At 45.2% G+C, this 256,270-nt stretch overlaps 6 protein-coding genes across 12 annotated transcripts; 4 read left to right on the forward strand and 2 right to left on the reverse strand.

The window, feature by feature from the left end:
• Positions 1–2,567: 2,567 nt before the first annotated feature.
• LOC124012561 (Y+L amino acid transporter 2-like) lies at positions 2,568–32,396 on the forward strand. Its single transcript, XM_046326333.1, has 10 exons — positions 2,568–2,750; positions 9,273–9,914; positions 10,063–10,205; positions 20,812–20,937; positions 21,207–21,351; positions 21,629–21,752; positions 27,658–27,858; positions 28,049–28,198; positions 28,368–28,551; positions 30,469–32,396. The coding sequence occupies exons 2-10, from the start codon at positions 9,607–9,609 to the stop codon at positions 30,561–30,563; spliced, it is 1,476 nt and encodes a 491-aa protein (XP_046182289.1). The 5' UTR covers positions 2,568–2,750; positions 9,273–9,606; the 3' UTR covers positions 30,564–32,396.
• A 50,989-nt stretch (positions 32,397–83,385) lies between these two features.
• On the forward strand, positions 83,386–181,987 carry LOC124012345 (rho family-interacting cell polarization regulator 2-like). 4 transcript variants are annotated; one of them, XM_046325848.1, is made up of 23 exons: positions 83,386–83,816; positions 134,888–135,008; positions 136,512–136,667; positions 136,935–137,025; positions 137,701–137,724; positions 138,014–138,067; positions 156,296–156,445; positions 156,590–156,653; positions 156,929–156,972; positions 158,472–158,597; positions 159,250–159,398; positions 159,790–159,919; positions 160,978–161,432; positions 161,532–161,796; positions 162,271–162,440; positions 175,237–175,405; positions 175,767–175,899; positions 176,040–176,204; positions 177,481–177,645; positions 177,989–178,191; positions 178,340–178,423; positions 179,090–179,180; positions 179,289–181,987. In XM_046325848.1, exons 1-23 carry the CDS (start codon positions 83,732–83,734, stop codon positions 179,387–179,389), a joined length of 3,195 nt encoding a protein of 1,064 aa, XP_046181804.1. In that variant the 5' UTR covers positions 83,386–83,731; the 3' UTR covers positions 179,390–181,987. The 4 variants fall into 4 exon arrangements, with proteins under 4 accessions (XP_046181804.1, XP_046181806.1, XP_046181807.1 ...); XM_046325850.1 differs by having other exon boundaries at positions 83,387–83,816; positions 136,935–137,013; XM_046325851.1 differs by lacking the exon at positions 83,386–83,816 and adding an exon at positions 103,692–103,957.
• A 5,779-nt stretch (positions 181,988–187,766) lies between these two features.
• LOC124012254 (armadillo-like helical domain-containing protein 2) lies at positions 187,767–192,229 on the forward strand. The gene is made up of 3 exons (XM_046325727.1): positions 187,767–187,965; positions 191,439–191,620; positions 191,948–192,229. The coding sequence occupies exons 1-3, from the start codon at positions 187,767–187,769 to the stop codon at positions 192,227–192,229; spliced, it is 663 nt and encodes a 220-aa protein (XP_046181683.1).
• Positions 192,230–192,326: 97 nt separating this feature from the next.
• On the reverse strand, positions 192,327–202,736 carry LOC124012697 (geminin-like). 3 transcript variants are annotated; one of them, XM_046326577.1, is made up of 7 exons: positions 202,628–202,736; positions 202,041–202,080; positions 198,521–198,622; positions 193,813–193,969; positions 193,524–193,606; positions 193,139–193,249; positions 192,327–192,843 (listed from the first exon to the last, which is right to left on the reverse strand). In XM_046326577.1, exons 2-7 carry the CDS (start codon positions 202,074–202,076, stop codon positions 192,658–192,660), a joined length of 675 nt encoding a protein of 224 aa, XP_046182533.1. In that variant the 5' UTR covers positions 202,077–202,080; positions 202,628–202,736; the 3' UTR covers positions 192,327–192,657. The 3 variants fall into 3 exon arrangements, with proteins under 3 accessions (XP_046182533.1, XP_046182530.1, XP_046182531.1); XM_046326574.1 differs by having other exon boundaries at positions 202,041–202,102; XM_046326575.1 differs by having other exon boundaries at positions 202,041–202,117; positions 202,628–202,707.
• Positions 202,737–206,255: 3,519 nt separating this feature from the next.
• On the reverse strand, positions 206,256–214,917 carry LOC124012523 (gastrula zinc finger protein XlCGF28.1-like). 2 transcript variants are annotated; one of them, XM_046326251.1, is made up of 2 exons: positions 214,591–214,917; positions 206,256–208,342 (listed from the first exon to the last, which is right to left on the reverse strand). In XM_046326251.1, the coding sequence occupies exons 1-2, from the start codon at positions 214,763–214,765 to the stop codon at positions 207,021–207,023; spliced, it is 1,497 nt and encodes a 498-aa protein (XP_046182207.1). In that variant the 5' UTR covers positions 214,766–214,917; the 3' UTR covers positions 206,256–207,020. The 2 variants fall into 2 exon arrangements, with proteins under 2 accessions (XP_046182207.1, XP_046182208.1); XM_046326252.1 differs by having other exon boundaries at positions 206,256–208,682; positions 214,591–214,916.
• On the forward strand, positions 214,877–220,989 carry LOC124012524 (trafficking protein particle complex subunit 3). Its single transcript, XM_046326253.1, has 5 exons — positions 214,877–215,070; positions 215,751–215,848; positions 217,066–217,165; positions 218,883–219,065; positions 220,114–220,989. Exons 1-5 carry the CDS (start codon positions 215,029–215,031, stop codon positions 220,231–220,233), a joined length of 543 nt encoding a protein of 180 aa, XP_046182209.1. The 5' UTR covers positions 214,877–215,028; the 3' UTR covers positions 220,234–220,989.
• The last annotated feature ends 35,281 nt before the right edge of the window (positions 220,990–256,270 follow it).

Here is a 256,270-nt window from a genome sequence, read left to right on the forward strand (position 1 = left end):
CCGATCTGTGAAATGTTGACATTGATGTTTTAATGCCACTCCCTAACGTATTTATTGGAATAAAATGATATCTAGGCTATAAGTGTAGTGGCTAAATGGCCTTCTGCTTCATGCTTCATGCTACACGTCTTCTTCCTATGCCTTTGTGATTGCATGATAAAGTATCCTATCCAGAATTGAGACCTGTAATGATTCATAGGGGTTGGGTTAAATACTGAAGACACATTTCAGTTGAATGCATTCAGTTGTACAACTGAATAGGTATCCCCCTGTCCTTTACCCTTTCCGTAATATTATAGTAGGCCTATCTGACAAAATCGTATCGTGAATGACCTCTCCACAATGTTCCCTCTTCAATCGCTTGATGTCGGCAGACTATTACTTTACTAGTTCACAACAAGACCTTCACTTCAGCCATCAACCAGAGTGGGCTATGAATTAGGAAAACAAAAGCAAACTTTATGATAACAATTGATATGCTCTTTTTGTAGCATACTCTTAGGAAAAGTCACATGTGATTAAGTTCATTTCACATGTGAAATTCATGTGACTTTTTCTGCTATTTAAGTGTTTTAAATTTAATTTTAAACCTTTATTTAAGCAGGGAGTCATGCTGCCCATCCTGACCAGTTGCATCACTGCCTGGTACGGCAATTGCTCGGCCTCCGACCTCAAGGCACTTCAGAGGGTAGTGCATACCGCCCAGTACATCACTGGGGCAAAGCTGCCTGCCATTCAGGACCTCTACACCAGGCGGTGTCAGAGGAAGGAACTAAAAATTGCTGAAGACCCCAGCCATAGACTGTTCTCTCTACTACCGCATGGCAAGCGGTACCGGAGTGCCAAGTCTAGGACAAAAAGGCTTCTCAACAGTTTTTACCCACAAGCCATAAGACTCCTGACAACAGGTAACCAAATGTTTACCTGGACTATTTGCATTGTGTGTGTGTCCCCCAACCCCTCTTTTACGCTGCTGCTACTCTCTGTTTATCATATATGCATAGTCACTTTAACTCTACATTCATGTACATACTACCTCAATTGGGCCGACCAACCAGTGCTCCCGCACATTGGCTAACCGGGCTATCTGCATTGTGTCCCGCCACCCGTCAACCTCTCTTTTTACGCTACTGCTACTCTCTGTTCATCATATATGCATAGTCACTTTAAAAGATACCTACATGTACATACTACCTCAATAAGGCCGACTAACCGGCGTCTGTATATAGCCTTGCTCCTGTTATTTTCAAATGTCTTTTTACTGTTGTTTTATTTCTTTACTTACACACACACACACACACACACACACACACACACACACACACACACACACACACACACACACACACACACACACACACACACACACACACACACACACACACACACACACACACACACACACACACACACACACACACACACACACACACACACACACACACACACACACACGATTTGATTTGATATATTTCTTGATTGAGGAAGAACATCAATTTCTCAATTGACTGAAAAGCCTCCAATCAGCTACAGAGCCAGTTTTTCTAGCCTTGGCCCAGACCTGATTTCTTATGTGTTAAAAGATCTGAAGTTCTATACAGAACCAAGGACTTGTGTTTTTTTTCTGTTTTTTTACTCTAATGCATTTAAAGGGAGTGTGTTTGTCTGCCAGAGAGATTAAAATAGATGAGAACAATTCTAGCTCTAATTCAGGGTCAGGCATGCTTCTGATAGAGACGTCAGAGTAATGTTGTACATATCATGAACAAAGGTTTGTGGGGAAAATAGATTTAAATGTCTCTTTATAATTATATGAGGATCAGTGTTAATCTGCTTGGTATCGCTACTACATATATGAAATATAGGATACTGATCACTGAGATCAATAGCACAGACACCACTGGACAAGTACTTGTGGGGACTATTTATGGAAAAGGTATGGTGTTTCCATAGATAACAGGGGCTAAGGCACTACTATTTGGGGTAAATAATCAACAAAATAATCATGAGGACCCAACCACCTGACACCCCAGAGTAACTGATTGACTATAATGTATCTCTTTAGGAATGGGTGAATGAGTATGAGATGGTCATTTAGGGAAACTGAAATAGATGCACTTCACACACACTTGGCTCACACACTTTATTCCAGTGAGATTGTGAACTAATCGTTTGCAATTGCAATTATCAGGAGTGTTCAGATCACTGTCAGGCACACAAGAGCATCTGCTAAATGACTTAAATGTAAATGTAAAGGTTTCCCAGCTCACAGAACAGGAGATCAAGGTGCTCAGCTCAATAAGCACCCCTCAGTCTCCTGGTTAGTTTTTAGTCATAAAGGTTTAAATACAATCGTATTTAATCCTAACTCACCTCAACAACCATCTTCAACCTGACTTTAAATAGATGCTTCAAACTCATCCTAACCACAACTTCATCACAGGGCATTAGCATCATTATTAGTACCTCACCCAAGAGAAGGAGGGCGGGAACATGTGACAAGCTTCACTAGCAAGTGATGATGCAGCCTTTATGTACTATTTAGAACAAGGAAACTCCTTTTCGATTTGCTGATTCGTTGAACGCGGCACGTGTATAAATACAACCAGTTCGAAAGTCCGAAACTTCTAAATGAATTTCCTAGTTCAATCTAGTAGTTGAGCGCGATAGAAGATACAGTCAACGATAGTCAAACAGCCATTGTTGAGTAATTTTGCACATGGGGCTCTAGTCTCATTGAATATTTGAAGGTAAGGTATTTTTTTTTTGTTGAGAGAATTTGATTTCACTTAACTAAATTGATCTAGTTAAGATGTTAAACTAGCCAGCTGGTTCAAACTTGTTAGCTACGGTAGAGAGCGAGCTAAACGTCACTGGATTGAACTGCGTTTGTTGGAAAGGGTTCAAGATTGGTAAACACACATGCTTTTTTTGTATTTACTCAAACTACCTGGTAAATATTTGTTATAGTCTAAGTTGATCAGCTCTTTAGGTGCCAGTAGTTATATTTGCTAGCTAGTTTAGCAAGCTATTCATATATAACAGGCAGGGAGCCAGGTCTCGAAGCCTTGACCTTCGAGCCCGAGGTCCGGCACGCTAGCGACTGTACCGCAAAAGCATGCTCGATTAACCTTAAATGTAATTTTATCAGGCATTTATTTCATGATGTTTATACCAATAAATCAAATCAAATGTATTTATATAGCCCTTCGTACATCAGCTGATATCTCAAAGTGCTGTACAGAAACCCAGCCTAAAACCCCAAACAGCAAACAAGCAATGCAGGTGTAGAAGCACGGTGGCTAGGAAAAACTCCCTAGAAAGGCCAAAACCTAGGAAGAAACCTAGAGGAACCAGGTTATGTGGGGTGGCCAGTCCTCTTCTGGCTGTGCCGGGTGGAGATTATAACGGAACATGGCCAAGATGTTCAAATGTTCATAAATGACCAGCATGGTCGAATAATAATAAGGCAGAACAGTTGAAACTGGAGCAGCAGTACGGCCAGGTGAACTGGGGACAGCAAGGAGTCATCATGTCAGGTAGTCCTGAGGCATGGTCCTAGGGCTCAGGTCCCCCGAAAGAGAGAATTAGAGAGAGCACACTTAAATTCACATAGGACAGGAGAGGTACTCCAGATATAACAAACTGACCCTAGCCCCCCGACACATAAACTACTGCAGCATAAATACTGGAGGCTGAGACAGGAGGAGGAGAGAGGGGGGGGGGGGTCAGGAGACACTGTGGCCCCATCCGAGGACACCCCCGGACGGGTCCAAACAGGAAGGATATAACCCCACCCACTTTTCCAAAGCACAGCCCCCACACCACTAGAGGGATATCTTCAACCACCAACTTACCATCCTGAGACGAGGCTGAGTATAGCCCACAAAGATCTCCGCCACGGCCAACCCAGACAGGATGACCACATCAGTGAATCAACCCACTCGGGTGACGCACCCCCTCCAGGGATGGTATGAGAGAGCCCCAGTAAGCCAGTGACTCAGCTGCTGTAATAGGGTTAGAGGCAGAGAATCCCAGTGGAGAGAGGGGAACCGGCCAGGCAGAGACAGCAAGGGCGGTTCGTTGCTCCAGAGCCTTTCCGTTCACCTTCCCACTCCTGGGCCAGACTACACTCAATCATATGATCCACTGAAGAGATGAGTCTTCAGTAAGGACTTAAAGGTTGAGACAGAGTTTGCGTCTCTGACATGGGTAGGCAGACCGTTCCATAAAAATTGAGCTCTATAGGAGAAAGCCCTGCCTCCAGCTGTTTGCTTAGAAATTCTAGGGACAATTAGGAGGCCTGTGTCTTGTGACCGTAGCGTACGTGTAGGTATGTACGGCAGGACCAAATCAGAGAGATAGGTAGGAGCAAGCCCATGTAATGCTTTGTAGATTAGCAGTAAAACCTTGAAATCAGCCCTTGCTTTGACAGGAAGTCAGTGTAGGGAGGCTAGCACTGGAGTAATATGATCACATTTTTTGGTTATAGTCCGGTTTCTAGCAGCCGTATTTAGCACTAACTGAAGTTTATTTAGTGCTTTATCCGGGTAGCCGGAAAGTAGAGCATTGCAGTAGTCTTACCTATAAGTGACAAAAGCATGGACACATTTTTCTGCATATTCTTTGGACAGAAAGTTTCTGATTTTTGCAATGTTACGTAGATGGAAAAAAGCGGTCCTTGAAATGGTCTTGATATGTTCTTCAAAAGAGAGATCAGGGTCCAGAGTAACGCAGAGGTCCTTCACAGTTTTATTTGAGACGACTGTACAACCATTAAGATTAATTGTCAGATTCAACAGAAGATCTCTTTGTTTCTTGGGACCTAGAACAAGCATCTCTGTTTTGTCACGAGTTTAAAAGTAGAAAGTTTGCAGCCATCCACTTCCTTATGTCTGAAACACATGCTTCTAGCGAGGGCAATTTTGGGGATTCACCATGTTTCATTGAAATGTACAGCTGTGTGTCATCCACATAGCAGTGAAAGTTAACATTATGTTTTCGAATGACATCCCCAAGAGGTAAAATATATAGTGAAAACAATATTGGTCCTAAAACGGAACCTTGAGGAACACCGACATTTACAGTTGATTTGTCAGAGGACAAACCATTCAGAGACAAACTGATATCTTTCCGACAGATAAGATCTAAACCAGGCCAGAACTTGTCCGTGTAGACCAATTTGGGTTTCCAATCTCTCCAAAAGAATGTGGTGATCGACGGTATCAAAAGCAGCACTAAGGTCTAGGAGCACGAGGACAGATGCAGAGCCTCTGTCTGATGCCATTAAAAGGTAATTTACCACCTTCACAAGTGCAGTCTCAGTGCTATGATGGGGTCTAAAACCAGATTGAAGCATTTCGTATACATTGTTTGTCTTCAGGAAGGCAGTGAGTTGCTGCACAACAGCCTTTTCTAAAAATTGAGAGGAATGGAAGATTCGATATAGGCCGATAGTTTTTTATATTTTCTGGGTCAAGGTTTGGCTTTTTCAAGAGAGGCTTTATTACTGCCACTTTTAGTGAGTTTGGTACACATCCGGTGCATAGAGAGCCGTTTATTATGTTCAACATAGGAGGGCCAAGCACAGGGAGCAGCTCTTTCAGTAGTTTAGTAGGAATAGGGTCCAGGATGCAGCTTGAAGGTTTAAGGGCCATGATTATTTTCATCATTGTGTCAAGAGATATAGTACTAAAACACTTGAGCGTCTCTCTTGATCCTAGGTCCTGGCAGAGTTGTGCAGAGTCAGGACAACTGAGCTTTGAAGGAATACGTCGATTTAAAGAGGAGTCCATAATTTGCTTTCTAATAATCATGATCTTTTCCTCAAAGAAGTTCATGAATTTATCACTGCTAAAGTGAAAGCCATCCTCTCTTGGGAAATGCTGCTTTTTAGTTAGGTTTGCGACAGTATCAAAAAGGATACTCTGACATCCTTGGGTAGACTGAGGGAATCTGGAAGGACATCAAGGAATCTTTGTGTTGTCTGTGAATTTATAGCACGACTTTTGATATTCCTTGGTTGGGGTCTGAGCAGTTTATTTGTTGCAATTGCAAACGGAATAAAATGGTGGTCCGATAGACCAAGGATTATGAGGAAAAACATTAAGATCCACAACATTTATTCCATGGGACAAAACTAGGTCCAGAGTGTGACAGTGAGTTGGTCCAGAGACATGTTGGACAAAACCCACTGAGTCGATGATGGCTCCAAAAGCCTTTTGGAGTGGGTCTGTGGACTTTTCCACGTGAATATTAAAGTCACCAAAGATTAGAATATTATCTGCTATGACTACAAGGTCCGATAGGAATTCAGGGAACTCAGTGAGGAACGCTGTATATGGTAGATAAGATGAGAGCACCCCTCCAGCTAGGATGGAGTCCGTCACTCCTCAGCAGGTCAGGCTTGGTCCTGTTTGTGGGTGAGTCCCAGAAAGAGGGCCAATTATCTTTTGGGAGGGGCAGAAAACAGTTTTCAACCAGCGATTGAGTTGTGAGACTCTGCTGTAGAGCTCATCACTCCCAGAGACAGTTACTCGATGCCGACACATCTTTCTAGCTGATTTACACGCAATACAGTTTGTATTACAGCCTGATTAATCAGACTAGCAAAATGTTGGACACTAATGTAGATTCAATTAATCCGAACACGATATGGGTTGTGACATTTGACTTTCATGCAGGTAGAATAACTTCATGTGCTCTAGATGTTGCATCACTTGCTACAAGCTGATGTTGACACACAGGCATGAGTGGAAAACTAATTCTCACATGGCACCCTGATATCTTTTAGTTAAAGCTGTGATTCTGTTATGAGCCTCTAGGCTGTTATTACCAGGAATCCCGAAAACTTTTAGTTGAAGACCGTGTATTTCCCAGAACACACACAGACCACCGGACCAGGTACCACTGGAATCTAATAGACTTGTCTGCATGGCTGTGGTCCCTCTTGACTCTATTATATTCCTGTTCATGGATATGAGAGGAACGAGCTAGTAAAGTAGAGGACGCTTCTGCCAGAGATGGGCATTAGAAACCGAGAGACTGCATTAAACACACAAGTATCTTTACAAATAGAAGCATTACAAACGCAGAGAGGGGCATTACAAACAGACGCAGCATTAAGGCGACCGTACACTAGGTTTGGTTTGCTCTTAGCAGAACTCTGCTAAGCGACGCGAACGTCTGTGCCTCACCTACTCGCGTAAAGAGACATTACCTTAAAAAGATATGACCGTTTGTCCACTGTAGTAACAGCATACAGTAAAACTTACACAAAATGGCAAGAATCAAACTAAGGTAAAATCAAGAAATCTCTCGTTAATTTTGAAGTTTTTGCAGAGGAGGTCGTAGTCGCGCAATTTCACATCTATCAAATATGTTTGGTGCCGTATTTCTCAAGTGAAGAAATGTGCTTAAACTTAATCGTATGTCTTTGAATGACAAATACTTAATTGAAGAGTCTCCTACTGTTGACCAATACTTACTATAGCCCGTAGACGTCGGCTTGCCTCGAGAAATTGTACCTGCTCTAAAACACCACTATTTTTCATCTTGTAGCTTATGTTTTCAGCACTTTTTATTTCCATGACTGATCAAAACACATTTTTTATACTCTTGTCTCGCTGCAGCAGACATATCGTGAGCAATATGTTCAGAACGTAAAACTGCAATACAATCGCAGTATTTAATCGCAGTGCCTGAAATTTTGTTCCACCAGCCACTGTGGCAGGTGGTGGGGGGTTGGTTAATTGCATTAAAAAAAACATGCTCATGCTTTTGAATGTTTCAACAACAAAAAATGTATTAAGTAATGTGGTATATTTCTAAATCTAATAAAATGTACTTGTCTTTTTACCAAAATATAAAGGCTGGAGGTTACCGTGGTAACGAGCCGTGAGGTGAGTGATCTGACTCCGGCGTTGCTTCACTATCATTTAAAGCAGCAGACTCCAAACTAACGTTGAAAAACATCTGAGCTTGTGAACAATACTATATGAAAAGTCAAACACGAGGACATAGTCTCACTTTGTAGACTTTATAGTAAATTAGACCCAAGTTTATGCCTGTGCGCAGCGCCTCCAAAAAGGAATATATCGGCACTTTACTGTGTTGCTGCGTGAGGTGGGATATAGGATTTGTATTTCTTTGTGCGCACAAAGAAATACGAATCCTGTATCTCACCTCACACAGCAACACTGCCCGGGAGGAGAGCTATTTACTCCGAGTAAAGTGTTGATTCTCATGCTGCCTCCCTTTCAGCATTGCACATTTACTGCCAATGTAGCTCAGTTCCACCTCAAAGTTTGCATTTCATCTTCTCATTTAACTTCTCTATGCATTGCCAACTGTTACGTGCGACGCACTTTATATATCGGGGCAATTCATTTGAAAGATGCATCTCTCCTACTGACAGCATTGTTGCCTTAGATATTCAGCTAGGCTATATCAAGCTCTAGTACACCATTAGTGAATTTTAATGAACATCTATCTAGCCTTATTACTGTTATGAAATGCAAAGTGTGTGGGCTGTTCTACGTTCACTTTTACGATTTCCTAGTTGGTGAACAAACAGCCATAGGAAATTCTCCCATGGTAACAGGAGGCATTTGAACTGATTCACTCCTTGTCCTTGTTTTTTTTTTCTTTGTTACAGAGGTTGCGGCTTGAGTAAACAGTGACTTGAATCCCAGGCAAGTTTGTTTCAACTCTAGATGGGAGGAAAATATGTGATCGGAAACAGTTATGTGAATACTGTGTTACATGGGTAGTGTGTGTCACTGTGTGCATTATGTTCGTGCGCACTACAGATGTGTGTGTGTTCCTATAACAAAGACCTTGTTCTGACTTCTAAGGCCCCCACTACTTTGTTCCCAGACCCAGTAGCAAGGCACCGTGCCTGTTAGTGGAAAAACGGTTGGTCACAAGACCTTGCTGTAGCATTCATCAGCACTTTTCCACGCTATCCGCTACCCAGAAACATATCCTTCAACTCCTCCTCCACTACGGCTTGTTGCTTAGAGACGCTGTAGAGAAACTCTAGACTTGCTACCACATTGTACCTGTAAGTAGGTTTGTAATCAGCTGCGTCTTTGAGAATTCCAGCTTGTAGGACTAGCTAGTTTTTCCAGTTTATTTTGTATTCTATCCCTCAAATGCTGAAGTTCACAGTTACCTAATACAAGGAGTTATTGCCTGAAGCCTAATGGTCTCACACAGCAAGTTATGTTCTCTTTCATCCTGTGCTAACAGTTGTCCTTCTTTCCCTACAGACTTCTTGTCAAGAGTACAGCTGATCAAGAACATTGATGACCATCTGCTGAGAGCCTCTGACAGTGGCCTTGTTTAGTGACGTGCTGCTTCCACCCGTCTCCATCCTTCTACCCCGGTCTCCATCCTTCTACCCCGGTCTCCATCCTTCTACCCCGGTCTCCATCCTTCTACCTCGGTCTCCAGTCCTCCACCGGTCTCCAGTCCTGCACCGGTCTCCAGTCCTGCACCGGTCTCCAGTCCTTGTCTCCACTCCCATCTTTCTGTCCTCAATCCCTCCACCCTGGTCTCTGTCTCAACCCTCCACCTTATTCCTACCCTCCCCGAACCATCACCATGGGGGCTGAGAAAGACACAGACACCATTTTGACTGGCTCCATGCGTATGAAGCAGGAAATCTCCCTGCTCCATGGGGTCTGCCTCATTGTGGGAAGCATGATCGGCTCAGGCATCTTCATCTCCCCCAAAGGGGTGCTCTTCTACACAGGCTCCTTCGGCCTGTCCCTGGTGGTGTGGGCCATCGGTGGGGTCTTCTCTGTTTTCGGGGCCCTGTGCTACGCCGAGCTGGGAACCACCATCCGCAAGTCTGGGGCCAGCTATGCCTACATCCTGGAGTCCTTTGGTGGCTTCGCGGCTTTCATTAGGTGAGATTCCACTTAAAAACATTGTATTTTTACAGGTTGGTCTTATTGAGAAACTATATTGCAAAAGAGACCTTTATGTAAAGTGCTTCGAGTATTTAGAAAAGCTCTTGATTTATATCCTCATTAATTTCTTATTTTTAATTATCAGGCTGTGGTCGTCCCTGATGATCGTGGAGCCAGCAGGCCAGGCTGTCATAGCCCTCACCTTCTCCAACTACCTGGTGCAGCCCTTCTACCCCACGTGCTCAGCCCCCTACGATGCTGTGAAACTTATAGCAGCAGCCATAATCAGTAAGATAAGCTGAGCTCACTTTTCCTCCCTCTGCCTGTTTTGAAATGAGGAGATACTACCTGGACTCTTATAAAGTGTCATTCTATGGTGTGCCCTGCTGAACGCAGGTGGTCGTGGCGGGGGTGTCGAAGTGGGCTTGGCCAATATCGCAGTTGCTGAAGGAACATTTTAGAGGTCCTCTTTGCCGCACACAACATTTAGGGGTTTAAGAGATTTTCTGCAGTTATACACATTTTGCGATGCCTTATGCCATGACTCCAACATAACAAAATAAATGGTGGCCCCATGCCATTTTACTTTTGATTCTCCCTAACTGGTATGTATGTATATACACTACCGTTCAAAAGTTTGGGGTCACTTAGAAATGTCCTTGTTTAAATTTTTTTTTTTTTAAAGCATGATTTTTTGTCCATTAAAATAACATGAAATTAATCAGAAATACAGGGTAGACATTGGTAATGTTGTCGATGACTATTGTAGCTGGAAAAGGCTTTATTTTATTTTTTAAATCTAATTTTATGGAATATCTACATAGGTGTACAGAGGCCCATTATTAGCAACCATCAATCCTGTGTTCCAATGGCACGTTGTGTTAGCTAATCCAAGTTTATAATTTAAATGGCTAATTGATCATTAGAAAACCCTTTTGCAATTATGTTAGCACAGCTGTAAACTGTTGTGCTGATTTTAAAGGAGCAATAAAACTGGCCAGCTTTAGACTAGTTGAGTATCTAGAGCATCAGCATTTGTGGGTTCGATTAAGAGTTTATTTTCAAACTCGTCAGTCTATTCTTATTCTGAGAAATGAAGACTATTCCATGTGAGAAATTGCCAAGAGACTGAAGCTCTTGTACAACGCTGTGTTTCTACTCCCTTTGAAAAACGCAAACTGGCTCTAACCAGAATAGAAAGAGGAGTGGGAGGCCCTGGTACACAACTGAGCAAGAGGATAAGTACATTAGTTTGAGAAACAGACGCCTCACAAGTCCCCAACTGGCAGCTTCATTAAATAGTACCTGCAGAACACCAGTCTCAACATTGACAGTGAAGAGGTGACTCCAGGATGGTGGCCTTCTAGGCAAAGTTGCAAAGAAAAAGCCTTATCTTAGACTGGCCAATAAAATATTAAGATGGGCAAAAGAACAGACATTGAACAGAGAATCTCTGCCTAGAAGGCCAGCATCCCGGACGAATTCATGTCGTAACCAGGGCCTAAAATGGTATTTTTGGTCCAACAGCCACTGGCAGTTAGATGGAAAATTTACCAGCCAAAATATTAGTTTCCTGGTAAAATTACACCAACAAAACAGAAATTGATGCGCATGCTCATGTATCTAAAACAATAAATGTATTGCTAATAAGAAGTAATGTAGTGTTTAATTTTTTTTTTTGTCTTTTAATTAAAATACAAGTGTCTCACATGCTTCAAAAGCCTATAATCTTGCTAATCCAACTGCGTTGTCATATTTAAAAAAAAACAAAAAACAATTATTGAGAAAGAATACGCTGCAATTATCTGAGCACAGACCCCCATATCAAACTACTTATTCAACCAATACTTGCGTAACAAAATCACAGATTGCATTGAAATAAATAGTTTACCTTTGAAGATCTTGCTCTGGTTGCAATCCCAAGGCTCATTGTTACACAATGAATGGTCTTTTGTTCGGTTAAATCCATTTTTTTATAGCCTAACACGAAACATTTTGTGAACGCTTATCTCGTTGAATTTCGTGTCATTCAATTTGACGTAACATCCAACGTAAAATAGACAGACTTTCCCTGACTTTATCCAGTCATGTTTGGTTTCCTTGCAATCAACTGTTTGTTGGTTGTGTTACAAAACTTGATGGGTCATTTTGCGGGACGTATTGACCTGGAAAAACCGATTGGAAGACAAGTGACGAGCCCATTGTGCACCAATTATATGACCACTGTCTCGTTGATTGACTGTATTTTAACCCAATGACCACTGATCGTCTTGAAATCTAGCTGGGTAGATAGCCAATGAGCAGAGGTAAACTGCAATATCCCATGGTTCTTTGTAAGAAAAACCTTTCCATTGAACGCTGGCGTAAGGACTGTTCTTTCGCCATTGCCAATTCAACCGTGAAGGAGCGACTCTTATTACGCACAGCAGTATTTCGGTGACTTGCATCTTCAGCTGTTTATTTATCCAACATCATGGCGAATAAGTCAAGGAAAGCTAATTCTAAGACTAGATATACGAATGGAGAAACACTTTTAGAGGAAATTGATAGTGAATGTGAGACAGATCTTTTTGAAGACTCCATTAGCTCTCATTGCTTTGATTCTGAAACTGAAGCATATTTTTTTGAACGGAGAGGACATTGTTTGACTGGTAAGTTGCTCTCATGATAATGCCGTTGTTTGAAATTAATATAAAATAGTATTTGTTATTGTTTTTACATTTTATTTGTAATATATACAGATGTAATGAAATGGGTAAAGTACAAGTTATTGTGAGTGAGGGTCTGTTTGTATGAGAACGACCATAGCATATGTCTGTATGTAGATAGAGATATATAGATATATATATATATATATATCACTGCTCAAAAAAATAAAAGGAACACTAAAATAACACATCCTAGCTCTGAATGAATGAAATATTCTTAAATACTTAGTTGAATGTGCTGACAACAAAATCTCGTAAATTATCAATGGAAATCAAATTTATCAACCCATGGAGGTCTGGATTTGGAGTCACAATCAAAATTAAAGTGGAAAACTACACTACAGGCTGATCCAACTTTGATGTAATGTCCTTACAACAAGTCAAAATAAGGTCCAGTAGTGTGTGTGTGTGGCCTCCACGTGCCTGTATGACCTCCCTACAAAGCCTGGGCATGCTACTTATGAGGTGGCGGATGGTCTCCTGAGGGATCTCCTCCCAGACCTGGACTAAAGCATCCGCCAACTCCTGGACAGTCTGTGGTGCAATGTGGAGTTGGTGGATGGAGCGAGACATGATGTCCCAGATGTGCTCAATTGGATTCCGGTCTGGGGAACGGGCGGGCCAGTCCATAGCATTAATGCCTTCCTCTTGCAGGAACTGCTGACACACTCCAGCCACATGAGGTCTAGCATTGTCTTGCATTAGGAGGGAGGAACCCAGGGCCAACCGCACCAGCATATGGTCTCACAAGAGGTCTGGGGATCTCCTCTCGGTACCTAATGGCAGTCAGGCTACCTCTGGCGAGCACATGGAGGGCTGTGCGGCCCCCCAAAGAAATGCCACCCCACACCATGACTGACCCACCGCCAAACCGGTCATGCAGGAGGATGTTGCAGGCAGCAGAACGTTCTCCACGGCGTCTCCAGACTCTTGTCACATGTGCTCAGTGTGAACCTGCTTTCATCTGTGAAGAGCACAGGGTGCCAGTGGCGAATTTGCCAATCTTGGTGTTCTCTGGCAAATGCCAAATGTGGATGTCGGGCCCTCATACCACCCTCATGGAGTCTGTGTCTGACTGTTTGAGCAGACACATGCACATTTGTGGCCTGCTGGAGGTCATTTTGCAGGGCTCTGGCAGTGCTCCTCCTTGCACAAAGGCAGAGGTAGCGGTCCTGCTGTTGGGTTGTTGCCCTCCTACGGCCTCCTCCACATCTCCTGATGTACTGGCCTGTCTCCTAGTAGCGCCTCCATGCTCTGGACACTACGCTGACAGACACAGCAAACCTTCTTGCCACAGCTCGCATTGCTGTGCCATCCTGGATGAGCTACACTACCTGAGCCACTTGTGTGGGTTGTGGACTCCGTCTCATGCTACCACTAGAGTGAAAGCACTGCCAGCATTCAAAAGTGACCAAAACATCAGCAAGGAAGCATAGGAACTGAAGTGGTCTGTGGTCACCACCTGCAGAACCACTCCTTTATTGGAGGTGTCTTGCTAATTGCCTATAATTTCTACCTGTCTATTCCATTTGCACGACAGCATGTGAAATTTATTGTCAATCAGTGTTGCTTCCTAAGTGGACAGTTTGAGTTCACAGAAGTGTGACTTGGAGTTATGTTGTGGTGTTTAAGTGTTCCCTTTATTTTTTTTATAGCTGTATGTATGTATGGTGTAGAATGCAAACCCATACATCTCAACACAGCCAGCATGCTTCCTCCAATCAGTCTACATTAGAGGGAGCATCAAGGACCTTGCTGTCTACAGCACCACTGCACCAAGCCCTGTCCCTTCTGCTCCTGCCACAAGTGTTCATCTGACCAAATATATTTGTGCAGGCATGGATGTGCCTAAGGGCCAAAAGGGCACAGCATGGAGGTGTTGCTGTGTTTGCAAGATGAAGTCTCCCATCACATGCTCAGTGACCCTCTGCTTTACATCAGAAAGAGACTGCTATGGCATCAGCAGCAGAATATTGTCTAGAGTTTTGGCAAAGGTGGGGTTATATGGAAAAGTGGGTGGGGGCTAGGGTCAGTATGTTATATCTGGAGTACTTTTCCTGTCTTATCCGGTATCTTGTGTGAATTTAAGTCTGCTCTCTCTTTCTTTCTCTCGGAGGACCTGAGCCCTTGGACCATGCTTCAGGACTACCTGTCATGACTCCTTGCTGTCCCCAGTCCACCCGGTCTTGCTGCTGTTCCAGTTTCAACTGTTCTGCCTGCGGCTATGGAACCCTAAACTGTTCATTTTTACTCTTGAGGTGCTGTCCTGTTGCACCCTCTACAATCACTGTGATCCCCACCCAGCACAGCCTGAAGAGGACTGGCCACCCCTCATAGCCTGGTCCCTCTCTAGGTTTTTGCCTTTCTAGGGAGTTTTTCCTAGCCACCGTGCTTCTACACCTGCATTGCTTGCTGTTTGAGGTTTTAGGCTGGGGCTATATAAATAGATATAAATACCATTTAGGTATTTTGTATATAGTTATACTTGTGTGGGACACCTGGGTGACTTCAAGATAAATGTCATGTAGCACACATTTTGTAAGTTATCATTCTGAAACTTTGCACAAGAACTGTTGCCCTCATATTTTTTGCTGAAATTGTCCTCATCATCCTATCTGTATGTTTGTTTTATCTTGTTCATTTTAAAGATGATATAAAAATAAAAAACATGGTTTTTATTCATTGTTTTGTCTAAACCAGGTCTATTGTGTTATTCTCCTACATTCAATTCACATTTACACAAACTTCAGAGTTTTCTTTCAAATGGTACCAATAATATGCCTATACCATGGCTGTCAGCCAATCAAATCAAAGTTTATTTGTCACCTGCTCCGAATACAACAGGTGTAGGTAGACCTTACAGTGAAATGCTTACTTACAGGCTCGAACCAATAGTTCAAAAAAAGGTATTAGGTGAACAATAGGTAAAGAAATAAAACAACAGTAAAAAGACAGGCTATATACAGTAGCGAGGCTACATAGACACCGGTTAGTCAGGCTGATCGAGGTAGTATGTAGATATGGTTAAAGTGACTATGCATATATGATGAACAGAGTAGCAGTAGCGTGAAAGAGTGAGTGGTGGTTGGGACACCATGCAGATAACCCGGTTAGCCAATGTGCGGGAGCACTGGTTGGTCGGCCCAATTGAGGTATGTACATGAATGTATAGTTAAAGTGACTATGCATATATGATAAACAGTGGCAGGAGCTTAAGAGGAGGGGAGGCACACAATGCAAATAGTCCGAGTAGCCATTTGATTACCTGTTCAGGAATCCTATGGCTTGGGGGTAAAAACTGTTGAGAAGCCTTTTTGTCCTAGACTTGGCACTCCGGTACCGCTTGCCATGCAGTAGAGAGAACAGTCTATGGCTGAGGTCTCTGACAACTTTTAGGGCCTTCCTCTGACACTGCCTGGTGTAGAGTTCCTGGATGGCAGGCAGCTTAACCCCAGTGATGTACTGGGCGGTACGCACTACCTTCTGTAGTGCCTTGCGGTCAGAGGCCGAGCAGTTGCCGTGCTCTCGATGTTGCAGCTGTAGAACCTTTTGAGGATCTCAGGACCCATGCCAAATCTTTCTAGTTTCCTGAGGGGGAAGTGGCCTTGTCGTGCCCTCTTCACGACTGTCTTGGTGTGTTTGGACCATTCTAGTTTGTTGTTGATGTGGACACCAAGGAACTTGAAGCTCTCAACCTGCTCCACTACAACCCCGTCGATGAGAATGGGGGTGTGCTCGGTCCTCCTTTTCCTCTAGTCCACAATAATCTCCTTAGCCTTGGTTACGATGAGGGATAGATTGTTATTCTGGCACCACCCGGCCAAGTCTCTGACTTCCTCCCTATAGGCTGTGTCGTCGTTGTCAGTGATCAGGCCTACCACTGTCATCTGCATACTTAATGATGGTGTTGGAGTCATGCCTGGCCATGCAGTCGTGAGTGGGAGTACAGGAGGGGACTGAGCACGCACCCGTGGGGAGCTCCAGTGTTGAGGATCAGCGTGGCAGATGTGTTGCTACCTACCCTGACCATCTGGGGGCGGCCCGTCAGGAAGTCCAGGATCCAGTTGCAGAGGGAGGTGTTTAGTCCCAGGTTCCTTAGATTAGTGATGAGTTTTGAGGGTACTATGGTGTTGAATGCTGAGTTGTAGTCGATGAATAGCATTCTCACATAAGTGCTACTTTTGTCCAGGTGGGAAAGGGCAGTGTGGAGTGTAATAGAGATTGCATCATCCGTGGATCTGTTTGGGCGGTATGCAAATTGGAGTGCGTCTAGGGTTTCTGGGATAATGGTGTTGTGGGAAATTACCAACCTTTGAAAGCATTTCATGGCTACAGAAAATGTCAGTGAAGACACCTGCCAATTGGTCAGCACATGCCCGGAGCACATGTCCTGGTAATATATCTGGCCCTGCGGCCTTGTGTATGTTGGCCTGTTTAAAGGTCTTACTCACGTCTGCTATGGAGAGTGTGATCACACAGTCATCCGGAACAGCTGATGCTCTCATGCATGCCTCAGTGTTGCTTGCCTCGAAGTGAGCATAGAAGTGATTTAGCTAATCAGGTAGGCTCGTGTCACTGGGCAGCTCGCAACTGTGCATCCCTTTGTAGTTTGTAATAGTTTGCAAGCCCTGCCACGTAAGACAAGCATCGGAGCCTGTGTATTAGTATGATTCAATCTTAGTCCTGTATTGACGCTTTGCCTGGTTGATGGTTCGTCGCAGGGCATAGCAGGATTTCCTGTAAGCTTCCAGGTTAGAGTCCTGCACCTTGAATACGGCAGCTCTACCCTCTACCCTTGTAATCCATGGCTTCTGGTTGGGGTATGTACTTACAGTCACTGTGGGGACGACGTCCTCGATGCACTTATTGATAAAGCCAGTGACTGATGTGGTGTACTCCTCAATGCCGTCGAAGAATCCCAGAACATGCTCCAGTCTGTGATAGCAAAACAGTCCTGTAGTTTAGCATCTGCTTCATCTGACCACTTTTTTATAGACCGAGTCACTGGTGCTTCCTGCATGAATTTTCGCTTGTAAGCAGGAATCAGGAGGATAGAGTTGTGGTCGGATTTACCAACTGGAGGGAGAGCTTTGTACGCGTCTTTATGTGGAGTACAGGTGATCTAGAATGTATTTTCCCTCTGGTTGCACATTTAACATGTTGATGGTAATTTGGAAGAACTGATTTAAGTTTTCCTGCATTAAACTCTCCGGCCACTAGGAGCGCCGCCTCTGGTTCCTGTTTGCTTATTTCCTTATACAGCTGACTTAGTGCGGTCTTAGTGCCATCATGTGTCTGTGGTGGTAAATAAACAGCCACGAAAAGTATAGCTGAGAACTCTCTAGGCAAGTAGTGTTGCCTGCAATTTATGACAATATACTCTACTTCAGGCAAGCAAAATCTAGAGATTTCCTTAGATTTCGTGCACCAGCTGTTTACAAATATGCACAGGCCCCCCCCCCCCCCCCTCCTCGTGTGCTGTTCTATCCTGCCGGTGCAGCGTGTATCCCGCTAGCTGGATATCCAGATCGTCATTCAGCCACGATTCCGTGAAACATATGATATTACAGTTTTTGATGTCCCGTTGGTAGGATATTCGTGATCGTACCTCGTCTAGTTTATTGTCCAATGATTGCACGTTGGCAAGTAGTATTGACGGTAACGGCAGATTTCCCACACTCGCCTTTTCCGGGCCCTGACCAGGCATCCGGCTCTTTGTCCTCTGTACCTGTGTCGCTTCCTCTTGCAAATAACGTGGATGTCGGCCCTGCCGGGTGTTTGGAGAATGTCTTGTTTGTTGAAGAAAAAATCTTTGTCTCATCCGAGGTGAGTGAACGCTGTCCTGATATCCAGAAGCTCATTTTTTGCTGTAAAATACGGTTGCAGAAACATTATGTACAAAATAAGTTACAAATAACGCAAAAAAAAACATAACAGCACAATTGGTTGGATGCCCGTAATTCTTCCGGCGCCATTTTACAATCAGCATTCAGGGCTCAAACCAACCACCCAGTTTATGAAGATAAAATAAGGATCACTATTCAAACTACAGTGCCGTGAAAATGTATTTGCCCCCTTTCTGATTTTCTGAATGTTTTCCTTCTTAATTATCAGTTCCTAAACCAAAACCTAATATTAGATAAAGGGAACTTGAGTTTACAAATAGCAAAACATTTATACTTTTAAAATTTATTCAACAAAGTTATGCAGCACCCAATTCCCCTGTGTGAAAATGTAATTGCCCCCTTACACTCAATAACTGGTTGTGCCACCTTTAACTGCAGTGACTGGATGACTGCAACCAAATGTGTCCTGTAGTTGTTGATCAGTCTCTCACATCACTGTGTTGTAATTTTGGCCCACTCTTGTATGCAGAACTGCTATAACTCAGTGACATTTGTGGGTTTTCAAGCATGAACTGCTCTTTTCAAGTTGTCGGTGATCAGGCCTACCACTGTCATCTGCATACTTAATGATGGTGTTGGAGTCATGCCTGGCCATGCAGTCGTGAGTGGGAGTACAGGAGGGGACTGAGCACGCACCCGTGGGGAGCTCCAGTGTTGAGGATCAGCGTGGCAGATGTGTTGCTATCTACCCTGACCATCTGGGGGCGGCCCGTCAGGAAGTCCAGGATCCAGTTGCAGAGGGAGGTGTTTAGTCCCAGGTTCCTTAGATTAGTGATGAGCTTTGAGGGTACTATGGTGTTGAATGCTGAGTTGTAGTCAATGAATAGCATTCTCACATAAGTGCTCCTTTTGTCCAGGTGGGAAAGGGCAGTGTGGAGTGTAATAGAGATTGCATCATCCGTGGATCTGTTTGGGCGGTATGCAAATTGGAGTGCGTCTAGGGTTTTTGGGATAATGGTGTTGTGGGAAATGACCAACCTTTGAAAGCACTTCATGGCTACAGAAAATGTCAGTGAAGACACCTGCCAATTGGTCAGCACATGCCCGGAGCACATGTCCTGGTAATCCATCTGGCCCTGCGGCCTTGTGTATGTTGGCCTGTTTAAAGGTCTTACTCATGTCGACGACGGAGAGCGTGATCACACAGTCATCCGGAACAGCTGATGCTCTCATGCATGCATCAGTGTTGCTTGCCTCGAAGTGAGCAAAGAAGTGATTTAGCTAATCAGGTAGGCTCGTGTCACTGGGCAGCTCGCGACTGTGCATCCCTTTGTAGTTTGTAATAGTTTGCAAGCCCTGCCACGTAAGACAAGCATCGGAGCCTGTGTAGTATGATTCAATCTTAGCCCTGTATTGACGCTTTGCCTGGTTGATGGTTCGTCGCAGGGCACCTTTAACTGCAGTGACTGGATGACTGCAACCAAATGTGTCCTGTAGTTGTTGATCAGTCTCTCACATCACTGTGTTGTAATTTTGGCCCACTCTTGTATGCAGAACTGCTATAACTCAGTGACATTTGTGGGTTTTCAAGCATGAACTGCTCTTTTCAAGTCCTGCCACAACATCTCAATTGGGATTAGGTCGAGGCCATTCCAAAGCTAAAAATGCATTGCTTTTTATACATTTTCATGTAGACTTGTGTGTTTTGGACCATTGTCTTGCTGCATGATCGAAATGCACCCCAGCTTCAGCTCAGACGGAGGACCTGACATTCTCCTGTAGAATTCTCTGACACAGAGCAGAATTCATGGTTCCTTCTATTAAGACAAGTTGTCCAGGTCCTGAGGCAGCAAAGAATCCCCAAACCATCCGACTACCACCACCATGCTTGACTTTTGGTATGAGGTTCTTTCTAGTGTTTGGTTTTCTCCAGACATAATGGGACCCATCTCGTCCAAAAAGTTGACTCAAGCTGGATCATCATCAATACTCTTAGAAGGATGTTTTATGGATTGATGAGTCAAAGGTATAACTTTTTGGATGGTATGGGTCCCATTTATGCCCACTGGGGAGCCAGGCCTAGCCCATCAGAATATGTTCTTCCCCACAAAAAGGGCTTTATTACAGAAATAAATACTCCTGAGTTTCATCAGCTGTCTGGGTGTCTGGTCTCAGACGATCCTGCAGGTGAAGAAGTCTGATATGAATCGTTCCTAAACCATTGGTTTACATCAGTTTGAAATGGAATTTACCTGAACCAACCCTGGTTTGAAACACTTGCTTTGGAGTTGCTTACAGAGAGTGGTCTGCTACATTCCTCTTCCTCCTCTCCCACTCTAGGTCTCCTGACGTGTGTGAACTGTATGAAGGTGAAGTGGGGGGCCATTCTCCAGGTGGTCTCTACAGTAGCCAAGGTACTGGCCCTCATTGTCATCATCATTGCTGGGATGATCAAGCTGGGACAAGGTACAGTACGGCATCTGGCTAGGGACACATAACCCACCTGTCCCTAATGTCAGTGTGCTGGCCTATTCATGATAGAGCTTCACTTGCTGACCAGGTGTGAGTGTGAGTTTTTTGCAGTTGGTAGTGGATGAGATGAGCCCCCCTTACAATGTAAAGAGCATTGAAAACTAGCAAAAGAGCTATGATATTTAACTCAATTATTTAATCCATTACAATTATTTAATCTATTATATCTAATTCATTATGTGATCCCTGGCCTCTGTCTGTAGGCCAGACGCAGAACTTTGAGGATTTGTTTAAGGGTTCTAAAGTGAACCCTGGGGACATGGCCCTGGCTCTGTACGCTGCGCTCTACTCCTACTCGGGCTGGGACGCACTCAACTTCATCACCGAGGAGATCAAGAACCCGAAGAGGTGAGGCAATCTGTCATGATGTTTATATTTATTTTAATTTTGGAAAGAAATAGTGCTACTGTATACCCCGGTATGGCATAGGGTTGGGTGGTACTGTTCCTATGTTCCACCAGCTCTGCACTGCCAGTCCTCTCTTGACCCGTCTTAGTCTGACTCTTGTTATATATAGACAAGGAACGTATGCCCGGCACTGGCCATCTGGTTCCTGTCAAGGTTTCTCTCTCCCCGCAAAGTTTGTCCTTGTATTTTTATCAATTTCTTTATCCATTCCTACCAGGAACCTCCCATTGGCAATAGGGATCTCCATGCCCATCGTCACAGTGATCTACATTCTGACTAATATAGCTTACTACACCGTTATGGATGCTGGCACCGTGCTGGCCAGTGATGCTGTGGCTATGGTGAGTTCTACTCTGCTCTGGATTTGAGGTTGTGTGGGATTTAATGTTGAGCGATTGGTGCATTTTGAGGTCGGATTAGATCATTTAAAACATTAAATGAGTTATGTAATAATGACATGAGAATGATTTTATAGCTTTTTAATGGAGATTCCAAAGCCCAAAATAGTGAACGTTCAATTGCCGAAAGAATTACATTGTCTTCTCAGTTCCACATTGGGTAGATGTCAATAGAAAAAGGAAATTACTCTGAAATAATAAAATATCAGTTGTGTATATTACTTCATTGTTAATTCCTTTGTCATTTTATCTCTGTTCAGGAAGTAGCAGCCAACCATCTAATGTTATCCCTGTGCTCCCTATAGTGCACGGTCTTTGTCATCCTATTTAGCTAGATAGTAGGGATGTGCACGGTTATTCGAATATACGAACTGACGTTAGTATTCAAGTACTGTTGAGTATAAATGCTTTTTCTAAATAAAATGTAAACATCCATGTTGCGTACAAGGATTTACCATTATATTTCAAATGATTAATTTAATAAAACAACTTTTCAATGTAGTTTTTATGATATGCCACATAAGAAGACCGGTAGCCTTCATGTGTAGGTTGTTTGTTGGCCAATCAAAGTGTAGCAAGTGGAGCGCAAATTCACTAATGCAAGAAGGAATTAGAATTATGTAATTAAAAGTTTGCGAAATGATGAGTAGGCTACAAAGAGCAACCAACAGGTAAGCTGTTTTATCTGAATGGGTTTGGGGAGAAAGCTTAGCTAGCTATAGGTTGCTAGCTTAGTCAAGACAGGCACTGTTATAATGATAAATGGATGATAAATAACATTGGATGCTACAAGTTAGGTACAGTCATGGTCATAAGTTTTGACAGTAACACAAATATTAATTTTCACAAAGTTTGCTGCATCAGTGTCTTTAGATATTTTTGTCAGATGTTACTATGGAATACTGAAGTATAATTACAAGCATTTCATAAGTGTCAAAGGCTTTTATTGACAATTACATGAAGTTGATGCAGAGTCAATATTTGCAGTGTTGACCCTTTTTCAAGACCTCTGCAATCCACCCTGGCATGCTGTCAATTAACTTCTGGGCCACATCCTGACTGATGGCAGCCCATTCTTGCATAATCAATGCTTTGAGTTTGTCAGAATTTGTGGGGTTTTGTTTGTCTACCTGGTACTTGAGGATTGACCACAAGTTATCAATGGGATTAAGGTCTGGGGAGTTTCCTGGCCATGGACCCAAAATATTGATGTTTTGTTCCCCGAGCCACTTAGTTATCACTTTTTCCTTGTGGCATGGTGATCCATCATGCTGGAAAAGGCATTGTTCGTCACCAAACTGTTCCTGGATGGTTGGGAGAAGTTGCTCTCGGAGGATGTGTTGGTACCATTCTTTATTCATGGTTGTGTTCTTAGGCAAAATTGTGAGTGAACCCACTCCCTTGGCTGAGAAGCAACCCCACACATGAATGGTCTCAGGATGCTTTACTGTTGGCATGACACAGGACTGATGGTAGCGCTCACCTTGTCTTCTCCGGACAAGCTTTCCAGATGCCCCAAACAATCGGAAAGGGAATTTATCAGAGAAAATGACTTTACCCCAGTCCTCAGCAGTCCAATCCCTGTACCTTTTGCAGAACATCAGTCTGTCCCTGATGTTTTTCCTGGAGAGAAGTGGCTTCTTTGCTGCCCTTCTTGACACCAGGCCATCCTCAAAGTCTTTGCTTCACTGCATGCAGTTGCACTCACACCTGCCTGCTGCCATTCCTGAGCAAGCACTGTTCTGGTGGTGCCCCGATCCCGCAGCTGAATCTACTTTAGGAGATGGTCCTGGTGCTTGCTGGACTTTCTTGGGCGGCCTGAAGCCTTCTTCACAACAATTGAACCGCTCTCCTTGAAGTTCTTGATGATACGATAAATGGTTGATTTAGGTGCAATCTTACTCGCAGCAATATCCTTGCCTGTGAAGCCCTTTTTGTACAAAGCAATGATGACGGAACGTGTTTCCTTGCAGGTAACCATGTTTGACAGAGGAAGAACAATGATTCCAAGCACCACCTTCCTCTTGAAGCTTTGGGTGGTTATTCAAACTCAAGCAGCATGACAGAGTGATCTCCAGCCTTGTCCTCGTCAACACTCACACCCGTGTTAATGAGAGAATCACTGACATGATGTCAAGCTGGTCCTTTTGTGGCAGGGCTGAAATGCAGTGGAAATGTTTTTGGGGGATTCAGTTCATTTGCATGGCAAAGAGGATCACTCTTCATAACATTCTGGAGTACATGCAAATTGCCATCATACAAACTGAGGCAGCAGACTTTGAAAATTAATATTTGTGTCATTTTCAAAACTGTTGGCCACGACTGTAGTCTTGGCTGTAACGTTAGCTGAGTTGCCTTGGCTGAGTCTCCCTCCGTCTGCTTGCAATCTCTTCGGCCCCTCAATAGCTACAATAGAGCACCAGGTCAAACACATATTTCACAATTATTCATGATACCATTCGAATAGTGAAATTATTTCAAACCCTCATCGCTAGTAGCTGCAGAGCTGTCTGACAATCATTTGACTAGTTATTCAAAATACTTCAAAGTATGGCGGGCGTTATTCCGTATTTTATGATATACCGGTATTGATGCAGGGACCGGTTTGGGATTTTACTTTACCATATATACCGGTATTTGAATGTTTGATTTTTTTTTAACGTGATACGCCATGTGTAGTGTCAATTTTTATAGTTTTACATCGCTACTTGAGTCATCGCTCTCTGCTCTTTCTCTCCGTGTCACTTTCCACAGACCTAGCCCCGCCCCCTGTCACTCAAGGAACGCGTCCTCAACCATGAGACACGCGTTCAGTCTGCATGGTGAATGCAGCACACGCAACAAAGTTGATGACGACGACAATGCCGTGCTTCTTAATGAATATAAATACACTAGCGTTCCATAATGACATTATTCGTTTGTTTCTTACAGCAGCAAAGCAACGTCTTAGCAAGTTGCCCTAAATCCTGTGAGACGCTTACTGTTAGCCGCTAATAGGTAGCTAATAAATGTACTGCGTAAGAGCAAATGTAGCTAGCCTGATAATACCAGTGATGGGGTAGACTTAAACTTAAACCATCATGTTTGCAACAGTATCTTCTAAATCAAAGAGGAATATGCAAAGCAAGAATATGTTACCTACATGTAGCTAAGAGAGAACAAGCAATGTTTGCCCGTGCATATTGGGTCCCTTAGGAAACACGTATTAACACTTTAGTTCCTACCCTGTCACGATAACTCATCCCTGGCATTTTCATTTGTTGTCATCTCAAACACTGTATTCAGTGCCCACTATTATATTTTAACAATAGAATTAGAACTGTCATTCTATTTACATGATTCCAACAGTTTTACTCTAATTCGCAAGTCAAATTGCATTTGTAACATTTGGTTAAAAATAAGTCCTTGATTATTTGCACATATCATGCAGCCCTATGTGGAAATTATTTGTGTAAAAATACTTTCAAGTGCTACTTAAGTTGCTTTTTTTGGTATCTGTACTTTACTTGACAACTTTTACTTCACTACATTCCTAAAGAAAATACTGTGCTTTTTACTCCATATATTTTCCCTGACACCTAAAAGTACTTGTTACATTTTGAATGCTTAGCAGGACAGGAAAATGGTCCAATTCACGCACTTGTCAAGAGAACATCCCTGGTCATCTACTGCCTCTCTGGAAGACTCGCTAAACACATTCTTTGTTGGTAAATGATGTCTGAGTGTTGGAGTGTGCCCCTGGCTATCCGTAAAAAAAATGGTGCCATCTGGTTTGCTTAATATAAGGATTTTGAAATGATTTATACTTTTACTTTTAATTCTTAATAAGTACATTTGATCAATTATATTTAAAATAAAATAAGTTAACTTTTACTCATGTAGTATTTTACTGGGTCACTTTTTACTTTAGTAATTTTCTATTAACGTATCTTTACTTTTACTCAAGTATGACATTTGGGTACTTTTCCCACCACTGTAATTGAGTGCAGGAAATGATTATTAGTGCTGAAATATGTTTTGGTTGAATTGAACAGTATAACACAAGTGGAGAAAAAGACTAATTGAATGTATGTGTTGCCACGCTAGGATCACTCACTACTCATAAAGCAAATGTAGAACTTTTAATATCCAAAAACGAAAAATACTGTGATATAATATTTTGGCTATATCACCCAGCCCTACTTTAAAGACTGCTTATTACCAATTACTGTTAATTACACTTTGTAGTGACAGGGTGTATTGATACACCATCCAAAGAAGGCGTCCTTCCTAACTCGGGTTCCGGAGAGGAAGGAAACTGCTCAGGGATTTCACCCTGAGGCCAATGGTGATTTATTTTAAACAGTGAGTTTAATAGCTGTAATGGGATATAACTGAGGATAAAACATTGTAGTTATTCCACAATACTAACCTAATTGACAGAGTGAAAAGGAAGCCTTGTAATCGTTAAGGACTGGAGTTTTTCAGGATAAGAAAAGGAACAGAATGGAGCTAAGCACAGGCAAAATCCTAGATGCAAACCTGTTTGTGTGCTTTCCACCTGACACTGGGAGACAATTCAATCAGCAGGACAATAATCTAAAACAGCAGGCCAAATCTACATAAGTTCCTTACCAGGAAGACAGTGAATATCCTGGAGTGGTCGAGTTACAGTTTTGGCAAGACCTGAAAATGGTTGTCTATCAATGATCAACAGCAAATTTGACAGAGCTTGAAGAATTTGGTAAATAAAAAATGGTCAAATGTTGCACAATCCATGTGTGGAAAGCTTAGAGGCTTACCCAGAACAGTCACAGCTGTAATCGCTGCCAAAGGTGCTTCTACAAAATATTGACTCAGGGCTGCGAATACTTATGTAAATACGATTTCTGTTTTTCATTTTCACAAAATGTGCACATATTTCTAAACCGGGTTTCACTTTATCATGGGGCATTGTATGTGGTAAAAAAACAACAATTGAATCCATTTTGAATTCAGGCTGTAACACAACAATGTGGAATGTCAAGGGATACAAATAGTTTCTGAAGGCTCTGCAGTTAGTTTAGCACAGAAACATACTAATTATGTTCAATATTTGCCTAATAAAAACTATAACTCCCTTCAGCCCAGCGTCCCACATTTGTTCTTGACTTAATTTCTCTAATTATTTCATTTATTTCTAGAGAAACTGTGCGTTGAGCTCACAAAAAAACAGAAGTAAATGGAATTCGAGTAATTGAACAGGTGTCTGTCAATTAGTTATTTAATAAAACACGTTTGATTAATCGCTCACCACTAGTAGGGTTATGGATGAGTTGGGACCTGCCATGTTAAGTCAATCATGATGAATGCAAAAGGCTTCTCTTTTCAAACACACACACCATGGTTAAACCATTAGCAGGTCATGGGCAGGTCTTAATTGGCAGCATCTGTTCAGTGTAGCTAGTTGACCAGCTGTATGTTATTTGGTTCCTGTGACATCATCAGTAGGAGACTGGCTGCTCTGCTTGCCTGGGTCACCAGCTATACTGTTCTCCCGTGACTCTCACTGACATGATAACCAAGAGGAGGGAAAGTCCTCTAGCTGCTGAGGTTAGCTTGTACACAGGACTATGGTAATTAATAATGATCATGTAGTTACAGAATGCCCTGAGTAAGTGTCATTTTTAAGTGTGTTGACGGTTGCTAGCAGAGATGGGGTAAATTCTATTGCAATTCAGGAAGTAAACAGAAAATTCTGTTTACTTATTGTCTTTCCACATGGAAAGACAATAAATTGCTGAATTGGTTGAAATAAATGGAACACAGCCTAACCAAGGTTTCTGTAGCCAAATACCAGATGTGAACCTATGTTGTCTTGTCTTTGAAGACTTTTTCTGATTTGGTCCTGGGCTGGGCTCGGTGGCTGATCCCCTTGTCAGTGGCCATCTCCTGTTACGGAGGACTCAACTCCTCCATCATTGCTGTCTCCAGGCTGTTCTTCGTGGGCTCCAGGGAGGGCCATTTACCCAACGTCCTCTGCATGATCCACGTCGAGCGCTACACCCCCATCCCAGCACTGCTCTTCAACGTAAGTAAATGTCATGTCACACAGTGATTGATGGGGAGTGTGATGTTGTATATAGTAGCTTTACAATCCTTTTTCTCTGTAGAAATATAGGGTTTATCCTGCTGGTGTGTGTGGGCACTGTCTTTGTCTGGTTTAGGGTGGCATGTCTGATATAGGATCAGATTTCTGAAGTGTTCTGTGTCTCCTGCAGGGAGGCATGTCTCTGATCTACCTGTGTGTGAAGGACGTGTTCCAGCTCATCAACTACTTCAGCTTCAACTACTGGCTGTTCATCGGCCTCTCCATCGCCAGCCAGATATACCTCCGGTTGAAGGCTCCCAACATGCCCCGGCCCGTCAAGGTAAAAACCTTATTCACGGTTACTAAATGTCTTAATTCCTGTCAGTCATCTACTTTTCCATCAGTTATTTTGTCAACTGCTGTGAGGAATGTGAGAACATGATGGAATGCATAATTCATGTTGAGTATCCCCCCACTTGCGCTCGCCCTCTTTCTCTCCCTCTCTCCAGCTCTCTCTGTTCTTCCCTATAGTGTACTGCCTATGCAGTGTGTTCCTGGTGGTAGTACCTCTCTACAGTGATACCATCAACTCTCTGGTTGGTATCGGGGTGGCTTTGTCTGGAGCTCCAGTGTACTACATCTGTATCCACCTGCCCCCCTCCTCCAGGCCTGCCTTCCTGGGCAGGATGCTCGGTGAGAATGGACAACCTTAAGATGTAATGAATAGAGCTGACATGATTCAACAGGAAAGATTGATTCATGGGGAATAATAGGTAGACTTTGTTTGAAGACATAGTGGGGCAAAAAAGTATTTAGTCAGCCACCAATTGTGCAAGTTCTCCCAGAAAATCACATTGTAGGATTTTTTTATGAATTTATTTGCAAATTATGGTGGAAAATAAGTATTTTGAGACAGGTGCTTGATAATGGCCCATTCTAAATCAAAACAAATTTCACGTATATGTAAAGACTAGATTAAATCAAGAATAGTCTGATGGGTGACAATATTAGCCTATTGTGAATTATCACTTGTGAATGATGCCCTGCACAAGAAACAATGCCTTTTATTTTTGCGACCTTTTTAGAATCTTAGTGACAAAAGTGACCAAATAACTTCTTAAAATGAAGCACATTAATCTGCTTGACGAGGGGTGTAGAGTTTAACTGGCAAACATAAGCATCGCGTGAGTTTCAAGTTTGGGGAACATAATTTTCACCATAAAAATGCACCTTTATAATAAAAACATTACATGCATAATTGCATTTGCTTGCACTTTTGATACGGGTGTTTTGCCGTTAAGGAACATTCGCGCTTACAAACTACTACCATGTGTGCATTGCTGCGCTTATAATGTGAAGAAATAACATAATAGTTTATGAAAATTTTAAGCTAAACGTTTTGATATTTTGCATCAGCCGTGTTGCGGGAACATTTTTTTGATGCTAGTGGTTTTATTGATTTGGGATCTATCGCATCGCACAACTGGCACAGACTGTTTGGAATATTTATTTCTCACACAGAATAGGTTGACTTTTGTACTATGGGGATAGTAGATTGACATAGGCTAATGCTTATGCTGTTGGTAAGGTAAATGTGGACAGTTGTTCCAGTATCTTCGATATGCACCTCGGGAATTGGATAAAGACGCACGCATTTGGGTCCCGGATGTGTCTGTCTTTACTTGTAGTCTGTGAAAGACGCGATCACGTGATGTGCAGTGCGAGTGACCGGTGCTCGCGGCGCTCGGGCCAAAGGCACAGCGGCCACCGGCCGCAGAAGGGGATGCCGCCGTCAAATTCAAGGCATTATCAAGTGCTTGTCAAACTGTGAATGAAAGAGTGATGTAGTGTGTACAGCCTGCACTAAAAACAAAACAGAGCTCATGCCTTTCAACTTTATTCAAATCAAAATCTAAACATATAGCCCAACGATTGTAGAATAACTAAAGTTGCATTAATTACTCCAAATGAAGCAATATAGGAATACAAGTCAATGGTGTGCTTTAGGACCCAGCGGACTCCTCCCATTTCTAAAACCAAAGTTGCGCTCCTGGGAATACCCATTTCTTTGTTAATTGCTCAACACAGAATAGCGGCATGTGTGCACTCCCTCGAATCATTTGGATAAAATATCCTTTATATTTTATTCAGCTTTCTTCAATTGTATTCTTCATACTATAAAATAATGGCACATAATTCTAAGCCAATCGTTTCTGCTAAATGAACTAGTTTGGCATAGCCAGATCAGGACCTACCATAAGGACAACTCAGAGTATGCTATTCTGTTCTTCTGAAATAGACTTTTTCTTTATATCATGTTTCTTTAGACCTGTCTAAAATAAATAAATGATTTATTGTGTAAGTGTAGGCTATATTACATGGATTTATAAGACCTTGGAACAACTACATGTTAAAAAGGTCTGCATCAGTGGCTTGTAGGGAAGCCAGTACATACTAAATATGTTTGTTAATTAACAGTCAATAACCATGAGAACGACCGTTATTTTCTTGACAATCACTGGCTGGTTGGGGGCACTAAAAGTTGTAACACTTTGCTCTGGGGAGCTGTGCTTGGATTTGACACTTCCTGGTTCTATTTCCTTTCCCCAGATGCGATCTCCCTGAACACCCAGAAGCTGTGTCTGTGCTGTGTGGCCTCACGTGACCTAGACCTGGACAACATCCCTGAGGAGAAGCTGGAGTGAGGGATGAAAGGAGGTGTGGAGGGATGGAGGTAGATATTGAGCCAAAGGTGGAAACAGGCAGACCACAATCACAATTACTCCTTCTGCGCCAATGATGAACATTTGTTTTTAATTATTTTTTTTGCCAGGACTTTATTATTAATAATAATATGTGACTTGCTTGTCCTATGGGATTGTACAGTGTGTGTGTGTTCAATGCTGAGGAAAGCTACTTTCTAGTGCCGGTGGACTCTGACAACCACATGCATGCAGCACAATGTAGTTCACTCCTACTGGTTACACCTATGGAGACGATCAACCATGGGAGTTTAACCATTTAACAACGCAAGAATTTCAAATGGAGATTTGAACAGGCCCTACTGACCATTTAGGAGGAGTAGGTTTTCATCAGCAGGACCTACTGAATAGTGGAGAATTGATTTTTTAAATTTTTTAATTAAATGAGTTATTTGTTTTGAAAGATGGAAGTGTCAGTCAAAGATGCCCATTCTGGCCATACTTTACCTGCACTAGGCCAGGTGGTGTGTGTGCACAAACTGCCTGTCTGATTGTTTACTGGTCATTGAACATTTCTCCAACTTAGTGGCTGTCAAGTGACTGACTCATGTACTATATGGAAAGTGCCATGGGTTGAGCCGTTATGGCATCAAAGTAATGTTTATTGGTGAAGCTGACAGACGGTGAATTCTTATTTTATGTTACCTTTATTTAACTAGGCAAGTCGATTAAGAACAAATTCTTATTTTCAATGATGGCCTGAACAACTCCCTTGTTCAGACCGGGATATGTTTCCAATAATATACAGAGGACTGGTCTCAATGTTTTTAGTTTTTTTTTTGTATAAAAAAAATATACCCATTAGATGGCGATCCTATTCATGACATCTCTGCCATAGACTTACCATGGTGTCATGCATGTCTTGCTCTCTTTTTTATACACCTAGAAATCCTACGACATGGATTTGGTAGGGTCCAATGTCGTAAATATGCACATTCATGCAATTTGGATAAACATATGATGCAGCTTGCAGGATTAGAGGAATGCAACATCTCCTTTATAATGCAATTCATTGAGAAGCCAGATCAAATATTAAAGCTATTGGCTGAGACATATTTGATTTCTATGCACCATCTAGTGGTAGTTTTATGAACTTCAGGTTGTTGAGAGCAAGTCAATGTTGTGGATCACTGCACTCGGGGCACTTGCATTCAAAAGTTGTTGTTCTGAATGCGTTGTCTCTTATTGGTGTTTGCATGTATGTTGTCATTGGAAATTTGCTTTAAAGGGGCAATCAGCAGTTTAAACTATAACAATGTGACACAGTGGTGTAAGGCACTGCATCTCAGTGCTAGAAGTGTCACTACAGACACTCTGGTTCGAATCCAGACTGTATCTCAACCGGCCGTGATTGGGAGTCCCATAGGGTGGTGCACAATTAGCCCAGTGCATTCCGGGTTTGGCCCTGTAGGCTGTCATTGTAAATAAGAATTTGTTCTTAACTGACTTGCCGAGTTAAAAAAAAAATGGGTACTCCCTGCCCGTTTTGGTAAAATTCATAGACTGTGCTATGGATGCAAGAACTGACCATCCATGATATCAAAATGATAGACTTAACCATTTTGAGGCCGTTTGTTTACATTTACTTTGTTTACAAACAAATGTAAGGTTTTTCTCAGTTCTGATGGTGAACGTCAGTTGAACTAAGCTCATCAGGCATTTATAATTTATATTCTTCAAGAATCAATGGGTACATATCATTCATTTATAGGTCCAAAAATCGATGTAGCAACTGCATATTGACCCTTTTTAATAAATGATCTCATTCCATCTAAAGCTGTTTACCAAGTCCTTTCACCTGTCAATCAAATCAATTGGTTTGCATTACATGAACTGAATGTGAAACGGAAACATTTCCATGGATGTGTGACTGCCATTTGAATGTTTTTTTGGTCACTTTTTATAGTTCAGTGGTCAGGTGTACATTTCTAAATTGTAATAATTTAGCAGATGCTGTTTCAGAGTGACTGAAATTAGCAATTAGGGTTAAGTGCCTTGCACATCGACAGATTTTTCACCTATAAAGCACATAAATCCATTTTTACATTTGGGAATTATTATGGCCAGGTTATGGCAGAGCCAATATGGACTGTGGTCGACCCGTCTCACTCGCTTTATCAATGTCACCCTTGGTGATATCGCTTTATCAATGTCACCCGTGGTGATATCGCTTTATCAATGTCACCCGTGGTGATATCGCTTTATCAATGTCACCCTTGGTGATATAGCTTTATCAATGTCACCCTTGGTGATATCGCTTTATCAATGTCACCCGTGGTGATATCGCTTTATCAATGTCACCCGTGGTGATATCGCTTTATCAATGTCACCCGTGGTGATATCGCTTTATCAATGTCAGCCGTGGTGATATCGCTTTATCAATGTCAGCCGTGGTGATATCGCTTTATCAATGTCAGCCGTGGTGATATCGCTTTATCAATGTCAGCCGTGGTGATATCAATGTCACCCGTGGTGATATCGCTTTATCAATATCAGCCGTGGTGATATCGCTTTATCAATGTCAGCCGTGGTGATATCGCTTTGTCTTCGACTGCTGTTGGTTCACTTTCTGCAATCATTTTTACTCTACATTACTGCATAACTATGGATTCTAAAGTACTGGTGACATTTTAACAAATGAACTCATTAACTTCAATCTGTCCATCCACGTGATGGAAATAGGTGTTTCCTACCGTCATTCCTATTTCACAGGATCTGTACAGGTATGTGTATAGCATGTTACTTTACAAATCAAAGGTTTAACTTCACAATGAGTGACTAGGTCCATCACTATACATTACAGAACAACAGGCATTTCTGTTTCAATCTTTAGTAGGAATATTATATTTGGGTGTCTGAACTTGCTGAATAAAATATCTCCCACAGGGGAAATCAGTGGTGTGTACGTTTCTCTTGTTCTTCTTGTAAGAGTATTAATATGCAGCCAGAGTGGTTTTCACTTGTTCTTCTTGTAAGAGTATTAATATGCAGCCAGAGTGGTTTTCACTTGTTCTTCTTGTAAGAGTATTAATATGCAGCCAGAGTGGTTTTCACTTGTTCTTCTTGTAAGAGTATTAATATGCAGCCAGAGTGGTTTTCTCTTGTTCTTCTTGTAAGAGTATTAATATGCAGCCAGAGTGGTTTTCACTTGTTCTTCTTGTAAGAGTATTAATATGCAGCCAGAGTGGTTTTCTCTTGTTCTTCTTGTAAGAGTATTAATATGCAGCCAGAGTGGTTTTCTCTTGTTCTTCTTGTAAGAGTATTAATATGCAGCCAGAGTGGTTTTCACTTGTTCTTCTTGTAAGAGTATTAATATGCAGCCAGAGTGGTTTTCACTTGTTCTTCTTGTAAGAGTATTAATATGCAGCCAGAGTGGTTTTCACTTGTTCTTCTTGTAAGAGTATTAATATGCAGCCAGAGTGGTTTCTCTTGTTCTTCTTGTAAGAGTATTAATATGCAGCCAGAGTGGTTTTCACTTGTTCTTCTTGTAAGAGTATTAATATGCAGCCAGAGTGGTTTTCACTTGTTCTTCTTGTAAGAGTATTAATATGCAGCCAGAGTGGTTTTCACTTGTTCTTCTTGTAAGAGTATTAATATGCAGCCAGAGTGGTTTTCACTTGTTCTTCTTGTAAGAGTATTAATATGCAGCCAGAGTGGTTTTCTCTTGTTCTTCTTGTAAGAGTATTAATATGCAGCCAGAGTGGTTTTCACTTGTTCTTCTTGTAAGAGTATTAATATGCAGCCAGAGTATGGTTTTCACTTGTTCTTCTTGTAAGAGTATTAATATGCAGCCAGAGTGGTTTTCTCTTGTTCTTCTTGTAAGAGTATTAATATGCAGCCAGAGTGGTTTTCACTTGTTCTTCTTGTAAGAGTATTAATATGCAGCCAGAGTGGTTTTCTCTTGTTCTTCTTGTAAGAGTATTAATATGCAGCCAGAGTGGTTTTCACTTGTTCTTCTTGTAAGAGTATTAATATGCAGCCAGAGTGGTTTTCACTTGTTCTTCTTGTAAGAGTATTAATATGCAGCCAGAGTGGTTTTCACTTGTTCTTCTTGTAAGAGTATTAATATGCAGCCAGAGTATGGTTTTCACTTGTTCTTCTTGTAAGAGTATTAATATGCAGCCAGAGTGGTTTTCACTTGTTCTTCTTGTAAGAGTATTAATATGCAGCCAGAGTGGTTTTCACTTGTTCTTCTTGTAAGAGTATTAATATGCAGCCAGAGTATGGTTTTCACTTGTTCTTCTTGTAAGAGTATTAATATGCAGCCAGAGTGGTTTTCACTTGTTCTTCTTGTAAGAGTATTAATATGCAGCCAGAGTATGGTTTTCACTTGTTCTTCTTGTAAGAGTATTAATATGCAGCCAGAGTGGTTTTCTCTTGTTCTTCTTGTAAGAGTATTAATATGCAGCCAGAGTGGTTTTCTCTTGTTCTTCTTGTAAGAGTATTAATATGCAGCCAGAGTGGTTTTCACTTGTTCTTCTTGTAAGAGTATTAATATGCAGCCAGAGTGGTTTTCACTTGTTCTTCTTGTAAGAGTATTAATATGCAGCCAGAGTGGTTTTCACTTGTTCTTCTTGTAAGAGTATTAATATGCAGCCAGAGTATGGTTTTCACTTGTGCTTTTTGTAAATGTGTTGTCTGCCAGACCAAATGTAGGCCATTGTTTATATTGTTGTGCGGCCGTCTATGGCTGCGTTTCAACAGACAGCCCATTTCGGATATTTTTTTCACCAATTGGACTTTTGACCAATCCGATCAGCTTCTTTAAAAAAAAAACGTTTTGCAGTATTGTGCTGCCTGTGTAAACACAGCCTAGGAGGATATATGATGTGGGCGTGTTAGCCTGGTCCCACATCACTTTGTGCAGTCCTGCCAGCGGCTATAGAACCAGGCTATAGTGGTGTCCTTGACATTGTTTCTCTCATACCAAGAAGAGGATCTTTGTAATGACTGTTATTTTGTTTATCTGCAACATCTTTACTGTCCAAATGTTAATGAAATGCTGTGCACAGAGGACACATGGGCCTCTACCTCTATTTCCACCACCCATCACTTCATCCTTCAGAACATTTCAGTAACATGTTCTTATTCCACAATCCCCCATGTTGTCATGTTACAGTCTTGACATTCATTCCTATGTGGCGGGTTGTGTCCATTGACGGTTAAGTTCTAGTCTCTCCTAGTAGTTGTTCCATAATGGTGTTGATGTATACATGTTAAAGGTTGTCATTATTCCAGTCTGAAAGTCTGCTTTCTTCCATTTTGTATTTGTTTACAGCGCTGCATATTACAATATACACCCTTTATAGTGCAAAGAGTTATGGTTTAGAAAGATTGAGATATGTGAAGTGGAATTAAAATGGAATGAAGACAAGTCTGAGTCATGTTTTAGACTTGAGGCTAAACAGAAACACTGTAAGGTGTTTTAATATGGAGACCACGTGTACATTTTTGTCATTTAGCAGACGCTTTCATCCAGAGAAACGAGTTAAGTGCCTTGCTCAAGGGTACACCGGCAGATATTTCACCTAGTCAGCTCAGGGATTCGAACCACCAACCTTTGAGCATGGTGATATTATGCTGAACAAAAATATAAATCCGACATGTAAAGTGTTGGTTTCATGAGCTAAAATATAATATTCCAGACATTTTCCATACGCACAAAAAAACGTATTTCTTTCATTTTGAGCTCAAATTTAGTTACTTCCCTGTTTGTGAGCGTTTCTCTTTTGCCAAGATAATCCATCAATGATCATTACACAGGTGCACCTTGTGCTGGGGATAAAAGGCCACTAAAATGTGCAGTTTTGTCACACAACACAATGCCACCGATGTCTCAAGTTTAAGGTAGTGTGGAATTGGCTTGCTGACTACAGGAATGTCATCCAGAGCTGGGGCCAGAGGATTGAATGTTAATTTCTCTACCATAAGCCTCCAACATAGTTTTAGAGAATTTGGCAGTATGTCCAACCGGCCTCACAACAGCGGACCACGTGTAACCACGCCAGCCCAGGATCTCCACATCCGAATTCTTCACCTGTGGGGTCGTCTGAGACCCGCCAGCCGGACAGCTGATGACTGTGGGTTTGCATCATCGAAGAATTTCTGCACAAACTGTCAGAAACCGTCTCTGTGACGCTCAGCTGTGTGCTTGTCGTCCTCACCGGAGTCTTGCCCTTGTTGCAGTTCGGCATCATAACCAACTTAAGTGGGGAAATGCTAACCTTCGATGGCCGCTGGCACGCTAGAGAAGTGTGCTCTTCACTAATGAATCCCAGTTTCAACTGTACCGGGCAGACGGCATGTATGGTGTCGTGTGGGCAAGCAGTTTGCTGATGTCAACGTTGTGAACAGAGTGCCCCATGGTGGGGTTATGGTATGGGCAGACATAAGCTATGGACAACGTACACAATTGCATTTTATCGATGACAATTTGAATGCACATTGTGACGAGATCCTGAGGCTCATTGTCGTGCCGTTCATCCACTTCCATCACCTCGTTTCAATATGGTAATGCACGGCCCCATGTACCTAGGATCTGTACACAATTCCTGGAAAATGAAAACCTGTTTCAGTGTTCTTTCCACCCGACACTGGGAGATGAATTCACCTTTCAGCAGGACAATAACCTAAAACCAAGGCCAAATATATGCTGGAGTTACTTACCAGGAAGACAGTGAATGTTCCTGAGTGGCTGAGTTACAGTTTTGACTTAAATCTACTTCAAGACCTGAAAATAGTTGTCTAGCAATGATCAACAACCAATTTGACAGAGCTTGAAGCATTTGGAATTTAAAAATGGCCAAATGTTGCACAATCCATGTGTGGAAAGCTCTTAGAGGCTTATCCAGAAAGCTATAATCGCTGCCAAAGGTCCTTCTACAGAGTACTGAATCGGGTGTGACTACTTTTACGTAGATTAGATACTGTATTTCTTTTTCAATAAATTTGAATTTTTTTTGTATTTTTCTTTTTTTCCCCACTTTGTCATTATGGGTTATTGTGTGTTGATGGGTGAGAATTATATATTTTTTAATCCATTTGAAATCAGGCTGTAACACAACAAAATGTGAAAAAAGTCAAGGTGTGTCAATAGTTTGAGTGCACTGTACTGTTGTATACATAACAACAACTGAGAGGATTGTCCACTAGAGACCTCTAAGCAAGCACATGATGGATTAGATGGCAAAATTAATGTCAAGTCATCTGTTGGGATTCAGCCAACTGAAGATGATCTTTGTTTATAAAGTGAGGACAATGCAGTAGGCCCTATATATTATGGCCTTGTGTTGAGTCAGGTAGTCTGTGTATGTGACCGTTTCTTATCCTCACCACCTCCCTTCTGGTCTGGACCGGAGCGGATTACGTTTCAGCAGGGTTTGTACTCCTGTCCTCGTCTCAGATGCAGCCCGTTGATAGGTGCCTGGGCCTGGGGAGTGTGTGTTTTGTGTGTGAGTGTCTGTGTGTCCCTGAGCCTTCCGCCCAGCCCAGGGAGTTTGGTTCCATAGACTCATGCATTAAAGATAAAGCTGAGAGAAAGAAGGGGGAGAGATGATCCACACCATCACAGTGTTCTCACTAGACTCTGGTAGAGCCAGGACTGGCTGTAAACAAATAGACCGACCCAGCTAGTCTGACTTGAGATCCATAGGAACTTCATATCCTGTCCAGGGACAGGCCCAGAGCTGGGCCACTACAGCCCAGGGATGAGCTCCTGTCTCGGGGACAAGGCGGATGGTGGATGACTCGTGCCACAGCACACTGCTGGCACCAGGCCATGGAACTGTCTCGGCGGCTGCACTGGATCCGTAACCGGCCCTGGAGGGCCCGGGCCCGCCACAGGGAGTTCAACAGTGAGTAGTTTGTGTTTGCCTTTGTCTATTTGGCCTAAGTCTATGGTCTTTGAGAGTTGAGAAAGGCTTTTTGCTGCCTGTTTAATATGCACTGTGTAATGGAGAAGCATGCAGAGGAAGTCATTAGCCAGTCAGTCGGCACATTGAGTGCTGTAGTTGGAGATATAGTGCTGTGAAATAGCCTAGTTCTGAAAACCGTTGCAGTCAGGAATTACATTCAATGTTAATGGGTGTGCCCAGAAGCCTCTTATGGATCAGAGTTCATAGCTTATATATTCCGTCAAGGAGCCTTGTACGAGATATAAACCTATCCATTAGATGTCCTCTGAGGGCTGGAGATGGAGCAATGTTGTGGTGTAGTCTGCTGTCTTACATAATGGAAGCACAGTGAGAGGTCCTCTATATAGGCAACATGGCCGGTGTCCCCCCCCCCCTCCTCAAACTGGACTGTTGTTGGACATGTTTATATGTACTGTTGGCCATCCATGTTAAGTGTGTCTTTATTCTACATTTTCTCCTTCACATAAAGACAAAGAGATACTTTCATGCTGTGTTTATTGTTTACATACCTGTGTGTACGGCTATATGCATTCATTTGTGTGTTTATATGCTGCTCTAGAAGAGTGTGGAGATGGCAGTGGAACATCTTACATTGAGCCTCTGTTGGAGGGAGGAGGCATAACTGACTTTGAGCCTCTGCTGGAGGGAGGAGGTAGAACTGACCTTGAGCCTCTCTGCTGGAGGGAGGAGGTAGAACTGACCTTGAGCCTCTTTGCAGGAGGGAGGAGGTAGAACTGACCTTGAGCCTCTCTGCAGGAGGGAGGAGGTAGAACTGACCTTGAGCCTCTCTGCTGGAGGGAGGAGGTAGAACTGTCCTTGAGCCTCTCTGGGGGGAGGAGGTAGAACTGACCTTGAGCCTCTCTGTTGGGGGGGAGGATGTAGAACTGACCTTGAGCCTCTCTGCTGGAGGGAGGAGGTAGAACTGACCTTGAGCCTCTCTGCTGGAGGGAGGAGGTAGAACTGACCTTGAGCCTCTCTGCTGGAGGGAGAAGGTGGAACTGACCTTGAGCCTCTCTGCTGGAGGGAGGAGGTAGAAGGTAGAACTGACCTTGAGCCTCTGCTGGAGGGAGGAGGTAGAACTGACCTTGAGCCTCTCTGTTGGAGGGAGGAGGTAGAACTGAAGGGGAGTCTGGGATCAGCTCACACGGCCAGCTGATTGGCTTTGGCTGCTGATTGGTGTGTGCTGTGACTGGGTGTGGAACAGATCCACACAGAGCAGTGATATCTAGGGGGGCACCATGGGGGGCAGTGCCATGTCAACAACAACAGTGTAGTGTCACTTCAGCAACCTCCATCATGATGGGCAATGTCACTTCAACAACCTCCACCATGGGGGGCAATGTCACTTCAACAACCTCCACCAAGGGGGGCAATGTCACTTCAACAACCTCCACCATGGGGAGCAATGTCACTTCAACAACCTCCACCATGGGGGGCAATGTCTCTTCAACAACCTCCACCATGGGGCTAGATGTCACTTCAACAACTTCCACCATGGGGGGCAATGTCACTTCAACAACCTCCACCATGGGGGGCAATGTCACTTCAACAACCTCCAACATGGGGGGCAATGTCACTTCAACAACCTCCACCATGGGGCTAGATGTCACTTCAACAAACTTCACCATGGGGGGCACTGTCACCTCATCAACCTCACTTCAACAACCTCCACCATGGGGGGCGATGTCACTTCAACAACCTTCACCATGATGGGCAATGTCACTTCAACAGCCTCCACCATGGGGGGGGGGGGTCACTTCAACAACCTCCACCATGGGGGGCAATGTCACTTCAACAACCTCCACCATGGGGGGCAATGTCACTTCAACAACCTCCACCATGGGGGGCAATGTCACTTCAACAACCTCCACCATGGGGGGCAATGTCACTTCAACAACCTCCACCATGGGGGCAATGTCACTTCAACAACCTCCACCATGGGGGGGCGATGTCACTTCAACAACCTCCACCATGGGGGGCAATGTTACTTCAATAACCTCCACCATGGGGGGATGTCACTTCAACAACCTCCACCATGGGGGGCAATGTCACCTCAACAACCTCCACCATGGGGGGGAAATGTCACTTCAACAACCTCCACCATGGGGGGCAATGTCACTTCAACAACCTTCACCATGGGGGGCACTGTCACTTCAACAACCTCACTTCAACAACCTCCACCATGGGGGGCAATGTCACTTCAACAACCTTCACCATGGGGGGCACTGTCACTTCAACTGCTGTGACTGGGTGTGGAACAGATCCACACAGAGCAGTGATATCTAGGGGGCCACCATGGGGGGCAGTGCCATGTCAACAACAACAGTGTAGTGTCACTTCAGCAACCTCCATCATGATGGGCAATGTCACTTCAACAACCTCCACCATGGGGGGCAATGTCACTTCAACAACCGCCACCAAGGGGGGCAATGTCACTTCAACAACCTCCACCATGGGGAGCAATGTCACTTCAACAACCTCCACCATGGGGGGCAATGTCTCTTCAACAACCTCCACCATGGGGCTAGATGTCACTTCAACAACTTCCACCATGGGGGGCAATGTCACTTCAACAACCTCCACCATGGGGGGCAATGTTACTTCAATAACCTCCACCATGGGGGGATGTCATTTCAACAACCTCCACCACGGGAGGCATGTCACTTCAATAACCTCCACCATGGGGGGCACTGTCACTTCAACAACCTCACTTCAACAACCTCCACCATGGGGGGCGATGTCACTTCAACAACCTCCACCATGATGGGCAATGTCACTTCAACAACCTCCACCATGGGGGGCAATGTCACTTCAACAACCTCCACCATGGGGGGCAATGTCACTTCAACAACCTCCACCATGGGGGGCAATGTCACTTCAACAACCTCCACCATGGGGGGCAATGTCACTTCAACAACCTCCACCATGGGGGGCAATGTCACTTCAACAACCTCCACCATGGGGGGCAATGTCACTTCAACAACCTCCACCATGGGGGGCAATGTCACTTCAACAACCTCCACCATGGGGGCAATGTCACTTCAACAACCTCCACCATGGGGGGCAATGTCACTTCAACAACCTCCACCATGGGGGGGATGTCACTTCAACAACCTCCACCATGGGGGGCGATGTCACTTCAACAACCTCCACCATGGGGGGCCATGTCACTTCAACAACCTCCACCATGGGGGGCGATGTCACTTCAACAACCTCCACCATGGGGGGGGCAATGTCACTTCAACAACCTCCACCATGGGGGGCAATGTCACTTTAATAACATCCACCATGGGGGGGATGTCACTTCAACAACCTCCACCATGGGGGGCAATGTCACCTCAACAACCTCCACCATGGGGGGGGGCAGTCACAACCATCTCCACCATGGGGGCAATGTCACTTCAACAACCTTCACCATGGGGGGCACTGTCACTTCAACAACCTCACTTCACCAGCTCCACCATGGGGGGCGATGTCACTTCAACAACCTCGACCATGGGGGGCAATGTCACTTCAACACCCTTCACCATGGGGGGCACTGTCACTTCAACAACCTCACTTCAACAACCTCTATGGGGGGCGATGTCACTTCAACAACCTTCACCATGATGGGCAATGTCACTTCAACAACCTCCACCATGGGGGGCAATGTCACTTCAACAACCTCCACCATGGGGGGCAATGTCACTTCAACAACCTCCACCATGGGGGGCAGTGTCACTTCAACAACCTCCACCATGGGGGGGGTGATGTCACTTCAACAACCTCCACCATGGGGGGCAATGTCACTTCAATAACCTCCACCATGGGGGGCAATGTCACTTCAACAACCTCCACCATGGGAGGCATGTCACTTCAACAACCTCCACCATGGGGGGCAATGTCACTTCAACAACCTCCACCATGGGGGGCAATGTCACTTCAACAACCTCCACCATGGGGGGCAATGTCACCTCAACAATCTCCACCATGGGGGGGCGATGTCACTTCAACAACCTCCACCATGGGGGGCAATGTCACTTCAACAACCTTCACCATGGGGGGTACTGTCACTTCAACAACCTCACTTCAACAACCTCCACCATGGGGGGCAATGTCACTTCAACAACCTCCACCATGGGGGGCAATATCACTTCAACAACCTCCACGATGGGGCTAGATGTCACTTCAACAACCTTCACCATGGGGGCAATGTCACTTCAACAACCTCCACCATGGAGGGCACTGTCACTTCAACAACCTCCACCATGGGGGGCAATGTCACTTCAACAACCTCCACCATGGGGGGGGCAATGTCACTTCAACAACCTCCACCATGGGGGGCAATGTCACTTTAATAACCTCCACCATGGGGGGGATGTCACTTCAACAACCTCCACCATGGGGGGCAATGTCACCTCAACAACCTCCACCATGGGGGGGGGGCGATGTCACTTCAACCATCTCCACCATGGGGGGCAATGTCACTTCAACAACCTTCACCATGGGGGGCACTGTCACTTCAACAACCTCACTTCACCAGCTCCACCATGGGGGGCGATGTCACTTCAACAACCTCGACCATGGGGGGCAATGTCACTTCAACACCCTTCACCATGGGGGGCACTGTCACTTCAACAACCTCACTTCAACAACCTCCACCATGGGGGGCGATGTCACTTCAACAACCTTCACCATGATGGGCAATGTCACTTCAACAACCTCCACCATGGGGGCAATGTCACTTCAACAACCTCCACCATGGGGGCAATGTCACTTCAACAACCTCCACCATGGGGGGCAGTGTCACTTCAACAACCTCCACCATGGGGGGCAATGTCACTTCAACACCCTTCACCATGGGGGGCACTGTCACTTCAACAACCTCACTTCAACAACCTCCACCATGGGGGGCGATGTCACTTCAACAACCTTCACCATGATGGGCAATGTCACTTCAACAACCTCCACCATGGGGGGCAATGTCACTTCAACAACCTCCACCATGGGGCTAGATGTCACTTCAACAACCTCCACCATGGGGGGCAATGTCACTTCAACAACCTCCACCATGGGGGGCAATGTCACTTCAACAACCTCCACCATGGGGGGCAATGTCACTTCAACAACCTCCACCATGGGGGGCAATGTCACTTCAACAACCTCCACCATGGGGGGCAATGTCACTTCAACAACCTCCACCATGGGGCTAGATGTCACTTCAACAACCTTCACCATGGGGGGCACTGTCACCTCAACAACCTCACTTCAACAACCTCCACCATGGGGGGCGATGTCACTTCAACAACCTTCACCATGATGGGCAATGTCACTTCAACAACCTCCACCATGGGGGGGGTGTCACTTCAACAACCTCCACCATGGGGGGCAATGTCACTTCAACAACCTCCACCATGGGGGGCAATGTAACTTCAACAACCTCCACCATGGGGGGGATGTCACTTCAACAACCTCCACCATGGGGGGCGATGTCACTTCAACAACCTCCACCATGGGGGGGCGATGTCACTTCAACAACCTCCACCATGGGGGGGCAATGTCACTTCAACAACCTCCACCATGGGGGGCAATGTCACTTTAATAACATCCACCATGGGGGGGATGTCACTTCAACAACCTCCACCATGGGGGGCAATGTCACCTCAACAACCTCCACCATGGGGGGGGGGGCGATGTCACTTCAACCATCTCCACCATGGGGGGCAATGTCACTTCAACAACCTTCACCATGGGGGGCACTGTCACTTCAACAACCTCACTTCACCAGCTCCACCATGGGGGCGATGTCACTTCAACAACCTCGACCATGGGGGCAATGTCACAACACCCTTCACCATGGGGGCACTGTCACTTCAACAACCTCACTTCAACAACCTCCACCATGGGGGCGATGTCACTTCAACAACCTTCACCATGATGGGCAATGTCACTTCAACAACCTCCACCATGGGGGCAATGTCACTTCAACAACCTCCACCATGGGGGCAATGTCACTTCAACAACCTCCACCATGGGGGCAGTGTCACTTCAACAACCTCCACCATGGGGGTGATGTCACTTCAACAACCTCCACCATGGGGGCAATGTCACTTCAATAACCTCCACCATGGGGGGCAATGTCACTTCAATAACCTCCACCATGGGAGGCATGTCACTTCAACAACCTCCACCATGGGGGCAATGTCACTTCAACAACCTCCACCATGGGGGCAATGTCACCTCAACAATCTCCACCATGGGGGCGATGTCACTTCAACAACCTCCACCATGGGGGCAATGTCACTTCAACAACCTTCACCATGGGGGTACTGTCACTTCAACAACCTCACTTCAACAACCTCCACCATGGGGGCAATGTCACTTCAACAACCTTCACCATGATGGGCAATGTCACTTCAACAACCTCCACCATGGGGGGCACTGTCACTTCAACAACCTCCACCATGGGGGGCAATGTCACTTCAACAACCTCCACCATGGGGGGGAAATGTCACTTCAACAACCTCCACCATGGGGGCAATGTCACTTTAATAACATCCACCATGGGGGGATGTCACTTCAACAACCTCCACCATGGGGGCAATGTCACCTCAACAACCTCCACCATGGGGGGGCGATGTCACTTCAACCATCTCCACCATGGGGGGCAATGTCACTTCAACAACCTTCACCATGGGGGGCACTGTCACTTCAACAACCTCACTTCACCAGCTCCACCATGGGGGGCGATGTCACTTCAACAACCTCGACCATGGGGGGCAATGTCACTTCAACACCCTTCACCATGGGGGGCACTGTCACTTCAACAACCTCACTTCAACAACCTCCACCATGGGGGGCGATGTCACTTCAACAACCTTCACCATGATGGGCAATGTCACTTCAACAACCTCCACCATGGGGGGCAATGTCACTTCAACAACCTCCACCATGGGGGGCAATGTCACTTCAACAACCTCCACCATGGGGGGCAGTGTCACTTCAACAACCTCCACCATGGGGGGGGTGATGTCACTTCAACAACCTCCACCATGGGGGGCAATGTCACTTCAATAACCTCCACCATGGGGGGCAATGTCACTTCAACAACCTCCACCATGGGAGGCATGTCACTTCAACAACCTCCACCATGGGGGGCAATGTCACTTCAACAACCTCCACCATGGGGGGCAATGTCACCTCAACAATCTCCACCATGGGGGGGCGATGTCACTTCAACAACCTCCACCATGGGGGGCAATGTCACTTCAACAACCTTCACCATGGGGGGTACTGTCACTTCAACAACCTCACTTCAACAACCTCCACCATGGGGGGCAATGTCACTTCAACAACCTTCACCATGATGGGCAATGTCACTTCAACAACCTCCACCATGGGGGGCAATATCACTTCAACAACCTCCACCATGGGGCTAGATGTCACTTCAACAACCTTCACCATGGGGGCAATGTCACTTCAACAACCTCCACCATGGAGGGCACTGTCACTTCAACAACCTCCACCATGGGGGGCAATGTCACTTCAACAACCTCCACCATGGGGGGGGCAATGTCACTTCAACAACCTCCACCATGGGGGGCAATGTCACTTTAATAACATCCACCATGGGGGGGATGTCACTTCAACAACCTCCACCATGGGGGGCAATGTCACCTCAACAACCTCCACCATGGGGGGGGGGCCATGTCACTTCAACCATCTCCACCATGGGGGGCAATGTCACTTCAACAACCTTCACCATGGGGGGCACTGTCACTTCAACAACCTCACTTCACCAGCTCCACCATGGGGGGCGATGTCACTTCAACAACCTCGACCATGGGGGGCAATGTCACTTCAACACCCTTCACCATGGGGGGCACTGTCACTTCAACAACCTCACTTCAACAACCTCCACCATGGGGGGCGATGTCACTTCAACAACCTTCACCATGATGGGCAATGTCACTTCAACAACCTCCACCATGGGGGGCAATGTCACTTCAACAACCTCCACCATGGGGGGCAATGTCACTTCAACAACCTCCACCATGGGGGGCAATGTCACTTCAACAACCTCCACCATGGGGGGCAATGTCACTTCAACAACCTCCACCATGGGGGGGCACAATGTCACTTCAATAACCTCCACCATGGGGGCAATGTCACTTCAACAACCTCCACCATGGGAGGCATGTCACTTCAACAACCTCCACCATGGGGGGCAATGTCACTTCAACAACCTCCACCATGGGGGGCAATGTCACCTCAACAATCTCCACCATGGGGGGGCGATGTCACTTCAACAACCTCCACCATGGGGGGCAATGTCACTTCAACAACCTTCACCATGGGGGGTACGGTCACTTCAACAACCTCACTTCAACAACCTCCACCATGGGGGGCAATGTCACTTCAACAACCTTCACCATGATGGGCAATGTCACTTCAACAACCTCCACCATGGGGGGCAATGTCACTTCAACAACCTCCACCATGGGGCTAGATGTCACTTCAACAACCTTCACCATGGGGGCAATGTCACTTCAACAACCTCCACCATGGAGGGCACTGTCACTTCAACAACCTCCACCATAGGGGGCAATGTCACTTCAACAACCTCCACCATGGGGGGGAGCAGTGCTATTTGATCAGACTTTTATCGCGTGGGGGAGACCTGTGAAAGTTGAATTGAAAGGTCAAGTAGTGAAGAGTATGGGTTCCACCACCACTCCACTGAATGTGGTTTTGCAAATGTAAAGGACGTCTGCCTGCTTGCTTAGCGATTACTACTTCCTTCTGCTTCACGTCAAACCGAGGCTCAGAACCCAAGACCTTTACCTTGCTAGCACATGTGACTGCCCTCCTACAGCGTCTTTCCAGTGGGCGCCACGCAAAAAGCTAGCTACTTGCTGGTGCAAGTGGGGACACTTCAGCCTGAAGAGTAAGTTTCACACATCCCCATGTTTCAGACCAAGTAGGACTGCTGTACCCTGATTACCTGGGCTGGGGCAGATCCTGGAGTTGGAGCATTAAGAGCATTTGAGCTTTATACAAGACTGATACAGGTTATCGACCACAGATTCACTCTAGAACAATAAACCATTTCCAAGTTGCTGAGCCGTCCTGAAAAGGGTGCTCTCTGATTAGGTTCTGTACTGTCGTGTTTCTATAATCCATTTCCTTTTCATGAGTGTCTCCTGCTTATTGAGCAGTATTGTTTGAAGAACTTGCTCCCCTCAGCAGTATTTGTGTGTGTCTGTGCGACACCCTTTCTGTGAGATGGTCTCTCTGTGCGACGGTCTCTCTGTGCGACGGTCTCTCTGTGCGACAGTCTCTCTGTGCGACAGTCTCTGTGTGCAATGGTCTCTCTGTGCGACACCCTTTCTGTGCGATGGTCTCTCTGTGCGACACCCTTTCTGTGCGATGGTCTCTCTGTGCGACACCCTTTATGTGCGGTGGTCTCTGTGCAACACCCTTTCTGTGCGATGGTCTCTGTGCGACACCCTTTCTGTGCGATGGTCTCTCTGTGTGATGGTCTCTCTGTGCGACACCCTTTCTGTGCGATGGTCTCTCTGTGCGACACCCTTTCTGTGCGATGGTCTCTCTGTGCGATGGACTCTCTGTGCAATGGTCTCTCTGTGCGATGGTCTCTCTGTGCGATGGTCTCTCTGTGCAATGACCTACAGTAATTGACCACTCAGTGTGGTCTGTGGCACGAGGCTGATAAGAGGGCAGCAGAAAGAGTTAGTTTATTCTTATTATAGCTAGTTTATTCTCTGTTCCTCTGGTCTACTAGCAGGCCTAGCTGTATCGTAATAGAAAGACTGTGAGACTGGTCAACAGCCTCTCTCTGATATTATGTGATAGTATTTTGGGAAAACCTTGCACAATACAGAATACCATTTTGAACACTACCCATGTTTTTGACATGAAGGATATAATATGTTACTATTGCAATGATAACAATACCATTGAAATTATTGTGGATTTTTTTATTCTTGTTGCCAAATACTTTATACACAAACAAAAATTTGTGAATTTTATTACAAAATTACAAATGTGTTTGATTGAATTGAATCCTATTGTTAAGACGACATCCCTGGTGAATAACAACACGAATAACATTTTCCTGAATCATTTAGAATGAAGACAATTGCACTGGAATTGTTTTTAAAAAATGTATTATTATTTATATTTAGTATTTTCTTGTTTTGTGTTTTGTTAGACATGTTTGATGTAGTAAGTTGTTGATAAATTTGTTTTATAAAAAACAACAACAAAAAACACCAGCCTGTCTCTGCCTAGTGACAGTACAGACAACGCTGCGCTCCAAAAGCCCTCTTACATAGCTAATTAATGACTGTAGAGCGGCACAGAGCCTCTACTGCTGTCTACAGCTGTCTCTACTACTGGCTTTACTGTTGTCTCTACTGTCTAATGCTGTCTCTACTGTTGTCTCTACTGTCTAATGCTGTCTCTACTACTGGCTTTACTGTTGTCTCTACTGTCTAATGCTGTCTCTACTGTTGTCTCTACTGTCTAATGCTGTCTCTACTGTTGTCTCTACTGTCTAATGCTGGCTCTACTGTTGTCTCTACTGTCTACTGTTGTCTCTACTGTCTAATGCTGTCTCTACTGTTGTCTCTACTGTCTAATGCTGTCTCTACTGTCTAATGCTGGCTCTACTGTTGTCTCTACTGTCTACTGTTGTCTCTACTGTCTAATGCTGTCTCTACTACTGGCTTTACTGTTGTCTCTACTGTCTAATGCTGTCTCTACTGTTGTCTCTACTGTCTAATGCTGTCTCTACTACTGGCTTTACTGTTGTCTCTACTGTCTAATGCTGTCTCTACTGTTGTCTCTACTGTCTAATGCTGTCTCTACTGTTGTCTCTACTGTCTAATGCTGGCTCTACTGTTGTCTCTACTGTCTAATGCTGTCTCTACTGTTGTCTCTACTGTCTAATGCTGGCTCTACTGTTGTCTCTACTGTCCAATGCTGGCACTACTGTTGTTTCTACTGTGTAATGCTGGCTCTACTGTTGTCTCTACTGTGTAATGCTGTCTCTACCACTGTCTCTACTGTTGTCTCTACTGTCTACTGTTGTCTCCTCCGCTGTCTGCTGTCTCTATTGTTGTCTCTACTGTCTAATGCTGTCTCTAATGTGTAATGCTGTCTCTACCACTGTCTCTACCGCTGTCTCTACCACTGTCTCTACCGCTGGCTCTACTGTTGTCTCTAATGCTGTAATGCTGGCTCTACTGTTGTCTCTACTGTCTAATGCTGTCTCTACTGTTGTCGCTACTGTGTAATGTTGTCCCTACCACTGTCTCTACTGTTGTCTCTACTGTGTAATGCTGTCTCTACCGCTGTCTCTATTATCTAATGCTGTCTCTACCACTGTCTCTACTGTCTAATGCTGTCTCTACCGCTGTCTCTACTGTTGTCTCTACTGTCTAATGCTGTCTCTACTGTTGTCTCCTCCGCTGTCTGCTGTCTCTACTGTTGACTCTACTGTGTAATGCTGTCTCTACCACTGTCTCTACTGTTGTCTCTACTGTCTAATGCTGTCTCTACTGTTGTCTCCTCCGCTGTCTGCTGTCTCTATTGTTGTCTCTACTGTCTAATGCTGTCTCTAATGTGTAATGCTGTCTCTACCGCTGTCTCTACTGTCTAATGCTGTCTCTACCACTGTCTCTACCGCTGTCTCTACTGTGTAATGCTGTCTCTACCGCTGGCTCTACTGTTGTCTCTACTGTGTAATACTGTCTCTACTGTTGTCTCTACTGTCTAATGCTGTCTCTACTGTTGTCTCTACTGTGTAATGCTGTCTCTACTGTTGTCTCTACTGTCTACTGTTGTCTCTACTGTCTAATGCTGTCTCTACTACTGGCTTTACTGTTGTCTCTACTGTCTAATGCTGTCTCTACTGTTGTCTCTACTGTCTAATGCTGTCTCTACTGTTGTCTCTACTGTCTAATGCTGGCTCTACTGTTGTCTCTACTGTCTAATGCTGTCTCTACTACTGGCTTTACTGTTGTCTCTACTGTCTAATGCTGTCTCTACTGTTGTCTCTACTGTCTAATGCTGTCTCTACTACTGGCTTTACTGTTGTCTCTACTGTCTAATGCTGTCTCTACTGTTGTCTCTACTGTCTAATGCTGTCTCTACTGTTGTCTCTACTGTCTAATGCTGGCTCTACTGTTGTCTCTACTGTCTACTGTTGTCTCTACTGTCTAATGCTGTCTCTACTACTGGCTTTACTGTTGTCTCTACTGTCTAATGCTGTCTCTACTGTTGTCTCTACTGTCTAATGCTGTCTCTACTGTTGTCTCTACTGTCTAATGCTGGCTCTACTGTTGTCTCCTCCGCTGTCTGCTGTCTCTATTGTTGTCTCTACTGTCTAATGCTGTCTCTACCGCTGTCTCTACCGCTGTCTCTACTGTGTAATGCTGTCTCTACCGCTGTCTCTACTGTCTAATGCTGTCTCTACCACTGTCTCTACCGCTGTCTCTACTGTGTAATTCTGTCTCTACCGCTGGCTCTGCTGTTGTCTCTAATGTGTAATGCTGTCTCTACTGTTGTCTCTACTGTCTAATGCTGTCTCTACTGTTGTCTCTACTGTTGTCTCTACTGTGTAATGCTGTCCCCACCACTGTCTCTACTGTTGTCTGTACTGTGTAATACTGTCTCTACCACTGCCTCTACTGTCTAATGCTGTCTCTACCGCTGTCTCTACTGTTGTCTCTACTGTGTAATGCTGTCTCTACCTCTGGCTCTACTGTTGTCTCTACTGTGTAATACTGTCTCTACTGTTGTCTCTACTGTCTAATGCTGTCTCTACTGTTGTCTCTTCTGTGTAATGCTGTCTCTACTGTTGTCTCTACTGTTGTCTCTACTGTGTAATACTGTCTCTACTGTTGTCTCTATTGTGTAATGCTGTCTCTACCACTGTCTCTACTGTTGTGTCTACTGTCTAATACTGTCTCTACTGTTGTCTCTACTGTGTAATACTGTCTACTTTTGTCTCTACTGTGTAATGCTGTCTCTACTGTTATCTCTACTGTGTAATACGGTCTCTACTGTAGTCTCTACTGTGTAAATCTGTCTCTACCTCTGTCTCTACTGTTATCTCTACTGTGTAATGCTGTCTCTACCGCTGTCTCTACTGTGTAAAGCTGTCTCTACAGCTGTCTCTACTGTGTAAAGCTGTCTCTACCGTGTAATGCTGTCTCTACTGTTGTCTCTACTGTGTAATACTGTCTACTGTTGTCTCTACTGTGTAATGCTGTCTCTACTGTTATCTCTACTGTGTAATACGGTCTCTACTGTAGTCTCTACTGTGTAAATCTGTCTCTACCTCTGTCTCTACTGTTATCTCTACTGTGTAATGCTGTCTCTACCGCTGTCTCTACTGTGTAAAGCTGTCTCTACAGCTGTCTCTACTGTGTAAAGCTGTCTCTACCGTGTAATGCTGTCTCTACTGTTGTCTCTACTGTGTAATACTGTCTCTACGGTAGTCTCTACTGCGTGAAGCTGTCTCTACCGCTGTCTCTACTGTGTAAAGCCGTCTCTACCGCTGTCTCTACTGTGTAAAGCTGTCTCTACCGCTGTCTCTACTGTGTAAAGCTGTTTCTACTGTGTAATGCTGTCTCTGTTGTCTCTACTGTGTAATAGTTTCTCTACTGTAGTCTCTACTGTGTGAAGCTGTCTCTACCGCTGTCTCTACTGTTATCTCTACTGTGTAATGCTGTCTCTACCGCAGTCTCTACTGTGTAAAGCTGTCTCTACCGCTGTCTTTACTGTGTAAAGCTGTCTCTACTGTGTAATGCTGTCTCTACCTCTGGCTCTACTGTTGTCTCTACTGTGTAATACTGTCTCTACTGTTGTCTCTACTGTCTAATGCTGTCTCTACTGTTGTCTCTACTGTGTAATGCTGTCTCTACTGTTGTCTCTACTGTGTAATGCTGTCTACTGTTGTCTCTACTGTGTAATACTGTCTACTGTTGTCTCTACTGTGTAATACTGTCTCTACTGTTGTCTCTACTGTGTAATGCTGTCTCTACTGTTGTCTCTACTGTGTAAAGCTGTCTCTACTGTGTAATACTGTCTCTACTGTAGTCTCTACTGTGTGAAGCTGTCTCTACCGCTGTCTCTACTGTGTAAAGCTGTCTCTACCGCTGTCTGTACTGTTGTCTCTACTGTGTAAAGCTGTCTCTACCGCTGTCTCTACTGTGTAATGCTGTCTCTACCACTGTCTCTACTGTTGTCTCTACTGTGTAAAGCTGTCTCTACCGCTGTCTCTACTGTGTAAAGCTGTCTCTACCGCTGTCTCTACTGTGTGAAGCTGTCTCTACCGCTGTCTCTACTGTTGTCTCTACTGTGTGAAACTGTCTCTACCGCTGTCTCTACTGTGTGAAACTGTCTCTACCGCTGTCTCTACTGTGTAAAGCTGTCTCTACCGCTGTCTGTACTGTTGTCTCTACTGTGTAAAGCTCTCTCTACCGCTGTCTCTACTGTGTAAAGCTGTCTCTACCGCTGTCTCTACTGTGTAAAGCTCTCTCTACCGCTGTCTCTACTGTGTAAAGCTGTCTCTACCGCTGTCTCTACTGTTGTCTCTACTGTGTAAAGCTGTCTCTACCGCTGTCTCTACTGTTGTCTCTACTGTGTAAAGCTGTCTCTACCTCTGTCTCTACTGTGTAAAGCTGTCTCTACCGCTGTCTCTACTGTTGTCTCTACTGTGTAAAGCTGTCTCTACCGCTGTCTCTACTGTGTGAAACTGTCTCTACCGCTGTCTCTACTGTGTAAAGCTGTCTCTACCGCTGTCTGTACTGTTGTCTCTACTGTGTAAAGCTCTCTCTACCGCTGTCTCTACTGTGTAATGCTGTCTCTACCACTGTCTCTACTGTTGTCTCTACTGTGTAATGCTGTCTCTACCGCTGTCTCTACCGCTGATTCTACTGTGTAAAGCTGTCTCTACCGCTGTCTCTACTGTGTAAAGCTGTCTCTACCGCTGTCTCTACTGTTGTCTCTACTGTGTAAAGCTCTCTCTACCGCTGTCTCTACTGTGTAATGCTGTCTCTACCACTGTCTCTACTGTTGTCTCTACTGTGTAAAGCTGTCTCTACCGCTGTCTCTACTGTGTAAAGCTCTCTCTACCGCTGTCTCTACTGTGTAAAGCTGTCTCTACCGCTGTCTCTACTGTTGTCTCTACTGTGTAAAGCTGTCTCTACCGCTGTCTCTACTGTTGTCTCTACTGTGTAAAGCTGTCTCTACCTCTGTCTCTACTGTGTAAAGCTGTCTCTACCGCTGTCTCTACTGTTGTCTCTACTGTGTAAAGCTGTCTCTACCGCTGTCTCTACTGTGAGTCTTTATCTTTAAAACGGTGTATTAAATTAAAGCATAAAAAGAAACGGGGTGATTCAGATTACAATTACTGTATGTCATTAATGTAGTGAGTTTAGATGTTACAGCTTGTTTGAACTAAACAGAGTAAGACTTGAGGGTAAAATGTTTTCCAAAACACTAGGACATCAAGTGTGAACACAACACAGGGTTGTTCAAGTTCAAATACCTCTTCTATTTCCTCCAGCAGGCAGCAGTATAACTGTAAGTGCAAAGTCAACGAGGCATGCCTGCCAAACACATATTCAGAGTACAGAATATGAACGTATTACATCAGATGGTATCGGAGTGTATAGCAACCTTAGAGAGCCTTTGTGTCTGCAGCTGGGACGAGAGCTCTTTGTAGTAGGGTTAAAAGGATCATCTCTAAGAATTGAATCCCCACCCCTACTCATATTAAAAAATAAATTGTTTGAAACACCCTGTGGTGCGGGAGGGTGTGAGGCCCGGTCTTTACCCTCCCCACCATACACACACACAAAAGGCCACAGGCTGTGGGGCATATTTAATTTCAAAGCTCTCTGTCATCTTGGTGGTGTACTGCAGTGCTGTTCATGTTGCTGACTAATTCACAGACATTTTTACCAACAAGACAAAGGCATCGGGACAAGAGGAGAGTAAGAGTGTGGTAGGGGGGGTGTTATAAAATCCATGTACACAATCAACAAGTGTGCGGTTAAAATTAGCAAAGAATATACTAATTTCTTTCCACAGGGCCATGGGGTGAGAAAGGGATGCAGCTTAAGCCCCACCCTCTTCAACATATACATCAACGAATTGGCGAGGGCACTAGAACAGTCTGCAGCATCCGGTCTCACCCTACTAGAATCTGAACTCAAATGTCTACTGCATGCTGATGATCTGGTGCTTCTGTCACCAACTCAGCCCTCGACTGGCACGGCAGTCTAAGGCACTGCATCTCAGTGCTAGAGGCGTCACTACAGACACCCTGGTTCAAATCCAGGCTGTATCACAATCGGCTGTGATTGGGAGTCCCATAGGGTGATGCACAATTGCCCCAGCGTCGTCCCAGTTTGGCCGGTGTAGACCGTCATTGTAAATAAGAATTTATTCTTAACTGCCTAGTTGCTTAGTTAAATAAAGGTTCAATATAAAATTAAAAACCGATGGGGGCCGACAGCAGCACCTTGATCTTCTGCACAGATTCTGCCAGACCTGGGGCCTGACAGTAAATCTCAGTAAGACCAAAATAATGGTGGTCCAAAAAAGGTCCAGTCGCCAGGACTACAAATATAAATTCCATCTATACACTGTAGCCCTAGAGCACACAAAAAACTATACATACCTTGGCCTAAACATCAGCACTTACAGGTAACTTCCACAAAGCTGTGAACAATCTGAGATACAAGGCAAGAAGGGCATTCTATGCCATCAAAAGGAACATAACATTTGACATACCAATTAGGATCTGGCTAAAAATACTTTAATCAGTTATAGAACCCATTTCCCTTTATGGTTGTGAGGTCTAGGGTCCGATCACCAACCAAGAATTCACAAATTGGGACAAACACCAAATTAAGAGACTGAATGCAGAATTCTACAAAAACGTCCTCCGTGTACAACATTAAACTCCAAATAATGCATGCAGAGTAGAATTATGCCGATACCCTCTAATTATCAAAATCCATAAAAGATCTGTAAAATTCGACAACTACCTAAAAGGAAGCGATTCCCAAACCTTCCATAACAAAGCCATCACGTACAGAGAAATGAACTTGGAGAAGAGTCCCCTAAGCAAGCTGGTCCTGGGGCTCTGTTCATAAACAGACCCCACAGAGCCTCAGGATAGCAACACAATTGGACCCAACCAAATCATGAGAAAACAAAAAGATAATTACTTGACACATTGGAAATAATTGACCAAAAAAACAAAGCAGACTAGAATGCAATTCGACTCTAAGAGAGTACACAGTGGCAGAATACCTGACCACTGTGACTGAACCAAAATTAAGGAAAGCCTTGACTATGTAAGACTCAGTGAGCATAGCCTTGCATTTGAGAGGTAGGCAGGTAGGCAGACCTGGCACTCAAGAGAAGACAGTGTCACGCCCTGGCCTTAGTTATCTTTGTTTTCTTTATTATTTTGACATGGGGGATTTATGTGTTTTGTCTGGTCTACGGGTTTTGTATGTTTATTGGGTGTTTCCAATTCTAGGTTTTTATGTAAGTCTATGGTTGCCTAGATTGGCTCTCAATTAGAGGCAGGTGTTTATCGTTGTCTCTGATTGGGAACCATATTTAGGCAGCCATGTTCTTTGGGTATTTTGGGGGTGATTGTTTCCTGTGTCAGTGTTTGTGTTTGTGTTTTGTTGCCAGTTCACTTTGTTGTTTTGTATTTGTGTTCATGTTGAGTTTTCATATTGGTCCTTCTGTAGCTCAGTTGGTAGAGCATGGCGCTTGTAACGCCAGGGTAGTGGGTTCGATTCCCGGGACCACCCATACGTAGAATGTATGCACACATGACTGTAAGTCGCTTTGGATAAAAGCGTCCGCTAAATGGCATATATTTATTTATTTATTTATATTAAATACCATTGACACTTACCACGCCGCATATTGGTCCGATCCTTGTTTCACCTCTTCAGAGGAAGAGGAGGAAATCTGCCGTGACAGACAGGCTGTGTGCACACTGCCCACAAAATGAGGTGGAAACTGAGCTGCACTTCCTAACCTCCTGCCAAATGTATGACCATAGAGACTCATGAACTCTCTTATCTATTGGGTGAAATGCCACAATGTGCAATCACAGCAGCAAGATTTGTGACCTGTTGCCAGGAGGGCAACCAGTGAAGAACAAACACCATTGTAAATAAACACAGCAAAAAAAGAAACGTCTTCTCCCTGTCAACTGCATTTATTTTCAGCAAAATTAAAATGTGTAAATATTTGTATGAACATAACAAGATTCAATAACTGAGACATAAACTGAACAAGTTCCACAGACATGTGACTAACAGAAATGGAATAATGTGTCCCTGAACAAAAAGGGAGATCAAAATCAAAAGTAACAGTCAGTATCTGGTGTGGCCACCAGCTGCATTAAGTACTGCAGTGCATCTCCTCCTCATGAACTGCATCAGATTTGCCAGTTCTTGCTGTGAGATGTTACCCCACCCTTCCACAAAGGCATCTGCAAGTTCCCGGACATTTCTGGGGGTAATGGCCCTGTCCCTCACCCTCCGATCCAACAGGTCCCAGACGTGCTCAATGGGATTGACATTCCTGTCTTGCAGGAAATCATGCACAGAATGAGCAGTATGGCTGGAGGCATTGTCATGCTGGAGGGTCATGTCAGGATGAGCCTGCAGGAAGGGTACCACATTGTCTTCCCTGTAAATCACAGTGTTGAGATTGCCTGCACTGACAACAACCTCAGTGACACACCGCCCCAGACCATGATGGACCCTCCAAATTGATCCCGCTCCAGAGGACAGGCCTCGGTGTAACACTCATTCCTTCGACGATAAATGTGAATCCGACCATCACTCGTCATTGAAGAGCACTTTTTGCCAGTCCTGTCCGGTCCAGTGACGGTGGGTTTGTGCCCATAGGTGACGTTGGGTGAGGACTGGTGAGGACCTGCCTTACAACTGGCTTACAAGCCCTCAGTCCAGCCTCTCTCAGCCTATTGTGGACAGTCTGAGCACTGATGGAGGGATTGTGCGTTCCTGGTGTAACTCGGGCAGTTGTTGTTGCCATCCTGTACCTGTCCCGCAGGTGTGATGTTCGCATGTACCGATCCTGTGCAGGTGTTGTTACACGTGGTCTGCCACTGCGAAGGCGATCAGCTGTCCGTCCTGTCTCTCTGTAGCACTGTCTTAGGCGTCTCACAGTACAGACATTGCAATTTATTCCCCCGGCCACATCTGCAGTCCTCATGCCTCCTTGCAGCATGCCTAAGGCAAGTTCACGCAGATGAGCAGGGACCCTGGACATTTTCTTTTGGTGTTTTTCAGAGTCAGTAGAAAGGACTCTTTAGTGTCCTAAGTTTTCATAACTGTGACATTAATTGCTGAGTTTATAACCTATATTTATGTTTATTTATTTTCCCTTTTGTGCTTTAATTATTTGCCATTGTCATGACGTTGGGGGGAAATGAACTATATTCTGGTAATCCGACCAATTGAACATATGCGGTGGTACTTAATGAATATGAGGTCAGTTCGGTTGTCATCTGAGACATTCTCATCAATGATAAGATGACATAAACTCTACAGTGGAAAGTCTACACATCAGAGTTATCGGATTCACATGGAATTGTTGTTCAATTTAAATGTTTGAATATGAAATTATTTGTGATGGGATGAAATGTGATTTTAGCTTCTATAATGTGAGATTTGGGTTTTCATAAGGTTAGGGCTCTGCTCAATCAGTGGCCCGCCCCTGTGAAGGGACATGGGCTATAAAACTTTTCAAACACGCCCTCCTCTCCCTTCCTATATAAGCCCTTGACGACAATATAACCTCCTGTTCCGAGGACGTGAGGACGACGGTCCGATGTCAGAATGGTTCAGATAATAACTAACGCCAACATCAGCGTGAGCTTTGGTTGCGAATGGTATGAACTTTGAACTTATTCACTACAGAAGTGATACCTCCTAGTCGTTGAGTTAGCAACAGCCGCTGCAAACGAGGGTTAGGAAGGAACAGACAGAGTATCCCGTCTACCACACAACGACGTTACTACAACATATTCAATTTACCAGCAGAGACATTCTTCAAAGGACTCGGTTGGGCAACACCGCCTTCCATCTAACACCAACCTACCGAAGCACAGCTCAGAGTAAATATTTATTGCATATTCCTTTTCCAAATGGGTGGTAATTTAGAATGCATAAGATACTGTATTCACTTTTGTTTATCTATTGTTTGTTTATCTATTTCACTTGCTTTGGCAATGTAAACATATGTTTCCCATGCCAATGAAGCCCATTGAATTGGAGAGAGAGAGAGATGTCTTGTCTGATTCCAGATAAAAGTGATAGGAGGGATACCCTGACCTCTAGATAAGCACTCTGATACTCCTGCAGCCATTGGTTCCTTATCCAATACCTTTAAAGCTTCAACAATGAAATATCAATTTCCTTTTAAGCCCCCAATTCAAAGTGAACATATGAAGATAAAGGCAGATTATCGATTGTTCTCAGAGAGGGCTTTGTGTGATTTGAAGGCCCTCCAGCAAAGATCCTTGGACATCCCCCTAAATGCCTGACTGAAAACTGTGGTGATTTTTGTAGTGTGTATTTATTAGCACATGAACACGGTGTGTGTGCGTCTCCTTGAGTACAGACCCATTCATCGATTGATTAGACTTGAATTAGGACTGTTTGACAACTAGCTTACCTGTATTGTTATTATTTTTAGTTTGTCATTTTACCCCCTTTTTCTCCCCAATTTCGTGATGTCCAAATACGATCTTGTCTCATCGCTGCAACTCCCCAATGGGCTAGGGAGAGGCAAATTCATTGTGGCTAATATTATTTAGGCTACCTAGGTGGCTAACGTTAGCTAGGTTAGGGTTAGGTAACATTCTAGCTAAGTAGTTAAAGGGTTAAGGTTAGGAGTTAGGTTAAAGGATTATGGAAAGGGTTAGTTAACATGCTAAGTAGTCGCAAAGTAGCTAAAAAGTAGTAAGTAGTTGCTAATTAGCTCAAATGCTAAAGTTGTCCGTGATGAGATTCGAACACACAACCTGAGGGTTCCTTGCTAAAGTTGTCTGTGGTGAGATTCAAAAATCTCCCTCCTATCATTTCTGGCCCAATTAACCGACTGTCTTTATCTGTGATGAAATTCACTGTATATAAAATTGTGAAAAAAATTAACTTGTCTATTTCACAATAATCTGTGCTACTGGGTTGGGAATGCCTAGGCTTCAATAAGGGCATGATTAGGAGCTGCTTTCCTTTCCTTTAACAACACACTTCCCCGAGTGACTCTATCCTATTCTTAGTCCTCTGGAGAGAGGAGAGACATGTCGGCAGGTGTAATCAGTAAACCCCCCTTCCTTACCCAGTCAGTCCAGGCAGGAGTTCCCGCTTAATTATTATTAGAGCTCTGAGGAGTCCCCAGAGGATACATACAACATCATGAAAGCACACACCAGACAACAAAGGATCAAAACCGACAGGGCCTTGGTTTAGGATGCATCACGTTGTGTAGCTGTGGTTACCATGGTTCAGTTGGTTGGATCATTGAAAGGCAACCCCTATGTTGTGGGTTTAATGCCCTCAATAGCTACTGTCAATATACAGCTATATAAAATAGTAATACTTATACATTTATTTTATATACCACTTTTCATTACAAACAGAATCTCAAAATCTCTTTAAAAAACAAACACAAAAACCTTTTTCAGATTCTTGTTCTTGTAAGTTGCTGTGGATAACATGAGCTGGTAATTGATCATATGATGTTATTGTCTGGTTGAACTATGGGTGTGGGTGAGAACAGCATTCATATTGGTGTTAGAGTAGTGTTACTCAAGATGCCCTGTTCACTTGTGGTGTTTTCAAGTACTTTTGAATGTACTTGTCTTTTTGGTTTTCATTTGAAATTAAAGGTGTAGACTGCCCTCTCTTCATCTCGTTTCTCTATCTAATTCATCTCTGAGAATTAATATCTGTCACTTCCAGAAAGGGAAGTTTCTCAAGAGGAAGCTTACACAATTTTTAATTTAACAGTGGTCTATGTGGAAATTATGAAAGTACTGTTGCTTGGTTTCTGTTCCTCTACTCAGATGAAATCCATTCTTAGTTCTGACTGACACACCTAGAGGTTTTTCCAACACAGCACCCGGCCCGGCTTTGATCCATTTGCAGTCTGCAGAACCATAAACACCACCAGTAGTAATCATATTAAGTACAATTTAAAACCCAGTAAGCAATTTAGGATATGAGCTGGGGTGTACGGTGTGTGTGTGTGTGTGTGTGTGTGTGTGTGTGGGTGGGTGTGTGGGTGTGGGTGGGTGTGGTGGGTGTGGGTGTGGGTGTGTGTGTGTGGGGTGTGGGTGGGGGGAGGGGCTCAGATGAGTTGTGTGTTGCCTCTCCTTCCTCTCCATCCGTCCCTCACTCTACTCCCCGTGTTAGTGCCTTAACCTGATTGGTAATGGCTTTTACAGGCAGAATCTCTTCCCACACCATGGCAACACGCCTTCCAAGCGTTCAGCAGGAGTCAGTTGATCAACACCATAGAGAAGATTATATTACTGATTGTTGTGAATCATCCATCCATCCAGCTCTCTCTCTTTCTCTCTCTCTCTTACACACACACAACTATGTGTCTTCTCTCTCTTGTCCAGATCCCTTGTTTAGATCCATGTTTAATTGTTCTCATTCTCATGTTTTCTCTTCATCTGTTTTTCTCTCTTTCTCCATTATTCTCTCCCTCTTGTGCTTTTTCTCTCTTTCTCCATTATTCTCTCCCTCTTGTGCTCTTTCTCTCCATCACAATGTATTTCTCTTTCTGAAAGAAAGAAATCAAAGCATTGTGCCTTTGTAGGGCATACAGTATGTAATAGCTGACATACAGAAGTACATCCTGGCCGCCCTTTCTGCTGTTATTTCTCTGAATAATGTCACAAGCCAGAGCCATTATGAAGTGCGTGTGTGTGTGTGTGTGTGTGTGGGGGGGGCTCACACACAAAGCCTCTATTTCACCGGAAAACGAACAGTACTTTCGGTTCTACAGACATTCACTTTCTTTGTATTGTCACTTTCTATTGTCACAGAGGGGGGGGGGGGGGGATAAGAATGGTTACTTTCTTCTCCGTGACCGGCGATCAGAATTTACCCAACAATTTCATATTTTTACCGTGCATCACTGTTCCTCATGATGTAATAATATCAGACTCTTTTGTTTTGTTGCTGCTGTTATGGAGTCGTGCTGAATGCTGTCGGATGATAGGTACTCGTTGTTTCTCTTTGTGTGTTCAAACATGAGTCACTCATGGATATATAAAGCCTCAACATAACCCTGCTCTGTTCCTGGATAAATCAAATCCAAACAACTCAGATCAGATCAGTTCTATCCTCAGAGCTTTACTGCATGGACTTGTAATTGTTGTCTTGTTGCCTAGGTAAACAAGCACAACGATTAGTCAGACAGTGTCGCCGTCTAGCAGTTTGACCTCATTTGTATTGTAATACAGTAATGGTAATAGATGATAAATAGATGGATCTGGGTCAATTTGATTTGATTTGACATTCATTGCGTGACAGAGTGTATCATTATATCATTATGTGCTACTGTAATATGTATTACAATCCATTCAGCTTTAGGCCAGAACATGTCGTAATGGAGCAACATAACATCCACTTTCATTCCCCTTTAAAGCGCCTTTGATACCTGATTGGCTCATGTCAGTGTGAGTGTAGGATGCCAGCTCTTGTTATCGATAGCTTGTTCTCTCTGTGATGGCTGCTTTGGAGCACTTCTCTTTGAGCCACATGGTTTTCATGGTAAGACAGGATGTGGCTCTGTTGAGAGGATGCCCTCAGACTGGTGCCAAGCTGGCAAGACACACACACACACACACACACACACACACACACACACACACACACACACACACACACACACACACACACACACACACACACACACACACACACACACACACACACACACACACACATTGACTGGTGACAGGCTGGCAGTGGTGAATGGATGTAGGGGTGAGATGTGGCTCTGTTGAGAGGATGCCCTCAGACTGGTGCCAAGCTGGCAAGGCTGATGTTTACATGCTCACACGCACACACACACACACACACACACACACACACACACACACACACACACTGATTGGTGAAAGGCTGGCAGTAGTGAATGGATGTAGGGGTGAGAACCACATTCTCATGCTGATGAACCCGGGAAAAGAGCCTCTTGTCTCAGTCTGGAACACCATGTGAGAAACTCTCTCCTCTCAGGGACACCATGTGAGAACCTCTCTCCTCTCAGGGACACCATGTGAGAAACTCTCTCCTCTCAGGGACACCATGTGAGAAACTCTCTCCTCTCAGGGACACCATGAGAGGACCTGTCTCCTCTCAGGGACACCATGTGAGAACGTACAGTTATGAATATAACTACTGTTCCCTGAAGGAGGGAATATGGGATAACATACTATGGGGAGTCAACAACCAATCATATTCACCTGAAGCAAACTAAAATCACACTCAGCAGGCCAATGGATGCAGAGCCCGCCCTCAGAAGCCCCACCTTCCTGGCTATAATACCGGAGCTCGCATCCATTTCCTCAATTCAGTACCGCTCCTCAGCGAGCCCAAACGCCCTGAAGGTGTGGGGCAAAAATATGTTTTACCTCATTCCTCCCTTTGGGAACAGTGGTTAAATTCATAACTGTACGTTCCCTTTCAGTCGGTCACTCGGGGACATACGATCACGCCCCAAACCGGCTCAGAGGGTACCAGACTAGGAAGCCCACAACAAAAACAATAATGCCAGTGTCAGAACAGCAAGTCCTAAACAACAGAACACCTGCCGTGACTTGGTAAAGCGACGTGCGCTGCATAGCATCAACCAGAGTTTATGGACCAAGTCCGTGCGAGGTTCAAACCCACAGGGAAACAGTGGTAACCCAGACAAAATGCTGCCTAACATCAACCATAGCTTACCAAGTCCATAGACTTTACTGGTTCCAAAAAGGCTCACATGAGACCTGAGGAGTCTGGAATGCCAGAACTCACACAAAGAACCGCAAGTCCAAAACAACAGGGCACCTGCTGTGACTTGATAATGCGCTTCGCACACCGCCTCATCGACAAACCATGCCTCAAACACACAGGGAAACTGTTGTTGTGACGTTGTATTAGTTAATGTGACGACTGTTGCTCATCGAATGATTACAATTTTCTATTTAACTGAATCAAGCAATTATTAACTCATTAACCTGGAGCACCACGGGAAAACTAGTTTTTTATTGAGTTTCTATTTCCCAAATTAACTCAAAGAATATCAGAATATTGATTTTACAACAGCCGTGAAAACAGTTGCCTCTAACAATCTCGTTCTGATCGTCGTATAGCCCGTGAATCTGCATGGACCCGGGTCTCACTAATGAATTCGTACCACACCAATCTTAGTTGAATATTTATTTAATAAAAAGCTAAAATTATGGTAAAAGATACACATTATAGGCTATTGATTAGAACTTAGTATAACGGGCCAACACACTATGGCGCGTGTTACCCACAATGGGAATTTCAAAAGAGAGAGAGAGAAAAAGAAGTACACAAGAGAAATATACATTTGGGTGAATTTGTCAGCTATGCTATTCTAACCCTAGCCTTGCCCAAACTGCCGCTCTTATTGGTCAGAATATAATGATGTAATTACGTGGGGACGATCTCTGGGGATTCTCTGCGTGAACCGTTCCGTTGTTCGATGATGCACTTCTCCTGCGCACCTCCCTGTTCGTCCTCCCGGTGTCAGTGTCCTTTTTGGCTTTGTCTGTTCCCTCACCCCTTTCTCTGGAAGGGGTCTTCTGAGGACAGACAGCTCTGTAGTTCAGAGCTCACAGCATAGGAATGAAACCCTTTAGATACCACGATTCGATGGGAGATGGAGGCTTGGCGGTTCGACTTGAATTCACCCGCTTAGACACTGCTACTCATCCATAGCTTGGGTAGAAAAGGATTTCTTTGTCCTCAAACGTGCGTTGCGTTCTGGTTTGGTTGAGTTTTTCAGACCCTGCTGCAGCTGGGGTCATGTAGTCCTGTCGTAAATTCTATACTCACAGGTTTTATACCCTTGGGTCAGAAGTGGGCGTAACCGCCTTTAGGGCAATTCTCTGGGCGTACCAAGTTAATGAGGCAAGGACTAGGTTCTTCTCAAATCCCATTTTAGACAACTAACTTAACATTTCATCTTCCCTGAAACATTCTCTTTGATTTGGATATTTTCCATACAACGTACAATGTATAAACATCAAACATATACTAGGAAAACCCTTCACATTACAATGTTTTCGTAATAACATCATCTATTAACCTTTTAATAACAAAACAAAAATGACATACATTTTTATATTGCATCTATCGTCATGACCACCATTGTGGCTGACAAAAACCATTGTTCCAAAGTCCCTTTAGTGCATGTTTAATGTTCTGAGACTGGTTCTCCATATTGACAGGACAAAGGAATTTGTCTGTGGCCTGAGATTTACCAGGGGCGTGAGGGCCATAAACCCCCCACATCTTCAGACCCCTAGATCTCTCCTCCTCTGTTGGAGTTGAGAGATAATCTGTAGGGTTGTGGTCTCCTGTAACCTGACCTGAATAAGACAGTCATGACACTGTGGTAACCCAGATTCCCGGACCCAGCCACAAGAACAATATGAGCCGTACTGTGAGCAGTTACATCCAAGCGATAAAACCTCACAGAGATATGTGGTGAACCCCAACCCGCTGGAGCACAGATATCACCAATCGACATGCCCTTGTACACTGCCCAAAAAGCCACCACACCCCTAGTGTAGTGAGCATGTACACCGCTAGGCAACCCTTGTCCTTTGCTGTCATATGCCAGGGAGATAGGATTGTGGAGGCTAGGCTATCAGAAAGAAGCTGCTGAATTAGCGAAAACAGACTAAAAGCTGGTCACAAATGCGGATATCCTTGGTCCTATCCATATACGTGCATAAAGTGCGCACCGGACACAGGCCAGGCAACCTCTGTTTTTCACTGGAAGCAAACACGGGAGGTGAGAAAGTGAACAGCTTGGAAGCTGTAAGACATAGGCATAACCTTGGGAGCAAAAGCTGCATTAGGACGTAACATCACTTTGTAGTCGCCAACGCGAACTCAAAACAGGAAGGGTTTACTGACAGTGTGTGAAGATCCCCAACACGCTTTGCCGACACCAAGACCATAAGCAGGCAGTCTTGTAGGAATGGACCTTCAGGTCCACATACTCCAATGGTTCAAACGGAGGCTCACACAGAGCGTCCAGGACCAAAGCCAGGTACCATGTCAGTTTCATAGGCTTAGACACTGGTCTGAGGCGACACACACCTTTCAGGATCGCACCACCAGAGGATGAGTCCCCGGGTTAGAGTCGTCAATCCCTAGATGACACGCCAAGATGGCTGCCATATAAACGTTCAATATGGATAAATAAAGGTCCTGCTGAAAAGCTCCTGCAAGAACATCAAAATGTCCACCAAAGAGCTTTGAAAAGGAGAAATTCCTTTAACCTGACACCAACCCTGAAACCTGCTCCACTTATTAAGTATACAGCCCTGGCATAGAGGGCACACACACCGACTATATAGTCGTAATTACATTAGAGGGTAATCCCCAACCACGTTTGTCTGGGCCAACGGGGCGCCACCAGAATCAACAACAGACCCTCCTGACAGACTTTCTCCACAGGTGCCTGAATCCCAACTGGGCAAACAGATCCCTTAATTAATTTTTTATATTTAACCTTTATATAACTTATTGAGAAGAACAGAAAACGATGAATAGGATCTAATTGCGTCCTACCAAACCGTTCCCATATCTGGCCCACCACAGAGGAGGGCAGTCTCCACTCTATAGTAACAAATCTCGTAAAAATGCAGCCTTCTGATTATGTAAGGCAAAATTATACAGTATATAAAACCAAATGCTCAGTATGCATTCAAACAACATTGTCTACAGATCTCCAACAAATGTGACAATAGATGACTAGATCCTCATCCAAAGATGTCTTTGGTCTCAGATGACAGAAGAGATGACTCGGGAAAAGAGGAAATAGAGTTGTTAAACACCATCTTCCACGAATGCATGGAAGCGGATCTGAAGAGCACTGGATTTGACACAATAGCTTTTGTGGAGGGTCCTTTTAAGAAAATTTGCTAAAAACCTGTATGCTACCCAGCCAGCATAGATGTTATCTGCATATGAGAGTTTTACCCGCCTGGGGTAAAACCCTCCTGGAAAGTAGATCCACAGAGATCTACTTGTTGTGGAAATTTATACTGAGAGATTAATTTCTTCAAACAATCATCTTTATTTACTATTGATTCATTATTGCAATAATGCGACTAGTCAACCCAACACTCTTGACTGTTGGGCCCAGTAGCCTAACCTATACAGACAGTGCAGAGTTCTTTATATAGCTGACACTAAGAATGCTTAGTCATTCCACCCCTCCCATAAACCACCTTGGTTCATCTCCTGGTTATCTACATGGGATGTTGTTTTACCCCAAATCCAGCTTAGTTTCCCAGATGCCAGGATGATTGAAACAATAAGGGATTGTTCTAAACTCTTCAAGGCTATCTCTATCTCGGTTACACCCACCCCATCTTGTCTGTGTAATGCAGTCTTTAACTCATTTGTCAACTCAAGCCATCTCTAGTGACCATACGCCCAGATTAGCTGCAGGGAACTAGAGTGGAGACCATAAAAACACAGCAATAGTAGGACAAAATGTCTTACTATTAGATAAATATTAATTGGTCAGCATTAATATCAAATAAATCAGGTAAATACATACCTTTTCTATAACAAAAGATACATTGTCCTGAGATACAGAAAATGCACACTGCCCGATATGAGCAGATAATGGGCCAGGTTTAGGAGAAAGAGAGATCAGCATCCCTGCCTGTTGAGGTACGCCACCACCGTCCTGTTGTCGAACCATTCCAACACATGATGGCCCTCCAACATTAGAAGGAAATGCCTCAGCGCTAGCAAACAATCAGTATCTCTAGGTAATTGATATGCAGCGCTCTTTGGGTTTTTGACCAAATTCCTCTTTCCGAGTAGCCAACACACACTGCTGCCCGTCCCAGTAAGGATGCTTCTGTTGACTCCAAGGAGTCAACCCCCTTAGGCCCAACGGGATATGGGGATACCTTGATGTCAGTGGTGAGATGTGTCCAGACGTGTAGCAATCACCCAGTGATGAAAGAGACGCATTAACAGAAGTCTCAGAGGCACTACAGCTTTCACAGAGACCATCAGACCCTATTACCGCAGGCACAAGCGAAAAAGGCATGTGACCCTCTGTTGGCACAAAAACGCATGATTCAGAACCGAGTCCAGAACAAGAAGCAGAAACTGAATGCGCTGAGCTGGAGTCAAACACTTTTCTTGTGATTCACTATGAACCCCAGAGACCGAATATGGGAAACCAGCGTGGCAGTGTGGAGCTCTACCTGCTCCCTTGACTCCGCTATGACCAGCCAATTGTCCAGATAGGCCAATACTCTGATCCCATGGCACCACACTAGTGCCAAAGCTGCCTCTAGGGAGGATGTATAGCACATGAAAATATGCATCCTTCAGATCTATGGACGTGACCCAATCGCTGGGACGCACCGACTGCAATAGCCGGCAAAGTGTGAGCATTTTGAACTTGCAACCTTGAAGTGCTTGTTTAAAGTACAGGGTGGGATGCAACATTCCATCGCTCATGGAAACGAAGAAGTACTGGCTGTACCAACCGCGCTGTATTTCTGACATGGGGACCACTGAATAGGCTGCTTTTGAAGGAGAGATGAAAACTCCTCTCAAGACAGGCGCTAGGACCTCGGGGAGGTTGACCTAATGACGCTACGAAAAGGAGGAGGACACACAGCGAACTGCCGACCGCACCATCTCATCACCGTCCTCATCACCCATGGTGAAACTGGACAGAGCAAACTGCCTGTCTCCCTACATTATGTCCTGAAGGAGCAGGGCACCACCCTGAGGACATGGATAAAACATTATGTCCTGAAGGAGCAGGGCACCACCCTGAGGACATGGATAAAACATTATGTCCTGAAGGAGCAGGGCACCACCCTGAGGACATGGATAAAACATTATGTCCTGAAGGAGCAGGGCACCACCCTGAGGACATGGATAAAACATTATGTCCTGAAGGAGCAGGGCACCACCCTGAGGACATGGATAAAACATTATGTCCTGAAGGAGCAGGGCACCACCCTGAGGACATGGATAAAACATTATGTCCTGAAGGAGCAGGGCACCACCCTGAGGACATGGATAAAACATTATGTCCTGAAGGAGCAGGGCACCACCCTGAGGACATGGATAAAACATTATGTCCTAAAGGAGCAGGGCACCACCCTGAGGACATGGATAAAACATTATGTCCTGAAGGAGCAGGGCACCACCCTGAGGACATGGATAAAACATTATGTCCTGAAGGAGCAGGGCACCACCCTGAGGACATGGATAAAACATTATGTCCTGAAGGAGCAGGGCACCACCCTGAGGACATGGATAAAACATTATGTCCTGAAGGAGCAGGGCACCACCCTGAGGACATGGATAAAACATTATGTCCTGAAGGAGCAGGGCACCACCCTGAGGACATGGATAAAACATTATGTCCTGAAGGAGCAGAGCACCACGCCGAGGACATGGATAAAACATTTTTCTTTGTCATGCTTATTTTCAGATCCACCAGTCTTTACAACTGTGTGTCTGAACGTGGGGAAGGAACTATGCATACTGATACCCGGCTCACACTGGGTTCGGGGACCTCGGCAACCAGTAATTTACCACTATTGACAGAGCCGCTTGGGAGCACTGTTGGCAGAGTAAATTCTTGGGGAGGAGGGCCCACGAGCCAAACACCCTTGTTGGCGAAATTGGCTCATCCAAATACATCCACCTGTCCCTCTCAGAAATCGCGTAAAACGGCGCTGTTTATTTGGAAGCACCATCCTAGGATTAACCCCCTCATTAGCCTCTGGAGCTAAGAAACTCGCCACTCGTTGGCCAAATCTTTAAACCGGGGTAAGCGACGCTTCACCGCTGAAGGGACAGGAGGTAAATACCTTCCTCCAAACCTGGAGGAACTCTGCTGCAGGGGAGAAAACGCCATCAAAGGCACATTCCCCACCAATGGTTCATTCTCCCCCTGACAAATACAAAGCTGGGGCTTCATGGATAGTTTATCATCCCTAGAATCCACACTCTGAACACTGCCAGAGGAACCGGAATGAGCCTCAGTAAGCTGGGATGACACCCCTATCAACTCAGAGCACCAATCGTCCTCACAAAGCCAGTCCAACTACAATGGAAGTTGAACCCAGCCGGAGACCATGGTCACACGAACTGGTTCGAGCCAAGGCCTCCTGAGCTTCTTTCCACCCCGGGCAACAGGACAGCACCACTCATGACTATCTTTCATTTTCATTGTGAAACCACATGCCCTTGGGCGCGGTTAGAGGTTCGAATTTGGCTGGTTAGCATTTTTTACTTACTCTTAGCACTGGCCATCTTACTCAAGAAAGGAAGCATTAGCATTATACAAGCAAAGCAGAAAGAAGTTAGCTTTTATCAAACGCAAAAACCAATAGCAAGACCCAAAAATAGCCAAATCTACGGGGACGAGTCCCCACCAACAGACACCTAAGTCGAAGCCCAATCTCGTAGCCTTCATGTGCTTGAAAAGTTGATCAATTGTGTAACACGTTCATCCTTCAGGTGAGCTGAAGTGCAAAGAGATGAGGAAATGGATGCAAACACTGGTATTATAGCCAAGAAGACGGGGCTTCGGAGAGTGCTTCAGATGAATAGGATTGGTCGTTGACTCCCCATACTATGTTATACCGAGTGATTGACTGAAACAGAACCTCTCACTGAGAGAGAACCTCTAAAAGGGACCAGCGGATGTCTTCCATTCACTTTGCTCGCTCTGCAATTGTAAAAATTCCAGCTCAGCTGACTATGTCTGTCTATCTAAAGCACATTTATGGTAGGTTCTGTAGAAAACAATATGGGTCTTTTTTCAGACAGTGAAAAGAGACACTGCAAAGTTGTCATTGGTAGAGACATTTCTGTGAGCACAATTGTATCACATCCCCATTCCTGTGACAGATGAGTAGTCATTGCGGATGTGATTGCTCCTGAGTGGCTCAATTCCTTGGGCAGACACAAGGGAACCCTGTAACACACACACACACACTAAAGTACACACACACCCACAAACACAAACACTGCACCTCATGTGGAATGATGAGCTGCCACTAACAGACTCTGGCCCCAGTAACTCTCCAGTCATTTCATAGACCGCTGAGGCAAAGGAGGGGTGTAACAGGGGGTAGCTCTGCAACCCTCCATTGCCCAATGTGGTCTCTACCAAGCCCTTAGTTGTGTAGACATTATTGCGATTGTAGATGTGTATTTTCTTTCATAAACCAGGAATATATATATCATTGCACTATTGCAACCTCCTCTGTGTGTTCAGGCCTATTACCAAACCTATAGTTCTGCCCCACTGCCCTGATTCCGGGAAGTGGGCTGTTTCTACTTGACCTCTCAACACATGTGCAGCTTGTGGTGTGTGTGTGTGTGTGTGTGTGTGTGTGTGTGTGTGTGTGTGTGTGTGTGTGTGTGTGTGTGTGTGTGTGTGTGTTGTGGGGGGGGGTTGTGGTGTGTGATTCTCTGAACTAAAATGAATATGTAGAGAGATATTATTGGGAGGTCCTCCACCCTCCTCCTTAATCTACCTCTCTCCACCACCTCTCCTCCTCCACCCTCTACCTCTCTCCACCACCTCCCCTCTCTACTCCTCCACCCTCCTCCTCAATCTACCTCTCTCCACTACCTCCCCTATCTCCTCCTCCACCCTCCTCATGCCCCCCCCCCCTTGCAGGGTTCACATCCCCTTTCTCTGGCCACCTGCGGCCCTGTAGCCCTATAGAGCATGGGAGAGGAAACTGTGGGGAGCATGGCTTTAACCACAGCCTCACTCCACCCTGCTAGACCGGGTCTACTGAGGATCATCTACATTGGGCATCTTAGAAACAGGAAGAGACCTCCCTCAGCGTGTGGTGTTGGGCGGAGTACTGAGTGAGAAGGTGAAATCTGGGTGGGAAATTGCTACCATCTCGACATGATGTTCCTTTTGGTTGAAGTAGTTGTTTCTAGATAAGATCTGTGAGTTCTCATTTTGGTTTCATAAACTCATATGGTCGTTTCTAAATTAAATAAAATGCATTCAATGCTTCTACTACGTTTCCAACCCCTTACAACAGTAGAATAACACATTATAGCTATAATTAAGCAATAAGGCCAGAGGGGGTGTGGTATATGACTACGGGCTGTTCTTAAGCACGACACAATGCGGAGTGTCTGGAGACAGTCCTTAGCCGTTGTATAATGGCCATATACCACAAACCTCCGAAGTGCCTTATTGCTATTATAAACTGGTTAGCAATGTAATTAGAGCAGTAAAAATACATGTTTTGTCATACCCGTGGTATACGGTCTGATATACCACTGCTGTCAGCCAATCAGCATTCAGGGCTCGATCAACCCAGTTTATAAAACATCTTATATTGTCATCTCTGTTTAACTTCTCGACACCTTTTTGTTTGTGGGTGTTCCACTTTAATTAGGGGTCATGAAAACAGTTGTAAACAGTAGCAGAAGTCAAACTGAGAGCTGCTGGGTGTGGCTCACTGTGGTTAACTGGTTCCCTGATTCTCTCTGTTTGTTTGTTATCTCTCCCCTGCAGGAGGAGGTATCAACAGACACACATTGGTGACACGGGCACCTGCCCTGCGCTGCCCTGCCCTTACAGATGGCATCTATAGCAGCTGCACTCCTGCCATTGTCAGATCCTTTGCTCTCTGTGTTAGACATTAGAGCACAGTGAGAGATGCTGTAGCCTAGTGTAGGAAAATACTGTATACAGTAAAACACAGCAGACAGGACCATATTAGTGTAGGAGAATGCTGTATAGAGTAAAACACATCAGACAGGACCAGATTAGTGTAGGAGAATGCTGTATACAGTAAAACACATCAGACAGGACCAGATTAGTGTAGGAGAATGCTGTATAGAGTAAAACACATCAGACAGGACCAGATTAAAGACAGTGAGATGCTGTAGCCTAGTGTAGGAGAATACTGTATGCAGTACAACACACCAGACCGGACCAGATTAAAGACAGTGAGAGATGCTGTAGCCTAGTGTAGGAGAATACTGTATGCAGTACAACACACCAGACCGGACCAGATTAAAGACAGTGAGAGATGCTGTAGCCTAGTGTAGGAGAATACTGTATGCAGTAAAACACACCAGACCGAACCAGATTAAAGACAGTGAGATGCTGTAGCCTAGTATAGGAGAATACTGTATAGAGTAAAACACACCAGACCGGACCAGATTAAAGACAGTGAGAGATGCTGTAGTGTAGGATAATACTGTATGCAGTAAAACACACCAGACCGGACCAGATTAAAGACAGAGAGATGCTGTAGTGTAGGAGAATACTGTATGCAGTAAAACACACCAGACCGGACCAGATTAAAGACAGTGAGAGATGCTGTAGTGTAGGAGAATACTGTATGCAGTACAACACACCAGACCGTACCAGATTAAAGACAGTGAGAGATGCTGTAGTGTAGGAGAATACTGTATGCAGTACAACACACCAGACCGGACCAGATTAAAGACAGTGAGAGATGCTGTAGTGTAGGAGAATACTGTATGCAGTAAAACACACCAGACCGGACCAGATTAAGGACAGTGAGAGATGCTGTAGTGTAGGAGAATACTGTATGCAGTACAACACACCAGACCGGACCAGATTAAAGACAGAGAGATGATGTAGTGTAGGAGAATACTGTATGCAGTACAACACACCAGACCGGACCAGATTAAAGACAGAGAGATGCTGTAGTGTAGGAGAATACTGTATGCAGTACAACACACCAGACCGGACCAGATTAAAGACAGAGAGATGATGTAGTGTAGGAGAATACTGTATGCAGTACAACACACCAGACAGGACCAGATTAAAGACAGAGAGATGCTGTAGTGTAGGAGAATACTGTATGCAGTACAACACACCAGACCGGACCAGATTAAAGACAGAGAGATGATGTAGTGTAGGAGAATACTGTATGCAGTACAACACACCAGACCGGACCAGATTAAAGACAGAGAGATGCTGTAGTGTAGGAGAATACTGTATGCAGTACAACACACCAGACCGGACCAGATTAAAGACAGAGAGATGATGTAGTGTAGGAGAATACTGTATGCAGTACAACACACCAGACCGGACCAGATTAAAGACAGAGAGATGCTGTAGTGTAGGAGAATACTGTATGCAGTACAACACACCAGACCGGACCAGATTAAAGACAGAGAGATGCTGTAGTGTAGGAGAATACTGTATGCAGTAAAATGCATCAGACAGGACCCTCCTCTTGGATAATCGTTTGTGTATCAGAGGGGACTGACATTGATGAAAGAGACAACGTTAAGGTGTAGGATTAGAATTATACAAAGGTTGTAGAATGTGTGAACACACTGTCGTATCACTCTGTGAGGTCAAAGTTCATTTGTATTGCATGCTCAAACACACCTTCCGTATGTCCAACCCTATGCCTATGCCTATTACCCAAAATCCTTTATTAAAAGGGGGGTACTTCCAAGAACTGGTTGACTGGCTTGGTATTGTCTCATGTCCTTGCTCCTTCTCTCCATAGACAAATAGATCCCACCCTTAGCCATGATTAATTTGTGGAGGTTTGGTGCTGATGTGGTTGGATTATGGGGGGGGTCCTCTCAGATTGCACCTGCAGAGAGAGGAGGGGGTGGGGTGGGGATAGACCTATAGCGGCATGGCAAATACTTTACCAGAACCCATAAAGCCTAGATGAATCAGAATCAACCCCCTCCCCAACTTGCCACTACCCACCAATCCTACGCCGGATCTGCTTTACCACTTTACCACGCAATGCCCTTATTATCGTTGCCGTGGCAACCTGGCACCCACTTCTCAATTATCTGTCATTGTCCTGCTGATAGAAAAAGAGAGAGAACACATAGAGAGAGAGAGGCTTGGTGTGTTGATAGAGCGGGCAGGATTGAGGGATGAGAGGAGACGGTAGGTGGGATAGGTTCAACTGCAGATGTAGGATCTTGATTTGATTATACTGTTGCAGAACTTTCCTGCAATGCAGGAAATGTCAAACCTGTATTGTATTTGAGGTTTAAAAAGGCTTCTGAAGTTTGCAATTTCCACTTTGACATTTCAGACTTGATTTTCCCTCATGAAATGTTTTATCAAGCCTTACTAAATGTTTCATTAATTATAATCAACATAATATTTCACATTTGCTGTTGCTGCAGAATTATTAAATGAAGATCCTACATCTGCAGGTTTAACCCAGAAGGCAATGTTGCCAGTCTCTGACTGCCAGTGCCCTCTCTCTTCAAGTTCACCTTTCATGGTTAGCCTGTTTCTCCAGGGTGGAAAGGAAAGCAGTTGAGATGGATGAAGGATCTGTGCAATAAAGTTGTTATATTTGCACTCTGCTCAAGCTTTCTCATTTCACGTTCCCTCTACTTGATATCTCAATGTGGCATGTGCCTGCGGTGAATACAGTGTTGCACATTCTTGCGCAATGTTGTTTTAGGGCCTAGATCTTATAAAGATCACCATCAGTGATCTGAATGAGCTTTCCTGGTGCTAGCCCCCGCCCTTGCTAATCAGCTGCATTTCAACACACAGTGACAGGCGACACACTGAACCTTATTGTCACATTGTTAAGGACATATTGCAGAATGCAGGATGCTGAGAAGTCCCATTCAGCAGTCTGAATTACTAATCATTTGTGTCTTTTTAATATGGCACTGAGAGCCATTGTTTAACCCATTAAAAAAAAATCCATTGTACAGCAGAGCGGGTCCCGGTCCGGGGATGATTGTTCACTGCAATTGTGCCTCCGCGTTTGTCGGTTTATACTACTGTGTGTGTGTGTGTGTGTGTGTGTGTGTGTGTGTGTGTGTGTGTGTGTGTGTGTGTGTGTGTGTGTGTGTGTGTGTGTGTGTGTGTGTGAGAGTGTGAGTGCATACGAGCATGTGCGTTTGTGTTTCTGGAGGCGGGGGTTTTCTCTGTGCTGTTGAAGACAATGTATCCAGTCATTGACATTCACAGGCAGAGCAGATACAGGACAAACCAACATTACTCTAGTTTGTATTTACTGAAGCCTACAGCTAACTACAGCCTCTATCTGAAACAAGCTAATTGTTTATTTTCAAAGGCCTCGATCTACACTATGGTACGGAACACAGTAAGGTTATCTCTGTCTGCTCATGATGATACACTTCTACCCTTGAGTCTGTAATGTATGTCATCATTTGCACAGAAAGCATAAATCATTATACAGGAACAAAATACAGTGTGTGTGATATTACAGTGAACAGATGGGGGTGGGATGGTTAGGGAAGAGCAGGCTTATTTATGAGAGAGAGTGTGTGTGTGTGCGTGCTTGTGTGTGTTGTCTGTGTGACTAATGGGTCTCATAATCATCACGTCTGAGGCTCAGGGATAAGGGGAGAGCTGTAACGTTGTCTCCATGTTGTCTCCATGGTGTCTGAATCACCACCACCAATGGCTTCCATTTCATCACCCTCCCTCTCAGTCACTCCTAGGCACTCTTGGCAGAGTTGCTAAACATTTACAAATATAGTCGTGCAAATTCTTCTTCTTCAAAATCACACCAAGACCACTTATTTTTGTTAGTTGTTTTGGATAAATCTGAGATATGAACCTGAGGCAACTGTCTCTGCGGCTTAGCCATCAGAGTGCAGACTGGTATGTGTAGGCCTATTTCCTTCTCTCTCGATCTCTCTCGTTCTCTCTCACTCTCTGGTCGGTCCCCTTGGAGCTGTTCTGTGCTGCCTTGCCCTGCAGTAAACAGTTTGGTAAACAGTTGTAATCTAATAGACTGGTTCTTCAGGCTGCTGCATCACAGCTTCTGTTTCCTCCTGCTTCTTTATAAGTCATGGCCGCAGGGCAGTCAGAGATCACCTGCTGCATCACAGCTTCTGTTTCCTCCTGCTTCTTTATAAGTCATGGCCGCAGGGCAGTCAGAGATCACCTGCTGCATCACAGCTTCTGTTTCCTCCTGCTTCTTTATAAGTCATGGCCGCAGGGCAGTCAGAGATCACCTGCTGCATCACAGCTTCTGTTTCCTCCTGCTTCTTTATAAGTCATTGCCGCAGGGCAGTCAGAGATCACCTGCTGCATCACAGCTTCTGTTTCCTCCTGCTTCTTTATAAGTCATGGCCGCAGGGCAGTCAGAGATCACCTGCTGCATCACAGCTTCTGTTTCCTCCTGCTTCTTTATAAGTCATGGCCGCAGGGCAGTCAGAGATCACCTGCTGCATCACAGCTTCTGTTTCCTCCTGCTTCTTTATAAGTCATTGCCGCAGGGCAGTCAGAGATCACCTGCTGCATCACAGCTCCTGTTTCCTCCTGCTTCTTTATAAGTCATGGCCGCAGGGCAGTCAGAGATCACCTGCTGCATCACAGCTCCTGTTTCCTCCTGCTTCTTTATAAGTCATGGCCGCAGGGCAGTCAGAGATCACCTGTAGCACCTATGTCCTGTTCATGTCCTGTGGCTCAGGCCGGGCCAAGGGGCCAGTCCCCTACTGATACGAAACTGCACACAGATTTCAACATACGTACACACGCACACACCCACACACTCTCTCTCTCTTTTTATCTCTCTCCCTCTCCCCCTCTATCTCCTTTTCTCATTTCCCCCTCTATCTCCTTTTCTCATTTCCCCTCTATCCCGCTCTCATTCCACCTCTCTCTCTCCACCCTCTCATCATTCATGGTTTGACAAGTCAATCCTATGACTCTTGCCAAATTAGTGCAATTATTTGGTGCATCTATTTCTGGTCTCTTATTTGGAACATGTTTTACTTCCTAATATGGTAGCTGTTATAATAGCTTTTCTATGTGCTTCGCTTGTCTGGACTGGCCTCTCTGATAATGAGTTTGTCATCAGGTCTGTTCCCTCTGATAATGAGTTTGTCATCAGGTCTGTTCCCTCTGATAATGAGTTTGTTGTCAGGTATGTTCCCTCTCTGATAATGAGTTTGTCGTCAGGTCTGTTCCCTCTCTGATAATGAGTTTGTCGTCAGGTCTGCTCCCTCTGATAATGAATTTGTCGTCAGGTCTGTTCCCTCTGATAATGAGTTTGTTGTCAGGTCTGTTCCCTCTCTGATAATGAGTTTGTCGTCAGGTCTGTTCCCTCTGATAATGAGTTTGTCGTCAGGTCTGCTCCCTCTGATAATGAGTTTATCATCAGGTCTGTTCCCTCTCTGATAATGAGTTTGTTGTCAGGTCTGTTCTCTCTCTGATAATGAGTTTGTCGTCAGGTCTGTTCCCTCTGATAATGAGTCTGTCGTCAGGTCTGCTCCCTCTGATAATGAGTTTGTTGTCAGGTCTGCTCCCTCTGATAATGAGTTTGTTGTCAGGTCTGTTCTCTCTCTGATAATGAGTTTGTTGTCAGGTCTGTTCTCTCTCTGATAATGAGTTTGTTGTCAGGTCTGTTCTCTCTCTGATAATGAGTTTGTTGTCAGGTCTGTTCTCTCTCTGATAATGAGTTTGTTGTCAGGTCTGTTCTCTCTCTGATAATGAGTTTGTTGTCAGGTCTGTTCTCTCTCTGATAATGAGTTTGTTGTCAGGTCTGTTCTCTCTCTGATAATGAATTTGTCGTCAGGTCTGTTCTCTCTCTGATAATGAATTTGTTGTCAGGTCTGTTCTCTCTCTGATAATGAATTTGTTGTCAGGTCTGTTCTCTCTCTGATAATGAGTTTGTTGTCAGGTCTGTTCTCTCTCTGATAATGAATTTGTTGTCAGGTCTGTTCCCTCTGATAATGAATTTGTTGTCAGGTCTGCTCCCTCTGATAATGAGTTTGTCATCAGGTCTGTTCCCTCTCTGATAATGAGTTTGTTGTCAGGTCTGTTCCCTCTGATAATGAGTTTGTCGTCAGGTCTGCTCCCTCTGATAATGAGTTTGTCGTCAGGTCTGTTCCCTCTGATAATGAGTTTGTTGTCAGGTCTGTTCCCTCTGATAATGAGTTTGTCGTCAGGTCTGCTCCCTCTGATAATGAGTTTGTCATCAGGTCTGTTCCCTCTCTGATAATGAGTTTGTTGTCAGGTCTGTTCCCTCTGATAATGAGTTTGTCGTCAGGTCTGCTCCCTCTGATAATGAGTTTGTCGTCAGGTCTGCTCCCTCTGATAATGAGTTTGTCATCAGGTCTGTTCCCTCTCTGATAATGAGTTTGTTGTCAGGTCTGTTCTCTCTGATAATGAGTTTGTTGTCAGGTCTGTTCCCTTTCTGATAATGAGTTTGTCGTCAGGTCTGTTCCCTCTCTGATAATGAGTTTGTTGTCAGGTCTGCTCCCTCTGATAATGAGTTTGTTGTCAGGTCTGTTCTCTCTCTGATAATGAATTTGTTGTCAGGTCTGTTCCCTCTCTGATAATGAATTTGTTGTCAGGTCTGTTCCCTCTCTGATAATGAGTTTGTCATCAGGTCTGTTCCCTCTCTGATAATGAATTTGTTGTCAGGTCTGTTCCCTCTCTGATAATGAATTTGTTGTCAGGTCTGTTCCCTCTCTGATAATGAATTTGTCGTCAGGTCTGTTCCCTCTCTGATAATGAATTTGTTGTCAGGTCTGTTCTCTCTCTGATAATGAATTTGTTGTCAGGTCTGTTCTCTCTCTGATAATGAGTTTGTTGTCAGGTCTGCTCCCTCTGATAATGAATTTGTTGTCAGGTCTGTTCCCTCTGATAATGAGTTTGTCATCAGGTCTGCTCCCTCTGATAATGAGTTTGTTGTCAGGTCTGCTCCCTCTGATAATGAGTTTGTCATCAGGTCTGCTCCCTCTGATAATGAGTTTGTTGTCAGGTCTGCTCCCTCTGATAATGAGTTTGTCATCAGGTCTGCTCCCTCTGATAATGAGTTTGTTGTCAGGTCTGTTCTCTCTCTGATAATGAGTTTGTCTGTTCTCCCTCAGGTCTGTTCAGGTCCTCCCTCTGATAATGAGTTTGTTGTCAGGTCTGCTCCCTCTGATAATGAGTTTGTCATCAGGTCTGCTCCCTCTGATAATGAGTTTGTTGTCAGGTCTGCTCCCTCTGATAATGAGTTTGTCATCAGGTCTGCTCCCTCTGATAATGAGTTTGTTGTCAGGTCTGCTCCCTCTGATAATGAGTTTGTCATCAGGTCTGCTCCCTCTGATAATGAGTTTGTCGTCAGGTCTGTTCCCTCTCTGATAATGAGTTTGTCGTCAGGTCTGTTCCCTCTCTGATAATGAGTTTGTCGTCAGGTCTGCTCCCTCTGATAATGAGTTTGTTGTCAGGTCTGTTCCTCTCTGATAATGAGTTTGTCGTCAGGTCTGTTCCCTCTCTGATAATGAGTTTGTCGTCAGGTCTGTTCTCTCTCTGATAATGAATTTGTTGTCAGGTATGTTCTCTCTCTGATAATGAATTTGTCATCAGGTCTGTTCTCTCTCTGATAATGAGTTTGTCGTCAGGTCTGTTCTCTCTCTGATAATGAGTTTGTTGTCAAGTACATACCAGGGGGATTCAAAGGGAGGTGCACACAACTCCGCTTAGATTAGAGTTTGTGAGCTTAAAGGTACAGCACAACTCCTCTGAGATTAAAGTTGGAGAGCCTAAAGTTTTTTTAAAATTAATAATATTTTTTGGGGTACTTTTACCACTTTTCCTCCCCAATTGGTAGTTACAGTCTTGTCCCATCGCTGCATCTCCCCCAAAGACTCTGGAGATGCGAAGGTCGAGAGCCATGCATCCTCCGAAACATGACCCTGCCAAGCCGCACTGCTTCTTAACACACTGCTCGCTTAACCCGGAAGCCAGTCACACCAATGTGTCGGAGAAAACACCATCCAGCTGGCGACCGAAGTCAGCTTGCAGGCGCCCAGCCCGCCACAAGGAGTCGCTAGAGCGCAATGGGACAAGGAAATCCAGGCCGGACAAACCCTCCCCTAACCCATATGACACTGGGCCTATTGTACGCCACCTCATGGGTCTCCCGGTCATGGCCGGCTGTGACACAGCCTGGGATCGAATCCACGTCTCTAGTGATGCCTCAAATACTGTGATGCAGTGCCTTTGACTAATGCACCATTTGGGAGACCCTGGAAAGTGTAAAGTTGCAGCAAAACTCCTCCTAGATTAGAGTTGGAGTTGGAGAGCATACACCCCTTTTTTTACACTGCTGCTAGTCCCTGTTTATTTTCTATGTAAAGTCCCTTTACCCCTACCAACATGTACATACAGTGCATTCGGAATGTATTCAGACCTCTTGACATTTTCCACATTTTGTAGAAAATGTAGCAAATGTATTCAAACTAAAAAATGGAAATAACTTATTTACATAAGTATTCAGACCCTTTGCTATGAGACTCAAAAATGGAGCTCAGGTGCATCCTGTTTCCATTGATCATCCTTGAGATGTTTCTACAAATTGATTGGAGTCCACCTGTGGTATATTCAATTGACTGGACATGATTTGGACAGGCACACACCTGTCTATATAAGGTCCCACAGTTGACTGTGCATGTCAGAGAAAAAACCAAGCCATGAGGTCGAAGGAATTGTAGAGCTCTGAGACAGGATTGTGTCGAGGCACAGATCTGGGGAAGGGTACCAAGAATTGTCTGCAGCATTGAAGGTTCCCAAGAACACAGTGGCTTCCATCATTCTTGAATGGAAGAAGTTTGGAACCACCAACTCTTCCTAGAGCTGGCCGCTCAGCCAAACATAGCAATGGGGGGAGAAGGACCTTGGTCAGGGAGGTGACCAAGAACCTGATGGTCACTCTGACAGAGCTCCAGAGTTCCTCTGTGGAGATGGGAGAACTTTCCAGAAGGACAACCATCTCTGCAGCACTACACAAATCATGCCTTTATGGTAGTGGCCAGACGGAAGCCTCTCACCTCAGTAAAATGCACATGACAGCCTGCTTGTAATTTGCCAAAAGGCACCTAAAGGACAATATTCTCTGGTCTGATGAAACCAAGATTGAACTCTCGGGCCTGAATGTCAAGAGTCACGTCTGGAGGAAACCTGGCACCATCCTTACGGTGAAGCATGGTGGTGGCAGCATCATGCTGTGGGGATGTTTTTCAGTGGCAGTTTCACCTTCCAACAGGACAACGACCATAAGCACACAGCCAAGACAATGCAGGAGTGGCTTCGGGATAAGTCTCTGAATGTCCTTGAGTGGCCCAGCCAGAGCCCGGACATGAACCCGATCTAACATCACTGGAGAGACCTGAAAATAGCTGTGCAGCGAAGCTCCCCATCCAACCTAACAGAGCTTGAGAGGATCTGCAGAGATGAATGGAAGAAACTCCCCAAATACAGGTGTGCTAAACTTGTAGTGTCAACCCAAGAAAACTTGGGGCTGTAATCGCTGCCAAAGGTGCTTCAACAAAGTACTGAGTAATGGGTCTGAGTACTTATGTACATGTGATATAATTTTTTTCAAAAAAAAAAAATCTAAAATAAAGTTTTTGCTTTGTTATTATGGGGTATTGTGTGTAGATTGAAGAGGGGGGGGAATGATTTAATACATTTTTGAATAAGGCTATGACGTTCCAAAATGTGGAAAAAGTCAAGGGGTCTGAAGAAGAACAGGAAGAGGAGTATGAGGAAGAAACTGTGTGCTCGCGTTTACCCCATTCCCTTATGGAGAGGAGGGACACAAGTATATGCCTCCCAAGCAGGAAGCAGCCATTCCAAGGAAATCAAACTGGAATAGTGGACAGGAGGCAATCATTCCAACAGGACAGGAATGTTGATGAGGGGCTACTACAGTAAAAACCCAGCACACACAATAATGTACCAACAATACTAGTTTATGAACACTGTGTGGGTCTACTAATTTTACTTCTTGACCCTGAGTTTGAGAATGTTAAAGTAGACTTTTTACGTAGGTCTCTGTTTAGGCCTAGATCTGTGTCGCTTCTGCAGTGCATACTGTACGACCTTAGGTAATCACAGCACAGTATCTGTTGATTTGAATATGCATGTTGGAAGTATAATAACATTGCCAGCAGCCACCGCCGCCCGCCCACATCTCTGTGGCCCCTTTAGATGAGGGCTGAAGTGAAGAAGTAGAGTTAGCAATCCCATGATCACCTCCGGCAAGCCGTGAGGCAACGACAAGCCGAGACAGACACACACGCACACACACCTCTGAGTCTGTAATGTACACAGACACACACGTACGCACACACGCAAACGCACACACTAGAGGCAGAGGGACCGAGCACCTCATGTCCCCGCTGTCCCAAAATAAAGCAGCTAATTATGCCAGCTAATCAGCAGCCACTTGGGCTGACTCACTGAACAGTGCTCCTGCATGTTCAGTGCTCCACACACACACACGCGCACGCACACACACACACACACACACACACACACACACACACACACACACACACACACACACACACACACACACACACACACACACACACACACACACACACACACACACACACACACACACACACACACACACACACACACACACACGTGTGTACTTGAACTCCAACACTCTCTCTCGGTTTCACAAAGGAAATTATGAAATCATTTGTGTTGATGAAACTTGGTTGTGGTAGTCGTGAGGGCTTCCCACACACACTCTCTCACACACTCCCCTCCGTCCGTCAGTCTCCACACACACTCCCGTCCATCCATCCCCACACACACACTCGCCCTGGTGCAGTGTGTGAGTGATCAGTCAGAAGAAGAGCAGCTCACAGTCATTGTCTGCCTGCCTGGCTTCTCTGCTCAGGCTGGATCTGATTCCTGACAGGGAGCGGCCAGCCATCGCCCGGAGCAGGAAGAAGAGGCCACACAACGCTGATTCAATTTTACACTGGAGTCACCCAGAAACAAACCAACCGATCCTTAACCACCCAGAGAAGAAAAATAGAAGGGAAAAAAAAGACGAGGGGAAAAGAAGTGATGGCTTTTGCCGACATTGGAGAGGACCAGGATGACCTAAATGAAGTGATGCGTGAGGAGATGGAGGACGTCTTCATCTATGATGGTAGGAGGGATGGGTGGGTGGATGGTTAGAGGGTTGGGTGGGTGGATGGATGGATGGTTAGAGGGATGGGTGTGTGGTTGGGTGAATGGGTGGGTGGGTTGTGCTACATGGGGTCAAGAGGGTGAGGGAGGCTGCTTGTTGTTTTAGTAGGCAGCAGAGAAAGCCTCAGTCTGCTTGTTTTTTTAGTAGGCAGCAGAGAAAGCCTCAGTCTGCTTTTTTTTAGTAGGCAGCAGAGAGAGCCTCAGTCTGCTTGTTTTTTTAGTAGGCAGCAGAGAAAGCCTCAGAGTCTGCTTGTTTTTTTAGTAGGCAGCAGAGAAAGCCTCAGTCTGCTTGTTTTTTTAGTAGGCAGCAGCCTCAGTCTGCTTTTTTTTAGTAGGCAGCAGAGAAAGCCTCAGTCTGCTTGTTTTTTTAGTGGGTAGCAGAGAGAGCCTCAGTTTGCTTGTTTTTTTAGTAGGCAGCAGAGAAAGCCTCAGTCTGCTTGTTTTTTTTAGTGGGTAGCAGAGAGAGCCTCAGTCTGCTTGTTTTTTTAGTGGGTAGCAGAGAGAGCCTCAGTTTGCTTGTTTTTTTAGTAGGCAGCAGAGAAAGCCTCAGTCTGCTTGTTTTTTTAGTGGGTAGCAGAGAGAGCCTCAGTCTGCTTGTTTTTTTTTAGTAGGCATCAGAGAGAGCCTCAGTTTGCCTGTTTTTTTAGTAGGCAGCAGAGAGAGCCTCAGTCTGCTTGTTTTTGTTTTTTTAGTAGGTAGCAGAGAGAGCCTCAGTTTGCTTGTTTTTTTAGTAGGCAGCAGAGAAAGCCTCAGTCTGCTTGTTTTTTTTAGTGGGCAGCAGAGAAAGCCTCAGTCTTGCTTGTTTTTTTAGTGGGTAGCAGAGAGAGCCTCAGTTTGCTTGTTTTTTTAGTAGGCAGCAGAGAAAGCCTCAGAGTCTGCTTGTTTTTTTAGTGGGTAGCAGAGAGAGCCTCAGTCTGCAGAGAGAGCCTCAGTTTGCTTGTTTTTTTAGTAGGCAGCAGAGAAAGCCTCAGAGTCTGCTTGTTTTTTTAGTAGGCAGCAGAGAAAGCCTCAGTCTGCTTGTTTTTTTAGTAGGTAGCAGAGAAAGCCTCAGTCTGCTTGTTTTTTTTTAGTGGGTAGCAGAGAGAGCCTCAGTTTGCTTGTTTTTTTAGTAGGCAGCAGAGAGAGCCTCAGTTTGCTTGTTTTTTTAGTAGGCAGCAGAGAGAGCCTCAGTCTGCTTGTTTTTGTTTTTTTAGTAGGCAGCAGAGAAAGCCTCAGTCTGCTTGTTTTTTTAGTGGGTAGCAGAGAGAGCCTCAGTTTGCTTGTTTTTTTAGTAGGCAGCAGAGAAAGCCTCAGTCTGCTTGTTTTTTTAGTAGGTAGCAGAGAGAGCCTCAGTCTGCTTGTTTTTTTAGTGGGTAGCAGAGAGAGCCTCAGTCTGCTTGTTTTTTTAGTAGGTAGCAGAGAGAGCCTCAGTCTGCTTGTTTTTTTAGTGGGTAGCTGAGAGACTCTCAGTCTGCTTGTTTTTTTAGTGGGTAGCTGAGAGACTCTCAGTCTGCTTGTTTTTTAGTGGGTAGCTGAGAGACTCTCAGTCTGCTTGTTTTTTTAGTAGGCAGCAGAGAAAGCCTCAGAGTCTGCTTGTTTTTTTAGTAGGCAGCAGAGAGAGCCTCAGTCTGCTTGTTTTTTTAGTAGGCAGCAGAGAGAGCCTCAGAGTCTTGTGTGGGTGTTCTTGTATAACTCGCATATGTTTAAACCAAACATTATGTACCACAAGAGGGTATTTTAACTGGTAATTTATTTTACCGTCTTGTTTTTATAAAAACCCAACATAATCACAACATGCATAGAATTTGACTTTCCACTATGATGGTAGGAGAATTGAATTATAAAGTGAATGGGTTTTTTGGACAGTCGTCCAGGGAGAGTAAAACAACTGTACTGACAGCTGGTGAAATGATTTTCTCTTGCTTAAGTCTTCCATCCATCCGATAGGATCCATTCCACTTCAGCTTTCAAAAACTCATATGCAAACTAGTTTACCATTACAAATTTTATTATGGTAATATATAAAAAGGACATTATAATAGTCAGTTCAGTTGCAATAGTATTTTTAGAAGCAAACATACAATCCATTATAAACAGCATGCAGGGTACTCGTAGATTCATATATGGTCATTATGTCAGTTCTTTCATGTATGATAATGTCTAGGTTGGTTGAACCACTTTACACGAAATGAAACGAGTCAATGGTAATTTACCTTCTTTCCTTGTGATCAGAAACACACACACACATGCACGCGCACACGCGCGCAAACACGCATACACACACACACGCATTCAGGAGGTAGACTCAGAGTAGACTCTTCCACATTTCACTCTGCAACAGAGCGTCCAATCGGACAGATGCATTTATTCTTGGTTCTCCTCGATTGAAGGTTTCAGTATAGATCGCTTACCGTTTCAATTGAATTGGCTCTTTGGATTTAGGCTCAGAGCTATACAGTATATATGGTAGTATTTTCAATGCGAATAATATTCAAAGATTTTATTAACTTTGCTCTAAATGCAAATTGTATGTGAGAGACTATATTCACTACATAAATGACCATCTTGTCTCCAGGTAACCTAGTGGGGCGGCAGGTAGCCGCGGTTAGAGCGTTGGGCCAGTAACCGAAAGCTTGCTATATCAAATCCCTAGCTGACAAGGTAAAAATCTGTCATTCTGCTCCTGAGCAAGGCAGTTAACCCACTGTTCCCCGGGTGCCGAAGAAGTGGATGTCGATTAAGGCAGCCCCCCACACCTCTCTGATTCAGAGGGGTTGGGTTAAATGTGGAAGACTCATTTCAGTTGAATGCATTCAGTTCGGTATACCCTTTCCCATTCTGTAATGATACAGTTACTTCCAGGGGTAATGACCATCTTGTTCCCACCATAATGCAACAGTATGCTTACTACAAGAGGTATCACCCTGTTCTGCCTTATGGGAGAGGGAGAAGGATGGTGAGAGGGAGAGAACAGGGGAGCCTTACAATACAGGAGTGCTCTTACCCCTCTGTGTAAACAAATAATGGATTTATTTGACTCGTCATGCCTAGGCTGCCATAGAGTAAATGATGACTAAGACGGTACTTTTCCCTGCAGTGGTGAGTATGGCAGCAGAACTGTCAGAGTTCAGACTACTATAGAGGGATAAATAATGAACAGTGGCTCAGAGCTCCATCTCTCTTTCACTTCTCACTTTCTCTTTTTCTTTCTTTCTTTCTTTCTTTCTTTCTTTCTTTCTCTCACTCACAGTTTCTCTTGAATTAAAACCCCCCGAACAAACCTGAAAGATGTGCTCCTAAATCAATATTTTATTTCATCAGAGATACAATACAGCTTAACTTTAGAATACAGCTAAACTTTACAATACAGCTTACAACACAGCTCAACTTTACAATACAGCTTACCATACAGCTCAACTTAACATTGTAAGGTGGGTAGGCTTCTTTATAAGGCTCATAATTGTTGTTGTTATTATTAATATTATTATCTTTTCATCTGAACCTAATTTAATCAAAAGAAATGTGTGGATAGGGTCCAGTTTGTATGTGTGTGTGTGTTAGTGTTCCTATGGTGTGTGTGCATGTGGGCGGCAGGGTAGCCTAGTGGTTAGAGCGTTGGACTAGTAACCAGAAGGTTGAAAGTTCAAACCCCCGAGCTGACAAGGTACAAATCTGTTGTTCTGCACCTGAACAGGCAGTTAACCCACTGTTCCTAGGCCATCATTGAAAATAAGAGTTTGTTCTTAACTGACTTGCCTAGATAAATAAATAAAAATAAAAATGCTGTGATTTAAAACTGTATGGTAAGGGGCCAATTAATCAGTGGTGTCACCATAAAGTGCCTTCAGAAAGTATTCATACCCCTTGACTTATTCCACATTTTGTTGTGTTACAGTCTGAATTCAAAACAATTTTCTCACTCATCTACAAACAATACCCCATAATGACAATGTTAAAAACATGTTTTAGAAATGTTTGCAAATGTATTGAAAATAATATACAGAAATATCTCATTGACAGTTAAAGTTGGAAGTTTACATACACTTAAGTTTGGAGTCAATAAAACTCATTTTCAACCACTCCACAAATTTCTTGTTAACAAACTATAGTTGTGGCAAGTCGGTTAGGACATCTACTTTGTGCATGACACAAGTCATTTTTCCAACAATTGTTTACAGGCAGATTATTTCACTTATAATTCACTATATCACAAGTCCAGTAGGTCAGACGTTTACATACACTAAGTTGACTGTGCCTTTAAACAGCTTGGACAATTCCAGAAAATGATGTCATGGCTTTAGAAGCTTCTGATGGGCTAATTGATATCATTTGAGTCAATTGGAGGTGTACCTGTGGATGTATTTCAAGGCCTACCTTCAAACTCAGTACCTCTTTGCTTGACACCATGGGAAAATCAAAACAAATTAGCCAAGACCTCAGAAAAAAATTGTAAACCTCCACAAGTCTGGTTCATCCTTGTGAGCAATTTCCAAACGCCTGAAGGTGCCACGTTCATCTGTAGTACGCAAGTATAAACACCATGGGACCATGCAGCCGTCATACCACTCAGGAAGGAGACGTGTTCTGTCTCCTAGAGATGAACGTACTTTGGTGCGAAAGGTGCAAATCAATCCCAGAACAACAGCAAAGGACCTTGTGAAGATGCTGGAGGAAACAGGTACAAAAGTATCTATGTCCACAGTAAAATGAGTCCTATATCGACATAACCTGAAAGGCCGCTCAGCAAGGAAGAAGCCACTGCTCCAAAACCGCCATAAAAAAGCCAGACTACGGTTTGCAACTGTACATGGGGACAAAGATCATACTTTTTGGAGAAATGTCCTCTCGTCTGATGAAACAAAAATAGAACTGTTTGGCCATAATGACCATCGTTATGTTTGGAGGAAAAAGGGGGAGGCTTGCAAGCCGAAGAACACCATCCCAACCGTGAAGCACGGGGGTGGCAGCATCATGTTGTGGGGGTGCTTTGCTGCAGGAGGGACTGGTGCACTTCACAAAATAGATGACATCATGAGGCAGGAAAATGATGTGGGTATATTGAAGCAACATCTCAAGATATCAAGTTAAAGCTTGGTAACAAATGGGTCTTCCAAATGGACAATGACCCAAAGCATACTTCCAAAGTTGTGTCAAAATGGCTTAAGGACAACAAAGTCAAGGTATTGTCTAAGCCCTGACCTCAATCCTATAGAAAATGTGTGGGCAGAACTGAAAAAGTGTGTGCAAGCAAGGAGGCCTACAAACCTGACTCAGTTACACCAGCTCTGTCAGGAGGAATGGGCCAAAATTCACCCAACTTATTGTGGGAAGCTTGTGGAAGACTACCCAAAACATTTGACCCATATTAAGCAATTTAAAGGTAATGCTACCAAATACCAATTGAGTGTCTGTAAACTTCTGACCCACTGGGAATGTGATGAAAGAAATAAAAGCTGAAATAAATCGTTCTCTCTAGATTTATTCTGACATTTCACATTCTTAAAATAAAGTGGTGATCCTAACTGACCAAAGACAAGGAATGTTTACTAGGATTAAATGTCAGGAGTTATGAAAACTGAATTGAAATGTATTTGGCTAAGGTGTATTTAAACTTCCGACTTGATTCACACCCCTTTTCTATGACACTCCAAATTGAGCTCAGGTGCATCCAATTTCCATTGATCATCCTTGAGATGTCACTGCAACTTGATTGGAGTCCACCTGTGGCTATTTTGTTAGACTTCAGTGCGGCTTTTGACATTATCCATTAGAGTCAGGTGCTGGAAAAACATACACTATCGTTCAAAAGTTTGGGGACACTTAGAATTGTCCTTGTTTTTGGAAGAAAAGCACATTTTTGGTCCATTAAAATAACTTAAAATTTATCAGAAATACAGTGCAGACATTGTTAATGTTGTAAATGACTAATGTAGCTGAAAACGGATGGTTTTTAATGGAATATCTACATAGGTGTACAGAGGCCCATTATCAGCAACCATCACTCCTGTGTTCCAATGGCATGTTGTGTTAGCTAATCCAAGTTTATAATTTTAAATGGCTAATTGATCATTGGAAAACCCTTTTTCAATGATGTTAGCACAGCTAAAAACTGTTGTCCTGATTAAAGAATGCCCATTTCTTTGCTTTTTTAGACTAGTTGAGTATCTGGAGCATCAGCATTTGTGGGTTCGATTACAGGCTCAAAATGGACAGAAACAAATCATTTTCTGCCGAAACTCATCAGTCTATTCTTGTTCTGAGAAATGAAGACTATTCCATGCGTGAAATTGCCAAGAAACTGAAGATCTCGTACAATACTGTGCACTACTCCCTTCACAGAACAGCGCAAACGGTCTCTAACCAGAATAGAAAGAGGGGTGTGAGGCCCGGTGCTCAACTGAGCAAGAGGACGAGTACATTAGAGTGTCTAGTTTGATAGACAGATGCCTCACAAGACCTCAAATGGCAGCTTCATTAAATAATACCCACAAAACACCAGTCTCAACGTCAACAGAGAATAGACGACTCTGGGATGCTGGCCTTCTAGGCAGAGTTCCTCTGTCCGGTGTCTGTTCTTTTGCCCATCTTAATCTTTTATTTTTATTGGCCAGTCTGAGATATGGCATTTTCTTTGCAACTCTGCCTGAACCACCAGAGGTCTCTTCACAGTCCCCAAGTTCAGAACAGACTATGGGAGGCACACAGTACTACATAGAGCCATGACTACATGGAACTCTATTCCACATCAAGTAACTCATGCAAGCAGTAGAATCAGATTTAAAAAACAGATACAAATACACCTTATGGAACAGCGGGGCCTGTGAAGCAACACAAACATAGGCACAGGCACATGCATACACACACACGATAACAGGCACTCTACACACTTACACATGGATGTTGTGTTGTGAATTTGTGGTAGTAGAGTAGGGGTCTGAAGGTCTTGGCAGCAGCTAATGGGGATCCATAATAAATACAAATACAAATTCAATTGTAAAGTCCCACAGTTGACAGTGCATGTCAGAACAGAAACGATACCATGAAGTCCAAGGAACTGTTTGTAGATCTCTGAGAGATAATTGTGAGGAGGCATATATCTGGGGAATAGTATAAAACTATTTCTAGTGTTAAAAGTTTCCAAGAGCACAGTGGTCTCCATTATTGGCAAATTGAAAAAAAAATGGAACGACTCTAACTCTGCCTAGAGCTGGCTATCCGACCAAACTGAGCAACCGGGCCAGAAGGTCCTTGGTCAGGGAGGTGACCAAGAACCCAATGACTACACTGACAGAACTGAGACGGGAAAACCATCTCTACAGCACTTCACCAATCTGGGCTTTATGGGAGAGTGGTCCAGATGGAAGCCACTCCTGAGAAAAAGGCCCATGACAGCACGCCAGGAGTTTGCAAAAAGGCATGTGAAAGACTCTGAGAGCATAAGGCAAACGATTCTGTGGTCTGATGAGACAAAAACTTAACTCTTTGGCCTGAATGTAAAGCGATATGTCTTGAGAAAACCAGGCACAGCTCATCACCTGTCTAACATCATCTCTACCTTGAAACATGGTGGTGGCAGCATAATGCTATTTGGATTATTTTCTGTGGTAGGGACTGGGAGATTAGTAAGGATAGAGGGAACAAAGAATGGTGCCAAATACATGTAAATCATTGATGAGAACCTGCTTCAGATGAGAACCTGCTTTAAGATTTACGTTCCAATAGGACAATGACCTCAAGCATACAGCCAAAGCAACACTGGAATGACTTCAGAACAAGAATGTGAAAGTCCTTGAGTGGCCCTGACAAAGTCCAGACTTGAATCCCATTGAACATCTGTGGAAGGACTTGAAGATTGCTGATGGTGGCCCCTCCAAATCTAATTTAACATCTTTTGAGAAAATCTGTGAGGAGGAATGGGAGAAAATCCCCAAATCTAGATGTGCAAAGCTGATACAGACATAACCAAGGCATATCAAAGCTGATACAGACATAACCAAGGCATATCAAAGCTGATACAGACATAACCAAGGCATATCAAATCAAATCAAATCAAATCAAATCAAATCAAATTTATTTATATAGCCCTTCGTACATCAGCTGATATCTCAAAGTGCTGTACAGAAACCCAGCCTAAAACCCCAAACAGCAAACAATGCAGGTGTAAAAGCACGGTACAGACATAACCAAGGCATATCAAAGCTGATAGAGACATAACCAAGGCATATCAAAGCTGATACAGACATAACCAAGGCATATCAAAGCTGATACAGACATAACCAAGGCATATCAAAGCTGATACAGACATAACCAAGGCATATCGAAGCTGATACAGACATAACCAAGGCATATCAAAGCTGATACGGACATAACCAAGGCATATCAAAGCTGATACAGACATAACCAAGGCATATCAAAGCTGATACAGACATAACCAAGGCATATCAAAGCTGATACAGACATAACCAAGGCATATCAAAGCTGATACGGACATAACCAAGGCATATCAAAGCTGTGATTGCTGCTAAATATGCTTCTACAAAGTATTGACTCAGGGGTGTGATTACTTACAGTATGTAAATTAGATATTTATATATTTAATTTTCAATAAATGTGCAAACATTTCTAAAAGCTTGTTTTCACTTTGTCATTATGGGCTATTGTGTGTAGATGGGTTAGAAGAAGATTCAGGCTGAATTCAATGTAGAAAATGTGGACTGATCAAGGAGTATGAATACTTTCTGAAGGCTCTGTAAAATAAAAAATAAAAAGGCATCAGCACAACAGCGCAATTGTGACTAAAATAACACACAATGGATGCCTTTCTCTTTTTTTCTCTGAGTGAGCTTCATAGGTTATTCAAAGGACTAGCTGCCTGTGAGAAGGCTGAGGAAAGTGTTGAGCCTGTATGTCCCAAAAAGCCATGGTTGTGAGTTCCGACCGGAAATGATGTAACCGAGAAGGGGTACGAGGTGGACCGAGATGAAGAGCTAGTGTTAGCAGGGGTGGAGAGTTTAAATAAATCAGTGTTTGGGAAACTGGGTCAAGAGGGGCAGAAAACCCAAAGAAAGGTACCACTTCAGTGAAAGGAGGGAAGTTTATAAAAGCCCCTTGTTGACCTATACAGTAGTAGTGTATCTGGGTCCTGTAGTACTGTTTCACTACCTGGTCTAGTCGTCTCTCCTCGAATCAGATGCCTCGTTGTGCTTCCACGGTCCTCACTTCCGTGGTCCTTGCTTCCACGGTCCTCACTTCCGTGGTCCTCGCTTCCACGGTCCTCACTTCCGTGGTCCTCGCTTCCACGGTCCTCACTTCCGTGGTCCTCGCTTCCACGGTCCTCACTTCCGTGGTCCTCGCTTCCACGGTCCTCACTTCCGTGGACCTCGCTTTCACGGTCCTTGTTTTCGCGGTCCTTGCTTCCACAGTCCTCGTTTCCACGGTCATCACTTCCTTGATCAGGCAGAGTGGTGCATGCAGGGTGTAGATCCTCTGTTGCAGGCTATTGCTGCCACAATGATACTTGAGCTGCACAGCTCCACATAGTTCAAATACATTTTTATGTATATCAAACCTTCCATACAAAACAGGTGTAGTCCAGTGTGCCCTTTACAGTCAAGGCAAGCTTTGATTTGCCTTGTTCACCTGTGCCCCAAGACCAGCCTCTACATTTGCCAAAGGGCATTGCTAGAATGAAGTTCAATGAACTCAACCACTGCTGCGGTGCATCTGTGAAACACTACTCAACGTGACACAGCTGCCCAGGGGAACCACCATGTTGTCACCTATAGAAAATGGCCCACTACAGTACACACAGCAGCTTTCCTGCAACAGCCTGCAGGGTTAAAGGAGGACAAATATATCACTGTGAACCACAAGGTATCTCAGTGTGTGTACTACTGTAGCCAACAAGAGTGTGTGCATGTGTGCGTGCTAGAACTTGTGATATGCAGCGACTCAGGCAGGGTCAGCGACGCAAGAAGCAGGTTTGAGTTTCACAAATCCATTTATTCTCTGTGCCTCTCCTTGTCAAGACATGTCTTGTTGCCTTGTGTTACTGCTACCCAGGAAACTGTATCCTCACAGGGGCCTTGCTGAGCCCACTGAGGTAGTACTGTATTACACAGGAAACACACACACACCCTGCATACACACACGCACATGTATGCACATACACACCCTCCCTCCCTTCCTACCTCTCTCTCTCTGTAATGATTGACGAGGGGAAGAAGGAGGGAGCAAAGGATACATGATTCCTCTCACAGACTCATGGTCTCATGGTCTAATGGTCTAAATCTGAAGCAGGGTCTCAACATTATAAAGTCTAAATCTGAAGCAGGGTCTCAACATTATGAAGTCTCTGGATCTGAAGCAGAGTCTCAACATTATGAAGTCTAGATCTGAAGCAGGGTCTCAACATTATGAAGTCTGGATCTGAAGCAGAGTCTCAACATCATGAAGTCTCTGGATCTGAAGCAGGGTCTCAACATTATGAAGTCTGGATCTGAAGCAGGGTCTCAACATTATGAAGTCTGGATCTGAAGCAGTGTCTCAACATTATGTAGTCTCTGGATCTGAAGCAGGGTCTCAACATTATGAAGTCTCTGGATCTGAAGCAGGGTCTCAACATTATGAAGTCTCTGGATCTGAAGCAGGGTCTCAACATTATGAAGTCTCTGGATCTGAAGCAGGGTCTCAACATTATGAAGTCTGGATCTGAAGCAGGGTCTCAACATTATGAAGTCCCTGGATCTGAAGCAGGGTCTCAACATTATGAAGTCTGGATCTGAAGCGGGGTCTCAACATTATGAAGTCTGGATCTGAAGCAGGGTCTCAACATTATGAAGTCTGGATCTGAAGCAGGGTCTCAACATTATGAAGTCTCTGGATCTGAAGCAGGGTCTCAACATTATGATGTCTGGATCTGAAGCAGGGTCTCAACATTATGAAGTCTCTGGATCTGAAGCAGGGTCTCAACATTATGAAGTCTGGATCTGAAGCAGGGTCTCAACATTATGAAGTCTCTGGATCTGAAGCAGGGTCTCAACATTATGAAGTCTGGATCTGAAGCAGGGTCTCAACATTATGAAGTCTCTGGATCTGAAGCAGGGTCTCAACATTATGAAGTCTAGATCTGAAGCAGGGTCTCAACATTATGAAGTCTGGATCTGAAGCAGGGTCTCAACATCATGAAGTCTCTGGATCTGAAGCTGAGTCTCAACATTATGAAGTCTAAATCTGAAGCAGGGTCTCAACATTATGAAGTCTGGATCTGAAGCAGGGTCTCAACATTATGAAGTCTCTGGATCTGAAGCAGGGTCTCAACATTATGTAGTCTCTGGATCTGAAGCAGGGTCTCAACATTATGAAGTCTGCCAGTGTCTCAACACAATGCATTCAATCATAACATTGTGCCTCCGAGTGGCATGGTTTGGTTTGCCCTGGAAATTAATCAGAGAGCGCTGATGTTTTGGGCATCTGACAACTGAGAGGAACAGTTAGGGTTCTGTGTGTGGAACTGTCTGGCACAACTAGTACCAGTATCCCAAAACTGAGGAACAATGGCACAAGACACTAATGTTTACTGAGTGGCTTACACTTTGTGGTAAAAAGAAGAAGAAGATTCCATACCACGCTGCCTCTTGTACTCTCAATCCCATGGACATGATTTAGAACATTGTGAGGAATGTGTGCTTTGTTGCATGGTATGTTTGTCCTTACATTTTTGGAGAGTGAGTGTGTGTTTGAAGGTGTGTGTTTACAAACGGACAGAGGTCAGGCCTTGTAAGCCCTGTGGTGGTTGGAGAAGGGGAAGAGGAGAGGAGGAAGAGAAGACACGTGGAGGAAGAGAAGGGGATGAGGGGGAGGGGGAAGAGAAGGAGGGGAATGGGAGGAGGAGTGGAAGGGGAGGAGGAGGAGAAGAGGAGAAGGGGGGAAGGAGGAGAGGGAGGAGGGATTGAGAAGAGGAGAGGGGAAGAGCAGGAGGAGAAGGAGGATGAGAGGGGAGGAGGACAGGAGGACGGTAGGGAAGAGAGGGAAGAGGATGGGAGGAGTTGAAGAGGGTATATTGAGTCAGTCCTAGGTCATGTCAGCTCATGACACACCACTCCAGGCCCAGAGAACACACACACTCTGTCTCTTTCTCTCTCTCTCTCTCTGCCAAAGGGCTGGGGTCGAAGCCAAGATGAACTTCTACCCTCTCACCTACAGACTCTAACCTACCAAAAAAATGTTGACTGTCTGTTCTGTGTATGGGGACAGGGGAATGGGAAACAATGGGGGCAGGGGAATGGGAAACAATGGGGGCAGGGGATTGGGAAACAATGGGGGCAGGGGAATGGGAAATAATGGGGGCAGGGGATTGGGAAACAATGGGGGACAGGGGATGGGGAAACAATGGGGGAAGGGGATTGGGAAACAATGGGGGACAGGGTATTGGGAAACAATGGGGGCAGGGGATTGGGAAACAATGGGGGCAGGGGATTGGGAAACAATGGGGGCAGGGGAATGAGAAACAATGGGGGAAGGGGAATGGGAAACAATGGGGGCAGGGGATTGGGAAACAATGGGGGAAGGGGAATGGGAAACAATGGGGGACAGGGGAATGGGAAACAATGGGGGCAGGGGATTGGGAAACAATGGGGGCAGGGGTTTGGGAAACAATGGGGGCAGGGGATTGGGAAACAATGGGGGAAGGGGAATGGGAAACAATGGGGGACAGGGGAATGGGAAACAATGGGGGCAGGGGATTGGGAAACAATGGGGGAAGGGGAATGGGAAACAATGGGGGACAGGGGAATGGGAAACAATGGGGGCAGGGGATGGGGAAACAATGGGGGGCAGGGGATGGGAAACAATGGGGGCAGGGGAATGAGAAACAATGGGGGAAGGGGATTGGGAAACAATGGGGGCAGGGGTTTGGGAAACAATGGGGGGCAGGGGAATGAGAAACAATGGGGAGAAGGGGAATGAGAAACATTGACTGGTGTTCACGTTAGTGGCAGCCTAGCCCTAGCTAGCATATTACTATGCGTTTTCCTCTCTCTGTTGATGAAAGTTGCATCCATTGACCTGTTTAGCCTGAACAAGCTTCCACAAGGCTTTCTTCCACAAACACAAGTCTTTGTTTGTCTTTCTACAGTAGCAGAACAAGTAGAGAGAAAATAACAAAAATGGAATGGGGAAAAAACGGGGAGTAGAATGTTTCATTTTCTATGGAGCTGTAAGTCATACGCTTGTTTCACTGACACAACAAGTCACGTTGTTATGACACAGTCAGTGCAGTTCAAATAAAACAATGAATGGATTTTCTATGGAACTGCAGTATGTCACAAGCTTGGAGCCAGTGAGATGCTGCCCCCCCCATCTTTTTTTTCTCTCTCTGCACAGTCTGGGGGGAGGGAGAGAGATGACCATAGAAATATCATTTGTGATGGGTAGAACATTCTGTGATGGGTGGATCCCATTTATATGGTTCTGGCCTTGTAGGTAGCTTAGGGCTGGTGGGTTGTGTGTCATAGAGGAACACCTGGCGCCAACAGGTTCCTTTCCTACCAGCCCACAGTAAAGCTGGTGCTTGGGGGCTGGACGTAGGCCTAGCTGCAGCAGTCAAAGCCCTGTCATTATCACCAAAGGAACTGTGCTACAGGGCATGACAGCCCTATAATCTGCCCACGTCTGAACAGCAGTGTCTGTCTCACTGCTACCCACCCAAAAAGAAAACATACACAGAACAGCCAAATGGTTGCGTGAATTCTCAAAGTCATTTTAAAGGCCGCAAGGGCTAGACCCCCCACCATCCACATTGGCCTACACACACTTCACTCTGCACAGTAGAAGTGGTTCAGTGCTAAAGGACTCAAGGAGGTATTCCCTCATACTTACAATGAACCAGGCAATTTCCAGTGTGGTAGAATAGCCCTGAGACATTGCTGTATATGGCCTCCATTACTATGGTGTCTAGTAGGGTGTAAATGTAACCATAGACTCAACAGCAATCTGCATATTTCACAGAGCCCTCCCCCTAACACTCTCTGTCTCACTGATCCCTCCCTCTCTAATCCTCCCTGTTTCACTGATCCCTACCTCACTAACCCTCCCTGTCCCACTGATCCCTCCCTCTCTAATCCTCCCTGTCCCACTGATCCCTCCCCCCATCCCACTGATCCCTCCTTCCCTAACACTCCCTGTCTCGCTGATCCCTCCCTCCCTGTCTCACTGATCTCTCCCTCCCTAACCGTCCCACTGATCCCTCCCTCTCTAACACTCCCTGTCTCACTGATCCCTCCCTCCCTGTCCCACTGATCCCTCCCTCCCTAACACTCCCTGTCTCACTGATCCCTCCCTCCCTAACACTCCCTGTCCCACTGATCCCTCCCTCCCTAACACTCCCTGTCTCACTGATCCCTCCCTCCCTAACACTCCCTGTCTCGCTGATCCCTCCCTCCCTAACACTCCATGTCTCACTGATCCCTCCCTCCCTGTCCCACTGATCCCTCCCTCTCTAATCCTCCCTGTCCCACTGATCCCTCCCCCATCCCACTGATCCCTCCCTCCCTAACACTCCCTGTCTCGCTGATCCCTCCCTCCCTAACCCTCCCTGTCTCACTGATCTCTCCCTCCCTAACCGTCCCACTGATCCCTCCCTCCCTAACACTCCCTGTCTCACTGATCCCTCCCTCCTTAACCCTCCCTCCCTAACACTCCCTGTCCCACTGATCCCTCCCTCTCTAACACTCCCTGTCTCACTGATCTCTCCCTCCCTAACACTCCCTGTCTCACTGATCCCTCCCTCCTTAACCCTCCCTGTCCCACTGATCCCTCCCTCCCTAACCGTCCCCGTCCCACTGATCCCTCCCTCTCTAACACTCCCTGTCTCACTGATCCCTCCCTCCTTAACCCTCCCTCTCTAACACTCCCTGTCCCACTGATCCCTCCCTCCTTAACCCTCCCTCTCTAACACTCCCTGTCCCACTGATCCCTCCCTCTCTAACACTCCCTGTCTCACTGATCCCTACCTCCTTAACCCTCCCTGTCTCACTGATCCCTCCCTCCTTAACCCTCCCTCTCTAACACTCCCTGTCCCACTGATCCCTCCCTCCTTAACCCTCCCTCTCTAACACTCCCTGTCCCACTGATCCCTCCCTCCTTAACCCTCCCTCTCTAACACTCCCTGTCTCACTGATCCCTCCCTCCTTAACCCTCCCTCTCTAACACTCCCTGTCCCACTGATCCCTCCCTCCTTAACCCTCCCTCTCTAACACTCCCTGTCCCACTGATCCCTCCCTCTCTAACACTCCCTGTCTCACTGATCCCTACCTCCTTAACCCTCCCTGTCTCACTGATCCCTACCTCCTTAACCCTCCCTGTCCCACTGATCCCTCCCTCTCTAACACTCCCTGTCTCACTGATCCCTCCCTCCTTAACCCTCCCTCTCTAACACTCCCTGTCCCACTGATCCCTCCCTCCTTAACCCTCCCTCTCTAACACTCCCTGTCCCACTGATCCCTCCCTCTCTAACACTCCCTGTCCCACTGATCCCTCCCTCCCTAACACTCCCTGTCCCACTGATCCCTCCCTCCCTAACACTCCCTGTCTCACTGATCCCTCCCTCCCTGTCTCGCTGATCCCTCCCTCCCTAACACTCCATGTCTCACTGATCCCTCCCTCCCTGTCCCACTGATCCCTCCCTCTCTAATCCTCCCTGTCCCACTGATCCCTCCCCCCATCCCACTGATCCCTCCCTCCCTAACCCTCCCTGTCTCGCTGATCCCTCCCTCCCTAACCCTCCCTGTCTCACTGATCTCTCCCTCCCTAACCGTCCCACTGATCCCTCCCTCCCTAACACTCCCTGTCTCACTGATCCCTCCCTCCTTAACCCTCCCTCTCTAACACTCCCTGTCTCACTGATCCCTCCCTCCCTAACACTCCCTGTCTCACTGATCCCTCCCTCCTTAACCCTCCCTCTCTAACACTCCCTGTCTCACTGATCCCTCCCTCCTTAACCCTCCCTCCCTAACACTCCCTGTCTCACTGATCCCTCCCTCTCTAACACTCCCTGTCTCACTGATCCCTCCCTCCTTAACCCTCCCTGTCCCACTGATCCCTCCCTCCTTAACCCTCCCTGTCTCACTGATCCCTCCCTCCTTAACCCTCCCTGTCTCACTGATCCCTCCCTCCTTAACCCTCCCTCTCTAACACTGCCTGTCTCACTGATCCCTCCCTCCTTAACCCTCCCTCCCTAACACTCCCTGTCTCGCTGATCCCTCCCTCCCTAACACTCCATGTCTCACTGATCCCTCCCTCCCTGTCCCACTGATCCCTCCCTCTCTAATCCTCCCTGTCCCACTGATCCCTCCCCCCATCCCACTGATCCCTCCCTCCCTAACACTCCCTGTCTCGCTGATCCCTCCCTCCCTAACCCTCCCTGTCTCACTGATCTCTCCCTCCCTAACCGTCCCACTGATCCCTCCCTCCCTAACACTCCCTGTCTCACTGATCCCTCCCTCCTTAACCCTCCCTCCCTAACACTCCCTGTCTCACTGATCCCTCCCTCTCTAACACTCCCTGTCTCACTGATCCCTCCCTCCTTAACCCTCCCTGTCCCACTGATTCCTCCCTCCCTAACCGTCCCCGTCCCACTGATCCCTCCCTCTCTAACACTCCCTGTCTCACTGATCCCTCCCTCCTTAACCCTCCCTCTCTAACACTCCCTGTCTCACTGATCCCTCCCTCCTTAACCCTCCCTCTCTAACACTCCCTGTCTCACTGATCCCTCCCTCTCTAACACTCCCTGTCTCACTGATCCCTCCCTCCTTAACCCTCCACATCCCACTGAGCCCTCCCTCCCTAACCCTCCCTGTCTCACTGATCCCTCCTTCCCTGTCCCACTTCCACTCTCACCCTCATGTGTCACCCTTCTCTAACCCTGCCTCCCCGTCACGTGGTATGTCCGAGTGGGTCTCCCCATGTAAGTGTTCACAAGTGCTGCGGTTGCAAGGGAGTGAGAGAGGGGTGTGTGTGTGTGAGGGGTGTCGGCTGAGATGTCTTAGAGAGGTCCCGCGTAACATTACCTTCTGCTGTGTGAATTAGCCTAACTAGCGAGGAAGAGGAGGCTGTTAGTTAAATGCCACGTTACGTCAAGAAAAGGAGGATTCTCTGCCTCGTCATGACCAGAGGGAGAGCTCGGCCTGGAGGGGAGGGGAAACCGGGAGGAGGTTAGTAAAAACTATTGGGAGGTGGGCTGCCAGAGCCCATTCCCCTACTGCCAGACAGCAGTCTCTTTTGACCGACTTGCATAGCCCAATCACCTGACACTAGCCTAATAGCATACCAGAGAAATGATGCTACCTCTCAACACCCCTGTTGGTCTACTACAGACTGATCTGGGACCAGTCCTGACTCTAATCCTTCTACCCATGGCTCTGGTTTCTAATCTGAGCGGCTCCTTTAAGTGATTCTACCAGGCTGCTGGGTCTGTTTGTTGGCTCTCCAGTAAATATAGCTGCTGGTCGGGGGCTGTTGATGACAGCTAGCCGCAATTACAGGATGAACTGTAAGCCAGCTGAGAGGAGAGGAGGAGAGAGAGAGGAGAGAATGCTACTATGGAGGGGGTCTGTGCTCTGTAGCTTCAGGTGGAAACACACTGCCTGCCTGAGTGAGAAACCACAGAGGTTTACAGAATACAGTGTTCATATAGACAGAACAGTGGGATGACAGATTTACATCACCGCAACCTCTGAACAGTATTCATCGCCTAGCAGTGACAATACTAATAGATGGGTTGGTTGTTCAGCAACAAAACCGACACGTGAGCAGTGCTCAACTACAGGGCAAAACAGACTGTGTTGGCTTAGATTGACAACACGTTAATTATATTTAGTCTCCAATTTTGATTGAAAACATAAATCAAGTTGCACAATGAGCACTTGTCTCTCCAATACATGGTCACAGTTGTTGGTTAGCTAGCTAGCTAAAATTGTTTTCCATATCAGCATAGACGTGGCACCAGTCAAAACACCTCAAAACAAGACAGGTATCAAGAACAAGATGAAACGAGCTGAAAGGAGCCTCTTATGATTTCCCATGGCAGTTTCTTGTCATTGTTGCTAGCAATCTAGCCATCCAGAACCATACCAATACATGGCCTTCTGTCCCTCTGAAGCGAGTGCAGTTTTCGTGACGTTCTCAGCTAACCCGTCTATAGATATGTTTTTCATATCCTCTGAACAGTATTCACCTCCCAGCAGTGATAATACTTATACAGTAGGTATGTTTTTCATATCCTCTGAACAGTATTCACCTCCCAGCAGTGATAACACTTATACAGTAGGTATGTTTTTCATATCCTCTGAACAGTATTCACCTCCCAGCAGTGATAATACTTATACAGTAGGTATGTTTTTCATATCCTCTGAACAGTATTCACCTCCCAGCAGTGATAATACTTATACAGTAGGTATGTTTTTCATATCCTCTGAACAGTATTCACCTCCCAGCAGTGATAATACTTATACAGTAGGTATGTTTTTCATATCCTCTGAACAGTATTCACCTCCCAGCAGTGATAATACTTATACAGTAGGTATGTTTTTCAGGATTTTCATTTAGTTTCAGGAACCGAAACAGCACTCTGGGACAATTTTGCACCGCCCTATGGGACTGCCGATCACGACCGGTTGTGATACAGCCCGGGATCAAACCAGGGTCTGTAGTGACACCTCTAGCACTGAGATGCAGTGCCTTATACCGCTGCGTCACTCGGGAAAATAAAACCATTTAGAATACTGCTGTGCTGTGCCAGGACAATAGCAGTTGGCACAATTCATTTATGCTCATATAAAGGTTGCTTACCCTCGAAATCAAGTTGTAACTTTAATTGGTATCATGGTACATAAAGGACATAAAATACACAATGCAGTGACATGGATACAAGTGAAGGATTTCCACCGATGACTCCTTCTTTACAAAGTTCCTTCCTCTGTATTAAAATGAGACGGATTGATTCGATCAGACAGTCCGTTTTCTGCCCATCCCTCGCCCTTGGTACTGGAACCAATCAAGGGTGGATACCAATCAAGTTGGCAGCGCTGGATTACGACAACCATATCTGGCCTGTCATCATAGTAAGGGCCAGTTAGTTGAAGTGGAAATCTATTTTCTTGGCCATGACACGCCTGTGCCATGATGTAGTGTGTCTGCAGTCCATTAGGCCTAACACAGTTAAGGTATAGGGATTAACTTGTTTGTCCTGTCCCTGGTTCCATTTAATGTGTTTGTTGTTTGCTGTCTGCCTAATGCAATTTCTGAAACCAGTCTTGAGGCAAATTCATCTGTGTGGCTAGAACTTCAGTTCTGTTCTGAAAATAATATTCAGTTGTCCTTGAGGAGGATTGATGTTCAAAGTAAACTTAATATCTGTGACAATGTAATGGCTTCATCGATTATATTCACATGATTTTTCATCCATAGAGAATAAATAACCCTTTGTCATTAAAATCCACCACTCTCCATACCTAAATGGGGCCCGTGTAGCCTGGCCTTCAAATAGGCTGCTACCCTTTTGCTAATCTCGATCGGTTTTCATAGCCTATCGTTAGGGGCAGTGAAAATGGAAGAGCCAGTTCATACCGTGACAGCTGCGCAAATACAGTGGGTAGACACGGGATTTACCCCAGTCTGTCGCCCCGGTTGGCATGCACGAACAGCAGTGCCCAACTACTAGTGCCGAAAGCCGATGGCATTGCAGAGATGCCAACTCCTCGCCTGTCGTGTTGTGAGAGCACGAAACGGCCCCGCCTACTGTTACAACTCTGCCTTTTCATTGGTCCAACGTTAGCCAGGGCGAGCGCTACAAACCTAAACTGCAATGCACATGATTTTCGGTACGAGCGTGGGGCTGTGTAGCCTGTGTTTGTTACATTAGGAATAATGCCTAAGTGAAAATATATGTAGTTCATAAGGTAGTCAGGAAAGACATTTTCCGTAAAGCACTGTCGAATTCATTGTTTTAGTGATCCAGTGGACCAAAAGTTCACGTTGGAAAGCGGAGCTTCTCCTTTATGCACGGATGGAGCGGCGCAGTTAACAGACAATACATAGGATTCAGTTCAAGTAAGTTTTTCAGAGGTGAGTAGATTTACTCTCTCGTGTATTTAGACTAGTTAAGACATCTGTCTGAGAGTTCCTTATATTTTTAGCTAGAGCAAGTGTGCGAGCTCGATGAGTAGGCTAGATCACTTTGCGCCTTTATTCAATAATAACGGAGTAGAGATTGAGTGAGAACGGCTTCTAGTAGGGCAGTGGCTTAGTAAACGACAGTGATACACACTTAAAGAAATAGTAAACTGAACACTACATTATGTAGGTGATTTGTTTTGCCTTAGTAAAACAAATTATTTGATGCATCTATAAAACCATTTTGTTCATACCAACATCAAATGCCTTGGAATTTGATTTAATTGATAGACTCCACTATTTTGATACTGTCCGCGATATCGTGAGGCTAAACGGATCATAATTGAGTCTCTTGACGTCCCAGTAAACATGTTTCTTCCTGGGTTTGTCGACCACTTTCTCTCGATTTGCTTTTGACCACAGGGGTCGCGTCATCGCGATCCGTGGTGAGGTGAATGTCCTCATCACAGAGCCGCGGTGTGGAGCGCAGTGGTTGGGCTTTAGGACAATGGGTTTAGATGTCCTCTTAGCGATTCGAGAATAGGAGGAGTGGAGAGTTGCTCCAGAGGTGTGTGTGGGATTGTGATTCACTACGTGTTGTAGACAGGCGAGTAGGACCCACACACAACTCAACTCTTATGGACTGAGTGAAGTGGGTCAGCAAGCAGGGATTTCAGAACTCCTGCAGGTTTTGGAGAGGTCAGGGGGCATTAGGCCATTGTCAAATTCAGTAACTGGGCTTTGTTTACTAGATCAAATCAAATTGTATTGGTCACATACACATGTTTAGCAGATGTTATTGTGGGTGTAGTGAAATGCTTATGCTTCTAGATCCTACAGAGCAGCAGTATCTAATAGTTAATATCTAACAACTCCACAACAAAACCTAATATCTAACAAATTCCACAACAAAACCTCATACACACAATCTAGTAAAGGAATGGGATGAAAATATATAGGTATGAAATATATGGATGAGCAGTGACAGAGTGGCTAAGATGCAATAGATAGTAAGGAATAGATAGTGAAGGATACAGTATACAGTATAAATCAGTTGTAAGGCTAGAGATCACTGCCCATTCATCATTTTATGGGGTTGGTGGAATGATTCAGTATCTTATCCATTTACTCTTTGTATTCTCTCACAACATAACCATGTGCTAATAGAATGGACCATCAAAGGTAGTACCATGTGATAACACAGGTTTCTTCAGGTCTGTCCTTCCTCATTGCTTGTCCTGGTATGATGCAGCCAGGAGTATATGTAAATGTCATGTTATCTAGAATGCATTATAAAAACCATCCTATAGCCCACTGCTATGCCCTCCACTCCAGCTGCATGTACTGTTTTTAGAAAGTCGCTTTAGAGTTAGTGTTTTCTCTGTGGAGAACGGCTTGCTCTGATGTAGTTAAACTGAAGTGCTTTGCTCCATTGCCAGGGCATATTCATTTTATTAAGCTGTTTGATGGTACGACTCAGGATGATGGGAGGGTAGAAGCAGGATGCCAAGGCCTAAACCAGCCAGCATGTCTGCTGCCAGACAGTCCCAGTCCCCTTCTCACAGCCTTTCCAGCGCTTTCTCTCTTTCACTCTCTCTTTCCTGCTTCTCTCTTTTTCTTTTTTCTTTCATTCTCTTTCGTTCTCCCTAAGCCGTCCTCATTAAATAAATTATTATAGCATTGTGGTCTGGAGTGAATTCAGACAAACCATTGCATGTTTTTCACTGTGTTCTTCTGCTCAATGCAACACAACAGGACTCCTGAACACAATGGAGTGTGACGCCATAGATTGCTGCAAGGAACGTCAGTCCTCAGCTCTTTTGTATGGTCTCTAATGGTGTAATAAGTAGCCTACACCAAGCACTGTGTGTGACTGTTGGTGTGTGTGATCAGTAGCCTACACCAAGCACTGTGTGTGACTGTTGGTGTGTGTGATCAGTAGCCTACACCAAGCACTGTGTGTGACTGTTGGTGTGTGTGATCAGTAGCCCACCAAGCACTGTGTGTGACTGTTGGTGTGTGTGATCAGTAGCCCACCAAGCACTGTGTGTGACTGTTGGTGTGTGTGATCAGTAGCCTACACCAAGCACTGTGTGTGACTGTTGGTGTGTGTGATCAGTAGCCTACACCAAGCACTGTGTGTGACTGTTGGTGTGTGTGATCAGTAGCCTACACCAAGCACTGTGTGTGACTGTTGGTGTGTGTGATCAGTAGCCTACACCAAGCACTGTGTGTGACTGTGTTGGTGTGTGTGATCAGTAGCCCACCAAGCACTGTGTGTGACTGTTGGTGTGTGTGATCAGTAGCCCACCAAGCACTGTGTGTGACTGTTGGTGTGTGTGATCAGTAGCCTACACCAAGCACTGTGTGTGACTGTTGGTGTGTGTGATCAGTAGCCTACACCAAGCACTGTGTGTGACTGTTGGTGTGTGTGATCAGTAGCCCACCAAGCACTGTGTGTGACTGTTGGTGTGTGTGATCAGTAGCCTACACCAAGCACTGTGTGTGACTGTGTTAGTGTGTGTGATCAGTAGCCCACCAAGCACTGTGTGTGACTGTTGGTGTGTGTGATCAGTAGCCCACCAAGCACTGTGTGTGACTGTTGGTGTGTGTGATCAGTAGCCTACACCAAGCACTGTGTGTGACTGTTGGTGTGTGTGATCAGTAGCCTACACCAAGCACTGTGTGTGACTGTTGGTGTGTGTGATCAGTAGCCCACCAAGCACTGTGTGTGACTGTTGGTGTGTGTGATCAGTAGCCCACTAAGCACTGTGTGTGACTGTGTTGGTGTGTGTGATCAGTAGCCCACCAAGCACTGTGTGTGACTGTTGGTGTGTGTGATCAGTAGCCTACACCAAGCACTGTGTGTGACTGTTGGTGTGTGTGATCAGTAGCCTACACCAAGCACTGTGTGTGACTGTTGGTGTGTGTGATCAGTAGCCTACACCAAGCACTGTGTGTGACTGTGTTGGTGTGTGTGATCAGTAGCCCACCAAGCACTGTGTGTGACTGTTGGTGTGTGTGATCAGTAGCCCACCAAGCACTGTGTGTGACTGTTGGTGTGTGTGATCAGTAGCCCACCAAGCACTGTGTGTGACTGTTGGTGTGTGTGATCAGTAGCCTACACCAAGCACTGTGTGTGACTGTGTTGGTGTGTGTGATCAGTAGCCCACCAAGCACTGTGTGTGACTGTTGGTGTGTGTGATCAGTAGCCCACCAAGCACTGTGTGTGACTGTTGGTGTGTGTGATCAGTAGCCCACCAAGCACTGTGTGTGACTGTTGGTGTGTGTGATCAGTAGCCTACACCAAGCACTGTGTGTGACTGTTGGTGTGTGTGATCAGTAGCCCACCAAGCACTGTGTGTGACTGTTGGTGTGTGTGATCAGTAGCCCACCAAGCACTGTGTGTGACTGTTGGTGTGTGTGATCAGTAGCCCACCAAGCACTGTGTGTGACTGTTGGTGTGTGTGATCAGTAGCCCACCAAGCACTGTGTGTGACTGTTGGTGTGTGTGATCAGTAGCCCACCAAGCACTGTGTGTGACTGTTGGTGTGTGTGATCAGTAGCCCACCAAGCACTGTGTGTGACTGTTGGTGTGTGTGATCAGTAGCCCACCAAGCACTGTGTGTGACTGTTGGTGTGTGTGATCAGTAGCCCACCAAGCACTGTGTGTGACTGTTGGTGTGTGTGATCAGTAGCCCACCAAGCACTGTGTGTGACTGTTGGTGTGTGTGATCAGTAGCCCACCAAGCACTGTGTGTGACTGTTGGTGTGTGTGATCAGTAGCCCACCAAGCACTGTGTGTGACTGTTGGTGTGTGTGATCAGTAGCCCACCAAGCACTGTGTGTGACTGTTGGTGTGTGTGATCAGTAGCCCACCAAGCACTGTGTGTGACTGTTGGTGTGTGTGATCAGTAGCCCACCAAGCACTGTGTGTGACTGTTGGTGTGTGTGATCAGTAGCCCACTAAGCACTGTGTGTGACTGTTGGTGTGTGTGATCAGTAGCCCACCAAGCACTGTGTGTGACTGTTGGTGTGTGTGATCAGTAGCCCACCAAGCACTGTGTGTGACTGTTGGTGTGTGTGATCAGTAGCCCACCAAGCACTGTGTGTGACTGTTGGTGTGTGTGATCAGTAGCCCACCAAGCACTGTGTGTGACTGTTGGTGTGTGTGATCAGTAGCCCACCAAGCACTGTGTGTGACTGTTGGTGTGTGTGATCAGTAGCCCACCAAGCACTGTGTGTGACTGTTGGTGTGTGTGATCAGTAGCCCACTAAGCACTGTGTGTGACTGTTGGTGTGTGTGATCAGTAGCCCACCAAGCACTGTGTGTGACTGTATTGGTGTGTGTGATCAGTAGCCCACTAAGCACTGTGTGTGACTGTTGGTGTGTGTGATCAGTAGCCCACCAAGCACTGTGTGTGACTGTATTGGTGTGTGTGATCAGTAGCCCACTAAGCACTGTGTGTGACTGTTGGTGTGTGTGATCAGTAGCCCACCAAGCACTGTGTGTGACTGTATTGGTGTGTGTGATCAGTAGCCCACTAAGCACTGTGTGTGACTGTTGGTGTGTGTGATCAGTAGCCCACCAAGCACTGTGTGTGACTGTATTGGTGTGTGTGATCAGTAGCCCACTAAGCACTGTGTGTGACTGTTGGTGTGTGTGATCAGTAGCCCACCAAGCACTGTGTGTGACTGTATTGGTGTGTGTGATCAGTAGCCCACTAAGCACTGTGTGTGACTGTTGGTGTGTGTGATCAGTAGCCCACCAAGCACTGTGTGTGACTGTATTGGTGTGTGTGATCAGTAGCCCACTAAGCACTGTGTGTGACTGTATTGGTGTGTGTGATCAGTAGCCCACTAAGCACTGTGTGTGACTGTGTTGGTGTGTGTGATCAGTAGCCCACCAAGCACTGTGTGTGACTGTGTTGGTGTGTGTGATCAGTAGCCCACTAAGCACTGTGTGTGACTGTATTGGTGTGTGTGATCAGTAGCCCACTAAGCACTGTGTGTGACTGTGTTGGTGTGTGTGATCAGTAGCCCACCAAGCACTGTGTGTGACTGTGTTGGTGTGTGTGATCAGTAGCCCACTAAGCACTGTGTGTGACTGTATTGGTGTGTGTGATCAGTAGCCCACTAAGCACTGTGTGTGACTGTGTTGGTGTGTGTGATCAGTAGCCCACTAAGCACTGTGTGTGACTGTATTGGTGTGTGTGATCAGTAGCCCACTAAGTACTGTGTGTGACTGTGTTGGTGTGTGTGATCAGTAGCCCACTAAGCACTGTGTGTGACTGTATTGGTGTGTGTGATCAGTAGCCCACTAAGCACTGTGTGTGACTGTGTTGGTGTGTGTGATCAGTAGCCCACTAAGTACTGTGTGTGACTGTGTTGGTGTGTGTGATCAGCAGCCCAATAAGCACAGAGAATCAATACAAAGATGAAGGTCAAGGTGAAAGATTAACAGGAAACTGAAAACGCTCATTGTTTTAAATCTCAGAGAAATTATACAAGAGGTGGCCGAAAAAACTCAGTACAATGACATTTTACTTTTGTACTGAGCTCTTCAAGAACACCCTACATTCAGTTCTTTGCATGGAGCAGTTTGTGTGTGTGCATGTGCTCTGGTGTGTGTGTGCATGTGCTCTGGTGTGTGTGTGCATGTGCTCTGGTGTGTGTGCATGTGCTCTGGTGTGTGTGCATGTGCTCTGGTGTGTGTGTGCATGTGCTCTGGTGTGTGTGCATGTGCTCTGGTGTGTGTGCATGTGCTCTGGTGTGTGTGTGCATGTGCTCTGGTGTGTGTGTGTGTGTGTGTGTGCATCTGCTCTGGTGTGTGTGCATCTGCTCTGGTGTGTGTGCATCTGCTCTGTGTGTGTGCATGCGCTCTGGTGTGTGTGTGTGCATGCGCTCTGGTGTGTGTGTGTGCATGCGCTCTGGTGTGTGTGTGTGCATGCGCTCTGTGTGTGTGTGCATGCGCTCTGGTGTGTGTGTGCATGCGCTCTGGTATGTGTGCATGCGCTCTGGTGTGTGTGTGCATGCGCTCTGGTGTATGTGTGCATGCGCTCTGGTGTGTGTGTATGTGCCCTGGTGTGTGTGCATGTGCCCTGGTGTGTGTGCATGTGCCCTGGTGTGTGTGCATGTGCTCTGGTGTGTGTGCATGTGCTCTGGTGTGTGTGCATGTGCTCTGGTGCTCTGGTGTGTGTGCATGTGCTCTGGTGTGTGTGTGCATGTGCTCTGGTGTGTGTGTGCATGTGCTCTGGTGTGTGTGTGCATGTGCTCTGGTGTGTGTGTGCATGTGCTCTGGTGTGTGTGTGCATGTGCTCTGGTGTGTGTGTGCATGTGCTCTGGTGTGTGTGTGCATGCGCTCTGGTGTGTGTGTGCATGCGCTCTGGTGTGTGTGCATGCGCTCTGGTGTGTGTGTGCATGCACTCTGGTGTGTGTGTGCATGCACTCTGGTGTGTGTGTGCATGCGCTCTGGCGTGTGTGCATGCTCTCTGGCGTGTGTGCATGCGCTCTGGCGTGTGTGCATGCGCTCTGGCGTGTGTGCATGCGCTCTGGCGTGTGTGCATGCGCTCTGGCGTGTGTGCATGCGCTCTGGCGTGTGTGCATGTGCTCTGGTGTGTGCTTCCATATGTGTGTGGTTCTTACTTTTTAGGAAATTGTTGCCCTTTCATTCTTTAAAAAAGGAGTGTCTTTGAGTTTTCACAGCTGATAGTCATTTGATAACGATTGTTGCAGACATGGTGTCGAGCAGTGTTGTAAAGCAGTGTTGTAAAGCAGTGTTGTAAAGCAGTGTTGTAAAGCAGTGTTGTAAAGCAGTGTTGTAAAGCAGTGTTGTAAAGCAGTGTTGTAAAGCAGTGTTGTAAGGATGCCCAGCTGGGAGAGAACACTGATTCCCAGAATGTCCTACAAATCTCTAGTTCCTGAAAGGTGGTGCCAAACTGGACCTACCCAAGCTCAATTGTTACTATCCAAATTCCTTAAATTAGAAATAAGCCTCAATTGTAATATTAATCTTAGGAATTAAAGTTATTGTTCTTGATTCAGACCACCTCTCTGTTGTTGTGTTAAGTCTACAGTCCATAAACCAGGTTTCATCCAGGCTTCTCCCAATCAGTCAGTGAAGGTTTCTCCAGGATCTACAGTGACTTGACCTGGCTTTATTTATCAGGGTTATCTGATCCAGAGATGTTACCCCTGTCTTGTTATCTCTCCTCTGGCCTGTCTCTCGTGTCCTGACACGTCCCTCCATGACAGAGGCATCCCTGAGGGGTAGAGGTATTTCTGGGGGGGTGGAGTTGGGAGTTTGAGAAAGGGATTTTTTGACATTCCTCTGGAGGAGCTGCTTAGACAGTAGGGGAGGTAAGGAATGGGGAGGGATGTTAATCTAAATTAGGGAGAGGGGAGGTTGTACATTGGGAGGGAAGGGATAGAGGTGGGAGTTAAATGAGGAAGGGAGCTGTGATAATTTAAAAAGTGTTTTATTGAACCTTTATTTATCTAAGCAAGTCATTTACGAACACGTTCTTATTTACGATGCCGTCCTACCCCGGCCAAACCCAGACCACGGGTTTGTGCGCTGCCCTATTGGATTCTCAATCACGGCCGGATGTGATACAGCCTGGATTTGAACCAGGGACTGCAGTGATGCCTCTTGCACTGAGATGCAGTGCCTTAGACCACTGCGCCACTTGGGAGCAGATGAGACAATAGCGTAAGGGGGAGGGAAGGGGAGAGGGGGGTTGGAATTTTGGGTTGGAGAGGAAAAGACGGGACATTGGGATTGGGTTTAGGGAGTTGGATAAGAAAGATAATATCAGATATTCCTCAGGAGAGGAGAGGGAGGTGGGGAGGGGAAGGCAGGATGAAAGAGGGTTCACTCCCTCTCTTTTACACTCTGCTTTTCCTTCCTAGGCCCAGCGGGACGAGGCGTCTGAGGGAGGGTGGATATATTCTCTCCCTCTTCCCACCACTTTTCCTCCCAGCCTGTAGAGAAGGGAGGACTGAATTAAATCATCACGGTCATCCATAGTTCACCCTAGCTTGTTAGCATCAAGCGATGGCGTCAGCCATGGCATAGAGAACAGAGTGTGTTAGTGACTTGTAAAGTCCTGGATGGCAGTACAGTGATGCCAGTGTTCAACCTCTAATAGAACTGGGTCAGAGAGACCTACTGTATGTGTTTCTGTCAGTATCACTACTCTTTATGAATATGTTTAGAAGTCATCAGTGTTCATAAACTGTCTCAGAGTAGGAGTGCTGATCTAGGATCAGTTTAGCATTTTACATCATAATAAGTAAGATTACATGGACTGGGGGAGATCTGATTCTGGATCAGAATGCCTACTCTGAGAGGGTTTATGAATATGCGCCCTGGTCTTTGCATGAATATAAGCTCCTGATCTACAGTATATCTGGGTCTTTATAAAGCTTATTGATGTGTATAGTCTACATGAGCAAGCAGCAATGATGTGTGACTAAACGGATAGCCTGAGCAATGGAAGTCTTCTATTAACTAGTAAAGTGTGTGTGTGTGTGTGTGTGTGTGTGTGTGTGTGTGTGTGTGTGTGTGTGTGTGTGTGTGTGTGTGTGTGTGTGTGTGTGCTGGCACGAGTGTGCGTATGTTGCGTTTGGACTCCCTCTCAGGATGGGCTGGCAGGTGTTGGGAGTGAAAGGCTACTGGTCCACCCGAGGGCTCTCCCTCCATCCCCTCCTCTCCCTACACCCTAGATGAGGATAGAGATGGGGGGATGAGGACAGGGGGTTTCCTTCTCTCCTCTCCTCCCTTGTCTCTGAGCAGATATGTTGTCAGTGCAGCCCTATGGGGGGTCTTCCCCCTTAATCCCTAAAGTCCATTGAGGCCCAGCAGTGGAACACACCCACTGTTGCTGGCGCTTACCTCTGAACCAGATGTACACACCACTGGGACCATCCCTTGTACCCCTGTCCCTGCCCATTTTGATGGTTCAGTAGAAAGCATGACCTCTTTCGGTATTAAGCCTTCTAATAAACAGACATAAGCTGATAAGATGGATGTTTTGTTTTTCTGTTTTCTCATTTCAACCCTGGTTGTGAACAGCTGGGAGCCAGAGGAGAGGTTGGATAAAAAAGATAACATCATCTGTCTTCATGGCCATTGCATGTTGCTATATAGAGGAGGATTGGGTGGCAAAGAGGGTTAACCTATTCCCCTTGCACTACCCATATGATATTGGTCCAAAAGTTGTGCATTATATAGGAAATAGGATGTTGTTTCAGACGAAGGCTGAGTATACTGTACTTCAGATAACAAGAATGATTGTTTCTCCAGTAGTTTCCATCCGGAAGGCTGTCACACAGCTGTACTATGACAGATGTACTGTGTGTGTGTGTGTGTGTTCGTTTATCCTGAGGCAAAGCTAGCAAACTTAATGGCCCACATTATTAACTAATAAACTCCACACTCTAGGGCTGATCCCATGTAGTCGACTAGTTGATTGTTTGGTTGACAGGCTGTTGGTGGAACGAGATTTCTTTAGTCGAGCAGTCGGTCGCAAAACATCTTTTTCATGGAGCACAAGACGCCTGTCTGATTGGTGCCTGTCTGAGTGGCCTAATCCATTGTGGAGTCCGTGGGGATGTCACAGTCCATCACTCGTGCTACTGAAATTGTATATGGTTATATTATGTAAGAACAATGGTGGAACACTAATAATAAAAAAACCAGGCATATATGTATGTGTATGTGTATTTTTAATAACATGCACTATCTCCCGCGTTGGATATGCATTTCTGAAATTCAGTGCGCTGTTGAATTGGCACCTTTTTCTAGACCATGTTGCTGTGTGCATAATAGCAAAGTTAACCAGCATATTGGTGTTGAGAACTATGCAGGAGAGCCAGCAGGGGAGTGAGGAGACGAGAAAACAGTCATTGCCTTAATTGTCTAAAAGTGAGGAGAGGAGGAGCCTAACGGTTAAATGTGCCTGGCTGTACAGTACAGGTCAAAAGTTTGAACACACCAACTCATTCCAGGTTTACATTTTTTTAATAACTATTTTCTACATTGTAAAATAATAGTGAATACATCAACACTATGAAATAACACATATGGAATCATGTAGTAACCAAAAAAATGTTAAACAGATTTTAGTTTCTTCAAAGTAGCCACCCATTGCCTTGATGACAGCTTTGCACACTCTTGACATTCTTTCAACCAGCTTCATGAGGTAGTCACCTGGAATGCATTTCAATTAACAGCTGTGCCTTGTTAAAATATATATTATTTAATGTGTTTGAGCCAATCAGTTGTGTTGTGACAAGGTAGGGGTGGTATACAGAAGATCAAGTCCATATTATGGAAAGAAAAGCTCAAATAAGATTGATATTTGCAGCCTTCCATGCCTTTACTTTAGCTGAATAGCTAATGTTAGCTACATGCTTTAGTAGGAATTGAAGTTAGCTGGATACCTGATAAGCACACAGTTGTCGAGCAACCTTTCCGGTTTATATACAGTTGAAGTCGGAAGTTTACATACAGTTAAGTCTGGAGTCATTAAAACTCATTTTTCAACCACACCACAAATGTCTTGTTAATTAACAAACTATAGTTTTGGCAAGTCGGTTAGGACATCTACTTTGTGCATGACAAGTTATTTTTACAACAATTGTTTACAGACAGATTATTACACTTATAATTCACTGTATCACAATTCCAGTGGGTCAGAAGTGTACATACACTACGTTGACTGTGCCTTTAAACAGCATGGACAATTCCAGAAAATGATGTCATGGCTTTAGAAGCTTCTGATAGGCTAATTGACATAATTGTTCAATCGGAGGTGTACCTGTGGATGTATTTCAAGGCCTACCTTTAAACTCAGTGCCTCCTTGCTTGACATCATGGGAAAATCAAAACAAATCAGTCAAGACCTCAGAAAAAAAATTGTGGACCTCCACAAGTCTGGTTCATCCTTTGGAGCAATATTCAAACGCCTGAAGGTACCATGTTCATCTGTACAAACAATAAATAATACGCAAGTATAAACACAATGGGACCATGCAGCCGTCATTACCGCTCAGGAAGGAGACGCGTTCTGTCTCCTAGAGATGAACGTACTTTGGTGCGAAAGGAGCAAATCAATCCCAGAACAACAGCAAAGGACCCTGTGAAGATGCTGGAGGAAACAGGTACAAAAGTATCTATGTCCACAGTAAAACGAGTCCTATATTGACATAAGCTGAGAAGCCACTCAGCAAGGAAGAAGCCACTGCTCCAAAACCGCCATAAAAAAGCCAGACTACGGTTTGCAACTGCACATGGGGACAAAGATCATACTTTTTGGAGAAATGTCCTCTGGTCTGATGAAACAAAAATAGAACTGTTTGGCCATAATGACCATCGTTATGTTTGGAGGAAAAGGTGGGACGCTTGCAAGCCGAAGAACACCAACCCAACCGTGAAGCACGGGGGTGGCAGCATCATGTTGTGGGGGTGCTTTGCTGCAGGAGGGACTGGTGCACTTCACAAAATAGATGACACCATGAGGCAGGAAAATGATGTGGGTATATTGAAGCAACATCTCAAGACATCGGTCAGGAAGTTAAAGCTTGGTCGCAAATGGGTCTTCCAAATGGACCAAAAGCATACTTCCAAAGTTGTGGCAAAATGGCTTAAGGACAACAAAGTCAACGTATTGGAGTGGCCATCATAAAGCCCTGACCTCAATCCTATGCAAGCAAGGAGGCCTACAAACCTGACTCAGTTACACCAGCTCTGTCTGGAGGAATGGGCCAAAATTCACCCAACTTATTGTGGGAAGCTTGTGGAAGGCTACCTGAAATGTTTGACCCAAGTTAAACAATTTAAAAGGCAATGCTACCAAACACTAATTGAGTGCCTGTAAACTTCTGACCCACTGGGAATGTGATAAAAGCTGAAATAAATCATTATCTCTACGTTTATTCCTAACTGACCTAAGAAAGGGATTTTTTACTAGGATTAAATGTCAGGAATTGTGAAAAACTGAGTTTAAATGTATTTGGCTAAGGTGTATGTAAACTTCCGACTTCAACTGTATGTGAACCTGTTGCAAAGATGTCCTCTATGGTCGTGGAATATTACATCCTTTTTACTACACATTATGTCATAAATACTATGCAACAATGAGTACATACTATGCAGGCTAAGTATGTAGTACGCGAGTATGGATATTATGACACGGCCATTGAGATAGCGTTAGGATATCTAACCATTATCAAACATGAAACCCTTCTTTAAAAAATACACGTAATTGAATTAATTGAACAGCCTACTTCAGGCAAGGAAGTGAAATGCCAACTGCTCAAATGTAAAAATTCAAATGATATGCCCACAGATCTGAATGTATAAAAGTCATACCACTCCCAATCCCAAATTTCCCTCTGTCCAATAAGGACGATGCCTATGACCTATAATCAGATTGTCGGGACTAATCTCTATTCAATGACTTGTGTGGACGTCAGCTTTCACAGCCACGGACATCAAGTAAGAGAGACTTATTCCCTAGGGCCCTGGTCAAAAGTAGTGGGCTATATTGAGAAAAGGGTGCCATTTTAAACATAGCCTTTTTAGTCTGAAATCAAATCAAACACCGTGAACACTGTGAAAATGTCACTGGGTCAGTGAGACAACAGCCACTGTGACAAGAGTATTCATTATTAATATCAAACTGCGATGAAACAATAACTGTGTCATACTGTCTCCCTCTGGACTTCAGTTCATACAAAACCCCCTATTGCAACAGCTAGTTCAGATCACTGTAGGCTCTACCACCAGGGCTGTTTCATTTCAAATGATGAAACATGGGACCAATTTACTTTACATGTTGCGGTGATATTTTTGTTCAGTGTAATATATATATATATATGTATATATATATACATGCCTCTATCTTTTCTTCATACTTTATATCTGGTTTCAGTCATTTAAGTTTACACTGAAAACGTTTTTGTTATATTAAATTGTGGCGGCAACGATTTAGCAGTTCACCGCTGCTCAATGGATTTGGGGGAAACACTGAAAGTACATGTGGTCTTAGTAGCCTGGTCATACTGTCAGTTCAACTGAATATTTATCTTGGTAATTGTTATCTCTTATTGCTGTAGGTGATATGGAGATACAGCAGCTACTGAAGTCATGGTGAATCTGCCCTCCACTATTTTCACATCCACGACTGAACCCTTCTTAAGAACAGTTTGAACAGAATAAAAGAACAACAGTTTAGTAACACTGCAGGGAGAGAAAGACAAAAATAAAACATGAACTTGTAAAAAAGATCAACACTTAGGCCAACTAAATGTGCCCTTTCTGACCAAAAAAAGACAATAAAGGGTTTGTTTTTTTAAGAAAGAATCCTGAGATATTATTATGCAGTACGTATTTCCCTATTTCGACTACTAAGATGGTGATGAAAATGACTCGTCGATCCAAAGCTCCATTATGTGACGTAAATGGAGCTTTACTGGATTGAACTGAATCATCAGCTGTTCACTTTAATACCACTAGTCATCACCACCCTGTAGTGAACCGCTCAGTATACCAGCCGCTCTAAACTAGTCATCACCACCCTGTAGTGAACCGCTCAGTATACCAGCCGCTCTAAACTAGTCATCACCACCCTGTAGTGAACCGCTCAGTATACCAGCCACTCTAAACTAGTCATCACCACCCTGTAGTGAACCGCTCAGTATACCAGCCGCTCTAAACTAGTCATCACCACCCTGTAGTGAACCGCTAAACAGTATACCAGCCGCTCTAAACTAGTCATCACCACCCTGTAGTGAACCGCTCTGTATACCAGCCGCTCTAAACTAGTCATCACCACCCTGTAGTGAACCGCTCAGTATACCAGCCGCTCTAAACTAGTCATCACCACCCTGTAGTGAACCGCTCAGTATACCAGCCGCTCTAAACTAGTCATCACCACCCTGTAGTGAACCGCTCAGTATACCAGCCGCTCTAAACTAGTCATCACCACCCTGTAGTGAACCGCTCAGTATACCAGCCGCTCTAAACTAGTCATCACCACCCTGTAGTGAACCGCTCAGTATACCAGCCGCTCTAAACTAGTCATCACCACCCTGTAGTGAACCGCTCAGTATACCAGCCGCTCTAAACTAGTCATCACCACCCTGTAGTGAACCGCTCAGTATACCAGCCGCTCTAAACTAGTCATCACCACCCTGTAGTGAACCGCTCAGTATACCAGCCGCTCTAAACTAGTCATCACCACCCTGTAGTGAACCGCTCAGTATACCAGCCGCTCTAAACTAGTCATCACCACCCTGTAGTGAACCGCTCAGTATACCAGCCGCTCTAAACTAGTCATCACCACCCTGTAGTGAACCGCTCAGTATACCAGCCGCTCTAAACTAGTCATCACCACCCTGTAGTGAACCGCTCAGTATACCAGCCGCTCTAAACTTCCACTCCAGGTTCACATGCAAACGCACAGACACATGCGAGCGCACATACCATGTACCATGCTCTGAAATGCTGGAAACTAACAGTGTTCACTATTCAAATTAGTAACCATGCTGTGGAGAAAGAAAGAAAGAAAGAGAGAATGAAAGAAAGAAAAGAAAGAATAAAAGAGAAAAGAGAGAATGAAAGAAAGAAAAGAGAGAATGATAGAGACAAAGGAGAGAAATAAAAGGGAGAGCAAATGAACAAGAGAACAGGTAGGTACAGTAGGTGATGAGACTAGGGGATATGATCAATCTGAGGAGGCTCTGGTCTCAGTGAGCTGGCTGTTCAGCTTCCTGCTGCTCAGATTAGGGATCATCCATGTGAACCCATTCACCTGCTGTTACCGCGCCTCAGGCTTCTACCCAGTCAGCTGTACAGGAAGAGCAGCAGCACATCTGGCTCCAGTCAGGAGAAATGACTTGCTGCTGGTATTAAATTATTAATGTGCCAATGCCACACATACGAAACAGCTATGATAATCATCCTGCATGTGACTTACTGTGGGGAGATAATGTATTTAAAATGACAGAGAGAGAAAGAGTACTTCCCTGCATGAAGAAGCCTTATGAGTGAGGTGTTTTTGAGAAGGCAGTGAGTGAAGGGTTCCAGAAGCTTTAAAGTCAACATTAGCACATTGGGTGAGTTTAGTATGTGAGAGGGACCAGTGTGAAGAGTGAAACAACACAAAGAAGGCAATGAGTAACCTAATAAACATGTGGTAAGGCTGTCGCCGACCCAAAACAAAATCTTTGTCTACAGAGATCCTGTCTGTTCTTTAGAAAAATAGATTTTAAAAGTTGTAGTTTTTCATATATAAAACACACCCTATCTGTTTTAATAAAATCAACTATATGCACTGAACTTGTCTGATGCTTTAAGCGCACTGTTTGATGAAATAATTAAGATACACACATTAATCTAGAGGGAGTCTGACCGAAATTGATTTGATTGTGCCAGGCCGGGCTCAGACTTGCTGCCCTGTGTTCAAATAAATGACAGCAAGTGCCTGTGTGACTAGCACCCATTGTCTCGCACTCCTCACTGCTGCCGCGGCCACCAAAGAACATCAACAGTGTTTATCGTGCTGTCTGTGTTGCTGAAGCTGTGACATAATTACAGCCATTTCTGACTGGAAAGTTTGGTTACCGGAATCCTTCATTTGTTTTGGAAAAACATGACCTATTCCCTCAACTCTTGCTCTCTTTATGTGACACATGTATGCATCAAATGCAAGTGACTAATGGGGCCTGACCTATAGCCTATCACATTCACATCAATAAATTGATTATAACAAACTCTGAACACCATAACATGTGACAGCAAAATGGATGAGAACATGAATAAGAAACCCCTTTCCCGCCTGGTTGCTCAGGCGGGAAAGGGGAAGGCAGATGTACGGAACATTTTGACTTAGTTGCGGAAACTACTAGATACCAAGAAAAAAAGGACGGTAAGGTGCAAGCGCTGCGTGCATATTATGTTTGACAAACAGGTGCTGGTAGATTACAGTGTGATGTTTCTGATAATTTGGGATAGTGAAAACAACACTAAATACATTTTCAGTGTAATGAACACAAGGGAAGACAGAGAGCTGGTTTCAAGCGCAGGAAGCAGCAGGTGTTTATTGCAAAGGACCACAGGAAGAGGCATGTAGCTGGGTCCAGTGATGGGCAGAAGGTCATACACAGGAGGAGTCATGTAGCTGGGTCCAGGGGCAGGCAGAAGGTCATACACAGGAGGAGGCATGTAGCTGGGTCCAGGGGCAGGCAGAAGGTCATACACAGGAGGAGGCATGTAGCTGGGTCCAGGGGCAGGCAGAAAGTCATACACAGGAGGAGGCATGTAGCTGGGTCCAGGGGCAGGCAGAAAGGTCATACACAGGAGGAGGCATGTAGCTGGGTCCAGGGGCAGGCAGAAGGTCATACACAGGAGGAGGCATGTAGCTGGGTCCAGGGGCAGGCAGAAGGTCATACACAGGAAGAGGCATGTAGCTGGGTCCAGTGATGGGCAGAAGGTCATACACAGGAGGAGGCATGTAGCTGGGTCCAGTGATGGGCAGAAGGTCATACACAGGAGGAGGCATGTAGCTGGGTCCAGGGGCAGGCAGAAGGTCATACACAGGAGGAGGCATGTAGCTGGGTCCAGGGGCAGGCAGAAGGTCATACACAGGAGGAGGCATGTAGCTGGGTCCAGGGGCAGGCAGAAGGTCATACACAGGAGGAGGCATGTAGCTGGGTCCAGGGGCAGGCAGAAGGTCATACACAGGAGGAGGCATGTAGCTGGGTCCAGGGGCAGGCAGAAGGTCATACACAGGAAGAGGCATGTAGCTGGGTCCAGTGATGGGCAGAAGGTCATACACAGGAGGAGGCATGTAGCTGGGTCCAGTGATGGGCAGAAAGTCATACACAGGAGGAGGCATGTAGCTGGGTCCAGGGGCAGGCAGAAGGTCATACACAGGAGGAGGCATGTAGCTGGGTCCAGGGGCAGGCAGAAGGTCATACACAGGAGGAGGCATGTAGCTGGGTCCAGGGGCAGGCAGAAGGTCATACACAGGAGGAGGCATGTAGCTGGGTCCAGGGGCAGGCAGACGGTCATACACAGGAGGAGGCATGTAGCTGGGTCCAGGGGCAGGCAGAAGGTCATACACAGGAGGAGGCATGTAGCTGGGTCCAGGGGCAGGCAGAAGGTCATACACAGGAGGAGGCATGTAGCTGGGTCCAGGGGCAGGCAGAAGGTCATACACAGGAGGAGGCATGTAGCTGGGTCCAGGGGCAGGCAGAAGGTCATACACAGTGCGTCCAAAAGGGCAACAGTACAGTGAGGGAAAAGGCTAGTAACGTAGTTCCGGAAGATGAAGCAATAGGTAGATAACAGGAAATCTGATAGGCTAAAGTACAAGTAGGGAATAGGCAAAAGGCGTCGTTATTGAGGCAGGCAAAAAAAATCTCATACGCGGGAGGAGTAAATCACAGGAAAAACAGACCTCTGAAAGACGTGTGTCACAAAACAAACAATACCTCACAGTGATGGGGTGCAAAGAACTGAACTAAATAGTGTGTGGTAATGGCATACATGTTTGCGAACAGGTGATTAGAATTCAGGTGATTGGGATCTGGAGAGTGAACTGTGTTCAGGGGATCTAGGTGTTTGAGGGTGTGAGATCGAAGCAGATGTTACAATCAGTAATACCAGAGAGACTGTTCTAACAAAAAAAGTGTAAAGCCTTTATTACAGCATAGCAAAGATAAAAAATATTGGTGAAACTGCTTTATCCGACATGTTGTGGTTGCATGAGGCTTGAAGCTCATGGAATCAGTAGCTTTTATACAAACACTCAAACAGGCAACAGAAGCAGAACCTGTCTTATTTCTTTAGATATACAGTACCAGTCAAAAGTTTGGACAAGCCTACTCATTAACCTCTAAGCTCCTACCTGACACGCAGGCGTCCCATCTAGACATCTGGAAATGCAAATGCGCTACGCTAAATGCTAATAGCACTCGTTAAAACTCAAACGTTCATTAAAATACACATGCAGGGTATTGAATTAAAGCTACACTCGTTGTGAATCCAGGCAACAAGACAGATTTTTAAAATGCTTTTCGGCGAAAGCATGAGAAGCTATTATCTGATAGCATGTAACACCCCAAAAGACCCGCAGGGGACGTAAACAAGTAGTCGGCGCTACACAAAACGCACAAATAAAATATAAAACATTCATTACCTTTGACCATCTTCTTTGTTGGCACTCCTAGATGTCCCATAAACACTATTGGGTCTTTTTTTCGATTAAATCGGTCCATATATAGCCTAGATTTCGATCTATGAAGACTGTGTGATCAACGAAAAAAATAGCGTTTTATAACGTAACGTCATTTTTTTTAATTAAAAAGTTGACGATAAACTTTCACAAAACACTTCGAAATACTTTTGTAATGCAACTTTAGGTATTAGTAAACGTTAATAAGCGATCAAATTGATCACGAGGCGATGTATATTCTATAGCTGTACGTCTGGAAATAATGTCCGGGTAAATCTCAACCAAAATATCCGGTCGGAGACCTGAAGAAATGGGCTGTCTCTTGTTTGTTTGACCAAGAAACAAAGCCTAGGCAAATGACAAGACTGTTGACATCGTGTGGAAGCTGTAGGTATTGCAACCTCAGCCCCATTTAATGTGGTTCACCTTTATCAATCGGTTGAAGTGGCGCATGGATATATATTTTTCCATTTTCAGTGATCAGATTTTCCTGCACTTTTCAATGAAACGCACGTTCTGTTATAGTCACAGCCGTGATTTAACCAGTTTTATAAACGTCTGAGTTTTCTATCCACACATACTAATCATATGCATATACTATATTCCTGGCATGAGTAGCAGGGTGCTGAAATGTTGCGTGATTTTTAACAGAATGTTCGAAAAAGTAGGGGGTAGGAGTAACAGGTTAAAGGGTTTTTCTTTATTTGTACTATTTTCTACATTATGAAATAACACATATGGAATCATGTAGTAACCAAAAATGAGTTAAACAAAAATATTTGGCATATTTTAGATTCTTCTTATCAGCCACAGCTTTGCACACTCTTGGCATTCTCTCAACCAGCTTCACCTGGAATGCTTTTGAAACAGTCTTGAAGGAGTTCCCACATATGCTGAGCACTTGTTGGCCGCTTTTCCTTCACTCTGCGCTCCAACTCATCCCAAACCATTTCAACTGGGTTGAGGTTGGGTGATTGTGGTGGTCAGGTCATCTGATGCAACACTCCATCACTCTCCTTGGTCAAATAGCCCTTACACAGCCTGGAAGAGTATTGGGTCATTGTCCTGTTTGAAAAACAAATGATAGTTCCACTAAGCGCAAACCAGATGGGATGTCGTATCGCCGCAGAATGGACATGGACATTTGTGGAGTTGTTGAAAAACGAGTTTTAATGACTCCAAACTTAACTGTATGTAAACTTCCGACTTCAACTGTATATAAACCGGAAAGGTTGCTCGACAACTGTGTGCTTATCGGGTATCCAGCTAACTTCAATTCCTACTAAAGCATGTAGCTAATATTAGCTATTTAGCTAAAGTAAAGGCATGGCAGGCTGCAAATATCAATCTGTTTTCAAAGATTAAGGATGAAATAGTCATGATCATTTTAAGGACAACAAAAAACGACTAACATTTGAACATTGCATGAGACTCTTTGCTTGTCTTCTGTGCCATCTTCAATAAATCTTATGTTTGTTTCAGAGAAACAAATCTCAAATCTCAAAGCCCTCCTTTTATCCTGTTTGTATGTATTGTGGGTGTGAAATTCCCGAAAGCGTACAATTCATCCATACTGCATGAGAAGCCCGACATAAGTAGTATGACATCTGGGCATTTTAAATCATACAGAATTTTCAAAATGTCACATACTGTAAAACGTACGTTTTTGACATACACAAACAGCCTTCTATTTAGGATGCTAGTATGGGTATTAAGACACGGCCAGTGTTATCCAAATATGTGTGTGTGTCTCTATAAACAGTATTTTTACATTTTTTATTTAACCTTTTTTTAAACTAGGCAAGTCAGTTAAGAACTAATTCTCATTTACAATGACGGCCTACCCCGGCCAAACCCGGACGACACTGGGCCAATTGTGGTCCGCCCTATGGGACTCCCAATCACTGCCGGATGTGATGCAGCCTGGATCCTGTAATCCTCTAGGTTGGTTGTGTTGTTTAATTAGTTTGACCTCTGACCTCCTTAACCTGGTTCTGTTTTCCCTTTCTCTCTCTCTCTCTCTCTCTCTCACATGTGATGTTTGCTTGTGATCCATGTTCAACTGCACAGATTTTGGTTGCTGCTGGCCTAACACACACCCTGTGGCATTCCCACACCTAAATAACTACATTCCGTTTACACTTCCCTTAGATGTGAAATTCCACAAAAAAAATTCAGAGCTGGCCGCCCGGCCAAACTGAGCAATCAGGGTAGAAGGGCCTTGGACAGGAAGGTTGTCAAAGGCATCTGAAATGAATCAATTGAATAATGTTATTAAATTGATTCTCAGCTGACTCCTGTTAGTTACCATCCATCCTGCCCTATTGTATAACTTGTCACTCACAGTCTAGGCCACAGGAATTCACTCAATATTGGTAAAAGCTTGGCTTGTCATACCAAATGACATAGTGGTCTCTGCGTTAGATCAGAATATCCACATGACATGATGTAAATAACCACTTCGAAGAGAAAGCAGTATGCTGTGTCATTTGAAGCTGTGCAAGGGTGAACCCTCTGCAGCAATACTATACATGAAGGTTACCTATATAAGGACCTCTCAATACATTCATATCCCATACATAACACATTCATAAGCAGCACGTAATTATTACACATACCCCCTAACACGGATTGTTTTGACCTTCTGTTGGTGTGCTATTGATATGACATGATGTGTGTGCTGAATTACCACTGTCACATGCCATGGTGTGTGTGCTGAATACCACTGTCACATGACATGGTTTGTGTGCTGAATTACCACTGTCACATGACATGGTGTGTGTGCTGAATTACCACTGTCACATGACATGGTGTGTGTGCTGAATCAATTCAAAGGGCTTTATTGACATGGGAAACATATGTTTACATCGCCAAAGCAAGTGAAATTGGTAATAAACAAAGTGAAATAAAAAAGGAACAGTAAACATTACAATCACAACAGTTTCAAAGGAACAGAGACATTTCAAATGTCATATTATTGCTATCTACAGTGTTATAACGATGTGCGAAGTTAAAGTACAAAAGGGAAAATAAATAAACATAAATATGGGTTTATTTAAAATGTTTGTTCTTCACTGGTTGCCCTTTTTATGTAGCAACAGGTCACAAACATTGCTGCTGTAATGGCACACTGTGGTATTTCACCTAATACATGTGGAAGTTGATCAAAATTGGATTAGTTTTCAAATTCTTTGTGGGTCTGTGTAATCTGAGGAAAATTTGTCTCTAATATGGTCAAACATTTGGCAGGAGGTTAGGAAGTGCAGCTCAGTTTCATTAGTTTCCACCTAATTTTGTGCACATAGCCTGTCTTCACTTGAGAGCCAGGTCTGCCTACGGTGACCTCTCTCAATAGCAAGGCTATAATCACAGAGTCTGTACATAGTCAAAAGCTTTCCTTAATTTAGGGTTTTGTGTCAGTCACAGTGGGCAGGTTTTCTGCCACTGTGTGCTCTCTGTTTAGGGACAAATAACATTTCTGTTTGCACTGTTTTTTTGGTAAATTATTAATTTTTGTTTTCTCGTGATTTGCTTGGGTCTAATTGTGAATCACTACTGTCACATGACATGATGTGTATGTCACATGACATGATGTGTATGTCACATGACATGATGTGTATGTCACATGACATGATGTGTATGTCACATGACATGATGTGTATGTCACATGACATGGTGTGTATGTCACATGACATGGTGTGTGCTGAATCACCACAGTCACTCTCTGTTTCCTTGTTTTGTATGTGTTTGTGTGTGATCGTAAGTGAGTATTGGGGTAGGGGGTTGGCTTTTTCCTAATTACTCATGTTGAAAATGACAGTTTGTTGTTTCGCTGGGGAAGTTTAGGGATTGAACTATGACAGCTGACCCATATTGTCTCTGTTTTTGTCTCTGGTAGATTCCAGTCAGTTGTGTTATAGTCGGTCTGTCACATTATTTACTACTTCAGCCTGTATGCCCTGCCATAAAGGCCTTTGAACCTACATATGCTGTATGCCCTGCCATAAAGGCCTTTGAAGCTACATATGCTGTATGCCCTGCCATAAAGGTCTTTGAACCTACATATGCTGTATGCCCTGCCATAAAGGTCTTTGAAGCTACATATGCTGTATGCCCTGCCATAAAGGTCTTTGAACCTACATATGCTGTATGCCCTGCCATAAAGGCCTTTGAAGCTACATATGCTGTATGCCCTGCCATAAAGGCCTTTGAAGCTACATATGCTGTATGCCCTGCCATAAAGGTCTTTGAACCTACATATGCTGTATGCCCTGTCATAAAGGTCTTTGAACCTACATATGCTGTATGCCCTGTCATAAAGGCCTTTGAACCTACATATGCTGTATGCCCTGCCATAAAGGTCTTTGAAGCTACATATGCTGTATGCCCTGCCATAAAGGTCTTTGAACCTACATATGCTGTATGCCCTGCCATAAAGGTCTTTGAAGCTACATATGCTGTATGCCCTGTCATAAAGGTCTTTGAGCCTACATATGCTGTATGCCCTGCCATAAAGGTCTTTGAACCTACATATGCTGTATGCCCTACCATAAAGGTCTTTGAACCTACATATGCTGTATGCCCTGCCATAAAGGTCTTTGAAGCTACATATGCTGTATGCCCTGCCATAAAGGTCTTTGAGCCTACATATGCTGTATGCCCTGCCATAAAGGTCTTTGAACCTACATATGCTGGAGGAAATGTACTTTTGGTGGAATAACATGAACTTATTTTGGCGTTATGCTTTTAAACGCTGGTACTGTGTTGGCCTTCTGGGGAAAAAGTAAAGGCTAATAAAATGTTAGTCTGAAAGCAGTCATCATTATCTGAACACAAATACAGACAGTAAACTTTCTTTCATGCTCATAATTTTAGCTAGAGGGTTTCAGACGGTCAATACACTAAAATGGGAAGTAAGCTGAAAGTAATGACACTAACCTTTTTTATGGACCCATTTAAAAGCAGTGTTTCATTTTGTAACAGCTCAGCGTGTTATTGAAATTTCACAGGGCTTTCTTCCCTCCCTTCCTCCACCACTTAGAAACTGCATTAGGCACTCTAATGCGTTCTAAAGGAAATACATAATTGTCTCTTCAGCACCTAGCAGTACACACACACACACACACACACGCATTATGTTTTTCTATCCTCATGGGGACCGAAAACTAATTTCCATTTAAAATCCTATTTTCCCTAAACCTTACCCTTACCATAGCCTTAATCTGTAACCCTAAACCTAACCACCAACCCCTTAACCTAACCCTAATTGTTACTCTAAACCTAAAATGCACTTAAAATGCTTTACCTCGCTGAGCTGCTGTAAAGTAAACCGCCATTGTGCCTTTTCACTGTGAGAGCCTTGGATTTACATGCTCTCCCATCCTCTGTCTGTCCCTGTGTCGGATACTTTCTGATGTTGTGGTGATAAAGATAGCAGCCAGCTATTAATAGAACACTTCTGAAACGTTCAGGTACTGGATGTACATGGTTCCATTTCTCAAAGGTTTTATTTGGAGACTGCCAAGTGGTGTCTGCTGAAGAGGTGTTTGTGTGCATGTTTGTGTCCTTCCAATATTTCTGTACTAGAGTCAAATAAATTATTTTTTAGGACATTGGATAGGATGGGAGTTTGGGCCCCATTTATTGGTCAACCTGTCAATAGGACACAGGAAGCCAGCGAATTAAAACACTTTTTTCTGTCCATATAATAATCCCTGAAACATCCTGACTAGCCATTTCCTACAGGGCTGTTCCATAGGAGAGACTTTGGTCACCACCCGTCTGTATGTGGTTCACATCCACTGTGAGCTAATGCACCCTGGTTGGCTGGGTGACCATGGAAGATGGCTGAGGTCATAGTGGCTTGCTTACTGGCTGGGGAGAGCCTGGTAATGGACATTACTTACTGTCAAAACAGAGCTTCAGTGTCCCTGATTGGCCTCGTTGGCAGTCAGGAGGATTGTAAGTCCTACTTAATGGGTTGTGGAAGGGAGACAAAGGGAGGAAGAGGGGCTGCTTTAATGACTGTGTGTGTGTTTTGTGCGAGGCCGAGTGAAGAGGACTCATTTGTTCAGGAGAGAGCTGTGTTTAGACTTAAAACAAAAGAGGACTGCGAGCGAGTGAGTCTGTTTTTGTCTGTTAGTGCTTCAGAGGGGGTAATGGTGAGAACGATGTTCTGATTTTGTTTTAGTCAGAATGGGTGACTGAGTTTGGAGAGAGGTGGAGGGTTTTGTGTGTGGGATGTGTCTGGTTCTCAGGATGCCAGCCCTGGGCTCACGGGTGATGTTGGATGATTACCCTGGCCTGTGGTTCTCAGCCCTGGGCCCACGGGTGCTGTTGGACGATTACCCTGGCCTGTGGTTCTCAGCCCTGGGCCCACGGGTGATGTTGGATGATTACCCTGGCCTGTGGTTCTCAGCCCTGGGCTCACGGGTGCTGTTGGATGATTACCCTGGCCTGTGGTTCTCAGCCCTGGGCTCACGGGTGCTGTTGGATGATTACCCTGGCCTGTGGTTCTCAGCCCTGGGCTCACGGGTGCTGTTGGATGATTATCCTGGCCTGTGGTTCTCAGCCCTGGGCCCACGGGTGCTGTTGGACGATTACCCTGGCCTGTGGTTCTCAGCCCTGGGCCCACGGGTGATGTTGGATGATTACCCTGGCCTGTGGTTCTCAGCCCTGGGCCCACGGGTGCTGTTGGATGATTACCCTGGCCTGTGGTTCTCAGCCCTGGGCCCACGGGTGCTGTTGGATGATTACCCTGGCCTGTGGTTCTCAGCCCTGGGCTCACGGGTGCTGTTGGATGATTACCCTGGCCTGTGGTTCTCAGCCCTGGGCCCACGGGTGCTGTTGGACGATTACCCTGGCCTGTGGTTCTCAGCCCTGGGCCCACGGGTGATGTTGGATGATTACCCTGGCCTGTGGTTCTCAGCCCTGGGCCCACGGGTGCTGTTGGATGATTACCCTGGCCTGTGGTTCTCAGCCCTGGGCCCACGGGTGCTGTTGGATGATTACCCTGGCCTGTGGTTCTCAGCCCTGAGCCCACGGGTGCTGTTGGATGATTACCCTGGCCTGTGGTTCTCAGCCCTGGGCCCTCGGGTGCTGTTGGACGATTACCCTGGCCTGTGGTCACAGCCCTGGGCCCACGGGTGCTGTTGGACGATTACCCTGGCCTGTGGTTCTCAGCCCTGGGCCCACGGGTGCTGTTGGACGATTACCCTGGCCTGTGGTTCTCAGCCCTGGGCCCACCTGGTCCTGCTGGAGGATCTCTCACCCTGTTCCAGCACCCTCACCCCTAACCCTCTATGCTCCAGTCTCCACACACACACACACACACACACACACACACACACACACACACACACACACACACACACACACACACACACACACACACACACACACACACACACACACACACACACACACACACACACACACACCTCCCTAACCCATCCAGCTCGATCTGGAGGGTTGATGAATCAAACACAGACCTTGCTGGAAGATAATTACCAATTTCCCCAGCAACCTCCATTCCCTCTTCCCTCTCCTCACTCACGCCCCTCAGTGCTGCCCTCCTTGACTCATTGCATCAGCCTATTGCTGCACCCCCTCCCGTTACATGGTCCTCTTGGGATTTATGCCAGGCTGCTGGTTAGCATACTGATCAGGCTTGTGCGGCCTGAGAGGCCCCTGTCCCCCCTTGACGTCCCCCCTTGACGTCCCCCCTGTACCCCATTGACGTCCCTCTCCTCATGGAGAATGCAGGGTTGTGTGACTGTGAAGCCTTCAATAGCCTGACTGACTGACTGGCAGCCTCATTGAACCGGAACACCCTGCCTCTGTCCCAGAATGCATCAGGATTCAGGAAGCGCTGTGTTGTGTTGTATGAAAGGCTCTCTATTGGAGGGAAGATCGGACAGATGGGTGACATTGGGCTGTGAGAGAGAGAGGGGGTTGACTCACTGGTTGAGCTAATGGATTTTTATCTTCCTGCTGTGAGGGGATGTATTTTGATTAGTCTACATTTCACCTGACCTGAAACTCATAGTTTGTTGTGTACAGCCGTGGCCAAAAGTTTTGAGAATGACGCACATATTAATTTCCACGAAGTTTGCTTCTTCAGTGTCCTTAGATATTTTTGTCAGATGTTACTATGGAATACTGAAGTATAATTACAAGCATTTCATAAGTGTCAAAGGCTTTTATTGACAATTACATGAAGTTGATGCAAAGAGTCAATATTTGCAGTGTTGACCCTCATTTTTCAAGACCTCTGCAATCCGTCCTGGCATGCTGTCAATTAACTTCTGGGCCACATCCTGACTGATGGCAGCCCATTCTTGCATAATCAATGCTTGGAGTTTGTCAGAATTTGTGGGTTTTTGTTTGTCCACCCGGCACTTCAGGATTGACCACAAGTTCTCAATGGGATTAAGGTCTGGGGAGTTTCCTGGCCATGGACCCAAAATATAGATGTTTTGTTCTCCGAGCCACTTAGTTATCACTTTTGCCTTGTAGCAAAGGTGATCCATCATGCTGGAAAAGGCATTGTTCGTCACCAAACTGTTCCTTGATGGTGTATAGAAGTTGCTCTCAGAGGATGTGTTGGTACCATTCTTTATTCATGGCTGTGTTCTTGGGCAAAATTGTGAGTGAGCCCACTCCCTTGGCTGAGAAGCAACCCCACACATGGATGTGTGATGAAAGGGCTTCACAAGCAAGGATATTGCTGCCAGTAAGATTGCACCTAAATCAACCATTTATCGGATCATCAAGAACTTCAAGGAGTGAGGTTCAATTATTGTGAAGAAGGCTTCCGGGCACCCAAGAAAGTCCAGCAAGCGCCAGGACCGTCTCCTAAAGTTGATTGAGCTGCGGGGCACCACCAGTACAGAGCTTGCTCAGGAATGGCAGCAGGCAGGTGTGAGTGCATCTGCACGCACAGTGAGGTGAAGACCTTTGGAGGATGGCTTGGTGTCAGGAAGGGCAGCAAAGAAGCCACTTCAATCCAGGAAAAACATCAGGGACAGACTGATATTCTGCAAAAGGTACATGGATTGGACTGCTGAGGACTGGGGTAAAGTCATTTTCTCTGATGAATCCCCTTTCGGATTGTTTGTGGCATCCGGAAAAAAACTTGTCCGGAGAGGACAAGTTGAGCGCTACCATCAGTCCTGTGTCATGTCAACAGTAAAGCATCCTGAGAACATTAGTGTGTGGGGTTGCTTCTCAGCCAAGGGAGTGGGCTCACTCAGAATTTTGCCTAAGAACACAGCCATGAATAAAGAATAGTACCAACACCTCCTTTGTGAGCAACTTCTCCCAACCATCCAGGAACAGTTTGGTGACAAACAATGCCTTTTCCAGCATGATGGAGCACCTTGCCATAAGGCAAAAGTGATAACTAAGTGGCCCGGAGAACAAAACATCAATATTTTGGGTCCATGGCCAAGAAACCCCTCAGACCTTAATCCCATTGAGAACGTGTGGTCAATCCTCAAGAGGCGGGTGGACAAACAAAACCCCACAAATTCTGACAAACTCCAAGCATTGATTATGCAAGAATGGGCTGCCATCAGTCAGGATGTGGCCCAGAAGTTAATTGACAGCATGTCAGGGCGGATTGCAGACGTCTTGAAAAAGGAGGGTCAACACTGCAAATATTGACTCTTTGCATCAACTTCATGTAATTGTCAATAAAAAAAAGCCTTTGACACTTATGAAATGCTTGTAATTATACTTCAGTATTCTATCGTAACATCGGACAAAAAATGTCTAAAGACACTGAGGCAGCAGACTGTGGAAATTAATATTTGTGTCATTCTCAAAACTTTTGGCCACGACTGTAGTTTGTTTTTGAGGCAAGTAGTGAGTAGTGATGTTTACTGGATGTGAAAGACGTGCCTTGACATGAATGTGGATGGATGACTGGCATACCGTTCATTCCAGATTCTCTCTCCAGGTTGATGTTAAAACTGAACTGAAAACATGCTAGTTGATTTAGTCAGTGGGTGGTGGTGTATTTCTCTCTGGTTTCTCTCACCATATTAGTTTTAAACCTGTAGATGCAAAATAGAGAATAGAGCCTCTGTAGAATAGATGAGTTAATGTATTCAGGATGTTATGACCGAGTTATAGAAGTGTTTGGCTTGATAAGATACTTCTGACAGTTCTGCCCTCCAGTTCTCAATGTTGGCAGTCCCTAGAGTAGCCTAACATGCTTACCACTCTGTATATTCCCGCCCCTGGAGTTGGCCGGAGGCTCTGTTGTCTCATTCTTGACTTTGCCATTTGGCAAGATGTGGAGTTGGATGGAAGTGGTATCAAAGGAAGTGATTCCAATGTTGAGAAGATGCAACAAATTGAATCTGAAACCAATCTTTTCATTTTTGTTCCGGTCCGAGTCTCCGCCAATCTCAGCAGGAATTTCTAGACTTTTCAAGTGTGCTCAAAAGCCTGACTTCTACAAGGCTTTTGAAAAGCTCAGTCAGAACTCTAAACATGATGAAGGTTTTGTCAATTCTCGAAGCCTCCTCTGAGCCGTTGTCTCTCTAAGAGTAAGGCTTTCAGAAAGCAGAGTGAGCCACAGTGAAGGGCACGCTATTTACCATCAAGCCAGCAAATGATGTGATGATGCGTTTTTTTGCCATTTTCCACTGTTTTGTGGAAATGGAGGACTAAAGCGAAATTTAAAGATTCACTCCATAATCTCTAGCTCCAGCTCCTATCGATTCTCACTTTAGACCCTCATTTGTACCTTCAAATAGATCAACTGTGTTTTTCCTTGTTTCAACATCTTCTCCTTGGGTTGTCTACAGTGGGTTATTCTCTGGTCAAACAGTTTGGGTTCTTGTAAGACATCAAATTATCAAAAATAAAAGTGCCGTCGATACCTAGCAGATAGAATTATAAGATCACAATAGTTTCTTTGAATATTTGAGTGCTCATACCCAGCCTCTTTTGCAGATAGACCTAATTGACCTGTGTACCAGTGTTCTAGTCTGCTACACATCAGTGTCTGTATTCACAAAGCGTCTCAGTGTAGGAATGCTGATCTAGGATACATTTTTCCTTTTTGATCATAATGAATAGGATTATATAGACAAGGGGGACCTGATCCTAGATCAGCATTCTTTTTTAATAGGACCCAGCTTCACAGTGAGTGAGTGGTGTTGAAGTGGGCTCTATAAATAGCTGAGGCCATATCAGACCTGTCCTATTGTCCCTCCACAGCAAAACAACATCTAGTCTTTCCCCGGGCCCGTGCACGGCATGGTGCAGGGCCTTTGTGTGGCCCTATCCCTCGGCCCTGGGCTTTGTCACTGTCACGTCTCTCTGTGCTGGGAACCAGGCACGGTGTCATGTTGCTGGGGCCTGCAGGTTGAAGGCTCCCCTATACGCTTCCATTGACTGGAGGGAGTCAGGAGTGGCGAGGTGCCGCAACTCACCCAGGGAAAGCCTACTCTAGTGACGGTTAGGTTTACAACCTTTTACTGTAAAAATCACTTGACATTATTCTCATATCTCATAATATGAGTTTAGCTGGTAGCCTATACTATGTAGGACAATAATATCATAATATGGAAAGTTATCTATTTTCTCCCCATCACTAATTGTCTGTGTGCTATGTGCGTCCACTCTTCTCTCCTGTGTTTCTGTTTCTGGGAAGCTCATTTTAATGTCTCTATCAAATGGTCTTCTCGACTGTTACAAGTCTCTGACAGCTCAGGTTGGCTAAATATAGAAATAGCCTAGATATTTTTTTAAGGAATCAAGAGTACATCAGCAGTATTGTCTAGTAGAATCCCAGCCTATCCCTGGTTCCTACAATGTTCCATCAATGATGATTAGAAATGTGCGAGCAAGGAAGAACAACACTGAAATACACTGAGTGTACAAAACATTAAGAACACCTGCTCTTTCCATGACAGACTGACCAGGTGAATCCAGGTGAAAGCTACTCCATATTAGGAAGCTGTTCTTAATATTTGGTATACCCGGTGTCAGTAGCCACTCTTGGAGGAGTCGGGAGCACAATGAAAATAAACTTCTTACCGATCAAGGACATATTATAGTATAATATTGATGTCGATTAAGGCAGCCCCCTCGCACCTCTCTGATTCAGAGGGGTTGGGTTAAATGCGGAAGACACATTTCAGTTGAATGCATTCAGTTGCACAACACATTCAACACACTATACAGGGTTGAGTGATTCACCATCTGCAGTGTAGTAAATAGATGATGACTTCAAGCTTAGATGCAGACTAACAACATTCAGAGCCGGTATCGACAAGTCTTCTGTCTCTCATTCCGTCACTGTAGAGTTGCAACATACTAAGCTTATTATAGTTTCCTGCATATTGTGTAGCCCATACAGGTCTCCCTCTCTTATCCTGTCACTGTAGAGTTTAATATCATACTATTTCCTAATAGCTCTCTCTCTGTCATCCCAGTTTACCCGTGTTGCTCATGTATATCTATCTGCTATAGTTTCCTGTAGCTCACTACTGTAGCTCACTACTGTAGCTCACTACTGTAGCTCACTACTGTAGCTCACTACTGTAGCTCACTACTGTAGCTCACTACTGTAGCTCATATAACTCAATCTCACTCTCTTTTCCTCCCTCTCTCTCTCCAGGAGTGTCGTCCCGTGTCCCAGAGATCATGGCGGCTGGAACCCACTCCCCCGGGGGACCCAATGGGATCATCCGGAGCCAGTCCTTCGCCGGCTTCAGCACGCTACAGGAAAGACGCTCGCGGTAAGGGAATAGAGAGGTGGAAGTTGGCCTGAAGGCTTTCTAGGCACAGATCTCGGATTAATATGCCGTACCCAATTCCAGCCCTAGCTGTTAGTGGGATAAATGCAAGACTGACCGTAGATCATTGCCTAAGCACAACTTCATCCTACTCTAAAGTTTCCTTACCTTTTTTGCTTACTGTACCACCAATATAATTTTGCTCTGCCCGGAGTATCCCTGAAGTACCCTCTCATGTGCATTTTACCAGTAAGCCTATGGTCTCAAGAGTCTTCTCAAGTACCCCCTGTGGATAGACCGAACTCTGAGACATCAGTGTTCTTCAGTGAAGTAGCATAGCCTAGTGGTTAGAGCGTTGGACTAGTAACCGAAAGGTTGCAAGTTCAAATCCCCGAGCTGACAAGGTACAAATCTGTTGTTCTGCCCCTGAAAAAGGCAGTTAACCTACTGTTCCTAGGTCGTCATTAAAAATAAGAATTTGTTCTTAGCTGACTTACCCTCCTCTGACTGGGAATGTAGTAATTATCACATTATCAGAAGGAGATAACCACACGTGACAGTCGTCTGTCAGTCGCTTAACGCTCATTCAACTGATTAATGGGAATGTATGCTACATTCCCATTTCTAATGTGTTATTAATCAGTTGAATGAGCGTTAAGCGACTGACAGACGACTGTCACGTGTGGTTATCTCCTTCTGATAATGTGCCTATATGTCTGCCTATTAAAGCACTGCTGCTAGGCTGAACGTAGCACTGCTGCTAGGCTGAATGTAGCGCTGCTGCTAGGCTGAACGTAGCACTGCTGCTAGGCTGAACGTAGCATAAAGCTAGGCTGAACGTAGCACTGCTGCTAGACTGAACGTAGCACTGCTGCTAGGCTGAACGTAGCATAAAGCTAGCTAGCGTGACACCATGGCAACTCATTCTGCACGCTGGCCTAGATTTGTGGCAGCTCTGAGTTCCAGGCAGTACGTAGCATGTTCTGACTTGTCGAGCAAGAAGTGAAATCTGCTGTCACTGTGTCCCCATAATTCTGCTCTATACAAGGAAGTGGATATTTGTCAGTGTAGTGATGCGAGTCTATAATATCTACACTATATACACTAGTTAATTAAAACCAGAAGACCGCTTTCCATCACTCTAGGGTTGGAAATATTGTAAAGAGCATTTCTAATGTGCATGTCACACATCGCCACCAGAGCAGTTAGTGCACTCCAGCACTGGGACTGCTTCGGCTAGCCCCTGAGCCCAGTACAGTTCATATCCCTCCGCCTATTATACTGGGGTGGGGTTACCTTGGGGACTGTCACTAGGTGATGAAATTGTCTCTGGTGTGTGAGGTGTGTGTGTTCTGAGCTGTTTTATGAAGAAGAAACTACAGTACATAACTCTTATGTATTGTGGACTGAGGAGTCACAATTGCTGTCTTGACCTCAAAAAGACCACCTTTGTGACCATTTCTGTTGAGGACCCAAAGAAAACCTTGAAATTGTGTGTGTGTCCAGGTGTAACTCATTCATGGGGAACTCTGCGGTGCAGAAGAAGCCCACGTCCAAGCCTAAGAAGCCCCATCTGTCAGGGCACAAGGCCAGCAGCGGCTCCAGAGAGCCCCAGCCCAAGAGGGTGGAGGAGGTGTACGGGGCCCTCAAACAAGGCCTGGAGTGAGTACAGACATGCACACACACACACAAACCATATGATAACCTGGTGATATGTGAGAGCTTTATTGTAAGCTGTGACCTTTTTCTCCCCCTCCATCCCTCCCTACAACTTTCTTCTTCCCCTCTCTCCACTCCTTGCTTCTTCCTCCCTCTCCCCCTCCTTTCACCCCTCTCCTTCCCTCTTTTCCTTTTCCCCCTCTTTCTCCATCCCTCCTTCCACCTTCCCTCTCCTCCTCCCTCTCTCTCCCCGTCCTCTCTCTCCCTCAGTGAGTATCTGGAGGTATACCAGACTGAGCTTGATAAACTCACCTCTCTGATGAAGGACATGAAGAGGAACTCCAGACTGGTGAGACAGGATGTGAGCTCATCATCACCACTACCACTGACTGTAGTGTAGGCTCAGTCCTAAATCAACACCGAGACCCTACGCCCTATACCCTTGTTGTAGTGTAGTGCTTCTCAACCCAGTTCTCAGGGACCAACCTGTCAATTGACTTATTGGCTCTATCCCAACACTAGCACACCTGATTTAACTAGTCTACTAATCATCAAGCCCTTGACCATTTGAAACAAGTGTGCTACAGTGTTGGGGTTAGATCAAATATGTGAAACGGCTGATGGTCCCAGTGGACTGGGTTGAGTAACACTGCTAATGTAGCTAGCTACACGGCTCCTCATTCTAATTGGCCTGATAATCAATTTGTTAATGATGTTATTTCTTCCCCATGACATCTCACATGTGCTAATGAGCGATTAAGCTCCCTCTCATCTAGTTCTGTAGCTAGTAGCTACTACGCTAGTCAGACAGCAAACACATCTAGTTCTGTAGCTACTACGCTAGTCAGACAGCAAACACATTGCTGCTCCTCTAACCAAAGACAGCTTCTCTCAATGGGAGGAAGCATTTTTCAAATAATTCATATTCCTCTTGTCAGACAACTGCAGTCTTTTTTGCATTAATGGCATAGTTGTGAGCTGCTCCTCCATATGCTGTGCAGTAGTAACACTATCTACTGTGTGTGTTTTCCCCCAGGGAGTCCTGTACGATCTTGACAAGGTGAGTGAGTTGTGTGGAAGGCACCAGGCCTAACCAGTCTGGCTGAGTGAGGATGGATCTTTGATGTGTGTGTGAATCATGTTTCTGCTAGGAAAAGAGAGAGGGGGATTAGATTACCATAAATGAGTCTGCTCTCGGCTGAAAGTGTAACATGTTTGATCATCTAACATGTTACCCTCTGTTTTAACCGCTGTCACAGCTTAAAGGTGTGGATGCACCATTTTACTGACACTATCTTCTCTTGTCAACAGCACAATGTAACTCTAGCTTGTTCTATTTCTGTCTGCAGCAAATCAAAACCATCGAGAGGTATATGAGGCGGTTGGAGTTTCATATGAGCAAGGTAGGTATTTACATAATAGCAGAGCATATTGTGTTACTGTACTGCTTTGAATAGATTTTGCTGTAGCCCAATCTGTGGGGCTTCAAACTGGGTCTGTGCTTCTGAAAACCCGGAGCAAAAATAAAGAGAACATGAAGTGCTTTAGAGAGGGTTTAAACTCTGCTCTCTCCCTCTCCCCTCCACTCCTTCTCCTCATCTCTCTTTGCCCCTTGTGCCACCCCCACACGCCAACACACACTGGTGCCGTTAACAACGTAACACCTCAACCAGCCTTCCCACGCACTAGCAACAGCAGTTTTTGAGTGTTGCTATGGATCCTTCAATCATAGCTGAGCCATACACTTTTCTCTACACAGAAGCATACAAACATCCACAGCATCACCCCTGTCCAGACCCACCTGCTCACTTCCCCGTCTCCAGCGCCCGCATCACTCTCCGCCACATGACCTAAAACGGCACCATTTTGATTCTGTCTGTTGCTTAGACATTTACATAATAAAGCTTTGACCTTTCCATTGTGTTAACAATGGAGGATTGGTTGATTTGACCGTTTTTAAGTATACATTCTTTCAAGATGATTGACAATAAAATGATCATCCAGCCCATCGGGTATCTCACTGCACCCCCATATGCCATGTCTTGAAATATGCAGACAGACGGAATAAAAGTAAATTGACACTGTAATAATTCTGACACCAACTTACTAACTCTGCCCGTAGCCTTTGGACTTTCGAGCTTCCCAGAAAGCATGGATTATTGAGTCATTGTTAGTTTTATACTTAAGACATGACTTTGCCGTTGTGCTTGTGTAATAAATTCAATACATTAGTGTATACTGGATTATTATGCTTACATTATCGTTAATTGTCATTTCGTTAGTTATGTTCCAACGTTCCCTCCATCTTGTGCCTCTTTTTATCTCTTTTTATCTCTCAATACACTCTATCTCTCAATACACTCTGAGTCAGATTGTCTCTGGCTTGACCCCTTGACCTCTCAAACGTCTCAAAAGTATTTGCTGAGAGCCATGGCCTTGAACACACACACATGTCCTGTTAATATTAATCGATTTGACACCTCAAAGTCCCCCTGGCTATACTCCCTTCTGCGGTTGCCAGATTGGGTGGCATTCTACCCTGCCATGTCCCTGTTGTTGACAGATTGGGTGGCATCCCTGCCATGTCTCCTCTAAGGTTCCTCTCCGGTAGCCCTGCTGTGTATGTGTCAAAGCTGCAGTGGAATATAGCAGAATGAATACTAGTCAATAACAACACACAAACCAAAACCAGCACCTGTGCCGAAGATAACCATAGAAACATGGAGATGTTGGATTTGAGGCTTCTGAAGAGCCAATCATTGTGACATAAAACATTTGAACATATTCACACAGACCCCACTACACATGCGCCAACAGGTTTTTGAACTGTGTACAACCTTTCAAAAAAAACTACAGTATCTCTTCTTTCATTACTAAAGTTGATGAAATGTTCCTTTGGCCTTTCAACAGATGTGTTCTGCCTGTGTGATGCATTAGTGTTGTGCTCTGTCATTACCTGCTCTGTTTTGTTATCCCTCACAGCTAGCGTTGTTACACCTAGCATTGTTAGCACTGAGCGCTACCGTTTCCCACTTGATTTGTTATTCCTCACAGCTAGCATTGTTAGTGTTGGCACCTACTTAGCATTGTTAGCATCCGAGGCGGTGGGTGTTGAATCTAGGTCGAAGCAATCCTCTGGAGCAGTGGTTCCCAAACTTTTTATAGTCCCGTACCCCTTCAAACATTCAATCTCCAGCTGCGTACCCCATCTAGCACCAGGGTCAGCGCGCTCTCAAATGTTGTTTTTTGCCATCATTGTAGCCTGCCACACTTATTAAACATAAGAATGAGTGTGAGTTTTTGTCACAACCCGGCTCGTGGAAAGTGACAAAGAGCTCTTATTGGACCAGGGCACAAATAATAATAATGAATATTTTTGCTCATTACTTAGCCATCTTACATATAAAACCATATTCGTTCATCAAAAATTGTGAATAACTCAAATCAACATTTATTTGTCACGTGCGCTGAATACAACAGGTGTAGTAGAACTTACAGTGAAATGCTTACTTACATGCTCTAAACAATAGTGCAAAAAAGGTATTAGGTGAACAATAGGTAAGTAAAGAAATAAAACAACAGTAAAAAGACAGGCTATATACAGTAGTGAGGCTATAAAAGTAGCGAGGCTACATACAGACACCGGTTAGTCAGGCTGATTGAGGTAGTATGTACATGTAGATATGGTTAAAGTGACTATGCATATATGATGAACAGAGAGTAGCAGTAGCGTAAAAGCGGGGTTGGCGGGTGGTGGGTGGGACACAATGCAGATAGCCCGGTTAGCCAATGTGCAGGAGCACTGGTTGGTCGGCCCAATTGAGGTAGTATGTACATGAATGTATAGTTAAAGTGACTATGCATATATGATAAACAGAGAGTAGCAGCAGGGTAAAAAGAGGGGTTGGGGGAGGGGGGGCACACAATAGAAATAGTCCGGGTAGCCATTTGGTTACCTGTTCAGGAGTCTTATGGCTTGGGTGTAAAAACTGTTGAGAAGCCTTTTTGTGCTAAACTCGGCACTCCGGTACCACTTGCCAGGCGGTAGTAGAGAGAACAGTCTATGACTGGGGAGGCTGGGAAGGCTGGGGTCTTTAACAATTTTTTGGGCCTTCCTCTGACACCGCCTGGTGTAGAGGTCCTGGATGGCAGGCAGCTTAGCCCCAGTGATGTACTGGGCCGTATTTACTACCCTCTGTAGTGCCTTGCGGTCAAAGGCCGAACAATTGCCGTACCAGGCAGTGATGCAACCAGATGATCTCAATGTTGCAGCTGTAGAACCTTTTGAGGATCTCAGGACCCATGCCAAATCCTTTTAGTTTCCTGAGGGGGAATAAGCTTTGTCGTGCCCTCTTCACGACTGTCTTGGTTTGTTTGGACCATTCTAGTTTGTTGTTGATGTGGACACTGGGGAACTTGAAGCTCTCAACCTGCTCCACTACAGCCCCGTCGATGAGAATGGGGGTGTGCTCGGTCCTCCTTTTCCTGTAGTCCACAATAATCACCTTAGTTTTGGTTACGTTGAGAGAAAGGTTGTTATTCTGGCACCTCCCGGCCAGTTCTCTGACTTCCTCCTTGTAGGCTCATCGATGTCGGTGATCAGGCTGCAAACTTAACCACTGCAAACTTAATGATGGTGTTGAAGTTGTGCCTGGCCATACAGCCGTGGGTGAACAGGGAGTACAGGAGGGGACTGAGCACGCACCCCTGGGGAGCTCCAGTGTTGAGGATCAGTGTGGCAGATGTGTTGCTACCTACCCTCACTACCTGGGGGCGGCCCGTCTGGAAGTCCAGGATCCAGTTGCAGAGGGAGGTGTTTAGTCCCATGATCCTTAGCTTAGTGATGAGCTTTGAGGGTACTATGGTGTTGAACGCTGAGCTGTAGTCAATTAATAGCATTCTCACATAAGTGTCCCTTTTGTCCAGGTGGGAAAGGGCAGTGTGGAGTGCAATAGAGATTGCATCATCTGTGGATCTGTTTGGGCGGTATGCAAATTGGAGTGGGTCTAGGGTTTCTGGGATAATGGTGTTGATGTGAGCCATTACCAAAATTTCAAAGCACGGTGGTCTATGGTGGTCTGCTTGAAACATGTTGGTTAATGAGAAGGGTGTGCTTGAAAGGATGCACATAACTCTGCAATGTTGGGTTGTATTGGAGAGAGTCTCTGTCTTTTTCCACACAGAGTCTGTGCCTGTATTTAGTTTTCATGCTAGTGAGGGCTGAGAATCCACTCTCACATAGGTACGTGGTTGCAAAGGGCATCAGTGTCTTAACAGCCTGATTTGCCAAGGCAGGATACCCAATCTGGCAGTGGCTTCTGATTTCAATTCAATTTTCACAGAACTGCTTGTTGTAATTTCGATGAGGCTCTCCCGTTCAGATATCTGTATGTGGACTGGAGGCAGGGCATGAAAGGGATAATGAATCCATTTGTTTGTGTCATCCGTTTCGGGAAAGTACCTGCGTAATTGTGCACCCAACTCTCTCAGGTGCTTCGCTATATCACATTTGACATTGTCCGTAAGCTGCAGGGTAGCCTAGTGGTTAGAGCGTTGGACTAGTAACCGAAAGGTTGCAAGTTCAAATCCCCGAGCTGACAAGGTACAAATCTGTTGTTCTGCCCCTGAACAGGCAGTTAACCTACTGTTCCTAGGCCGTCATTGAAAATAAGAATTTGTTCTTAACTGACTTGCCTGGTAAAATTATTCTTTAAAAAAAAATTTGCACACAAAAAATCATACAATGATGGAAAGACCTGTGTGTTGTCCTTGTTAATGCAGACAGAAAAGAGCTCCAACTTAGCTTCAATGCTGTCCCTCACATTGAATATAGTTGCGTAGAGTCCCTGTAATCGTAGATTCAGATCAATCAGGCGAGAAAAAACATCACCCAGATAGGCCAGTCGTGTGAGAAACGTAAAGTAAAGGACATGTTAAGCTCGTCTCTTAATTTAAAAAAAAACGTGTCAATACTTTGCCCCTTGATAACCAGCACGCTTGTTGTAAAAAGTGTTACATGGTCGCTGCCCATATTATTGCATAGTGCAGAAAATACACGAGAGTTCAGGGGCCTTGCTTTAACAAAGTTAACCATTTTCACTGTAGTGTCCAAAATGTATTTCAAGCTGTCAGGCATTCCCTTGGCAGCAAGAGCCTCTCAATTGATGCTGCAGTGTACCCAAGTGATGTTGGGAGCAACTGCTTACACACGCATTGCCACTCCTCCCTGTCATGGCTTTTGCGCCATCAGTACAGACACCAACACATCTTGACTACCAAAGTCCATTTGATGTCACAACGCTGTCCAGTACTTTAAAAATATCCTCTCCTGTTGTCTTGGTTTCCAGTGGTTTGCAGAAGAGGATGTCTTCCTTAATTTACCCCCCATAAACGTAACGGACATATACCAGGACCTGTACCAGGCCCGCCACGTCTGTATACTCATCCAGCTGTTATGCGAAGCAGTAATTGTTTCAAAACATCTCCTGCCATGTCACTGATCCATCATGAAACAGTGTTGTTTGATGAAGGCATTATCTGTATATATATTTTTTTGCCTTTTCCCCAGCATTGTCCCATCCATATCCGCAGCAGCAGGAAGAATTAAGTCCTCCACAATAGTATGGGGCTTGCCTGTCCTAGCTACACAGTAGCTCGCCATATCTAGCCCCTTCTTATTAATGGTATCTGTTGCTTTTAAACATGTCTTACTATTCGAAAGTCATCTTATATTCTCTCTCAAAAAACTCCCGTAACTTATTTTTCAATTTGGCATGTTTTGTTTCTAAATGTCTGTGCAAGAGTGAAGGTTTCATCGAGTTGTGAGATGGTACTTTTGCACAATAACACACTGTGGCTGAGGAAAAGCACTACTCTCAATATAAGTGAACCCCAAATCAATGTAGTTCTCATCATATTTGCGCCGCTTCGATGGTCCAACGTCTGTGTCTGTTGTTCGGTGCTTTCCTGGGTAAGGGGGCAGTAGCTCTTCGGCTGCATCAGATTCACAACTGTTAGTGTCCATGTCTGCTGGGCTAACAACAACATGCGGGCCTTACTTTTTTAACCATTTATCAATTTTCTTGCAAACGGAATGAGCAGCAGCTACGTTTGGCTACATATGGACCGTTAGTGGAATTCCTGCGAGAGATGAACAGATTGGATGTTTATTATTTGACTAGGCTACCTGTATTTGACATTGTGTTGTTATTTCGCTGAACACTAGATGGTTTCATTTTTTTTGGCAGTGAAACAAGGCTACTGAAGATGTGAATGTTTTTTTTCTTTTTTTCTTCACATTTTTAAAAATAAAAAAAACAATCTCATTTTTATTGCGTGTACCCCAGTTTGGGAAGACCTGCTCTTGTGGCTGACTGGGAGAGAGAGGAGAGGGGGATAGTGGGAGAGTATAGGAGGGATTGAGGGAGGGAGCTATGGTGCTGTGAGACACTAATGAGGGCTATTTGGGTGAGGGCAGGGAGGTGTCTAAAACGAGTTAGAGCGTGTGTGTTCTGTGTTGGCACCCCGTGGAGAGTCTAGGGGCCTCGGGGGACAGGACAGAGATCAATCGACTGGTCCCTTTTCTAGTCTGAGGGGTGAGGGAAGGGTTGGGGATGATAATGGTGCTTCCGGCGTGAGTGTGTGTGTGCGTGCATGGTGTTTGTTGTTGACAATGTCTCTCCTCATCTCTCTTCACACTCAAAACAGTCTTTCTCCTCCATTCAATACTAATTTGGTTACTCTGTGAACAGCACATCTAGAACATTCTCATTACTAGTGATGAATGACGTCCATTTGGAGTTCTTGAGAAATAAGGGGGTTTTCTGAATAAGAACAACACAAACATTTCTCATACAGTTTTGGCCAATGCTGTAAGATGACTTTGTTGTAAGTCGGCAGCATGGTATTGTAAATTGGACAAAAGGGACAAATCATGCTGGGAGCATGAGAGTTCTAAAGTGGGAAGCCAGCTGATGTCTATCTCTGGGTGGCGGACTGCTGACACACACACCAACATAGAGCCAGCCCAGACATCAGCAGATATCTATCTAATGAGATCAATCTGAATAAAGAACTCCGCCAGGAGAATCACCAGACTGACTCACTATCCTCTGAAACGCTGATGATGTCAGGGAATTAAATCTACATCCATAGCCTGCCTCATCACCACAGGGAGAAGAGTAGTTCAGGTCAAACCCTGCTTTGTGGGTGTTTCAAGCGTTAATGTTCCTCAAACGCTATTGTACTATACATTTTAACAGGAATTTTAACATTCAAACAGCAGAATCATTATCAGTGTGTCAACACCAGGGGTTAAAGTTATCGGTTATTGGGCCCATTTCTGGAGGTTGAAATTATATTTTAGATGGTGTCAACATTTTATTTTCATACATTTTAGAGTAGAATGTCCTTCTCGGTAATGTTCATGAAAATTATCCCGGGGAGGACCCCGGACCCCCAAAGCAAGAGGAATGGAATTGGTCAAATTCACAGTTTAATACATGTAAAAAATTATCCTCTTTCCCTAAAAGTATGATGGTGATGGCTTTTTTACATGAAAGGAGAGGTTAACTTGGCCCCAGACAATCGATCTGAGATTGCCCGGATCTCAGTCCCATTGAGAACGTCTACGACCTGTTGGATCGTAGGGTGAGGGCTAGGGCCATTCCCCCCCCCCAGAAATGTCCGGGAACTTGCAGGTGCTTGGTGGAAGAGTGGGGTAACATCTCACAGCGAGAACTGGCAAATCTGGTGCAGTCCATGAGGAGGAGATGCACTGCAGTACTCAATGGAACTGGTGGCATCTTTTTTTGCTGAATTTATTTATATATATATATATATAAATATATATATATATAATCTTCTACTTATCAGTATGAGAAGTCTTTGAAAATGAATGCACTCTTTTTGATTATTGAATTGTAATTGTAATTGACTTCCTTTTAGAATTGAACCCCGCCCTGGTGTCACCAGTAACTGTGCAACAGAGAGGTTTGCGACACACACCGCAGTGCCAGGGGTACATGCACACACACATATAACAGCGTAAGCACATCACCCACAGTGGCTGTTGACAGGAAGGAAGTAGGGCAGGGCCAAACAGGAAGTGGGGATTGTGACAGGTGTTGATGAGAGGAACATGAGGGAAAAGGTGGGGGCAGTCAACTCTTTATCTTGTCCTTTTGAAGAAAGGAAATGAATAGAGCCTGAAAAGAGGACTATAAATAGATAAACATGGTTCTTTTGAAGTGTGTGTCACTGTGTATGTGTGTTTGTTTCCCTGTGTGAATGTGTTTTGTCGGTGTGTGTGTCACTGTGCATGTTTGTCACTTTGTATGTCTGTGTCACTGTGTGTTGTGTGTAATTGTGCTCGGATTAAGACCAACCCAGCTGGAGACAGAATGGCCACCCCTCAGGGTGCCATCTGCAAGGGGCTACTAACCCATTGCCTATCACAGATGAGAAGCTGTAAATGACGCACACCCATCCCTGTTTCCTTTCTTCAACACATCAGGCAGTCCAAAGTGTTGCCTGCCTTGTCTGCAGATGAGAAGTGTAGTAGGGAAGCAGGTGGCATGAATCAGCCCTGTGATGTTGCCCTGCTTAGATTAGTGTCTGTGTTGTGTGCCTGTGCCTACCGGTGCTGCCCAGCCCTCATTAGTGAGATGAGGGCAAGAGCTTGAAGGCCAGAAAGCTGGAACTCCTATGCCAGATGCCTCCTATTCCCTTTTAGGGACATGTGTGTGAAGGGGCGTTACTCCCATGGCGTATTAATTAAAGGGTAGGTAGCATAAACGTACCCAGATGTAACATATGGATTTGCATTAGTATACACACCAAAAGTCCCAATGCAAAGTTACACCTCACTTTTCTATTTTTGCTGGCCTTCTAGGAAGAGTTCCTCTGTCCATTGTCTGTTCTTTTGCCCATCTTCATTTTACATTTTTATTGGCCAGTCTGAGATATGGCTTTTTCTTTGCAACTCTGCCTAGAAGGCCTGCATCTCGGAATCACCTCTTCACGGTTGATGTTGAGACTGGTGTTTGCAGGTACTATTTAATGAAGCTGCCAGTTGAGGACTTGTGAGCCATCTGTTTCTCAAACTAGACACTCTAAAGTACTTGTCCTCTTGCTCAGTTGTGCACTGGGGCCTCCCACTCCTCTTTCTATTCTGGTTAGAGCCAGTTTGCACTGTTCTGTGAAGGGAGTAGTGCACAGTGTTGTACGAGATCTTCAGTTTCTTGGCAATTTCTCGCATGAAATAGCCTTCATTTCTCGGAACAAGAATAGACTGACGAGTTTCAGATGAAAGTACTTTGTTTTTGGCCATTTTGAGCCTGTAATCGAACCCACAAATGCTGATGCTCCAGATACTCTATTCAGCAGTTTCCAGCTATAATAGTAATTTACAACATCAACAATGTCTGCACTGTATTTTGATGAATTTGATGTTATTTTAATGGACAAAAAGGTGTTTTTCTTTTAAAAACAAGGACATTTCTAAGTGATCCCAAACTTTGGAACGGTAGTGTATATGTACGCTGAGTGTACAAAACATTAGGAACACCATCCTAAAATTTAGTTGCACCCCCTTTTGCCCTCAGAACAGACTCAATTTGTTGGGTATGGACTCTACAAGGTGTTAAAATGTTCCACAGGGATGCTGGCCCATGTTGACTTCAACGCTTCCCACAGATGTGTCAAGTTGGCTGGATGCCCTTTGGGTGGTTGATACGCACGGGAAACTGTTGAGCGTGAAACACCCAGCACCATTGCAGTTCTTGACCGGTGCGCCTGGCACCTACTACCATTCCCCGTGTTAAAGGCACTTACATCTTTTCTCTTACCCATTCACCCTTTGAATGGCACACATACACAATCCATTTCTCAATTGTTTCAAGGCTTAAAAATCTTTCTTTACCCTGTCTCCTCCCCTTCATCGACACTGCTTTGAAGTGGATTTAAGTGACATCATTAAGGGATCATAGCTTTCATCTGGATTCACCTGGTCAGTCTATGTCATGGATGTTTAGTTTTTAAAATGTTTTTTACACTCAGTGTATTTTATACATTATCTAGGTGCAAATCTGTTCCCTTCAATACTGAACAGCAGTAGAGACCTAGTCCTGATTGTCCTGTTGTCTGTTTGATGGGATCTGGGCCTATCCTCCTGTTCTTTGATCGGCCCTCCCTCCCCTCAGAGAGTACTACATGTGTTTGATGGGATCCGGGCCTATCCTCCTGTTCTTTGATCGGCCCTCCCCTCCCCTCAGAGTGTACTACATGTGTTTGATGTGATCCGGGCCTATCCTCCTGTTCGTTGATCGGCCCCCCCCTCCCCTCCCTCAGAGAGTACTACATGTGTTTGATGTGATCCGGGCCTATCATCCTGTTCTTTGATCGGCCCTCCCCTCCCCTCAGAGAGTACTACATGTGTTTGATGTGATCCGGGCCTATCATCCTGTTCTTTGATCGGCCCTCCCCTCCCTCAGAGAGTACTACATGTGTTTGATGTGATCCGGGCCTATCATCCTGTTCTTTGATCGGCCCTCCCCTCCCCTCAGAGAGTACTACATGGTTTTGATGTGATCCGGGCCTATCCTCCTGTTCTTTGATCGGCCCTCCCCTCCCCTCCCTCAGAGAGTACTACATGTGTTTGATGTGATCCGGGCCTATCATCCTGTTCTTTGATCGGCCCTCCCCTCCCCTCAGAGAGTACTACATGTGTTTGATGTGATCCGGGCCTATCATCCTGTTCTTTGATCGGCCCTCCCCTCCCCTCCCTCAGAGAGTACTACATGTGTTTGATGTGATCCGGGCCTATCCTCCTGTTCTTTGATTGGCCCTCCCCTCCCTCAGAGAGTACTACATGTGTTTGATGTGATCCGGGCCTATCATCCTAGAGAGTTCTTTGATCGGCCTATCATCCCTCGGCCCTCCCCTCCCCTCCCCTCAGAGAGTACTACATGTGTTTGATGTGATCCGGGCCTATCATCCTGTTCTTTGATCGGCCCTCCCCTCCCCTCAGAGAGTACTACATGTGTTTGATGTGATCCGGGCCTATCCTCCTGTTCTTTGATCGGCCCTCCCCTCCCCTCAGAGAGTACTACATGTGTTTGATGTGATCCGGGCCTATCCTCCTGTTCTTTGATCGGCCCTCCCCTCCCCTCAGAGAGTACTACATGTGTTTGATGTGATCCGGGCCTATCATCCTGTTCTTTGATCGGCCCTCCCCTCCCCTCCCTCAGAGAGTACTACATGTGTTTGATGTGATCCGGGCCTATCCTCCTGTTCTTTGATCGGCCCTCCCCTCCCCTCAGAGAGTACTACATGTGTTTGATGGGATCTGGGCCTATCCTCCTGTTCTTTGATCGGCCCTCCCCTCAGAGAGTACTACATGTGTTTGATGTCATCTGGGCCTATCCTCCTGTTCTTTGATCGGCCCTCCCCTCAGAGAGTACTACATGTGTTTGATGTGATCCGGGTCTATCCTCCTGTTCTTTGATCGGCCCTCCCCTCAGAGAGTACTACATGTGTTTGATGTGGCCGAGCTTTAGGTCTGTGTAGTATAATCTCTCCTCTGCTAGTCCCTGGTGTAATGTAGAGCGGAAGAGTAAATCCATTACAATCCAGATGAGCCATATCGTAAGAGGATTTCATTTAGTCTTAGAGACTCTCCTTTCTTAGCAGGCTATGAATGCCGGCCATCATTTAGATGCGGTAGATGTGTGTGCATGATCATTATAATAATATTTTGGTTGGGATGTTTTGGGGCTACAAACATCCTCTGGGTCCCCTCTTTCCTGATGATGTTTTGGGGCTACAGACATCCTCTGGGTCCCCTCTTTCCTGATGATGTTTTGAGGCTAAAGATATCCTCTGGGTCCCCTTTTCCTGATGATGTTTTGGGGCTACAGACATCCTCTGGGTCCCTTCTTTCCTTATGATGTTTTGAGGCTAAGGATATCCTCTGGGTCCCTTCGTTCCTGATGATGTTTTGAGGCTAAGGATATCCTCTGGGTCCCTTCTTTCCTGATGATGTTTTGAGGCTAAGGATATCCTCTGGGTCCCTTCTTTCCTTATGATGTTTTGAGGCTAAAGATATCCTCTGGGTCCCTTCTTTCCTTATGATGTTTTGAGGCTAAGGATATCCTCTGGGTCCCTTCTTTCCTTATGATGTTTTGAGGCTAAGGATATCCTCTGGGTCCCTTATTTCCTTATGATGTTTTGAGGCTAAGGATATCCTCTGGGTCCCTTCTTTCCTTATGATGTTTTGGGGCTACAGACATCCTCTGGGTCCCTTCTTTCCTTATGATGTTTTGAGGCTAAGGATATCCTCTGGGTCCCTTCTTTCCTTATGATGTTTTGGGGCTACAGACATCCTCTGGGTCCCTTCTTTCCTTATGATGTTTTGAGGCTAAGGATATCCTCTGGGTCCCTTCTTTCCTTATGATGTTTTGGGGCTACAGACATCCTCTGGGTCCCTTCTTTCCTTATGATGTTTTGAGGCTAAGGATATCCTCTGGGTCCCTTCGTTCCTGATGATGTTTTGAGGCTAAGGATATCCTCTGGGTCCCTTCTTTCCTTATGATGTTTTGAGGCTAAAGATATCCTCTGGGTCCCTTCTTTCCTTATGATGTTTTGAGGCTAAAGATATCCTCTGGGTCCCTTCTTTCCTTATAATGTTTTGAGGCTAAGGATATCCTCTGGGTCCCTTCTTTCCTGGTGATCAACTCAAATCAAATTGTATTTGTCACATGCGCAGAATACAACAGGTGTAGACCATACAGGGAAATGCTTACTTTCAAGCCCTTAAACAAAAATGCCGTTTTATTAAAAATAAGTAGATGGGTAAAAAATGTAAGTAACAAATAATTAAACAGCAGCAGTAAAATAACAATAGCGGTACAGAGTACAGCGGTACAGAGTTGATGTGCGGGGGCACCGGTTAGTCAAGGTGTTTAAAATAATATGTACTTAATAAACAGAGAGTAGCAACAGCGTAAAATAGGGGGGCGGGGGGGTGCAAATAGTCTGGTTAGTCCTTGTTGGGTGTTTGTTTGTTTGGGTTAAATCCACTTAGTGAGTTCCTCTTTAAATCTAAGAGGACAAAACCCACCGAAGATTAAAGATACTCTCGTGGATAAAGGTCACCTCTCGCTGAAGATTAAAGATACTCTCGTGGATAAAGGTCACCCCTGGCTTGCCAGCTGTGTGTGTGCGCTCATGCTTGCCTCAGCTGCTATTGCACAGTGTGTGTCCCTCTTAGGGTGTGTGCAGTTGAGCCTACAGAATGTGTTGTTTCCTCATTTTGTGCCCAACCCTACAGTCCAACAGTCCTACAGCCCAACAAAGTGTGTTTTCACAGTCACCCTGTCTTTCATTTCCTGGGGTGGGTGGGTGGGCGACACACTTGTTTTGGGCCAGCAGTATGGTGATAAGTTATCTTAATCTTTAGATGGGTCTTTTGTCACGTTAAGAACTTCCTTAGTCTTATTACCACAGAAAATAGATAATAAATTAAACCAAAATTATGTATAGACTGTTAGCCCTACTCTGTGTGGTCTGGAGAATGAATAGTTCAGTATATATGCCATTTAGCTGACGCTTTTATCCAAAGTAACTTAGTCATGCGTGCATACGTTTTACGTATGGGTTGTCTTGGGTATTGAACCCACTATCCTGGCGTTGCAAAGTGCCATGCTCCACCATCTGAGCTACAGAGGACCCCCATGCAGTATCATGGTAGTGTCGAATGGGGGTATTGAATGGTAGTGTTAAATGGTAGTGTGTAGCAAGATGGCACCGACAGAGATGGTCGCCTCGCTTCGAGGCCTTAGGCCTTAGGCTGCATCTATGCACTATTTCATTTTTTTAATGTATTATTTCTTACATTGTTAGCCCAGAAAATCCTAAGTGTTATTACATACAGCCGGGAAGAACTATTGGCTATAAGAGCGACTTCAACTTACCAACATTACGACCAGGAATACGACTTTCCCGAAGCGGATCCTTTGTTCGGACCACCACCCAGGACATTGGATCTAATCCAAGAGGCTGACCCAAAACAATGTCGCAGAAGAGGTAGATGGAGCGGCCTCCTGGTCAAACTTCGAAGGTGTGCACACCACCCACCGCTTCCGAGTATATTACTCACCAATGTCCAGGCTCTAGACAACAATGTGAAAGAAATTAGGGTAAGGGTTGCCTTCCAGAGAGACATCAGGGATTGTAACATACTCTGTTTTTTCGGAAACTTGGCTCTCTCAGGATATGTTGTCGGAGTTGGTACAGCCACCGGGTTCTTCATGCGTCGCGCCGACAGAAATAAACATCTTTCTGGGAAGAAGAAGGGCGGGGCTGTATGCTCCATGATTAACGACTCATGGTGTAATCATAACAACCTACAGGAACTCAAGTCCTTCTGTTCATCTGCTCTATAATTCCTTACAATCAAATGACGACCATATTATCTCCCAAGAGTTATTGTCACAGCTGTGTATATACCCCCTCAAGCAGATACCCCAGATGGCCCTCAATAAACTTCACTGGACTCTATGTAAACTGGAAACCATATATCCTGAGGATGCATTTATTGTAGCTGGGGATTTTAACAAAGCAATTTTGAAAACAAGGCTACCTAAATGCCATCAGCATATTAATTGCAGCACTTGCGCGGGCAATACATTGGACCACTGCTACTCTAACTTCCGTGATGCATACCAGACCCTCCCCCGCCCTCGCTTCAGCAAATCTGACCATGTCTCCATTTTGCTCATACCGTCCTATAGGCAGAAACTCAAACAGGATGTACCCGTGACTAGAACCATTCAACACTGGTCCGACCAATTGGAATCCACGCCTCAAGATTGTTTTGATCACACGGACTGGGAAATGTTCCCGGGCAGCCTCAGAGAATAACATGGATTTATACGCTGACTCTGTGAGTGAGTTTATAAAGAAGTGCATTGTAGATGTTGTACCCACTGTTACTATTAAAACATACCCTAACCACAAACCGTGGATAGATGTCGGCATTCGCGCAAAACTGAAAGCGCGAACCACCACATTTTAACTATGGAAAGATGACTGGGAATATGGGTGAATATAAACAGTGTAGGTGTTATTCCCTCTGCAAGGTAATCAAACAAGTGAAATGTCGGTATAGGGACAAATTAGAGTCGCAATTCAACGGCTCAGACATGAGACGTATGTGGCAGGGTCTACAGACAATTACGGACTAGAAAAAGAAAACCAGCCATGTCACGGACACCGATGTCTTGCTTCCAGAAAAAGAAAACAAATTCTTTGCCCGCTTTGAGGATAATACAGTGCCACCGACGCGGCCCACTACCAAGGACTGCGGTTCCCCCCCCAACCCTTCTCCATGGCCGACGTGAGTCAGTCAATTAAACGTGTTAACCCTCGCAAGGCTGCTGGCCCAGACGGCATCCCTAGTCGCGTTCTCAGAGCATGTGCAGACCAGCTGGCTGGTATGTTTACGGACATATTCAATCGCTCCCTTTCCCCGTCTGCTGTCCCCACATGCTTCAAGATGGCAACAATTGTTCCTGTACCCAAGAAGGAAAAGATAAGTGAACAACATCACTATCGCCCAGAGCACTCACTTCTGTCATCATGAAGTGCTTTGAGAGACTAGTCAAGGATCATATCACCTCCACCTTACCTGCCACCCTAGACCCACTTCAGTTTGCATACCGCCCCAACAGGTCCACAGACGACGCAATTGCCATCACACTGCCCTATCCCATCTGGACAAGAGGAATACCTATGTAAGAATGCTGTTCATTGATTACAGCTCAGCATTCAACACCATAGTACCCTCCAAGCTCATCATTAAGCTTGAGGCACTGGGTCTCGACCCTACCCTGTGCAATTGGATCCTGGACTTTCTGATGGGCCGCCACCAGATGGTGAATGTAGGAAACAACATCTACACTTCACTGATCTTCAACACTGGGGCCCCACAAGGGTGCGTTCTCAGCCCCCTCCTGTACTGCCTGTTCACCCATGACTGCGTGGCCATGCACACCCCCAATTCAATCATAAAGTCTGCAGACGACACAACAGTAGTGGGACAAACTGAAATGGTCCACCCACACAGACAGTGTGGTGAAGATGGTGCAACAATGCCTCTTCAACCTCAGGAGGCTGAAGAATTTTGGCTAATTTGTTTTGATTTTCCAATGATGTCAAGCAAAGAGGCACTGAGTTTGAGGGTAGGCCTTGAAATACATCTACAGATACACCTCCAATTGACTCAAATTATGTCAATTAGCCTATCAGAAGCTTCTGAAGCCATGACATAATTTTTTGGAATTGTCCAAGCTGTTTAAAGGCACAGTCAACTTAGTGTATGTAAACTTCTGACAGACTGGAATTGTGATACAGTGAATTATAAGTGAAATAATCTGTCTGTAAACAATTGTTGGAAAGATGTCCTAACCGACTTGCCAAAACTATAGTTTGTTAATGAGAAATTTGTGGTTGAAAAAGGAGTTTTAATGACTCCAACCTAAGTGTATGTAAACTTCTGACTTCAACTGTATGTACATGTTCTTATTCCATCCCTTTAGATTTGTGTGTATTCGGTAGTTGTGGAATTGTTAGATTACGTGTTAGATTTCACTGCACTGTCGGAACTAGAAGCACAAGCATTTCGCTACACTCGCATTAACATCTGTTAAGCATGTGTTTGTGACCAATAAAATTTGATTTGGATTTCTCCCCTGGACTACAGCATTGATCAGCAGGGCAGGCATCCCACCCTGACACCAGCAGGTGTCAGTCACTGACAGACAGCCTCTGCCCACATCCCCAAATCCCCATTTCTCAGATACCACTCTGAACTTGGTGGCCTGAATCGTATAGGTTGGCACAAGAGGGTCTGTTTACTGCACTCTCCCGCTGTACAATCCTTCTAAGATATTTGAGCTAAATACATTTGTTAAATAGTCATCGACAGTGTGGTGACAGGGATTCGTCATTGGTAGAATTAATTTTAATCCTTGTTAGAGTTCATCTATATTTTCGGGAGTAAGTAGCCTTTTTCAATGATCTCATTGGTTGTGGCTCAGCTCTTTCCAATCAGAGAAGCAGCACCCAAATGAACAGCCTACCACATACCACAGACATGGCGGGGCAGGATGGGAGTGAGGGTGTCGTGGGGGTGAGGTGTTGTGGTAGCGGTAGGGAGACCCAGGGGTACAGGGCTGTTGGGGTGGGGGTGGATGATGCTATGAGGGAAGCTGGGGCAGGGTAGGGTTTCTCTCTCTTAATATCAAACATAGCAAAGATCCACTGCACTGCCAGAACCTGACATCATCATCAACCCTCTCAACTCCCCTTCTAGACGGAGTGTTCCAGCCTTGAATTGGAGCATCCCGGTCACCTCCCTGACAACAGACAGTCCTTGCTGCTTTCCTACTAAATTCATCTACTTCATCATCATCCTCCCCCTTCACCACTTCTGTGTCTGCTATGATTGTCAAAACGCTGGGGAATACGATTGGCCCATTTCACCCTCTGTTTCTCCCTAATGAGAACCTTAAAGACTGCGATGCATCAATATTTCACAGCTCCACGGCATCATCTGAATATTTCCTTTTCATTTGGCCCATTACAGGTCTTTGTTTATGCCTGCCAGACAGTACAGTCTCAATACAGTAGGAAAGTAGGGAAGTCAGCACATTATAATATCACTCAGGCTCATTACAGGCAGAGTGAGGGATGGAGAGAGTTGGGTTGCGTAAGTAAGCAAATGGATCTCCCCCTCTCTCTTTCTATTTTGTCTCTCTCTGTCTCCATCTCCTCCCATGTGGATTAATTCTGACCCACCACAGTGTCTTTCTCTCCATGTTTGTGCTGAGTGTGTGGGTATTAGACAGTGTTCCCAAGCGATCGCTAAACGCTGTCTGCCTCCTTGGGACTCCCACAAGCCTCTCTCTCACTTTCTTCACCTCTGTCTTCCTCTATTTCCCACTTCTCTATCCCTCCCTACCCTTTTTCTCTCCACAGTCATTGGGCTTAGCATAGTTCATATGAAGGGGGAGGTTGGGCAGTGTGCTATGCTGCAGGGTTGTGAATGATCTAATTGTGCAGGTCTATGACAAAGGGTGTGGGTCTGAGGCTGGGCAGGGCTTGCTCATCAGTCTGTCAGACATGGTAATCTGTCTCCCCCAGAGGAGGGCTGGAGTGAGTCCTTCACATATCCACCGCCACTCTCTAGAAATGATCACTCATCTGCCTACTGAATATTTAGTGTCTTTGTGTATGAGGGAGGATGGGTAGGATTTATAAGCTTGTTTCAAGCCCAGGGCTTTTGTTTATGCTGTATCGAACTTTACAAACTTCACAGGCTGTTATTGGCTGATCAGTGCAGAGTGTGTGGTTTGTATCTATACTTTTATATAGGTTATACATCTGTAATTGTCTTTGATGTCTATACTTAATGCGTTTTAAGTCATTAACACAGTTTTTGCTTTAATAGCGATTATCTATTGGATATGGTTTGTGTGTAACCATCTCCTTGCTGTATGTTAAGTCTTTTAACCCTGTCTGGGCTGTGTAGATTATAGTGTTTAACCATCTGTGTGCTGTGTCCCTTGCAGGTGGATGAGTTGTATGAGGTGTTCTGTATCCAGAGGATGCTGAGAGAGGGAGCCAGTAAGATGAAGCAGGCCTTCTCTGCCTCTCCCTCCACAAAGGCCACCAGAGAGAGCATATTAGAGGTCAACCGCAGATATAAGGAGTACACAGAGGTATGGATGGGTGGATGGACCCACACATAAATCAGCCTGTTCACCGGCACTATACAATCACCCACTGAGATCGAACACAGCCTGGTGTCAAAGTTCGTCTCCAGTTGTTTGTGTTTGAGCTGATCAGTCTCCTTTCCTCCCCAGAATATGAGCACGTTTGAGGTGGAGCTGGAGAACTTGTTGGGGGAATTCCATATCAAAATGAAAGGTAAGACTGAGGCCAGGGGAACTGCTGTTAGTGTAGACTGAAAAACAAACAAGCAATGATTTCACTGCTCAATTATCTCTGTCTCACTCTCTTTCTTTCTCCCAAACCCCTTCTCTCTCTCTCTCTCTCTCTCTCTCTCTCTCTCTCTCTCTCTCTCTCTCTCTCTCTCTCTCACCCCCCACCCCTCTCTTTCTACTACCCCACCCCCTCTCGCTCGCTGCCTCACTCACTCTCCCACCCACCCCCTCTCTCTGCCCCCTCCTCTCTCTCCTCAGGTCTTGCTGGCTTTGCTCGTCTGTGTTCAGGAGATCAGTATGAGGTGAGATGAATTAATATAAGACTTGACTCTCTCTTTCTCTGTCTTTATCATTCCTAACAGGCCCTCCCTGTATTACAAATAGACAACTATATCTTTCCCAATCTGCAGACTGCCTCGAAAACGGCACTTATAAATATATATCCTTCTCCTTGACCCTGCATCTATCTTTAACCTTTATCTTTCTCTCACCCCCCTCTCTTCCTCCTCTATCTCTACCCATCTATCCCTCTCTGCCCTCTCTAAATCTCTCTTTGTTTCTCTCCCTCCCTCCCTCCCTCTCACACCTCTGTTTCCTCCCTTCCTCCCTCTCACACCTCTGTTTCCTCCCTCCCTCCCTCTCACACCTCTGTTTCCTCCCTCCCTCCCTCTCACACCTCTGTTTCCTCCCTCTCTCCCTCCCTCTCACACCTCTGTTTCCTTCCTCTCTCCCTCCCTCTCACACCTCTGTTTCCTCCCTCCCTCCCTCTCACCCTCCCTCTCACACCTCTGTTTCCTCCCTCCATCCCTCCCTCTCACACCTCTGTTTCCTCCCTCTCTCCCTCCCTCTCACACCTCTGTTTCCTCCCTCCCTCCCTCCCTCTCACACCTCTGTTTCCTCCCTCCCTCCCTCTCCCTCCCTCCCTCCCTCCCTCCCTCCCTCCCTCCCTCCCTCCCTCCCTCCCTCCCTCCCTCCCTCCCTCCCTCCCTCCCTCTCCACCTCTGTTTCCTCCCTCCCTCCCTCTCACACCTCTGTTTCCTCCCTCCCTCCCTCCCTCTCACACCTCTGTTTCCTCCCTCCCTCCCTCCCTCTCACACCTCTGTTTCCTCCCTCCCTCCCTCTCACACCTCTGTTTCCTCCCTCCCTCTCACACCTCCCTCCCCTCTCCCTCCCTCTCACACCTCTGTTTCCTCCCCTCTCCCTCCCTCTCACACCTCTGTTTCCTCCCTCCCTCCCTCTCACACCTCTGTTTCCTCCCCCTCCCTCCCTCTCACACCTCTGTTTCCTCCCTCCCTCCCTCCCTCCCTCCCTCCCTCCCTCCCTCCCTCCCTCCCTCCCTCCCTCCCTCCCTCCCTCCCTCCCTCCCTCCCTCCCTCCCTCCCTCCCTCCCTCCCTCCCTCCCTCCCTCCCTCCCTCCCTCCCTCCCTCTCACACCTCTGTTTCCTCCCTCCCTCCCTCTCACACTTCTGTTTCCTCCCTCCCTCCCTCCCTCCCTCCCTCCCTCCCTCCCTCCCTCCCTCCCTCCCTCCCTCCCTCCCTCCCTCCCTCCCTCCCTCCCTCCCTCCCTCCCTCCCTTCTCCCTCCCTCCCTCCCTCCCTCCCTCCCTCTCACACTTCTGTTTCCTCCCTCCCTCCCTCCCTCTCACACCTCTGTTTCCTCCCTCCCTCCCTCTCACACCTCTGTTTCCTCCCTCCCTCCCTCTCACACCTCTGTTTCCTCCCTCTCTCCCTCCCTCTCACACCTATGTTTCCTCCCTCCCTCCCTCTCACACCTCTGTTTCCTCCCCCCCTCTCTCTGTCAGATCTTCATGCGGTATGGTCGTCAGCGCTGGAAGCTGAAAGGGAAGATAGAGGTGAACTCCAGACAGAGTTGGGATGGAGAAGAGATGGTCTTCACGCCCCTCATCACAGACCTCATCAACATCAAAGTACAGCACAATCCGTCAATCAACTAACCAACCAATCAAGCAATTAATTATATTTATGAAGACATTATTAAGTCAACGTGCTTTATAGAACCCAGCCTAGAGTACAGTAACCCAGCCTAGAGTACAGTGACCCAGCCTAAAGTACAGTACAGTGACCCAGCCTAGAGTACAGTACAGTGACCCAGCCTAGAGTACAGTACAGTGACCCAGCCTAGAGTACAGTACAGTGACCCAGCCTAGAGTACAGTACAGTGACCCAGCCTAGAGTACAGTACAGTGACCCAGCCTAGAGTACAGTACAATGACCCAGCCTAGAGTACAGTACAGTGACCTAGCCTAGAGCACAGTACAGTGACCCAGCCTAGAGCACAGTGACCCAGCCTAGAGCACAGTGACCCAGCCTAGAGCACAGTGACCCAGCCTAGAGCACAGTGACCCAGCCTAGGGCAGTGGAGTTCAGTCCTGGTCTTGGGGAACCACAGAGTGTGCAGGCTTTTGTTCTAGCCCAGCACTAACCCACCTGAATCACCCTCTAACTTCCTGTCTTGACGGAGCTGAACAGGTCTAGCCACTCACATCTTGGTGGGCAGTGTGACCTTACTTCCTTTCTCTGGTCCAATTAGCTCTAACTTCCTGTCTCTTGTCCAATCAGGTTACCGAGCTGAAGGGTTTAGCCACTCACATCCTAGTGGGCAGTGTGATCTGTGAGACCAAGGACCTGTTCACGGCCATGCCTCAGGTGGTGGCTGTCGATGTCAACGACCTGGGAACAATCAAACTCAATCTGGAGGTCACATGGTTGTAAGTGGACTTAATTAAATGTCTCTTTGAGTGATGGATATATTTTTACATTTTGGTTAGTGACAGTTTAATCAGAATCAGAGGAATGTCACAGAGGAAGGTTAGTTATTGCTGTGGTGCAAGGAGCAGAAAAACATGAACAATATGGAAACAGCAAATGAAACAGAAACAAACCATATTGTAGGACATAGTATTATAAACTACACAATACATACTACAGTGGTTAGTTACATCAGTGTACTTTGACTACATTAAGTTATACTCTAACGCTGCCCTCTTCTGGAGAATCTGGGTGTCTGCTCCAGGGTTACAGCATTACCATAGTACTGTAGTTCATAGTTCTCTAATGGACTTCCCCTCCTAACTGTCTCTCTGTCCTCCCCCCATGCAGTCCGTTCGATGTGGAGGACCTGACTCTCTCTTCAGGCAATGTGAGCAAGGCCACCGCCCTGCAGAGACGGGTGTCTGTCTACAGCCAGGGCACGCCAGAGACACCCACCTTCCAGGACCAGTCCTTCTTTGTGAGTCCCAGTCAGAGCGTCCTCTCCCTGGGGTGGGATAGGGGAGAGGAGTGGGTGTATGGCTTATAGCACAGCATCCTGCATACTAGCACCTGCTTGCTCACAACACAGGATCCCTCGTTGCACTAAACCCTGGAACCCACTTACCCAGGATTGCTTTAAACTGTGAAACTGTGATTGTCAGTCTGTATTCAACGTATATGTGTCTGTGTGCTAACAAAGCAATGGTTGAGTCTGACTAACCCTAACCCACCCGCCACACCCTCCTTGCTCCCCATCCTCCCTCTAACCCCCCTCCCTCTCCCTCCCTCCACCCACCCCTGCTCCCTCCCTCGTACCACCCCCCCAACCCTGCACCCATTCCTCCTCCCTCCACCCCCTGCTACCTGTGAGTGGTAAAGGAGTGGCACACCCGCCCCTCCCCAACCCAGCATCGCTTCTCCTTCTTCCACGCCCTGAGGAACTCCCTGTTAGAGAAGCTGAGACGCAGTCGCTCCTTTGGCGACCTGGCCTCCCTCCGCCCCAGGCCCAAGTCCAGGCTGGAGGTCTATGTGAGTGAGGTCTGCTATGCTAGTACTAGCCCCGTTTACCCCTGCCTGTGTGCCTTTGCCTGCTTATTTGTTTGCATGGAGTGGCTTGTGTCAGCCTGTGTTCACGTCCCAGACTGACACAACAGTAGGAGGAGGGAAAGAGGAGGAGGTTGTGATGTCACTAGACTATTGGAGCACGTACAGGCTCTCTCTCCTCTCATCTGACTCTCTCTCTCTATATATATATATATCTCGCTCTCCTCTCATCTGACTCTCTCTCTCTATATCTCTCTCTCCTCTCATCTGACTCTCTCTCTCTATATCTCGCTCTCCTCTCATCTGACTCTCTCTCTCTCTCCTCTCATCTGACTCTCTCTCTATATATATATCTCTCTCTCTCATCTGACTCTCTCTCTCTATATCTCTCTCTCCTCTCATCTGACTCTCTCTCTCTATATCTCTCTCTCCTCTCATCTGACTCTCTCTCTCCCCTCTCTTTCTCTCCCCCCTCTTTCTCTCCCTCTCCAGTCCACCCTCCCTGATGACGTCTTTGAGAATGGTGGGTGTGGCAACTCTGAGTGCAAGCGCCTCTCCTTCACCTTTTCCGATACGTCAGTCTCCTCCCTCAGCCCGAGCCTCGCCCCAGGCCAGTCCAACCCCGAAATCACTGTCACACCGCCTGACATGAACCATTGGCCTCAAATACCCCCCAGGGAAGACAAAGGAGTAGAAGAGATGGTTCGGGTGCATGCAGACGTAGTGGAAGAGGAGGGTGAGGAGGAAGAGGAGAGTGGTGACAGCGGCGGTAGCGTGAGTGTTAGTCTGGTCAGCGAGGAAGTGGAGTCAGAGTGGGAGAGGGCAGAGTTCCAGCTTAATGTAGGTTCCTCCTCTCTCTGCTCCGAGAGCCAGTTGTCAGCTTTGGCTCCCGAGGATGTGTTCCTGGACCACGAGGGGTCTGACAGGGATGGAGATGAGGACGACAGGTAATATGTGATTGATGTTTATTGCACAGAGGCAAAATTAATCTCCCCTCAATGAACTTGTATTATAATCTATTAAATTATATTATATTCTATTGTCAGCTCAGAGCTGCTGAAGCCCGTGGAACTGGACACTGAAGCACCAGGCGGTTTGACCAGGCAACTGGTGAGGAGGCTGACGTCGTCCGACATTCTGCCCGAGGTGGTGGGTCTGAGCTGGGCCGGGGAGGGAAGCAGGGCCTTCCTGGAGAGCAGCCTGGAAGAGGCCCTGCACAGCCTGCTGCTGAGGCTGGAATCACTGGGACAACGCTGTAGAGAGATGCAGGACCTGGAACAGGAAGTGATGCGCCTGGAGGACCTGCTCAAGGTGAGACCTGGCTTCCATGTCCCCTGTGTCATTCCAAATGGCACCCTGTTCTCTATGTGGTGCACTACCCCATGTGGCCTTGGCCAAAAGTTGCACAATGTATAGGGTACAAGGTGCCTTTTGGGATTTTCCCTGGGATGGGATTTGTTTATTTTTCATAAAGATAAATGATCTGGCAAGGTTTTTAAGGGTGGTAGTTAATGTATGCTGTATGCTGTGATTCGAGCTGTATTGTGGTATTGACATTCATTAGACCACCTGTAGCCCCCAGGGCTACAGGTGGTCTCCATTAGTATTAGTCTAGCCAACCCCTGGCAGGGCTTTTTAGGGCAGAGTATTTCAGGGTCTCATCTTTCCCTCAGTGCTGTCTCCCGGGCTACTGTAGCAAGTCATCCATGTTCTTATAGCACCTAGTTTCTCTTAGTGCTAGCCCTCCAAGCAGGGTTTTAGCATCTCGTGACGTCTCTCCCTCAGTGTCGTCTCCCGGGCCACAGGAGCAGGTCGTCCAGTCTCAGCCTGACGGTTGAGAGCGCTCTGGAGAGCTTTGACTTCCTCAACACCTCCGACTTCGACGACGATGACACGGGTGATGACCACGTCCTCCACCACTCTGTGTTCTTTGACATGGAGGTGGAGAGGATTGGGTGAGTCAAGAGGGAGGGGAAGAGGGAAAGTCCCGTATCCTGTACTCTCTCTAGGCTACTACACCTTACATGGGAGATAGTGGTAGTGACCCTGCCACTATCTCCTTCTCTGGCCTCTAACCTCTGCCCTGTCACGCCACATCTCACCACAGACAATGAGATTCCACTGGGACTTTGTGTATCACTGTGTGTGTATCACTGTGTGTATCCGTGTGTGTGTGTATCCGTGTGTGTGTGTATCCGTGTGTGTGTGTATCCGTGTGTGTGTGTATCCGTGTGTGTGCAGTGGTGGAAAAAGTACTAAATTCTCATAATGAAAGTTACCCAGTAAAATACTACTTGAGTAAAAGTCTAAAATGATCCACCACTTGTTTTATTCTATAATGAAAGTAGTAAATACTACTTGAGTAAAAGTCTAAAATGATCCACCACTTGTTTTTATATATATATATATATATATATATATATATATATATATATATATATATATACTTAAGTATCAAAAGTAAAGGTACAAATAATTTAAAATTCCTTATATTAAGCAAACCAGACAGGCACAATTTTATTTTATTTTAAATTTACGGGTAGGCATGGTCACATTCCAACGCTCAGACATAATTTACAAACAAAGCATTTGTGTTTAGTGAGTCCTCCAGATCAGAGGTAGTAGAGATGACCAGGGATGTTCTCTGTTTAGTGAGTCCTCCAGATCAGAGGTAGTAGAGATGACCAGGGATGTTCTCTGTTTAGTGAGTCCTCCAGATCAGAGGTAGTAGAGATGACCAGGGATGTTCTCTGTTTAGTGAGTCCTCCAGATCAGAGGTAGTAGAGATGACCAGGGATGTTCTCTGTTTAGTGAGTCTGATCAGAGGTAGTAGAGATGACCAGGGATGTTCTCTGTTTAGTGAGTCTGATCAGAGGTAGTAGAGATGACCAGGGATGTTCTCTGTTTAGTGAGTCCTCCAGATCAGAGGTAGTAGAGATGACCAGGGATGTTCTCTGTTTAGTGAGTCCCCCAGATCAGAGGTAGTAGAGATGACCAGGGATGTTCTCTGTTTAGTGAGTCCTCCAGATCAGAGGTAGTAGAGATGACCAGGGATGTTCTCTGTTTAGTGAGTCCTCCAGATCAGAGGTAGTAGAGATGACCAGGGATGTTCTCTGTTTAGTGAGTCCTCCAGATCAGTGAGTCTGATCAGAGGTAGTAGAGATGACCAGGGATGTTCTCTGTTTAGTGAGTCCACCAGATCAGAGGTAGTAGAGATGACCAGGGATGTTCTCTGTTTAGTGAGTCCGTCAGATCAGAGGTAGTAGAGATGACCAGGGATGTTCTCTGTTTAGTGAGTCAGATCAGAGGTAGTAGAGATGACCAGGGATGTTCTCTGTTTAGTGAGTCTGTCAGATCAGAGGTAGTAGAGATGACCAGGGATGTTCTCTGTTTAGTGAGTCCTCCAGATCAGAGGTAGTAGAGATGACCAGGGATGTTCTCTGTTTAGTGAGTCCGTCAGATCAGAGGTAGTAGAGATGACCAGGGATGTTCTCTGTTTAGTGAGTCCGTCAGATCAGAGGTAGTAGAGATGACCAGGGATGTTCTCTGTTTAGTGAGTCCTAGAGATGACCAGTTCTCTGTTTAGTGAGTCCGTCAGATCAGAGGTAGTAGAGATGACCAGGGATGTTCTCTGTTTAGTGAGTCCTCCAGATCAGAGGTAGTAGAGATGACCAGGGATGTTCTCTGTTTAGTGAGTCTGATCAGAGGTAGTAGAGATGACCAGGGATGTTCTCTGTTTAGTGAGTCCACCAGATCAGAGGTAGTAGAGATGACCAGGGATGTTCTCTGTTTAGTGAGTCCGTCAGATCAGAGGTAGTAGAGATGACCAGGGATGTTCTCTGTTTAGTGAGTCCGTCAGATCAGAGGTAGTAGAGATGACCAGGGATGTTCTCAGTGAGTTTCTGATCCAGGGATGTTCTCTGTTTAGTGAGTCCGTCAGATCAGAGGTAGTAGAGATGACCAGGGATGTTCTCTGTTTAGTGAGTCCTCCAGATCAGAGGTAGTAGAGATGACCAGGGATGTTCTCTGTTTAGTGAGTCCTCCAGATCAGAGGTAGTAGAGATGACCAGGGATGTTCTCTGTTTAGTGAGTCCTCCAGATCAGAGGTAGTAGAGATGACCAGGGATGTTCTCTGTTTAGTGAGTCTCAGATCAGAGGTTTAGATGACCAGGGATGTTCTCTGTTTAGTGAGTCCTCCAGATCAGAGGTAGTAGAGATGACCAGGGATGTTCTCTGTTTAGTGAGTCCTCCAGATCAGAGGTAGTAGAGATGACCAGGGATGTTCTCTGTTTAGTGAGTCCTCCAGATCAGAGGTAGTAGAGATGACCAGGGATGTTCTCTTGATAACTGTATGAATTGGACCATTTTCTGTCCTGCCAAGCATTCAAAATGTAACGACTACTTTTGGGTGTCAGGGAAATGTATGAAGTAAAAAGTAAATACTTTTCTTTAGGAAAGTAGTGAATTAAGTCGTCAAAAATATAAATAGTAAAGTACAGATATTTCTGCCTAAATAGACATGCCCAAAAGTAACTGCTAATCATGTGTCATTACATGATTCTGACATGAAAAAAACTTGCTATATTTGGAAAGAAGACATCTGGGAGATTGAGGAAATTATAAGAAAATAGATAGGAGTTACATAGTTCAGAATACACAAGATCAAGCACACTCAAAATAACAATTTTTATTTTGAAAGTCATTTTTCATTGACAAACTATAAGTGAGTTATTGATGACGAGAGCTGAAAACACATCAGATGGCTTCCACAACGTGAACAATATCGGAAAGAAATGGGATTGACAGACCTAACAACTAGAAATGGGCAGATGTTTTAGTAAGTGGTGTCAGGTGTGGTCACGGGACGTTTCCAAATGTCCCCAAACCTCTCCATAGTGGCATATGTCTGTAAATTAAGCCATTCCAGTATTTTACATATTTGCAATCCCTAAGTGCTATTTGTATAAAACCATGTTCTACCATATCGACCTCACTCCAACATTGTGGTGGTGTTATGGGGTATTCAGGGTACATTCAAGTATCCTTTCAACCTCTCCAAAGTGTCCGAACCTAATTGAGATGGTTTGGGATGAGTTGAACCGCAGAGTGAAGGAAAAGCAGCCAACAAGTGCTCAGCATATGTGGGAACTCCTTCAAGACTGTTGGGAAAGCATTCCAGGTGAAGCTGGTTGAGAGAATGCCAAAAGTGTGCAAAGCTGTCATATATTTTGATTTGTTTCACACTTTTTTGGTTGCTACATGATTTCATCTGTGTTACTTCATAGTTTTGATGTCTTCACTATTATTCTACAATGTAGAAAATAGTAAAAATAAAGAAAAACCCTGGAATGAGTAGGTGGGTCCAAAATGTTGACTGGTACTGTACATTAAATATATAAACATGTCTTATCAAACACAAACTTGGTGACACACGTCCTTCACTAAAAAAGGTACAAAAATAGAAATAAGTGGAACTATTTACAAATGGCGTTTGTGTTCACATGTCTTATCAAACACAAACTTGGTGACACACGTGTCCTTCACTAAAAAAGGTACAAAAATAGAAATTACATTTACATTACATTTAAGTCATTTAGCAGACGCTCTTATCCAGAGCGACTTACAAATTGGTGCATTCACCTTATGACATCCAGTGGGACAGTCACTTAACAATAGTGCATCTAAAACTTAGGGGGGGGGTGGGGTGAGAGGGATTACTTAACCTATCCTAGGTATTCCTTAAAGAGGTGGGGTTTCAGGTGTCTCCGGAAGGTGGTGATTGACTCCGCTGTCCTGGCGTCGTGAGGGAGTTTGTTCCACCATTGGGGGGGCCAGGGCAGCGAACAGTTTTGACTGGGCTGAGCGGGAGCTGTACTTCCTCAGTGGTAGGGAGGCGAGCAGGCCAGAGGTGGATGAACGCAGTGCCCTTGTTTGGGTGTAGGGCCTGATCAGAGCCTGGAGGTACTGAGGTGCCGTTCCCCTCACAGCTCCGTAGGCAAGCACCATGGTCTTGTAGCGGATGCGAGCTTCAACTGGAAGCCAGTGGAGAGAACGGAGGAGCGGGGTGACGTGAGAGAACTTGGGAAGGTTGAACACCAGACGGGCTGCGGCGTTCTGGATGAGTTGAAGGGGTTTAATGGCACAGGCAGGGAGCCCAGCCAACAGCGAGTTGCAGTAATCCAGACGGGAGATGACAAGTGCCTGGATTAGGACCTGCGCCGCTTCCTGTGTGAGGCAGGGTCGTACTCTGCGGATGTTGTAGAGCATGAACCTACAGGAACGGGCCACCGCCTTGATGTTAGTTGAGAACGACAGGGTGTTGTCCAGGATCACGCCAAGGTTCTTGGCGCTCTGGGAGGAGGACACAATGGAGTTGTCGACCGTGATGTCGAGATCATGGAACGGGCAGTCCTTCCCCGGGAGGAAGAGCAGCTCCGTCTTGCCGAGGTTCAGCTTGAGGTGGTGATCCGTCATCCACACTGATATGTCTGCCAGACATGCAGAGATGCGATTCGCCACCTGGTCATCAGAAGGGGGAAAGGAGAAGATTAATTGTGTGTCGTCTGCATAGCAATGATAAGAGAGACCATGTGAGGTTATGACAGAGCCAAGTGACTTGGTGTATAGCGAGAATAGGAGAGGGCCAAGAACAGAGCCCTGGGGGACACCAGTGGTGAGAGCGCGTGGTGAGGAGACAGATTCTCGCCACGCCACCTGGTAGGAGCGACCTGTCAGGTAGGACGCAATCCAAGCGTGGGCCGCGCCGGAGATGCCCAACTCGGAGAGGGTGGAGAGGAGGATCTGATGGTTCACAGTATCGAAGGCAGCCGATAGATCTAGAAGGATGAGAGCAGAGGAGAGAGAGTTAGCTTTAGCAGTGCGGAGCGCCTCCGTGATACAGAGGAGAGCAGTCTCAGTTGAATGACTAGTCTTGAAACCTGACTGATTTGGATCAAGAAGGTCATTCAGAGAGAGATAGCGGGAGAGCTGGAACTATTTACAAATGGCGTTCGTGTTCATTTTACGTCCCAGGTGTAGATGATTAGATTACACTTTCACCATAGCTTGTGCATGTCGTGAGTCTTTGAAGCAGTCCCTCACTGCCAGGAAACAAAAAGAGATCTGGCATTTTGAACAGAAGATCTGGCATTTCACCCTTTCTTCGCTCCCTGTGTTTTGTGCAATGCTTGCAGTTCTTTTGTCTTTTGGCTCGTGTGTTGGATAGTGGCGCTCACCTTGAGTGGGGGGTCTTGTGATGGTTGTGAGGTTGCTTTGGGCCCCCAATTCAGACAATTCCAACACCAGCTGCTCTCTGAAGGCCAACTGGGAGAGGGGGGTTTGACCTTTTGCTTTGGCCATCTGCTTGTGGAGAATGAAAGCATTTATTGTAGCAATGTCCACAGTGGTAAAAACAAAGTCTTATACCACTTCCTGGTCTGGTGGAGGACCTGGTAGTAGCCTATCAGAGCATCAGATAGGACACCCCCATGCTGGCATCGTAGTCCTTCACAGAATCAGGAATGGGGACATTCGTCCTCATCCGTACCCCAATGGCATTTTTCACCTTCCTTGAGACATGGTCATTATTGAATGCCTTATGCTGTGTGGTGAGCAAGGTTACTTCCCTAGTGTCCTTCCATTTCACAAAAAGGAGCTTGTTAGTCCTGATCCAACCTATGGTCCTCCTCCGCTGTCTTTGTCATGTTGTTTACCTTGGTCTTTGGGAAAATGATTATTTTAGGACGAATGGTGCCACATGCCCCTATTTTCTTTTTCAAGAGGTCTATGAAAAGCATGGGACTAGTATAAAAGTGTCCACAAAGAGCTTGTACCCAAGTAAGGGAAAGTCCACCAGCTGCATGACAGAGCCATAACTAAGGCCCTTCCCAGTGGGTGTGATCGCCTTGCCTTCCACGTGTAGGCAGAGGCTGAATCGGCTGGCAGAAAGAGCTTGTAGCCCCATTTGTCTGATTATTTTTAATATATTGCTTTAAGTCAATTCGAGCCTTTGAGGCAACCATGCGCTTATCTATAGATAGATTTTGAGCAGGCTTGAAGTAGGTTCTTCATGCCTCCACCATGTCATGATAAAGGGGCTTGACTCGTGCAAGACGATCAGACCCTGCAGTCCCCTTCTTCTGGTCATTCTCCTGATCCTTTCATGTGTCACACGTGAAGTGTACGGTTGATGGCCAAGAATCGGTATTCACTAATGTTGGAGGTGGGGAACTCGAACCGACAGAGTGAGGACTTGCTCCAGTTGTCAACTAGTCTTGATGGTGACAGGTCCTTCATTCCCCCTGCTGCTTCTTGTGCCCATACTTGTTGGTATTACTAATTAGTGTTCCAGTATAGCGGTGATAAAGTAGAGCTGAAACAGCTGCAAGGTGGTGTATGTTTTATAACGAACCAACTGTGGGCCTTCAGGTGGTTTGGGTTTAAACCTAAATTGTTCTGACTCCACATCATCTTCAAGGACCGTTTGTCACCTGTCCTCAGTTTCACCTCCCTCTGTTGTGCTGCTTCCACTGCCTCTCCCTCTTCTCTGTTGAGGCCTAGATCTCCTCCCTGCCCCCGCACCTCCAGATGAACTTGCAGAGAGGGGAGGGGTGCCAAGGCCTGCAGTGGGGGTGGTTGAAGGAGGAGTGGGGTCTTTGTCGAGTGATGGATGTAGAACCATCAGACAGATAGACATAGCAGTGGGGGGTGAAGACCTTGGCCGCCGGGGGTACTAGCTGGGGAGGGGTGGCTCCAAAACTTCATCATCCAAATCCTCTGCATCCTCCACTATGTGGTGAACAAAATAAAGGGATATATTGTTAAGACAGAATTACAGTTGACAAAATGTACAAAACGACATTACTGTAAAGTAAAAACACCAAGCCTAAACTTTATCTGTACAGTGACTTGCATAGGTGTGAAGCACACACACACACACACACACACACACACACACACACACACACACACACACACACACACACACACACACACACACACACACACACACACACACACACACACACACACACACACACACCGCAAACAGTAACACTTTGGAGACAAAGGCAGAGGTGAGAACCACAAATAAACAATGGCCTCCAAAGTTACAAGCATGAAACATAGAACATCAAATCAAATCAAATGTATTTATATAGCCCTTCGTACATCAGCTGATATCTCAAAGTGCTGTACAGAAACCCAGCCTAAAACCCTGAACAGCAAGCAATGCAGGTGCAGGAGCACGGTGGCTAGGAAAAACTCTATAGAAAGGCCAAAACCTAGGAAGAAACCTAGAGGAACCAGGCTATGTGGGGTGGCCAGTCCTCTTCTGGCTGTGCCGGGTGGAGATTATAACAGAACATGACCAAGATGTTCAAATGTTCATAAATGACCAGCATGGTCAAATAATAATAAGGCAGAACAGTTGAAACTGTTGGATCAAACAGTGAACTAATATGAAACATAGACAAGAACAACTCTTTATGATATAACATTGAAATGACTTGCTACATAGGCCTATGTAAACTAAATCCAAAGCACAAAAAGCAGACAACTTATAAAAAACTAAATGCATTTAGTAAATTAGCTATATAAAGTCATGAAAATAATTTACTTCCAGATCTAAAAGTGCATCCAATCATTCTAGAAGGTTATCGTCATCGGCCGAGGCGAAATCGCTCCCCTGATCCAAGTCCGACTCCAGTATGTTATTCAAGGCTTCTATGTCGGTATTTTATTCAAGGCTTCTGTCGGTATGCTTATTCATAGATGCCTTCTTTTTAATATCCTGTTTGATATTTCAGAGTTTCCTCCGTTTTTGTATTTTCTTGAGAAGTCATATTTTATGCTAAAGCCATGAAATGAAAGCGATGAGATGTGTTTTCAATGTAATGAAGCATGTGTCTCGTCTCTGAGCCAGGTAGCAGTAGTTCACATTTCACATAAAGGTTCTAGGCCTTGCTTTGTCCCTCCCAGGTCACCTGCATATCCCTGGAAAGCTTATCTCATTGGCTACAAGACTGTCAAGGTGCCATAGTAGCCAAACCTCTGTGTAATGGATGCAACATATTTTTGTTGCGCAAAGATATAGTCACTCAGTGGACATTCGATGTTGCCATTAAGTCATACATCAGATAACATGGCAATATGCTAGATTTGTTCCTACCAACCTAAAGATGAATAACCCCATGTAGCTACAGCTCAAACACAGATCAAATGGAAGCTTACCTTGGAAGATGTTTGCTGTTTGGTGAAAATGTTGTCTAAAATAAAGAATTGGACTCTCGGGGAGAAAGAGATGGGGTAGGAGGGAGAGAAAGAGATAGGGTAGGAGAGAAATAGGGGGGAGAGAAGGAGCGAGGGGGAGAGAGACAGCCTGGCTTAGTCACACACACACACACCGTGGTTTAAAGTACTTAAATGTAAAGTTTCCATATTTGGGGACCCTATTTGATTTGTTTTCAATTCAGTCTGGCATGAGAACGGTAGCCCCCATCTGCATTCCGGTTAGCATATACGAAATAAACACGGAATACGTTGATGCACAACAAAAGCCGGGACTCCACAGATCAGGTCTTATTTATCTGCTTGTGACCTACCGTTATCGATCACCAGCCCCCCCTCATCACTCCCCTTCTCTCCCTCTATCTCTCTCTCCCATCTCTCTCTCCCTCCTATCCCATCTCTTTCTCCCCTCATCTCCCTCCCCTCCTCTCTCGCCCCTTATGTCTCTCCTCCTCTCTCGCCCCTTATGTCTCTCCTCCTCTCTCGCCCCTTATGTCTCTCCTCCTCTCTCGCCCCCCTCCTATGTCTCGCCCCTTATGTCTCTCCTCCTCTCTCGCCCCTTATGTCGCCCCTTATGTCTCCTCCTCTCTCGCCCCTTATGTCTCGCCCCTTATGTCTCTCCTCCTCTCTCGCCCCTTATGTCTCTCCTCCTCTCTCGCCCCTTATGTCTCTCCTCCTCTCTCGCCCCTTATGTCTCTCCTCCTCTCTCGCCCCTTATGTCTCTCCTCCTCTCTCGCCCCCTATGTCTCTCCCCTCTCCTTCTCCCCCCTTCTGTCTATCTCCCCTATCTTTCTCTCACCCCATATATTTCTCTCACCCCCCCATCTGTCTCTCCTCCCCTCCTGTTTGTCTCTCTAGCCCTGTGCCTCTGTCCAGTAGTCAGCTTAGCAGTCTCTGCCAGGTGTAGGTTCTTTAGGGTTAGACTATTGTCTTGTTGCTGTCTGTGACTGTCTGTGTTGCTGTGACTAGTAGTACTCACACACAACTATTTCATGTTTGTAAATGATTTCTTTATTCAGACAAAGGGTACTGCTATGGGATATCCTATCGCTCATAACTATGTTAATTTGTATGATTTACTATGCAATCTGACACACGTCAAATCAGTTTCCTTGATCTTTTGTGTGAGGATAATGTAACATACAGTGATCTTTACAGGACACCTACTGATGGTAACAGTTTGTTGATGATAGCTGTCACCCGCTTCCCTTGAAAACAGGACACCAACTGATGGTAACAGTTTGTTGATGATAGCTGTCACCCGCTTCCCTTGAAAACAGGACACCTACTGATGGTAACAGTTTGTTGATGATAGCTGTCACCCGCTTCCCTTGAAAACAGGACACCTACTGATGGTAACAGTTTGTTGATGATAGCTGTCACCCGTTTCCCTTGAAAACAGGACACCTACTGATGGTAACCTTTTTGTTGATGATAGCTGTCACCCGCTTCCCTTGAAAACAGGACACCAACTGATGGTAACAGTTTGTTGATGATAGCTGTCACCCGCTTCCCTTGAAAACAGGACACCTACTGATGGTAACAGTTTGTTGATGATAGCTGTCACCCGCTTCCCTTGAAAACAGGACACCTACTGATGGTAACAGTTTGTTGATGATAGCTGTCACCCGCTTCCCTTGAAAACAGGACACCTACTGATGGTAACAGTTTGTTGATGATAGCTGTCACCCGCTTCCCTTGAAAACAGGACACCTACTGATGGTAACAGTTTGTTGATGATAGCTGTCACCCGCTTCCCTTGAAAACAGGACACCTACTGATGGTAACAGTTTGTTGATGATAGCTGTCACCCGCTTCCCTTGAAAACAGGACACCTACTGATGGTAACAGTTTGTTGATGATAGCTGTCACCCGCTTCCCTTGAAAACAGGACACCTACTGATGGTAACAGTTTGTTGATGATAGCTGTCACCCGCTTCCCTTGAAAACAGGACACCTACTGATGGTAACAGTTTGTTGATGATAGCTGTCACCCGCTTCCCTTGAAAACAGGACACCTACTGATGGTAACAGTTTGTTGATGATAGCTGTCACCCGCTTCCCTTGAAAACAGGACACCTACTGATGGTAACAGTTTGTTGATGATAGCTGTCACCCGCTTCCCTTGAAAACAGGACACCTACTGATGGTAACAGTTTGTTGATGATAGCTGTCACCCGCTTCCCTTGAAAACAGGACACCTACTGATAGTAACAGTTTGTTGATGATAGCTGTCACCCGCTTCCCTTGAAAACAGGACACCTACTGATGGTAACAGTTTGTTGATGATAGCTGTCACCCGCTTCCCTTGAAAACAGGACACCTACTGATGGTAACAGTTTGTTGATGATAGCTGTCACCCGCTTCCCTTGAAAACAGGACACCTACTGATGGTAACAGTTTGTTGATGATAGCTGTCACCCGCTTCCCTTGAAAACAGGACACCTACTGATGGTAACAGTTTGTTGATGATAGCTGTCACCCGCTTCCCTTGAAAACAGGACACCTACTGATGGTAACAGTTTGTTGATGATAGCTGTCACCCGCTTCCCTTGAAAACAGGACACCTACTGATGGTAACAGTTTGTTGATGATAGCTGTCACCCGCTTCCCTTGAAAACAGGACACCAACTGATGGTAACAGTTTGTTGATGATAGCTGTCACCCGCTTCCCTTGAAAACAGGACACCAACTGATGGTAACAGTTTGTTGATGATAGCTGTCACCCGCTTCCCTTGAAAACAGGACACCTACTGATGGTAACAGTTTGTTGATGATAGCTGTCACCCGCTTCCCTTGAAAAACAGTTTGCCCTACAGCCAATTCTGTCAAACAAAAATAATTTGCAAAAAACAATCAGATTGACAGAATGGTCAGATTTATACTGCCATTGAGAAAATCAAAGTGCTCTGAATAATTTAATGGACTCGTTCACAAACATTAGCATATTCTAATAGCCGATGACAGTATTGGTAATGTGCTTTCGAACCCTCCCTTGGTCGTATTCTTGCAGGGCATAAATCTCAGAGATCAACTGGTAAACTCTGATTTACCATTCCAATATACCCCTGCACAACACCTATTTACGCCTCTACCGGATGGAAAATACAAGTGTAATGTCTGCGCTCAATGCAATGGCACTTACAAATGTAGATCCTTCATACACCCACAAACAGAGAAACAACACCCAATCAAAGGTGTCATCACGTGCTCCACTAAGGCAGTTATTTATCTTATAGCTTGTCCTTGTGGTAAAAATGATGTGGGTAAAACGAAGCGCGAATCAAAAGTACGAATCTCAGGGCATCGTAGAACGTGTAAACACTTGATGTACACAGCTGCGGGCCACTTTTTAGAAGCAAACCACTTGATTTCGTCCCTACGTTATATCGGCATCACATCGCCCGTCCTATGAGAGGGGGTGACCTCTACAATGTATTGATAAATCGAGAGGCTGCCTGGATGTTTAATTTAAAGACCCTTGGTCTCTTGTGATTCTACTAATCATTGTAATGTTTGTAGGTTTATTTAGCTAAATTGTATGTATGATATCCATTTGTTTTTTATATGTTCTATTCATATCTATAAATCAACCAATGATATCAGGCCACAGCCCACCATGATTACAGACACCTGTGTGTGTCCTTTGACACTATATAAACTAGTGACCCGCAGTGTTTGTCATCATAAACTGGTTCAGCCCTGAATGCTGATTAGCTGACAGCCGTGGTATACCACGGGTATGACAAAACATGTATTTTTATTGTGCCAATTACATTGGTAACCAGTTTATAATAGCAATAAGGCACTTGGGGTTTGTGGTCATGCCTAAGAACAGCCCTTAACCGTGGTATATTGGCCGTATACCACACCATAAGGCACCGTGCCTTATTGCTGAATTATACACTGATGAAGACAGCTTGTCTGTCGAAACGTTGGTTATTACGTCCTTCAATTATTGCATCTGAGCTCCTAGAGTGTGTGGCTCTCCTTTTTTTATTTGTCATGTGTTGCTGTGACTGTCATGCACGTTATGCGGTGTGATTGTTATCGCTGTTGTCAGCCTAACAGTGTCGTGGCTCGGTTTGTTTTTCTGCCCTATGTGTCTCTCTGGCCAAGTCCCTCTCCTATCTCTCTTTCCTCTCTTCTTATTCTGTCTCTTTCTGTCTGTCTCGGGTGCCCACTTCCTGTCCAGATCACAATCCTAGAGAATTTGTATAATTCGATAAACATTGTAGGGTGTTAAACAGCTACTCATGTTCAGTATTGAGTGTCAGACAGTAAATACTATTCTGTACCAGAGCCTCTATATTACGATGGAACATAATGCATTTAACTCTAGCATTACATATCAGGCTGATTTACATACTGTAATATTCTCATGGTTTTAGTAGTGATTGTATTCCATTTCTATACTCTGCTGCTGCCCCCTGGTGGTGACTGTATCTCATGTCTGTCTAACAGGCCTGGAGGCCAGCACCCAGAGGCCAGGGGCCACCTGAGTGAAGCCCTGACGGAGGACACCGGGGTGGGCAACAGTGTGGCCGGCAGCCCCCTGCCTCTCACCACTGGCAATGAGAATCTGGACATGGCCATCGTCATTCATCTGCAGTACTGCGATCATCTCATCCAGGTGAATGAACATGCTCCAGTGCCCTCACAGAGGAAATCTAGAAAATGATAGAGAAATGTTTTTCTTATGATATTGTTATAGTCAAAGCATGTGTCAAATCCACTGCCCTCCTATTTGGCTGCCTGTAATTTAAATGTCAAACATCATTTTCCCAATTGATAACAAACTAGACTCTGTCATGCTAACAAATTACAGTCTTGAGCAGATGTAGAAAATGAAATTAGCATTGATCTAAGAGTGGCCGGGAAGTTCTCTTGTCATTTATTGGCTGCGACTGCATGGAAGAGTGGAGACTAACACAATACTACATGGTTTGGCTAGACTGTGTGCGCACCAACTCAATCTCTGTGTGTAATGACAGCTACTGTCCAGTGGAGGGAGCCCTTGGCAGCGTAGAGCCCAGCTCCAGAAGCTCTCAGCTCAGACTCAGCTGCTAGAGGAACTGGGAGAGATCAGCACAGAATGCCTGGGGAGCATCACCTCGGCTGCTGACGGTAGGTTCTCTCACTCTCTCTCGATACTTTTGAGTAAGTTGAGTAAACATGAATATAATGGAGGCTACTTTGTACTCCCTCTCTGAGGCAAGGAACTAGGTCAGATAATGAATCTCTATGTCCTCCCTCCTCTCTCTCAGTGCTCCCAGGGCTGGCAGAGCGGCCAGGGCTGATGGCTCTGTGGTCAGAGTGTAGTGGTTCTGGAGGACAGTTTCACACTACGCTGGACCGGGTGCTTAAACACATGCACCACAGCTACACCAGTCCACTGCAGGAGAGGCACCCACACACCACAGCTGAAACAGGTAGGTCTCTCTTTCTCTCTGTGTGTTTGTGTCTTACAATGTTTTGTGTTTGGAGCCATTTGTTTCCAACATTTACAAAGTGTAATCTGATTGATTACACCATAGTTCAGGGGTCATCAGCTAGATTCAGCCGTGGGATAATTACAAATAATTTGAGGACTGCAAGAAGCCCAAACAGAGATAATAATTGACTAAGACATAAATATTTAAAACCTTTCTTACACATATGACCACGTGTCTCTATCATGCATGGGAATACTTGCGAACAGATTTCCAAAGTTAAAATCACTTGGAGCTGATTTCCTGGTGTTTTTACAGTCTTATGTCCAACAATGAAAATGCTAAAAAAATGAATACCGTAAAAAAAAAAATTTGCTGGTAAAACTTGTGGGCCAAATAAAACCACCAATTAGGGAACCCTGCCATAGTGTAGTGTCCTGTCACTGGATACATCTCACACAGCTGTCTGTCCTGTCACTGTATACATCTCACACAGCTGTCTGTCCTGTCACTGGATACAACTCACACAGCTGTCTGTCCTGTCACTGGATACATCTCACACAGCTGTCTGTCCTGTCACTGGATACAACTCACACAGCTGTCTATCCTGTCACTGTTTACATCTCACACAGCTGTCTGTCCTGTCACTGGATACATCTCACACAGCTGTCTGTCCTGTCACTGGATACAACTCACACAGTTGTCTGTCCTGTCACTGTTTACATCTCACACAGCTGTCTGTCCTGTCACTGTATATATCTCACACAGCTGTCTGTACTGTCACTGTATACATCTCACACAGCTGTCTGTCCTGTCACTGGATACATCTCACACAGCTGTCTGTCCTGTCACTGGATACATCTCACACAGCTGTCTGTCCTGTCACTGGATACATCTCTCATAGCTGTCTGTCCTGTCACTGGATACATCTCACACAGCTGTCTGTACTGTCACTGTATACATCTCACACAGCTGTCTGTCCTGTCACTGTATACATCTCACACAGCTGTCTGTACTATCACTGTATACATCTCACACAGCTGTCTGTCCTGTCACTGTATACATCTCACACAGCTGTCTGTACTGTCACTGTATACATCTCACACAGCTGTCTGTACTGTCACTGTATACATCTCACACAGCTGTCTGTCCTGTCACTGTTTACATATCACACAGCTGTCTGTCCTGTCACTGTATACATCTCACACATCTGTCTGTACTGTCACTGTATACATCTCACACAGCTGTATCTCTCTTCCCTCTCGGCTATCCACAGTGATCTGGCTGGTGGTGAGTGAGATGGTGGACAGGAGTGAACTGGCCTCCCCTCCTCCCTCGGCCCTGTCCCAAGACGTCCTCACAGTGTTCCAATTCCACAGCTACGTCTCAGAGCACAGTGTTGGGGACATGAAGGAACACCTACTGCAGGTGGCTAGAGAGGGTAAGGCTCAGGACCAACACACCTTCTACCAGCATTCATGTAACTAGCCTCCCTCCTTATCTGTTGGGGGTCCTAGTGTACTAATTTCCTTGGAGGCAGAGTTGTTTATAATCTAGGTGCCAGTCTGTTTTGCTTTAACTAACATTTTGCTGTTTGGCAAGACAATGATGTAGTGTGGAATGTCGAACCAGTCAGTAACCCAAGTTAGAGGTCTGATCTGATGACGACTGAGGGGTCCAAACATCGACTTGCTCCATGGTCCGCTGAACAAAACTTGCTTGTAGCTATAAGTACCCGTGTGAGTTAATTATGTAATAAACTGGAATGGCTATCCATCCCTCAGCTGTGTTTGCGGAAGGCCTAAGCAGCGGCGACTCGGAGCGTTGTCTAAAGGAATTAGAAGAGGTGTCACACACCGGCCTGTGTCCCCAGTTGCAGACTCTCAGGGCCCTGGCCTCCCTCCTCTCCCACAAAGACCCCCAGCTCAGCAAGGCCGCAACTGCCTACATCACTTCCGCTGCCTCTCACACACCCTTTAGGTCAAAGGTCAGTGTGTGTGTGTGAAATGGTGTTTCTATTAGCCTGTGAGTGTCAAGGATCAACCCTACTGTTTGTCAAGGTACTCACTAAATCAGCCAGGATTACAGGACAGGTGTGTTATGGCAGGGAACTGAGTTTCTGTGTGTGTTTACAGGCGGTGGACTGCTACACACAGTCCTTGTCGGAGGGGGGAGTTCTAACGCAAAGGTCTGCCTGCGCTGCTCTCAGTTGTCTACAGGTCAGTGTATCTGACTGCAATATTCTAGTTATTTATTTTATTTTACATTTTACCCTCTTTTCTCCCCAATTTTGTGGTATCCAATTGTTAGCAATTACTATTTTGTCTCTTTGCTACAACTCTCATACGGGCTCGGGAGAGACGAAGGTCGAAAGCCATGAGTCCTCCGAAACACAACCCAACCAAGCCGCACTGCTTCTTAACACAGTGCGCATCCAACCCGGAAGCCAGCCGCACCAATGTGTCGGAGGAAACACTGTGCACTGCGCCCGGCCAAGTATATCAAGGATATAGGACAAGGATATCAAGGATATAGGACAAGGATATCCCTACCGGCCAAACCCTCCCTAACCCGGAAGACGCTAGGCCAATTTTGCGTCGCGGCCGGCTGCGACAGAGCCTGGCACAGCTAGTGTTGCGATGCAGTGCCCTAGACCACTGCACCACCCGGGAAGCCTCGCAATATTCCATTTCCATGGAAGATAAAGTGAAGTTTAACCAGTCTGTATGTTCCTGGTCTTAGTAAGATTGATTTATTAATCAAGTAATTCATATTCATTATGTCTCCCTGCAAGAGCTTGACATTCCTTATGAACTTCTTCAGTGGCTTAGTCTCCTTTCATCAACGTACCGGTTATGAAGTGCACCTGTTCTTCTCTCTGTCAGGCGGTAGAGAGTATTCGAGCGGTGGTGTTGCTGTGTGACTCGGCAGACGAGGAGCTTCACCACATTGCCATAGAAACCCTGCTCACCTTGGGTGAGTGGTTGACAAACAATGTCTGTTTTAGTGAACCTTGATCCATTTTCAAATGGTCGAGGTCTAACATCTCCTTCTCTTTCTTCTTCTGCCGATGACGGTCCCCAGGAGAGGAGGGGCGTCTGGCGTATGAGCAGCTGGACACGGTGCCCAGGGAGCTGGTACAACTGGGGACACGGCGAGGGACCGCTGTCACCACCGCCTTCTAGGTCTAATTAACTTAACCTAGGAGCATCATAACCACAGGAGGGGGACAACCCCCTCCCCCCCAACAGAACAACCTGTCCTGGCCTCCCTCCACTGCGCCTGAACATTTGAATGGACACAGCTAGGGGGAGGGGCCTGATCAAAGCAGAGGAGTCCAACTCATCATCAAAGGGCCACATGTCTCATCCTTCTCAACAGACTGGTCTAAATCCTAGCTGTCCACTGACCACCACTATTAAGCAATCTCTCACTGCACAGACAGAGCCTATTTACTATCATAACTATTATTATGAATCTTATTATCACGGTTGTGTTTGACATTGTTATTATCAGTATCACAGTTATGATTGCTTTATATAACTGCTATTAATTATTTGTTTTAGTAAGTGACGTTCACATTAGTCGACGGCTATTTGTACTTTGGAATTGCACTGTGGCAGGCATGTAAATACCATAGCACAGCATTAAACTCTGTGTGATAATGAGTGACGCATCGAAATGGATTGAGTTGGTGTTTTTCTGATATGCACCGTTGAGTTTCAGGGATTTTACAGACAGTTTGAACACTTTCTGTCAGAGTGTGTCATGGATGAGAAGTCAGAAGACAGATTCAGGTTGCTCAGGAGGAGGTAGTTAAGCAATGTTCGCAATCTCACGTCATCAACATGCAAAAAGAGGAAGACGGTGTCTTACCGGCCAGCAATGTCCTCACTTCATCAACATGCACAACGTGGAGATAATTATATACTTGGACTGCTTAACAAACTCTTCTACCCACACATGCCTGGGATCTGCATTCAGAGTGTGATTGAATGTCTGCTTGCTGGGAACTGATTTGAGATCAGTTGTTTAAGCTACTGGAGGAGATTGATCAGAATCTATTGTTTTGGAAGCAGGTTTGCCTCCATGCATGTGCCCATTACTACATGTACTGCTCTTTTAATCCTATTGGTACTAATGCAGTCTAGGAGTATGTGTTAGTTAGGTAATGTTAGTGAGAAATGAGAACGTAACTGCTCCATAGCGGTACAGATCAGAACCAAGGGGTTTGTATAAGTTGGGATGTTGCCGAGGCTATAGTGCTCCGTATAGCTTCTTATGCCTATTGTAACTATACTACTGAGTCCGTGGCTTCTTTGCCACGACAACAAAACTTGTTTGTTTCTCAAACTAATTTATTTTCTTATTTACACGTCACATTTTGGATTCTAATATTCTTTAATTTGCATGTACTTTTTTGAGTAAGCGAGTAGAATGCAGAGAGTAGAATGCAGAGAGTAGAATGCAGAGAGTAGAATGCAGAGAGCAGAATGCAGAGAGCAGAATGCAGAGAGCAGAATGCAGAGAGCAGAATGCAGAGAGCAGAATGCAGAGAGCAGAATGCAGAGAGCAGAATGCAGAGAGCAGAATGCAGAGAGCAGAATGCAGAGAGCAGAATGCAGAGAGCAGAATGCAGAGAGCAGAATACTAGTCAAATAGTTTCTTTCTGCTTCTGGTTGACATTTCAAATATTGGCCTCAAATTCATTTTGGGAATGATCTTGCTTACATAAAATGTAACTCAAAATGTGAATTTGTTTAGCTCTTTTGGAATTTGTTTATGCGTTTAAAGGAAAACCCACTCAAAAACTATATTTTGGGAGAGTATCAATAGTAGACTAATGAAAACAAATACCAAAAAGCTGTTTAAGTGGATTCTGCCTTTAAGTAGAATGACTGGCTGATTATTATTTGGAGAGGATTTGCCAATATCATATAGCTTTGGTCCAAATGGGACAGTAGATATTAGAGAATGTTACTTTATTACGCAAGTGACTCATAACCAAAGTAAAGCCTGAATTTAAGAAGATCATCTTTTGTAAGAATGAATTCTGAACCTATCTGCAACCTGGCCTCTACACCCAGACTCACCTGAAAAGCACAACAATATGAATCAATGTTATCTAAATGATCATCCCAATCCTGCGACATTGCATCGGGTTCTAACTAATTGCACACTCTCCAAAAGCCATAGCGATGAAATAGGTGTAGTTAAGGCAGTAATATGTGTGATAATGTTACTTTTTTTCTTTTGTATATTAAAGCTGTAAGTGTGAGTCGTTCAAATTGAAGCTTTTTGTTTTTCTATGTCAAAGTGGCCTTGTGTTCGCTGAACATGGTCTATATTGAGTAACAATGCCTGTTTCTCCCATGATGTGAATAACATTACAGTATTTTAGTAAGATGATACTAGTTACTTCAAGGACTAATTCTAACAACATCCTTGTTGTTTTTTCTCTCCACGAGGCCTCTTTCTTTCTACTAAACATGACCAGTGTTGTGAATTGACATTTTGCTTCAATTCAAATCCAAGTCATCAGATTAAAGACGTAAATCAAATAATTCAACGTTGTTTAATATTCATCATATTTTATATAACCACACATGATTTGCATTATATCTTTACATTATGGTAAACCTTGGAATTGAACAGAAAGCACACAAAGGTCATGTCACATAGCTTCAGTAGACTGCATTACATTATTTTCTCCTATTGGTTTACAGTATTTCTCCTGCTCAATGAAAGTGGCAATAAAGTTTATTTTTGCATAATTCTGAAAATGTTGTCCGATTGTTTAATTTATTGGAGATACATGGGATATGGATCAGAAGTCCACAGGTTGTAATCTTGCCGATGCCTTTTCTTAAAATAGGGCCACTTTGCATGTGTTTTACGTGACCTGATCAAGACGAGCCAATCCCAAGGGGACTCCCAATCACGGCCGGTTGTGACACAGCCTGGAATTGAACCAGGGTCTGTAGTGATGCCTCTTGCACTGAGATGCAGTGCCTTAGACTGCTGCCTCCCGAGCGTCTGCCCAGCCCAGCATGCTCACTCTCCCATCTCTACTGCCTACATTGTTTGCCACTTGGCCTTAAATCGGACCAATTTGTTTTTCTCAGTTGACCATGCTATTAGAATATTTAAAGTGTCAACGATGGGGGATTAATAGACTTCCATGTTTTTTTTTAATACATTTTTTCAAGATGAGTTATGAGAAGAGAATTGTCCAGCCCATCGGGTATCTCACAACACCCCCATATGTCTTGTCTTAAAATATGCAGACAGGCGGAATAAAAGTATGTTTACATTGTCATACAGTTGAAGTCGGAGGTTTACATACATCTTAGCCAAATACATTTAAACTCCGTTTTTCACAATTCCTGACATTTAATCAGAGTAAAAATTCCCTGTCTTAGGTCAGTTAGGATCACCACTTTATTTTAAGAATGTGAAATGTCAGAATAATAGTAGAGAGAATTATTTATTTCAGCTTTAATTTCTTTCATCACATTCCCAGTGGGTCAGAAGTTTACATACACTCAATTCGTGTTTGGTAGCATTACCTTTAAATTGTTTAATTTGGGTCAAACGTTTCAGGTAGCCGTCTACAAGCTTCCCACAATAAGTTGGGTGAATTTTGACCCATTCCTCCTGACAGAGCTGGTGTAACTGAGTCAGGTTTGTAGGTCTCCTTGCTCATACACACTTTTTCAGCTCTGCCCACAAATGTTCTGTGGGGTGGGGCCATCACAAAGGTCAGGGCTTTGTGATGGCCACTCCAATACCTTGACTTTGTTTCCTTAAGCCATTTTGACACAACTTTGGAAGTATGCTTTGGGTCATTGTCCATTTGGAAGACCCATTTGCGACCAAGCTTTAACCTCCTGACTGATGTCTTTTGCTATTGCTTCAATATATCAACATAATTTTCCTCCCTCATGATGCCATCTATTTTGTGAAGTGCACCAGTCCCTCCTGCTGCAAAGCACCCCCACAACATGATGCTGCCACCCCCGTACTTCAAGGTTGGGATGGTGTTCTTCGGCTTGAAATACTCCCCCTTTTTCCTCCAAACATAATGGTCATTATGGCTAAACAGTTCATTTTTGTTTCATCAGACCAGAGGATATTTCTCCAAAAAGTATAATCTTTGTCCCCATGTGCAGATGCAAACAGTAGTCTGGCTTTTTCATGGTGTTTTGGAGCAGTAGCTTCTTCCCTGCTGAGAAGCCTTTCAGGTTATGTCGATATTGGACTCGTTTTACTGTGGACATAGATACTTTAACACGTTTCCTCCAGCATCTTCACAAAGTCCTTTGCTGTTGTTCTGGGATTGATTGCACTTTTCGCACCAAATTACGTTCATCTCTAGGAGACAGAACGCGTTTCCTTCCTGAGCGGCATGACGGCTGCGTGGTCCCATGGTGTTTATACTTGCGTACTATTGTTTGTACAGATGAATGTGGTACCTTCAGGCGTTTGGAAATTGCCATGATGTCAAGCAAGGAGGCACTGAGTTTGAAGGTAGGCCTTGAAATACATCCACAAGTATACCTCCAATTGACTCAAATGCCAATTAGCCTATCAGAAGCTTGTAAAGTCATGACATCATTTTCTGGAATTGTCCATGCTGTTTAAAGGCACAGTCAACTTAGTGTATGTAAACTTCTGACCCACTGGAGTTGTGATACACTGAATTATAAGTGAAATAATTTGTCTGTAAACAATTGTTGGAAAAATGACTTGTGTGATGCACAAAGTAGATGTCCTAACCGACTTGCCAAAAGTCGAAACCAGCTGTTCAGAGATCATCTGCCTCCAGAGATAAAAATGTTTTATCCCAAGAGGGTGTGACACCTACTCCTATTGCCTGCTGCATGAATTGTGATCTGCTGATCTGTTCACCATCTGCCCTGGCCTGACTCCCGCTGTCCTGTACAGGTACCCCACCACACTTACCCTTCTCTCCCGCTTTTGCTTGCCTACAGCACTCACACAGTTGGGGCAAGCCCCAAGTCATTATTGTTTGGTGCTTTTTGATATTTTGTTATTTGCCTCATGACTCCTGTATGTTTTGTTGACTATGAACTGTCTTGTTTACCCAACTGTAGGACAGGCTGTTTGTTCCCACACTTGGTGCTCTGACTCTCTATTGGTTGCAAATACTTTTGGCCTCCCATCCTATTCCAACCACCTCTTGCCGGCTTTGTATTGATGTTACCTGATGAAATTGCTGTACAATATGATCTTGTTGCCATCTAATGCACATTCAAATGTCATAAATCAACACTGCAGAGCTCTTCCTGTCCTCTGCCGTGCCTTGATTGTATTAATGCTGATGTCTGGAAATGTGCATGTACACCATGGCCCATCATCTACAGTTGCTAACCCCAATTCTGACTTGTGCTCTGATATCTGCTTCACTGATTTCTGCTCTCGTAAAAGCCTGGGTTTTCTGCACATTAACACTAGAAGCTTATTACCTAAAATGGATCAAGTGTGAAAGAGTGGGTTCACAGCTCCAATCCAGATGTGTTGGTCATTACTGAGACGTGGTTAAGGAAGAGTGTTTTGAATACTGATGTTAACCTTTCTGGTTATAACCTTTTTCGGCAAGACAGATCTTCCAAAGGTGGGGAAGTGGCAATTTTTACCATGGATCACCTTCCGTGCTCGGTTGTCTCCACCAAGTCTGTCCCCAAACAATTTGATTTGCTGGTTTTAAGCATTACATTTTAAAATAGCTATTTGTTGGCTGTTGCTGGGTGTTATCGTCCATCAGCACCGGCCTGTACCCGAACTGCCCTACGCTCTCTCCTGGCCCCTTATACTAAGTCTGAATTTGTCCTGCTAGGTGACCTAAACTGGGACATGCTTAAACCATCTGACCAAGTACTAAAGCAATGGGACTCCCTAAATGTTTCTCAGATTATCCCCAATCCCAAGGTGGGACTCCAAACACCCAGAAAAGGTGACTCTCCTCAATGTTACCCTCACAAATAATCCTGATAGGTATCAGTCTGGTGTTTTCTGTAATGACCTTAGTGATGACTGTTTTACAGCCTGTGTTTGTATTGGCTGCTCAGTGAAACGACCTGTCCTGATTTGTCAGACACTTGCAAAAAAAACTTTAATGAGCAAGCCTTCCTTTATGGCCTGGCCTCTAAATTGGTATACAATTAGCATGATCCCCTCTGTTGAAGACACTTGGACCTTTTTGATATTTTCAGTGGTATTGTAAACAAACACACCCCCATAAAGAAAATGATCATTAAAAACAGGTTCAGCTCCTGGTTCAACTGTGACCTTGCAGAGTTACTCCACTTCAAGAATTGAATTTGGTGAATGGCTCAGCCCACGCATACTCAGGCTGGCTGGCTCTCTTTCACGCAAATGAGAAATAAGTGCGCTCAGGCTATCCGGAAGGCCAAAGTTAGTTACTTAAGGAGCAGTTCTCTCTCTGTGGGTCTAACCCCAAGAAGTTCTGGAAAACGGTTACAGACCTGGAGAATAAACCCTCCACACAGCTACCCATGTCCTTTAATGTTGATGTGGTTGTTACTGACAAGAAGCACACGGCTGAGCTCTTTAATCACCACTTCATTAAGACAGGCTTCATATTTAACTCAGCCATGCCTCCTTGCCTGTCCAACATTTCCTCATCTCCCACCCCTGCTAATGCGACTATCCCCCGCTGCTCCTCCCTCTATTGCCCTGGCAGCGTTAAAGTTTCTCCCTGCAGGTGGTCACTGAGTCAGAGGTGCTAAAGGAGTTCCTTAAACCATCTGGGTCAGATGGTTTAAACCCTTCTTTAAGGTTACTGCCCCTATCATCGCCAAGCCTGTCTCTGACATTCGCTCCTCTCTGGGGTGATTCCCATTGGTTGGAAGGCAGCAATGGTGCATCCTTTATTTAACGGGGGAGATCAAATTGATCCTAACTGTTATAGGACTCTCTATTTTGCCGTTAATCAAAAGTGTTGGAAAAACTTGTCAATAATCAACTGACTTGTTTTCTTGATGTCTATAGTATTCTCTCTGGTATGCAGTCTGTTTGTCACTGCAACCTTAAAGGTTCTCAATGATTTCACAATTGCCATTGATTCTAAGTAATGTTGTGCTGCTATTTTTATTGACTTGGCCAAAGCTTTTGATTACGGTAGACCATTACATTCTTGAGGACTGGCTATTTAATATTGGTGTCGCTGAGGGGTCTTTGGCCTGGTTTGCTAACTACCTCTCTCAAAGAGTGCAGTGTATAGAAAGTCAGAACATCTACTGACTCAGTCACTGCCCGTCACCAACGGAGTACCCCAAGGCTTGATCCTAGGCCCCACGATCTAAATTTACATCAACAAAGATTAGTTTTATACTCAGCTGGCCCCTCCCTGGATGTTGTGATAAACGCTCTGCAACAAAACATTCTCTGCTCTTAACCCTGTTCTGAACACCTCTGAAACAAAAGTCATGTGATTTGGTAAGAAGAATGCCCCTCACCCCACTGGTGGGTACTGGAGGACTGGGGTTGGGAAACACTGAGCTAGAGGATGTGTGTACTTTCCCACAGCCTCTTAACCTTCCAGCAGTGACATACTCACACTGTCACCTCTCCTCTTTGTCCTTTTAGCCCTGTTTACACCCGACTTGCCTAGTTAAATACATTTAAAATATATATAAATTATACTCATTAGTTTCTACTGGATACATTTGTTAACTGTAATTTCATTAGTTATGGTTAAACTTTCCTTCCACCTTGTGCCTACATCAGTTATTGTTAAGTCTTGGTTCCAATACTTTAGGAGATTGTCAGTTGGATTTGCTCTCTGCAAGGTTTAGTATATCATCCCTATCATATTAACATCATTTTCTGGCTGCCAAAGTTTTGGGATTTATTTTAGTTAATAACAAGCACTCCACCGAACACAAGTTATTTGAAAATCATCTACAATACACCCGTCTAAAATGTGGACACGCTCAGGACACAGGACGCATGTTACCACCAGGTGTAAACAGGGCTAAAAGGACAAAGAGGAGAGATGACAGTGTGATGAGTATGTCACTGCTGGAAGGTTAAGTGGCTGTGGGAAAGTACACACTCATCCTCTAGCTCAGTTTCCCAACTCCAGTCCTCGAGTACCCCCAACAGCACACATTTTCGTTGTAGCCCCAGACAAGCATGCCTGATTCAACTTATCAAGCACTTGATGAGTTGAATCAGGCATGTTTGTCCAGGGCTACAATGAAAATGTGTACAGTTCGGGGTACTCGAGGACTAGAGTTGGGAAACTTAACTAGCAGACTTTACAAAGTGTTCTAACAAGAGAAAAAAGTTGTGTTCAGACAGGGATTATCAGCCTACATAAACCAGCAGAAAGTTGTGTGCTTGTGTGATTGGTATTTCCATAGAGAAAGAACTATCCGTGTCTATGGATATCGCTGAAGTAATTCTACTTGCATAAAGAATGTAGATGCATCACAATGGTAAGATAATTTTGTATTCCATCTCAAGCATTCCGATCCACACACATTCAGCTGAACACAGAGGAAAACTGACACCATGTTTCAGCGAATTGCATTATTTTACAGCAACCATATCAAAAACTACCTGTTTCCCAATGATGAGGGGTCTGATGAAGGCAATAAGAAACTGCACTATAAGAAGATTAGACTAGCAGGCCAGGACATTCAGAACACAGAACTGCCTCTGGAGAATAGAATACTGGCAGTCCACAACATTGGCCTACTGGGATACACAGGTATAGTGTAGTATAAGAAACGGGTGTGCTTAATGCTTAAACCTTATTCAACACTTTGTAAAGTAGTAAACTATATTGATTGAAATAAAGAGAAGAAACCTGCAATCACTGAATAGGTGTATCTCAGGGCTCTCCAACTCTGTTTCTGGAGAGCTACACTCCTGTAGGTTCACAGAAACCTCAGTCATAACTAACCAGATTCAGCATATCAATTAGATAATTATATTAGAGTCAAGTCCTTCTGTAGCTCAGTTGGTAAAGCATGGCGCTTGTAACGCCAGGGTAGTGGGTTCAATCCCCGGGACCACCCATTCGTAGAATGTATGCACACATGACTGTAAGTCGCTTTGGATAAAAGCGTCTGCTAAATGGCATATATTATTATTATATTATAAGTGCGCTAGATTAGGGTTGGAGCTAAAACCTACAGGATAGTAGCTCTGCAGGAATCAAGTTGGAGAAACCCCTTAATCAACACTTTTCGTACTGTAGCAGAGGCTACAAAGGTCACCTTGACAATATAATCTATTGTTTTAACACAAATGATAACCATCCTACGGGAGCTCTGTGTAAACAGTATTATGGAATGTTTTCTGGTGGCAGGTAGCCTAGAGGTTAAGAGCTTTGGGCCAATAGCCGAAATGTTGCGGGTTCGAATCCCAGAGCCGCCTAGGTGAAAAATCTGTCGATGCAATTATGCTCAAGGTCAAATCAAACTTTGACACACGTGCTGAATACAGACGTTACTGTGAAATGCTTACTTACAAGCCTTTAACCAACAGTCCAGGCCAAGAAAAGATTTACCAAGTACTTTCAAATAAAAAGTAATAACAAAATGTAACACAATAAGAATAACAAGGTTATATACAGGGGGCACCGGTACCAAGTCAGTGTGCGGGGTTACAGGCTGGGGGGGTCAACGTAATTGTCCAGTGGTGATTTTATTAAATGTTCAGCAGTCTTACGGCTTGGGGATAGAAGCTGTTGAGGAACCTTTTGGTCCTAGACTTGGCGCTCCGGTGCCGCTTGCTGTGCAGTCGCAGAGAAAACAGTGACAATTTTATGAGCTTTCCTCTAACACTGCAAAAAAAGAAACGTCCTCTCACTGTTCACCTTGTTTATTTTCAGCAAAGTTAACATGTATGAACATAAAATTCAACAACAGACAAACTGAACAAGTTGTGACCCTGATCAAAAGGGAGGGGGGGGGTCAAAACCAAAAGTAACATTCTCAGTAGCTGGTGTGGCCACCAGCTGTATTAAGTACTGCAGTGCATCTCCTCCTCGTAGACTGCCCCATATTTGCCAGTTCTTGCTGTGAAATGTTACCCCACTCTTCCACCAAGGCACCTGCAAGATCCCTGACATTTCTGGGGGAATGGCCCTTGTCCTCACCCTCCGATCCAACAGGTGGGATTGCTCAATGGGATTGCAATCCGGGCTCTTCGCTGGCCATGGCAGAACACTTAACATTCCTGTCTTGCAGAAGTCACCCACAGAACGAGCAGTATGGCTGGTGGCATTGTCATGCTGGAGGGTCATGCCAGGATGAGACTGCAGGAAGGGTACCACATGAGGGAGGATGTCTTCCCTGTAAAGCACAGCGTTGAGATTGCCTGCAATGACAACAAGCTCAGTCCAATGATGCTGTGACACACCGCCCCAGACCATGATAGACCCTCCACCTCCAAATCAATCCCGTACCAGAGTACAGGCCTCGGTGTAACACTCATTCCTTTGACGATAAATGCGAATCTGACCATCACCCCTGGTGAGACAAAACCGCGACACGTCAGAGAAGAGCACTTTTTGCCAGTCCTGTCTGGTCCAGCGACTGTGGGTTTGTGCCCATAGGCGACATTGTTGCCGGTGATGTCTGGTGAGGACCTGGCTTACAAAAGGCCTACAAGCCCTCAGTCTAGCCTCTCTCAGCCTATTGCGGACAGTCTGAGCACTGATGGAGGGATTGTGCGTTCCTGGTGTAACTCGGGCAGTTGTTGCCATCCTGTACCTGTCCCGCAGGTGTGATGTTCAGATGTACCGATACTGTGCAGGTGTTGTTACACGTGGTCTGCCACTGCGAGGACGATCAGCTATCCACCATGTCTCGCTGTCTTAGGCGTCTCACAGTATGGACATAGCAATTTATTGTCCTGGCCACATCTGCAGTCCTCATGCCTCCTTGCAGCATGCCTAAGGCACATTCACACAGATAAGCAGTGACCCTGGGCATCTTTCTTTTGGTGTTTTTCCAGTGTCAATAGAAAGGACACTAGAGGCTTAAGTTTTCATAACTGTAACATTAATTAACTACTGTCTGTAAGCTGTTAGTGTCTTAATGACCGTTCTACAGCTGCATGTTCATTAATTGTTTATGGTTCATTGAACAGCCATGGGAAACAGTGTTTAAACCCTTTACAATGAAGATTGTGAAGTTATTTGGATTTTTGCGAATTCTCTTTGAAAGACAGGGTCCTGAAAAAGGGATGTTTTTTTTTTTTACTGAGTTTGTGCAAGATGCTTCCTTGACTCAGGCTGCTTGACTAGACTGACAATTCAAAAAGCAGTAAGGTCATTTCTGCATGACCAAATTTACATTTTTTTTTGCTTAGTTTCATTCATGCCTTCAAAGAATATAAACCACGTAGGCTATTGGGATTATAAGTTTTATATATTTGTAGCTACATCCACTGTAACAAGAAATAGACAATGGTGGTCATGCCAACCCATTGTATTTTTTTACCCAAGTGCTATGACTGATTTTTAGTGTAGTATGTCACCACAGGTGGCTCATAGTTCAATGGTTGAGAATTCTAAACCCACATGAGCTAAAGGTACCCAGTTAATTTGACCATTGGAAAAAGAGCTACTGTGTAAATACTGAAATGCAGGTTGGATTGAACTGAGCCCCTAATCTTCATTTAAGGTGATTGCACTTTCCTTCCCAACACAATTTTGCAATATGCAAGTCTACATTTAGCATCATTTTTGCACCTCATTGGGGATTTGAATTACATCGGATGTCAGCAATTTCACCCACCCACAACTTCACCAGAATGGGATGGGCAGAGGCTGAATTTGGAGTTTAGTTACACCCTTTAACCCTAATTGCTCATGTAAGTCACTCTGGATAACAGCCTCTGCTAAATGTTGACATCCAATTGCGCAAAATTGTCGTGGTGAGGTATAACTCCTGTGGGCTAATTTGACCTGTTGGGGCATACTTACACAATGGACTGTTTTGGTCCCTGTATGCTAATTAAATTAAATTGATAAATTACATGAAAGCAGCTAAATGCATGTTTGGTACCACTGCACTGCTCAAATTAATTCCAAGATTATATTAATTGTCTTGTGAAATCAGGGCACATTGCAAAGCCATCGTTTGTCAATGTTTGATATGTAGCTACTGAAAGTAGATACACCCCAAAAGAAGTACTTTGCCTCTGAAAAGTATTAAACCACTTCCCCAGGTGGCTATGCAGCAGCAACCTGTGCTGCAGAGTACATGCCAGCCATGGCAGACTTCCTCAAGCAGCACAGCCTGTCAGATGACCAGAGGATCTCTGTGCTAGAGGGGCTGTCTGGTGTCTGTTATGTCCACTTGACCAACCAGAAGCAGGCCCACTCAATAGGCCTCTACTCCACACTACAGGTAGAGAAAGGTTATTCAACACTTACCCTATGAGGTCCAGAGCCTGTTGGTTCTGTTCTGATAATTCATTGCACCCAGCTGGTGTCCCAGGTCTAAAGCAGTCCTTGATTAGAGAAGAACAATGAAATGCAGTGGCATTGTGGTAGAGTTGGCATTTAAAGGGCCTGGAGGTTAGAGCAGCAGGAAGGGACAGCAGTTACCTCTGGCTATAGATGGTCACCTGCCATTGTGGCCTTGAGCAAGGCACTGTAGCCATAAAATATAATTTTGCATAAAATTCCAAGCCAAAATTGGTCCGACAATTTAGTACGCAATCTTCACCTACAGGAGCTGATGGACCCCACCTGCCCACTGTCTCTATCCACAAAGGCTAAAATGTGGAGCTGCTACTTGCTCAACATCCTGTGTTGTAACAACATCCCAGTTATACGCACCTTGGTGGGGTCACAGAGCCTGAGGCTGACCCTAGAGGCTCTGGAGGGACAGGACTGGTACGGCTGGCCGAAGAACTACGCCAGGGAACTGCTCTGCATGCTAGGGTTCTGGGCACCACAGGTTGTTACAGCAATAGGCGCAGGACAGGTTACAGTGCAAAACGATGGCTCTTAAGCAAACTCATTTCTGATGCCTTTGTTTGAGGTCAGGTTTAAACATAGGCCAACCGATGTCACTATTCTTTTGGAAGTTTGAGAAATTAAAAGGCAAATTAGTAAAAAAAAAAAGTTTATTTCACAGAAGTCCAGAAGCATATGTACAGAGCGCATTAAAACAGCACTATAATGAACATCTCAAACATAGGTTAACACAAATAGATTTAAACAGCTAAGATAAAACAAGGGAAACTTCCATTTTCATAAATCAGGTTGTAAGCAGTTGTGGTTTATCAAAGTAAAAATCTTATGCAAATAAGATCTTTAGATGTAAGCAGAGAAAATATATAAAGCAACTACAGGCATCAGTGCCAGAATGGCAAGTCCATAACATAGTCCAGACATCTCCCAAAGTTGAGTTCCACCAGTGCACTGGAGTTCTGTCACTCAATCATCCTCTGAGGGTTCATCTTCCTGTTGTTCTGTGACATCATCCAAGACGTCAGCCCTGGGTGTGAAATCACTGCTGGTACATTGGTCATCAGATTCATCTAGCGCTTTCAACTCATCTTCGGTACCAAGGGTGATCTCTCTCAAGTCATCCAGACTTTCCGGACTCTTTCCAGTCAACCTCTGAGGAGACAGAATGAGCTTTGAACATCACAAGTGACATTAAGTTTAAAAGCATCCAGCAAAGACAGACAAACAGCCCTTTATGTTGCATCAATTTCCCACTAGTTACCTCTATCATGTCAGCCATGTGATGTATGTGCTGGGCCAGCTCCACTAGTTACCTCTATCATGTCAGCCATGTGATGTATGTGCTGGGCCAGCTCCACTAGTTACCTCTATCATGTCAGCCATGTGATGTATGGGCCAGTGTTACTTCTATCATGTCAGCCATGTGCCAGCCAGCTCCACTAGTTACCTCTATCATGTTAGCCATGTGATGTATGTGCTGGGCCAGCTCCTGAAGCTCATCATTCTCAGTCTTCAGCTGGGCTATCTGCTCATCCTTGGCATCAACGTCTTTGTGCAACTAATCAAACAAGTTGAAAGTCCGTTTGAGAAATTGACAGTTTTGGGCTTCACCATCAGCTAAAAAGGTAATTTCAGAGCCAACTATCAGCTTAAGTCAATGGCACTATATCCAAACAACCTGGGACCAAAATGCCACAGGAATGTGAAAAACAGACATCTCTGAAACAGACTAACACCCACTGTGACAGAGATAGATCTTGGCAAATTTCACCGTGGGAAAGGGACAAGTTGATGGCTACACATTAGTCGGTTTGAGTCAGTGATTAACTCACTTTCTCATTCTCCTGGAGAACGCTGTAGAGCGCTTTTCGTCTCTCCTCAGCTACCTCCTTCCAGTAAGAGGAGGGAGGGGTTTCTGAAACAGATGGGGTAGGTTCATTTCAAGTGAACAACCATTAGAGATTAATGAGAGAATATAGATTTCATTCTATGGGATTAAAAGTACGACATTGTACATTTAGACCAAATAACCCAGTCCAGTCGTGAAACATGGATGTGATAAATGAGATTAGGATCATGGTCAGCCATAAAACAGTTCATGTTTACAAAATACAAACATACCTTTGACCATTAGTTCATAGGCCTCCTTGGTAACGCCATCAGGTAGTTCATCATTTTCTGTGTTTATAGATTTGACAGCAACTTCAGCCTTCATCCTCTTTGAGCCCTTCCCTTGTTCCGCATTCCACTGTTTTCTTTTGGGAACCACCTTTCCTGTCTAACAAAAACTAAGAATTACTTGATCAGCACATCAGTTGTTGGTAGACCATTTACCAATTAAAATGACAGCTGTGCCACAGGTTGCAAAACAGTTGGGAAGAAACGTGCAATGTCGATTCCGTGGCACATGATTAATGAATTGACACAACGCCTACTCCAAAATTAAGTCTTTCAATTTAAATTCTAAAATTCTAGCAACCAATAGAACGTAATGTATATGGGGACACAGTCATCCCAGCACTGCAGATGTTGCTGGAGACAGTTGTTTTTAGGGCTGAGCCCAATTAGGCGACTGGCCGATTGTTTGGTCTGTTGGTCGACCAGGTGCACATACCTCAGTGAACTAATCCATTGCAGAGGCCTGGACTAAAAGCTAATTTAGGCTTGATTTGAAAATGTGGTCAGAGACTCCATATAGAGGGTGTGACAATTGCAGAGCCCGCAGAGGCCCAAAAATATAAAGCTCTGTAACACATTGCCAAAAACGTAATAATGCGGAAGGCTCTGTCTAGTGCCACATTGACATGACTGGTAAACAGTAGGTGGGGTGGTACATCCTATATAAACAAACTCATTTCCTTGACAACCGCTCTGCAAAGTAGTATGAATGTCCCAACTTCTGCTCCAGCAATATCACCGTAAATGCTGCATGGCCAATGAGGGAGTTGGATTGCACTTTACTCCAGAATTGCACTTCACTCCAGAATTGCCCCCCCAGGAAAGCTGCTGTTACCGTCAATATTACTCACTAACAGGACATCAAACTGTAATATCCTATGCTTCACAGAATTGTGGCTGAATTACAACATGGATATTCAGCTAGCGGGATACACTTACCAGACAGATGCTGGCACCAAGACCGTACTAAGTCAGCTGTATGAAGAAATAAGCAAACAGGAAACCACTCACCCAGAGGTGGCACTCCTAGTGGCCGGAGACTTAAATGCAGGGAAACTTGAATCAGTTCCACCAAATCTTTATCAACATGTTAAATGTGCAACCAGAGGGATTTTTTAAAATAGATCTCCTGTACTCCACACAAAGACGCGTTTGTACTAAGCTCTCTTGCCCTCCATTTGGTAAATCTGACCACAACTCGATCCTCCTAATTCCTGTTTACAAGCTAAAATTAAAGCAGAAAGCACCAGTGACTCTGTCTATAAAAAAAATGGTCAGATGAAGCAGATGCTAAACTACAGGGCTGCTTTGCTTTCACAGACTGGAACATGTTCTGGGATTCTTCCGATGACGTTGAGGAATACACCAGTCACTGGCTTTATTTACATTTACATTTAAGTCATTTAGCATAAGTGCATTGAGGACGTCGTCCCCACAGTGACTGTACGTACATACCCCAACCAGAAGCCATGGATTACAGGCAACAGTCACACTGAGCTGAAGGGTAGAGCTGCCGCTTTCAAGGCGCGGGACTCTAACCTGGAAGCTTACAAGAAATCCTGCTATGCCCTGCGACGAACCATCAAACAGGCAAAGAGTCAATACAGGGCTAAGATTGAATCCTACTACACCGGCTCTGATGCTCATCTTATGTGGCAGGGCTTGCAAACTATTACAGACTACAAAGGGAAGCACAGCTGTGAGCTGCCCAGTGGCACGAGCCTACCAGACGAGCTAAATCAGTTCTATGCTGAGAGCATCAGCTGTTCCGGACAACTGTGTGATCACACTCTCCGTAGCCGACGTGAGTAAGACCTTTAAACAGGTCAACACACAAGGCTGCGGGGCCAGACGGATTACCAGGACGTGAGCTCTGGGCATGTGCTGACCAACTGGCAGGTGTCTTCACTGACATTTTCAACATGTCCCCGATTGAGTCAAATACCAACATGTTTCAAGCAGACCACCATAGTCCCTGTGCCCAAGAACAAAGGCAACCTGCCTAAATGACTACAGACCTGTAGCACTCATGTCCGTAGCCATGAAGTGCTTTGAAAGGCTGGTAATGGCTCACATCAACACCATTATCCCAGAAACCCTAGACCCACTCCAATTTGTATACCGCACAAACAGATCCACAGATGATGCAATCTCTATTGCACTCCACACTGCCCTTTCCCACCTGGACAAAAGGAACACCTATGTGAGAATGCTGTTCATTGACCACAGCTCAGCGTTCAACACCATTGTACCCTCAAAGCTCATCACCAAGCTAAGGATCCTGGGACTAAACACCTCCCTCTGCAACTGGATCCTGGACTTCCTGACGGGCTGCCCCCAGGTGGTGAGGGTAGGTAGCAACACATCTGCCATGCTGAGCCTCAACACTGAACTCAGGGGTGTGTGCCCAGTCCCCTCCTGTACTCCCTGTTCATCCACAACTGCATGGCCAGGCATGACTCCAACACCATCATTAAGTTTGCTGACGACACAGTGGTAGGCCTGATCACCAACAACGACGAGAGCCTATAGGGAGGTCAGAGACCTGGCCAGGTGGTTCCAGAATAACAACCTTCCCTCAACGTAACCAAAACGAAGGAGATGATTGTGGACTACAGGAAAAGGAGCACATCCATTCCCATCGACGGGGCTGTAGTGGAGCAGGTTGAGAGCTTCAAATTCCTTGGTGTCCACATCAACAACAAACCAGAATGGTCCAAACACACCAAGACAGTCGAAGAGGGCACGACAAAGCCTATTCCCCCTCAGGAAACTAAAAGGATTTGGCATGGGTCATGTGATCCTCAAAAGGTTTTACAGCTGCAACAGCATCCTGACCGGTTCCATCACTGCCTGGTACGGCAATTGCTCGGGCTCCAACCGCAAGGCACTTCAGAGGGTAGTGTGTACGGCCCAGTACATCACTGGGGCTAAGCTGCCTGCCATCCAGGACCTCTACACCTGGCAGTGTCAGAGGAAGGCCCGAAAAAGTGTCAAAGACCCCAGCCACAGACTGTTCTCTCTTCTACCGCATGGCAAGCGGTACCGGAGTGCCAAGTCTAGGACAGAAAGGCTTCTCAACAGTTTTTACCCCCAAGCCATAAGACTCCTGAACAGGTAATCAAATGGTTACCCGGACTATTTGCATTGTGTTCCCAACCACTCTTTTACGCTGCTGCTACTCAGTTTCTTATATGCATAGTCACCAACTATACATACTACCTAATTGGCCTGACCAACCAGTGCTCCCGCACATTGGCTAACCGGGCTATCTGCATTGTGTCCCACCCACCACCCCCTCTTTTTACGCTTCTGCTACTTGCTGTTCATCACATATGCATAGTCACTTTAACGATACCTACATGTACATACTACCTCAATAAGCCTGACTAACAGGTGTCTGTATATAGCTTTGCCACTATTTTTTCAAACGTCTTTTTACTGTTGTTTTATTTCCTTACCTACACACACTTTTTCCCCCACACCATTGGTTAGAGCCTGTAAGTAAGTGCACCTGTTGTATTCGGCGCACGTGACAAATAAACTTTGATTTGAACAAATATGACCAGCAGTACATTTACCATGAATTCATATCATTTTTAATCTACAATGTGAGGTTATGGTCATTTTAATTTTAATGCAGTCAATATTATTATTTACAGTCTTCCTGTTCTCAATGTCAGAGTGGCTACAATGTTTGCAGTCAAATCCTTCACTACCCTTGTGAGAAACACATTTTGGTTACTTTAATTACACTTACAAGTCGTGTCAATTTTGTCATCGTCTTTTGTTTGGAGCACCCCTGTCAATGTTAATAAGGATGCGCACGCATAGAAATAGGCCTACACGCTGCCTGCGTGCAAATGTAAGCATAAATTGTGGGGATCTGACTGTCTTAACACACCACCATTAATGACCTTTGGAGCTTCTCAAACTAATGCGTTCACCTCAAAAAGCAAAAAAAAAAATCTGATTTACATTCACTGAGATTCACAATAGTTCCTCAATGAACTTGAAAAATAATTCCAGCATGCTGCCTTTCCATAACCCCAAAGGGTCATAAAATAGGCTTCTAATCCATGCTGGACTTAGACTGAAATACTCAGCTCCTGTGAGCTCCTACCCAAGTCAATTGCTGCCTCTTATCCCTTGTGCAAATAGCCTACAGCTGTGTCCCGAGCTCAATGGCACTGAAACCGGAGTGGCTAGAATATTTTACACAATGTTGCAAGTTCACTAGCACATTGCAGGCAAGTCCACCAATTTAATATGACCTTTCAAGTTTGTTGCTGACAGGCCATGATTTATAGGATATTTCCTAACTGCAATGTGGGCTATTTTTTTTTTTTTTTTTTTTTTTTTTTACATAGAACTTAACTGTAGGTTTGTATCATTTAGATAGAATTGCGATTACCCACATGACAATAATTGAGATATGAAGACAAATGAAATGAAACTGTTATAAAGCATAGCTGGCTCGATAGAACGGTAGAAGTGGTAAGAAGTTGGCAGGGTGGTAGGGTTAAAGGGACATTTATAAATCAAAGGGGATTGGAAATTACGCAAACAAAGGCATTGTAGAAGATGCAACATTAACACTGCCTGCCCCCCCCCACCACCACTGATTTGTGCGACAGTCCCCAGGACATACCAGCATTCCTCTGCCAAGGTTCTTATTGACTGCAGCTTGCTGGAGGACTTGCAGAGTTTTCCTTGTAGGTCCCATGTCTTGAATGGACCCACCAAAAAAGCTCTGAAATAAAACATGAAGACAAAACACATTTAAAGTTTAATCCAGTAGTTGGATAATTGTTGAATTGTTACACAAAAAGCCTGTGCTCATGTGATTCTATACAAAACCAGTCAGAAGTGTTACACCACTCTCCATGAAAAACCATTAAGGTACAACATTGGTGGGAAACAACCCCCTCCCTGACCTCAACAGTGAGCACATTCAGCATTTACCTGGATATAGTGCCATTCAACAAACCCTACTCTGGTTACACTGTCACTTTTGGGATAGCAAATAAGTGAAGTGTCTGAACGGCCCTTCATCTCACGTGAAGGCAGACCTGGGTTCCAATAACATTTTGTATTTTTAAATCACATGCGGTGTTTGAACTTTGTTGCAATGGAACCAATAGAAGATCCTAAACAATCCCCCCCCCCCATCAACCAGTCTCCCTGGCACTCCAGGCAGGCTAAAGCAAATTTCCAATAGTATTTGAACCCAGGTCTGGTAACCAGAGGTGTGGACATGAGTCACATGACTTGGACTCAAGTCACAAATATGATGACTTGCAACTCAACTTTGACACCAATGACTTGTGACTTAACCAGACACCCTCCAAGCACAGATATAAAAAATGCTATTTAAAAAAAATATATACAGTGCTTTGCGAAAGTATTCGGCCCCCTTGAACTTTGCAACCTTTTGCCACATTTCAGGCTTCAAACAAAGATATAAAACTATTTTTTTGTGAAGAATCAACAACAAGTGGGACACAATCATGAAGTGGAACGACATTTATTGGATATTTCAAACTTTTTTAAACAAATCAAAAACTTAAAAATTATTCAGCCCCTTTACTTTCAGTGCAGCAAACTCTCCAGAAGTTCAGTGAGGATCTCTGAATGATCCAATGTTGACCTAACTGACTAATGATAAATACAATCCACCTGTGTGTAATCAAGTCTCCGTATAAATGCACCTGCACTGTGATAGTCTCAGAGGTCCGTTAAAAGCGCAGAGAGCATCATGAAGAACAAGGAACACACCAGGCAGGTCCGAGATACTGATGTGAAGAAGTTTAAAGCCGGATTTGGATACAAAAAGATTTCCCAAGCTTTAAACATCCCAAGGAGCACTGTGCAAGCGATACTATTGAAATGGAAGGAGTATCAGACCACTGCAAATCTACCAAGACCTGGCCGTCCTTCTAAACTTTCAGCTCATACAAGGAGAATACTGGTCAGAGATGCAGCCAAGAGGCCCATGATCACTCTGGATGAACTGCAGAGATCTACAGCTGTGGTGGGAGACTCTGTCCATAGGACAACAATCAGTCGTATATTGCACAAATCTGGCCTTTATGGAAGAGTGGCAAGAAGAAAGCCATTTCTTAAAGATATCCATACAAAGTGTTGTTTAAAGTTTGCCACAAGCCACCTGGGAGACACATCAAACATGTGGAAGAAGGTGCTCTGGTCAGATGAAACCAAAATTGACCTTTTTGGCAACAATGCAAAACGTTATGTTTGGCGTAAAAGCAACACAGCTCATCACCCTGAACACCCTATCCCCACTGTCAAACATGGTGGTGGCAGCATCATGGTTTGGGCCTGCTTTTCTTCAGCAGGGACAGGGAAGATGGTTAAAATTTATGGGAAGATGGATGGAGCCAAACACAGGACCATTCTGGAAGAACACCTGATGGAGTCTGCAAAAGACCTGAGACTGGGACGGAGATTTGTCTTCCAACAAGACAATGGTCCAAAACATAAAGCAAAATCTACAATGGAATGGTTCAAAAATAAACATATCCAGGTGTTAGAATGGCCAAGTCAAAGTCCAGAACTGAATCCAATCGAGAATCTGTGGAAAGAACTGAAAACTGCTGTTCACAAATGCTCTCCATCCAACCTCACTGAACTCTAGCTGTTTTGCAAGGAGGAATGGGAAAAAATTTCAGTCTCTCGATGTGCAAAACTGATATATACCCCAAGCGACTTACAGCTGTAATCGCAGCAAGAGGTGGCGCTACAAAGTATTAACTTAAGGGGGCTGAATAATTATGCACGCCCAATTTCTCAGGTTTTGATTTGTTAAAGTTTGAAATATCCAATAAATGTCGTTCCACTTCATGATTGTGTCCCACTTATTGTCGATTCTTCACAAAAAAACACAGTTTTACATCTTTATGTTTGAAGCCTAAAATGTGGCAAAAGGTCGCAAAGTTCAAGGGGGCCGAATACTTTCGCAAGGCACTGTATATAAATAAAGTGTGCAGCGCATCAACTCTTTAACAGATTACAGTTTGAATCGGACAGCAGCCAATCAAATTGTGCCAGCTGAGAAAAAGTTGTGGCAGTGTAGAGGAATGTCGGCAGGTGAATTCAGATGGAGCCCTTGGAAAGATGATACCCAAAATGATTTTTGGGGGGGTATAAAGACTACGCTAGACGGAGGCGTAAAACTTCCAGCTTTGTTAGACATTTGAAGATGCACAAAAGAACGGTAAGTCGTGGCTAATATAGCCAACAGCTATATCATTTAAATCTTTGCTAGTGTAGCATGTAGGCTAACGTAACATTAAATCAATGAGTATCCACACTCAATGTGGAAACGCAACTCAATCTTGGGTGCAATGTTCACAACTGGCGAGGCAGTTGGCAGCCTAAATCCTGCCTGATGTTACTGCTGTTCCTAAAACCATTGACATACGTTAGCCTACGATAACCACACAGAGGGTGTGTATGTGTGTTAGTGTTGGGCGATTGTGTGTGTTGGGGGGGGGTCTCATGGTTACCCATGCATTTCCATGGAATTATAAGTTTATTTGGAAAGTAATAAATATTTAAAAGCATTCATGATTAGCGTAAATGTAATATACTAACTAATACTCGTTTTGTGAAGAGCACATGACTAGTTCAGGACTTTCCTGTCTTGGGAATTGAGTGCTAAGACTTGAGACTTACAAAACGATGACTTGGTCCCACCTCTGCTGGTAACTGACCAGATTGCACAGGCAGGTGTGGGAGCAGGGCAGGCTTACCCCGAGCCTAGCACAACTGCATGCATGAGCCAATTGCCTTCCAATTCCCACAGGCTGCAATTTGCCCCAGGTCATCATCTTACCCGCTGACATTAACCAATAAATTACTGTGGCTACTAGTCTTAAACGAATTATGGGAAACTACAAGTTAGTGAGTATGCAAACATTAGTAACAGGCACGAGGTAGAGTCATGAATTTCAAAACGTTGAGTTCCAATTCTGGATGTGCATGAAGGATCTGTGGGTTAAAACCACTTCAGTTAACTTGCTGATTTGTATTGGTTCGCCTCGTTGCACATAATACTTCGTAAATTAACTTGACACCACAGTAGTCTGCTACAAAACACATCGATATCTTAGCACTAGACTGGGGATTGGAATATATTATTTGCTTACCTTTATGTTCGCAGAGGCTTTATTCCCAGGTTTCATTTTCCTAATGGACATTTTGACAAGACCTGGTGAGAAAGGGACTATGTAAAGCCTAAAAGGTTATTTAAAACTCGAAAAAAAAGTGACTTAAGAATGATACATTAAATCGTTAAATGTAGCCAAGAACGTGTGATTCTGGAATAGCGTTCTCTAGCTGTCACTGTCTAACAGACTTCCCATCTCGCCGGAGGAAAAAACCGCCAAAAATGGCTGGCAATTTACAGCCACAGACAAAAGCAGAAAGTTACCAGGATCTTTGGTATGCGGCCAAGTTAAGTAATAACTGTCTACATAGTTAACATTATCAATGTCTTGCTCCAAAGATACTAACGTGGACAAAATGAGCTAGTTAGTAAAATAGAAAGGATCAAAATCATAAACCAAACCGGCTAAAACAAGTAACTAGCTGGCATGAGCTAACACATTACTGGCTAACATTAATTTTGTCACAAAAAAGGCGCTATCATTCGTGTAATACACTTATTGACTTGTGCGTATTTGACCGGAGAGAAATTCAACATTTTATATTACCATATAATAACGTAACTCACAGTTTTGGCAGCTTCCCGGGAGTGGGATCAGATTGGTTTACTTCTTTATTTCTCGGAAGTGACTTTCCTTTCTCGCCAACTCGCGCCAGGAGCTTAAATGTCCTCTTAATCACGTGACGCGTGCTACTTCTGGATTTGTGTCACTCTTTCAAAATAAGAGTTGTCATCCGTTCTCGTTCTGTCCAGTAAACTAAATTAATTATGAAGGTAAAATGCTAGAAAGTATGCACAGTTATCAACAATCAATATATCTTAGTTAATTATCAAACATGCGTTTCTAAAAGTGAAAATAATTAAGTGATATTTGTTTACATTTTATTTTGTACGTTTTAAAGGTAGACAGCGATATGACACAGATCAGGGCCTCCGGAAGAGGAAAATTGAGTCCATAGAGAAAGCATATAAAAGATGAGTGTCAGGGATGGGTTGGTAGTATTATCATAAGGAGACGTGTACTTGGAAAACAGGAGGAATGGAGATGGAGGGAAAAAGAGGTAAGAGGAGGTCTAAGAGAGTGAGCTTGAGTTGGATAAAAATGGTGGAAAAAAGGGAGATTGTTTATCAAAGAAGAATGGTAGAAAGTGTAAGCAGAGGGAGCTGAAGACAGGAGGATAAATGGAAGTGAATGAAGTTATCGGAGGCAGAGGTATGCACCGAGGATCAGGATGAAGAAGAGTCTGACAGTAGGATTGAAGTTCCTGGACTCTTGCCTTTTGGCTGATTAATTTGTGGTTTCATGGTGGGTGAAAAAAAAGAGTTGGGTCATGTGGAATCGGTGAGGGTAACTAGAAGTGGTCTAGTGATAGTTTGTTTCTGTTGGGCAGAGGAAGAATGCGCTCGAAGTAAATCGAATGGGGGCAAGAAAAGTGAATTGTTTCGTTCTCAAGAAAACGGCACCAATGAAAGGAGTGATAACTGGGGTAGCAGTAGATATAAACGTTGACCAGCTGGGGGCAAAGATTCCCGGTGTATGTAATGCTCATCCTTTGATGTGACGCAGGCAGGGTGGCGAGAGGGAGGGATCAGAAGAGTCATTGTCTGTTCTCGAGTTTTGAAGTTGAGTCTTTGCCTGACAAAGTGAAGTTAGGAAACAAGTTATCCTGTGTGAGAAGAGTGCAGAAGGGCATGTGGCATTAGTGTGTAGGAGGGAGGGTCCATCGGGTGAGAAGTGTGCAGAAGGGCATGTGGCATTAGTGTGTAGGAGGGAGGGTCCATTGTGTGAGAAGTGTGCAGAAGGGCATGTGGCATTAGTGTGTAGGAGGGAGGGTCCATTGTGTGAGAAGTGTGCAGAAGGGCATGAGAAAGTAATGTGTAGTATTGGGGAAAGTAGTGGAATGTGTTAATTGTAGGGGTGCCCATGGAGCTGGGGATCAGAAATGTCCCGTGCGAGAGGAAGGTTGAGGTTTCCAGGGTTAGAGTAGAGCAGAAGTTGTCATATGCTGAGGCAGTGAAGAAAGTAGAGGACGATGGGTTAAGGGGAAGTAGTGGTGAGAGTAGTAGAGATATAACAGTACAGAGGAATAGGCCAAAAAGGGAAATACATTTCAGTAAGATTGGATTTTTAGCATTTAAAGCAATGGTTATCAATTGTACTGCAGGGATGGACCGTACGTCTCAGAAGATTGAGGTTGTGGTAGCAGCTGCAGAGGTATGAGTGTGTGAGACTTGACAGCAGAAGAGTTACAGGATGTGTTAAGTGGTGATGTCCCATCCTTTCAGGGTGATGGCATGATGTAGGAGTAAATACATTTAATTAGGAGTAGGGGGGTGTTCATTTTAGATCATTTTGAAATGAGTGAGTAGTGTTAGATAGTAGGGTATTTATTTAGTACATTTTTATTTTCAAGTAAAGTATAAGGGAGTTGCACTCCAGTCTAGTAGGTGGCGATAATGCAAAAAAAAATGGATGCTAACCGCTGTTAAACCTCAGAAGAAGACACCACAGATCAGAGATGGGCAACTGCAGTCATTGGGTGCCGGAGGGGTGTCACACTTTTCCCCCATCCCTAGCAAACACAAATTGGTTACAAATGGCATTGTAACCTGAAGATCATGATTAGTTGATTATTGGAGTCAGATGTGTTAGCTGGGACAAAAGTGTGACACTAATCAGGCTCCCGAGGACTGGAGTTGCCCATTCCTGATGTAGATGCTGAAAGTGAACAGCAGCACAGTTGGTCAATTTCCACAACAATAGCATTGAAGTGCAACTTCTCCGCTGTTTTGGTCCTGCACACATACTGAGTGAAAGTAAAGTTGTGCATCTCACTCCAATATCTGCAGTGCTGCTCATTGCAACATTTCACGGAGTCTACCTTCAAAATGTTTTTTTTGTGCCTGTGTATACTCCTATCTAATGGACTGTAAATAAAACAACAACCGTACATCGTATCTCAATAGAAGGTTCATTGTACTCTGTAGCATCCATATAATATGCCAAACAAAACATTTACATCCCCCTGAACCCATTTTTATTTATATAAAGAATGTACAGGGACAGTTTTGTAAGTTCCTTCACAAAAATGAAAATAGTGTGCTCTCATGGGAATATATATAGAAGGCCTTTATTTAATAGTAAAAAGCAGATTAGTATTCACAACTCTGACTGAAGGCATAGCCTGACAGAGAGCATCTAATACATTGTTTTATAGATTATATTGTACATTATGTTCCAATGCACCACCAACCAAAAGGCAGTGTCTATTTTAAACTTAAAGGAGAAGTTCCCTTTTTTTTAAAGAACCAAATCACTATTTTTGATATAAATGGCATGTTATAGAAGGGTCCAGGAACCTTTTTTGTGATTTCCCATGTTTTTGAGAAACGTACACTAAACAGCAAATAACTTCCCCATTGTGTAGTATGGGGGCCCTGAAAAACATGAACAAATATGTCATTTTATTAGGTCTTTAGATATCGTGTCATTCAGAACTTTATCTGCAACATTTTGTTGTGACTCCAGCAATACCTCTGTCCATTCTCCATGTAACTGCCAAAATAAAGGAACGTCTTGAGTAAACAAGAGATACAAAGTATAAAAGGGAGGAGGCGAGGGCCCTGGGAGAGGGGTGCCAGGAAAATAACCTCTCACTCGACGTCAACAAAACAAAGGATCTGATTCTGGACTTCAGGAAACAGCAGAGGGAGCACGGCCCTATCCACGGCAACGGGACTGCAGTGGAGAAGGTGGAAAGCTTCAAGATCCTCGGCGTTCACATCACTGACGTTCTGAAATGGTCCAACCACAAAGACCTCAGGAGCCTGAAGAATTTTGGCTTGGCACCTAAAACTCTCAAACTTTTATAGATGCATAATTGAGAGCATCCCGTTGGGCTGTATCAACGCCTGGTATGGCAACTGCACCACCCGCAACCGTAGGGCTCTCCAGAGGGTGGTGTGCTCTGCCCAACGCATCACCGGGGGCAAACTACCTACCTCCAGGACACCTACAGCACCCAGGAAGGCCAAAAAGATCTTCAAAAGACATCAACCACCTGAGCCACGGCCTGTTCACCCCGCTATCATCCAGAAGACGAGGTCAGTACAGGTGCATCAAAGCTGGGACCTGATATTAGCTGTTTTTCAGTCCATCACTAGCCGGCTTCCACCTGGTTACGCAAGCCTTCACCTTAGAGGCTGCTGCTCCATCTACAGACTTGGAATCACTGGCCCCTTCAATAATGGAACACTTGTCACTTTAATAACATTTACATACTGCTTTACTCTCTCATATGTATACTGTATTCTATTATATTGTATTTTAGTCACTGCCACGCCTACATTGCTCGATCTAATATTTATAAATTCCATGATTTAACTTTTCGATGTGTGTATTGTTGTGAATCATTTTTAGATACTACTGCACTGTTGGAGCTAGGAGCACAATCATTTCGCTACACCCGCAATAACATCTGCTAAATGTGTATGTGACCAATAAAATGTGATATTGAAAGCATGGGGTGCTTCCACACAGGAAGTTCCAGACACTTGTAGAATCTATGCCAAAGAGTATAGAAGCTGTTCTGGCGGCTCGTGGTGGCCCAATGCCATATTAAGATGCTTTATGTTGGGGTTTCTTTATTTTGTCAGTTATGTAGCAGCAGTCTACACAGACAATGGAACAGCTGGATAAGGGAAATGACTTGTGCAAGGTAATATAACAGTGGATAAAGTTCAGAATGAACTAAAAGTACACATTTGGGTGTTTTTGGAGCCTTTGTTCCTGCTTTTTTAGGGACTGCATACTACACAACGAGGATGAGGAAGTGATTTGCCGTTTGTGTTAAGCTTCTCAAACATGCAAAATCACAAAAAAAGGTGTCTGTACTCTTCAAGAACATGCTATTTACATCAAAAATAGAGATTTTTTGTCCTTTAAGTCATCTTCTGAGAATCAGGCACTTTCATGAAATTTGTGACGGTTCCTCAGGTGACTTTTAAGTAGCGGATTATTTCTAAAGCATCTGCCACAGAATTTGCACCGATACGGTTTCTCTCCGGAATGAGTGGTCAGGTGTTGTGTCAGGTTGCCTGGGGTGGCAAAGCAATGTCCACAAACAGTGCACTTGAAAGGTCTCTCTCCTGTGTGAACCGCAGTGTGTCTGGTCAGTTCTTCCTTGCGCTTGAAGCTTTTGGGACACTGCTTGCAACCATGTGGTTTCTCACCTCTGTGAGTCCACATATGCGTTTCCAGTTGTGTCTTCTGGTCAAAGTCTTGCCCACAGTCCTTACACCGATATGATTTCTCCCCTGTGTGGAACTTCATGTGTGCTTTCAAGTATCCATTACAAGTGAAACTTTCTCCACATTCTTTGCACTGAAATGGTTTCTCCCCAGTGTGCAGTCTCATATGCAATTTCATATATCCCTTAGTTTTGAAGCATTTCCCACATTCTTTGCATTGATACTGTTTCTCTCCTGTGTGAGACACCATGTGTGTTCTCAGATTAGCATCACTAGGGAAGCATTTGCCACACACATTACAAGTACGTGTTGCTTTTATGTGGGTTTGCAGGTGATCTGTCAGACTTGCCATGGACTCAAAGACTTCTTCACACACACCACACATTTTCGTATGCTTTGTGTGTACATTTTTCACATGGTTAACTAAAGGACCAATGTACACAAATGTACTTCCACACAACTTGCAACAATAAGGAGAAGCATTTGTGGTCGCTCTGCCCCCAGCAACGGTATGGAAGCTTAGTTCTTTCTTTGCCCATTTTCTGGATGATTCCAGTGGCTTTGACCCTGACGGTTGTCCCCCACTCTCCACCTCGTTGTCACTTCCGCTGTTTTCACTCTGAGCTGCAGAACAGCCTAGATATCCTTCTGATAGGGACTGAGAGGCACTGGTTGCTTCTGATACTGTGTAGTCCTCTCCATCAGGCTCAGTTTTGATCTCTTTAGGAATGAGGATGCATAACACATCATCCTCTTTGCTCTGGAAAGTGTGGCTTGAGAAATGCATTTGATAGGGCGGATAAGGTGGGTTACTGTCTCTCTCCTCACAGACAGTGAATATGGAGTTGTTGGTATCAGATTCTAGCCTTTCAAGCTCTTCCTCCTGATTTGTCCCGATTTCCTCTTGTTCATCTTTAATCTGTGTGGACTCTGGGTCCTTCTGCCCCAGATTGGGGCCCCACTTCTGCTCACCATGCTGCCGCTCAGGGGGAACCTCCTCTTCAGATACTGGGAGCGTGAGCTGCTGGGGGTCTAGAAAAAAAGAGGGGAAAGGGATAAATATGTGATCAATACACATTAGTATTTTATTTATTTACTTTTTACCACTTATCTCCCCAATTTCGTGATATACAAATTGGTAGCTCCAGTCTTGTCCAATCGCTGCAACTCCCGTACGGTTTCAGGAGAGGCGAAGGTCAAGGAGCCATGCTTCCTCTGAAACACGACCCTGCCAAGCCGTACTGCTTCTTGACACACTGCATGTGCCCGGCCCGCCACAAGAGTCGCTAGTGCGAGATGGGACAAAGACATCCCGGCCGGACGATGCAGGGCCAATTGTGGGCCGCCTCATGGGTCTCCTGGTTGTGGTCGCCTGCGACACAGCAGGGGATTGAACCCAGGTCTGTAGTTATGCCTTAGACAGCTGTGCCACTCAGGAAGCCCGATCAATACATATTTGAACAATTTTATGTAAATAACATAGGCCTATCCAGTGTTGTAGTACTCAAGTCCAGGACACAATTTTCATGAGTCAATTATCTCGCTTGCATTATTCAACATGCTAGCTACAACAGCAAATGTCAGATAGCTACTTTATTTGCTGCTAGCCTTACCAATGTGCAAGATAGTAAAAGCTATCCAGCTTTCCATGTTAGAAAATGTATCATTGAGCACTAACAACCCAGTAAGCATGGACTGACATTCAGAAGACGTGGGCGTCTTTTTGGGTCTCGGACTTGATTTCAATATCCACGGACCAGCCCGTCTAAATCTGAACCAATCATAGACATCTATGTTTCACAAGTTGACAGCACAGTACAGCAGAGTACAATACATTACAGTAAATACAATTATGGTACAGTACAATACAGTAGAGCACAGTAAAGTATAGTACAATATACTCTACTGAATTAAACTCTACTTTACTGTACTCTACTGAACTGTGCTGCTGAAACGTGTGAAACACAACTGAACGAATCATAGACGTCTAGGCTTTGGTCTGATCCGGACCGACCAAATGTGTACTTGTTTAGGGTGGAGCTCATTAAAATAATACCCAGTTTTCTTCGTTTAAAAAAAACAAACATTTTGGTCATTCAGCAGACGCTCTTATCCAAAGCAACTTACAGTCAGTGCATTAAACTAAGGTAGATAAACAACATATCACATTCATAGCAAGAAAAAAATGTATGTGACCGTTGCTAAGAATGTTATTGTAGTTGAAGTGGTCTGTGGGTTTATTCTGTAGGTTGGATTACTTTGAACATTATAGCGGCCATACTGCAGTCTTCAGGTTGGTCAGTTTCCCTATTTCAAGTGGTTTAAAAAAAAAAGTTGAATGTGACATAATGCTTTCTTCATTGACATGTATACACCTCATTTTCTAATATTGCTATGGGAACAGCCAAACAAAGGAAGTGATGGATTCGACTTCCGCTTTACTTCCCTAAACTTGCCAGGGTAAATTATTTGAAAAAGAGTAAATTTACAGAGTTTTAAAGCCGAGTAAACAAATATAAGTATAATTTTATTTCATTAAAGTTTGCTAACGTTAGCTAGACTTACTAGTAGGCAAGTTCTGTTGTAATAATAATGTTAGTTGTGTCAGAGTTAAGGCCCGGGCCATCCACCAAGCCAATAACGATAAACTAACTATAGGCTACATAACTATAAAACGCTGGTGAGCAGCCACACTACACCGGTCAATCAACTGATCAAGGCACCCTACTGCACGTTTACTATTAATAAGGTGGTACCAAGACCATTCATGAGGTCTCTATCGTACAGATACTGGTTCAGACCATTCTGTGCTTTCAGGGTGTGTTCCGTGTCATAGTAAAAACTGAAAATAATACTGAATGTAGGCCTAATGAAAAGAATACAGTAACTTGTATTTAAATGTAGCAATTCAACAACAAATGCAGTTTAGCCTGTGCATCTTTTACAGCATGTCATTGTGGTTGCAAGGGATTTCCATTTTGATAATGGTTGTCAATTCCGGTGCAATTATTAGTTATATTTTCAGCAATTAACAAGAGCAAGCCTGCTTCTTTCCCCAAATAGGCTATTAGGCCTAGTAGAAAAAAGTATAGAAATAAATGTCCTGTCGCTTTTGTAGCCTATAGCTTTTCCTGGGATTTCACAAGAAGAGGAATGGCTTTTTGCAGAGAGGCATGTGTAGCCTATAGCTTTTCCTGGGATTTCACAAGAAGAGGAATGGCTTTTTGCAGAGAGGCATGTGTAGCCTATAGCTTTTCCTGGGATTTCACAAGAAGAGGAATGGCTTTTTGCAGAGAGGCATGTGTAGCCTATAGTCTGTTGCGCATGGGAACACCTGGAAGAGAGAGGCTGGTGATGTGTAGTATGAAGCTAAATATTAGCTAGATATTAGGTAATTTATTAGCTCAATATTAGGGTTATAGGCCAAATATTTACCTGACAAAGTGCAATAAAAATAAATGAACAGATTTTGAAATGGCAGATCTGTAGTCCGTTCCACTAGGTTGCGCTCTGTGGTCCCCGGACATGCAAAGCTCCACTATTGATTAGGCCTAGGTTTTTAGTCAAGGAAATGATTATACCTGGGCTACATCAACAACAGTTCAGTGTCCATAGGATGTAAACTGCAATGATGTACCATAAAGTATGAAAATGTATCACTACCGTAAGTCGCTCTGGATAAGAGAATCTGTGAAATGACTCAGAAATGACTCAAAAATAATAATGTAGGCTCATTTGAATAACTGCTCACTCGAACCTAGTGTTTTGTTTCATGCCGATATAACTGCATAGGCCAACAGCCGAGACCTGATTATGCAACCATTTGGATCAGTGTGGGTCTATTCCAGTGGAGGCTGCTGAGGGGACGACGGTTCATAGTAATGGCTGGAATGAAGTCAATGGAATGGTATCAACCACCATATGTTTGATACCATTCCATTGACTCCATCCCAGCCATTATTATGAGCCTTCCTCCCTTCAGCAGCCTCCACTGGTCAATTCTCGACAGTTTAGAAGGTCCAGAAAGGTAGATTAGCAGGCCACTCATATGGTGTCGGCTGTTCTGATGGTGCCGGAGAAGGTGGCTGCTGTTTTATTGGCTCTTTAACAAACCATGCTTTTTTTTCTCGCGTTGTTCGTAACTTATTTTGACATAATGTTGCTGCTACCGTCGTCTCTTATGACCGAAAAGAGCTTCTGGACATCAGAACAGCGATTACTCACCTCAAATTGGACGAAGAGTTTTTCTTTAATGAGTTGGACGGGAAGGATTTACTCCAAACACCCGAACAGTTACACATCCCTGTCATTCGCTTGAGACGGAAACAGATTTTGCGGAAAGAGATGGCTAATCTGCTTTTGCCCTTCGTACTGCTAGCTAACGTTCAATCGCTGGAAAATAAATGGGACAAACTGAAAGCACGTATATCCTACCAACAGGACATTAAAAACTGTAATATCTCGTGGCTGAACAACAACATTAATAACACACAGCTGGCGTGTTATACACTATCAGCAGGATAGAACAGCAGCCTTTGGTAAGACACGGGGGGGGGGGGGGGGCTATGCATATTAGCTGTCTACATACTAGAGGTCGACCGATTATGATTTTTCAACACCGATACCGATTATTGGAGGACCCAAAAAAAAGCCGATACCGATTTAAATCATCCGATTTGTAATAATGAGAAATTACAACAATTCTGAATGAACACTTTTATTTTAACTTAATATAATACATAAATAAAATAAATGTAGCCTCAAATACATAATGAAACCTGTTCAATTTTGTTTAAATAACGCAAAAACAAAGTGTTGGAGAAGAAAGTAAAAGTGCAATATGTGCCATGTAAAAAAGCTAACGTTTAAGTTCCTTGCTCAGAATATATGATAGCTGGTGGTTCCTTTTAACATGGGTCTTCAATATTCCCAGGTAAGAAGTTTTAGGTTGTAGTTATTATAGGAATTATAAGACTATCTCTCTATACCATTTGTATTTCATATACATTTAACTATTGGATGTTCTTATAGGCACTACAGTATTGCCAGTGTAACAGTATAGCTGCCGTTCCTCTCCTCGCCCCTACCTGGGCTCGAACCAGGAACACATTGAGAACAGCCACCCTCGAAGCATCGTTACCCATCACTCCACAAAAGCCGCGGCCCTTGCAGAGCAAGGGGAACAACTACCTCAAGGTCTCAGGGCGAGTGACGTCACCGATTGAAACGCTATTAGCGCACACCCCGATAACTAGCTGGCCATTTCACATCAGTTACACTAGCCTAACCTCGGGACCCTAAGGCACTGCATCTCAGTGCTAGAGGCGTCACTACAGACCCTGGTTTGATTCCAGGCTGTATCACATCCGGCCGTGATTGGGAGTCCCATAGGGCAGCGCACAATTGGTCCAGAGTCGTTCGGGTTTGGCTTGGGTAGGCCGTCATTGTAAATAAGACTTTGTTCTTAACTGACTTGTCTAGTTAAATAAAGGTTATTATTGTTTTCTAGTGAGTACAAAACTCTATTCTAGGCTGTAAACTGTAGTCAATAGCCTATGTAATTTGATTAACTGCTCAAAAGCCTGGTGTTTTCAATGCCTATTCATTGAAAATAATGAAATAACTGATTGTGGACTACTGGAAAAGGAGGACCGAGCACGCCCCATTCTCATCGACAGGGCTGTAGTGGAGCAGGTTGAGAGCTTCAAGTTCCTTGGTGTTCACATCAACAACAAACTAGAATGGTCCAAACACACCAAGACAGTCGTGAAGAGGGCACGACAAAGCCTATTCCCCCTCAGGAAACTAAAAGATTTGGCATGGGTCCTGAGATCCTCAAAATGTTCTACACCTGCAACATCGAGAGCATCCTGACTGGTTGCATCACTGCCTGGTACGGCAATTGATCGGCCCCCGACCGCAAGGACCTACAGAGGGTAGTAAATACGGCCCAGTACATCACTGGGTCGAAGCTGCCTGCCATCCAGGACCTCTACACCAGGCAGTGTCAGAGGAAGGTCCTAAAAATTGTTAAAGACCCCAGCCCTATACTGTTCTCCCTTCTACCGCATGGCAAACGGTACCGGAGTGCCAAGTCTAGGATAAAAAGGCTTCTCAACAGTTTTTACCCCCAAGCCATAAGACTCCTGAACAGGTAATTAAATGGCTACCCGGACTATTTGCATTGTGTGCTCCCCTCTTTTATGCTGCTGCTACTCTCTGTTTATCATATAGTCACTTTAACTATACATTCATGTACATACTACATCATTGGGCCGACCAACCAGTGCTCCTGCACATTGGCTAACCGGGCTATCTGCATTGTCCTACCAACCACCACCCACCAACCCCTCTTTATGCTACTGCTACTCTCTGTTCATCATATATGCATAGTCACTTTAACCATATCTACATGTACATACTACCTCAATCAGCCTGACTAACCAGTGTCTGTATATAGCCTTGCTACCTTTATAGCCTCACTACTGTATATAGCCTGTCTTTTTACTGTTGTTGTATTCCTTTACTTAACTATTGTTCACCTAATACCTTTTTTGCACTGCTGGACTTGATCTTGCCTGCCTGATTGGGAAACCATTTTAATCAGTTTTTTTTCTTTTTCTAGGCCAAGCATATTAGCAGGACAGTAATATGATTTATTTTGTCATGATGTATCAGCTTACAGAAACATGCTAATGCAGGGATTTGTAGTTGTGCGCATATTAATTATTTTTATGCGCTAGCACAGATGAAGTTGTAGCAATAGTTTCCATGCTTGGCTTCTGTGTTTAAAAAGCGTAAAGAAAAAATGAAGTGGATATAAGTGAATGCATGTACATTTAAAAGCTGTCTCTAGAAACAATTATCAAAAAAAGAAGTATTTTCAACATCTGTAAGATACATATTTTCAACGTCTGTAAAATTTATTTTCAACCTCTTTAAAATATGTGTAAATTAAGTCTTTCTCCAGGAAAATTACGTTAAGTGTTTTCAACGTCCGGAGAATACATATTTTATAGAATAAGCATTTTCAACATCATTTTGCTCACTGTGAAGGGACTCGACCCGTTTACTACATTACTGGGCCTATTCATAGTCCTTTGAAACTCATGTAATACAATTGGTTTTGTTTACAGTATGTTTAGCTAGTTAGTTTACAGTTGGATAAATCCCCAAATACTGCTGATTCAAGTTAGCGAATTCAAGTACAATATTGCAAGTAGTGGGTCTTTACATCAGTAACTAACCACCCGATTCGTTTGATTTAAATCGAAACAAACCTGTTCTGTGCAGTTTGAAATCCAGCAGCCGTCGAAGACGTTCGTTCTCCTCCTTTGAACGAGAGAGTTCCTCCTGGTATTCTGTTATGGTTCTCTCTACCACCCCGGCTATCTCCACAGCCACCGCTGTTAGCCGTTCAGTTATATACACATTGAACAATGCCAGTTTAGACATTTTGAGAGGTATGAACGTCGAGATTTCTTTGTGCTTTGCTAGCTACTTATTGTTTCACCACTGGCAGAAAATGTATTCCAGATGATGATAATGGTGCTGCTATTTTCCACAACCCTCCGCTGCTTCCGGTTCCAGCTTGTGTTCAGGAAGTTGGGTGTTTGACAGCTGATACAGAAAATAGATCACGGGGACCGCTTTCAAATAAACAAATAAATAAAGGATAAATACCCAGTCATCTTTACAAGCCTGTAACCCAATACACTATGTCAAGGCAATCCAACCGAACCACAGACAGCAAAAAGATGGTAAGAAGTCGCGTTCTGCTTAGCATTCGGGCTACTCAATGAATGCTAGGTAGTTAGTAAACAAGCTAACGCTAGGTGGCTAATTTAGACGACAAGCTGCCTTTTATTAATCTCCAAAAACACGTTATTATGTTGATCTGATAATGCGTGTTTTGATAAGGTATGTATTAAGGACATATTAGCTTAGCTGTAGTGCAATTTAGATATTACGTGAGAAATCAATGAATGACAAATACAGGAAGCTACCCTGCTAGCTAGTTAGCTAGTATTTCATTAGCTAGCTGGTGAGATGGCAGACACGCTCAGTCACTGCAAATTAGCTAGCTACCAAAATGACAGTAAGTGGAACAAAAAAAATGACTTTTCAGGCGTAGCTACCTTTTACATTTGCTAAGCATATGAACTATTAATTACCCTGGCATGGATGGCAATTGTAAAGTCATAATATGCCGTATGATATTGGTACTTGTCTTTATGGTAGGTACCTGAACCAAGTCTCCATAATTTAGTCAGGCTGGATTAATTTATGAAAGTGCTGCATCTGCAATACAATAAATGATTCACTGTCTCTGAATCAATAAAAGATGTCTGTTGTTTTGAACTTGTTACACCAGGGGGTGCTGACAGTTAAGTTTTTATTTCTCCCTTTCTTTTCCTGTCTCTCTCTTCCTCTCTTGTAGAACGCAGAGTTGTTCACACTGACATACGGGGCCCTGGTAACCCAGCTGTGTAAGGACTATGAGAATGACGAGGAGGTCAACAAACAGCTGGATAAGATGTGAGTCTCTTCTCAACTCTCTCTCTCTCTCTCTCTCTCTCTCTCTCTCTCTCTCTCTCTCTCTCTCTCTCTCTCTCTCTCTCTCTCTCACTTATACGTGATCAATGAAAGGAAACAAGGAGAACAATTGAGGCGTGTGAGAGAGAGAGAAGTGCACTGTTTTCCTCTTAACCTGTAAATTCTGCCACTCCTCTGTGTTTCATTTTCAGTTTATCCTTTACTCTGCAAATGGACAAAGTGGTGCTAGCACTTTCTGCCTCTGATGTTTCCCATCAACCTACACCACATTGGCAAATTCTCCATCCCTCTAAAACTTGACACCAGTAGACTAGTGATTTAATGTGTGTGTGTGTGTGAGATGTAACAGGTGGTCCACAACCAGGGCAGTAATCACCTTTCACACATCCATGTTAGGAGTCTTCTTCGCTTTCCAACCGTCTCCTGGAATTTACTGGCTCCATCCCCTCCTCTTTTGAGGAACAGACAAATTAAAATCAATTTGAAAGGGGGAAAAGGGGGTGGTGTACCCATTGTGAATAATTGTGCTGTCTAGTAAAGGTCTATGCTGGCTTAGAAACCTTTAAAGGTGTAGTTAACTTTTCCAAAGTAATAAAATGGCAAAGTAATCTTTTAAGTCTGAGAGGCTGAGAGATGGGGCTTGTGTGATATGGCCTGTGAAGGTATTCTGCTCTTGGCTTAACTAATATACCTACCGTAGCATGGTCTGCCCCAAATATGGTTAATTCGGGTGATGATCTCATCTGACTCCTTTAGGGTCCAGATGCTTCTCTATTGCTCTCTATATCTCCCTCTTTCTTTCAGCTCTGTGTTGAGGTCTGACTAAGCCAGTGTACATGTCTGAAATCTTTACCAGAGATGTGGAATCTCTGCTCTGAAGTGGTCACTTTTAATAATGTTTACATATTTTTGCTTTACTCATCTCATATGTGTATATACTGCATTATAGTTTATTCCACTCTGACATTGCTCATCCTAATATTTATATATTCCTTCATTCCATTCTTTTACCTTTAGGTTGTGTGAATTGTTAGATATTACTGCACTGTTGGAGCTAGAAACACAAACATTTAGCTTCACCCGCAAAAACATCTGCTAAACATGTGTATGTGACAAATAAAATTTGATTTGATTTGTATAGCATTTAGCACTCATTCTCCTTTACTCACTCTATCCCCACTCTTTTGTTTTTTTTCCAGGGGATACAATATCGGAGTGCGTCTCATTGAGGACTTCTTGGCACGCTCCAGCGTTGGGAGGTGTCAGGATTTCCGAGAAACAGCCGATGTCATTGCTAAGGTAGTGGGGACGTCCCCGAGCCAATCAAAGCGTGTCCTTTGAACACTCCCAGAAAGGAGAGAGGAGAGGGGGAAGAGCGAGATGAAGAGAGAAAGGACAGGGAGAGAAAGAAAGAGAGGGACAAGGAAGAAGAGCGAGAGAGATTGAGATCTGGGAGAGGGAGAGAGAGAAAGAGGTTGACTGTGAGTGAGTTAGAGAGCGAGAGAGTTGGCGACTGGAATTTGAACTCCAACCTGCAGTAGTCTGCATAGTTTCTGAGCTTTCATAGATCCTCTCTACTGCTTTTCATTTCTCTGCACTCACGCAGGTAGGGAAGCATCCCAGCTATGTCACCGTAAAGCCAACTAGACCGAGCCCCCGTGTGTGTGTGGGCTCATGTTCCCCACTGCTTTTTGTCTTTGCTATACGGTAGTCTGAGCCGCACGGTCAACCTACACCTAGGGTGAAACCCAACCCCTCGGCCAAATATATTAGTTCACACTGAAGGGATGACACCACACACACGCTTGTGCCTGTGACTATGTGGTCAGACAGTAGTATGCTGTACATTACATTGGTAAACTGTTGAACAGCAGGCCCGATACCAAACCACTGTAGACTTTAAGCACAAAACCACTTCTCCCATCTTGTGGTTGAAATGCAATTAACCATGTAGAGCACTCTGTCTGTTCTAACAGTTCTGCTAAGTCGTTTCACAGGTGTAATCTTGCATTGTAGGCCTATGGTTCAGTTATATGGAAGGCAGTAGTATGGCATATTGGTCTAGATGATAAACTGTAAGCCTCAACTGCTGTTCAGACTTGCCGAGATAATGAGCAACCTAGCTATCAGTGACCGGACATGTTCATGTAGACACACAGCAACTTAGCACTCTGGGCCCGGTTTCCCGATAGCAATGTGACTTAGCCTTAGAACGGTTTTAACAATGCATCGTTCCTACAACGGCCGAAGATCCAAAATACTGACCACGGATCAGCTCGTAGAGATACAGCTTATGGCTGCAAATATTGAGGCGGCTTATTCTAATGATTATGTAGCCCATAGTCATCTCGTTTTTCATTTGAATCATCGTTTTATCCTTCGCTTGTTCAATATCGAAGACATTGGCAACTTTGTATTTGTAGTCGACTTCGTTACGAAGTTATCGGCGGTCGCAGAGAAACAGCTTGATTCTATGTTAAGCAGAGATCTTCTGTGTATAAAGTGGTGTGGAAGGGCAATCAAAGCATCTAACAATGCACTTAGCTGTTCTACGAGTGATCTGAGGCAGTCGGTAAATAAAGAGGGTTTTCAAGTGCAACTTTACTAACGATCGTTTTGATGTAACGATGCTCCCACAAAGGTTCTAACGAGGAACTTAACCTTAAGATGATTTTGGGACACCAGGCCCTGGATGACGGAGCTAGAGACCAGTTGGAAATGTTCCCAGTTTCAGCAGATTTCAGCGACGCGACTGCACGACAGGGCAGCTCTCGCTAGCAGTCTTTGATATTGGCTAACAACCAGTGACTTGATTATCTCAACAAGGGGGAATTCTTGGTGAGGAAAGATTGTACACACCCTGGCTTGTTCAACCCTCTCTCAATATAAAGTGTAAGTGTCGGCATTCAGTGATTCATCTTGTAAGGGAGTGATGGTCTCTGTTCCATTATGAACACAGCACATGTAACACCATTGTAACAGTAACATTAACAGCATTGTATGTGTATTTCAACAGGTGGCGTTTAAGATGTACCTGGGCATCACCCCCAGTGTGACCAACTGGAGCCCGGCGGGAGACGAGTTCTCCCTCATCCTGGAGAGTAACCCCCTAGTGGACTTTGTAGAGCTGCCTGACAACCACAGCTCCTTGGTCTACTCCAACCTGCTGTGTGGGGTACTCCGAGGAGCTCTGGAGATGGTAAGGATAGAGCTTCTTTAGGCCTTTTCACACTACTGAGACAAGCCTAACCGAGCCTGATATATAAAAATATCAGAGTACGGTAGTGTAAAAATTATATTTGCGTGATTTATGTTATGTTCATGTGTCATGAGAATAGTTCTCTTTTTCCCCCTTCATTTCTAATACATCCTCTCTCTCCCCAAGGTACAGATGGCAGTGGAGGTGAAGTTTTCTAATACATCCTCTCTCTCCCCAAGGTACAGATGGCAGTGGAGGTGAAGTTTTCTAATATTTTCTCTCTCTCCCCAAGGTACAGATGGCAGTGGAGGTGAAGTTTTCTAATATCTCCTCTCTCCCCAAGGTACAGATGGCAGTGGAGGTGAAGTTTTCTAATATCTCCTCTCTCCCCAAGGTGCAGATGGCAGTGGAGGTGAAGTTTTCATATCTCTCTCTGGCAGATGGCAGTGGAGGTGAAGTTTTCTAATATCTCCTCTCTCCCCAAGGTGCAGATGGCAGTGGAGGTGAAGTTTTCTAATATCTCCTCTCTCCCCAAGGTGCAGATGGCAGTGGAGGTGAAGTTTTCTAATATCTCCTCTCTCCCCCCAGTGGAGGTGAAGTTTTCAAGGTGCAGATGGCAGTGGAGGTGAAGTTTTCTAATATCTCCTTCTCTCTCCCCAAGGTACAGATGGCAGTGGAGGTGAAGTTTTCTAATATCTCCTTCTCTCTCCCCAAGGTACAGACGGCAGTGGAGGTGATGTTTTCTAATATATCCTCTCTCTTCCCCCTATAAGGTGCAGATGGCAGTGGAGGTGAAGTTTTCTAATATCTCCTTCTCTCTCCCCAAGGTGCAGATGGCAGTGGAGATGAAGTTTTCTAATATCTCCTTCTCTCTCCCCAAGGTGCAGATGGCAGTGGAGATGAAGTTTTCTAATATCTCCTTCTCTCTCCCCAAGGTACAGATGGCAGTGGAGATGAAGTTTTCTAATATCTCCTTCTCTCTCCCCAAGGTACAGATGGCAGTGGAGGTGATGTTTTCTAATATATCCTTCTCTCTTCCCCCTATAAGGTGCAGATGGCAGTGGATGTGAAGTTTTCTCAGGACACCCTGAGAGGAGACAATGTCACAGAGATACGTATGAAGTTCATCAAGAGGATGGAAGAGAACCTACCGGCCGGGGATGAGTGAGAGAAACACACAGAGAGTGAGTGAGAGAGAGAAACCTCCACCTCTCCTCTCGCTCTCCATCCATCCTGAATCTGATGTCACTCGGGGGTACGGAGAGAGAGGGCGAGAAAGAGGTATTGGGTAACCCTTCACTGAAAGAATGGAGACAAGGAAATTAAGTCCTTGGGCGTGTCTCAAATGTATTCTATCTTCCTCTCCTTGTCTCCTTCCCTTCATCTGCACCGTGTAAAGATAATGGATAGATAGATGAGAGTTCAACTCAGGGAAGGAGAGGACTTGGCCTTTGAGATGCACCGTTTGGTTTATGGAAGGACTTCTGCTGAACTATGATCCTTGCTTCACCTTTACTGTCTGCTCATATGACCCCTGACCTTTCCCCACTCCTTGGCCACTTCATCACATATGTTAATTTCTGAGAAAAACGTCCCTTAGATATTGTCTAGGCTTTTTGTCTAGTGAAAGTAGTCAGGAAAAGCTCCAGGCCCATTACAAATGGATTTTTTTTTAAATGTTAAATTATGTTCATTTAATCCATTTAGATCACTGAATGAAATGTGATGGTTTCACTACCAAGTGATGTGATGGTTTCACTACCAAGTCAATTGTGTTGTACACGGTGGACCAGATTTTGACATGATAAGTTTTGTTTTGACATTTAGTTTTTAAATATAAGATCAGAGGTTCTGTTAATGTCTGTGTACAATATGTTTATTTGTTGTGTCTATGCATTAAATAAATAAAAAAGATACAGCCACATGTATGTTCATTTAAGTAGGCTGATACGTCAATCTGTTAAGTTTTATTAATGACATATTACAGCTAAAGCTGGTAGAAAACACACATGTTGGATGTGTGCGTCCATGAGGGTACATAGTAGGATCTGTGTTCCATGTTAACCTGCTGCAGGTCTCTTCACACGTAATGAAGTGTCACACCCTTCCCCAGTGCACTGAGGCAGTTATTCCTCTGGAGCTGCTTAGTCCAGTCAAACAACAATTACACAGACCTAAAGGCTTAGATGTTTGTTCAGGCTTCATGGAAACAGTCATGATGTGTGTGTGTGTGTGTCTGACAGCCATGTTTTAGGAACAGCCACTTAATAACAGGCTGTCTGGAACAGGGGTGTGTGTGTGAGTGAATGAGTGGGTGGGGTATTTGGACAGGGCTAGCAGGGCAAGTTGTCATTAAAGACCAGAGGTCCATTCTGCCCGTAACTGACATCATCCAGGAGTCACCAACACAATCGCTTGTTGAGGCAAATCACTCACCTCGTCAATCACAGCAGAGCACACAGGGCTGGCCATACACACACACACAAATGTATTGTTCTGTGGTGTTCATACTGACAGAAACCACCAGAGGTCACTGTGGGCATTGCATTTCCCAACACTGTCTCACTCCAAAAACATTCCCTCTGCAGGTCACTCTCATTTTAAGAGTTTCCCCTTAGACACTGATCTAAGATCAATTTCTGTTAACCCCTTTAATGGTAAAGCTTATGATTTTAATGGTAAAGCTTATAAAGGCAGCTTTTACCTATAGCTTTGATTCAGGTTTTTATTATTATTGAAAGATAGGGATGAGGTTTGAATATATAGGTGAGAAGGTTACTCTGCACATAATGAGAATCAAATTAAATGTATGATAACAGTAAAACAACCTTCCCACAGACAGAAAGACTGATATTTATTCTACAATATTCCAAAATACTGTAGATAGTTCAAAATAGGTTTGATACAATTAATGTGTGCTTTCCAACCTTCAGGGAAGGGGCTGTCCTTCATTACTAACTAAATAAATCCAACATCCACTCTCCCGCCTGGAATCGGAGACGTTAGAGAGGATAAACAGTGGAAAGTGGACACACTGTGAGGACTGTCAGTGTGAAGTAAGCCCCTCGTCCTCTGAAGAGCTCTTGCTCCAGTTTACACCCACATATATATACATTTTGTAGGTCTATAATGTGTGTATTGGATGGCGAGAAGGGAGGAAATGGTTTTGTGCAGACGTTCCATGTAAATCACTTGGCAGAATTAGAGCCGTGTACCAGGGGGATATACAGCTGGGATACTGTGGACTGTTGCTGTGAGAAAACCTGTATCACTCTTCCACATGCGCCCAGGAATTTAGGAGCGTGTGTACACACATTCACACACACACACACACACACACACACACACACACACACACACACACACACACACACACACACACACACACACACACACACACACACACACACACACACACACACACACACACACACACACACACAGGAGAGCGCACACATTCAAGACACAGGAGCACACACACACATAGGACACAGGAGTGTGCTCACAGACTTGCACTCAGGACACAATATCATGCTCACAGACTTGCACTCAGGACACAAGATCGTGCTCACAGACTTGCACTGAGGACACAGGAGCACAGACTTGCACTCAGGACACAGGAGCGTGCTCACAGACTTGCACTGAGGACACAGGAGCACAGACTTGCACTCAGGACACAGGAGCATAGACTTGCACTCAGGACACAGGAGCGTGCTCACAGACTTGCACTCAGGACACAGGAGCACAGACTTGCACTCAGGACACAAGATCGTGCTCACAGACTTGCACTCAGGACACAAGATCGTGCTCACAGACTTGCACTGAGGACACAGGAGCACAGACTTGCACTCAGGACACAAGATCGTGCTCACAGACTTGCACTCGGGACACAGGAGCACAGACTTGCACTCAGGACACAGGAGCGTGCTCACAGACTTGCACTCAGGACACAGGAGCACAGACTTGCACTCAAGACACAGGAGCGTGCTCACAAACTTGCACTGAGGACACAGGAGCACAGACTTGCACTCAGGACACAGGAGCGTGCTCACAGACTTGCACTCATGACACAGGAGCGCAGACTTGCACTCAGGACACAGGAGCGTGCTCACAGACTTGCACTCACGACACAGGAGCACAGACTTGCACTTAGGACACAGGAGCGTGCTCACAGACTTGTACTCAGGACACAGGAGCGCAGACTTGCACTCAGGACACAGGAGCACAGACTTGCACTCAGGACACAGGAGCACAGACTTGCACTCAGGACACAGGAGCACAGACTTGCACTCAGGACACAGGAGCACAGACTTGCACTCAGGACACAGGAGCACAGACTTGCACTCAGGACACAGGAGCACAGACTTGTACTCAGGAAACAGGAGCACAGACTTGCACTCAGGACACAGGAGCGCACACACACTCCTGTCCTCACTCTCTGACCCGAGCAACAATCAGATGTGTTACATAAATTTATCTTTGGTCGTTAGGGTCTGTACAGCTCAGGGTAAGAACTGTGTATCTGAGATAAGAGTATCTCCCCCCTTCTCTCTCTCTCTCTCTCTCTCTCTCTCTCTCTCTCTCTCTCTCTCTCTCTCTCTCTCTCTCTCTCTCTCTCTCTCTCTCTCTCTCTCTCTCTCTCTCTCTCTGTGTCTCTGTCTCTGTGTCTCTGTCTCTGTCTCTGTGGCTGTATGTCTTATGCTTGTTAAACAGCACAGAGAAACACATGCAGGATTGAGAGAGACGCCCCATCATTCATATCCCACACACACAATTTCTTCACGTGTTACACACTTAAATCTTCACGTAGCTCACTCTATTTTTCAATAAAACTTTACTATGACAGCCCCGGACAAACAAGCAGAAAATGTTGCAGACCTGAGACGATGCGCCCCGATCTGCTTTAAACTGGCTAAACCTCCATAGGGTCTTTATAGGAAACACATGGAGAACAACATGTTATGACAGACAAGGCCTCGCTATAGCACATGGATGTCACTGTGCTGGTCTATATTATTGAATAGCCCATCCTTCCTCCACCACCCTCCATTTTATATCTATCACGTCTTGTCTATCCCACCCTATCTATCCCACCCTGTCTATTCCACCCTGTCTATTCCAACCTGTCTATTACACCCTGTCTATCCCACCCTATCTATTCCACCCTGTTTATCCCACCCTGTCTATTCAACGCTGTCTATTCCACCCTGTCTATCCCACCTTATCTATTCCACCCTGTCTATCCTACCCTGTCTATCCCAACCTATATATTCCACCCTGTCTATCCTACACTGACTATCCCACCCTATATATTCCACCCTGTCTATCCCACCCTGTCTATTCCACCATGTCTATCCTACCCTATATATTCCACCCTGTCTATCCCACCATGCCTACCCTACCCTGTCTATCCCACCCTATATATTCCACCCTGTCTATCCTACCCTGACTATCCCACCGTATATATTCCACCCTGTCTATCCTACCCTGTCTATCCCTCCCTGTCTATTCCACCATGTATATCCTACCTACCATGTCTATCCCACCGTGTCTTTCACACCATGTCTATCCCACCCTATATATTCCACCCTGTCTATCCCACCATACCTAGCCTACCCTGTCTAATCAACCCTGTCTATCCCACCATGCCTATCCTACCCTGTCTATCCCACCCTGTCTAATCCACCCTGTCTATCCCACCATGCCTATCCTACCCTGTCTATCCCATTCTATCTGTCCCACCCTATCTATCCCACCATGCCTCTTCTATCCTGTCTATCCCACCATGTCTATCCCACCCTATCTATCCCACCATGCCTATCCTACCCTGTCTATCCCACCCTATCTATTCCACCCTATCTATCCCACCACGCCTATCCCACCCTATCTATCCCACCCTTTTCTATCCCACCATGCATATCCTACACTGTCTATCCTACCCTGTCTATCCCACCCTATCTATCCCACCCTATCTATCCCACCCTATCTATCCCACCATGCCCATCCTACCCTATCTATCCCACCATGTCTATCTCACCATGCCTATCCTACCCTGTCTATTCCACCCTGTCTATCCCACCCTATCTATCCCACCCTATCTATCCCACCATGCCTATTCTACCCTTTTCTATCCCACCATGCCTATCCTACACTGTCTATCCTACCCTGTCTATCCCACCCTATCTATACCACCCTATCTATCCCACCATGCCTATCCTACCCTATCTATTCCACCATGTCTATCCCACCATGCCTATCCCACCCTGTCTATCCCACCCTATCTATCCCACCCTTTTCTATCCCACCATATATCCTACACTGTCTATCCTACCCTGTCTATCCCACCCTATCTATCTATCTATCCCACCCTATCTATCCCACCATGCCCATCCTACCCTATCTATCCCACCATGTCTATCCCACCATGCCTATCCTACCCTGTCTATTCCACCCTGTCTATCCCACCCTATCTATCCCACCCTATCTATCCCACCATGCCTATATCCTATCCCACCATGCCTATCCTACCCTGTCTATCCTACCCTGTCTATCCCACCCTATCTATCCCACCCTATCTATCCCACCATGCCTATCCTACCCTATCTATCCCACCATGTCTATCCCACCATGCCTATCCTACCCTGTCTATTCCACCCTGTCTATCCCACCCTATCTATCCCACCCTATCTATCCCACCACTATCTATCCCACCCTTTTCTATCCCACCATGCCTATCCTACCCTGTCTATCCCACCATGTCTATCCCACCTATCTATCCCACCCTATCTATGCCACCATGCCTATCCTACCCTATCTTTACCACCATGTCTATCCCACCATGCCTATCCTACCCTGTCTATTCCACCCTGTCTATCCCACCCTATCTATCCCATCCTATCTATCCCACCATGCCTATCCTACCCTATCTATCCCACCATGTCTATCCCACCATGCCTATCCTATCTACCCTGTCTATTCCACCCTGTCTATCCCACCCTGTCTATCCCACCATGCCTATCCTACCCTGTCTATTCCACCCTATCTATCCCACCCTATCTATCCCACCATGCCTATCATACCCTATCTATCCCACCATGTCTATCCCACCATGCCTATCCTACCCTGTCTATTCCACCCTGTCTATCCCACCCTGTCTATCCCACCATGCCTATCCTACCCTGTCTATTCCACCCTGTCTATCCCACCCTATCTATCCCACCCTATCTATCCCACCATGCCTCTTCTATCCTGTCTATCCCACCATGTCTATCCCACCCTATCTATCCCACCATGCCTATCCTACCCTGTCTATCCCACCCTATCTATCCCACCCTATCTATCCCACCCTTTTCTATCCCACCATGCATATCCCACACTGTCTATCCTACCCTGTCTATCCCACCTATCTATCCCACCCTATCTATCCCACCCTATCTATCCCACCATGCCTATCCTACCCTATCTATCCCACCATGTCTATCCCACCATGCCTATCCTGTCTATCCCACCCTGTCTATTCCACCCTGTCTATTCCACCCTATCTATCCCACCCTATCTATTCCACCATGCCTATCCTACCCTATCTATTCCACCATGTCTATCCCACCATGCCTATCCTACCCTGTCTATCCCACCCTGTCTATCCCACCCTGTCTATCCCACCATGCCTATCCTACCCTGTCTATTCCACCCTATCTGTCTATCCCACCCTATCTATCCCACCATGCCTATCCTACCCTATCTATCCCACCATGTCTATCCCACCATGCCTATCCTACCCTGTCTATTCCACCCTGTCTATTCCCACCCTGTCTATCCCACCCTGCCTATCCACCCTGTCTATTCCACCCTGTCTATTCCCTGTCTATCCCACCATCTATCCCACCCTGTCTATCCCACCATGCCTCTATCTATCCTGTCTATCCCACCATGTCTATCCACCCTATCTATCCCACCATGCCTATCCTACCCTGTCTATCCCACCCTATCTATCCCACCCTATCTATTCCACCATCCTGTCTATCCCACCCTGTCTATCCACCCTTTCTATCCCACCATGCCTATCCTACACTGTCTATCCTACCCTGTCTATCCCACCCTATCTATTCCACCCTGTCTATCCCACCTTATCTATTCCACCCTGTCTATCCTACCCTGTCTATCCCAACCTATATATTCCACCCTGTCTATCCTACACTGACTATCCCACCCTATATATTCCACCCTGTCTATCCCACCCTGTCTATTCCACCATGTCTATCCTACCCTATATATTCCACCCTGTCTATCCCACCATGCCTATCCTACCCTGTCTATCCCACCCTATATATTCCACCATGTCTATCCCATCATGCCTATCCTACCCTGTCTATTCCACCCTGTCTATCCCACCATGCCTATCCTACCCTGTCTATCCCACCCTATATATTCCACCATGTCTATCCCACCATGCCTATCCTACCCTGACTATCCCACCGTATATATTCCACCCTGTCTATCCTACCCTGTCTATCCCTCCCTGTCTATTCCACCATGTCTATCCTACCCCTGTCTATCCCACCCTGTCTATCACACCATGTCTATCCTACCCTATATATTCCACCCTGTCTATCCCACCATACCTATCCTACCCTGTCTAATCAACCCTGTCTATCCCACCATGCCTATCCTACCCTGTCTATCCCACCCTGTCTAATCCACCCTGTCTATCCCACCATGCCTATCCTACCCTGTCTATCCCATTCTATCTATCCCACCCTATCTATCCCACCATGCCTCTTCTATCCTGTCTATCCCACCATGTCTATCCCACCCTATCTATCCCACCATGCCTATCCTACCCTGTCTATTCCACCCTGTTTATCCCACCCTGTCTATTCAACCCTGTCTATCCCACCCTATATATTCCACCCTGTCTATCCCACCCTGTCTATCCCACCCATATCCCACTGTCTATCCTACCCTGTCTATCCCACCCTATCTATCCCACCCTATCTATCCCACCCTATCTATCCCACCATGCCTATCCTACCCTATCTATCCCACCCTGTCTATCCCACCATGCCTATCCTACCCTGTCTATTCCACCCTGTCTATCCCACCCTATCTATCCCACCCTATCTATCACACCCTATCTATCCCACCATGCCTATCCTACCCTTTTCTATCCCACCATGCCTATCCTACACTGTCTATCCTACCCTGTCTATCCCACCCTATCTATACCACCCTATCTATCCCACCATGCCTATTCTACCCTATCTATCCCACCATGTCTATCCCACCATGCCTATCCTACCCTGTCTATTCCACCCTGTCTATCCCACCCTATCTATCCCACCCTATCTATCCCACCATGCCCATCCTACCCTATCTATCCCACCATGTCTATCCCACCATGCCTATCCTACCCTGTCTATTCCACCCTGTCTATCCCACCCTATCTATCCCACCCTATCTATCCCACCATGCCTATCCTACCCTCTATCTATCCCACCATCTATCCTACACTGTCTATCCCACCCTGTCTATCCCACCCTATCTATACCACCCTATCTATCCCACCATGCCTATCCTACCCTATCTATCCCACCATGTCTATCCCACCATGCCTATCCTACCCTGTCTATTCCACCCTGTCTATCCCACCCTATCTATCCCACCCTATCTATCCCACCATGCCTATCCTACCCTATCTATTCCACCATGTCTATCCCACCATGCCTATCCCACCCTGTCTATTCCACCCTGTCTATCCCACCCTATCTATCCCACCCTTTTCTATCCCACCATGCATATCCTACACTGTCTATCCTACCCTGTCTATCCCACCATATCTATCCCACCCTATCTATCACACCCTATCTATGCCACCATGCCTATCCTACCCTATCTTTACCACCATGTCTATCCCACCATGCCTATCCTACCCTGTCTATTCCACCCTGTCTATCCCACCCTATCTATCCCATCCTATCTATCCCACCATGCCTATCCTACCCTATCTATTCCACCATGTCTATCCCACCATGCCTATCCTACCCTGTCTATTCCACCCTGTCTATCCCACCCTGTCTATCCCACCATGCCTATCCTACCCTGTCTATTCCACCCTATCTATCCCACCCTATCTATCCCACCATGCCTATCATACCCTATCTATCCCACCATGTCTATCCCACCATGCCTATCCTACCCTGTCTATTCCACCCTGTCTACCCCCTATTGTCTATCCCACCCTGTCTATCCCACCATGCCTATCCTACCCTGTCTATTCCACCCTGTCTATCCCACCCTATCTATCCCACCCTATCTATCCCACCATGCCTCTTCTATCCTGTCTATCCCACCATGTCTATCCCACCCTATCTATCCCACCATGCCTATCCTACCCTGTCTATCCCACCCTATCTATCCCACCCTATCTATCCCACCCTTTTCTATCCCACCATGCATATCCTACACTGTCTATCCTACCCTGTCTATCCCACCATATCTATCCCACCCTATCTATCACACCCTATCTATGCCACCATGCCTATCCTACCCTATCTTTACCACCATGTCTATCCCACCATGCATATCCTACCCTGTCTATTCCACCCTGTCTATCCCACCCTATCTATCCCATCCTATCTATCCCACCATGCCTATCCTACCCTATCTATTCCACCATGTCTATCCCACCATGCCTATCCTACCCTGTCTATTCCACCCTGTCTATCCCACCCTGTCTATCCCACCATGCCTATCCTACCCTGTCTATTCCACCCTATCTATCCCACCCTATCTATCCCACCATGCCTATCATACCCTATCTATCCCACCATGTCTATCCCACCATGCCTATCCTACCCTGTCTATTCCACCCTGTCTATCCCACCCTGTCTATCCCACCATGCCTATCCTACCCTGTCTATTCCACCCTGTCTATCCCACCCTATCTATCCCACCCTATCTATCCCACCATGCCTCTTCTATCCTGTCTATCCCACCATGTCTATCCCACCCTATCTATCCCACCATGCCTATCCTACCCTGTCTATCCCACCCTATCTATCCCACCCTATCTATCCCACCACGCCTATCCCACCCTATCTATCACACCCTTTTCTATCCCACCATGCCTATCCTACACTGTCTATCCTACCCTGTCTATCCCACCCTATCTATTCCACCCTATCTATCCCACCATGCCTATCCTACCCTGTCTATTCCACCCTGTCTATCCCACCCTATCTATCCCACCCTATCTATCCCACCATGCCTATCCTACCCTATCTATTCCACCATGTCTATCCCACCATGCCTATCCTACCCTGTCTATTCCACCCTGTCTATCCCACCCTGTCTATCCCACCATGCCTATCCCAACCTATATATTCCACCCTGTCTATCCTACACTGACTATCACACCCTATATATTCCACCCTGTCTATCCTACCCTGTCTATCCCACCCTGTCTATTCCACCAAGTCTATCCTACCCTGTCTATCCCACCCTGTCTATCCCACCCTATTTATTCCGTCCTGTCTATTCCGCCTTGTCTATTCCACCCTGTCTATTCCACCCTGTTTATCCCACCCTGTCTATTCAACCCTGTCTATCCCACCCTATATATTCCACCCTATCTATCCTACCCTGTCTATCCCAACCTATATATTCCACCCTGTCTATCCTACACTGACTATCCCACCCTATATATTCCACCCTGTCTATCCTACCCTGTCTATCCCACCCTGTCTATTCCACCAAGTCTATCCTACCCTGTCTATCCCACCCTGTCTATCCCACCCTGTCTATTCCACCAAGTCTATCCTACCCTGTCTATCCCACCCTGTCTATCACACCATGTCTATCCTACCCTATATATTCCACCCTGTCTATCCCACCATGCCTATCCTACCCTGTCTATCCCACCCTATATATTCCACCAAGTCTATCCTACCCTGTCTATCCCACCCTGTCTATCACACCATGTCTATCCTACCCTATATATTCCACCCTGTCTATCCCACCATACCTATCCTACCCTGTCTAATCAACCCTGTCTATCCCACCATGCCTATCCTACCCTGTCTATCCCACCCTGTCTAATCCACCCTGTCTATCCCACCATGCCTATCCTACCCTGTCTATCCCATTCTATCTATCCCACCCTATCTATCCCACCATGCCTCTTCTATCCTGTCTATCCCACCATGTCTATCCCACCCTATCTATCCCACCATGCCTATCCTACCCTGTCTATCCCACCCTATCTATCCCACCCTATCTATCCCACCACGCCTATCCCACCCTATCTATCCCACCCTATCTATCCCACCCTTTTCTATCCCACCATGCATATCCTACCCTATCTATTCCACCATGTCTATCCCACCATGCCTATCCTACCCTGTCTATTCCACCCTGTCTATCCCACCCTGTCTATCCCACCATGCCTATCCTACCCTGTCTATTCCACCCTGTCTATCCCACCCTATCTATCCCACCCTATCTATCCCACCATCTATCCCACCCTATCTATCCCATCATGTCTATCCCACCATGCCTATCCTACCCTGTCTATTCCACCCTGTCTATCCCACCCTGTCTATCCCACCATGCCAATCCTACCCTGTCTATTCCACCCTGTCTATCCCACCCTATCTATCCCACCATGCCTCTTCTATCCTGTCTATCCCACCATGTCTATCCCACCCTATCTATCCCACCATGCCTATCCTACCCTGTCTATCCCACCCTATCTATCCCACCCTATCTATCCCACCACGCCTATCCCACCCTATCTATCCCACCCTATCTATCACACCCTTTTCTATCCCACCAGGCCTATCCTACACTGTCTATCCTACCCTGTCTATCCCACCCTATATATTCCACCCTGCCTATCCTACCCTGTCTACATTTACATTACATTTAAGTCATTTAGCAGACGCTCTATCCCAACCTATATATTCCACCCTGTCTATCCTACACTGACTATCCCACCCTATATATTCCACCCTGTCTATCCCACCATGCCTATCCTACCCTGTCTATTCCACCCTATCTATCCCACCCTATCTATCCCACCCTATCTATCCCACTATGCCTATCCTACCCTGTCTATTCCACCCTATCTATCCCACCCTATCTATCCCACCCTATCTATCCCACCACGCCTATCCTACCCTGTCTATCCCATTCTATCTATCCCACGCTATCTATCCCACCATGCCTCTTCTATCCACCCTGTCTATCCCACCTGTCTATCCCACCATGTCTATCCCACCCTATCTATCCCACCCTATCTATCCCACCATGCCTATCCTACCCTATCTATTCCACCATGTCTATCCCACCATGCCTATCCTACCCTGTCTATTCCACCCTGTCTATCCCACCCTGTCTATCCCACCATGCCTATCCCAACCTATCTATTCCACCCTGTCTATCCTACACTGACTATCCCACCCTATATATTCCACCCTGTCTATCCTACCCTGTCTATCCCACCCTGTCTATTCCACCAAGTCTATCCTACCCTGTCTATCCCACCCTGTCTATCCCACCCTATTTATTCCGTCTATCCTCCTATTCCGCCTGTCTATTCCACCCTGTCTATTCCACCCTGTTTATCCCACCCTGTCTATTCAACCCTGTCTATCCCACCCTATATATTCCACCCTATCTATCCACCCTGTCTATCCCAACCATATATTCCACCCTGTCTCTCCTACACTGACTATCCCACCCTATATATTCACCCACCCTGTCTATCCTACCCTGTCTATCCCACCCTGTCTATTCCACCAAGTCTATCATACCCTGTCTATCCCACCCTGTCTATCCCACCCTGTCTATTCCACCAAGTCTATCCCACCCTGTCCCTATCCCATTCCACCCTGTCTATCCCACCATGTCTATCCTACCCTATATATTCCACCCTGTCTATCCCACCATGCCTATCCTCCCACCCTGTCTATCCCACCCTATATATTCCACCAAGTCTATCCTACCCTGTCTATCCCACCCTGTCTATCACACCATGTCTATCCTACCCTATATATTCCACCCTGTCTATCCCACCATACCTATCCTACCCTGTCTAATCAACCCTGTCTATCCCACCATGCCTATCCTACCCTGTCTATCCCACCCTGTCTAATCCACCCTGTCTATCCCACCATGCCTATCCTACCCTGTCTATCCCATTCTATCTATCCCACCCTATCTATCCCACCATGCCTCTTCTATCCTGTCTATCCCACCATGTCTATCCCACCCTATCTATCCCACCATGCCTATCCTACCCTGTCTATCCCACCCTATCTATCCCACCCTATCTATCCCACCACGCCTATCCCACCCTATCTATCCCACCCTATCTATCCCACCCTTTTCTATCCCACCATGCATATCCTACCCTATCTATTCCACCATGTCTATCCCACCATGCCTATCCTACCCTGTCTATTCCACCCTGTCTATCCCACCCTGTCTATCCCACCATGCCTATCCTACCCTGTCTATTCCACCCTGTCTATCCCACCCTATCTATCCCACCCTATCTATCCCACCATGCCTATCCTACCCTATCTATCCCATCATGTCTATCCCACCATGCCTATCCTACCCTGTCTATTCCACCCTGTCTATCCCACCCTGTCTATCCCACCATGCCAATCCTACCCTGTCTATTCCACCCTGTCTATCCCACCCTATCTATCCCACCATGCCTCTTCTATCCTGTCTATCCCACCATGTCTATCCCACCCTATCTATCCCACCATGCCTATCCTACCCTGTCTATCCCACCCTATCTATCCCACCCTATCTATCCCACCACGCCTATCCCACCCTATCTATCCCACCCTATCTATCACACCCTTTTCTATCCCACCATGCCTATCCTACACTGTCTATCCTACCCTGTCTATCCCACCCTATATATTCCACCCTGTCTATCCTACCCTGTCTACATTTACATTACATTTAAGTCATTTAGCAGACGCTCTATCCCAACCTATATATTCCACCCTGTCTATCCTATCTATCCCACTGACTATCCCACCCTATATATTCCACCCTATCTATCCCACCATGCCTATCCTACCCTGTCTATTCCCACCCTATCTATCCCACCCTATCTATCCCACCCTATCTATCCCACCATGCCTATCCTACCCTGTCTATTCCACCCTATCTATCCCACCCTATCTATCCCACCCTATCTATCCCACCACGCCTATCCTACCCTGTCTATCCCATTCTATCTATCCCACCCTATCTATCCCACCATGCCTCTTCTATCCTGTCTATCCCACCATGTCTATCCCACCCTATCTATCCCACCCTATCTATCCCACCATGCCTATCCTACCCTGTCTATTCCACCCTATCTATCCCACCATGCCTATCCCACCCTGTCTATCCCACCATGCCTATCCTACCCTGTCTATTCCACCCTGTCTATCCCACCCTGTCTATCCCACCATGCCTATCCTACCCTGTCTATTCCACCCTGTCTATCCCACCATGCCTATTCTACCCTGTCTATTCCACCCTGTCTATCCCACCCTATCTATCCCACCCTATCTATCCCACCATGCCTATCCTACCCTGTCTATTCCACCCTGTCTATCCCACCCTGTCTATCCCACCATGCCTATCCTACCCTGTGTATTCCACCCTGTCTATCCCACCCTGTCTATCCCACCCTATCTATCCCACCCTATCTATCCCACCATGCCTATCCTACACTGTTTATCCTACCCTGACTATTCCACCCTATCTATCCCACCCTATATATCCCACCCTGTCTATTCCACCCTGTCTATCCCACCCTATCTATCCCACCCTGTCTATCCCACCCTGTCTATCCCACCATGCCTATCCTACACTGTCTATCCCATTCTATCTATCCCACCCTATCTATCCCACCTTATCTATCCCACCATGCCTGTCCTACCCTGTCTATCCTACCCTGTCTATCCCACCCTGTCTATCCCACCTTCTTTTTGTCTCTCTTCTCCATGACTCTTGATTTCTCTCCTCATCTCTGCCTCTGTTTCTCATTCTGTCAAGCCTTGCCAAAGAGAGTGAGGTGAGTCAAATGAAAGAGATATGAAAAAGATCCCACCTTTGGGAATATCGGGACACTGGGAATATCAGGCAAGCTCTGGGAACTCTGCAGATGCTTGCATGACAGAAAGTGTTCGCTCATTCTCTCAAGTGAGGTAGGCTTGAAGCATCCCTGGTTTTCCTGACTTTTCCGGAGCGTGTCTCGTGTCTGGACAATGGAGGGAGGTGGGAGATGACAAGTGTATGGATAGTATTCCGGAAGACGCTCTGTGTGTTTCGGGGAAGGAGAGGATGCACTAAGACATGGAACAGCTTGTTTCCGTAAGGAATCCCAGACCCGGAATTTCAGACAGTTGGCAGGGAAGTGGAGGGAAGAGGCATGTCTGATGTCACCGTCTGAGTTGACTGTTGGAGTACATAGGCAGAGACCGACTGTCCAAATAGCAGTTCAGGCTAATGACAGATGGCCTTGGCCATCCTTAGGCCAGTAGGCCGGTCTAAATTGGGGGTTTTCCACCCAATTATCATTATTTGGCCAATAACTCGGCCCTAAGGAAACAAATGGGCCTGTGTGTTAGAAATGCCCAGGCCGATTTCTGGTCCCTGTCTGTCCCTGTACATTGGTAACATGATTTAAAAGAAGAATCGCCCCCTCTACATGGCTTTCTTTGTACACCAACTTCCTGCAGAGCTTTTCTAATAAACAGTGAGAGAGTTGCTCATCTAAACCACATGGTACAGAATTCACACCTTTATTTATATGAGAAATAAATCATTGCTGAGACTGTTTTCCAGTTTTCTTTGTCATATTTACTTATTAATATGTTATGAACAGGCGTTGCTTCGTCGTACGCCTGTAGCTATGTTCTAAAAACCACAGAAATCTGCAAGGCATTTTGGGAGATGAATCATCATCTTACTGTGGCGACTAAGGGTACAACCAGTCGGCTAGAGAGAGATTTTGTGTCTAAAAATTAACAATTGAGTCAATGGTTTAAAAATGGGAGACATTTGTTGACAGAGAGGATTGTCCATCAAAAAACTCTAAATATGTTGACCTTTGTGCAAATGTATTTTTGATGGAAAAAAGCAGATAATGATGTTTGATTTCATCCGTATTCATGTGTCTCAGTGTTGGCCACAGTCTGATACAGACCAACTCCAAACCCACAGGCCTCAAAGCCTGGTGGACCTAATGTAGGGCCCTGAGTTTGTTCTGGTCAGGTCACACGATTAGGAACAACTCAATAGTGTTCAGTGTTTGAAGGGTATTTTGTGTGCTTCCAAAATGGCATCCTTTTTCGTACAGGGAATAGAGTGCACAGAGATCGTATTAAATGACATATGTTTAATGTTCTAATATGTAATTATATCATATGGTGCCATTTGAGAAGCTGGCTTTTTGTCTCCATATGTTAGAATAAAGAATATTGAAACCGTGCATGTTATATGAAAACACATCACAAGTTATCATGCAGGGTCTGACTGAAGTATGCGTCAAAGGTAAGATAAGGAGTGATCTCCAGTACAGCCATGGTTTGGCTAGAGCTGCAGAGGCCAACCCGTCTGATACGTTGTTTCTATTTTTGCTCTTTCTCTTTCTTCCCAGCTTTTTGGATGCTCGCTGCTAATCTGCCATCCCTCTGGTTCCAATTTCCTCACTATCTTTTGTTCTTCCTCTGTATGAAAAGGATTGTATGAAAAGAAGACTGTATGAAAAGAAGATAACTTTCCTTTTGATGATCATACAGGTTTAATCCCAATAATTCTTTACCACTCATCACTTTATTCCTCTATATTTTATTTTATCCTCTCTCTCTCTCTCTCTCTCTCTCTCTCTCTCTCTCTCTCTCTCTCTCTCTCTCTCTCTCTCTCTCTCTCTCTCTCTCTCTCTCTCTCTCTCTCTCTCTCTCTCTCTCTCTCTCTCTCTCTCTCTCTCTCTCTCTCTCTCTCTCTCTCTCTCTCTCTCTCTCTCTCTCTCTCTCTCTCTCTCTCTCTCTCTCTCTCTCTCTCTCTCTCTCTCTCTCTCTCTCTCTCTCTCTCTCTCTCTCTCTCTCTCTCTCTCTCTCTCTCTCTCTCTCTCTCTCTCTCTCTCTCTCTCTCTCTCTCTCTGACCTCTCTCTCTCTCTGACCTCTCTCTCTCTCTGACCTCTCTCTCTCTGACCTCTCTCTCTCTGACCTCTCTCTCTGACCTCTCTCTCTCTCTCTGACCTCTCTCTGACCTCTCTCTCTCTCTCTGACCTCTCTCTCTGACCTCTCTCTCTGACCTCTCTCTCTGACCTCTCTCTCTGACCTCTCTCTCTGACCTCTCTCTCTGACCTCTCTCTCTGACCTCTCTCTCTGACCTCTCTCTCTGACCTCTCTCTCTGACCTCTCTCTCTCGCTGATCTAGGTTGAGTTTATGTAACACAGGCAGAGCTTTCCAACTTGGCACAGTTGAAATGAAAACATTTAGGAAAGAAAGAGAGAGAGAAAGAGCAAGCGAGAGAGATAGGTAGAGGTACAAAACGCACATATGGTACAAAACGCACATATGTAAGCATATATTTATATCAATCATCCAGGCAATAACGAATATTGTAATTCCTATTGAAACGCAGGAATGCTAGAGAGAGAGTCCTAGATTGCCCTTGCCTCATATCAAACCAAGCTTCCCTGAGAGAGAGATAGAGAGAGAGAGGAACAGGACGGGATATCACGGCTCACAACTGCCAAACATGGACCGACACACCGTGTGCGTATGTGAGTATGTGTGTGAGTGAGAGTGAGAGAGAGAGAGCGAGAGAGACCACAAGGCTGCCTGGAGGCTGGAGCTCAGCTGAACAGGACGGGATATCACGGCTCACAACTGCCAAACATGGACCGAAACACTGTGGGTGTGAGTGAGTGTGTGTGCGTATGTGTGTGTGTTTGTGATTAGTGTGGTGATGGCGTGGGGTGAGGTGCGGGTGTTAAGGTGCCATCGGCCTAACCGACTCAACATGATTGTTTGCAAGAGTAGACTGCTGTGAGTATTCTGCATCCCAAATGGAACACAATCTAGATCTGTAAGTATGACTTTCCACATAAAACACCTCAAGCTGTCCGGCTGGAGAATGGAGGGAGACAGGGATATAACGGGTGAGCTGGAGATTTGAACAATCCTGAATGTGGGAGACATGTGTGACTGGAGACATAGAGGCCTCAATCTCCATTTTGTGTGTGTATGTGTGTTTGTGCGTGTGTGTGCGTGCGTGTGTGTGGATGTGTGTGTATGGGCTCTACTCCAGGCCATTGTGGGTTAGTGAGAGTCCATAAGCAATCATGTTGCCCTGTATCACAGTAACTCCCTTCACATATGAAAGGGGGTCCCTATTATGGAGTTGTTAAAGCTGCGAAGTTGGTTATATGGATGTGTAAAGCACTTCAATAAAAATATTTTCAAGTACTACTTAAGTCGTTTGATGAGGTATTTGTACTTTACTTTACTATTTATATTTTTGACAAGTTTTAATATTACTTCACTACATTCCTAAATAAAATGATGTGCTTTTCACTCCATAAGTTTTCCCTGAAACCCAGAAGTACTCATTCCATTTTGAATGCTTAGCAGGACAGGAAAATGGTCTAATTCACACACAAGAGAACATCCCTCTCATCCCTACTGCCTCTGATCTGGAGGACTCACTTTCTTAGTTTGTAAATGATGTCTGAGTGTTGGAGCATGCCCCTGACTTTTGGTAAATTAAACAAAACAAGAACATGGTGCAGTCTGGTTTGCTTAATATAAGGAATTTTAACCTGTTACTCCTACCCCCTACTTTTTTGAACATTCAGTTAAAAATCGCGCAACATTTCAGCGCCCTACTGCTCATGCCAGGAATATAGTATATGCATATGATTAGTATGTGTGGATAGAAAACACTCAGACGTTTATAAAACTGGTTAAATCACGGCTGTGACTATAACAGAACGTGCGTTTCATCGAAAAGCGCAGGAAAATCTGATCACTGAAAAAGGAAATATATATCCATCCGCCACTTCAACCCATTGATAAAGGCGAACCACAATAAATGGGTCTGAGGTTGCAATACCTACAGCTTCCACACGATGTCAACAGTCTTGTCATTTGCCTAGGCTTTGTTTCTTGGTCAAACGAAAAAGAGACAAGCCATTTGTTCAAGCCTCCGACCGGATATTTTGGTTGAGATTTACCCGGACATTATTTACAGACGGACAGCTAAAGAATATACTTCGCCTCGTGATCAATTTTATCTCTTATTAACGTTTACTAATACCTAAAGTTGCATTACAAAAGTATTTAGAAGTGTTTTGTGAAAGTTTATCGTCAACTTTTTTAATTTAAAAAAATGACGTTACGTTATAAGACGCTATTTTTTTTCGTTTATCACACAGTCTTCATAGATCGATATCTAGGCTATATATGGACCGATTTAATCGAAAAAAAGACCCAATAGTGATTATGGGACATCTAGGAGTGCCAACAAAGAAGATGGTCAAAGGTAATGAATGTTTTATATTTTATTTGTGCGGTTTGGGTAGCGACGACTATGCTAATTATTTTGTTTACGTCCCCTGCGGGTCTTTTGGGGTGTTAGCTTGTCATGCTTTCGCCGAAAAGCATTTTAAAAATCTGACTTGTTGCCTGAATTCACAACGAGTGTAGCTTTAATTCCATACCCTGCATGTGTATTTTAATGAACGTTTGAGTTTTAACTAGTACTATTAGCATTTAGCCGTTCGCATTTGCATTTCCAGATGTCTAGATGGGACACCTGCGTGTCAGGTAGGAGAAAGAGGTTTTAAATGCTTTTGTACTTTTACTTTTGATACTTTAATATATTTTAGCAATTACATTTACTTTTAATACGTAAGTATATTTAAAAACCAAATACTTTTAGTCTTTTACTCAAGAAGGATTCTACTGGGTGACTTTCACTTTCACTTGATCCGTTTTCTGCAAAGGTATCTTTACTTTTACTCAAGTATGACAGCTGGGTACTTTTTCCACCACTGAACATACATACACAGATACCTGGTGGAACCGACATGATCTGACGTTTTGGCCAATTTAACTTAAATTGCCGACTTTTGTCAACATCAAATTTCTAAGTTGCTCCAAATGTCAAGTTACTGTAAGGAAGTGAAAACTGAAATGGTACTGGAAAGGCAGTGGTCTGTTAGTGGTACTGGAAAGACAGTGGTCTGTTAGAGGTACTGGAAAGCCAGTGGTACTGGAAAGACAGTGGTCTGTTAGAGGTACTGGAAAGCCAGTGGTACTTGAAATCCAGTGGTCTGTTAGAGGTACTGGAAAACCAGTGGTCTTTTAGAGGTACTGGAAAGCCAGTGGTCTGTTAGTGGTACTGGAAAGCCAGTGGTCTGTCAGTGGTACTGGAAAGCCAGTGGTCTGTTAGAGGTACTGGAAAGCCAGTGGTCTGTTAGAGGTACTGGAAATCCAGTGGTCTGTTAGAGGTACTGGAAAACCAGTGGTCTTTTAGAGGTACTGGAAAGCCAGTGGTCTGTTAGTGGTACTGGAAAGCCAGTGGTCTGTCAGTGGTACTGGAAAGCCAGTGGTCTGTTAGAGGTACTGGAAAGCCAGTGGTCTGTTAGAGGTACTGGAAAGCCAGTGGTCTGTTCGAGGTACTGGAAAGCCAGTGGTCTGTTCGAGGTACTGGAAAGCCAGTGGTCTGTTAGTGGTACTGGAAAGCCAGTGGTCTGTCAGTGGTACTGGAAAGCCAGTGGTCTGTCAGTGGTACTGGAAAGCCAGTGGTCTGTCAGTGGTACTGGAAAGCCAGTGGTCTGTTAGAGGTACTGGAAAGCCAGTGGTCTGTTAGAGGTACTGGAAAGCCAGTGGTCTGTTAGTGGTAGTGGAAAGCCAGTGGTCTGTTAGAGGTACTGGAAACCAGTGGTCTGTTAGAGGTACTGGAAACCAGTGTTCTGTTAGAGGTACTGGAAAGTGAGTGTTCTTTTAGAGGTACTGGAAAGCCAGTGGTCTGTTCGAGGTACTGGAAAGCCAGTGGTCTGTTCGAGGTACTGGAAAGCCAGTGGTCTGTTCGAGGTACTGGAAAGCCAGTGTTCTGTTAGAGGTACTGGAAACCAGTGTTCTGTTAGAGATACTGGAAAGCCAGTGGTCTGTTAGAGGTACTGGAATGCCAGTGGTCTGTTAGAGGTACTGGAAAGCCAGTGGTCTGTTGGAGGTACTGGAAAGCCAGTGGTCTGTTAGAGGTACTGGAAAGCCAGTGGTCTGTTAGAGGTACTGGAAAACCAGTGGTCTGTTAGAGGTACTGGAAAGCCAGTGGTCTGTTAGTGGTACTGGAAAGCCAGTGGTCTGTTAGTGGTACTGGAAAGCCAGTGGTCTGTTAGAGGTACTGGAAAGCCAGTGGTCTGTTAGTGGTACTGTAAAACCAGTGGTCTGTTTGTGGTACTGTAAAACCAGTGGTCTGTTGGAGGTACTGGAAAGCCAGTGGTCTGTTGGAGGTACTGGAAAGCCAGTGGTCTGTTAGAGGTACTGGAAAGCCAGTGGTCTGTTAGTGGTACTGGAAAGCCAGTGGTCTGTTAGTGGCATTGGAAAGCCAGTGGTATGTTAGAGGTACTGGAAAGCCAGTGGTCTGTTAGAGATACTGGAAAGCCAGTGGTCTGTTAGAGATACTGGAAAGCCAGTGGTCTTTTAGTGGTAGTGGAAAGCCAGTGGTCTGTTAGAGGTACTGGAAACCAGTGGTCTGTTAGAGGTACTGGAAACCAGTGGTCTGTTTGAGGTACTGGAAAGCCAGTGGTCTGTTTGAGGTACTGGAAAGCCAGTGGTCTGTTCGAGGTACTGGAAAGCCAGTGGTCTGTTAGAGGTACTGGAAAGCCAGTGGTCTGTTAGATGTACTGGAAACCAGTGTTCTGTTAGAGGTACTGGAAAGCCAGTGGTCTGATAGAGGTACTGGAAAGCCAGTGGTCTGTTAGTGGCATTGGAAAGCCAGTGGTCTGTTAGAGGTACTGGAAAGCCAGTGGTCTTTTAGTGGTAGTGGAAAGCCAGTGGTCTGTTAGAGGTACTGGAAACCAGTGGTCTGTTAGAGGTACTGGAAACCAGTGGTCTGTTAGAGGTACTGGAAACCAGTGGTCTGTTAGAGGTACTGGAAACCAGTGGTCTGTTAGAGGTACTGGAAAGTGAGTGTTCTTTTAGAGGTACTGGAAAGCCAGTGGTCTGTTAGTGGTACTGGAAAGCCAGTGGTCTGTTAGTGGTACTGGAAAGCCAGTGGTCTGTTCGAGGTACTGGAAAGCCAGTGGTCTGTTCGAGGTACTGGAAAGCCAGTGGTCTGTTCGAGGTACTGGAAAGCCAGTGGTCTGTTCGAGGTACTGGAAAGCCAGTGGTCTGTTCGAGGTACTGGAAAGCCAGTGGTCTGTTCGAGGTACTGGAAAGCCAGTGGTCTGTTCAAGGTACTGGAAAGCCAGTGGTCTGTTAGTGGTACTGGAAAGCCAGTGGTCTGTTAGAGGTACTGGAAACCAGTGGTCTGTTAGAGGTACTGGAAACCAGTGGTCTGTTAGATGTACTGGAAACCAGTGGTCTGTTAGAGGTACTGGAAAGCCAGTGGTCTGTTAGTGGTACTGGAAAGCCAGTGGTCTGTTAGAGGTACTGGAAACCAGTGGTCTGTTAGAGGTACTGGAAACCAGTGGTCTGTTAGTGGTACTGGAAAGCCAGTGGTCTGTTAGAGGTACTGGAAACCAGTGGTCTGTTAGAGGTACTGGAAACCAGTGGTCTGTTAGATGTACTGGAAACCAGTGGTCTGTTAGAGGTACTGGAAAGCCAGTGGTCTGTTAGTGGTACTGGAAAGCCAGTGGTCTGTTAGAGGTACTGGAAACCAGTCGTCTGTTAGAGGTACTGGGAACCAGTGGTCTGTTAGAGGTACTGGAAAGCCAGTGTATTTTAGAGGTACTGGAAAGCCAGTGGTCTGTTAGAGGTACTGGAAAGCGAGTGGTCTGTTAGAGGTACTGGAAAGCCAGTGGTCTGCTAGAGGTACTGGAAACCAGTGGTCTGTTAGAGGTACTGGAAAGCCAGTGGTCTTTTAGTTGTAGTGGAAAGCCAGTGGTCTGTTAGAGGTACTGGAAACCAGTGGTCTGTTAGAGGTACTGGAAACCAGTGGTCTGTTAGAGGTACTGGAAACCAGTGGTCTGTTAGAGGTACTGGAAAGCGAGTGTTCTTTTAGAGGTACTGGAAAGCCAGTGGTCTGTTAGTGGTACTGGAAAGCCAGTGGTCTGTTCGAGGTACTGGAAACCAGTGGTCTGTTTGAGGTACTGGAAAGCCAGTGGTCTGTTAGTGGTACTGGAAAGCCAGTGGTCTGTTCGAGGTACTGGAAAGCCAGTGGTCTGTTCGAGGTACTGGAAAGCCAGTGGTCTGTTAGTGTTACTGGAAAGCCAGTGGTCTGTTAGAGGTACTGGAAACCAGTGGTCTGTTAGATGTACTGGAAACCAGTGTTCTGTTAGAGGTACTGGAAAGCCAGCGCTCTTTTAGTGGTTCTGGAAAGCCAGTGTTCTGTTAGAGGTACTGGAAAGCCAGTGGTCTGTTCGAGGTACTGGAAAGCCAGTGGTCTGTCAGTGGTACTGGAAAGCCAGTGGTCTGTTAGAGGTACTGGAAACCAGTGGTCTGTTAGAGGTACTGGAAAGCCAGCGGTCTTTTAGTGGTACTGGAAAGCCAGCGGTCTGTTAGAGGTACTGGAAAGCCAGTGGTCTGTTAGAGGTACTGGAAAGCCAGTGGTCTGTTAGAGGTACTGGAAAGCCAGTGGTCTGTTAGTGGCATTGGAAAGCCAGTGGTATGTTAGATGTACTGGAAAGCCAGTGGTCTGTTAGAGGTACTGGAATGCCAGTGGTCTGTCAGTGGTACTGGAAAGCCAGTGGTCTGTTAGAGGTACTGGAAAGCCAGTGGTCTGTTCGAGGTACTGGAAAGCCAGTGGTCTGTTAGATGTACTGGAAACGAGTGGTCTGTTAGAGGTACTGGGAAGCCAGTGGTCTGTTAGAGGTACTGGAAAGCCAGCGGTCTTTTAGTGGTACTGGAAAGCCAGTGTCTTTTAGAGGTACTGGAAACCAGTGGTCTGTTAGAGGTGTTGGAAACCAGTGGTCTGTTAGAGGTGTTGGAAAGCCAGTGGTCTGTTAGAGGTACTGGAAACCAGTGGTCTGTTAGAGGTACTGGAAAGCCAGTGGTCTGTTAGAGGTACTGGAAAGCCAGTGGTCTGTTAGAGGTACTGGAAAGCCAGTGGTCTGTTAGAGGTACTGGAAATCCAGTGGTCTGTTAGTGGCACTGGAAATCCAGTGGTCTGTTAGTGGCATTGGAAATCCAGTGGTCTGTTAGAGGTACTGGAAAGCCAGTGGTCTGTTAGTGGCATTGGAAAGCCAGTGGTCTGTTCGAGGTACTGGAAAGCCAGTGGTCTGTTAGAGGTACTGGAAAGCCAGTGGTCTGTTAGAGGTACTGGAAAGCCAGTGGTCTGTTAGAGGTACTGGAATGACAGTGGTCTGTTAGAGGTACTGGAATGTCAGTGGTCTGTTAGAAGTACTGGAATGCCAGTGGTCTGTTAGAGGTACTGGAATGCCAGTGGTCTGTTAGAGGTACTGGAATGCCAGTGGTCTGTTAGAGGTACTGGAAAGCAAGTGGTCTGTTAGAGGTACTGGAAAGCCAGTGGTCCTTTAGTGGTACTGGAAAGCCAGTGGTCTGTTAGAGGTACTGTAAAGCCAGTGGTCTGTTCATGGTACTGGAAAGCCAGTGGTCTGTTAGAGGTACTGGAAAGCCAGTGGTCTGTTAGAGGTACTGGAAAGCCAGTGGTCTGTTAGAGGTACTGGAAAGCCAGTGGTCTGTTAGAGGTACTGGAAAGCCAGTGGTCTGTTAGAGGTACTGGAAAGCCAGTGGTCTGTTAGAGGTACTGGAAAGCCAGTGGTCTGTTAGTGGTACTGGAAAACCAGTGGTCTGTTATAGGTACTGGAAAGCCAGTGGTCTGTTAGAGGTACTGGAAAGTCAGTGGTCTGTTAGTGGTACTGGAAAGCCAGTGGTCTGTTAGAGGTACTGGAAAGCCAGTGGTCTGTTCGAGGTACTGGAAAGCCAGTGGTCTGTTAGTGGTACTGGAAAGCCAGTGGTCTGATAGTGGTACTGGAAAGCCAGTGGTCTGTTAGTGGCATTGGAAAGCCAGTGGTCTGTTAGTGGCATTGGAAAGCCAGTGGTCTGTTAGAGGTACTGGAAAGCCAGTGGTCTGTTAGAGGTACTGGAAAGCCAGTGGTCTGTTAGAGGTACTGGAAAGCCAGTGGTCTGTTAGAGGTACTGGAAAGCCAGTGGTCTGTTAGAGGTACTGGAAAGCCAGTGGTCTGTTAGTGGCATTGGAAAGCCAGTGGTCTGTTAGAGGTACTGGAATGCCAGTGGTCTGTTAGAGGTACTGGAAAACCAGTGGTCTGTTATAGGTACTGGAAAGCCAGTGGTCTGTTAGAGGTACTGGAAAGCCAGTGGTCTGTTAGTGGCATTGGAAAGTCAGTGGTCTTTTAGAGGTACTGGAAAGCCAGTGGTCTGTTCATGGTACTGGAAAGCCAGTGGTCTGTTAGAGGTACTGGAAAGCCAGTGGTCTGTTAGTGGCATTGGAAAGCCAGTGGTCTTTTAGAGGTACTGGAAAGCCAGTGGTCTGTTCATGGTACTGGAAAGCCAGTGGTCTGTTAGAGGTACTGGAAAGCCAGTGGTCTGTTATAGGTACTGGAAAGCCAGTGGTCTGTTAGTGGTACTGGAAAGCCAGTGGTCTGTTAGAGGTACTGGAAAGCCAGTGGTCTGTTAGAGGTACTGGAAAGCCAGTGGTCTGTTAGAGGTACTGGAAAGCCAGGGGTCTGTTAGTGGTACTGGAAAGCCAGTGGTCTGTTAGAGGTACTGGAAAGCCAGTGGTCTGTTAGAGGTACTGGAAAGCCAGTGGTCTGTTAGAGGTACTGGAAAGCCAGTGGTCTGTTAGTGGTACTGAAAAGCCAGTGGTCTGTTAGAGGTACTGGAAACCAGTGTGTGTGTATGTGTGTGTGTCTTCAGTGTTATGAAGAGTATGTGTATGCCTAACTATACGTGTGTGCTCAATGTTCCTATATGTGTTCACATTTGCAAGACTCCTCTGTGTTATTCATTTCCTGCTCCTGTCATTCAACATAGGAATAAGGTGAGCATTGTTCTGAAAGCCTGCTACATTTGTATTGCTCTGCACATTGGAAGAAGTGTGTGTGTGTGTGGCATGTGTGCGTGCATTTCTCTCTGACTTTGTGTGTACACACATGGATGTGTGCGTCTGTTTTTATGCATGTTTAGCAGAATATGTCAAGAAAGCCCTATCCACATACGTCATAAAGCGCTGGGCCTTTCTCCTATTAACCATCCTGGTTGGGCATGCTGCTGTTCAGTTCCACATCTGACCCAGACTACCTGTGTACAAGCCCTGTCACTAGACTGAGGAAGTAGAGAGAGAGAGATGGAAAGAGAGAGAGACAGAGAGCGAGAGAAAGAGAGAGTGAACGAAATAGAAATGAAAGAGAAATACAGACAGACAGACAGACAGACAGACAGACAGACAGACAGACAGACAGACAGACAGACAGACAGACAGACAGACAGACAGACAGACAGACAGACAGACAGACAGACAGACAGACAGACAGACAGACAGACAGACAGACAGACAGACAGACAGACAGACAGACAGACAGACAGACAGACAGACAGACAGACAGACAGACAGACAGACAGACAGACAGACAGACAGACAGACAGACTGTCATGTTTGTCATTTATTATCATGTCTTGTCCCTGTGCTCCCCATTCTATTCGTTTCCCTCTGCTGGTCTTATTTGGTTCTTTCCCTCTTTCTATCCCTCTCTCTCCCCCTCCCTCTCTCACTCTCTCGCTCTCTCTTCTCTCTATCGTTCCGTTCCTGCTCCCAGCTGTTCCTATTCCCCTAATCATCATTTAGTCATCCCACACCTGTTCCCGATCCTTTCCCCTGATTAGAGTCCCTATTTATTCCTTTGTGTTCCGTTCCTGTCCCGTCGGTTCCTTGTTTAGTATTCACCATGCTGTGATTGCGTATCGCCCTGTCCTGTCGTGTTTTTGCTGTGATTGTGTATCGCCCTGTCCTGTCGTGTTTTTGCCTTCATCAGATGCTGCGTGTGAGCAGGTGTCTCTGTCAACTACGGCCTGCGCCTACCCGAAGCGACCTGCAGTCTGTGGCCGCTTCTCTTGTTATTCCCCTCTACAGACTAGAGGATTTCTGTTATTCCCTGTTTGGACTTGAATAAACTCTGTTTCTGTTAAGTCGCTTTTGGGTCCTCTTTCACCTGCATGACAGAAGGAACCGACCAAGGAATGGACCCAGCGACTTCAGACGCTCGTTACACTGCCGTCGAGATCCAAGGAGCCATGCTCGGCAGACACGAGCAGGAATTGTCTGCTGCTCGCCATGCCGTGGAGAACCTGGCCGCTCAGGTTTCCGACCTCTCTGGACAGTTCCAGAGTCTACGGCTCGTGCCACCTGTTACTTCCTGGCCTGCCGAGCCTCCAGAACCTAGGGTTAATAACCCACCTTGCTACTCCGGGCAGCCCACTGAGTGCCGCTCCTTTCTCACGCAGTGTGAGATTGTGTTCTCTCTCCAACCCAACACATACTCTAGAGAGAGAGCTCGGGTTGCTTACGTCATTTCACTCCTTACTGGCCGGGCTCGAGAATGGGGCACAGCTATCTGGGAGGCAAGGGCTGATTGCTCTAACAAGTTCCAGAACTTTAAAGAGGAGATGATTCGGGTTTTTGACCGTTCAGTTTTTGGTGGGGAGGCTTCTAGGGCCCTGGCTTCCTTATGCCAAGGTGAACGGTCCATAACGGATTATTCTATTGAGTTTCGCACTCTTGCTGCCTCTAGTGAGTGGAACGAGCCGGCGCTGCTGGCTCGTTTTCTGGAGGGACTCCACGCAGTGGTTAAGGATGAGATTCTCTCCCGGGAGGTTCCTTCAGATGTGGACTCTTTGATTGCTCTCGCCATCCGCATAGAACGACGGGTAGATCTTCGTCACCGGGCTCGTGGAAGAGAGCTCGCATCAACGGTGTTTCCCTGCTCCGCATCGCAACCATCTCCCTCCTCTGGCTTTGAGACTGAGCCCATGCAGCTGGGAGGGATTCGCATCTCGACTAAGGAGAGGGAACGGAGGATCACCAACCGCCTGTGCCTCTATTGCGGAGTTGCTGGACATTTTGTTAATTCATGTCCAGTAAAAGCCAGAGCTCATCTGTAAGCGGAGGGCTACAGGTGAGCGCAACTACTCAAGTCTCTCCATCAAAATCCTGTACTACTTTGTCGGTCCATCTACGCTGGACCGGTTCGGGTGCTACATGTAGTGCCTTGATAGACTCTGGGGCTGAGGGTTGTTTCATGGACGAAGCATGGGTTCGGAAACATGACATTCCTTTCAGAGAGTTAGAGAAGCCTACGCCCATGTTCGCCTTAGATGGTAGTCATCTTCCCAGTATCAGATTTGAGACACTACCTTTAACCCTCACAGTATCTGGTAACCACAGTGAGACTATTTCTTTTTTGATTTTCCGTTCACCGTTTACACCTGTTGTTTTGGGTCATCCCTGGCTAGTATGTCATAATCCTTCTATTAATTGGTCTAGTAATTCTATCCTATCCTGGAACGTTTCTTGTCATGTGAAGTGTTTAATGTCTGCCATCCCTCCCGTTTCTTCTGTCCCTACTTCTCAGGAGGAACCTGGCGATTTGACAGGAGTGCCGGAGGAATATCATGATCTGCGCACGGTCTTCAGTCGGTCCCGAGCCAACTCCCTTCCTCCTCACCGGTCGTATGATTGTAGTATTGATCTCCTTCCGGGGACCACTCCTCCTCGAGGTAGACTATACTCTCTGTCGGCTCCCGAACGTAAGGCTCTCGAGGATTATTTGTCTGTGTCTCTTGACGCCGGTACCATAGTGCCTTCTTCCTCTCCGGCCGGGGCGGGGTTCTTTTTTGTTAAGAAGAAGGACGGTACTCTGCGTCCCTGCGTGGATTATCGAGGGCTGAATGACATAACGGTTAAGAATCGTTATCCGCTTCCCCTTATGTCATCAGCCTTCGAGATTCTGCAGGGAGCCAGGTGCTTTACTAAGTTGGACCTTCGTAACGCTTACCATCTCGTGCGCATCAGAGAGTCTGAGGGACGAGTGGAAAACGGCGTTTAACACTCCGTTAGGGCATTTTGAGTACCGGGTTCTGCCGTTCGGTCTCGCCAATGCGCCAGCTGTTTTTCAGGCATTAGTTAATGATGTTCTGAGAGACATGCTGAACATTTTTGTTTTTGTCTATCTTGACGATATCCTGATTTTTTCTCCGTCACTCGAGATTCATGTTCAGCACGTTCGACGTGTTCTACAGCGCCTTTTAGAGAATTGTCTCTACGTAAAGGCTGAGAAGTGCTCTTTTCATGTCTCCTCCGTTACTTTTCTCGGTTCCGTTATTTCCGCTGAAGGCATTCAGATGGATTCCGCTAAGGTCCAAGCTGTCAGTGATTGGCCCGTTCCAAGGTCACGTGTCGAGTTGCAGCGCTTTTTAGGTTTCGCTAATTTCTATCGGCGTTTCATTCGTAATTTCGGTCAAGTTGCTGCCCCTCTCACAGCTCTTACTTCTGTCAAGACGTGTTTTAAGTGGTCCGGTTCCGCCCAGGGAGCTTTTGATCTTCTAAAAGAACGTTTTACGTCCGCTCCTATCCTCGTTACTCCTGACGTCACTAGACAATTCATTGTCGAGGTTGACGCTTCAGAGGTAGGCGTGGGAGCCATTCTATCCCAGCTTCCAGTCTGACGATAAGGTTCATCCTTGCGCTTATTTTTCTCATCGCCTGTCGCCATCTGAGCGCAACTATGATGTGGGTAACCGTGAACTGCTCGCCATCCGCTTAGCCCTAGGCGAATGGCGACAGTGGTTGGAGGGGCGACCGTTCCTTTTGTCGTTTGGACAGACCATAAGAACCTTGAGTACATCCGTTCTGCCAAACGACTTAATGCCCGTCAAGCTCGTTGGGCGTTGTTTTTCGCTCGTTTCGAGTTTGTGATTTCTTACCGTCCGGGTAGCAAGAACACCAAACCTGATGCCTTATCCCGTCTGTTTAGTTCTTCTGTGGCTTCTACTGATCCCGAGGGGATTCTTCCTTATGGGCGTGTTGTCGGGTTAACAGTCTGGGGAATTGAAAGACAGGTTAAGCAAGCACTCACGCACACTGCGTCGCCGCGCGCTTGTCCTAGTAACCTCCTTTTCGTTCCTGTTTCCACTCGTCTGGCTGTTCTTCAGTGGGCTCACTCTGCCAAGTTAGCTGGTCATCCCGGTGTTCGAGGCACTCTTGCGTCTATTCGCCAGCGCTTTTGGTGGCCGACTCAGGAGCGTGACACGCGCCGTTTCGTGGCTGCTTGTTCGGACTGCGCGCAGACTAAGTCGGGTAACTCTCCTCCTGCCGGTCGTCTCAGACCGCTCCCCATTCCTTCTCGACCATGGTCTCACATTGCCTTAGACTTCATTACCGGTCTGCCTTTGTCTGCGGGGAAGACTGTGATTCTGACGGTTGTCGATAGGTTCTCTAAGGCGGCACATTTCATTCCCCTCGCTAAACTTCCTTCCGCTAAGGAGACGGCACAAATCATTATTGAGAATGTATTCAGAATTCATGGCCTCCCGTTAGACGCCGTTTCAGACAGAGGCCCGCAATTCACGTCACAGTTTTGGAGGGAGTTCTGTCGTTTGATTGGTGCGTCCGTCAGTCTCTCTTCCGGGTTTCATCCCCAGTCTAACGGTCAAGCAGAGAGGGCCAATCAGACGATTGGTCGCATACTACGCAGCCTTTCTTTCAGAAACCCTGCGTCTTGGGCAGAACAGCTCCCCTGGGCAGAATACGCTCACAATTCGCTTCCTTCGTCTGCTACCGGGTTATCTCCGTTTCAGAGTAGTCTGGGTTACCAGCCTCCTCTGTTCTCATCCCAGCTTGCCGAGTCCAGCGTTCCCTCCGCTCAAGCGTTTGTCCAACGTTGTGAGCGCACCTGGAGGAGGGTGAGGTCTGCACTTTGCCGTTACAGGGCACAGACGGTGAGAGCCGCCAATAAACGCCGGATTAAGAGTCCAAGGTATTGTTGCGGCCAGAGAGTGTGGCTTTCCACTCGCAACCTTCCTCTTACGACAGCTTCTCGTAAGTTGACTCCGCGGTTCATTGGTCCGTTCCGTGTCTCCCAGGACGTCAATCCTGTCGCTGTGCGACTGCTTCTTCCGTGACATCTTCGTCGCGTCCATCCTGTCTTCCATGTCTCCTGTGTTAAGCCCTTTCTTCGCACCCCCGTTCGTCTTCCCTCCCCCCCTCCCGTCCTTGTCGAGAGCGCACCTATTTACAAGGTACATAAGATCATGGACATGCGTTCTCGGGGACGGGGTCACCAATACTTAGTGGATTGGGAGGGTTACGGTCCTGAGGAGAGGAGTTGGGTTCCGTCTCGGGACGTGCTGGACCGTTCACTCATCGATGATTTCCTCCGTTGCCGCCAGGATTCCTCCTCGAGTGCGCCAGGAGGCGCTCGGTGAGTGGGGGTACTGTCATGTTTGTCATTTATTATCATGTCTTGTCCCTGTGCTCCCCATTCTATTCGTTTCCCTCTGCTGGTCTTATTTGGTTCTTTCCCTCTTTCTATCCCTCTCTCTCCCCCTCCCTCTCTCACTCTCTCGCTCTCTCTTCTCTCTATCGTTCCGTTCCTGCTCCCAGCTGTTCCTATTCCCCTAATCATCATTTAGTCTTCCCACACCTGTTCCCGATCCTTTCCCCTGATTAGAGTCCCTATTTATTCCTTTGTGTTCCGTTCCTGTCCCGTCGGTTCCTTGTTTAGTATTCACCATGCTGTGATTGCGTATCGCCCTGTCCTGTCGTGTTTTTGCTGTGATTGTGTATCGCCCTGTCCTGTCGTGTTTTTTGCCTTCATCAGATGCTGCGTGTGAGCAGGTGTCTCTGTCAACTACGGCCTGCGCCTACCCGAGCGACCTGCAGTCTGTGGCCGCTTCTCTTGTTATTCCCCTCTACAGACTAGAGGATTTCTGTTATTCCCTGTTTGGACTTGAATAAACTCTGTTTCTGTTAAGTCGCTTTTGGGTCCTCTTTCACCTGCATGACACAGACAGACAGACAGACAGACAGACAGACAGACAGACAGACAGACAGACAGACAGACAGACAGACAGACAGACAGACAGACAGACAGACAGACAGACAGACAGACAGACAGACAGACAGACAGACAGACAGACAGACAGACAGACAGACAGACAGACATTTAAGTCATTTAGCAGACGCTCTTATCCAGAGCGACTTACAAATTGGTGCATTCACCTTATGACATCCAGTGGAACAGCCACTTTACAATAGTGTATCTAAATCTTTTGAGGGGGGGGGGAGTGAGAGGGATTACTTTATCCTATCCTAGGTATTCCTTAAAGAGGTGGGGTTTCAGGTGTCTCCGGAAGGTGGTGATTGACTCCGCTGTCCTGGCGTCGTGAGGGGGTTTGTTCCACCATTGGGGGGCCAGAGCAGCGAACAGTTTTGACTGGGCTGAGCGGGAACTGTACTTCCTCAGTGGTAGGGAGGCGAGCAGGCCAGAGGTGGATGAACGCAGTGCCCTTGTTTGGGTGTAGGGCCTGATCAGAACCTGGAGGTACTGAGGTGCCGTTCCCCTCACAGCTCCGTAGGCAAGCACCATGGTCTTGTAGCTGATGCGAGCTTCAACTGGAAGCCAGTGGAGAGAGCAGAGGAGCGGGGTGACGTGAGAGAACTTGGGAAGGTTGAACACCAGACGGGCTGCGGCGTTCTGGATGAGTTGTAGGGGTTTAATGGCACAGGCAGGGAGCCCAGCCAACAGCGAGTTGCAGTAATCCAGACGGGAGATGACAAGTGCCTGGATTAGGACCTGCGCCGCTTCCTGTGTGAGGCAGGGTCGTACTCTGCGGATGTTGTAGAGCATGAACCTACAGGAACGGGCCACCACCTTGATGTTAGTTGAGAACGACAGGGTGTTGTCCAGGATCACGCCAAGGTTCTTAGCGCTCTGGGAGGAGGACACAATGGAGTTGTCAACCGTGATGGCGAGATCATGGAATGGGCAGTCCTTCCCCGGGAGGAAGAGCAGCTCCGTCTTGCCGAGGTTCAGCTTGAGGTGGTGATTCGTCATCCACACTGATATGTCTGCCAGACATGCAGAGATGCGATTCGCCACCTGGTCATCAGAAGGGGGAAAGGAGAAGATTAATTGTGTCGTCTGCATAGCAATGATAGGAGAGACCATGTGAGGTTATGACAGAGCCAAGTGACTTGGTGTATAGCGAGAATAGGAGAGGGCCTAGAACAGACAGACAGACAGACAGACAGACAGACAGACAGACAGACAGACAGACAGACAGACAGACAGACAGACAGACAGACAGACAGACAGACAGTTAAAATAGGCAAAAAACACACATTTCTTCTCACAGGACAGCGGGGTGAGACAGGGATGCAGCTTAAGCCCCACCCTCTTCAACATATATATCAACGAATTGACGCAGACACTAGAAATGTCTGCAGCACCCGGCTTCACCCTACTAGAATCTGAAGTCAAATATCTACTGTTTGCTGATGATCTGGTGCTTCTGTCACCAACCAAGGAGGGCCTACAGCAGCACCTAGATATTCTGCACAGATTATGCCAGACCTGGGCCCTGACAGTAAATCTCAGTAAGACCAAAATAATGGTGTTCCAAAAAAGGTCCAGTCGCCAGGACCACAAATACAAATTCCATCTAGACACCGTTGCCCTAGAGCACACAAAAAAACTATACATACCTTGGCCTGAACATCAGCGCCACAGGTAACTTCCACAAAACTGTGAACGATCTGAGAGACAAGGCAAGAAGGGCATTCTATGCCATCAAAAGGAACATAAAATTCAACATACCAATTAATCTGGCTAAAAATACTTGAATCAGCCATAGAACCCATTGCCCTTTATGGTTGTGAGGTCTGGAGTCTGCTCACCAACCAAGATTTCACAAAATGGGACAAACACCAAATTGAGACTCTGCATGCAGAATTCTGTAAAAATATCCTTTGCATAACAACGTAGAACACCAAATAATGCATGCAGAGCAGAAATAGGCCGATACCCACTAATTATCAAAATCCAGAAAAGAGCCGTTAAATTCTACAACCACTTAAAAGGAAGCAATTTCCAAACCTTCCATAACAAAGCCATCAGCTATAGAGAGATGAACCTGGAGAAGAGTCCCCTAAGCAAGCTGGTCCTGGGGCTCTGTTCACAAACACAAACACACCCCACAGAGCCCAAGGACAGCAGCACAATTATACCCAAGCAAATCATGAGAATACAAAAAGAGAATTACTTGACACATTGGAAAGAATTAACAAAAAAACAGAGCAAACTAAAATGCTATTTGGCCCTAAACAGAGAGTACACAGTGGCAGAATACCTGACCACTGTGATTGACCCAAACTTAAGGAAAGCTTTGACTATGTACAGACTCAGTGAGCATAGTCTTGCTATTGAGAAAGGCCGCCGTAGGCAGACATGGCTCTCAAGAGAAGACAGGCTAAGTGCACACTGCCCACAAAATTAGGTGGAAACCTAACCTCCTGCCCAATGTATGACCATATTAGAGACACATATTTTCCTCAGATTACACAGATCCACAAAGAATTCAAAAACAAACCCAATTTTGATCAAGACAGCAGCAGCAAGATGTGTGACCTGTTACCACAAGAAAAGGGAAACCAGTGAAGAACAAACACCTGTCAAGTTCTGACCTTAGTTCCTTTGTTTTGTCTTTGTTTTAGTATGGTCAGGGCGTGAGTTGGGGTGGGCAGTCTTTGTTTGTTTTTCTATGTTGGTTTTTGTGTTCTGCCTAGTATGGTTCTCAATCAGAGGCAGGTGTCGTTAGTTGTCTCTGATTGAGAATCATACTTAAGTAGCCTTTTTCCACCTGGGTTTCGTGGGTGTTTATTTCCTGTTTAGTGTTTTGTCATTCACTTTACGGGACTGTTCGTTTGTTGTTTATTGTTTTTGTTCAGTGTTCATTTTGCTTCATTAAATTATGGACACTTACCACGCTGCGTTTTGGTCCTCCGATCCTTCTCGCTACACCTCCTCATAAGAGGAGGACGAGATCCCTTACAACACCATTGTAAATACAACCCATATTTATGTTTATTTATTTTCCCTTTTGTACTTTAACCATTTGTACATTGTTACAATGGTATTTATACATAATATGACATTTGTAATGTCTTTATTGTTTTGAAACTTCTGTATGTGTAATGTTTACTGTAATTTTTGTTGTTTATTTCACTTTTGTATATTATCTACCTCACTTGCTTTGGCAATGTTAACACGTTTCCTATGCCAATAAAGCCCCTTGAATTGAATTGAATTGACAGGCAGACCAGACACAAGGAGAGCAGCCCTAGTTCCATGAACCAGGTGACGGCCCAAGCCTGCTTGGTGCATAGTTGGATGGTGGCCAGGCCTCTCATGCTGAGGGTCATGGTGTCTGGGCCTCCGACTGTCGTCACTCACAAATACGTCTGGGCTTTATTGGTTAGAGAGAGTACAATCATATGGTTTCAGTGAGGGACAAATACGTCTGGGCTTTATTGGTTAGAGAGAGTACAATCATATGGTTTCAGTGAGGGACAAATACGTCTGGGCTTTATTGGCTAGAGAGAGTACAATCATATGGTTTCAGTGAGGGACAAATACGTCTGGGCTTTATTGGCTAGAGAGAGTACAATCATATGGTTTCAGTGAGGGACAAATACGTCTGGGCTTTATTGGTTAGAGAGAGTACAATCATATGGTTTCAGTGAGGGACAAATACGTCTGGGCTTTATTGGCTAGAGAGAGTACAATCATATGGTTTCAGTGAGGGACAAATACATCTGGGCTTTATTGGCTAGAGAGAGTACAATCATATGGTTTCAGTGAGGGACAAATACGTCTGGGCTTTATTGGCTAGAGAGAGTACAATCATATGGTTTCAGTGAGGGACAAATACGTCTGGGCTTTATTGGTTAGAGAGAGTACAATCATATGGTTTCAGT

This window comes from Oncorhynchus gorbuscha, linkage group LG24, assembly GCF_021184085.1.
Source record: "Oncorhynchus gorbuscha isolate QuinsamMale2020 ecotype Even-year linkage group LG24, OgorEven_v1.0, whole genome shotgun sequence".
NCBI lineage: Eukaryota > Metazoa > Chordata > Actinopteri > Salmoniformes > Salmonidae > Oncorhynchus > Oncorhynchus gorbuscha.

Bases quoted from the DNA above. Each gene is read 5' to 3' on its own strand.
- LOC124012561 (XM_046326333.1), top strand. From the start codon at position 9,607: ATGGGGGCTGAGAAAGACACAGACACCATTTTGACTGGCTCCATGCGT. The intron at 21,352-21,628 runs GTGAGGCAATCT...CATTCCTACCAG, and splicing joins GAGATCAAGAACCCGAAGAG to GAACCTCCCATTGGCAATAG. The intron at 28,552-30,468 runs GTGAGAATGGAC...TCCTTTCCCCAG, and splicing joins CTTCCTGGGCAGGATGCTCG to ATGCGATCTCCCTGAACACC.
- LOC124012697 (XM_046326574.1), bottom strand. From the start codon at position 202,091: ATGTCCATTAGGAAAATGAAACCTGGGAATAAAGCCTCTGCGAACATA. The intron at 198,623-202,040 runs GTAAGCAAATAA...GTTTTATTTCAG, and splicing joins AAGCCTCTGCGAACATAAAG to AGCTTTTTTGGTGGGTCCAT. The intron at 193,970-198,520 runs GTATGTCCTGGG...AGTTTTTGTTAG, and splicing joins ACCTTGGCAGAGGAATGCTG to ACAGGAAAGGTGGTTCCCAA.
- LOC124012254 (XM_046325727.1), top strand. From the start codon at position 187,767: ATGTTTCAGCGAATTGCATTATTTTACAGCAACCATATCAAAAACTAC. The intron at 187,966-191,438 runs GTATAGTGTAGT...CCACTTCCCCAG, and splicing joins TGGCCTACTGGGATACACAG to GTGGCTATGCAGCAGCAACC. The intron at 191,621-191,947 runs GTAGAGAAAGGT...CTTCACCTACAG, and splicing joins GCCTCTACTCCACACTACAG to GAGCTGATGGACCCCACCTG.
- LOC124012523 (XM_046326251.1), bottom strand. From the start codon at position 214,765: ATGTCTAAACTGGCATTGTTCAATGTGTATATAACTGAACGGCTAACA. The intron at 208,343-214,590 runs GTTTGTTTCGAT...CTTTTTTTCTAG, and splicing joins TTTCAAACTGCACAGAACAG to ACCCCCAGCAGCTCACGCTC.
- LOC124012524 (XM_046326253.1), top strand. From the start codon at position 215,029: ATGTCAAGGCAATCCAACCGAACCACAGACAGCAAAAAGATG. The intron at 215,071-215,750 runs GTAAGAAGTCGC...CCTCTCTTGTAG, and splicing joins CCACAGACAGCAAAAAGATG to AACGCAGAGTTGTTCACACT. The intron at 217,166-218,882 runs GTAGTGGGGACG...GTATTTCAACAG, and splicing joins CAGCCGATGTCATTGCTAAG to GTGGCGTTTAAGATGTACCT.
- LOC124012345 (XM_046325848.1), top strand. From the start codon at position 83,732: ATGGCTTTTGCCGACATTGGAGAGGACCAGGATGACCTAAATGAAGTG. The intron at 175,406-175,766 runs GTGAATGAACAT...GTGTAATGACAG, and splicing joins ACTGCGATCATCTCATCCAG to CTACTGTCCAGTGGAGGGAG. The intron at 178,192-178,339 runs GTCAGTGTGTGT...GTGTGTTTACAG, and splicing joins ACACACCCTTTAGGTCAAAG to GCGGTGGACTGCTACACACA.